This window comes from Engystomops pustulosus, chromosome 10 (assembly GCF_040894005.1).
Source record: "Engystomops pustulosus chromosome 10, aEngPut4.maternal, whole genome shotgun sequence".
Lineage (NCBI taxonomy): Eukaryota > Metazoa > Chordata > Amphibia > Anura > Leptodactylidae > Engystomops > Engystomops pustulosus.
In genome coordinates, this window is record NC_092420.1 from 84209246 (window position 1) to 84497603 (window position 288358).

General features: G+C 44.9%; 7 protein-coding genes and 1 long non-coding RNA gene across 12 annotated transcripts; 3 read left to right on the forward strand and 5 right to left on the reverse strand.

Annotated features, from left to right (window-relative positions):
• Positions 1-3654: 3654 nt before the first annotated feature.
• LPAR3 (lysophosphatidic acid receptor 3) lies at positions 3655-31127 on the reverse strand. The gene is made up of 3 exons (XM_072127444.1): positions 30886-31127; positions 14334-15089; positions 3655-6274 (listed from the first exon to the last, which is right to left on the reverse strand). The coding sequence occupies exons 2-3, from the start codon at positions 15067-15069 to the stop codon at positions 5952-5954; spliced, it is 1059 nt and encodes a 352-aa protein (XP_071983545.1). The 5' UTR covers positions 15070-15089; positions 30886-31127; the 3' UTR covers positions 3655-5951.
• A 14414-nt stretch (positions 31128-45541) lies between these two features.
• Positions 45542-74117, reverse strand: MCOLN2 (mucolipin TRP cation channel 2). 3 transcript variants are annotated; one of them, XM_072127391.1, is made up of 14 exons: positions 73905-74117; positions 62433-62595; positions 62163-62336; positions 60194-60344; positions 58174-58264; positions 57975-58071; positions 57376-57475; positions 55811-55923; positions 55415-55564; positions 54954-55055; positions 53666-53788; positions 50582-50788; positions 50281-50411; positions 45542-45992 (listed from the first exon to the last, which is right to left on the reverse strand). In XM_072127391.1, the coding sequence occupies exons 2-14, from the start codon at positions 62583-62585 to the stop codon at positions 45956-45958; spliced, it is 1629 nt and encodes a 542-aa protein (XP_071983492.1). In that variant the 5' UTR covers positions 62586-62595; positions 73905-74117; the 3' UTR covers positions 45542-45955. The 3 variants fall into 3 exon arrangements, with proteins under 3 accessions (XP_071983492.1, XP_071983491.1, XP_071983490.1); XM_072127390.1 differs by having other exon boundaries at positions 73901-74117; XM_072127389.1 differs by lacking the exon at positions 73905-74117 and adding an exon at positions 66269-66694.
• Positions 74118-74464: 347 nt separating this feature from the next.
• Positions 74465-108263, forward strand: LOC140104790 (mucolipin-3-like). 2 transcript variants are annotated; one of them, XM_072128476.1, is made up of 13 exons: positions 74465-74574; positions 76820-77054; positions 78396-78566; positions 79424-79577; positions 81225-81309; positions 81392-81488; positions 81781-81880; positions 88990-89102; positions 90243-90392; positions 104821-104925; positions 106972-107094; positions 107167-107373; positions 108127-108263. In XM_072128476.1, exons 1-13 carry the CDS (start codon positions 74531-74533, stop codon positions 108247-108249), a joined length of 1707 nt encoding a protein of 568 aa, XP_071984577.1. In that variant the 5' UTR covers positions 74465-74530; the 3' UTR covers positions 108250-108263. The 2 variants fall into 2 exon arrangements, with proteins under 2 accessions (XP_071984577.1, XP_071984578.1); XM_072128477.1 differs by having other exon boundaries at positions 104824-104925.
• Positions 108264-110048: 1785 nt separating this feature from the next.
• On the reverse strand, positions 110049-128594 carry LOC140104787 (mucolipin-3-like). 2 transcript variants are annotated; one of them, XM_072128474.1, is made up of 14 exons: positions 128416-128594; positions 125581-125810; positions 122942-123109; positions 121622-121775; positions 120489-120573; positions 120310-120406; positions 119409-119508; positions 118140-118252; positions 117222-117371; positions 115050-115151; positions 113832-113954; positions 113553-113759; positions 112574-112701; positions 110049-110688 (listed from the first exon to the last, which is right to left on the reverse strand). In XM_072128474.1, exons 2-14 carry the CDS (start codon positions 125806-125808, stop codon positions 110520-110522), a joined length of 1824 nt encoding a protein of 607 aa, XP_071984575.1. In that variant the 5' UTR covers positions 125809-125810; positions 128416-128594; the 3' UTR covers positions 110049-110519. The 2 variants fall into 2 exon arrangements, with proteins under 2 accessions (XP_071984575.1, XP_071984576.1); XM_072128475.1 differs by having other exon boundaries at positions 110553-110692; positions 128416-128593.
• A 94-nt stretch (positions 128595-128688) lies between these two features.
• Positions 128689-177712, forward strand: DNAI3 (dynein axonemal intermediate chain 3). Its single transcript, XM_072128473.1, has 23 exons — positions 128689-128842; positions 138342-138458; positions 139995-140033; positions 145138-145322; positions 145421-145525; positions 146028-146171; positions 148136-148335; positions 149268-149384; positions 150896-151086; positions 151846-151970; positions 152055-152144; positions 152332-152409; positions 153638-153760; positions 155295-155368; positions 162973-163120; positions 168728-168815; positions 171312-171442; positions 172582-172645; positions 172961-173091; positions 173992-174196; positions 174883-174974; positions 176592-176714; positions 177301-177712. Exons 2-23 carry the CDS (start codon positions 138344-138346, stop codon positions 177439-177441), a joined length of 2709 nt encoding a protein of 902 aa, XP_071984574.1. The 5' UTR covers positions 128689-128842; positions 138342-138343; the 3' UTR covers positions 177442-177712.
• A 2004-nt stretch (positions 177713-179716) lies between these two features.
• SYDE2 (synapse defective Rho GTPase homolog 2) lies at positions 179717-208199 on the reverse strand. Its single transcript, XM_072128558.1, has 7 exons — positions 206387-208199; positions 199049-199669; positions 194444-195534; positions 192033-192159; positions 183853-184034; positions 183477-183708; positions 179717-182650 (listed from the first exon to the last, which is right to left on the reverse strand). The coding sequence occupies exons 1-7, from the start codon at positions 207975-207977 to the stop codon at positions 182196-182198; spliced, it is 4299 nt and encodes a 1432-aa protein (XP_071984659.1). The 5' UTR covers positions 207978-208199; the 3' UTR covers positions 179717-182195.
• Positions 208200-215536: 7337 nt separating this feature from the next.
• LOC140104826 (uncharacterized) lies at positions 215537-228221 on the forward strand. Its single transcript, XR_011850423.1, has 2 exons — positions 215537-215607; positions 227973-228221. It is a non-coding gene; the product is annotated as an uncharacterized lncRNA (long non-coding RNA).
• Positions 228222-250888: 22667 nt separating this feature from the next.
• On the reverse strand, positions 250889-254043 carry C10H1orf52 (chromosome 10 C1orf52 homolog). Its single transcript, XM_072127671.1, has 3 exons — positions 253719-254043; positions 253190-253397; positions 250889-251427 (listed from the first exon to the last, which is right to left on the reverse strand). The coding sequence occupies exons 1-3, from the start codon at positions 253965-253967 to the stop codon at positions 251381-251383; spliced, it is 504 nt and encodes a 167-aa protein (XP_071983772.1). The 5' UTR covers positions 253968-254043; the 3' UTR covers positions 250889-251380.
• Positions 254044-288358: the final 34315 nt, after the last annotated feature.

Here is a 288358-nt window from a genome sequence, read left to right on the forward strand (position 1 = left end):
TGTGTATGTAGACCTTAGGGACATGCATGGAGTAGATTCATTGGCATCTTATCATCACCCATAATAAAAAATGTCTACAGCATGAAAAAAAAAATATCTCCAACAAATAGGCCCCGATGGAGACCAAAACACCAATTGGCCTCTGTCAGAAGAAAGAACCCTAATGGACACCGAAAGAACCCTATAGGTACATTTTTAATACTATCTGGGGATGTACTCATATTTTATGAATTTGGAGCATACGATGGGGCACATTTACTTACCCGGTACAGGCGCATTCTCCGACGCTGATTCGGGTCTGCCGGGATTCACTAAGGTCCGTGCGCCCGATATCCACCAGGTGTCGCTGCTGTGCCGAGGTCCACGGAGTTCACCTGCTTCGTCCCAGTGCATGTAAGTGCTGATCTTGCGACACAAATTCTTTTTTAAATTCCGTGTTTTTTCCGAATCCGTCGGGTTGTCTGACGGCCACGTCCTCAGATTTCTGTCGCGCGAAAACCAATGCCGATGCGCCAAAATCCCGGGGCGAATTAGTGCAAATCGGAAATCGTTGGGAAACCCGTCGAAAGTGCGCTATTCGGAACCTTTATAAATGAACCCCAGTATTTGTAATCGGGCTGGTAATGCCTAATTATGTAAGGACACACCCCTTTGACAAAAGGATGGGTAATGCCCAGTTGTACGTTAATTCTGAAGTTTTTTTGGGCAGAAAACAAGGATTTTTTCAAACAAAAAGTTGTGGGTAAATTATGTAAAGAGAATGCTGGTGTTTCCTACACTAGACATTTTAGGAGAGGTGAAATGTCCTCGTTATCCTCTTTAAGTTAATGGTGACTATTATAGAGGGAAACACTTGATAAGGCCTCTCTCATAGTGTCTAATGATGGTAATCTCCTTCTGGTGCTAGAATATGGTTTAGCACTGATCCTACCAACCATTAATCTGAAAGAGCAATTACTCGCCTGTTGTTGTTATGTTCCAAGAACGGTGAAGATTAAATAAATCAGAGCTTGTTTTTTTTTTCCCAGACATAAAGTTACTCTTGGATTCAGGTTCATTTCCAGCCCATGGGTGAGAACGGTGTTATTTCAAGGAAAAAAAAACACTAACCCATTCCAGGTGCAAAAAAATCTAATATTCTTCTGATATATCTGTATGCAGCAAGTTTACCAGCTCCACCTAGTGGTGAATGGCTGCTTAGAAAAGTTTAGTCATTTAATGTTATTCATTTTTTGCAAAGTGCTTCCAATATAGTCAAAAGAGGACAAAGAGCATAACCCAGGTGGCATAGGCTGAGACGTGAGAGGGCTACACAAATTTGTATGCTCCGTTAGGGTCCGGTGCCCATAGAACTGAGATCATCTCATTGGATTTTAATTTTGATGCAATACAATAGGTAGGAGTTGAAAATGTATGAAGTTTGATTGAAGTTTACATGTAACATCCACATGAAGTTTCAATATTCTCTCTGTTTTTTGTGAGTTTCCCCATATATAATCGTGCCCCGCACACTCCAAAAAACTTAATTTGGAATAGTGAGCCTTATGTGGGGCAGGGACTGATGTGTGTGATACTAATTAAAGAAAATCTACCATTTGCTTTTATGCATTATGAACCAAACATACCTTGAGAATGCTGTAGCTACACTGATGCAGAAACATATCTTGTTTAATCACTGGGCTGAGTGGTTTGCTGAAAAAACAATTATAAAATTATGATAATGAGGCTCTGTTGTTCCTGTGGCTGCCTTGGCACTCTCCTCTTACCCTAAAGATGTACTGCTCCAGCCTGGGTCGACTCCAGGTTTCAGTAGGCCCCTGGGCTACAGAGCCTCAGTGGGCCCCTTTGCAGTGAACTTTGAATGTGGCAGGATTAATAATACAGAAACTGAAACAGTTTTCTGTTCCCTAAAATATTTTCTAGTACATCCTACCCCCTCATGGTTATTTTATATATAGCTCCTCTCAACCCCATGAATTCCTTATGTACAGCCTTATGTGGGCCTCCTCTGGGCCCCGACACTTGCCCAGGTATGCCTAGTGCTGGCGCCAGCGCTGACTCCAGCCTTATCCTGCCCTGTATAAGTTGAGAATATGTCATCACTGTGCTGTCCCCGACAGGCAGAAGTAATCGATCGCCCCATGTGCTACGATGTGACATCCAGCTCAGGTTGATTAGTCCTGTCTGGACAGTTCAGGAAGCTCCATGTAATGTGTTTATCAGTCTGCACCCAGATTTCCCAAGGTCCTGAATTTTATAATTGGTTTTTGAGCAGAACTACTCGATTCAGGCATTAAACAAGATATGTGTCTGCATCAGTGTCGCTAGAGCATTCTTTAGGTATGTACATTTCACAGTGCATGGTAGATTTTCTTTAATGCACAGCGCTGTGGAATATGTTGGTGCTATAAGAATGTAGAAAATCAAAATAAATTCAGTAGAACAATGGGAAGTTTGGATCCTGTAGGAATAACGTGAAATGGGGTTGTAGCGCAGCCATCTGAAGCTGAGATTAATATAAAGCTCAACAATGAATGAGTTTTTGTGTTATTGGTAAAACCAGTTGCACATATTTCACATTGAGGCCTTGCGTGGGCAACACAAATATATGGCCGTCTGCAGCTGCCATAGGATGAGTGAGATCCTATTCTTCCTGTCTTGTGCTTTGTCCCTACATGTTCTTCATGTAACGTCTATGGCGGTGACTCACCCTCCGACTCTCAGAAATCTTTGCCCTATTTCGGGGTTGGACCTTATCGCACAACAATCTACTTAAGATGGTTTTATTTCTCACATGATGGATGGATGTGATGGAAAGATGCAGATTACTGTAAATCACCCTCTGTAATGATCCTACTGAGAGTAGAGGGACACGTTAATGTGACTTTAGGGAGGAACAATGCTAATCCCAGCAGCTGCTCTTGCAGGAGTCCGTCCTTCTGGGACGTATTCATGCACGGAATGAATATTAGTTGGTATGGACTCGTATAAGTGATTTCTTTTATTACCTTTTATGTATATAGACATCGTGAGGTCTTCAACTTTAAAGGGCATCTACCACCAGGATGAAATACTGCATGCAAATGAGCCTAAGGGGCTCCTGGCTCCATTAACACCTATTTTGCCTACACCTAATTTGCATAGAGTCTTTCATCCTGGTGGAAGATGTCCTTTAAAGTGAAAATCCATGCACCATACACTTCTGAATTTAAAAAAGAACCCATCATCGGTTTTGATGTGTAACAGTGTAAAACTGTAGCCAATGTTAGGTATTGTCCCTGGAGATCTGTGTAACCATTCCGTTGAATGTGTAGTAGGAGGACTGTGAAAAAAAAGCATTACTATTTCAGGATTGTAGCTGGACTTGGAGTACTGGTGTGTGAGATCTCTTTACGGAACATAGCACAGCCCCTCCCCCTGAGTGACTGCTGTAGTATTCAAACAGAAGCTGTTAACTGTACATGTATAACATAGATGTGTACATTCATTCTACAGAGGAAACTGTAGGGAGAAATTATGACATCCTTTACCTTCCTCCAGTGATTAATTATTGAAATTATTTCAGGCTATACCATTTTCACAGGACCCCCCTATCTAGTCCACTTTATCTCATGTTTGTAATGTGTGTACGCTTCAAATGAAGACAGACACAGATGTGAATAAGGGTCTTTATTAATCAACAGCAAAATGTCCTGATCTGACCAGCAAACCATAGTGACCAGCGCGGTGTACGATGCAGCGTCTACAGACAGTATAATGTCCCCTCTGAAATGTGTAAGTAGAAGATGATAATAACACACTGACCTGCTATCTGCAATATCCTACATCTAACACGGTATAGACATTTTTATAAATAATTTTATTTTTTATGTCCTTTCTGTCATGCCGCAGGGTTATTCATTTATTTTTTTCCACCTCCATTTTCCTGATACAGAGATAAATAAGAAAAATTATATTTGTCTGAATCCACCACTAGAGGGAGCTTATGAGCATACTGCATACTGTGTTAAAGGGAACCCGTTAGGAGGTTTGGAGACCCTAAACCATGATGTAAATTAAAGCGTTTTACAGTTTAAGGGCCCAAAACCTACTGACAGGTTCCATTAAAGACCTGTCGACTTGACATGTCTATTTTAGTAAATACTAATATTCTCCATTAAATGTCCAACAGGGCGTTACCAGTTGGGTGGGTCTAAAATGGTCCGATCAGTGCTAACAGTACTAGATTATAAAGGGACAACTGGTTACACCCAGATCGAAATTGTCTCCTTAAATTTGGGGACTGATAAGAAATATATAAGAAAATCCAAAATTGTTGTTTTATGTGAAAGCATTTACTAAATACTGACACGTTAGAATCCGACATCTAGAACCCCAACAGACAGCCCATAAAATTTAGCTCTGCAGTGTTCAAGAGCAAACCAGACAGTGCCATAAACTATGTAGTGGCCATGCCCAGGTACTGCAGCTCAGATCCCATTTTAGTGAATGGGAGATTATCTTCATATGTGTTATTGCAGCGTTACATTGATGGATTGTATGATTCTCTAGCCCAAACTATATTATAAATGTTATTTACATAGACCAAGACCCCGTCTATTACTCTACGACAACACATCAGGATCATAATCGTTATAACCTTAAGAGACAGAACGAGGGAAGACTCCAAAATAATATAAACATGGCATCTTAGGGGGAGCAGGACTATTAGCTAAACTCTACATAACATGTCATCAACACAAGATCCTTACTGCATAATACCCTTCTAAAAACAGCACAAAAATGTACAAGATAAGAAAACTTTATAAAAAAAAAAACTGGCATTTGTCTACAACAAAAACTAATTCAAGCAAACATTACAATACCTTGTTTAGGAGATTTAAAGGGCATCTACCACCAGGATGAAGGATTGTAAACCAAGCACACTGACATACTGGTGGGTGCCCCCTCTGGCATGATCCAATGTTCTTTAAGCTTGTTTATAAGAAAGACTTTACAAATTATGCAAATGAGCCTGGGGGGCTCCAGGCTCATTTGCATCATTTTAAAAGCCTTTTTTGTTAAAAACCGGGACAGAAGAAGCTAAAAGAAGAGCAGATCCTGCTAGAGGGGACATACATCTGTATGTCAGTGTGCTTGGTTTACAGTTCTTCATCCTGGTGGTAGATGTAGGTGGATCACAATCTATAGAGATTTGCTGTAATCTGTTTAGAAACAGGATGTACTCTCATTTGCTACAACACCCCCGCAGGAGAAAAGAAGCATTACACATTGCCTATTATGTACACGTATATACCCTGGGTTCCTCCCTTCTTTTCATGATGATGCCTTTATATACAAGTATTAAAAAAACAAGAGGTGATATACATAGGAGATAGGGGGCGCCACTGGAAATCTCAAAATCCTCCATTACTATGCTGAGAGTTTCTGCCACACAGAAAAGAAGAACTTGGTGTTTAATACCCACTCAATGCCCTTTTTATGTCTTATGTCCCATTTATCTTTCCTCTTCCTCTGTGAAGGGTGAACCCAATACTATATCCCAGCTCGGGCTGGGTGCCCCTACAGTGTCCTTATAGCAAACAAACAACCCTGATCATGCAGATGGTAAGTCTTGTACCGACTGACCACTAACCTATGGACTCGTCTGGCCATGGCCTTCCCAACTTGTCTCCAAGTGCTTGGGTCATACCAACTTATACTCAAATCTGCGAACCTGAGATTAAACAAAAAGTACATATAAAACACATACAAACATGACAAATATCTACAAAAAAAAAAATCTATCATTTCCACTAAACACAATTTTATTTACACCGATACTGTCCTTGGAGGGTACTTTATAAGACCTTTATCGTTCCTTTGTGATACTATACAGAGTCTATTTTCCATAAATATAGGGATGATACGAGGATGGTAATGCCCCGGTGCCTGGACTTCTGATTGTACTGTTAGGGCACTTTTTCAGGTGGTAGCTGGTTGGCGAGGTCTTCCAGGTAATAACTAGTGGTGTCGTTACTTCTCGTGCTATGCACCGTGGATGGAAACCTGGAGGAGCGTCTCCTTCCCTTATAGGCAAAGCAGCACATCATGCTCTTGAAGGTCCTCCACATCTCATCGTCCTTGTAGGAGTAGATAATGGGATTCATAAGAGAATTCATTAGGGCGAGGAGAAGAAACCAACGTTTGACTTGCTGTAAACTACATGAAGTGCAGTTGAGGCCATCAAGAAGAAGAACCACCAACCCTGGCGTCCAACACACAACGAATGCACCTGGAGATGTGAGAGAGGAAATCTTAATATTAGTAACATGGCTCAAGACAGGATTTACATATATTTTATACTATTCTATTAATCCGCTACTAAGGCAAATATACATTTTTATAGATTAAAAAAAAAGGTTTACCCAAAAAGGTGCTTGACTACATATATCACATTTATGTCATTGGTTTAGTCAACTTATGGATAGAAGGCAAATGGATGAAGTATGCTGTGCTCTACAGGAGGAAATTCAAAAAATGTCCTCCTTCTCTGATGTCACTTCCTGCTCATCAGTTATTGGCTGAAGCCGCACTTCACAAACATCCTTTTGTGTCCTCCCTCTTTGTCTATTCTTCATATTTAAGGGAACCTGTCATCAGCAATTGGCCTAATAAATCAGTACCAGAATATTGTCAAGAAATGTAACACAATCTAGCTTTTGTTTCTTTCATGACCCAGTGTGGAGGCATCATCCAGAGAATCAACCTTGAAGTGAGATGTAAATTGGTTGTATAAAGTCAAGAAGGCGGAGAGTTTAACACTGAAGTCAAGATGGGGAGCTCTGAACGCCTCCTCCTCTGTGATTAACATCATACATTGGACCTCAGGAGATGAGGTTAGTGGATGTAGGACAATTAATTACAGTAAAGGGGCTTTGAGGAAGAGAGCTTGACTTCAGTGTTAAACTCTCCTCCTCCTTGACTTTATACAACCAATTTACATCTCACTTCATAATTGATTTTCTGGATGATGCCACCACACTGGGTCATGAAAGAAACATCACCTGGAAGGTGTTCAGCTGCTTGACAACATACTGGTAGTGGTTTATTAGCTCAATTTCTGCTGACAGGTTCCCTTTAACTGTCAGGTCTATTTTAGCTTTTTCCTTCTGAAGAATTGAAAAAGGTCAAAAGGTTGAAAAAAAAGAAGAACTCTCCCTTTTCAGAGGAGCCAGTATCATAGTTTAATATGATAAACTATATAAAAGAGAGTAAAAGATAAAGCGAGTATAAAAGGGAAGCAAGAAAAGGGGGGGGGGGGGGTTGAATACAAAGATTTGGGTTCTGTAATAAATTGTTCTCTGGCGTGAGGTCTGTATAAATTTGGAGATGGGCTGGGGTCTGTAATAAAGTGCTCAGTCATGTTAATTCTCTCCGCTCTTGGCTGCGCCTCCTAGCCGATGGCATATTATTATATAGAATTGTCTCTCGACCCGCAAAGCAACTTTGGTGTTCGTAGAAGGAAAACGATTTGGGAGTTTATCTTGTTTTCAGATTTAGTTAGGACGGAACTAGAGAAAGATGTTCAGATTGACAGGTTGAAAAGGTTTTTCTTATGAAATCCAGGTGAGGAAGTCACCAGTGCATGACGATACGCGTGGGGTCCTCGCCTTCATTCATAGGTTCTTATACAGGTGTTCACATTATGTGATGGTATCATCCATGTGACTGCATTGTCTATTGATAAATCGATTGTCACCTTCATTATACGTATGCATTGTGTGTCATGTTCTTTAGTTTCCTGATCTACAACAATGTGATGCTGATATATCATCATCAGTTCTCATGATAGATTTCCTTTAAGTGCAGGATATAAAGACCCAGTGATAATGGGAAGATAATTGGAGGGATACTTTGGGTTAAAAATTTTAAGAAATAGTTTTTTTTGGCTCATAACTCAATTCTCAGTTGCTTCTGGTGTTGTCACATTATACACCAATTAAATAAAAAATTTGGATACAAAATTACAGGTAAAAATCAATAGAATCAGAAAAGTCAAGTTAGAGCTTGAACCTGGTATTTGAAGTTTGGGTTTAAACGTACATATTATTAAAGATAAGCAGACATGGTTGGCGAACCTTAAGGCCTTATTTGTTTCAGGAAGAACAATACTATCTGTTAAAGGGGTTGTCCAGTCACAACAAGTAAGCCCCTAACCACGGTCTCAGTGTTGGGACCCAACAGATTAAGAGAACGTTATACCCCTGTGGTCGGTCACACCTGCGTCCTGCTGCCTTATCTCTTTGGCACATATATCTGCATCTCCGTCAGCTCCATAAACAGTGAATGTAGTGGCAGAACACATGTCCGACCTGCCGCTTCATTCTTTTGGGGTGCAACGGGGGTTTGTTGGACCCCCGTTCTCTTGATCTACAGGGGTCCCAACATTAAGTTCCCAGGGGTCCCACTTCCTGAGTTCAGCTACTTGGACCCTATAGGGCAGTGGTGGCGAACCTTTGGCACGGGTGCCAGAGGTGGCACTCAGAGCCCTCAATATGGGCACCCTTGCTATCACCCCAGGGATGGGTTTGCCAGACAGGAATCAAGGCCTCTTGCAGTCCCAGGCATCCCAGGACCCTAGAAGGAAGCTACAATAATAATACAATCTTCTCCTTTATACTGTATTGGTGTCCTCAGGTGCCTATTCAAATTTAAACCTGTGAAGGAGCAGGGAGTAAAAAGTTACTGCTTAAATTGTCTCATTGGCTCCTTGCGAAAAATATGTGGGTTTCGTTGTAGTTTGGGCACTTGGTGTTTAAAAAGGTTTGCCATCACTGCTATAGGGATTAGTCTAGTTTGTTATGGACAAGCCCTTTAAGGCTCCACAGGTTGATGACCGCATGAGAAACTTGCTTCAATGGAACCAAGATAATTACAAAAGAAACTTTTTAATAAATCAATGTTTCTTTTTTTCTGGGGGGTGGCTTTGCCCCCCCTCCACATGTACCTCGGCACTGCCTCCTGACCACTCTGCGCATGGGCAGTGCGCCTGTCATTGAGACACCGTGTGTCCGTCTCCAGACCTGTAGTGGGCTTCCGAGAGTAGTGTGCATGGCCCTAGGTAGGTGCGAGGGACACGTTCCCTTTAAATGCAGAAACCCAGGTACCATAAGCCACATACAATTACTGGTGTCTTCTTGTGTTGGAGAAGGGTCTGTGTACCCTCCGCCCCCCCGGTTGCACGGCACAAAAAAGATGTGTTGACAGTGAACTGTATATTATATTTGAGGGGGAAGGGCTCGTACAAATCTCACATTCAATTTACAGATCTGCACAGACACTAAGGCTTGAGATGTCTCTTTGAAAACGTACATTATAGACAACTGTAAACCTAAATGTGCATAGGGTGTTGTCTATAGTCTACACAGCAAAGAATTGGTTAACACATTAGATCTAATTGATGGTTGAGCTCTCGTTTTGTGTTTGCAGGACACACGCATCCCTCGGCCGGTTGCGGCTTGAACACCCTTCATTGATACGTCCAGCCATTCAATCTCTCCTTTCATCTGAAGAGGAGTTTCAAAGCTCCCAGTGAAAAGGGTGTTTTTCCAGTTTCTGGTCTTTTGTATAATGACTCCGATGAAGAAAGTGGCAAAACTCTCTGCAGGTTCCAACACGAGCGCAAGATGAGAGCAGGAAATGACAGAACATAAACACCCAGCCCACGAAATGAGAGTCAGCTGCCAACCTACATAAAACATGATCTGTGTCAAGAAGACGCAACGTAGAGATGTTCAGGCCGTGTTCTCCAAATTCAGTGTAGAACGTGGTGGTGGATAGGATACATGTACGTACAGTGTCAGACTGGGGTTTCTTGGGCCAGACAGATAAAATTATTATGGGGGTCCACCCTTACCTATCCCTCCAGGTAATAGACCCTACTAGCCTCCAGATTAGACTGTCTTCTGCTGTATCTCAGGTCCAGTATTAGGTTAGAGCCAGGTCCCACCAGAAGATCCTTTGGTGGGCCAGTCCGAAACGGCGTATGATGCCCAATACAGGCCAAGACCAACACAATCTCAACAGATTTTTCATACTTAAATAGGCAATATTCTTGCTTATAGACTTCTGGATGGATCTTGGATGGTCCTTTTGGATCAATGGGATATGTTCAAAGTTCACAGCAATTGGACCCTATTCATTGGCCAGAGTTTAAAGGACATCAACCATCAGTTTACTTATGATAGATTCGTCTTAGTAAGAAGTTCCTCAGGACTTCTTTTATTATAACTCTATATCACCCGTAGTGCTAGCGGCCCATTTGGGGGGTGTACATACATTAAAATACTAGGCTCCATGAGGCGTTCAGGTGACATAGCGACTAACTTTTAAAACTCTATATTTCCGCGATCTTGGGATATATAGCTATAATAAAAGTCCTGAGAAATTATGTTTCTTGGGAACTTCTTACTAGGACACATCTACCATCACTAAACTGATGGTAGATGTCCTTTAATGGATCTACTGAGAAACAGGACCCCTTTATTTAGGATGTCCAAGTGACAAGTTCATCAATGATGTTCAGTTCAAGGTTGACCTCAAGAACAGAAGCAGAAGATAATGAGGGAATGTAGGACTCAATTTGTGATCAAATATCTCATAGGAATTGATGATGTTGATTAAGTGACCCAAGCGAGTTACAGTATGTATTGCGCCTGTTCCTCCTGCCATGAAGTAATGATTATTGAATATTGCAGGAGAGAGAGGTCTTTCGTTAAGCTTCTCCAACTTTAGAAAAGTCTTAAACACTGATTTGACCACTAAAACATCTATGGCATTTCTAGTGTATGTGGAAGACATATCAGCAAACCAACCTAAAGAATAGAATTAGAAAACCTGGGGGGCAATAATGTATATGGTGTCAATAGCTCTTAAAATGTGTCTATTACAGTCAACCAGATTACTGTATACTGTAAAGTATTTAGTATACATTGATGGATTGATGGTAAACCTAGGGCTCCTAGGACAGAGGAGTCATCTGAACCCTTCATGAGAAAGGGGGTCCTATTCTTACTAATTGATGGAGCGGCGCTGGGTTATCTATAGCTTTTCCATTTCACGGGCTATGAGTGTGCTGGAGAAACCTGAGCACTTTACTTTGTTCAACTCCTTGAACTTTAGAGCCCAGTGTCAGGCAGCTGCCGACAAGGCAGGGGACCCAATGGGATGCATCTAAAGAGGCACAGAGGCAAGACAAACCATTGTTCTGACACAATGGGTGGGAGAAAGATCTTGTCATCTTTTTCTAATTCAGTTTGTAACAATGAGACATCCACTACTTGCAAACCTAAAAGGTTTCACATTCAGTAAAGAAGGGATTGCTACAATCCAGAAGGTTATCCTTGTCTATAGAGAATCAAGTGCAGACACGACAATCTGGAGTAAAAACATCTCCCATCACCCCCATACACCAATCGGGCGCCCGGCTGAATCATCTCTAACCTTGAGCACAGAAGGAAGAGATAACATGTAGAGAATGTTTTGTGCTTTGAATCATCTCAGTGTGGAAATATATGGCACGATATGAGTGTTTGGTTTGTGTCACTGGCTTTAAAGGGGATGTCGGGGATTAGAAAAATGGTCAAGAGATCTTTCACTACTCTAGACCACCAGGGATGCTGTAATTAACAAGGTTTTTGGGGCTTTAGTATCAATTTTTGGATTGGTGGTGGTCTATTGATTAGCCGGCCGATCAGGTGAATACGGGGGTCTCCATGTGGTCCATGACAAGGTCATTTCCCGTTTCATGTACTTTGGACCCAGCTGCCACCTGGTCATAACACCAGTGGTGTTTTCAGCCTGGAACCTGGTGTCCTAATCACTACAGCTACTTGGATATATAAGGCACCTTCCTCTCCTGTGAAAAGGTGCCTGAGCAAGTAGGTTCCTAGTGTCCTACGTAAGCGTCTGCTAAATTCTATATTGTCCAAGTTTGATCTCTGCTTGTGTAGCCGAATCCAATCCAATTTGACCTGCCCTGACCTCTGCTTGACTACAATATTTATTCTGCGCGACCCGGATTATCATTGGGTACAAGCTCTTTCAATCCGTTTAATTGGTACCACACATCCGTATCTTTCGACTACAGCAACTACCCCAAGAGTTAGGCACATAGGGGGCTTTTCTGCAGCAAAGTCAAATCACTTTACAAGGGTTAAAGGGTGAATACCAGGGGACTACTTAGACAACACCCTTAGAAGGAATCTCTAGTCAAATCAGCAACACAGTTCGGGTTGCATTAGAGGTTATACAAGGGATTTGGACCTCCATTGATAAAATATTGATGGCACATGGATAATGTCTCAAAAAGCCCATTAAGCCACTACAATAACACTACTAGGCAACCACAAAGGTTTCCACCAACACCATCACTAGCCTAACCCCTTCTGTATACTAAACCTGCATTGATTTTGGTTGTAACCCCCAAAGACCATCATTAAGGATCTAATTATATTAAGTTTAGGATTAAACCTCTGTAAAAAATGAGATCAAACCCAATGTAGAATAATCATTACACCCCGGATACTGTATAAAAATGGTTTACAAAAAAGCCTATTAAAATGTCCTACTGTTTCCGGCAAATAACAATTATACAAAAAATATGTAATAGAGTCACTGACCACATTACATTACTGAGATAACCAAGGTAAGAAATGCGTCTCCTCACCGCCGCTGCATGTTCCAGGCACTGACTCATTTTGGTCAATTAGCGGAGTCTTGATAATTAGATGGTGAGGCTTATAGGAAATGCGCCTTAATTTTGCTAAAATTCATAAAGCAAGGAAATTGTTACTATTATTTATGTAACCGTAAACAACGAAAGTTGTCTAGAAGTAGATCACAAAGTGGTATCCGGAAGCTGCGGCCAAATAAGCTTAAAGGGGCATTCCACTTTTTTGCTTATATCTTTGTGCTGTGCTGTAAATTCATGATTTTTAAGATCAAGATCTCTCTTCACTGCCCTTCAGTTGAAACTTTTTTAAGTTTACTAGCGGAAGATAAGAAAATTGACTTGGTCACATGATCAGGTGCGCAGCTTGTTATCTGACATAATAACTCATGACAGATTTATGTTCAATCATCCTAGATTACTGGGTTTTCCAAATGACTGGAAGCAAAATATGCAAATAAGTTTTCTAGGATGGGATAAGGAAAACCACGCTTCTTGTAAGGCAGCAACATTGACATCAAGCATGACCTACAAGAAGCCTTGTGACATGATGCAGGATTAGAACCAAACCAGTATATCTATTCCAGAAGGAACAGACTCCCAACTGTAGACAGCAATGTTTCGACCTGGTTTGGTCTCTTCAGTACAGTGTAGGAAACTGATTTGGCGGAGTGAGAGGCTTGTGACTAGGGTTGGGAAGTAAGACTTCTCCTTATGGAGACAGCCAATTAAGGCTGCCGTTATACCCTTGAACTCTCCACTAGCGGATTATGGGAAAATGTGCAAACACGTTTTCCAGTAAGGGATAAGGAAAACTAAGAAAAAAAAATTAAAAATTGTCTAATTATTCATTAAACCAAAAAGGGGGGTGGCTTCTGAAATACCACCTCATTGTGGGCAGTCCTTCCCAGGTTAGAGTCAGTTTTAGGGGCGTTCCGCTATCAACAATAAAATTGTTAGGCATGTAAATTATACTCTATTTTCAAAAACTTCAAAAAAGTTTTTTAGGCAAGATGGATGACAACCCTATGACCATCATTGAAGTCCTCGAAAAGATTGTGAACCAGATTTCTAAAAACTTTTACATATCGATATCAATGGAATATATTGGTTATTTGGATAGAGGCTTATTCAACAGTTAGTAGAGGTTCCTGTAGCCCAGTCAGGTTACTACCTTAGTTCATTATTAAATGCCCTTAGCCCTCAGCCCCTCTGCACAGAGGCTGCACCTCATATGTAGGACTAAATCATTCTAGTACCCCATTAGAGGGGTATTTCCTTGAATGAGGTAGTCTTAAGTAGTATTTCTGGATTATAATACTGATCCCTACCAATCAGATTTTCTGAGGGCTTTATCTAATGCCTGGTGGTCCACCAGTTAGCTGAATTATCGGTGGAAGGTGGATTTGTGGTTACCGCTGGTGTTACATAGCAAGTACATTGTCCCTAGCTTTTTATGGGTCACCACCAGGCATTATGTTCATCTTCCACATCCCCCCCCCCAAAAAAAATCAAACATGTGTTAAGGTTCATGAGTTTCCCATGAGATACTAAATTATGAGTCCAACAGAAAACATTGTCAGATGTAAAATAAGCCGTAGGATAAATATAGTAGCCTTACCTAGCACCGTCATGACTGTCTTCATCAATTTTATCGGAGTCCGCCTTCGACTTATAGAGCCGGTGGTGTGTGGAGATAACATGTTGGTCTTGTACTGTACATACATGTAGATCCGTAGATAAACCACCACCATGATTAAGAAAACAGCCAGGTTAGAGACCGTCCAAAAAGTGAGGTAGCTCCTACTATAAATGGGGGCAAGGGAGGAACACGTGGTTATGTTACAGATGCAATTCCAGCCTAAAGTGGGCACGGCACCCATAAAAATTGCCACACCCCAGATGAGCAAAATAAGACAAGTTACTCTCCTTTTCGTCAGGTTGCTGTGAAGTCTCATTCGGACGACGGACATATGTCGCTCAACAGCAATGACCAGAAGGTTGGCTAGGGATGCAGACATGCTGGTGTCCAGAAGACCCTGGCGCAGGAACCACTTGTGTACAGTTAGTGTTTTCGACACCGGCCCCGTGTGAAACATCAGATAGACGTAGGCAATCCCGGAGAAAAAGTCTGCGGCTGCTAAGTTGGCCAACAGGTAGTAGAAGGGATAGTGGAAACGCTTGTTCTTGACCACAGCTGCGATGACCAACATGTTGGAGATGAATATGAACAAACAGCAGCAGGCCCCGAAACAGAACAACAAAATCAGCTTGGTGCCCGTCCAGTCGTCTTCGGTCTGTGACTTACTCTGATTGTAGAAAAAGTCCATTTGTTTATCATGGTGACAGGTGTTCATCCTGAAAGGGACCCCGCATCCTATAGGGGGGAGACACAGAAGATCATGTAAGACTTCAATAAGACTCAAAGCTTTCATTACTGTTGCAGATCACTGCTATTCCTTCTACCTTTTCCTGCAGGAGTGCACCAGCCTTGAGGCGACTTGAGACTCTCGCCTCAGGCAGCACCACCTGCAGCAAGATGAAGGGCAGCATCAGGGGCAGAGTCAGCTGCTACAAAGCAGGACCTGACACTTAAAAATATTGTCTCTTCACGTCCGACGTGAGCATGAGAAACTGCATGGAGAATCCACTTACTAAAAAAATTAAAATTATATTACTAATGGATGGGGAAGAGGGGGCGTCATACATACACCTCTGATTCCCTGTAGCAAAAATGTGTTGTTTTTGTTTAGAAAAAGTGCAGTGTTACTTTGTCCGGTCTGAACTCTGACAATTGGAACTGAACTCCGTCGGGAGAATTTTTTAAGACTGGTGTTTAGAACGGCAGTCTTAAAATACTCCCACTGGTGCTCCTGCGGTATACTTAGTGATTATGGGCGCAAACTCTGTCAGTTCCAACCGGTCGACTAGGTCGGAACTGGCAGAGCCTTTTGCTTTAGTCTCTTCCGGTTTTCCGTCGGAGACTATAGTAAATGTTGCGGGTCGGGCCCTGCCTGCCCTAAGTCCACCCTGCTCCCTGACCAGTCTGTGACCCAACATGCCCATACTAACATGTGGGTCATAGAAACCTGAAAAGTGGTGGAGAGAGAAAACTAACTGTCGGAGAAGCCATAGTAAATTTGGGCCAGTAAGTCAGTTCAGTTTCGGTTGCCGTGTACATCACACTCGCTAGTGTGTAAGGGGTCTTACTGTCCCTGGTTTATCATGCTTGATTTTGATGGTAGATATCCTTTAAGGGTCTGTTCAGAATTTGACTGTAAGTTTGGACTGATGTGTTGGGAATAACAGAGATGAATGTGTCGACTGGGGCTTTTTCCGGGCCACCAGATAACATTTTGGTGGTGGCCCACCATTCATCATACTAGGAAATGAAAAAGTTAGTAAACCACAAACTAGGTTGTCTTCTGCTTGACCTCTGGGGCACATCTCTGTATTAGAGTCTGGTCCCACCAGAGGATCCAATGGTTCTTTATTGGTCCCCTCCAATCCTGGTCACAATTAATGAGGTACAATAGTCATTGTCTAAGGCTCATCGGTCAAGATCTAGTAACCAGCGTGACATTTACCTGTGTTAACAATGTGCTAGCAAAACCCATTCGTTAACGTGATTTTAACACATCAGTTAACATTGTATTTATGTTAAACACAAACGTTAACAGCAATGTAACTAGGCAAATCTTCTCTCCTGTTCTATTGCATTTTAAAACACAATGTAAACGTAAACGATTCAGTGTGGCCACTATGAAGTGCTCGAAATGTGTCAAAAATTTCCTGGTGTGCCCCATCAGCTCCAGGAATGAACAAGGAAAACATATGCAGACATTGCTTAGAAATTACTTCTGTCCTTGAGAAACATAGGCTGATAGGCGGCACGTGCTTTATAGTAACATTGTTGCAATAATGGTTGCTACAGCATGTCTCATAGTGTACAGTGATATGTAATGCATGATGGAAGCAAAACATGCGAGGAAATCTATTCTGACTACAGTCATATAAATTGAAAAATGTTCTGCCGTGTTCCTCTGTTTCCTTGGCTGCATTCACACATTGCGTTTTGAGACGCATTCCAAGGGCTTTGCTGTGCTCACATGTCGAGGTACCTCAACATGTGATCACAGCAGAAGCCTAGGATTGCGTCTCAAAATTGAATCAAAGTGCAACATGCGAACGCAGACGTGGGTCTAATTTCTCGGAGAACACAGGGATGCAAAGTATTAAGACAAGGTTCTGAGCCAAATTAAAATACTACAACATTAAAGGTGAAAGGGGAGATTTCTGGCAAAGAACCGCTGACACAATCAATTTCTTGTGCACTGCAAGAAATTGCGATTATAGGGTCGACTACACCACATATGCATTGAGTGGCGTGGCTGCCAGTGAAGTGGACGGGCACGGAGTGCTCCTGCCTTGTGCCTGCGTTCATTCGCAGGTTTAGCCACAGAATTACTCCAGGTCGGACCTGCTGTAGTTTTACCGGGCAGTGTGGGCGCCCACGGGTACGCCATTTGTTATATCCAGTTAGACTGTGTCTTCAAACATACGAGTAGGGGTGAAAAGCCTCTTATCCACTCGTCTTCCCAGGGCAGCGCTCCGCCGGCTGCAGTTGTTGATGGAGCTCGTTGTGTTCCGAGATCTCCATCATAGGAGATAGGTTGCTCTATTGCAAAACTACCAGATTCCCAACTGTAGACAGCACTGTTTCAATGTCTTTGCATCTCGTCAGTACAGTGTAAGTAACTTGTTTAGCTGAGTGAGAGGCTTACAACTAGAATTGAAAAGTAATCAAAATACAAATACTTTTAAGCAGCGCTGTCTACGGTTGGGAATCTGTTCCTTCAGAAGTAGATATGCTGATTTGGCTTTAATCCCACATCTTGTCATTAGGCTTCTTGAAAGTCATGCTTGATGTTAGGGAGGTTGCCTTACAAGGTAGCTAAGAGGAAATGTTTTTATTTGTCCCACCCTGGAAAATGTATTTGCATATTTACCATAACCCCCCTCTCTATGGAGCATCAAAGGCTGTAAGTCTCTTAGCAAGGTGGTCTTAAAGGATATTTACCATCAGATTCACCAATGATAGATGATTACTACTGACCTCCCAATACCACCTCCCCCCCCCCCTTTGCAGTAATCTTTTTATATAGATTGGAACAGCCGCATTTAGTAGGATCAGAGGTTTTTAAAATATTCAAATGAGCCCTGAGCAGAGCACCCCTGGGTTACAGTGCTAGTTGCGGACCCCCGGCCCAACTGGCACTGCCTCCAGAGTGTTCAGACATCACCAGCTCTCGCTGTAGACGATGCCAGTCGGGCCTCGGACTAATTTGAATATTTTAAAAACCTCTTAAAAGCAGCTGTTCAAATCTAAACGAAAAGGGGGGAACGGGACAGGGAGGTGAGTAGTAATCATCTATCATAAGGGAAGCCGATAATAGATGCCCTTTAAATGGCTGAGGCATCTTCTTACTTCCTGATCTTTAATTAGACTCCAGATTTTACCATGTTAAACTACCAACCCCTTCAGGTAAGGGATGAAATGTCCTTTCCAGGATCCCCCCTTTTATAGCTACAGAGGGGGCGTAATTTCAGAATCCTCCATTTTCGGTCTATAGCACAGAGAAACATACTTTTAGTGTCAGACCCACATCTTTCAGAGTGCACAAGGCTTGTGGATCCAGTCGCTACAAAACCAAAGATTGAGGCAATAAAGACATAGCTGGAAATGTGCAGATAAAAATCCCCATATACTTCCATACTGTAGTATGACACTATGTGGTAGGATCAGACAACCCGGGGTTAAAAGTACCCTAGTGGATCTGAAAAATAGTAAAAAAAAAAATAAAGTTAAAAAATACTTAGTGTCATGTCATTTGGGGTGCACAGTGAAAGCTGTAAAATCCAAGCCTTCAAGAAAATGGTGCAAATGCATTTTTTCACCAATTTCACTGCATTTGGATGGCATGGAATATTAAATTCCGTCATTATAAAGTGACATTTGTTACACAAGCCCTTTACATGGAAACATTTAAAAGTTAGATAGATTTTTGAAGGTAGGGAGTGAAAAATGGAAATTAAAAAACAAAAAAGGGCCGGGTCATTAAGGGGTTAGCTACCCCTTGTGTCCTATTTGCAGGCAGCACGCTATAGAGCAGGAGAAGCTGAGAAGACTGCTCAAAATGTCCTATCTGCAGGCAGCATTTTAGAGAGCAGGATTTGCTCAGCGAATTGTACATGGTGTCCTATCTGCAGGCAGCATGTTATAGAGCACTAGGAGCTGAAAAGATTGGCCATAGTGCCCCATATCCAGACAGCATGTTATAGAGCAGGAGGAGCAGAGTAGATTGTACATAGTGTCCTATCTGCAGGCAGCATGTTATAGAGCAGGAGGAGCTGAGCAGATTGTACGTAGTGTCCTCCTATTAGCAGGCAGCAGGTTATAGAGCAGGGGAAGCTTTGCAGATTGCTTCCTAGATATGGGACACAATGACCAAATTATAGAGCAGGAGGAGCAGAACAGATTGTACTTAGTGTTTAGAGATGAGCGAACATGCTCGTCCGAGCTTGATGCTCGGTCGAGCATTAGGGTACTCGAAACTGCTCGTTACTCGGACGAATACTTCGCCCGCTCGAGAAAATGGCAGCTCCCGCCGTTTTGCTTTTTGGCGGCCAGAAACAGAGCCAAGCACAAGCCAGGAGACTCTGCACTCCACCCAGCATGACGTGGTACCCTTACACGTCGATAGCAGTGGTTGGCTGGCCAGATCAGGTGACCCTGGGATAGACTAGCCGCTGGCCGCGCTGCTCGGATCATTCTGTCTCTGGATGCCGCTAGGGAGAGAGCTGCTGCTGGTCAGGGAAAGCGTTAGGGTGTTCTATTAGCTTACTGTTAGGCAGGAGTGATTCTCAAAGAACCCAACAGCCCTTCTTAGGGCTACAATAACGTTCTACTTTTTTTATTTTAATTTGCATCTATTACCATTTTGTGAGGAATTAGCAGGGGGACTTGCTACCGTTGTGTTTAGCTCTTAGTGGCACACATATCCATAGCAAAGACCGAAGTGGGAAAATTCAGTAGGGGTTGGATTTCTATTAGGCACTAACTCAGTGTCATCTCATCTGGCATAGTAGTGTGCTTCCTTTGATACTTGGCTAGAAAATAGCCATAGGAGAATACAAACAGCTTCTTGAAGCCTACAGTAGCGTTCTATATATTTGATTTCTGGTTGATCTGCTGGTGGCTGTAGTTTCTGCAGTGCATGTACTTGCCAATTCTGAGCAATTTGTAGTGAGACTTGCGACCGCTGTGTTCTGCGCTTAGTGGCGCACATATCCATAGCAAAGGCCGAAGTGGCAAAATTCAGTAGGGGTTGGATTTCTATTAGGCAATAACTCAGTGTCATCTCATCTGGCATAGTAGTGTGCTTCCTTTGATACTTGGCTAGAAAATAGCCATAGGAGAATACAAACAGCTTCTTGAAGCCTACAGTAGCGTTCTATATATTTGATTTCTGGTTGATCTGCTGGTGGCTGTAGTTTCTGCAGTGCATGTACTTGCCAATTCTGAGCAATTTGTAGTGAGACTTGCGACCGCTGTGTTCTGCGCTTAGTGGCGCACATATCCATAGCAAAGGCCGAAGTGGCAAAATTCAGTAGGGGTTGGATTTCTATTAGGCAATAACTCAGTGTCATCTCATCTGGCATAGTAGTGTGCTTCCTTTGATACTTGGCTAGAAAATAGCCATAGGAGAATACAAACAGCTTCTTGAAGCCTACAGTAGCGTTCTATATATTTGATTTCTGGTTGATCTGCTGGTGGCTGTAGTTTCTGCAGTGCATGTACTTGCCAATTCTGAGCAATTTGTAGTGAGACTTGCGACCGCTGTGTTCTGCGCTTAGTGGCGCACATATCCATAGCAAAGGCCGAAGTGGGAAAATTCAGTAGGGGTTGGATTTCTATTAGGCAATAACTCAGTGTCATCTCATCTGGCATAGTAGTGTGCTTCCTTTGATACTTGGCTAGAAAATAGCCATAGGAGAATACAAACAGCTTCTTGAAGCCTACAGTAGCGTTCTATATATTTGATTTCTGGTTGATCTGCTGGTGGCTGTAGTTTCTGCAGTGCATGTACTTGCCAATTCTGAGCAATTTGTAGTGAGACTTGCGACCGCTGTGTTCTGCGCTTAGTGGCGCACATATCCATAGCAAAGGCCGAAGTGGCAAAATTCAGTAGGGGTTGGATTTCTATTAGGCACTAACTCAGTGTCATCTCATCTGGCATAGTAGTGTGCTTCCTTTGATACTTGGCTAGAAAATAGCCATAGCAATAGGATAGGATTGTTTGGTTTTAAAAACTCAAAAAAAAAACAAAAAACACAAAAAAACACAAAAAAAACAAAAAGAAGTAAAAAAAAAAAAAAAGTTATAACTCTCATTTTAAAAATGTTTAACCCGAGGGCTAGGGGTAGAGGACGAGGGCGGGGACGTGGGCGTCCAACTACTGCAGGGGTCAGAGGCCGTGGTCCTGGGCGGGGTGAGACACCACCTGCTGATGAGGGAGCAGGGGAACGCCGCAGAGCTACACTCCCTAGGTTCATGTCTGAAGTTACTGGGACTCGTGGTAGAGCACTGTTGAGGCCAGAACAGTGCGAACAGGTGATGTCGTGGATTGCTGACAATGCTTCGAGCAATTTGTCCACCACCAGTCAGTCTTCCACGCAGTCCACCCATGTCACCGAAATCCCCACTCCTCCAGCTCCTGCACCTCAGCCTCCTCCCCCCCAGTCTGCCCCCTCCCAGGAAAATTTGCCATTTGAACCGGCATACTCTGAGGAACTGTTTTCTGGACCCTTCCCACAGTCACAAACCACTTGTCCGGTTGCTGCTGAGCAATTTTCCGATGCCCAGGTTTTCCACCAGTCACAGTCTGTGGGTGATGATGACCTTCTTGACGTAGTGGAAGTGTGTAAAGAGGTGTCCGACGATGAGGAGACACGGTTGTCAGACAGTGGGGAAGTTGTTGTCAGGGCAGGAAGTCCGAGGGGGGAGCAGACTGAGGGATCGGAGGATGATGAGGCGACAGACCCAAGCTGGGTTGAGAGGCCGGGTGAACACAGTGCTTCTGAGACGGAGGAGAGTCCTCGACCTGAACAGGTTGGAAGAGGCAGTGGTGGGGCCAGACGGAGAGGCAGGGCCAGAGCTGGTGCATCAGCGCCACTGTCAACTAGTGAAGCTCCCGTGGTGAGGGCTCTTGCGGCGAGGGCTAGATCTTCAGAAGTGTGGAGGTTCTTTAAGGAAACACCGGATGACCGACGGACTGTGGTGTGCAACATTTGCCAAACCAGGCTCAGCAGGGGTTCCACCACTACTAGCTTAACTACCACCAGTATGCGCAGGCATATGAATGCTAAGCACCCCACTCAGTGGCAACAAGCCCGTTCACCTCCGGCCGTGCACACCACTGCTCCTTCCCCTGTGTCAGCTGCTAGTCAGCCCCCTGCCCAGGACCCTGGCACAAAAACCCCATCGTCGCCTCCACGATCCTCCACAGCATCCACCAGCGTTCAGCTCTCCATACCCCAGACGCTGGAGCGGAAACGCAAATATAGTGCAACCCACCCGCACGCCCAAGCCCTTAATGTGCACATCTCCAGATTGCTTAGCCTGGAGATGCTGCCCTATAGGCTAGTAGAGACCGAGGCCTTTCGCAACCTCATGGCGGCGGCCGCCCCTCGGTATTCGGTCCCCAGCCGCCACTACTTTTCCCGATGTGCCGTCCCAGCCCTGCACCAGCACGTGTCAGACAACATCATCCGTGCCCTGACCAACGCCGTTTCTGACAAGGTCCACCTGACCACGGACACGTGGACGAGTGCTGCCGGGCAGGGCCACTATATATCGCTGACGGCACATTGGGTTAACTTGGTGGAGGCTGGGACCGAGTCTGACCCTGGGGCTGCTCATATACTGCCGACGCCGAGGATTGCGGGGCCTACCTCGGTCCAGGTGTTTCAGGCCTACTATGCCTCCTCCTCCTCCCACCCCTCCTCCACCTCCTCCTCCGAACTACCATCCGTGGGCACGGCGCCATCAGTCGGTAGCTCTAGGCACAGCAGCAGTGCCGTCGCTAAGCGACAGCAGGCGGTGCTCAAACTGCTGAGCCTAGGCGACAAAAGGCACACCGCCCAAGAGCTATTACAGGGCATCACGGCGCAGACTGATCTGTGGCTGGCACCGCTGAACCTCAAGCCGGGAATGGTTGTGTGTGACAACGGCCGTAACCTGGTGGCGGCTCTGCAACTCGGCAGACTGACACATGTGCCATGCCTGGCCCATGTGTTAAATCTGATAGTGCAGCGTTTCCTCAAGACATACCCCAATCTGTCTGATTTGCTCACGAAGGTGCGCCGCATCTGTGCGCATTTCAGGAAGTCCAGCCCAGATGCTGCCACTCTCAGGGCAGCGCAGCGCCGCCTCCAACTGCCCGCTCACCGACTGTTGTGCGACGTGCCCACGAGGTGGAATTCAACACTGACCATGTTATCCAGAGTTTACCAGCAGCGCAGAGCGATTGTAGACTGCCAGATGTCAACTTCCACCAGAACTGGTAGTCAGGTCAGTCAGCTTCCTCAAGTCTACAATGAGGAGTGGACGTGGATGTCTGATATCTGTCAGGTGCTGAGTAACTTTGAGGAGTCAACACAGATGGTCAGTGGCGATGCCGCCATCATCAGCCTCACCATCCCGCTGCTTGGCCTGTTGAAAAACTCTCTGATCAGCATGAAGTCGGAAGCTTTGCGCTCGTCACAAGAGACGGGGGAAGAAGATTCCCTTGTTGATAGCCAAAGCACCCTCAGGTCTGTTTCTCAGCGCATATCGGAGGAGGTGGAGGTGGAGGAGGATGAGGAGGAAGAGGAGGAGAATGTTGGCGAGACACAAGAGGGGACCATTGTTGAGTCCTTCACTGTTCAGCGTGTATGGGCAGAAGAAGAGGAGTTGGAGGAGTTGGAGGAGGAGGAAATGGACAGTCAGGCCAGTGAGGGGAGTGAATTCTTACGCGTTGGTACTCTGGCGCATATGGCAGATTTCATGCTAGGCTGCCTATCCCGTGACCCTCGCGTTCAAAGAATTTATTCCAGCACCGATTACTGGGTGTTCACTCTCCTGGACCCACGGTACAAGCAAAATCTTTCCACTCTCATCCCTGCAGAGGAAAGGAGTGTGAGAATGCATGAATACCAGCAGGCCCTGGTGCACAAGCTGAAACAGTATTTCCCTTCTGACAGCGCTAGCGGCAGAGTGCGTAGTTCTGCGGGACAAGTAGCGAGGGAGAGTAGGCGAGCAGGCAGCTTGTCCAGCACTGGCAAGGGTACGCTTTACAAGGCTTTTGCCAGCTTTATGTCACCCCAGCAAGACACTGTCACCTGTCCCCAGTCTCGGCAGAGTAGGGCTGATCTTTACAGAAAGATGGTGAGGGAGTACGTAGCTGACCATACCATCGTCCTAAATGATCACACAGCTCCCTACAACTACTGGGTTTCAAAGCTGGACATGTGGCACGAACTGGCGCTGTACGCCTTGGAGGTTCTTGCCTGCCCTGCCGCTAGCGTCTTGTCCGAGCGGGTTTTCAGTGCAGCTGGTGGCATCATCACCGATAAGCGTACACGCCTGTCGACTGACAGCGCTGACAGGCTGACGCTTATTAAAATGAATAAAGGCTGGATTTCTCAGAATTTCCAATCTCCACCAGGTGAAGGAAGCTCAACCTGAATAATTGATCCACTCCTCCTCCTCCTCCTCATTTTCCTCCTTCTCCTCCTCTTTGTACAGTAAAGCAGAGGAAAATGGCTATTTTTTGACAGGGCCCACTGGCTCTTGCTATAGTACTTCATGCATTTAATTTTTCTGGAGGGCCACCTACCCGGTCCTCTGTTTGAAACAATTTTTGTGAGTGCCACATACAGGCACTCAATCTATTCCATTTTTCTGGAGGGCCACCTACCCGGTCCTCTGTTTTAAAAAATTTTTGGGACTGCCACATACAGGCACTCAATCTATTCCATTTTACTGGAGGGCCACCTACCTGCTCCTCTGGTTTGAAACATTTTTGGGACTGCCACATACAGGCACTCAATCTATTCCATTTTACTGCAGGGCCACCTACCTGCTCCTCTGGTTTGAACAATTTTTGGGACTGCCACATACAGGCACTCAATCTATTCCATTTTACTGGAGGGCCACCTACCTGCTCCTCTGGTTTGAAACATTTTTGGGACTGCCACATACAGGCACTCAATCTATTCCATTTTACTGCAGGGCCACCTACCTGCTCCTCTGGTTTGAACAATTTTTGGGACTGCCACATACAGGCACTCAATCTATTCCATTTTACTGGAGGGCCACCTACCTGCTCCTCTGGTTTGAAACATTTTTGGGACTGCCACATACAGGCACTCAATCTATTCCATTTTACTGCAGGGCCACCTACCTGCTCCTCTGGTTTGAACAATTTTTGGGACTGCCACATACAGGCACTCAATCTATTCCATTTTACTGGAGGGCCACCTACCTGCTCCTCTGGTTTGAAGAATTTTTGGGACTGCCACATACAGGCACTCAATCTATTCCATTTTACTGGAGGGCCACCTACCTGCTCCTCTGGTTTGAAACATTTTTGGGACTGCCACATACAGGCACTCAATCTATTCCATTTTACTGGAGGGCCACCTACCTGCTCCTCTGGTTTGAAAAATGTTTGGGACTGCCACATACAGGCACTATCCAAATTAAATTGTCTCCATAGCAGCCTCCACACGTTGTCTCCATTGCTACCTCCAAAAGTCGTCCATATAGCTGCCTCCATACATCGTCCCTTTATCAAACGAGGTGTGTCAGGCAGAAATTTGGGTTGTTTTCATGGATTCCACATCAAAGTTGTTAACTTTGTCGCCACCCTGCTGTGTTATCCACAAAATATACTGGCAAACTTTTACCATTTAGGGATATTATTTCAGCGCTTCTTGCGCATCTGTTTACATTCCCCTCACCCGGCATATCCTAAACTTATAAGAACGCTACTACACTTGATCTTATACAAAAGGTTCTTAGAAGTGCTGTTTGGGGAGTAGCCTAGAGACAGGGGCTTGGATTGGCGAAAGCTCGCCTGGCAGCGGAGCGCCAGCTCCATGCGCATCATGCGCTTCTTGCGCATCTGTTTACATTCCCCTCACCCGCCATATCCCAAACTTATAAGAACGCTACTACACTTAACTTGGTGCAGGCTGGGACCGAGTCTGACCCTGGGGCTGCTCATATACTGGCGACGCAGAGAATTGCGGGGCCTACCTCGGTCCAGGTCTCAAAGGCCTACTATACCTCCTCCCACCCCTCCTCCACCTCCTCCTCCTCCGAATTACCATCCGTGGGCATGGCGCCATCAGTCGGTAGCTCTAGGCACAGCAGCAGTGCCGTCGCTAAGCGACAGCAGGCGGTGCTGAAACTGCTGAGCCTAGGCGATAAAAGGCACACCGCCCAAGAGCTATTACAGGGCATTCCACATCAAACTTGTTAACTTTGTCGCCACCCTGCTGTGTAATCCACAAAATATACTTGCAAACTTTTACCATTTAGGGATATTATTTCAGCGCTTCTTGCGCATCTGTTTACATTCCCCTCACCCGGCATATCCTAAACTTATAAGAACGCTACTACACTTGATCTTATACAAAAGGTTCTTAGAAGTGCTGTTTGGGGAGTAGCCTAGAAACAGGGGCTTGGATTGGCGAAAGCTCGCCTGGCTGCAGAGCGCCAGCTCCATCACAAGATCCAACTAACATAGTTGCAGCACCTTTAATCTACTACTAGTTCACTGCCTCCATAATAATAATAATCTTTATTTATATAGCGTCATCATATTCTGCAGCGCTTTACAAATCATAGGAAACAAATACAAATGTAATGTAACAGAGCACAACATTTGTATGGAACAACAGGAGTGAGGTCCCTGCTCGCCAGAGCTTACGGTTTATGAAGATGATGGGGTAACACGAGGTAAAAGAATATTTAATGGTCAAGCCATTCTTCTTAGGGAATAGAAAAAAATATAATAAATGGAATTGCTGTCGCTTGAAACACTCAGCCGTCATCTTATATACCAGGTCCAGGGTGAATGGGACTGCAGAGAAGTCTGGTGCCTGTTGGTTGCTGGATAACAGATGGGAGGACGACACAGGACGGGTTAGTAGAAGAGTTAAAACTTCATGCAGTTAATGAGTGTTATAGGCTTGCCTAAAGAAATGGGTTTTAAGAGCACGTTTGAAACTTTGGAGGTTAGGTATTAGTCTGATAGTCCGGGGCAGAGCATTCCATAGAATTGGTGCAGCTCTAGAGAAGTCTTGGAGACGCGAGTGGGAGGTCCGCACTAGGGTAGAGGTTAATCTAAGATCACTGGCGGATCTAAGAGCACGGGTTGGGCGATAGACTGAGATAAGAGAGGAGAGGTAGGGGGGTGCAGCATTATACAGAGCTTTATGGATGAGGGTTATTATTATTTTAAACTATTCGAAAGGAGACTGGCAGCAAGTGCAGCGACTGGCATGAACTGTAAGCATACATGGTCCCCTTATCAAACGAGCTGTGTCAGGCAGAATTTGGGGTTGTTTTCATGGCTTCCATGTTAACTTTGTCGCCACCCTGCTGTGTAATCCACAAAATATACTGGCAAACTTTTATCATGTAGCGATATTATTTGAGCGCTTCTTGCTCACCTCCTTTGGTTCCTCTCTGCCACCCATTGGTTTGAAGCCTGAGTCCATTTAGGGTATGTCGCCATGCCACTCTCTAGCCTGCCGCTGCTGCCGCTGCCTCTGCATGCCGTCCCCTATAGTGTCAGGGTCAATTATTAGATGTTTTAGATGCTATCTAGCTTCATTCTGTCACTCTGTCATGGCCATGCTGTTGCCCATAATTTTGGCATAATGGTGCGATTAAGCAGCCTCAGAGGCATCCATGCATGCTGCCCCTGCTGTTTCCTGTCCATTTCCGTGGTGTTTCCATCCTTTTCTGAGGTTCCCAGGTGTTTGGCCAAGCTTCCCTGTGCAGAGCCTTGGTCCCCTTGAAAAATGCTCGAGTCTCCCATTGACTTCAATGGGGTTCGTTATTCGAGACGAGCACTCGAGCATCGGGAAAAGTTCGTCTCGAATAACGAGTACCCGAGCATTTTAGTGTTCGCTCATCTCTATTAGTGTTCCATCTACAGGCGGCTGTTTTAGAGCAGATATATAGGTTTTGTTGGATAAAAAAACTGAAGATTCTGTTATCTCTAGCTTCCATAACAAAAACTCTTCTATGACTTCTCAGTAAAAAAAAGATGTAAGTATATAAAATATAAGTTATACTAAATCTATGTACAATCTGCTCAGCTCCTCCTGCTATATAACATGCTGCCTGCAGATAGGACACTATGTACAATCTGCTCAGCTCCTCCTGCTCTACAACATGCTCCCTGCTGATAGGACACTATGTACAATCTGCTCAGCTCCTCCTGCTATATTACCTGCTAAATTTTTATGACACCAGGTTACCATTATGGAGACATTTTCTTTCATTCACCTGTGTATCATACACTATAGATCAGTGATGGCAAACATTTTAGAGACCGAGTGCCCAAACTACAACAAAGACCCGCTTATTTATCGCAAAGTGCCACAGAAATTTAATTTGTGATTTATACTCCCTTCTCTGTCACAGTTTTCATTGATATCAGCCCCTGAGGACACCAATATAGCAGAAAATAGTCCCAGGTGCCGCTGTCACTTTAAAATAGCTCTGCGCACAGCAAGTCCTGGGCTGTCTGGGACTGCAGGAAGATACCTGGAGTCCTCTCTGGTGATGGCCTGAGTGCCCACAGAAAGGACTCTGAGTACAACCTCTGCCACCAGTGCTATAGGTTAGCCATCACTGCTATATATGATCCACTCTTTATGTAAACTCCGCGGTCACCACTACTCTACGTAACTCCTTACATCTCACACAAGTCTCAACAGATCAATCCTTATCGCTCATTATGGGATTTCTTAAATGGTTTCAAAACTCCTGAGCATCCTGTTCTTCTTTAATGTTAACCCTTTCTGATTGTTAATTTTACATGTATAGGGCTTTTTTTTTTTTTTTATAAAGCTCAAGGCTATAGGGAGTGAATATAGAATCTGAAGGATCTGCTTTCAGAGGAGATATATATTATATATATTAGTACATTCAACACAGTTTTCACTCGGAAGTCTGAATTGAATTACAAAAATTTTAGAGAGGATAATTCTGACTTGGAAGGATCCACTTAAAAGGGTTTTCCATTCTAGACTATTTATAACATATCCACAGGATATGTCATAAATGAATAATAGGTGCTGTTCCGAGGAGGAAGGACCCGCATCCATCTCAGGGTCCACTGACTCTCTTCTCCCAGTCGATCTGAATGGAGAGTGCGCTGTGTGAGAGCAGTGACCACAGCGGAGACTGTACGCTCTGTGTTCCCATAAGGTTGAATGGAGAGTGACTGGCAGTGGGAAGGGGGTCAGTAGACCCCTCTTACCACAATATGTGTGGGTCCCAGGAGTAGGACCATTTATCATCTACTTTTAACATATCCTGGGGATAACCCCTTTAATGTTACACGTGCGTAAATAGACCTCCATTATCAAGCAGTAGGCCCCTGTCTTGGTTTCCCATAGCAACCAATCAGTGCTGAGCTTCCATTTCTCAAACTGTTCATTTGAAATGAAAGCTGTGCTGTGATTGGTTGTTGTGGGCAAATTCATATATGAGGGAGTAGGAGGCTGTAAATCTTTTTTATTTTGGGGGGGGGGGGTTATTATGTGCTCCTTTACTAACCAATTGTGATGTGAGCATGTCATTCAGCCCTGTTTATGGCAAAAGACTGCCTAATTAAAGAGTCTAAATAACATAAGAAATGTCCAAGAACCCGGTGGAGTTTGGGTGATTTGCCCACCCTTCTGAGACTCTAGGAGCCTCGAGAGAGTCTAAAATTAGGACTAGGACTTTTGTCTGGAATAGTCCAAGTCTGCCTTGTACACAATACAGACTGAGTGCAGTATAGAAAATTGTGATGTGACTGAACTTTACACTATTGTCGGGCCAACAATTGACAAGCAAATGGACCAAAACTTCACCTTAGGCCTCATGCACACGGCAGCCCCATTGATTTTTATTGCGCACCTTTATGGTGCGGTCTAGGCACCGTGCACCCCCATGTCATAACCGTAACAACTGCCCACGCTATATAAATTAGAGCTGGTCATATTTGTGCCTGTTGTGTGTTTAAGGACTTGTTCAGATTTAGTTCATTCAAAAATTGGGGCCCCATTTCAAAAATTTTGTGACTGATCCTAAAAAATTTTTTTAGCTGTATTATTTTTTTACTGCATATTTTTTGGTTGAATTAGGACAGAATGACACCTATCACACATCATTTAGTGGAAATATCAGGTGCCTTTTCTGCCATAATTGCCTATTGTTTGCTCCTGATGTGATGTGAACAGAGCCTAATGGTGACATGTGATCCTCAAGTCTCAAATGTATTATATTACATGTATCAGGAATTTACACACAAAAACAGAGCATTAAATTCAATTTCCACCTTTGAGTCAATGACTTTTGTAGTACGGTAATATTGAGCAACATTCCAGCGGGGAGGAGAACCCTGATCCCGTCACTGCAGGTATATAAAATTCTGACATTAATAAGATCCATAAATCATTCAGCTTTTCATAAAGTCAAATTTCAGATTCAGATGTGACGCATCAGCCCAATCTTATTGATCAATTATCCACCAACTGGAGGAGTAATCTGTACAACCATCTGACACTATGTCCGAAACTTCACCAAATCTTATCACATGACCAATTCATTTAAATTTATGCTATGGTCCCCAATGACCAGATTTACAGGTGTGAACTTATCCCTACTAGAAGTTCAATCATAAAAGGGTGAAGTTGCAGAAAAATTTTAGAAAGTCAATCAGTTACTGAATCTCCCCTTTAAGATAAAGCGATGATGCATAAGCAGAAGTCACTGCACGCTGGTGACATCTATGGAAGGTTAGGGTGGAACAAGGTAGAAGTGCTCTTAGGTTACTCACCACCGGGCAGGTCTCTAAGTCAGATGCCCTGCTGGTCTTGGCAGGCGTCCGGCGCAGGTAGATGCACCATCTGGTCTATGGGATAGGAAGCCCTGGACATGCTGCTGGATGGATCCTGCCTGTGTGAGAATAGGTTACACTATAGTGGAGTGGGGAGAGCTGCTGGTTACAACTTGCAGGCAGTCTGCATGCTTTCTACTTGTCCCACCCCACGCAAGGAAGAGCATTCCGCTCCCTCCCAGATTAACTCATCATATGCTTTGTGTAATACACACTCAGCCCTATAAATCACATGGGGCACCTGTACTATATACTATATAATAACCGCAACCTCACATAAACTGCATTCCTGTGTAGTAATGGGGGATCTTTATACCTATAACTACTGCACTAAGGCGCAGTTCAGACCGTGTTATAGGACGGTTACATTTTGGTCCATACAATATCTCTATATGATTTTTTTTGTATCATTGTCTGCTATATACTGGAAGTATTCTTTCCTTGAAGCATTGCTTCTATACCTCCATTTTGACAAATTCCAGACCTGGAATCCATAGGGTCCATACATATGTATAAATGTGTTGTTATAATATTCTAATATTCTTTATTATCTATGATTGTTGTATGTGGTTTCAGGGCTCGGATGAGTCGTCGTGGCCCATTTGAGGGCGTGTATCCACGATGTGTTGCGTCGTGTTTTTTGATGCGTTTTTGACGCATTCTAAAGGCTTCAGCCTGGATCACATGCTGAGGTTACATTGTGTTTCCACTGCATCTGCTAAAACGCAATGTAACCTCAGCATGTGATCCAGACTGGAGCCTTTAGAATGCGTCAAAAACGCATCAAAAAACGTGATGCAACGCATCGTGTGAACGCACCCTAAGGGTACATTTACACAGTTGTATGTCCGCCATAGAGAGGAGGAGGAGATGACCCCTCCCCCCTCCGTAGAGAAAAGTGGCGTATGGCCGCAGCTCTATCTCTTCCCCGTGTATGGAGCAAAACGGTGCCACACATGTGTGGCTCCGGACCGACATTGCCATCTATGGGGATGTATATCCGGCCGCAAATTTGGCGCCACAGTCGCCCGTCTGAATGTACCCTTAGTGTTGCCCGGGGTAGTTTTGTTGAGTTTTTGCAGAAATTCACCCCTAATAGATTTTTTAGCTTTTTATTAAGGGGGTGGGGGTGAACTTTTCCTGCCTTCTTAGTGCACCAAATTCCTTGTCCTGGCTGTCCATGGTTTAGGTCTTCATCACATTGGTGTTTTACACTGATCTAAAAAAAACATGTGCATGTGGCCTGAGGTCGCGTTCACACCTTGCCTTTTGATTGCGTTTTGGAGTGCAACAGCTGAGGAGAGGTGATTTGCCTCATTATATTACTGTTTATATTTGTTAATGTGATGTTAACACATGCTTTAACAAAACACATGTGTAAGCAGATTGTTTACACACATGTAACATTAAAATTACGATGGATATTGTAAACACAAATGTTAACAGTAATGTAAGAAGGTAGGTCATCTCTCCTCCGATGTTGTATTGCGTTTAAAAACACAATGAAAACGCAACCAAAACACAACATGTGGATGGGGGTTAAGGGTGGATTCAAGTTGCCGTTTTTTTTCACATCAGTGATTTTCGACTTTTGGACAAATACAGATTTCTCTTCCTGATTTCAGTAATTTTTCATTGATACCTTAGAAGGCCATTCTTTTCAATGGGATTTTTCATGTTTCAGCTTTTTTCCATGTTTCCCTTTAATTTCTAGTTAAAAGGGAACCTGTCAGCAGATTTTAGCCCATCAAAATAGCAGCCTCCCCAGGTAAAGGTATAACATGTCTATTCTAGAATTTCCTATTTAATGTGGAATGTCACCCATTTACCTATGAAAAGCCTTCTCCAAAAGCCTTCTCCAAAGTGAAAATGGGCAGAGAAGAGTCATATTTACCTGAGTTTGAGGCTGCAGGGGAGAGCGTTTTTATCTGCAGCTTATATTTCCAACAATAAATTTAACTGCGGCTGTAGCTCACAGAACCACCAGCCTGATGCAATCTGAAAGATGAGATTGTTATGTTTAATATGACGCTATCTTGCTATGTACTACAGAAACACAAAAGGAGGAGTCAGAAGTGACAACCCCATGAAGCCTCTAAAACTGACTCATCTCAGGCAAATATGACCTTTGTAGACCCGTTTCTTATCTGTCAGTTCTGTCCCTCATCCATTTCCACATCTATATACACTCACCGGCCACTTTATTAGGTACACCTGTCCAACTGCTCGTTAACGCTTAATTTCTAATAAGCCAATCACATGGCGGCAACTCAGTGCATTTAGGCATGTAGACATGGTCAAGACAATCTCCTGCAGTTCAAACCGAGCATCAGTATGGGGAAGAAAGGTGATTTGAGGCCTTTGAACGTGGCATGGTTGTTGGTGCCAGAAGGGCTGGTCTGAGTATTTAAGAAACTGCTGATCTACTGGGATTTTCACGCACAACCATCTCTAGGGTTTACAGAGAATGGTCCGAAAAAGAAAAAACATCCAGTGAGCGGCAGTTCTGTGGGCGGAAATGCCTTGTTGATGCCAAAGGTCAGAGGAGAATGGGCAGACTGGTTCAAGCTGATAGAAAGGCAAGAGTGACTCAAATCGCCACCCGTTACAACCAAGGTAGGCAGAAGAGCGTCTCTGAACGCACAGTACGTCAAACTTTGAGGCAGACGGGCTACAGCAGCAGAAGACCACACCGGGTGCCACTCCTTTCAGCTAAGAACAGGAAACTTGGGCTACAATTTGCACAAGCTCATCGAAATTGGACAGTAGAAGATTGGAAAAATGTTGCCTGGTCTGATGAGTCTCGATTTCTGCTGCGACATTCGGATGGTAGGGTCAGAATTTGGCGTCAACAACATGAAAGCATGGATCCATCCTGCCTTGTATCAACGGTTCAGGCTGGTGGTGGTGGTGTCATGGTGTGGGGAATATTTTCTTGGCACTCTTTGGGCCCCTTGGTACAACGCCACAGCCTACCTGAGTATTGTTGCTGACCATGTCCATCCTTTATGACCACAATGTACCCTGTAACATCTGATGGCTACTTTCAGCAGGATAATGCGCCATGTCATAAAGCTGGAATCATCTCAGACTGGTTTCTTGAACATGACAATGAGGTCACTGTACTCAAATGGCCTCCACAGTCACCAGATCTCAATCCAATAGAGCATCTTTGGGATGTGGTGGAACGGGAGATTCGCATCATGGATGTGCAGCCGACAAATCTGCGGCAACTGTGTGATGCCATCATGTCAATATGGACCAAAATCTCTGAGGAGCTTCCAGCACCTTGTTGTATCTATGCCACGAAGAATTGAGGCAGTTCTGAAGGCAAAAGGGGGTCCAACCCGTTACTAGCATGGTGTACCTAATAAAGTGGCCGGTGAGTGTATTAATGCAAAGGGAAGAAAGATAATACTATAATGAAAGCCCACGTATAGCGTTTCCAAGCATCTCTCTATTAGGATGGAAAAAGCTTTGATACATTACATTGTGTTGCAGTTTACAGAGTGCAGTATTTATTGTCTCATTGTACGGTATATGTGACGTATCACATTATCTCCAAGGCGTTTTATTATATACATTAATTCCATCACCTCCACCACTGTAAACATTGTTAGTTTAGTGTCCTGGAGAGTCTGCTGTAGTATCTCCTGGTTTATTACACTATATACAATGGAATATTTATTGCCATAGTCCAGTGTAAACATGGCTGGACCCCTTGCCCCCTGCAATGTTGCCTACAACAGGGAATACACTGAAAACTGTCATCTTATATCATGTTGTATACACTCACCCATCACCCACGCAGGTCTTATCTGTGAACATAATACATCTTGTCCTTTCCTACTACTTACAATGCAGTACTACAACTCCCAACAGCTCATGATATTCTCCACTACACCTACTGTAGTTGTGTTATTATATATGCAATGTCCTGAAATTGGACCATTACTAAATAACATGGACTGAGTTGTGGTCCCAAGCACTTTTGTGTCATCCTACTGACCCATACCCAACCATGTATGTACGGTAACTACACCTTCATTTCCCTAGTTAAACTTCATTGCCATTTTTCTGTGCCCCACTTGTGATATAACTTTACCACCAAGTGGCAAAATTCTATACTGTTCTTTTTAAATATAGGTGTACTATCGTATACCCTGTAAGGTTTAAAGTACCTTGTATTGACAATATGTCTGCAGAAGATGTTACAATTGCAGAAATGCACGGTTGTCATTGGCTGGTTTTCCCACAATGTATCCATGAACAAAGTACATAGGCCAAGCCCAGTCTGTGATTCTGGGTTAGTCTCTTTAAGTAGTTGGTAGTTAGTTTGATTAGCTGCTCCTAGCTTCCAGTTATTGTGCTCTCACCTGTAAGGAGATAGGTTGGAGGTCCTGCTTAGTGTCCAAACGATCATCGCTGGCACCCAGAAGCTAATATTAAATCCTGCTGCCCATGCAGCAAAGCTCATCCAGCTCCTCTACCAAAAAGGAGTGGAGCAGCAACGCTACACGCCATCCCACTGAGCAGCGCCCATCTGTTGTAGAGGGGGGGAGAGTCGGGAAATGTTCAGAAATCACAGCGTCTACGCCAGTTTTAGTACCACAGGTATCCAGGTTTTACAGATGTAACCACAATGAGCTTGACAGTTACTAATATTCTCGCAGGCAAAGCTCGTGCTTTATAGTTACATCTGTAAAGAGATCTGCAAAGGCACATTTTGTGCTTTTGATTGCTTTTAATTAAGAAGCTATAACTGTAAAACATAGAGTTTCGCTACCATTGTCACCTGCACTCCAAAATATCTCCATGTTCCCCAGTTGAAAGCAAAAGCTGCTATAGTGCAAGGGGAAAGCGTGTGATTTCCAGTACTAAGAGAGTGAAACCAATTTAGTTACAGGACGCCTATCTTCCCCAGGGGCAAAATATGCAGAAAACTATAGATAGCCCATGATTCTGGGTAAATATGCAAATAAGTTTTCCAGCAGGGGACAAGGAAAACATGGTCTTTTTTGCTACCTTGTTAGGCAGCCCCCTTACCATATATTACAAAGATGAAAAAATTTATCAGAACACACAGATTGGCCCCAAAAGCTAAATGTTGGAATTTTTGTAAATTTTAAATGTAAAAATGATTGCATTTTTAGATATTTTATGTAATTATTTTAAAATGTAATTTTTTCATTATGTCCCTATATAACTATATTTAGTTCCAGGGATTGTTTTTTTTTTTGTTAAGTCATGTGATGTCATTGTAACACATTGATGGTCCACATAGGGGAGCACAAACTCCTAGATTCTTGTTCTGATGATCTTTCAGATTTTTTCCGAGGATATAGAGAAAAGAAGATTAACACTGTCCCCCCAGCAGGCAAATATGGTACCACCTTTAACTGCCCACCATGTGATGCTTTACTAAGGCATCTGATGATTATTGAGAATAGACACAGCAGAAACGAGGCAGACATATAAGAATCTCTTCTTGTTGTTATACCTATCGCTGCACTACTCTTACACCATGGTGTAGTGCAATAGGGTGAACTGGAAGAAAGGGTGGGGGCTATTCTAGGCTTCCCCATAGCTCCCTATAATTTCTGTAATATTTGTTTTCACATTTTTCTCAGAAACGCCCCAGGTAAGTTGTCAGTTTCTGAAATTCTGAAGCTCAAGTTTGTAGCCTGACAAGTTAATGTGCAGATTATTTACATGTTCAACCTAATTTAACACTTTTAAAACAGAAGGTCATTTGTACCTGAATGTCTGGGTCATTTTTTGCTGTTCTGCTCTGCTCTTCTTTCAATGACGATATATTTGGAACAGGTGTACAATTTTTACATTTGCTTTTTTTTCCTGACACAAGATTTTAACTTGATAGGATGGATTTATTAATGACGCATTTTTTATTGATAGAATTAGCAGGCAGATCACAGAAAAATATGAAAAATATACCCTTTTGTGTCATTTTTCCATGATCTAATAAGCTGTAAAATTGGATAAACCTTTAATCACCAGAGGCAACAAGGCTTCTTTACTGTGAGAACTGGGAATCAGTGGAATAGCCAAGCTCAGGCGCTGGTCACAGCAGGGACAGCAGAGGGCTTCAAGAAGGGTCTAGATGCCTTTTTACATCTAAATAGCATTGAGGGTTATTTGATATAGAATTGTTTCCCCTAAATCCCTTCCTCATACAATCTTTTCCCTTCCTTGGTTGAACTTGGTTGGACATATGTCTTTTTACAACCGTATGAACTGTGTAACTATATGTTAGATATATGAAACAGAATCAGTCGTTTGGCCCTTCCCCAGGTTCAGGTAGAAATGCAGAGTGTGCAGTTACTTCTACAAACTCAGCTCTTTCTCCCTACAGCATCTTCTCCATTCTGCCTTCAGCTGACAGGTTGGGAGAGGAATATTTCAAACGCCTATAACCTCGGAACCAACAAACACTTTTCCTGTTTAATTTCAAAGAGAAGAACCTTCTCCTTCTCATAGCACAAGGATTTTTTTTCTAGGTGGCACATACCGTATATACTCGAGTATAAGCCGACCCGAGTATAAGCCGAGGCCCCTAATTTTACCACAAAATACTGGGAAAACCTATTGACTCGAGTATAAGCCGAGGGTGGGAAATGCATTGGTCACAGCCTCCCCAGTGTATATAGCCTGCCAGCCCCTGCTCCAGTGTATATAGCCTGCCAGGCCGTGCCCCAATGTATATAGCCTGCCAGCCCCTGCCCCAGTGTATATAGCCTGCCAGACCCTGCCCCAATGTATATAGCCTGCCAGACCCTGCCCCAATGTATATATCCTGCCAGACCCTGCCCCAGTGTATATAGCCAGCCCGCCCCTGCCCCAGTGTATATAGCCAGCCAGCCCCTGCCCCAGTGTATATAGCCTGCCAGCCCCTGCCCCAGTGTATGTAGCTAGCCAGCCCCTGCCCCAGTGTATATAGCCTGCCAGCCCCTGCTCCAGTGTATATAGCTAGCCAGCCCCTGCCCCAGTGTATATAGCCTGCCAGCCCCTGCCCCAGTGTATATAGCCTGCCAGCCCCTGCCCCAGTGTATATAGCCTGCCAGCCCCGGCCCCAGTGTATGTAGCCTGCCAGCCCCTGCCCCAGTGTATGTAGCCTGCCAGCCCCTGCCCCAGTGTATATAGCCTGCCAGCCCCTGCCCCAGTGTATATAGCCTGCCAGCCCCTGCCCCAGTGTATATAGCCTGCCAGCCCCTGCCCCAGTGTATATAGCCTGCCAGCCCCTGCCCCAGTGTATATAGCCTGCCAGCCCCTGCCCCAGTGTATATAGCCTGCCAGCCCCTGCCCCAGTGTATATAGCCTGCCAGCCCCAGTGTATATAGCCTGCCAGCCCCTGCCCCAGTGTATATGGCCTGCCAGCCCCGGCCCCAGTGTATATAGCCTGCCGCCACTGCCGGACAGATCGCACAGAAGATATACAGGGGTCGCCGGAAAGGTGAGTTTAGATATTTTTTTTTTACTCGAGTATAAGCCAAGTTTGGGGTTTTCAGCAAATTTTTTGTGCTGAAAAACTAGGCTTATACTCGAGTATATAAGGTAATTGTTAAATTTACAGTTGGGAGTGGGATCTTTTTTTAAAATGACACCAGAACTGTGTTTCTGGGTGTCACAGTCCAGAAGATATAGGACTTTGAAGTGAGCCACTCTCATGGCGTGTATACAGGCGCTATCTGTACAGGATGTGTGCAGCCAGGAACAAGTTAAGTGGTAGTTTGGAGTCACCCAAATGGTTTTTCATTGCAGGTGATGAAAAGGATCTAGTATAATTAGAGAAGTGTAAATCCCTCGAATTTCCCTTAAGACTCAAAAACTGCACTGAATCCTGTACATGTGATTCCAGCCATAGAGAAACATTGTAGAACTTCACCAGGGATGAGACGACGGCTTAAAGTATCAAGGAAAGGTTTCAGATTACTGACACGGCAGGTCTGCGCACGCCGCCCGTATAACACGATCCGCCGGTTTCCTTCACATTTCAGAAACAGATTCTGAGTGAAGAAAAATGATCATTTCATAGAAGCCGGGTTATTGTGTGATGTTACCTACCTCTGCGTCCAACATTCCTTTAGCAAATTTGCATTTTTTGTATAAAATTATGTAACATCATCCAATATATTTGGCCGTCTTATACAAATATGTACTATAATATATAGAGAGAAATTTGTTTATTAATTATTTTTTATATTTTTTAGTTATTTTTATATTTATTATTTATAAATAGAAAATTATTCATAGCAGTGCCATAGTTTTAATTTTCATAGTCGAAGTAAAAAAAAAAACAAAAAACATTTTTTTTTTTGCTACAGACCATTTAATGGTTCTAAAATTTGTGAATTTTTCTGTACTGGGTTTGGGCAGGATGGGCACAATACAAAATTTTTAGCACAAATTGCATATAAAATCAACACCAACTCCTAACTATTACAAATACATGAAGTTCCATGGATGTATCCGTAAATTTCGTGGCTTGTATCTATTTATTATGGCACTCGTTGCACTTGGGGTCTTTAGCACACAAAATGATTCTGGGGCCAATCCTTCATCGTTAACTTGGAACTAGACCCCTCAAATTATCTATTTCCAGACTTTTAGGTACAGTACAGGTGGTGCCCTACTTAAGAACACCTGACTTACAGACGACCCCTAGTTACAAACGGACCTCTGGATGTTGGTAATTACTGTACTTTAGTCCCAGGCTACAATAATCATCTATAACAGTTATCACAGGTGTCTGTAATTAAGCTTTATTGTTACTCCTGGTTTTTATGACGATCCAACATAAAATCCAGTTGTCACAAAGACCAAAAAAATTCTGTCTGGGGGTTACAATTATAAAACATACAGTTCCGCCTTACATACAAATTCAACTTAAGAACAAAATTACAAAACCTATCTTGTACGTAACCTGGGGACTGCCTGTATTGGGTTACAGCCCAGGCCGACCGGATCCGCTGATTCTCCAATGGGCCCATCCAACACTTATCTACCACCCGCACATGGTTTAAAAAATTGTCACCCTAAAAGTTATGGTAAATGCCTACTGATCCCATATTGATGATCTAATATAAGTATAAGTGATAAAAAAAATTGATAAAAAATTCCTTTAAGCTTTCATACAACACTGGAAACCCCATTGAGCTAAATCCTGGTGTCGATTTCTGTTGTATTTCCTGTGAAACTCCTTATTTTCCTAAGAACACACCATCAAGTGCAGTAATGGTTCAATTTGTGTAGATAAAGGAAATGCAGCGGAGATAATAAGGTTTGTGTCTGGTTACTGATCATTATGAGGCACAATCCTGTGTAATTCCCAGACACTCACCTGCTGGTACAGACAAAACATCCGAATAGTTTACTCCTATGTATCCAGATGTTCAGGGGAAACCCTATAGGGCTTCATGGAAGACGTGTGGGTAGAGGGGATCATACAGAACTGGGGGGGGGGGGTCCATGTATAATGCCTGGGACACAAAAGCTGCAGAATATGGTAGAGATCACCATTAGTCCCAATCCTAAAATGTCATGTAGACAATAATAATAGGGGACATTACTAACATGTCTGGTTTCGGTTGCCTATGGTGGACTCTGGACTCTTCTCAGGACCTCTGAGGTCCTTTTTAGGTATCATCATTGTTACAGAGACCATGTAGATGCCAGTACTTGTCCTAAGGGAGAAAGTCATTGAGACACAGGACCCATCTCCTGTTGTAAAGTAATTTTTTTAAATGGGTTGCAAAAGTATTCACACCCCTGCAACTTTTCCCAACTTTTTAAAAGTAAAAAAATCAAAAACTCAAAATGTATTTTTATTGATATATTAAGTAAAATAACAAAGTATCAGGTTTTTCTCAAGTGAGAAAAGGATTATTTTGAAATTGCTATGTAAATTTTATATAATTCTGTAAAATTAGAGGGATTGTGGTACAACAGGGGATAAGATCAGAGGACCTAAAGTCCCCAATAGTATTTAACATAACTGGAGCACAATTACGCATTTTCAGCTTGTACTTCTATGGGGCCTCTAGACATAGTCCTCAGATAAGTCCCGTAGATGTGAAATGAAATGTGGATTTGGTACCTATTTAAAGAGCTTTTTGCAGACAGACAGCAATTTGTACTTGTAAGTGTTGTGAGTACCATTGGTTACACCTCAAACAATGTATATCAGTTCAACCCCTTTAATGACTACCCATGGGCTGATTCAGGTTACCATTGTCAGACTGGCCCACCAGAACATAACAGGATCCTCCAGTGGGCCCAGGATCTAACCATACAGCATAAACATAGAGCAGAAAACGACTTGATTTGGAGGCAACCAGGGTCTTTATCCTAGGCGATTTTAAAGGGGGTATCTGGCTGTCCTAAAAAACCCCAGTCTGACACGACAGGCTATCATGGTCAGTTTGCGAATCACAGATCGAGTCTCTTCTTCACCCCAAAAAAGCTGGGCTGTACTGTAATCATGATTGTATAATACACATATACATATATCACCACAAGTCCCATACTCTGCACTGTGGTCAGTCCGTGAAATAGGACAGCACACAGTCCACGGACCACCCTTGGGCTCAGGAGCAGCTAGAATTGTAGACCGCCCTTGGGCTCAGGAGCAGCTAGGATTGTAGACCGCCCTTGGGCTCAGGAGCAGCTAGGATTGTAGACCGCCCTTGGGCTCAGGAGCAGCTAGGATTGTAGACCGCCCTTGGGCTCAGGAGCAGCTAGGATTGTAGACCGCCCTTGGGCTCAGGAGCAGCTAGGATTGTAGACCGCCCTTGGGCTCAGGAGCAGCTAGGATTGCAGACCGCCCTTGGGCTCAGGAGCAGCTAGGATTGTAGACCGCCCTTGGGCTCAGGAGCAGCTGGGATTGTAGACCGCCCTTGGGCTCAGGAGCAGCTAGGATTGTAGACCGCCCTTGGGCTCAGGAGCAGCTAGGATTGTAGACCGCCCTTGGGCTCAGGAGCAGCTAGGATTGTAGACCGCCCTTGGGCTCAGGAGCAGCTAGGATTGTAGACCGCCCTTGGGCTCAGGAGCAGCTAGGATTGTAGACCGCCCTTGGGCTCAGGAGCAGCTGGGATTGTAGACCGCCCTTGGGCTCAGGAGCAGCTGGGATTGTAGACCGCCCTTGGGCTCAGGAGCAGCTGGGATTGTAGACCGCCCTTGGGCTCAGGAGCAGCTAGGATTGTAGACCGCCCTTGGGCTCAGGAGCAGCTGGGATTGTAGACCGCCCTTGGGCTCAGGAGCAGCTGGGATTGTAGACCGCCCTTAGGCTCAGGAGCAGCTAGGATTGTAGACCGCCCTTGGGCTCAGGAGCAGCTGGGATTGTAGACCGCCCTTGGGCTCAGGAGCAGCTAGGATTGTAGACCGCCCTTGGGCTCAGGAGCAGCTGGGATTGTAGACCGCCCTTGGGCTCAGGAGCAGCTGGGATTGTAGACCGCCCTTGGGCTCAGGAGCAGCTAGGATTGTAGACCGCCCTTGGGCTCAGGAGCAGCTAGGATTGTAGACCGCCCTTGGGCTCAGGAGCAGCTGGGATTGTAGACCGCCCTTGGGCTCAGGAGCAGCTGGGATTGTAGACCGCCCTTGGGCTCAGGAGCAGCTAGGATTGTAGACCGCCCTTAGGCTCAGGAGCAGCTAGGATTATAGCACTTAGTATCATCCGTCTATAAAGGTCACATGCACTTGGGCATCTATGTGCAAGTGTGTGATTTCTCCATAGTAACGTCACATAAAACCAATATGTCGTCTCCGCCTGCCCCCAAGAAATTACTGGAAGAGTAAAAAAAATAAATAAATAAATTGTGCCAGTAAAAGCAAGCGCCAGCCAGCAAAGCAAAAATCAGGAGCAAAGTAAATAAACAGCTAAAAGCTTTGTCATGTGACTGCGTCCTTCAGAGGAGGCCGAGGGTATTACCAGACTTGCTTAATGTGCACTACACGTGTTGTGTACGACCAGGCAATAAGCATCTGCGATGATCTGCAGCTCTATAATGGATTCTCTAGAACCCGCTCTTCACCAAGACATCGGCGGTTAGAAATGGACTGGAAGGAACTTGCTGAATGTAACAATGTAACAGAGCGACCATTAAATATTCATCAATACTTGGCCCGGGGCCCGGCGGCTTTGTCCATCTGCAGCAGTTCAAAGCCCTGACTCTGTACAATCATTCATGGTCAATACCATAATGGGACGGACAGCGCGTCCCGCATAATCAAGGTCCTGGTCCACAAGTGTCTCATCGATGCGTAAATTAAGGTATAAAAGAAAATCAATGAGGCATTAAACCGCTTAGTAGAACACGTAATAGAATGCAATATTTTTCATACTAGATTTTGTTTACCTCAAGCAGGAACAGAATCGAAAACTGGCTCTTAGGCTGCATTCATACACACGTATGAGGGGGGGGGGGCGTATATACGGCCGGCGTATATACGTCCCCCATAGCTGGCAATGGGCGCATGGCACCATATGGGAGCGATGTGGTGTGACACCGTTCCGTTCCGTAGCCGGGAGAAAGGTAGGACATGTCATATCTTCCGCTGGAATACGGCGCCGTGTGCCATATATTACTATGGAGAGGGGCGGGGGTGAGCGGCGCTCACCCCTCTTCTCAGTGCTGACGCGTGCCCTCCTTTCTATGGTACGGCGGGCACACGTCTGTGTGAATGTAGACTTATGTTTAGAAAAAACATGTTAAATTATGCTATTAAAGGGGTTGTCCAGACATTTTCCCAAAAAAACAGCGCCACACCTGTCTATGGTTTGCGCTGGTATTACAGCTCATTCGTATAGGAATGAAGGGAACTTAGTTGCTAGACCCCCCACTACTCATGGTCAGGAGGGGAGAAGTTTTTGGAATAAAATAGGCAGGTTTTTAAACAACCCCCAAGTAATACTGAGAGGTCCCTTTAACAAAGTAATGTTTTCTTTTTTTTTCCCTGGGGGACCCAGAGATTCCATGTTTGACATTGTTTGGGACACAGATGCAATTCCACACACAACATTTGGACAGGGGTGGCGCTGTTCGTTTTATAAAGCAGCATGTTTGTGTTATCCCTATTAACCCTTTTTAATGCTTTGTTCTTCCTGTCGGGGAGCTATAGGAAAACTTATAGGCGTGTTCCCGTTTCAGCAAAATAAAATGTTTGTGTAACAGAACATACTATTTACTGGAATTTGTATAGTTTTTCCATCAAACAAATATCAATTATTTGCTGAAATAGGACAATCCCTTTTACAGGTTTGTGTAGTTCCTCCTAAAGAAAATAAGTTTGTAATAACTGGGAACTTGTCATTACCATACTTTAGCTCCTTTGAGCATATTCCTAAGAATTGCATCAGACTTTAAAGTGACACCATCACTACCATGAGGAATCTACCTCCAGAAGTAGAGCTGATGGTAGACTCCTCCTGCCGGCCTCTGCCCTAATCTGTAATTTAATAGATCCTAGAATTTAACCCAACTTGTTAAAAACTTTATTTTAGTAATATGTAAATTAGCCGCAGAGGCTTCTGGGGCGTGTACTAGCACTGGGAGCTAAGACTACTCCACACCCCAGTAGCCTCTGCAGCTAATTTACATATTACTAAAATAAAGTTTTTAATAAATTGGGTTAAATTCCAGGATTATTAAATTACAGATTAGGGCAGAGGCACGAAGGAGGAGTCTACCATCAGATCTACTTCTGGTAGTAGATTCCTCATGGTAGGTTTGCTTCAAACTACAACCCCCCTCAGTTCAGGTATAAAAAGGTCCGTTCTAGAGTTCACTCTTTTATATGAAATCTCACCCATTTACCTATAACAAAAATCTCATTCAAAGTTGTGTGAAAATGAGCAGAGAAAAGTCATATTTTGCTTGACATAAGTCACTTTTAGAGGCTGTCATTTCAGAAGCCCCAATCTTCAGTTCTGTAGCACTAAACATGCTGCTGGTGTCATATTAAAAGAGAACAATCTCATATTTCAAATTGAACATGAACATGACCAGTGAGCTAAAGATGCAGAGATGCACGCAGTTAAAGGAATATGCATAGGTAAAGACAAAAAACTGGCAAGTATAGACATAGAGGAAAACTAAATCTGGTCTCCCTGGTAAATAATGGATTATGGATGCAAATTATAACTACAGGCAGTCCCCGGGTTACATACAAGATCGGTTCTGTAGGTTTGTTCTTAAATTGAATTTGTATGTAAATCGGAACTGTATATTTTATAATTGTAACTCCAGACAACTTTTTTTTGGGTCTTTGTGACAATTGGATTTTAAAAATGTTGGATCGTCATAAGAACCAGGATTAACACTAAAGCTTCATTACAGACTGTGATAACTGTTACAGCCGATTATTGTAGCCTAGGACTAAAGTACAGTAAATTACCAACATCCAGAGGTCCGTTTATAACTAGGGGTCGTCTGTAAGTCAGGTGTTCTTAAGTAGGGGATCTCCTGTACATAGGATAAGATGGTCATGAACAGAAGTAGGACACATACAGGCTTCAGGGAGGGGTTACCCAATACCTCCCCTTTAAGGCCATGTACAGACGAAGCATTGAGCAGTTTATTATAAAGCACTTTTATTATAGTTATTTTTTTTTTTAATCTCCCTTAAGTAAACACATTTTATGAAAATAAACCACATTTATAAATTATTCAGTTCATAAAAATAAAAGGTTTCTCTGTAAATGGCAGGAGAACACACTGGGTACAGCCGACCGACAATGAAGACAATGCAGCGAAACCACCAACGATACATAATGCATGTTTACAGGGAGTCCAGCAACACCCCCCCCCCCCCCGGAGAAGCAACATATAAAGGGTCTACCACCAGCAACTGAATACACCACCGATCCAAAGAGAAATATACTAGATGTAGTGTTACACGCCGGTCATGTAACGCACAGATCATGAGGTCTTATGGTCGTATTCAAGTAGAGTCCACCACGTGTCAGAATAAATAATGCTACCCAAACCATGTGCTGTCAGTTTCTAAGGATCGGGTTGTCGTCTTCTTGTGGCCTGGAAAGAAAAATATAAGATCACTTGATGTTGCATCTGTTCACAATGGATGGAATTTTGCAGTATATTTTGTGAAATCTGTCAACTATGGGGGTCATTTACTAAGGGCCCGATTCGCGTTATCCCGACGTGTTACCTGAATATTTCCAATTTGCGCCGATTTTTCCTGAATTGCCCCGGGATTTTGGAGCACGTGATCGGATTGTGGCGCATCAGCGCCGTCATGTACGCAATGGAAATCGGGGGGTGTTGGCGAAAACCCGCCGGATTCGGAAAAACCACCGCAAAAAAAAAAAAAAAAAAAAAAAAGTGTCGCTGGACACGCGCTAACCTTCACCCAGCAATGGATCGTGGACTCCGCCGGACTTCAGCGCAGCAGCGACACCTGGTGGACGTCAGAGGAACTGCCTTAGTGAATCGCTGAAAGACCCGAATCCACCGCAGAGAACGCGCCGCTGGATCGTGAATGGACCGGATAAGTAAATCTGCCCCAATGTGTCCACAGCTCCGCCCCTGAACTGTCTAATACTTTGGACCTTATTACAACTGATTTATTATTTTAGTATATATATATATTAGTCAACAGCAATCGGTGATGTACCAGTTCTTATTCAAGAAATCTACTGTAGGGTGTATAACCAGCAATGCCCCCTGGGAAAAGTATGCAAATCAGCTATTCTCCATAAGCCTCTGAGTAGCTCCTGTCTAAGGCAATGCCTGACCAATTGAAGAGCAGCATTGCCTATAAGCCCTCTTCGGAGAGACACATCAAAAACATCTAGTCCTACCAACAAGTACTCAGCTCTGTCTATGGTTTGGCAAATATCTCTAGTCTATGTTTATGCTCTTTAATTGCTAGGACATTGACTTCAAAACTTATCTGCCTGTAGCTGGCCCATAGAGATTTCTTACTTAAGGATGATTACACTTCAGTACCTAATGCAAACATTTCTATAGGAAAATTAATAGGGTGGACTCTACAGACACTGAATCAGCAGGGGGTGTCAAACAGATTTAAAGGGCTCGACACTCTTTTACGCAAGTTGCCCTTGTGCCTTTACTACCTTAATAATAATCCCTCAATTAATTTGTAAAGCGCTACAGAATTTGATGGCAATATATAAATAAAGATTATTATTCATTTCATCAAGTGATTCGGCAGTCCTGCTACTTATTTTATTGCGGTCTGCAAACTCTCTGTGGATCTTTGTTTACATGTCTGAGCTCTGATGAATAGGAGGAGCTGTAGAAGGAGAGTTATGACTCATCCTGCTCCCTAACCGCTCCCACAGCGAGACAGACAGAGAGAACTAAACTGGAAAAAAGAAACAAAAGGCAAAAATCCGCTCACTCACGATACTGCTGACAGCATGTTGGAGTTCACATTCTCCTTTGCAGCCCCAGGTGCAGGGAATTAGTCAGTCCTGTCGGCCGACCGGAACATGTTGAAGGATAGGGAAATATTCCAGCACTCAGAATCTTCTAAAATCATAGCATTTTATTCTTCATATTAAAAATGTGCAGCCATATCTGGTGTGACCACTGATACACGATCTACGCGTTTCGGACTAAATGGTAGAGTCCTTAGTCATGATCTACGTGTGTCTACTAAACACACACCTTAAAAGGAACATAGACAGGTGTAACAGCAAACAGGTAATTGGCACATGCGCATAGGGTTTCTTCGGAGGAAAAACAAAGTGGCATATAGCTCCCGATATATATAAGAAATGGAACACATCCTAATATATAGTATTGTGCCTCTACCCAACAAATATTGTGTATATACATAAGTATGTTTGTAATAAATACATGTTATGTTGAAGTATTACTTACATATATATATGTAAAGCAGATTGTGTGAAGAAAACCGTATGAGTTACATGCCTATTCACACTATATATAATCCACAAGAAGGATAACATGGGGAACATGAGAGCATGAGAACCTCATAGAGATATGGTAGTAAACTTAATAAAGATACATAGTGTCCGTCTTGTTATTTAGACCCAATGGTGCTCTTGTATTGAGATTTAGAATCCAAAACATTTCGCGATTGCGTAATTTTTGCGCTCGGTTACCTCCTCTGGCAGGAGAAGTAACCCTTTCGATGCCTGTGACGATCAGTGAAGAGAAATCTCCCTTATGAAGATTGTAAAAATGTTTTGACAAATTCGATATTTTCTTATCCGTGTGTTTGGATCCATCTGTTACGTGTTCAGCTAATCTCCTTTTCAGAGGACGTATAGTACTGCCAATATATTGTATATTACATATAGTGCAGCAAGCTTGGTAAACTACAAATTTAGTGTTGCAGTTTATATATGTTTTTAGGTTTCTCTGTATATTATCATGTATGGAAACAAAAACATGTTTATTTGACATATAACAACAAACATTGCACCTGGTGCCTCCGCATGCATAGGACCCTTTTGTACTTAACCACGTTTCAGCGTTTGTCTGTTTGCTACTGAAATCTGAAGGCGAAACAGTGTTCCCTATTGTGCGTGCCCTACGGGAAATAAATTGGCAGCCTGACTGTAAGATGTTCCTAAGTTTGGTGTCGACATAAAGCACTGGGAGATATTTTCTAATAATATTAGTGATCTCCTTGTAATCTTCACTGTAAGTAGTAAAAAATACCACTCTCTGTGTAGAAGAACTATGTTGGATGTTACTACGTTCTTTTAGAAGGGATGCTCTAGATTTGCTTTCTGCTATATGTTTGGCTCTGTTGATATGGGTACTAGAATAACCCCTAGCTTTGAGTCTAATAGTCATTGTGATGCATTCTTTTGAGAAATTATGATCAGTACTACAGCTTCTGCGTGCCCTAATGAATTCACCGACAGGGAGATTCTTGATAATATGATGTGGGTGGCAGCTAGATGCTTGCAAGATGGAATCCCCAGATATTTTCTTGCGTTACAGTACAGTATCTATGACACCAGTATCGAGGTTACCTTGTAATGTGACATCCAAAAAAGTGATGTTATTAGTTCCAACATTATGTGTAAATTCTAAATTGTAGTCATTGCAATTTATAAAGTTAATGAAATCGTTGAGGATTGTGGGTGAACCTCTCCATATCAACAGCCCATCATCTATGTATCTGCCATAATAATAAATGTATTGCTGGTATGCATTATGACTAGAATAGATGTATTCTTGTTCCCACCACGAGACATAGATGTTCGCTAATGACGGGGAAAAACACTAGCCCATGGGGCACGCTTGGGTTTGTAAAAAATAATTTTTGTTAAAAGAAAAGAAATTGTTTTTGAGAAGGATGTTTGTGACAGTTATTATGTATTGTTGTAGATCTTCCGAATAGCTTGTATATAGCTGCATGTGATGTTTAAGTGCCACAAGGGCTTTCTCATGTGGTATGCTAGTGTTATGTCACAAGTAACCAATATACAATCCCCATGCCAAGTGATTTCAGACATTGTTCTCAGAACTTGTTTTGTGTCTTGAAGATATGATGGTGTCCGTTTAACTATCGGTTGTAGGTGTTGATCTAACCATATACTGAGTCGTTCCAATAATGAGTCTACCCCTGATATGATGGGGCGTAAGGGAGGAGGAAGCACTTCTTTATGTAATTTTTGTAGGGCATGGAAAAAGGGGGCTTAAGGGGTGTTCTGGCTATATGCCAATTTTTTTTTTCCCTCCGAAGAAACCCTATGCGCATGTGCCAATTACCTGTTTGCTGTTACACCTGTCTATGTTCCTTTTAAGGTGTGTGTTTAGTGGACACACGTAGATTATGACTAAGGACAATTTAGTCCGAAACGCGTAGATCGTTCATCAGTGGTCACACCAGATATGGCTGCACATTTTTAATATGAAGAATAAAATGCTATGATTTTAGAAGATTCTGAGTGCTGGAATATTTCCCTATCCTTCAACAGAGAGAACTAAACAGTGGGCATTATGAGGACAGTCTGAAGGAATCCAAAACAGGATGTTGTATAGCTGCATATACAACATCCTGTATCAGATTCCTTCAGCCTTTCCTTGTTCTTGCAGGGAAGCATGGGAAGAACAAGGAAAGGCTGAAGCTTTCAAAGGAGGCAAAGACACAGATAAATATACAAGCAGGGACATGCCCAGTGGAAGAAAGTTATTGAAAAGTGGCCGTCCCCTTTAAGGTCCTCCAAAGCTGTAGTAACACGAATCCTAATAAAAAAATTGTTAATGCATTTAAATTTTAATATTTAACTAAATAGTAGTCAGAACCCACAGAAGTGAGGGATAGATAAGCAGCGTAAAAATATTAACCCACTTTAGACAGCAGCAGATCAACGGCACTGGATTCACCCGATGCTTTTCATAGGTCTGCATTTCATATAGGACATCGCCACCGCGTAGAAATTCGTGAAGGTTCGTTACTGGAAAACCATTTTGCTGGTAGTTCTGTGAACATTTTCTCAAATTAGTGAAAATTACAATTTGTGGAATATTTCACTTGCAGTACCAGTTTTTACCACTATCATCACCACTATTACTGTTAAAGAACTATGCAACAGCGCCCCCCAGCTGTAATCAAAGTTAAAATTTAATATGCAGTAACCATATTCACTCACCTTGATGGTTTCATAGGAGTCGGTTATTAGCGCGATGAACAGGCTGAGAATCATGTAGATGAAGAGACTGATGAAGGAGTATAGGTAGAGTCTGCTGAACAGCCACACCAGGGTGCTCTTCTGCTGGATCTGGGCAAACGTGGCAAACATGTCGTCACCATTGACCAGCGAGAAGAGACATTCAGCCACAGTGTTCAGATCCTCGAACTGTAAGGAAGAAGCCAAGGTGACAATGTGACTCTAGTAAAACGCACACTGTAGCATCCAGAGACAATATGTAGCCCATATACCGGTCCTAGGATATAGATCTATATCTCAGGACTAGGTTGGAACTCATTGGAAGCTAGGATGATCTTGGAAGTCCGATGGAAAACCAGTAAGGCATATTCTACAGACACTGAAACAGTAGGGGATGACAAGCAGATTCATGATGATCCAAATCTATGGCAACAAAAACTGTAGCCCCTCATTAATACTATATACAATAATTATATAGTCCCATAAATGTGGATAAAGTACAAGTAGACTGCAGAAGTTCTATGGAAAATTAAAAGGGCAAGGTATACAGACACCGAATCAGCAGGGGACGCAGTAACAATTGCAGAGTAGCCCGCTATTTAATACCTTAACTATAGGGTCCCATATAAATGGATGGAGGGTAGAACCATCCAGAAAGTCTTATGGAAAAATCAATAGGGCATATCCTACAGACCCTGAAGCAGTAGGGGATGACCAGCAGATTCATGATTATCCAAATCTACAGTAACAATTGAATGCTAGACCCCCATTAATACTACATATTACAATTATATAATCCCACAGATATGGATTGAGGTTAGGAAGACCCTAGAAGTTCTATGGAGAATTGAAAGGGAATGATATGCTGAATCAGCAGGGGATGGTACTGAAGCTCTGGATCGGCTTTTTGGCTCTACCTTCCCCCCATCCAGGTCTGTGGGACTATACAATTATAGAATTTAGTAGTAATTGGGGGGCGGGGGGGGGTACCATTAAATTGTTACTGTAGATTTGGATAATCATGAATCTGCTTGTCATCCCCTGCTCTTCAGTGTCTGTAGAATATGCCCTAATGATTTTACCATAAAACTTCCAGGATGGCGCTGCCCTGTTTCCATTTCTATGGGAATTTAAACTTATCTTTTTGAGTATAGATTCACTCATAAAATACAAATCAACGCTCATCCATGTTTCTATGGGACCCTATAATTTTAGTAATATAGGAGGAAGGGGCACCATTTATTTGTTACTGCAGCTTTGGATCAGCTTAACAAAAAAAATGGTGGTTCTCCCAACTATTACTCTAATTGTAGGATCCCATAGAAACTGATAAGCGGTAGAATCATCCTGGAAATCCTATGGAATCAATTGGGCATATTCTACAGACACTGAATCAGCAGGGGGTGACAAGCAGATCTGTAAAAATTAAATGGTGGCCCTCCCCCCCTTTATTACTATTATAGGATACTATATAAATGTATGAGGGGCAGGATGATCCCAGAAGTCCTATAGTATTGCGGTGGTCTTCATATACACCTGCCTCCACCTTATTTTTTGCACTTTACATGTAGAATAATCAAATTATCAGTTACCACCCCTGAAGGTTGGAGACGCTGTTCCCCTGATGCTTCCTTAACAGAAATAATAAGCAATTTTAATCCCTCGTAACGTCCCTAAAGAGTCAGCTCTTAGCGATAATCTCTGCGCCAAATTGGTGGAGGAAATGTACGGATCACTAAATGTCAGGATATAGATCCGCGAGGTTTAGCTGCTCGACGTGCAGATAGACTTCTAATTACAGCACTAATGGCCACGCGATGAGGTTCACTACATCATTTACAGCTGCACAAAGAGACAATTTACTAGAACACATTGTTTATCATGGAGCCTTTAACCCCTTCTGATGCATTTATGGCAGAGCCGGCTCCAGGTTTAAGTAGGCCCCTGGGCGACAGAGCCTTAGTGAGCCCCTTGGTGGGCCTCCCCCTAGTAGCAAGACTGTTCCTCCCCCTGCAGTAACCACACTATCTCCCCTACAATCCACATTCCATTAGCCACACTGTCCAACCACCCATAACCCACACTGGCTCCCCCTAGCCACACTTTACCCCATAACCCACATTTCATAAGCTACACTGTCCCCCCACTAGGTAGTCATACTGTCCACCCCCCCCCCCTACATAGCCACACTGTCCCCTCCGCCCATAGCCACAATGTTGCCCCCTACATAGCCACACTGCCCCCCACCACCCATAAGGCACACTGAACCCCTCCCAGATACCCATAAGGCACACTGACCCCCCCCCCACACACCCATAAGGCACACTGAGCCCCCCCCCCCCACACGCATAAGACACACTGAAACCCCCCCCGAACACACCCATAAGGCACACTGAACCCCCCCCCCCACCCATAGGGCACACTGAACCCCCCCCCCCCCACCCACCCATAAGGCACACTCCACCCCCCCCCTTCAATCTGGGGGGAAAAAAAAAAGTCTCCTTTCCTCGTTCCCCAGGAGCTGCTCCTGCGGCCGCCTGCTTTCTTCGGCAGGCACCCGCTGTATGCTCTGGAGCCGGCACACATGATCTGATGTGATGTGCGCCAGCTTCAGAGCTGCTGCGTACAGTGCAGAGCACCACTTCGGTGGAACGAGGACAGGGGAGTTTTAGATTCTGCTCTATGCTGCGCACAAACCGGATGGTGATTGTTTGTACCAGTGTCTTACCGCGACACTGGTTCAATTGATCCGGGGACCGAAAATTTTTTTTTTGGCGCCCGAGTGGGCCCCTCCAGCAACCGAGGGCCCCGGCACTTGCCCGGGTAAGCCAGGTGCTGGCGCCGGGCCCGATTTATGGGGTCTATGAGACTTTTACAGGGGTCACCGTGCAGGGAGGGCAACGTGAGCAATGACCCTTGTCTATTGTAATTGTATAGATTTATACCTTACTCTCTCTCTCTCCCCCCCCCCCCCCCCTCAGTGATAATGAGAACTGCTGAGTGATCTTCACAGAACAGGAGGTGCAATTAAAAGAACATCACACAATGAGCCAGTTAACAGGATACCTTTTCATGGTAAGGTCCGAGCACTATCCAGCCACAGAACGTATATCCAAGGTAAATCATTCCTGCGCAGCAGCAAAAACGTAAGACTTTGGGAAAGGAAGCTTGCATGGTTAATATTAGAACCTGGAAAAAAAAATTATGCAAGATTTAGAAATTTTCCAATACTAACAAAGCATATTCCTGTATTTTTTTTTAGTGATCATTGTCTTAGGAAAGAGAAAGGGAGTGATGATTGAGGTTTTCTTTTGACTCTTTCTAGAAACAGCGCCACTTTTCTTGATGGCTTAGTCTGGTATTGAAGCTAAAATCTTAACTAGCGAAAGATGACGATGGGAAGGTTTATTTAATGGGTTTTCCGGGCCAACAGCAGAAACCACCAGGGGCCAAAGAGGCAAGTACCCCTAAGGCCGGCCCCACACAGGGCGCTTTGTCTGCGCTTGCAAACGCAGACAAAGTCGCGCCCACCGGGGCGGGCCTCGGCCCGATCGCATCGGCGTTTCTATGGAAACGCCTGCGATCGTGAACGAGCCGCCGGTGTTTCGCGTTAAATTCACGCAAAACACCGGCGGCTCGTTCCCGATCGCAGGCGTTTCCATAGAAACGCCGATGCGATCGAGCCGAGGCCCGCCCCGGTGGGCGCGACTTTGTCTGCGTTTGCAAGCGAAGACAAAGCGCCCTGTGTGGCGCCGGCCTTAGGCTCATTACTGAGCAAAAAGCAGCGAGACTTCCATAACCGCTACAGTCAATAACAGGCATCATCCGGGATCACATCAGCAGTGATCGCCCGTCACGGGAGCAGGTGATAATCTTCTTATATTTGTTATTCATGGCCTCCCACCTTCTAAAAATCAACTTTTAAAATTATGCTAATGAGTCAAGCACTACACGGGGTGTTACCAGAGCCCCTTTGTACTCTGGCTTCACAGATTGTAACACTATACAGGAGCATGTCTCACCCTCCGCCAGCTCTTTCTGACTTCTGGGAGAGGGGAAGTTCTCCTGCACAGTGTAACAGCCTGTGAAGCTATAGCATGGAGGAGCTATGGCAAAGCCCCCCCAGAGCCCTTTCAGTCCATTAGCATAATTTTAACCACACTCACGATACCTGGATCTATGAGTAAGTGTCCCTAATTCAGCATATTTGATTTTGATGGTAGATTTCTTTAAATGTATGCCCAATACTTGTTGTGCTGGGTAGCTGGTAGAATCCTTTTATACTATGAGTAATGTAGATTTGTGTCATATACTGTACATGCAGGAGAAGGACATGTAAAGGTTTTACACTTACATTATATTTTTGAAAGTAGCCCAAGTATCGGATAACTCCAACCCAAACCAGAAGGGTGGATGTGCCGAGAAGAAGACTGCACACATCATACGAGGTCAGGTTCTACAGTCATAACAAGAGGGCAATACACTGTATTAGGACATTTTGTCAGAAACACCAAAAATGGGCTATTTACACATAAGCCCCCAAACAAATAGCCATTCTCACATGGTTTAGGATATTTTAGGTGCAAGAATGACACCCACCGAAAAAATTACAGATAACATAGAACATCTACAACCCAACCATGACTTTCCCTTCAATTAGGATAAATATGCAGATATCAAAATAAATCTAATCTTTAATTCTAATGCGTTTTTATATTGTGATTTGAAAATTGAAAATTCACTTAATAATATTCCTTAAAAAAATAAAATAAATATATGACATCTTCCCTTTATTGCAGCTTACATGAAGTGTACCTTAGCCTTTATCTCCATCTTCATCACAGATCCGATGATGGTCATGAGGTCACTGATGATGACCATAATGTACCAGCCATTTATAAACTCTAAGCGGTCGGCGGAGCTCACCTTGCGATTGTATCGATGTAGGAAAAAACCCACAAACCTCTGAAGCGGAAGAAGAACCAGAACATTTTTAGTACAAGGGATCTGCTGCCCCCATGTGGTAGAGGAGAGAAGGGGCATTATTATATCATCTCTTATGCAGGGTCCATTCCAAATGTTTGCAAAAGTGACATTTTGGTAAAAGTCTATATTATATAATGAAATAATAATATAATATATCGTTTTTAGTAGCGATGACCTGGAAGTCACCCCGTGTCATATAGTTACCCCTGTACACTTTATACTTACCCTCTGTAGCTTTACAGCCAGAATAATGGATCGAGTGCAGAGAATGAGGGAGGTCAGACAAGTCAAGATAACAAACCCATCAAACACCAGGGTGTAATGTGTGTTCTTCTGAACTGCAGAGAAAGCAAAACCTGCTTAATCCCGAGGCGAGACCTCTTGTGTCCCATGATATATTGTCACCAATTAAAGGAACATGCCATACAAAACTAAACCCAGAAGCATAACCCACAAATCTTTAACCCCCCACCCCCGTGTTATGTTCTCAAGAGAAATAAGCCCCCTGCCAGAGATATAAAGAAGTAACTTCCTCCATTTTCAGGACACATGCATGCTCAGCCAAACCAAGGGGTTGCATGTATATTAGCTGTGGTCAAAGGAATTGCCTTGGGCTGAGAATGCACTCAGTTAAGCTGAGGCCTTTTAAAGAGCCCAAAAAAACCCTACAAATTCATTAACCACTTAGAAAAATCTTAAAACAGGTGGTACGAAACTAAAGAAAGATGGATATACCCCGACTGTTTATATGTAAAGTGATACGGAATATAATACCACTATATAAAGATTATTATGTTGACATTGTGGAATCACAGAAGGTTCCTTCTTCCATATGTCGTGGAGCTGTGATATTTGTACTGCATGGCTCAAGGCCTTTAGATTAATCTCGTCAGTATTTGGGTTCCCTAGATCCATTTCTGTGCTGTTACTTGTGACTAGGGAGGAGCGGTCTCGAACTTTAGGGCTGGCGGCCTCCATACTGAAGCTCCAACTAACCCGGACATGTTGCTTACTAGGCCTCGAGCAATAATGTCCTGGTTAGGTGGAGCTGCGGAACAAAGGATGCAAACCTAAAGTTCAGATCCGCTCATCTTTAGGCACAAGTGATGGCACAAGGCCTTTTTACGATCCTAGCAACTAAACATGGCTGTAATTGGCCAGGTAGACCCCAGGAGTGGGTTATAATATAGGCCACCAAAACCACCACAAAAAAATTATACTGAGAAGGACCTTTACCCATGGAATCTTCATACATCTGTTCCTGCTCTCAATACACATGTACACAAGAGCCATTTCAGGACCCTTCATGGTCCTCAAACTGCAGGCAAAAGGACACATCCTCCATTCCTCAAGTAGCTACAGCCCAGGGCACATGGCACTCTTAGGCCGCAATCACAGGACTGTAGTGGGACGTAGGGGACTTGTCCTATCTTTCTTGTGTTACGGGCCGTGTGCAGTGGATCACTATGGAGAGGGGAATGGTTACCGGACTTAAAGTTTGGGTCCGCTCATCTCTACTTGTGACCCATCTGATATTGGCAGATGTTAGCGCCACTCAGCCCATCAACCATAGGTAGTGACTTCCCGGGCCACAAAGATGGGCAGGTCCTATTCATGCCCAATCTTTTGCATTGTGGGCAGTCAGAGTGTTCCTGGCACATCACGGTGCATGCGCCACATCTTGAACGTCACCAAAAGAAGGCTTGGGGGCCATAAGTGAGAAAGAGAGAAAGAGAAAAAGAAAGAAAAAGAAAGAAATTAGATATAAATATATAATCAGCGCCACTTACTGGACCCTGATATGTACCAGTCTTTACAGTCTTGAATGTAAGCATCACTATCAAAGAAAATCTTGACTTTGCCGCTATGTGCCTGGTTATCGAAGATGATCTAAAAAAAATAAATACATTGGGAAATATAAAATAATTCCAATTTCAACAATATTATACATTACAGTCAGAGAGCATAGTAACAATATAGTTCATCAGGATCAGGCAAAACTTATATCTCATAATCTGATGTTATATTGCAGAAAGGTGCAAAGTTTTCAGACCTGAACCATAAGAAAACCTTGACTATATTAAAATATTTGTTAGATCCATAAAAGTTACCTAAATTATAAGTGAGTAAAAAGTTAATTCTGGCAATAAAGAATAAATCCTGCTACACTTTCTTGCACTTCCTGAAGAGGGCGATCTGTATACACCAATATTGTTGAGAAACAGTTCCTGCCATGGCCAGCAGGGGGCGATCTATAGTAGTAGAGGCCACATACTGTAAATAGAGCGACACTGCAGATCCCCAGCAGTTCTGCATCTGAACAAATCCAAAGAGAAGATGTGATCTGGAGATTATAAAACTATTTGCATCGAGTGCAGTCAATACTTGCCCTATTGTGGAACACGTAGCAGTCGGGCAGCTCTCGGGCTCTGATGGTTTGCAGATCAATTCCCTTCAGCCTAAAGGAGATTTCAACTTTAATAAGCCTGAAAACGAAAAAAAAAACAAAACAAAAAACAGCAATAAAATATAAAAATAGACTTTATAGCACAAAGAGAGAAGTAAAACAACAAAACGAGAGCCATTACCTGTAAAACTCTAGATTGAAGAAAGTGGAATTTATGATGGAGTCAAGTGGGAGATCGCTGGTTAATGACTCCAGGTCCATATGCAAACACTCTAAAAAATACAAGAGACCTTCAAATCTGAGGGGGACGACGTAAAGGACATTCCTATGGGTAATGCAAATACACTCGAGAGATAGGAGAGGGGTCTAAATGGGGGCTCAGCTTTAGTAAGCAAAAAATGCATATTGTGTTAAAGTTGTGATAGATGTCATAGATTGTAAGCTCTTGGGAGCAGGGCCCCAGGACTGCATAATATGATGGCGAAATAAAGATTTTTTTAAAATAAACATCATTATTCTATAATTAAGGGGTAAAGTAGTTGCCATCAGTTAGCAGATTTACGAAGAATAATAATATAGAATGATAATGATATTTATTATATTGACCATGTGGGCAGGGGGACCACCCAATACGATTCCCATTGGTGTCTCTGTATCGATGTACAAAGGACATAGGCCCCGCCTACAATAGGGCAGATAATATTATTATTAATTCTTTATTTTATTTAGCGCACACAGATTACGCAGCGCTGCACAGAGCTTGTCCCTGTCCCCATGGGGCTTACAATCTAAGCAACCTAACAGTATGTTTTGGAGTGTGGGAGGAAACCGGAGGACCCGGATGAAACCCACGCAAACACAGAGAGAACATACAAACTCTTTGCAGATGTTGACCTGGGTGGGATTCGCTACCAGGACCCCAGTGCTGCAAGGCAGAAGTGCTACCCACTCAACCACCGTGCCGCCCTAGATAATTTGGGATTGGGCTCAATCCGGACTCATCTACAAAGGAAACATTTTGGAGGGCGCTGCAGGATATTCCTTAGCAAAACCAAGACCCCTTGGAATTTGAGCTGCCGCATTGTGACCCAACGATTGACTACATTCCATGTATAAATCATGAGATGTATAGAAATGAAAATCCACGGTCCAGCCAAACTGCAAATATTTTGGTAAAATCACATACAAGAGTGCCGAAAGTGACATGCACCCATGGCCGACGCGTTTCAGATAGTCTTGCCGTCCTTAGTCATGAGATGCCAGATAAAACGTGTATAGAAGCGGCTATTACTAACTCTTGGGGTAGAGCATCCTACAGTTACTCCATCTCCTGCTTCCCGTATCATGGTAGACTTCTGGTCCAGGAATGAGCAGAGCAGTATATCATGGTATCTGCTATGGCCAATAAGTGGCTTCCCCACAAGTGATGTCCAAGTTGGCCAAAGCAGGTCCCATGAAAGAAAAAAAAAAAACCAAAAATACAAGTTGCTGATCTCCAAGTGCACAGGAGAGGGAGCGGAATCTGGGTCGGATCCAAAGTGGCCAATCCAAAGAAAAATAATTTCTCCAGCACTCAAAAATTAATAAAATCCAATAAACTTTTAACGCTCCATTAAAAATACATGACAAACATTGGGGGCGCGGGGGGGGGGGGGGATGGTGGATGTAAAAAGACTTTTTGTTGGTTGCGTTTTGTTGGTCATGACCATGACTAAGATTTGTGTAGTTCGAAACGCGCCAGACTTTTTACATGCATCTCATGTTTGTCATGTATTTTTAAAGGAGCATTAAAGTTTATTGGATTTTATACATTTTTGAGTGCTGGAGAAAATGTTTTTTTTTTTCATCAGGTGCCATGAACCCTGGGACTTCATGCCAAACAATGCTGGAAACCGACGCACTGCTAGAGCTGGTGCAGGACAAGTACATTGTTTTTTGTTACTTCCACAAGGTTTTATAGAATTTCAGGACAACCCCTTTAAGAGATTCTCAACTTTGATGTAAGAACCACAGGATCTCGACCTCAAGGAATAGCCTTGTGACCACTGATCAAGACCGGTTAAGAAACTAAAAGGAAGAGACAAAAAACAAGCCCCCGGAAGAGTTCCATTAAAACCTGTGACTTCTAAGGTGGTGTTCACACTCAATAAGGCAAGTTTTATCTTGACACAATATCTTAGCCATCATTTCATGTAAAATACCTGTTTCCACTGTAGGGTCTATGTAGAAGGTATCATTGAATGGCTGCATTAACCCTTTACGGTAATGCTGTTTACAGATCTTCAGAGCTTTCCTTTGCTCATCATTTTCATAGCTGACTGTACCCAGCGAGAGGTTACCCATCTGACGGTACTACGGAATGAATATTTAGGAAAGAAACAAAGCTTTAGGCTCCACGTGATATCCGAGAGCCATAAGAAAGTAATAGGTTCTATTTTTTTCATGGACCCAATTTACCCAAGGGGAGGTGTGAATGTGGCCTTACAAGGAAATCTAGAATCAAAATCCATCATGATAAACCAGGGACACTTATTCACAAATCCAGGCACCGTGACTGATAATCTGCCAATCACAGGCTATTACATTGTCTCCCCCACGCCCCCTTCCCTCAGTGGGAAGGGGAAGTGCTCATGTACAATGTAACAGTCTGTGAAGCTACAGCACGGAATGGCTTTGGTAACACCCCCCAGAGCCCCCGGAAGGAGGCCATGGATAATAAATATTCATAGATCCAGACACCATGACTGTAGTAATCTTCTTGCAAGTGTCCCTGGTTTATCATGCTTAATTTTGACGTCAAAGCAAATTGATTTTTTTCAAAGCAAAGAATGGTTTCAATATCCTATGCAATGCTTTAAAAATTCCTTTGTCAGCATTCTGAATCGTTTCAGAACTTTATATAAGTTTTATTCACATTACATGGCTCCCTCCTAGAAGCATGTGACGAGTCACCGGGGAGGGGCACCTGCAGCCTGTGTGTGCCCGTGTCTCCTCCGGCATTTTTCCTCTCCTCCACACCATCCCAGTCACTCAATGCACATGACAGGAGGTGGGGATGGGGTAGGGAGCTGGATGAGAAGCGAAGGACACAGGCACGCAAAAGGTTTCAGCTGCCTCTCCCCAGGACTCACTACATGCTGCTGGCAGGGAGCCAAGTAATGTGAATTAAACTTGTATAAAGAACTGAAAATGTTCAGAATGTTGACATTTTTAAAATCATATAGCATAGACTAATGGAACCTGTCACCAGCTAAAAATTATGGTGACAGACTCGCTTTAAAATTAGATTTCCAATAAAGTAATTGAGAATATGGGCTGACATTAAGAGAGAAGGTCTTTGATGCCCTAAAGCTCCATATTAACTCCTCCTTAACACGGGCATGAACCATTTTGGGGATGTTTTTGTTATTTCTTGACAACCCTTAGGCTAGATCACACTCTCAGCTGTGAGATAGGGACGTTAATGTCGGTTTGATTTCACTGACCCAGTGAATGTTATTATACAAAACGGGTCCGTTAAAATGGTTCAGACTGGAACTGGCGCTACTATCTAACACTTCTGATACACGGTCCCAAAAAAAAAAAAAAAAAAAGATTTATTGAATCGATCCATTAATCTAAGTGGTGTCCATTGAGAAATCATCCATTTTTCCCTGTGATGGGCATGAGACCTTAAAGGACATCTACCACCAGGATGAAAGATTATAAACCAAGCACACTGACATACTGGTTTGTGCCTCCTCTGGCAGGATCCGCTCTTCTTTTAGCTCCTAAGGCCTTTTATTTTAAAAGAAAGCTTTTAAAATTAGTCAAATGAGCCTGAGGGGCTCCAGGCTCTATAGATGTCAATGGAGCCTGGAGCCCCTCAGGCTCATTTGTATATTTTTTTCAAAACCTATTTTCATAAAAACAAGGACTGAAAAAGCTAAAAGAAGAGCAGATCCTGCCATAGGGGGCACACACCAGCATGTCACTGTGCTTGGTTTACAGCTCTTCATCCTGGTGGTAGATGTCCTTTAATCTACAGGATTACCATAATTGGAAAAAAATCACCACTTAAATGTTAAATTTTTACCTTGAAATGGTTGTATAGAGAAATACATTGTAAATATAGTAAAATCTTAAATATGGGGTGGATAACAATAACTTGTCTTAAAATGAATCATTCACCTGGTCAATCACATGGTTAATGCGTTCATAAAAGACTTTCTGGTTGTAAACTGTTTGGCTGTAGTCATCCTCATCAGTGCCCGAATAGTTCTTAAGAAAGAGGTGTTTGAACGCCATCGTGTTCTCTTCCTTGAAGGACACAACTAGTTGATTGCTCAACCCAAAGAGCACAAGCTGAAAAGAGTGAATGGAAATATGAGGTCTTCTCATTGGTCTTTGGTAGCTGGAGGTAGACCTTTAGGATGGTCACCATGTTGGTTCCATACCTACCTGTGTGGTCACCATAACAATCTTCAGAACCTGGAGGGCAAGTTTCCACGGTATCTGGCGTCGTGCTCTGTATTTGTCACAGGGGCTCATGAAATAAAACTTCAGATCTTCCCGCAGTTGGAAGCCTTCTTTCTCCAGCTCCGACTGTTCCATGGATGGTCCTCTGCCCAATACAATGGAAGAAAAGTTGAGATGTGGTATTTTCCAGGCACTGGACCTTTCCTCATCACATATTGATGGCCTACTCCCAAGCACAAGCCAATTATAGACCTAGAGCCACCAAACATATGAGACACCTACACCTACAGAGAGATGAATGAGACCACCACAAGTAGAAAACCACAAGGATGAAGGGTGGTCTTTGCTCAAAATAATAGTCAAAGGTGGGGAGAGAAGACCACCCTTCCACCTAGTGGTCATATCCTTGGTGGTGTCCTTCATCTTTCTGTAGGCTGTGGTGTTTTGATGGCTTATAATATTTTCAATGACTATAATAGATTTGTGTCTAGAGGTGGACCATCAATGAGTAGAGATCCAGTTCATGGCAAACACCACATCCCAAATTAGCTCTATGATTTCGAGAAGAGCGCCATCAATGGAACAGAGATAATTCGGGATGTGGTGCCACGTTTGAACTGGATCTCTACTCATCACATATTGAAGGTCCACCCCTAGACACAATAGTGTAGAGAACATTATGAACCACCAAAACACCACAACCTACAGAGAGATGAAGGAGACCACCAAGAATACAATCACAAGGACATAAATGGTCTTTTATGATCTCTAGCACAAAAACGTACAAAATTATGGAAGCCTCCTCTGATATACATCAAAAATAATAATAATGTAAAATACAACTACCTAGTGCTTGCACGTTAACATGACCTTTGATATCTTGGCTAAAGACAATCATTACAACTTGTACCGTGACTATGATTTTCCCATACAGCCTTCTGTATGTCATGTGACATCAAGTTATCAAGTAACAGACCATAAACTTAAGTAATAAAATAGCAGAAATAATCTGACAATGGACACATGGACAACAAAAATTATGAAAAATAATACCGTAATCTCGTTTATGGTGCCATAAAGTCAGCCCACGTGAAAAATATTTTTCCAATAAATATTTTTTCTTACAATTTTTAAAAAATACCATAAAAATGGTAAACTTAGGATTTTCTATAATGTAATTACTGTATACATATTATATATGGTACACAATACAAGCTGTTGTATCCAAAATGCAGAATTTAGTCCAAATCTACAAATCCACCCAAAATCAGACCCAATTCTAGATGGGTTGAGGTCATTGTACTAGCAAGTATTTGTTTAGTTTCCAAACTTTTTAAATTATTAATTATTTTTTATTTCAACCAATGACGGTAGTTCCAATAGAAAAGAATGTAAACAGAAAGTCTATGGAGATATCCCCCTCCCCCCCTCCCCAACCTAAAAAAAGAAAAATCTCAACATCCAACAAGTATTGTCCGGACCCACATTCCAGAATTCACTAATTTTTCTAATTTAAAGTATTGCATTTGGGCCATTACTGTTAAAATACTTTTTTAAAAGAAGGAGAACCTCTGCAATGCCTCTGCTATGCTACATATTCCACAGGAACAGATTTATACATGACGAGCGCATACGGACAGTGATTCCCTGTTCATCAGTAGCAGTCAATCGCCGGCTGCTGCCGAGGTTCCCGGACAACAGTGGTATATGGTCAGATACGCCTGTTCCCTACGTTGTAAGGACACGTCGGAATCCTACTGGCAAATAAATGGTGTGAATCCAGCCTAAAAGGGAACCTCATAGCTACTGCACAACAGGGGCGGATAAAGACTGCCATGGGCTGTATGAATATTATGGCCCCTAGAAGTCTGGAATCACTTCCTACATCTGGTGCTAGAATCAGCACATCCACCACATACACACCATAGCTCTTACTGGCATCGGTGCAGTCTACATTACTGGTGAATCTTTCAGAAAACACCCGAGCCCTTTTCCACAAGATATATATCTGCCTTACTTGGGGGACAAGGACTGATTTGGCAAACTCTGTGCAGAGCTGTGTAATCTGTGTGCGCTATATAAATAAAAGGAATTATTAATTTGTGGAGGGTCAGAAAGATACATCCCTTATTTTACGTTTATATGAGATGTTTTACATGTAGCGCATGGCGTGTGTCTGGTGCACCTGTGGAGCCTAAAGGAGGCGCGCAGGCCGGCGCCAAACTGAGAGGCAAAACACGAATGCACAACAATTCTAAAAGGGGTTACAGTGACATGACACCAGGGGCGGTGCGGAGCCAAGGCCCCATTCACACGGTGTATTTTGCGACACAATCCAAAGGCTTCCCCCATAGTCACATGTTGATTTAACATTGCTTTTACATTGTGTTGGAGCCTTTGGATTGAGTCTTTGGAAAAGTGTTCGTATATTTGTGTAATGTAGTACATCCTACTGTATACAGCAAAGCTTGGCACAACAAAGAGTCCTCAGATAAGAGGTTCCTGGATTATAGGACTTTATAGAATGGGCCGTACACTTACCGGTAGTTCTTGGGGAAGGGGTATTGCATTACTCGTCCGACACTCCGCGGATAATTATACAGTCTTATTATTGTTACCACTGTATTTAGCAATGGGGGCGAGTAGATAATAACACGTTCCTAATTTCTGTACCTCTTGCCAAGAGTTATAAGATGTTTATATAACCGTCCATAATCCGGCGGACATTTATAGGCATCAGTGAAGCATTTACTGTAACACGAAGGACTGTGGGGGGAGGGAAATATATCAGAAGACTCCTTCAGGGGGGGACCGATCTTGGTGTCATTTCTTTACTTTCAGAAAAGTACAAATTTTGAAATTTGCATAATCACTAAAATATATATATATAAATAAAAATGTATAAAAAGGTTTTTAAAAATGTTGGGCTTTTTTGTTTTTTTTAAATACAGCAACTAAAAGTTGAGTCCCGAACTCTGGCATTCCCCTTGCATGGTGCCCATTTCTGTTATTTACAGGCCTGGCAAGGATCACATGACCTCTGCAGCCAATCACTGACATCAGTAATTAGATGGGCGAGAATAATAACATTCTGCCATATAACTGCTCACGTGACTATGGGCACAACAGTTGTTTATGACCAGCATTTCCCGCATAGGTCATCAATATCACATCCGTGGGAACCAATATTGAATAGTAGCTGCAATAACCTGGCACATTATAGTCATCTGCCTTAAAGGGCATTCACCACCAGGATGATGGACTGTATGCAAATGAGCCTGAAGGGCTCCATGGTTCATTGGTGTTAATGGAGCCTGTAGCCCCTCAGGCTCATTTGCATGTGCACTTCCCCCCACCTCTCTGCTTGCTGTTATCTCATGAGTATAATTTTAAAAAACTGATTTTAGAAGGAAGGAGGCCATGAATAAACACATTAGAAGATAACCACAGTCAAGATGCTTGGATCTATGAGCAAGTGTCACTGGTTTATCATTACCGATTTTGATAGATTTCCTTTACGCTCCATACACGGTACAATTCTACGAAATGCAATGGGTGCTTGGTGTCAGGAACCTGGGTCAATAAAATCCTAGAACAGCTAGAACCACCATTAATCTATGTGGGTCTAAGAATCTCCTACACAACATCACTCGTGACCGCCTGGGTACAAATGCCACAGTTCCTTAAACAGCTCATAGAATTGGTGGGAGTCCCAAAAGTTGGGCCCCAACTCCATATGGAGCCCTTTTCGTCAATGGATCTCTATATGCCCCAATCATGACCACCAGCTACATCCCATACATAACAAACTTACTTACAGATCTAATATTTCATCATCTTCTGGATCAGGACCCAACAGGAGGTCATTTATAGGAAACTCATACATCCTGTATGAGGAGTGTGAGGTCCTCTCCCATAAGAATCCTGTAAGGCTGAAGGCACGGCCGGTATTCCAGATCATCGGACCATCCTTGGAGAGGGGAGTAAATCTCACACAGACGCCGATCTCTCCGAGGGTAAAGTGCTGGAATATCTTGGAAGAGACAAATATCTTCTTCTCATATTCTGTGCAAAGGTGAAGACAAGTCAGGTGTGCAGCGCAGGCAGAGCCGGATATTGGATCTCAGCGACTACAAGGAAACGCACAGGACACCTTGTGTTTGTCTTTCGCTGAGGTTACTGCGACTTGTTTGCTTTCTGAACTTCATATAAACCTGTAGAGATTCCCGTCATGCAAGTCGTTTGGGATTTTTATGTACAGACAGACAATGCGGGAAAACCTGCCCTGTCCCGTGATCTGTCATGTAATAATTATTGTTAAACCCGAGGAAAGCAACAGAGCACGCAACTAGCTCTTCCTTCTAAACACTCATACAGATTAGGAAACCTATTTTTATTCAGTTTTAGGTATTGTGTAATCATAACTCTGCTTGTAGGGTTTGTAGTATGCCTTTAGTCATTCCAGGACTGATCTCTTAAAGGGAACCTGTCACCAGGGTCCTCATTTTCACTTAAGACAGGTTACAGAAGCTTATTACACCTGAATTGCACATCTGTCTTTCTGCTTTCTCTAAGCATTTGCATTACAATATAATTGTGTGTTTTAACTTACATTGCATCCTGACAGAATCCTCTGTGTAGTCCCAGGGGTTGGGCTTTGGTTTGGATGCATTTCAAAAAACAACATGTAACTTGTCTGTGCTGCAGACTCCTAAGCTTTAGGCCCCCACCTTTGTGCTCCTATGCAGTCCCTCCCTCCCCCACTGATGCCTGCTTACCAGGGTGTGAGTTCTGTGAAGGAGCAGGAGGGAGAAGCTGTACGGGAGCACAAAGGTGGGGGTTGAGAGCTGATGAGTGAGCAGTTCAAACAAGTCACAAGCCTAACCCCTGGGACTACACAGAGGTATCTGTCAGGGCGCAAGGAGAGTTATAACACTTAATTATATTGTGATGCAAATGCTTAGAGAAAGCAGTAAGGCATATGTGCAAAGCAGCTGCAACCGGTCTTTAGTGAAAATGAGGTCCCTGGTGACAGGTTCCCTTTAATAGATCTCTATACAGTGCAGCAGTACATTGAATACATCTAACTAACCAGATCATTCAGTCCAGCTACAATCCTGGAATATAAAGGCATCTTTCACAGTATTGCTTCTAATAACAACAAACACAAAGTTGTGACTACATAGATCTAGAGGGATGATACCTTACACTGGCTGCAGCATTGTATGGTCACAACTGATAAAGACTCCCATTAAGTCAACACAGCCCGATACTCTTGAAAGGGGTCCTCCAGTAACCCACAATCAGATCAATGACGGGACCCCCATCCCAGCAGCAGATGCGCCGGCTGCTCTATTCATTTCTATTGTACTGATGGAGATTGCCGATAGCGTTCTCGTGATCTGTGGTTGTCTTACCACCGATCAGCAAGTTAACCCCCTACTCTGTGGATCAAGGCTAACCTGTATGTCGCTGGAGAATCGTGATAATATGAGCTCCGCCTAGTGGTGGCTGCCAGAACTGTATAATTATTAAGTGATCTTCTACTCCATTTAAATGTTGCTACATTAGCTAAATACAGTGAGAGCAATATATTTACCAATTTTACCATTAGATCTGAAAATTAGGGACCGTCTAACGCATCTTAATCTAATCCAACGTGTGTCAGAACAGCACAATGACAGAACAGAATAAGGATCTTCGCTCGCCCAAGGGATAAGGGTCATCATGTGTCTGGTGGTTGCTTATCCTCCATTTTTAGTGAAATAAACCTGCTCAGACATTTGATGTTTATGGAGGGGGTGAAGAGATATCCATGGTTATCTGATTGTTATACTGTTACAACCCCCCCCCCTCCCAAATAAAGAACAGGACTACTGTCAATCTGAAATCAACCCATTTCAGACTAGGTTAATCCATTGCTATAATTGGCGGCTGAATACCTGGACTCCCTGGTTTGTGTGGTTGACTTTCATACATTCAGGATCTCAATGACGGCTCTATCCCTTCCGTGTCCTTGGCTTCTCTCCAGCCGGCTCACCTCAAAGCTAAAAGAGCATCAGACTGCCAAACTCCAAAAAAAAAAAAACGTATAAAGAGGAGCGCTGTGAGAGATGGACAGATATTTATATATCCTGCTCAGGTTCTGCAGTGATGGACCATCAAAAGGGAAGGAGGACATTGAACAATGACTGCAGATCAAATAAGAAGCCGTCCCCTCCCTCTACACTACCAACATGCCGAAACTGATAAAAAAAGGCTTTTGTAATCACAAAAAAAAAAAAATACTACAACTATAGCAAAAAAATGCCTTAGGTTGCAAACTGTTGCAAAATTGCTGAATTATTATGTTGGGAGAGTCCCCAGGTTTTATCCTATCAAACTACCAGCCTCCACATGTAGGCAGGGGCGTAATACAGGGGAAGCAGCCATAGCAGCCTCCAGGGTCGGCTTTAGGTGCCTACAGCCGCCTTCTTTCTTCGGCATGCATCCGCTGTACGTGCCGGCTCTGAAGCCGGTACATCTGATGACATCACCATGTGTGCAGGCTTTAGAGCCGTCATATACAGTGCAAAGCGCCACTTCAGGGGAACGAGAAAAGGTGAGTTTTGGATAATCATGTGTACTGGTGTCTTAAAGCGACACTTGTACAATTGATCTGGGGGCTGAATTTTTTTTGGCGGTGCCCCGTGGGTAAGCCGGGTGCTGGGGCTAGGCCTGGAAACTGCTATGCCACATCTGTAAGATTCTACAACGTAAGGTCCAAGATGGATTATACAGGAAATTCGGGACAAACTTCAGGGTCACTGAGCATTTATGGCCCAATATATATGTTATGGGGTCCTGCTTAGCATCAAAGTCCAAGAATTATGCCACATCCTGACATGTGGGGTGTACACTATTGGTTGACCACTGACACCAAGATTCATGGATTTTGATGCTGAGCAGGACCCCATTATATGTATATTGGGCCATAAATGGTCAGTGACCCGGAAGCTTGTCCAGAATTTCCTGTACAATCAATCTTGGACCTTACGTTGTAGAATCTTACAGTATGAAGCATTAAAGGAGCCTTATATCTAGAGGTTGTATATGCAGGACATCCTGTAAGGACAATAGTGGACAACATACGGAGACTCTTCCTCCTAAAACAGACGAAAAAAGTAAAAAAAAAGCGTTCACGTAGTTAAATCCCATATCTGTCCAACACGTGTGACCCAGTATTTCCTATACAGAGCACTCATTATATCGCTGGTGAAATGTTACATTCACTTAGTACCAATTCAGAGGTAGAAGATGAAGTCACCAGGACAACCCTCTTTTCATTTTGTTGGTTAACCCAAAACAAGCTGGTTCCGTTTCATAGCAGAGCTGTATATGGAGCAGTTGTCCCATGCAGGACCACCCTGACCGATAAGTTCTGTTAGGTAACAAAGGCTATCCCTAAAAGAACCAAGAGTCTCTGTCATCCATGTAAAATAGAAATGTATAGGCGTCAGAATACTGGGGTCTCCGGAACAGGGCTGTGGAGTCTGAGGTCAAACTTCTGACTCCAACACTGACACCTCAATTTACCCTAACTCCGATTACAACTCCACCAAAATGGTCTCCACTCTAACAGTTCTAACATGATTGTAGGCATTCCTCCCCAGTGCCTTTCCCCTCTGATCTGTAGCTATGGAGCTTCACTACTGAGCATGTACATAAAGTGCAGCCACATTCATCCCAACTAAAAGACTGGAACAAGGGGTGCACAAACATATGCAGCTTTTCAAGCATCAAGTTGTGCCCCGCACCCTGCTAACAGTCAAGAATCAAATGAGCGCTTAACTGATGGAAGTGGTGCATGAGGCCGGGTAGTGGCGAGTGCACCGCTCCTGGGTCCTCTCCTGTCGCTCCACTCCGGACACAGACCCTGAGAAGATGAGGAAGACTGCTCCTGGGTCCTCTCCTGCTCTTGGTGAAGCTTTGTTTTGGTTCCTGATGCTACAACATACAACCAGCGTGGGACAAAGAAGAGCGGCACATGGAGGAGAGAAGAAGGATCTGCAGTGTGATGTAGGGAGGAGAGAAGAAGCTGCCAGGAGTCAGGAAAGGAGAGGATTTTCTTTTGTCTGTTCTATGGGTCTCCATGATCATCGTCTGCTCTGGGGTCTCCACTATTATTATTGTCTGCTCTGAATGCAGTATTTGATTTATGGGGTGATATTTATCATTTCTGTGGTGGCAATTTGTTCAGTATTGTGTTTGTTGGTGCATCTAGGGTGCTGAGTGCTGATGCGGAGCCTTAAAGCTGAGAGCTGTGACAATGAATCAGTCCATTTTATCACAACCCCGACTCCACAGCCCTGCTCAGGAAACTCAGGTGAAGGCAACGTCAACCTGGAAAGGCTACACTGTGGATAAAATCTGTATGTATTATTGCGGATATATTGTAAGAAATCCCCCCCATTCTGCAGTTAAAATCTACCGTAAAATCCAAACAATCGAGATTTTTCAGCAGATTCTTTGTGTACACTTGGATGTCCCCTAAAGTCCTGGTCTCTAGTCTCATTGGGTATAACAGACCCCAGGCGTCTCCTTTCTGTAATATAATAGTTTCCCAGTGAAGAGGACACTTTATTTCCCGAAAAGCTCATATGACAACATTGCGACACCCCACATGACAGGTTGTCACGTGCTCAGGACTACAATGTGTCAGCGGATAGAGGGAATTCCTCCCAGCTGCAGATTTGACCCTTCAGCTAACAGTTAAGCAGTAAAAACATGATTAAAGAAGTAGTAACAATTGTCTGGATTCCAATAATAATGCAACATTCTAACCTTTTCCGCTTCACAAAAATGATCCGAAAAAGTCAGAATCTGATGATTTTTTGCCTTTAATTCTTGAACAGGTTGAAATCCTCAAGGAGGGCCTGCAGCATTTACTGACACGCTGTGTATTTAAAGTCAATACTGCTGCAGGTTTTGGCAGATCTCTCCATTCTCCATTCCATCGTTCAACTGTACAGTGGATTATACGTGGCCCCAGCCACAGACAGGGCCCTTGTGTAGCAATTACATAAGCCCTAAGGGTGCTGCCACGCATAACCCTTTGACACTGGGGTTGTGCTGCAGCCCGATTGCCTATGCGTTTCTATGGATCGGTAACCAGGACCCGATGTCTTCTATCGTCTAAAAGCAGGACACCGGGTGGAGGTTACCAATTGCATGCCTTTCCATAGAAACCCATATGTGATCGGACCGTGGCACCCCGAGCGCTTTGATTCAGTTTCTAAACTGTACTGTTTAGAAAGTACCCTAAACCAAACCTACATGTTGTGGGGAGCACTTACAGGTAGATTATTAAAGGGATTGTATAAAGTTTCTATGTTATTCTATAATAAGCGGATTGGCGAGGGTCGAACTGGTGGGACACCAGACACAAGTATGGGAGTCCCAGTACCACTAATGCATGCGATACTATGGGAGAAAATTGCTGAGCATCCTGCTCCAATATCTCTGCCACTCTCATAGACAGTAAATAGGAATGCTGGTGATACCAGAGCGCTGTGCTTAGAAATTTCCAACACTCCCATAGTATTGAATGGAGCAGCAAGGCCCATGCTCAACCCACCCATCAGTGCTCTCCAGATTGCTTTAGGTCCATTTTTATCCTCGGGAAAGGGGGTCTCTGCAGTCAGACCCTCAATGATCAGCTTGTGGATAGGGCATAAAATATAAACTTGTAACAACCCCTTACAACTAACACTATAACAGTTTGATCCTGGAACAATTAACCATTGTGCAGTGATGGGATCCTGACTATAAAGTGACCGGAGACGTCCCGCTAACGTCTTACATAGAAGTGACTGGAGGACTAGAAAGAATTGGTTAAGGGATTGCGATAACTCAGCTGTCCATCAGTGATCTATTAACCTGGAAGGCATTTCAAGTGGTCACACATGGCGGCAAAGACGTCACCTCTTACCAAGTAACATTTGGCGATCGCAGAAGACCTCGAGGTTACATGACGCGACACAATATAAAACACGGCACAATACGTGACTGTCACACACATGTATTCGAGTTGTCACCGTTGAATCCATTACACGCTAAAGCACAATGCACATTTGTTACCACCGAAATCCAGAAGCGTTTATTACACTGGGGTTGCAGATACGCCTTATTAAGACACTTGATGTGTACATATTCACTCCTACCCCGGGGCACACGGATCAGACATCCTGCTGAGTTACCATCTGGGAAAACTCAGGCGCAACTTTAAGCCTCCTAAACAAAAACCCAAGAATTTTATGCTCATCTTCCAGAGTTTGGAATTGCAAAATGTTGAAAGATAAAAGTGAAACCGGATATTCTGCAGCTGTAAAACCTCCAGCACTGATCACTTTGCAATGTGGTACTTTTCGTCGCATTCTCGGACCGTTTTTAAGCGGATTGAAAACGCACCTGTTTTGTATGTTTACCATGTGTTTGGCTGGTTTTAGTCTGTTTCACAGCTGCCTACACTTTTAGGCTGCGCTCACACGTGGCGTTTTGAACCCATTTCAGGCCCGTTTTTAAGCAGTCTGTTAAAAAACGCATGTGTTTTTGAAAAACGCATCCGTTTTTTGACCAGTTTTCCCAATTATCTTAATTAAAACTGATCAAAAACGGAACGTTTTTTTAACGCATGCATTTGACAGACTGCTCAAAAACGGGATCAAAACGCCACGCGTGACCGGAGCCTTAGAAATGAAGCTAAACAGGATCAAAGCAGCCAAACATTCAAAAACTGATGCGTTTTAAAAAAACGTGTGCGTTTTAAAACAGATTGAAAAGGCATGCATTTAAAACGGTCCAACGTGTGGCATCACCCTTAATCACAGAGCTATAATTTCCTGATGGGGCTCTGCACAGGGAGACAGCGCTACGATGCTGGGAGTCCCTGCATACTGTAATCACGATTTAATACAAGGCAGCTGCCCTGCGGGGAGTATTATACTAATATCAGTAGCTCCCCAGGATATATGGCTACCCCAAAGTCTGGGTTTTATAGTGTGAACGAGCCCTTATTTGCAGCATATTGATGAGAACTGTGCAAATCAGATACACACACACCGCAGCGGGAACGCCATGAGCTGCAGAAGATAAACTATTGGGGTGAATTTACACTTTGGGATTTTTCGTACAATATTCCAACAATAACAGATGAATATATTGGTTTAGGACCAATCTGTAGTAAAGCTGCTTAATATACAACTTTGAATGGGAGTAATAGACATGGGAATCTATGAACACTGCAACAGAGGAATAGTTTGGCGATTTAGTAAAGGCAAGTCAGACTTCTCTTTACTGAGCGATTAGGAGATTACTAGTTAAGCAATTCCCTAACTTTCTGTGCAAGTTAGCTTTGAGGTAGTTCCACTACTCCCAGTGATGGGATAACAAAGAGCACAGAGGTTACTTACCTACCAGGGACTGATCCAACACACTTCAGAGAGATATCCATGTGACTGCAAGGAGGAGGAAGGATCAGACTCACAGGGAAGGAGGGAGGGAAGGGAAACTCAGAGCCTGCTATGGGGCTGCCCTATGCAGGAAACACAGTCATCTACTCCAGATTTTAGCTTTGAAGGACAGAACCCTTCTCAGTCTGTGGGAGGGTAGGGCAGGAATTTGGGATGGGAGGGGGATGGGGTCTCATAAAGGTCTCGCTGGAACTATCATTGGAATATAATGATAGAATAAACTAATGATGTTATACCAACAATGACAAAACAAAGGGAAAATAAGCAAAATAGAAATGTATAAACATAATTGTTTAAGCCTAATTATATAAACTTAATGCAATGGATGTAAAAGTAAGGCCGTGTTCACACATGGTATTTGTGTTGCGTTTCGAAAGGCCTCGGGGAAGGGGCTTGCCTGATCGCAGATGCTTTGCGCTTCAAAACTTAATACAAATACCATGTGTGAATGCGGCTTTACCTCTACCTCCATTACATTAAAATGATATAATATATAGGTATCTGCTGGGACATCAACTCCTGCGATAGAACTGCATGCGGTGTCTGCATATAGTAAGGCCTGGCTGATGCATGAAAACGTCTGCTGCTGCACACAGACGCGGAAACAAGGAAAGGTGAGTAGAGTTTATTTTTAATAAACAAAAGGGGAGCAAAGGAGGCGGCATAATAAGAAGTGGATTAGAGGCGGAGACCATAATAAGGGGGGCAGAGAAGGGGGCAAAGTGAGAGGGGGAGCAGAGAAAGGGGCCACAATAAGAGTGGGAGCAGAGAAAGGGAGCACAATAAGAAGGGGGCAAAGTGAGAGAGGGAGCAGAGAAAGGGAGCACAATAAGAAGGGGGCAGAGAAGGGTGGCACAATAAGAAGGGGGCAAAGTGAGAGAGGGAGCAGAGAAAGGGAGCACAATAAGAAGGGGGCAGAGAAGGGTGGCACAATAAGATGGGAGCAGAGAAAGGGAGCACAATAAGAAGGGGGGCAGAGAAGGGGGCAAAGTGAGAGAGGGAGCAGAGAAAGGGAGCACAATAAGAAGGGGGCAGAGAAGGGTGGCACAATAAGATGGGGGCAGAGAAAGGGGCCACAATAAGAGTGGGAGCAGAGAAGGGTGGCACAATAAGAAGGGGGCAAAGTGAGAGAGGGAGCAGAGAAAGGGAGCACAATAAGAAGGGGGCAGAGAAGGGTGGCACAATAAGATGGGAGCAGAGAAAGGGAGCACAATAAGAAGGGGGCAGAGAAGGGTGGCACAATAAGATGGGAGCAGAGAAAGGGAGCACAATAAGAAGGGGAGCAGAGAAGGGGGCAAAGTGAGAGAGGGAGCAGAGAAAGGGAGCACAATAAGAGGGGAACAGAGATGGGTGGCACAATAAGATGGGGAGCAGAGAAGAGGGGCCTGATAAGAGGGAAAGCAGAGCAGAGGGGCACAATTAAAGGGAGAGCAGAGAAGGGGGGCACAATAAGAGGGGGAGCAGAGGTGGAGGCACAATAAGACAGGGGGGGAGGGGCACAATGAGAGGAGGAGGGGAAAATACAGTGTAAGGCTTCATTCTCACGAACATATAGGGGCGTACAAATATGTATGTCCCCCATAGTTGGTTATGGCGCCCAGGCTCAGCCTGCTCTATCTTTTAGCCATACGCCACTATTCTCTATTGCGAGGGGAGCGCCTTCTTTTCCTCCTCTTCAGTGTGCCCGACGTGTGTCCACCCGGCTGTAGGAAAAAACGTGTGTCCCCCGGTTGGAAAAACTGTCAAAAACTGATGCATTTTCAAAAGACGGACTGCTTAAAAACGGGTTAAAAACGTACGTGTGCCACCACCCGGAGTGCCATAAATATGGATATTATTCTGTGTGGGAATACTGGGGGTGGATAAGGGGCTTGGTTTGTCATGTAAAAAAAATAATTGTTGACTCTTGATAACCCTTATTTTACTTACACTAAGAGTTGAGAAGTATGGATGGGGGCATCCATAAGATTCTTAGTTTATACACTATGTTGTTTTGGGGTGTTAATTTTTAAGAAATTCATTCAAGCTACATCATTTTTTGACACATTTTCCCTGTCTGGACCTGTAGCCTGAAGTGTAATCTGAAAGCAAAGGAGATTGTAGAAACACATGTGGCTGCAGCTCCCCCTTGTGGTGGCTGCTGGGAGGAACACAACATCTGCAGGGATGAACATGGAGGAACATTTTAAGGCCCCGGCGCTCTAAAACCTCCTTTACTATACAGTGTAGTGTCCTCTATCCACATTTACTGTAGTGAGTGACTACTAGCCCCCAATAACCAGCCCTGGGAGCTCTGGAGGCTGATGTTCCCTAAATGTAAGAGGCTTCTAGTGATGGGCCGGCCGGCTCTTCTTAGTGATCTGCTCCCTAATAAGAGCCGACTCTTCTGGCTCCTGAACTGCTCCCTATTCCATGTATAATAGGGAGCCTCAGTCCAGGCAGTCACCCCTCTCCACACCACTTTTATAATATGATTTTATCAGGTTACAAAGGGTGAGGGTGCGGGGAGCCGAATCGTTGACATGAGAGTTGGCTCTGTGATCCGGCTCATTCATGAACGACACATCACTAGAGCCGGCTACAAAGGCCGCGCTTTATCTGTTTCCCATAGCAACCAATCACACTCAAGCTTTCAGTTTGCAAACTGGGAACTGCACTGTGATTGGATATCATTAGCGACAACGATAACAGTCACGGGACTGTGTATGATGTGTAGTTATAGCTGTGTATGATGTGTAGTTATAGCTGTTTATGATGTGTAGTTATAGTTGTGTATGATGTCGGTGTAAAATTGTGAGTAAAATAGGTGCCGGGGCAGTCGTTTCTTCTTCTGATTCTCTCGGTTTCTCCTACCTACAGAACTACAGTAATGGAGAACCCAGACACAACGGTGACACATCTTTCCGCGGACAAACATAATGGCGCCAATGTGGGTAAGACCTGCCCCATCACACAGGAGCGCCTCCTGGAGGACATTCTGAAGAGGAAACTCATGTACCATTTTATGACCCCCTTTGAAAAATTTCAAGCTTGTGGACGCAAACCGTGGAAACTTTGCATTCAGGTCCTGAAAACCGCATTGGTGACGATCCAGGTGAGATCAAAGGCGTCTGTATCCACACGAGACTGGTGTAACTTTAAAGCTTAAGGTTGGTGGAGGCCCTTAGGTGAAAGGTCTGGTGTGGGTCTCTTCAGGACCACATTGCAAACAAAAGTGTAAACCTATCACAGGCTCTGGAGCGTAGCGAGATTTTAGCCTCTCCAATAGTTCAGAATTTTTAAATGATCTGATGTTAAGTACATAAAAATAGTAATATGAAAAATTTACCTGCTAAGAAACTATGTCATATTAAATGGGGACAGCACCAAAGCCAATCTTGCTACATTTATACAGCACCAGGAATAAGCTCACCACATGCATACAGAAACCAAAAGCAAGATTACTATATAGACACAGCATCGGAACCAAGCTTACTTCATAAATACAGCACTGAAATCAAGATTACTATGTAGATATAGTAGCAGAACAAATCTGACTACATTGATACAGGACAGAAGCTAAGCTTACTACATACATGCAGTACAATAAAAATAATAATCCTTTATTTATATAGTGCACACAGATGCTGTAGCGCTGCACAGAGTTTGCCAGATCATTCCCTGTCACCAATGGGGCTCACAATCTAATAAAGCCACCAGTATGTTTTGGAGTGTGGGAGGAAACCGGAGGACCCGGAGGAAACCCACACAAACACTGAGAGAACATACAAACTCTTTGCAGATGTTGACCCTGGGACTTGAACCCAGGACCCCAGCACTTGAAGGCTGCAGTTATAATATAACCCCTTCTAGGGGGCCCATGGCCACCCAAATTACCCACCAAACTTTATACTAAGAAATCAAATGCCAATTTAAGACCTTTGAAAGTCCTCCAAAGGTCCTGAAACCGCAGTTTGAAAGCAGACCGAAGGGACACTTCCTCCATTTCCTAAGAAGCTGATTGTAGTACCAGATGTAGGAAGTGATTCCAGACTTGTAGGGGCTATAATATTCATACACCCAGGGCCCATGGTGGGGGACTGCGCCAGAACTAAGCTTACTATATAGATACAGGACTAGAACCAATCTTACTACACTGATACAGCACCAGAACTAAGCTTACTACCTAAATACAGTACCAGAACCAAGATTACTATATTGACAGAGCACCAGACCTAAGCTTACTATATAGATGGAACATCTGAAACAAAATTAATATATAGATACAGGACTAGAACCAATCTTAATACATAGATACAGCATTGGAACCAAGATTACTACATACATACAGCACCAAAACCAAGATTATTATTACATACAGCACCAAAGTTATACGGTAGTAATCTCCTCCTCGCCCCTCATGGTGAATGTGTACATTGTGTCATCTCCCCTGTAGTTGGTGTTATTCGGGCTGAACAATGAGATGCTGGTGGATTTTAGGGAGGAGAACACTTTAACTTTTAAACACTTATTTCTGAAAGACTACAAACATGGAAGAAGAGGAGAGGGGAACACGCTGTTCCCTCAGGAGGATGTCTATAATCACATCAATTTTACAATTCACCAGGTAAGTTCATAAGATCATTTTTACTTTCCTTTTCAAAATCAGCAAAGTTTGTTAGGTATTGCTCCTGTAGTGTGTAATCATACATTTAGTGTGTTTTGTTAGTAGGTGCAGGACTGTGAAATATTTATATTCCAGGATTGTAGCTGGACTAAGAGCACTGTCAGATTGTCCTCCCACTGCTGTGCTTATAGCGCTCTGCATTCAACGGCTCTGCAGCTCCACCCTACTGCCTCACTTGGGGGCAGGGACCAGTTCATTTAAAATTAAGGCTACATTCACATGAACATGTATCTGGGAGAGGAGGAGGGGGGAGCGCCGCTCACCCCCGCCCCTCTCCATAGCGATATATGGCGCAAGGCGCTGTATTACAGGGAAAGATAGGACATGTCCTATCTTACTCCTGGCTATGGAATGGTGCCGCACGTGTGCTGCACCATACCGCTCCCGTACGGCGCCGTGAGCCCATTGCCATCTATCGGGGAAATATATACGGCATATATACGTCGGCCGTATATAGGTCCCCCATACAGCCGTGTGAATGTAGCCTAAAGCATAGAGCTTAGAGCTAAGCAGTGTGAGGACACTCCCCCAGTGCTCCAAATCCAGCTACAATCCTGGAATATAAAAATATTTTTCACAGTCCTGCTGCTACTAAAATCACACAGTTAAGTATGATTGCACCGATCTCCAGGGACAATGCATAAGACTGTCTGTACCTTTGTATGGTCAACCTTGCTGATATACCATAAAATCTGTTCCTAAATGGACATTAAATTTGCAAATGGTATATATAGTAGAATTTATGCTACACATAAGACATTGATTTTAGAATAGTTAATCACATATTGTATCCGCAGTACTTGGAGCTCCGGAAAATATCCGTTGGGAACTTTGCCTATGGGGAGATGTCAGGGGGTCAGCGCGGGATGACGGTCTGCAGGAAGTTCTATAAACACGGAAACATCTTTCCTGGAAATGAAACGTTTCATATTGACCCTAATATTGAGACAGGTAACATTATTATATTTATTTATCCAGCACCAACATATGCCATAGCGCTGTACAAAGATCCCATGGGATATAACCTTTATTTTAGCCGTCTATCAGTATCATTTTGGAGCCAACATTTTTTTAAAAGAACGTACAAACTACAAATGTTATCCTCAGGATATCCTCAATTATGATTGGTGGGGAGCTGACACATTACCCCTATACAGACAATACCCCAAGCTGTGTAAACAGTTGACTCCATGTACAGGCGGTCCCCTACTTAAGGACACCCAACTTATAGACCACCCCTAGTTACAGACAGACCTCTCTGCCCCCTGTGACCTCTCTGGATGTTACTATAGTTCCAGACTGCAATGATCAGCTGTAATGTGTCTGTAATGAAGCTTTATGGATAATCCTTGGTCCCATTACAGCAAAAAAGTTTGAAACTGGTGCAAAAAAAATTTTTGTGTCTAGAACTACAATTATAAAATATACAGTTTCAACTTACATACAAATTCAACTTAATAACAAGCCTACAGAACCTATCTTGTACGTAACTCGGGTACTGCCTGTACCCTTATTTTTGCATGTTTTTTTCTTTCTTTTTGCGACTTTTTGTGTTTTTGCAACTTTTGCTGATATTTACAAGTACGCTTTTGCCTGTCCCTTGTGCAGTGCATTATGTATCTTTATTTTCTAGATGCTCTGTGCGACTTTTCACTTATGTATCACCTTTTTTTTCTTATTTTTGTCTTTTAACACATGGTGCAGGTACAGAGGAAGGATTTTTTTTTGGACCCTATTTTAACATGTAAATTAGAATGAGTTGACACGCTTTACGGCTGCGTTCACACATGGTGTTTACATTGCATCCCAAGATTTGCTACATAACTACATAAAGTCAACATTTGGGTTTACAAAACACAACCATTATCGGAGTGTTAACGAGCATGTTAATATTGTGTTAACAGCGTTTTGTGTACGGAAATGTTAACACCCACCTAATTAGGCAAATCTCCTCTTTTCAGCTGTTGTATTGGGTTTCAAAATGCAATGCCACGTGTGACGGCAGCCTCATACGTCGTCATCTCTCTGGGGTGTGACTAGAGGACTTAAAAATGCAGGATAAAGCCTCAAATCCAAAATTTACAGTAGTTCCCACACCTGTGCATAACCCCCCCCCCCAATAGACATGTATAGACCAGTGCCATCGACTCACTATAAAGGCGGCACAGTGGCTTAGTGGTTAGCATTAGAGCCTTGCAGCGCTGGGGACCTGGGTTCAAGTCCCACTGCAAAGAGTTTGTATGTTCTCTCCGTGTTTGTGTGGGTTTCCTCCGGGTCCTCCGGTTTCCTCCCACACTCCAAAACATCCTGGTAAGTTGATTAGATTGCGAGCCCCATTGGGGACAGGGACTGATTTGGCAAGTTCTGTGCAGTGTGCGTAATCTGTGTGCGCTATATAAATAAAGGATTATTATAAGGAACCAGTGTAGGGATCAGGTGATTGTACTAAGCTTCAAGCCTTACTTTTAGCACATAAACTTCATATAAACTCAGACAGGTACAAGATGTTATAACATAATACACTGGGATATAAATGGGTCGTGCGGAACAGAAAGTTCTTGTCTTGGTGATGTTCTACGAGACTCTCCCTCCCTCTAGAATGCTTCACCGTGCTACCAATGACGCCAATAAGTGATCTCTCCCTTGAAGACAAGTTCAGGAACAAGACACTGGACTTTTATCGGTAAGACCCAATTTCACCGGGAGTGACCCAGTTCTTTTTAGTTCCCGTAGCTTTTTAACTCATGAATTAGTTACTCCTCCAGGCTCGTCTCGGTAGAGATCAAGTTCAAGCTGAAGTCGATCAACCTACAGACCATACGTCACCACGAGCTTCCGGACTGCTATGACTTTACAGTGACAGTGAGTACAGGGCAGATGCTCCCTTCTGTTTTGTTCATACAGCTTCTATACAATCCTATGCAACTCCATGGTAACAGACAACAAACATCCTATGTAGTCAGATCCAGTAGTCACACTGTTTTCCATCAGTGCTCTACAGATTGTATATTATTATGCAGGGGAGTGGTGAAAGCAAGTGAGACTACAGGATTTGTATGTCATCTGTTACCACGTAGATATACGGGTCTGTATAATTCTGCAGAACCCAAATTATGATATTGATATTTTTTATTTAACCTGTCTCTTTCTGCAGATTACTTTCAATAATAAAGCATACAGCGGGGGGATTAAACTTAAACTGGATAATGATGTCACAATCAAGAAATGTAGAGATTGGTTTGTGTCCGGCTCCAGTAAGTGCAAACCTAATTAATTATTGACATCAGATTCCTTCTTTTCCCTCTCCTGTAGTCTGGTAGGCCAAGGTAGTGAATTCCAGAGAATTGGTGCAGCTTGGGAGACATCCTGGAGACGTGAGTGGGAGGTTCAAATTAAGAAGAAAATTGTCTTAGATGACTAATTAAGAGCACAGATTGCGCAAAAGTTTGACATGAGCAGGAACGTAACTACAGGGGTGGCAGCCATAGCAGCTACTATGGGGCCCACAGTGTCGAGGAGCCCTGGGATCCGACCTGACACAATAAAGAATGGAGGATATGCACCATTATATACATATTACGCTACACATTGTACAGAAAAATATGTATATAGCAGGGCACATCTTCCATAGGGCACAGCATGAATCGGCAGCGCATGTGAGAAATTTTGGAGAAGAGTGAGGGGACAGAAGAATGATAGGACTATGGATCTCTTATCTCTAATTCCTACCATGTACTACTACCATGTGGTCAGTAGGTACTGGGAATGATCTGTGTGAGTGTATAAATGTATGTATCAGTGCATAAAAGTATATAAATGTGTGTGTAAGAGTGTATAAATGTGTATATTTTCTGAGGGGGTAGGTAAGATCTAGAGATGAGCGAACATACTCGTCCGAGCTTGATGCTCGTTCGAGCATTAGCGTACTCGAAACTGCTCGTTGCTCGGACGAATACTTCGCCCGCTCGAGAAAATGGCAGCTCCCGCCGTTTTGCTTTTTGGCGGCCAGAAACAGAGCCAATCACAAGCCAGGAGACTCTGCACTCCACCCAGCATGACGTGGTACCCTTACACGTCGATAGCAGTGGTTGGCTGGCCAGATCAGGTGACCCTGGGATAGACTAGCCGCTGCCCGCGCTGCTCGGATCATTCTGTCTCTGGATGCCGCTAGGGAGAGAGCTGCTGCTGGTCAGGGAAAGCGTTAGGCTGTTCTATTAGAATAGTGTTAGGCAGGAGTGATTCTCAAAGAACCCAACAGCCCTTCTTAGGGCTACAATAACGTTCTACTTTTTTTTTTTTGGTTTGCTTGTGGCTGGGCTTGCTGGCACTAGTAGTGCAGCTAGTACCATATTGTGAGGAATTAGCAGGGGGACTTGCTACCGTTGTGTTTAGCTCTTAGTGACACACATATCCACCTCAAACACCAAAGTGGGAAAATTTATTAGGGGTTTGATTTCAATTAGGCACAGTCTGGCAGTTGCTTTTTATTTTACGTTTATTTTTTCATAACTCAGTGTCATCTCATCTGGCATAGTAGTGTGCTTTCATACTTGGCTAGAAAATAGCCATAGGAGAATCCAAACGGCTTACTTACGCCTACAATAGCGTTATATATATTTTATTTCTGGTTGATCTGCTGGTGGCTGTACTTGCTGCAGTGCATATACTAGCCAATTGTGAGGAATTTGGAGTGAGACTTGCGACCGCTGTGTTTAGCGCTTAGTGACGCACATATCCATCGCAAAGACCGAAGTGGGATAATTTATTAGGGGTTGGATTTCAATTAGGCACAGTCTGCCATTTCCTTTTTATTTTACGTTTATTTTTTCATAACTCAGCGTCATCTCATCTGGCATAGCAGTGTGCTTTCATACTTGGCTAGAAAATAGCCATAGCAATAGGATAGCATTGTTTGGTTTTAAAAACTAAAAAACACAAAAAAAAACTAAAAAACACAAAAAAAAAACAAAAAAAAGTTAAAAACAAAATTAAAGTTATATAACTTTCATTTTCAAAATGTTTAACCCGAGGGCTAGGGGTAGAGGACGAGGACGAGGGCGGGGACGTGGGCGTCCATCTACTGCAGGGGTCAGAGGTCGTGGTCCTGGCCGGGGTGAGACACCACCTGCTTATGAGGGAGCAGGGGAACGCCGCAGAGCTACACTCCCTAGGTTCATGTCTGAAGTTACTGGGACTCGTGGTAGAGCACTGTTGAGGCCAGAACAGTGCGAACAGGTGATGTCGTGGATTGCCGACAATGCTTCGAGCAATTTGTCCACCAGTCAGTCTTCCACGCAGTCCACCCATGTCACCGAAATCGGCACTCCTCCAGCTCCTGCACCTCAGCCTCCTCCCCCCCAGTCTGCCCCCTCCCAGGAAAATTTGGCATTTGAACCGGCATACTCTGAGGAACTGTTTTCTGGACCCTTCCCACAGTCACAAACCACTTGTCCGGTTGCTGCTGAGCAATTTTCCGATGCCCAGGTTTTCCACCAGTCGCAGTCTGTGGGTGATGATGACCTTCTTGACGTAGTGGAAGAAGTGTGTAAAGAGGTGTCCGACGATGAGGAGACACGGTTGTCAGACAGTGGTGAAGTTGTTGTCAGGGCAGGAAGTCCGAGGGGGGAGCAGACTGAGGGATCGGAGGATGATGAGGTGACAGACCCAAGCTGGGTTGAGAGGCCGGGTGAACACAGTGCTTCTGAGACGGAGGCGAGTCCTCGACCAGAACAGGTTGGAAGAGGCAGTGGTGGGGCCAGACGGAGAGGCAGGGCCAGAGCAGGTGCATCAGCGCCAAATGTGTCACGTAGTGAAGCTCCCGTGGCGAGGGCTCCCGCGGCGAGGGCTAGATTTTCAGAAGTCTGGAGGTTCTTTAAGGAAACACCGGATGACCGACCGACTGTGGTGTGCAACATTTGCCAAACCAGGCTCAGCAGGGGTTCCACCACTACTAGCTTAACTACCACCAGTATGCGCAGGCATATGAATGCTAAACACCCCACTCAGTGGCAACAAGCCCGTTCACCTCCGGCCGTGCACACCACTGCTCCTTCCCCTGTGTCAGCTGATAGTCAGCCCCCTGCCCAGGACCCTGGCACAAAAACCCCATCGTCGCCTCCACGATCCTCCACAGCATCCACCAGCGTTCAGCTCTCCATACCCCAGACGCTGGAGCGGAAAAGAAAATATAGTGCAACCCACCCGCACGCCCAAGCCCTTAATGTCCACATCTCCAGATTGCTTAGCCTGGAGATGCTGCCCTATAGGCTAGTAGAGACCGAGGCCTTTCGCAACCTCATGGCGGCGGCCGCCCCTCGGTATTCGGTCCCCAGCCGCCACTACTTTTCCCGATGTACCGTCCCAGCCCTGCACCAGCACGTGTCAGACAACATCATCCGTGCCCTGACCAACGCCGTTTCTGACAAGGTCCACCTGACCACGGACACGTGGACGAGTGCTGCCGGGCAGGGCCACTATATGTCGCTGACGGCACATTGGGTTAACTTGGTGGAGGCTGGGACCGAGTCTGACCCTGGGGCTGGTCATATACTGCCGACGCCGAGGATTGCGGGGCCTACCTCGGTCCAGGTCTCAAAGGCCTACTATGCCTCCTCCTCCTCCCAGTCCTCCGAACTACCATCCGTGGGCATGGCGCCATCAGTCGCTAGCTCTAGGCACAGCAGCAGTGCCGTCGCTAAGCGACAGCAGGCGGTGCTCAAACTGCTGAGCCTAGGCGATAAAAGGCACACCGCCCAAGAACTATTACAGGGCATCACGGCGCAGACTGATCTGTGGCTGGCACCGCTGAACCTGAAGCCAGGCATGGTTGTGTGTGACAACGGCCGTAACCTGGTGGCGGTTCTGCAACTCGGCAGACTGACACATGTGCCATGCCTGGCCCATGTGTTAAATCTGATAGTTCAGCGTTTCCTCAAGACATACCCCAATCTGTCAGATTTGCTCACGAAGGTGCGCCGCATCTGTGCGCATTTCAGGAAGTCCAGCACAGATGCTGCCACTCTCAGGGCAGCGCAGCGCCGCCTCCAACTGCCCGCTCACTGTTGTGCGACGTGCCCACGAGGTGGAATTCAACATTAACCATGTTATCCAGAGTTTACCAGCAGCGCAGAGCGATTGTAGACTGCCAGATGTCAACTTCCACCAGAACTGGTAGTCAGGTCAGTCAGCTTCCTCAAGTCTACAATGAGGAGTGGACGTGGATGTCTGATATCTGTCAGGTGCTGAGTAACTTTGAGGAGTCAACACAGATGGTCAGTGGCGATGCCGCCATCATCAGCCTCACCATCCCGCTGCTTGGCCTGTTGAAAAACTCTCTGATCAGCATGAAGTCGGAAGCTTTGCGCTCGTCACAAGAGACGGGGGAAGAAGATTCCCTTGTTGATAGCCAAAGCACCCTCAGGTCTGTTTCTCAGCGCATATCGGAGGAGGTGGAGGTGGAGGAGGATGAGGAGGAAGAGGAGGAGAATGTTGGCGAGACACAAGAGGGGAGCATTGCTCAGACCTTCACTGTTCAGCGTGTATGGCCAGAAGAAGAGGAGTTGGAGGAGTTGGAGGAGGAGGAAATGGACAGTCAGGCCAGTGAGGGGAGTGAATTCTTGCGCGTTGGGACTCTGGCGCATATGGCAGATTTCATGCTAGGCTGCCTATCCCGTGACCCTCGCGTTCAAAGAATTTATTCCAGCACCGATTACTGGGTATTCACTCTCCTGGACCCACGGTACAAGCAAAATCTTTCCACTCTCATCCCTGGAGAGGAAAGGAGTGTGAGAATGCATGAATACCAGCAGGCCCTGGTGCACAAGCTGAAACAGTGTTTCCCTTCTGACAGCGCTAGCGGCAGAGTGCGTAGTTCTGCGGGACAAGTAGCGAGGGAGAGTAGGCGAGCAGGCAGCTTGTCCAGCACTGGCAAGGGTACGCTTTACAAGGCTTTTGCCAGCTTTATGTCACCCCAGCAAGACACTGTCACCTGTCCCCAGTCTCGGCAGAGTAGGGCTGATCTTTACAGAAAGATGGTGAGGGAGTACGTAGCTGACCATACCATCGTCCTAAATGATCACACAGCTCCCTACAACTACTGGGTTTCAAAGCTGGACATGTGGCACGAACTGGCGCTGTACGCCTTGGAGGTTCTTGCCTGCCCTGCCGCTAGCGTCTTGTCCGAGCGGGTTTTCAGTGCAGCTGGTGGCATCATCACCGATAAGCGTACACGCCTGTCGACTGACAGCGCTGACAGGCTGACGCTTATTAAGATGATTAAAGCCTGGATTTCTCATAATTTCCAATCTCCACCAGGTGAAGGAAGCTCAACCTGAATAATTGATCCACTCCTCCTCCTCCTCATTTTCCTCCTTCTCCTCCTCTTTGTACACTAAAGCAGAGGAAACTGGCTATTTGTTGACAGGGCCCACTGGCTCTAGCTATAGTACTTTATGCATTTAATTTTTCTGGAGGGCCACCTACCCGGTCCTCTGTTTTAAACAATTTTTGGGAGTGCCACATACAGGCACTCAATCTATTCAATTTTTCTGGAGGGCCACCTACCTGCTCCTCTGGTTTGAAAACTTTTTTGGACTGCCACATACAGGCACTCAATCTATTTCATTTTTCTGGAGGGCCACCTACCTGCTCCTCTGGTTTGAAAACTTTTTTGGACTGCCACATATAGGCACTCAATCTATTTCATTTTTCTGGAGGGCCACCTACCTGCTCCTCTGGTTTGAAAACTTTTTTGGACTGCCACATACAGGCACTCAATCTATTTCATTTTTCTGGAGGGCCACCTACCTGCTCCTCTGGTTTGAAAACTTTTTTGGACTTCCACATACAGGCACTGAATCTATTCCATTTTTCTGGAGGGCCACCTACCTGCTCCTCTGGTTTGAAAACTTTTTTGAACTGCCACATACAGGCACTATCCAAATTAAATTGTCTCCATAGCAGCCTCCACACGTTGTCTCCATTGCTACCTCCAAAAGTCGTCCATATAGCTGCCTCCATACATCGTCCCCTTATCAAACGAGGTGTGTCAGGCACAAATTTGGGTTGTTTTCATGGATTCCACATCAAACTTGTTAACTTTGTCGCCACCCTGCTGTGTAATCCCCAAAATATACTGGCAAACTTTTATCATTTACCGATATTATTTCAGCGCTTCTTGCGCATCTGTTTACATTCCCCTCACCCGCCATATCCCAAACTTATAAGAACGCTACTACACTTGATCTTATACAAAAGGTTCTTAGAAGTGCTGTTTGGGGAGTAGCCTAGAGACAGGGGCTTGGATTGGCGAAAGCTCGCCTGGCAGCGGAGCGCCAGCTCCATGCCAAGATCCAACTAACATAGTTTTAACTGCAGCACCTTTAATCTACTACTAGTTCACTGCCTCCATACATGGTCCCCTTATCAAACGAGCTGTGTCAGACAGAATTTTGGGTTGTTTTCATGGCTTCCATGTTAACTTTGTCGCCACCCTGCTGTGTAATCCACAAAATATACTGGCAAACTTTTATCATGTACCGATATTATTTGAGCGCTTCTTGCTCACCTCCTTTGGTTCCTCTCTGCCACCCATTGGTTTGAAGCCTGAGTCCATTTAGGGTATGTCGCCATGACACTCTCTAGCCTGCTGCCGCTGCCTCTGCATGCCGTCCCCTATAGTGTCAGGGTCAATTATTGGATGTTTTAGATGCTATCTAGCTTCATTCTGTCACTCTGTCATGGCCATGCTGTTGCCCATAATTTTGGCATAATGGTGCGATTAAGCAGCCTCAGAGGCATCCATGCATGCTGCCCCTGCTGTTTCCTGTCCATTTCCGTGGTGTTTCCATCCTTTTCTGAGGTTCCCAGGTGTTTGGCCAAGCTTCCCTGTGCAGAGCCTTGGTCCCCTTAAAAAAAGCTCGAGTCTCCCATTGACTTCAATGGGGCTCGTTATTCGAGACGAGCACTCGAGCATCGGGAAAAGTTTGTCTCGAATAACGAGTACCCGAGCATTTTAGTGCTCGCTCATCTCTAGTAAGATCCCATTAACAATTCTGCTATGGGATCTTGCCTTTCCTAGTTATGCCACTGGAGATGAGGGAGGACATGTAAGAAGGTGCAACACTGTGCAGAGCTCTGTGGATGAGGGTGGATAATTTGAACAATATTCGGAAGGTTATGGGCAGCCAGTGGAGTGACTGGCACAGAGTGCACAGAGTGTCCAGCACAATCCCAAGACGACGGGTCTGAAGCCTTAGGGTTATTGTGATCTCACAGTTGGAAAACATTTTTTAGGAAAAAATATATTTGCCAAATACTTTACTTTGATACAATAAAAAATTGCTGTGCTTTTCCATCTTTTTAGAGCAGCAGTATAGCAACTACAGAATGTTTTTGGATGCAGTGATCATCCTGACTTGTATAACCTCCACAACTCTTAGTATATGGGCAGCGATTCGTGGATTTCACCTTCAGAGGGTAAGTCGCATTAAGATACAGGGTTAGGTACAGGATAGGTTCTTTAGGTTTGTTCTTAAATTGAATTTGTACGTAAGTCGGAACAGGAATATTATATAAATGTAACTCGAGACAAATTATTTTATTTTTACCCCAGTGACAATAGGATTTTCAAAAAATTTTGTGCTGTCATGGGAACAACAATTATCAATAAAGCTTTATTACAGACAACTTACAGGGGATCTTTGCAGCCTGGGACTATAGTAACATCCAAAGAGATTCACCAGAGGTCGCAGGGGGCAGAGAGGTCTGTCTGTAACTAGGGGTCGTCTGTAAGTCGAGTGTCCTTAAGTCGCAGACCGCCTGTGCCAGTTTAGAATATATTCTCTGTAGGTTCACATTCATGTATAAAAAGTTGTCATATGTTGTTATAGTAAATACTGGTGGTGCTGTTACATTGTTATCTGTGGAGATAACGTGTGGCAAGTGGCAGGAAAGGGCAATAACACTTTTTTTTTCACTTTAAAAGCCTCTTAGTTGGACTTCAAGCAGAGAGCATTCATTTAACATAAAAAATAATGTTTAGGAAATGTTTTCAACATAAACTCTATGCATTGTCGGACTGGCCCACCAGAGTACCAGAGGATCCTCCGGTGGGCCCCGCCTCAACCCAATACTGAACCCCAGAGGTCCATCAGAAAAAAAACCCAATTTGGAGGCTGCTAGAGTATATTTCCTGGGGGATGGGGCACATTTACTTAGCCGGTCCAGTCGCGATCCAGCGGCTCTCCGACGCTGATTCGGGTCCGGCCGCGATTCACTAAGGTAGTGCGCCCGATGTCCACCAGGTGTTGCTGCTGCGCTGAAGTCCGTCGGAGTTCACTGGAGTTCACCAAGCTATGTCAGGTAAGCGCCTGTCAAGTGACACTTTTTTTTTTAATACGGCGGTTTTTCCGAATCCGTCGGGTTTTCCGATGGCCACACCCCCCGATTTTCGTCGCATGCATGCCACAATTCGATCACGTGCGCCAAAAACCCGGGGCAATTCGGCGCAAAACGGTAATATTTGGGAAACCCAACTGGAAAACGTAATTCGGGCCCTTAGTAAACGACCCCCTGGGTGTCCTAATCGTGTTTCTGCATCTTTTCTTTTAACGTTAGGAATATGTGAGCTATGTCCGACATCGATTCTCCAAGCCCGTACCTTGGTCAGACAAGATCCAGTTTGTCAATGGTTGGCACTTCCTCAGCGTGGCGGGCGATGTCCTGTCCATCGTAGGCTCCATCCTGAAGATGGAGATCCAGGCAAAGGTGACAGGCGGTACACATTGTATTCATCAACTTCAGAGATGAATATGACATTTTAGGATATGTTACATGTTAATGCAGGTCTGGCTGTGCCGATTCGGGGATTATTTAAAGGAAAACTACCTATTTAGGTAGATCTGATGGTAGGTTTCTAGTAATGTGTTAATCCCATATTTATTTTTTCCTAATCCTAAAATAATTTCTAAAATAAGATACACTTATCTAGCTAATATGCTAATTAGCGGCAAAGGCTACTGGGGCGTGGAGTAGCCTCTCCGGGCAGTGGCCGCAAAGACTAGTATAAGCCCCAGTAGCCTTTGCTGATAATTAGCATATTAGCTAGATAAAGTGTATCTTATTTTAGAAATTATTTTAGGATTAGGAAAAAATAGATAGGGCGTAGCACATTACTAGAAACCTACCATCACATCTACCTAAATAGATAGATTTCTGATGGTAGGTTTCCTTTAATAACAAAGTACGCCCCACCCCCACTTACCATCTCAGACTATATTTTTTCTCATAGCTTAGCCAACATACTGCAGTTATTTAGTACAAGATAATCCCTCTATATACCTCCCCTATACTAATTCTTGAGGATAACGTAAGTGAAAAAAATGCTACGGGGAAGATTGCTCAAACCTCAGGGAGAGCGTTGTTTTAATTTTCATTGTAGCATAAAATTTCAACGCGTTTCGGCGCTGGACAGAAGCCTTGGTCGTCTAGGTACGTGGCAAGTACTAATAACGGGGTATGCCCACATTTTCAACACTTACTGTATATCTACCCAATGAAAGCTTACGTCCAAAGCCAAAACGAGTTGAAATGTTCTATGTTACAAAATTTCAACGCGTTTCGGCTTTGGGCGATAGCCTTCGTTGGGTAGATTTTCGGAGCGCTTTTTTCACTTATGATATCCTCAAGCTGTCTCCTTTTGTGTTGGGATACTGGCTGCCAGATTGAAGCTTCACTTCTCATTATTATATACCTCTGTCCATCTCATTGTTATATACCTCTGTCCATCTCATTATTATATACCTCTGTCCATCTCATTATTATATACCTCTGTCCATCTCATTAATATATACCTCTGTCCATCTCATTATTATATACCTCTGTCCATCTCATTATTATATACCTCTGTCCATCTCATTATTATATACCTCTGTCCATCTCATTATTATATACCTCTGTCCATCTCATTATTATATACCTCTGCCCATCTCATTATTATATACCTCTGCCCATCTCATTATTATATACCTCTGCCCATCTCATTATTATATACCTCTGTCCATCTCATTATTATATACCTCTGTCCATCTCATTATTATATACCTCTGTCCATCTCATTATTATATACCTCTGTCCATCTCATTATTATATACCTCTGTCCATCTCATTAATATATACCTCTGTCCATCTCATTATTATATACCTCTGTCCATCTCATTATTATATACCTCTGTCCATCTCATTAATATATACCTCTGTCCATCTCATTATTATATACCTCTGTCCATCTCATTAATATATACCTCTGTCCATCTCATTATTATATACCTCTGCCCATCTCATTATTATATACCTCTGCCCATCTCATTATTATATACCTCTGTCCATCTCATTATTATATACCTCTGTCCATCTCATTATTATATACCTCTGTCCATCTCATTATTATATACCTCTGTCCATCTCATTATTATATACCTCTGTCCATCTCATTATTATATACCTCTGTCCATCTCATTATTATATACCTCTGTCCATCTCATTATTATATACCTCTGTCCATCTCATTATTATATACCTCTGCCCATCTCATTATTATATACCTCTGCCCATCTCATTATTATATACCTCTGCCCATCTCATTATTATATACCTCTGTCCATCTCATTATTATATACCTCTGTCCATCTCATTATTATATACCTCTGTCCATCTCATTATTATATACCTCTGTCCATCTCATTATTATATACCTCTGTCCATCTCATTAATATATACCTCTGTCCATCTCATTATTATATACCTCTGTCCATCTCATTATTATATACCTCTGTCCATCTCATTGTTATATACCTCTGTCCATCTCATTATTATATACCTCTGCCCATCTCATTATTATATACCTCTGTCCATCTCATTATTATATACCTCTGTCCATCTCATTATTATATACCTCTGTCCATCTCATTGTTATATACCTCTGTCCATCTCATTATTATATACCTCTGTCCATCTCATTATTATATACCTCTGTCCATCTCATTAATATATACCTCTGTCCATCTCATTATTATATACCTCTGTCCATCTCATTATTATATACCTCTGTCCATCTCATTGTTATATACCTCTGTCCATCTCATTATTATATACCTCTGCCCATCTCATTATTATATACCTCTGTCCATCTCATTATTATATACCTCTGCCCATCTCATTATTATATACCTCTGCCCATCTCATTATTATATACCTCTGTCCATCTCATTATTATATACCTCTGTCCATCTCATTATTATATACCTCTGCCCATCTCATTAATATATACCTCTGTCCATCTCATTGTTATATACCTCTGTCCATCTCATTATTATATACCTCTGCCCATCTCATTATTATATACCTCTGTCCATCTCATTATTATATACCTCTGCCCATCTCATTATTATATACCTCTGTCCATCTCATTATTATATACCTCTGTCCATCTCATTGTTATATACCTCTGTCCATCTCATTATTATATACCTCTGTCCATCTCATTGTTATATACCTCTGTCCATCTCATTATTATATACCTCTGTCCATCTCATTATTATATACCTCTGCCCATCTCATTATTATATACCTCTGTCCATCTCATTATTATATACCTCTGTCCATCTCATTGTTATATACCTCTGTCCATCTCATTATTATATACCTCTGTCCATCTCATTGTTATATACCTCTGTCCATCTCATTATTATATACCTCTGCCCATCTCATTATTATATACCTCTGCCCATCTCATTATTATATACCTCTGTCCATCTCATTATTATATACCTCTGCCCATCTCATTATTATATACCTCTGTCCATCTCATTATTATATACCTCTGTCCATCTCATTAATATATACCTCTGTCCATCTCATTATTATATACCTCTGTCCATCTCATTAATATATACCTCTGTCCATCTCATTATTATATACCTCTGTCCATCTCATTATTATATACCTCTGTCCATCTCATTATTATATACCTCTGTCCATCTCATTATTATATACCTCTGTCCATCTCATTGTTATATACCTCTGTCCATCTCATTATTATATACCTCTGTCCATCTCATTATTATATACCTCTGTCCATCTCATTGTTATATACCTCTGTCCATCTCATTATTATATACCTCTGTCCATCTCATTATTATATACCTCTGTCCATCTCATTATTATATACCTCTGTCCATCTCATTATTATATACCTCTGTCCATCTCATTAATATATACCTCTGTCCATCTCATTATTATATACCTCTGTCCATCTCATTAATATATACCTCTGTCCATCTCATTATTATATACCTCTGTCCATCTCATTAATATATACCTCTGTCCATCTCATTATTATATACCTCTGTCCATCTCATTATTATATACCTCTGTCCATCTCATTATTATATACCTCTGTCCATCTCATTATTATATACCTCTGTCCATCTCATTGTTATATACCTCTGTCCATCTCATTATTATATACCTCTGTCCATCTCATTATTATATACCTCTGTCCATCTCATTGTTATATACCTCTGTCCATCTCATTGTTATATACCTCTGTCCATCTCATTATTATATACCTCTGCCCATCTCATTATTATATACCTCTGTCCATCTCATTATTATATACCTCTGTCCATCTCATTGTTATATACCTCTGTCCATCTCATTATTATATACCTCTGTCCATCTCATTATTATATACCTCTGCCCATCTCATTATTATATACCTCTGTCCATCTCATTGTTATATACCTCTGTCCATCTTCACTAAGGTGATCACAACTATATACTCTGAGATACTACTTCATTAGCTGTATTCCTACACCTGAATTTGTGCTTTGTTTTATGTTTCCCACTTCCTGACACCACATTTGGACGCTGTTCACATGCCCTTTTGAGCTTCCTCTGGTTCTTATACCCCGATACTAATGCCATATGACAGTGATGGCGAACCTTTTACAGACCGAGTGCCCAAACTAATACAAAAAACCCACTTATATTTCACAAAGTGCCAACATGGTATTTTAAGCAGTAACTTATTGCAACATGTTCTTCCACATCTTTCAATCTTATCGGCCCCCTGAGGCCACCAATACAGTTGAAAGAAGGAGGGCAAATTCAGACTCTCATTGCAGATTCTCTCCAGGGTCTGTAGAAGAAGAATGGTGGGTCCAGCAGGATGACTTTCAAAGATAATGCAGCCCTGTCCACACCTTCTCACTTTTCCCACCATTCCAAACAGTCAATGAAGTGTTGCTTTAAAATAGCGCTAAAAGCAGCATCTCTTAAGTCGTCTGGGACTGCAGGAAGATTTGGTGGATTTGTTCCTGTCTGGTGACCTCTGTCTGTTCTGTGATGGCCAGGGTGCCCACAGAAATGGCTCTGAGTGCCACCTCTGGCACCCGTGCCATAGGTTCGCCACCACTGCCATATGACAATACAAATAAATTCCTAAACCATGTGCAACAACCTTACCGTTGCAAGGCAGAGCTGTGTTTGCGAATACGTCCCACCATGTAGCTTGCAGTATGTGTAGGGTGTAGTCAGCCCCACAGCATGTCACTACATCACACTACATAGTCCTTATAGGACACAGGGGAACATTGCAGTGGTAGATCCTGCCTGGTAAGACAGGAGTTAATTGTTTTATGTGATGTCATATGTGTCAGCCAATCACATGTGTTACACGCTGTCTCTGTGAGCTGAGAGGTAATTGGAGGAGCAGCCACCACCTGACCAAGGGGAGATAATAAAACCCCTGGCCAGGAATGTTCTAGAGAAGACTCTTAGAGGAGTTCCAGTCAGACCAGAGAGTCTGAACTAGTTAGACAGAGAGAGAGAGGAAAGGGGTATCATCCTACCTTCAAGGGTGATACCTGAAGCAATCCTTCCAGGACACAGCTACCTCCCAGCCTGCCATTGCATCCAGGCTGGTGATCTACATCCTGTGGCTCCCTCCAAATACCTCTCCAGTACTCCACCATCTTGTTAAAGGCACGTTGCTGATGTTCCTGTCGGTTCCAATAAAGAACTGTAAGTGTTTCTGTTCAACCTCTGCCTCCGTCTGGTCCCTGCTACTCCGGCTGTCACCATCACGGGCACCCTGTCCACCACACAGAGACTCATACTCTAGACACCAAAGGGTTGCCCCAGGGAGATCCGCTATAGCAGCCTCTCCCTCATCATTTCTTGCCAACACCACCTGCTGGAGACCTGCCAGGCTGTAGGACAGCCCTCCGGTTCCCCATACCAAGCACCGTGACACAAGCGTGCTTAGGCCGCAACCGCCAGCCACTCAGGTACTGCGAGCCCAGGCTGTCTCCAGGCCCCAAGAAAAAGGCTAGGCCCCGGTGGGGGATGTTGCAAGTGGCGTCAAGCACAGGATATATACTTCTGTGCCTTATTCTGGCACTAAAGACTGTACTTTATTAAGAAACAATTGTACTGCCTAACCCTGCTGCCATTCGGGTATAGGCCCAAGTGACTTTGTGTGTTTCACATTGAACTGTATTACTGCTGCCACGTGCTGTCGAGCTCCGCTCCAGCACTCAAGAGGTTAACCCCTGCAAAGAACTTTGTCAGCTCTGCTACATCCGGCGCTGCTGCGCCTGAAGCATTTTACCTCAGAGGCGTGTGGCGCAGCAAGTATTTCCAGCCCGCCAAATCCTCACTGGCGGGAACCCCAGAGTCGTCACTAGGCTCCGCCCCCTGCGCGAGTGGCGCGAAGCACCGTGGAGGAGGAGCTGGAGCGTGTGCGGCCGGCAACGAAGAGGGTTAATCGGCCATCTTGGATTTCGGCGCAGGCCGCGCCTGTAGCCGGCCAGCAGCGTGCGCCTCATCCGGAGTTCCGGCGCACATGTCCTGCGACTGGAGGAGAACACTGCTGAGCATCACCGTGCCCCTGCTGCCTGCCAGACATCGGGAACGGAGACCTTCGTGCACCGGAGCTGTCCTGTCACCGCGGCTGATCCTGAGTGAGTACCGCTGGGGAAGTTAAAGGGGGGTAGAGATTGTTTCCGATGCTAGGTTATTGGCTCACCTCCCAGGGAATAGTGACTGTGTCTTAAAGTGCCCACGTCCCATTCTAGCCATCGCCCATAGCAACGGACATTGTGTAACCCTACAGACTTCCCTCAGCTAGGCCAGTCATGTCCGCTAAGGACGAAGATACGGGACTGGAGCAAGTGCCGTCCCCTGGTCCTTCCTCAGGTTACCGGAGCATGTTAAGTCCTCCAGAGAGTCCCTTCAGCCCTGCTACAGCTAGTGTCCCTGGGACTCCCACCATGATGCCTCTGACTATGCCATACTATCCGGGGGCCCCCTGGTTACCCCACTACGAGGGAGAATCACACACTCTCCCTGAATTCAGAGACAAGTTGTTAGCCACCTTCGCCCTGTACCCGTTCACAGAGGAACAGAAAGTGGGCATCCTAACCGGGCAGTTGAAAGGACCCGCTCTCCGGGAAGTCAAGTCTTGGCCCCGAGAACAGTGTCAGAATGTGGTCCAAATTCTTGATAGGCTACGCAACACCTTTGACAAGTGTACTGCCTCAGAGTTGAAGCAGCAATTCTTCGGGAAAAGACAGAAGCCCCAAGAGTCCCTCCGAGACTTTGCCCTCTCCCTACAGGAGACATGGAAGGCCATAACCCGTCTTAAACCCCAAAACGCTGAAACCTCTGATCAGACCCTGAGGGAACAATTCATTAATGGAGTTGTTGATAGAAATCAAAGGTGTCAACTAAAGATCATCTCTTCTCAACATGCCCAGGCCTCCTTTCTTGAGTTTAAGGAAATTACCATTGACATATTAGGGGATCGACCGCCTACTGGACCGCAGAAAGAGCCTGAATCCGTGCAAATGGAGGAATCTGCTCTAGCTTGCCATCCAACGCAGTTGACATCACCTACTCCTGCGGCTACGGAAGTTGCTGGCTTAGCAGGACAGGCCCCTAATCTGGCGGACACCCTGCATAAAATACTCGATCGGTTGACCCAGTTGGAAGTGACTGTCTCCGCCATGAGGAGGAAACCTCCAGAGAACTCTGTATGGTCAGCTACCCCTCGTGACTCCCCGGCCAAACGGCACCCAAGAGAAGCGAAGTCGTTAAGCACCTGGAGTCAGAAGGAACCCCGCCAGCGGTGCGGCTACTGCCGTAAGTACGGGCATGAAGAGGATGTATGTCGTCAGTTAAACGACAAACCCTTGGAGCTAAGGGACGACCCCCAAGGAAAGAACCTCTAAGTCCCCGAGATGCCAACTGGATGCCCCGGTTCGTGGGGACTCTCCCCGTGGTTCATGTAACCATCAACGGAGTTACCCTACCTGCCTTAATTGATACCGGCTCTCAAGTGACCACCCTCCGGAGTGCTACCTTCGAGAAATGCCGAGGAGGAGCATCCTTAGTCCAGCCTCCCAGGGCTTATTTGAACATTATTGCTACAAACGGAAAACCCGTACCCATCCGCGGCTACTGGGAGCCAACACTAACCATTGGAGACACTGAGTTAACCAGGCAGGGCGTAGTGGTGACACGAGTGCCCGAAAACGGTAACTTCCCACTGATACTGGGTACCAATGTCCTCCGCAACTGCTACCCTGAAGTGCTGAAGGCTCTCCACGACACTCTGCCAACAGTGCCCAACGGTTCCCGAAAGGTAATTCAGGAGACTATGCAGGTTCTAGCGGCGCAACAGAAGTTTGCTGGCCCTAATGGTGAAATCTACAGAGCCCGAATCAAGGATCCCCAACCTGTCCGCCTTCAACCTGGGACTGAGACGTTAGTATGGTGTCGAGCCTGCATGGGCGTCCAAGGTCAAGACTACCAGGCGATAGTAGAACCTCTACCAGCTGATGAAGACCTGCCCATTCTAGCCGCCAGGAGCCTAGTCACTGTATCCCGAGGACAAGTACCCATTCGACTACTAAATGTGGGAGACTCCCCAGTGGATCTGAGAAAGTACCAAGCCGTGGCCACTCTCTTCAGCGTCCATCCTGAAGACTTAGTGGAAACCGCTCTGTCTGCTTCCCAACAGTTGGAAGTGAAGCAAAGTGCTGAAGGTGAGCCTGCCGAGCAATCCTGGTGGCTTGAGCTCAATATTGGAGATGATGATTTTACTCCTGCAGATCAAGTTCAAGGTGTCCTAGATGTCGTGATGAAGCACCACCAGGCCTTCAGCAAGCACCCACTGGATTTTGGGCAGACTACCCTGATCCAGCAAACCATCCCTACTGGCTCTCATCCTCCTATCAAGGAACGATACCGGCCCATACCTCCAGCCCGCTACCAAGAGGTGAAAAAGCTGGTACAAGAGATGAAGACAGCCAATGTTATCCGGGAGAGTCACAGCCCATGGGCTGCCCCGCTGGTCCTTGTGAAAAAGAAGGATGGAACCCTTCGATTCTGTGTTGATTATAGGAAGATCAACAATATCACCCACAAGGATGCCTATCCTCTGCCTCGAATCGAGGAATCCCTCGCAGCCCTAGGGTCAGCTGCCTACTTCTCTACCCTGGACCTGACCAGTGGCTACTGGCAAGTGGCCATGGCGCCGGAAGACAGAGAAAAGACGGCTTTCACCACCCCAATGGGCCTGTTCGAGTTCAACAACATGCCGTTCGGGCTATGCAACGCCCCAGGCACATTTCAACGGCTGATGGAGAGATGTTTGGGTCATCGAAACTTCGAGACCGTCCTACTATACTTGGACGACATCATCATCTACTCCAAGACTTATGAAGACCACCTCCACCATCTGGCTGAAGTCTTCCAAATCCTGACCCAACATGGGTTGAAGGTCAAGCCATCCAAGTGCCACCTGCTACAACCTAGCGTCAAGTACCTGTGGTGAGCGCTCATGGAATTGAGCCAGATCCAGAGAAGATTGCAGCTGTCCACGACTGGCCTACCCCATCAACCATACGGGACATCAAAAGCTTCCTGGGATTTGCCAGTTATTACAGGCGTTTCATCCCGAAGTTTGCCCAGCTGGCGGCTCCCCTGCAAGAACTTCTAAGGGGCCTGCCAAAAGAGAGCCAACGTTCCCGAGTATCCATTGAGTGGACAGCCGAACGAGAAGCTGCCTTCCAGATGCTCAAGCAACGGTTGACTGAGCCTCCGGTGTTGGGATATCCAGACTACAGTCTGCCTTTCACCCTATACACTGATGCCAGCAAGCAAGGCCTAGGGGCTGTACTATCCCAGCTCCAAAACGGAACTGAAAGGGTCATAGCCTACGCCAGCCGTTCCCTCCGAGAACCGGAGCAAAACGACCAGAACTACAGTTCCTTCAAGTTGGAGTTTCTGGCGTTAGTCTGGGCTGTGACCGAGAAGTTCAAGGACTACCTGGCTGCATCCTTCTTCACTGTCTTCACAGACAATAATCCCTTGGCGCATCTGAACACCGCTCGTCTTGGAGCACTGGAACAACGGTGGGCCTCCAGACTTGCCAACTTCAACTTTACCATCAAGTACCGGGCTGGTAAGACCAATGACAACGCTGACGCTCTGTCCCGTCTCCCTGACCAGTGGGAGGGACCCTCCACGGATGCTCAGTGGGAAGATGTCGAGATGCCAGCGTTCTATGCCCGGTTTGTGCGTCAAGATGCCCAGAAAGTTTACTCCTTACCGTCAGAGGCAGTGCCAGCTACTCCCCAAGAAGAGTCAGAGCCCCCTGCGGAAAAGGACCTCTGGATAAGTCTTCAGGCGGATAGCCGCGCCATAGGAGAAGTAATGGACTATCTCTCTAGTGGGCGAGTGCCTGAAAGAATCCGCCGCAGAAGAGCTGATGGAGAACTGTCTCAATTGTGGCGCCAGAGAAAGACTCTGAACATGCATCAGGGTCTGCTAAAGAGAAGAACTCTGGACCCTATCACTTATGACCGGCTGTACCAGATTGTGATTCCCAGGAGGGACGCCAAGATAGTACTGGATATGTACCATGACCAGTCCGGACACTTTGGCGCTCAGAAGACGGAAGCCACCCTCCGAAAGCGCTTCTACTGGGTCAACATGAAGCCCGACATCGAAGCCTGGTGTCGAGAATGCCCAGCCTGCGCCATCGCTCGAGGAGAGCGACACAATCAAAGGGCCCCTCTACATCCCATTGTGAGCCAACGGCCCTTAAAGATCCTGGCATTGGATCATGTGAAGTTGGAGCCCAGCTGATCCGGTCACAGTTATGCTCTCACGATCATCGACCACTATACCAAATTTGTGGTTGCAGTACCTGTCAGAGATCTGTCTGCAAGGACCACCGCAGCGGCCCTGTGGAAGAGCTTCATCCTCCCCTATGGCTGTCCGGACCAGATCCTTACGGACCAAGGAACAGCATTTGAGTCCCAAGTCTTCCAGGAGCTGTGCACTCTATATGGCTGCAAAAAGCTGAGGACCACAGCCTATCATCCCCAAGGCAACGGGCTTTGCGAAAAGATGAATCAGACTCTAATCAACATGCTGAGGACTCTGACCCCTGCAAAAAGGGCTGACTGGCCAAAACTGTTGCCCGAATTAGTGTACCTGTACAACAATACCACTCATTGCTCCACAGGATACACCCCGTATTATCTGATGTTCGGGAGGCACGGCCATCTCCCTGCGGATATGACCTGGGACATGGAGTCCCCTGATTCCCAGTCTTTACTCCCCCAGACTGACTGGGTTAACGAACACCAGAGGCGCCTGGCGGATGCCAGAGAAGTTGTGGATCTGCGGTTGGAAGAGGCCCGGGAGAAACAAAAAAGGGACTTCGATCGTAATGCCTGTGCTGAGCCTTTTGCCCCAGGAGATCGAGTGTGGCTGCGCAACAACCATCCTACCAGTAAGCTAGATGGGCGTTGGGAGCGTGAGCCATACCTAGTTAGGGACAGTCTCTCCCCTGAAGTCTACGAGATTTCAAGAGGAGACCGTCCACCACTCCGGGTACATAGGAACCGGCTGAAGAGATGTCTTCGTCCTTTTGCCCCTATGTCCACACCTCTCACCTCGACCCCCAACTTACAGACCTCCTTGTGTTCACCTACCCCCAGTTTCTTAGAACTTGTGACTGTGCCTCAACTCTGTTTTGTTGTTTCCACTCCAGTAAGAGGTACCCCGGAGAGACCATCATCTCCACCGCAGTCTCCAATACTGCTGCCTGTGGAGGATGATCCGGCTCCAGAGTCTGCAACCCCTGAAGCATCAGAGGCAGCTGAGACTCCGACTCCAGCGCCTGACTCAGAGGAGGACGATGAGAAGGTTGTTATCTTCTCCCAGCCGGAACTTCGGAGGTCTCAAAGGGAGACAAAAGGTAAAGCTCCTGCGTACCTGCAGGAGTACCAGCTGGTGTCACACAGAAGGAGGAGGCAGGTACGCTTTTCTGACACCGAAGTACTTACCACCGAGGAAGATTCTGAGTAACCCCTGATGGGCTGAAAGCCTTACCAGGTGTTGTGTATCTTGTACATATGTATATTTATTATTGCTATCCCATTTGGGCTGAGTGCCCTCTAACCCTATAGAGCCAGAGACTTTCCTGGGACTCTCACCCTTATTTATTTCAGTCAAGAGACATTCCTTGAACTGCCCATTGTAATGTGCTATGATAGCACCCCTTCCTCTGCCACAGCAGAGTTTCCTACAAAGGACTCGGTCCCTCTACACAAAGAGGAGACCCTTTGCATCTTTCTTGCACTTTTCCGCACCTCAAGGGGTGTACCCAGAAGATGAACTTTGATCTTAGAGACCTTCTGTGAGACTTTTGCCAACCTCAAGGAAAAGTTGTTGCTTTATTTATTTTTATATTGCACTAACCTTTGATAGGCTTTTCAGATTGTAGTGTGGCTGTGTCGGACCGTCTCTATGTAGTATAATGTTTAATTGTGTCACATATGCTAATGTAATGCATATACACCCTATATATTTGTCGCTAGGGAAGAAGTGTTTATATAACAAATATACAGGCCCTGGTGCAAGGAGTGGATTACAGTACATGACACCACACCTTTCCTACTGTACAGTTTGGTTTAATGGCGTTAGCGACCAACTGTCATACTTAGCATTTACATATCTGTGTCTTAGTCCGACAGCAACCCAGGTGCCTGTCTCCAGGACCATGGGCGGTTTGTCTCTACATATCATGTAGCCTGCACTTCACAGAAGTGCCTTTATCTACCTCTGCGCCCCAAACCATCCGTAGTCGAGCCGAGGGCGGCTCTTTCAATTGCCCCGGGGGTATGCAACACCCTCGCCGATGCAAGGCAGAGCTGTGTTTGCGAATATGTCCCACCATGTAGCTTGCAGTCTGTGTAGGGTGTAGTCAGCCCCACAGCATGTCACTACATCACACTACATAGTCCTTATAGGACACAGGGGAACATTGCAGTGGTAGATCCTGCCTGGTAAGGCAGGAGTTAATTGTTTTATGTGATGTCATATGTGTCAGCCAATCACATGTATTGCATCCTGTCTCTGTGAGCTGAGAGGTAATTGGAGGAGCAGCCACCACCTGACCAAGGGGAGATAATAAAACCCCTGGCTAGGAATGTTCTAGAGAAGACTCTTAGAGGAGTACCAGTCAGACCAGAGAGTCTGAACTAGTTAGACAGAGAGAGAGAGGATAGGGGTATCATCCTACCTTCAAGGGTGATACCTGAAGCAATCCAGGACAAGCTGAAGCATCCTTCCAGGACACAGCTACCTCCCAGCCTGCCATTGCATCCAGGCTGGTGATCTACATCCTGTGGCTCCCTCCAAATACCTCTCCAGTACTCCACCATCTTGTTAAAGGCACGTTGCTGATGTTCCTGTCGGTTCCAATAAAGAACTGTAAGTGTTTCTGTTTAACCTCTGCCTCCGTCTGGTCCCTGCTACTCCGGCTGTCACCATCACGGGCACCCTGTCCACCACACAGAGACTCATACTCTAGACACCAAAGGGTTGCCCCAGGGAGATCCGCTATAGCAGCCTCTCCCTCATCATTTCTTGCCAACACCACCCTGCTGGAGACCTGCCAGGCTGTAGGACAGCCCTCCGGTTCCCCATACCAAGCACCGTGACACAAGCTTGCTTAGGCCGCAACCGCCAGCCACTCAGGTACTGCGAGCCCAGGCTGTCTCCAGGCCCCAAGAAAAAGGCTAGGCCCCGGTGGGGGATGTTGCACATGTCACTGTACAGGCAGTCCCCGGGTTACGTACAAGATAGGTTCTTTAGGTTTGTTCTTAAGTTGAATTTGTATGTAAGTCGGAACTTTATATTTTATCATTGTAACTCCGCCCAAAATATTTTTTGGTCTCTGTGACAATTGGATTTTAAAACATTTGGGTTATCATAAGAACCGGGATTAACAATAAATCTTCATTACAGACACCTCTGATAACTGTTATAGCTGATTATTGTAGCCTAAGGATAAAGTACAGTAAATTATCAATATCCAGAGGTTCCGTTTGTAACTAGGGGTCGAAGGTAAATCGGGTATTCTTAAGTAGGGGACCGCCTTTATACTGCTATTATTCACACCTAGAGCCTCCTGATGTAACTGTAATACAGCTTCAATTATACAACAACAGAACAGTCTTTCAGCTTTAGGAGATTTCTGCTTTGTTGATTGACCTACTTCACAGTCCCTCCTTACAGCTCTGAGTAAGAGCTGTAGTAGACTTTTGCTTAAATACAACAGTCGGGAAGTAAGAGTTCTCCATCTGGAGAGTCTGTCAATGAAGGCCACCATGTAGGCTTGTCGAGTCTTATAGCCATAGATGCTCCACTAGGGGGATTCTGGGAAAATATGCAAAGTTTTCCAGGATGGGATAAGGAAAACCACGCCTCTTTTAGCTACGTTGTAAGGCAGCTCCCTTGACATCAAGCATGACCTAAAAGAGGCCTTATGACATGATGCAGGATTAAAACCAAACCAGTAGATCTGTTCCAGAAGATACAGTCTCCCAACAGAAGACAGCACTGTTTCTACCTGATTGGGTCTCCTCAGTACAGTGTCCCCTCCGCAAAAAATGGAGCAGGTCCTATAGCTGCCACTCAGCTCGCTATGGAGAGGGGAGGAGTGCTCTTCCTTCCCCTCTCCTCCCAGCTCACGGTACACTTGCTGCGGACGTATGAATGTAGTCTAATATTTAATATATGTGGATATTTGAAGTAGTTAATCTCTTTTTAGCAGATCCTCACAAGCTATGACGTGTGCAGTATCTTCCTGGGAACATCTACCTTGTTGATCTGGGTTGGAGTCATTCGCTACTTAGGATTTTTCAAGAAATACAATGTAAGAGCTGTGAAGTCACTGACTGACAGTAGTATTTACACCAGACTGTGTACTGAAGGTTACAGTTTTCATATCAACCTGGGGACTGGGGGAATTTTATTTACACTACATGGGGGATTAATAGCGGTAGTATTTATACCAGACTGGGTACTGATGGCGGTATATTTACACTAGACTGTGGACTGAAAGCATCAGTACTTATACTAGACTGGGGACTAGTGGCTGCAGTATTTATACTAGACTGGGAACTAATGGCTGCAGTATATATACTAGACTGTGGATTGAAGGCAGTAGTATTTACACTAGACTGTGGATTGAAGGCAGAAGTATTTACACTAGACTGTGTACTGAAGGCGGTAGTATTTACACTAGACTGTGGATTGAAGGCAGAAGTATTTATACTAGACTGTGGACTGGAGGCAGTAGTATTTATACTAGACTGTGGACTGAAGGCAGTAGTCTTTATACTAGACTGTGGACTGAAGGCTGCAGTATTTATACTAGACTGTGGACTGAAGGCAGTAGTATTTATACTAGACTGTGGACTGAAGGCAGTAGTATTTATACTAGACTGTGGACTGAAGGCAGAAGTGTTTACACTAGACTGTGGACTGAAGGCAGTAGTATTTATACTAGACTGTGGACTGAAGGCAGTAGTATTTACACTAGACTGTGGACTGAAGGCAGTAGTATTTACACTAGACTGTGGACTGAAGGCAGTAGTATTTACACTAGACTGTGGACTGAAGGCAGTAGTATTTACACTAGACTGTGGACTGAAGGCAGTAGTATTTATACTAGACTGTGGACTGGAGGCAGTAATATTTATACTAGACTGTGGACTGAAGGCAGTAGTATTTATACTAGACTGTGGACTGAAGGCTGCAGTATTTATACTAGACTGTGGACTGAAGGCAGTAGTATTTATACTAGACTGTGGACTGAAGGCAGTAGTATTTATACTAGACTGTGGACTGAAGGCAGAAGTGTTTACACTAGACTGTGGACTGAAGGCAGTAGTATTTATACTAGACTGTGGACTGAAGGCAGTAGTATTTACACTAGACTGTGGACTGAAGGCAGTAGTATTTACACTAGACTGTGGACTGAAGGCTGCAGTATTTATACTAGACTGTGGACTGAAGGCAGTAGTATTTATACTAGACTGTGGACTGAAGGCAGTAGTATTTATACTAGACTGTGGACTGAAGGCAGAAGTGTTTACACTAGACTGTGGACTGAAGGCAGTAGTATTTATACTAGACTGTGGACTGAAGGCAGTAGTATTTTCACTAGACTGTGGACTGAAGGCAGTAGTATTTACACTAGACTGTGGACTGAAGGCAGTAGTATTTACACTAGACTGTGGACTGAAGGCAGTAGTATTTATACTAGACTGTGGACTGGAGGCAGTAATATTTATACTAGACTGTGGACTGAAGGCAGTAATATTTATACTAGACTGTGGACTGAAGGCAGTAGTATTTATACTAGACTGTGGACTGAAGGCAGTAGTATTTATACTAGACTGTGGACTGAAGGCAGAAGTGTTTACACTAGACTGTGGACTGAAGGCAGTAGTATTTATACTAGACTGTGGACTGAAGGCAGTAGTATTTACACTAGACTGTGGACTGAAGGCAGTAGTATTTACACTAGACTGTGGACTGAAGGCAGTAGTATTTACACTAGACTGTGGACTGAAGGCAGTAGTATTTATACTAGACTGTGGACTGGAGGCAGTAATATTTATACTAGACTGTGGACTGAAGGCAGTAATATTTATACTAGACTGTGGACTGAAGGCAGTAGTATTTACACTAGACTGTGGACTGAAGGCTGTCACTAAACAATATGAAACAATAATGCACAGAACAAAACAAAAGAATAAAGCTGGGAAGGAAATTCCACTAGAAATCCAACAAACATTGTAATCAGGAGGATCAAATTCTGGATTGGACGGGATAGTGGAGATATTGGACTCTGGAAGAATGCGGTTAGGAGACTAAACAAAGCTTATCCCCTGAACCCGGTTTTGTTCTGCAGATCCTGATCCTAACACTGAGGGCGGCGCTCCCCAATGTGATCCGCTTTTGTTGCTGTGCGGTCACCATCTTTCTGGGATACTGCTTCTGCGGATGGATTGTCCTGGGCCCATATTTTGCCAAGGTAATTTCCCGGCCTGCCAGCTTTTGGCTGGGGGTTACCCAGGTCATCTGTATGCTTCTTCTTCTTCCTCAGTTTAGGTCACTCAGTGAGGCGTTCGAGTGTCTGTTCTGCCTCGTGAATGGAGACGACATGTTCACAACATTTTTGGTTATGCAACAGAAGAGTCACTTGGTCTGGTTGTTCAGCCGGGTCTATCTCTACTCCTTCATCAGTCTCTTCATCTACATGGTCCTCAGTCTGTTCATTGCCCTCATCACGGACACATTTGCTACAGTTAAGGTGGGTGATGTTCTGTATTGTAACTGTTATGGTCCAGCTGAACATGGTGATGGCAAAATCACAACAAATATTTATTATAGAGCAGGAGGAGCTGAATAGATTGTACATAGTGTCCTATCTGCAGGCAGCATGTAATTGAGCAGCAGGAGCTGAACAGATTGTACATAGTGTCATATCTGCAGGCAGCATGTTATAGAGCAGGAGGAGCTGAGTAGAGTGTACTTAGTGTTATATCTGCAGGCAGCATGTCATAGAGCAGGAGGAGCTTAGCAGATTGTACATAGTGTCCTATCCGCGGACATGTAATAGAGCAGCAGGAGCTGAGCAGATTGTACATAGTGTCCTATCTACAGGCAGTATGTTATAGAGCAGGAGGAGCTGAGCAGATTGTACATAGTGTCCTATCTGCAAGCAGCATGTTATAGAGCAGGAGGAGCTGAGAAGATTGTACATAGTGTCCTATCTGCAGGTAGCATGTTATAGAGCAGGAGGAGCTGAGAAGATTGTACATAGTGTCCTATCTGCATGTATTGTGTACTAATTGGTATTTAGTATTATGTGAAAAATAATCTTTCTTTAAATGTATTTTATTCATTTAAATTCATATTATTCATTAGGAGATAATTGGTCGGTCCAGTCGGCAAACAGATAAAGCTGACAATCACAAATAAGAACCACCCACTGGACTGCTTCATCTTATTTCATATTTTGAACATGATGTAGGTAAAAATGTTGACTTTTTTCTTTCCTTAGAGATACCAGAGAGAAGGTTTCCCACAGTCAGAGCTTCACACTTTTCTGACACAATGTAAAGATTTCCTGGCTGCTGAGGCGTCTCAAGATGAAGGTGTGAAAAATCATAGTCAACAAAATTAAAGAGCCCTAACCTAACCCTAAAGTTTTTGTAGCGTTCTTTTTTGATGTTTTTGATGAAAATTTGAGAACTTCTGGGTCATTCCACTGAAGTGCACAGTCTCATGGCCATTAGAGGTGTTCCCATCACGTGGACACGGATCATCAGACCTGGCTATTACCCCAGTAAGTATAAAAGTGTGGACAATTTGGATCTGTAAGACAAGGGGGCACAGGACCCCCATTTTTTGCTTAAACGTGGATCACAGCAGTGCAACAAACATTTACATGACATTTCCCAGATACCAATAGTCCTTTATCGACTCTTCTTTTCCCTGTTCCTACCTACCGTCTTGTCTTCCCCATGTATTTTTACATGGGAAGTTCCACTTTACTTGGTTTGTTGTATATTTTAGGGCACTTTTAGGACATCCTGGACCTCAGAGACCTTTTTGTCACAGAGAACCTCAGAGAAGATCCATTAGGTTTGGAGAAAGTAGACGAGGGAACTAGTGAGGGCAAAACTGATTCCTATACATTGGGGGACTCATCCATACCTTGCTACAAAGAAGTCTAGTGCAGATGAAGTTCCTCTCTTATAGTCCCAAAATGTTAATATAAGAGGCAAGAAAAAAGAGTATGAGTAGTGGATACATGCCCCATGACTGTGGTAATCTTATATTTGTTATCCATGGCCTTCTTCCTCCTAAAATCAACTTATAAAATTATGCTAATGAGCCAGAAGGACTGGGTGGGGTGTTACCAGAGCCTGTAGCTTCACAGGTTGTTACACTGTGCAGGACCACTCCCCCCCCTCCCTAAACACTCACATTTCCATCACTGCCATAGACATCAGTGGCAGTGATTGGATTATTGAGAAAGGTGCATGTCACAAATATTCTCGATATTACTCAAGCCCCCAAGATCCCCCCCCTAATAATGCTGGAGATACCCTAATAATACTGGAGCCCCCTAATAATGCTGGAGACCCTTCCAAAGGATCCTAATAATGCTGGTGCTCCCTAGAGTCCCCTGATAATACTGGAGCCCCCCTACAGTTCCCTAATAATACTGGAGCGCCCGGATAATGCTGGAGACCCTCCCAAAGCATGCTAATATTGCTGGAGGCCCCCCCACCCAGAGTCCCCTAACAATACTGGAAAAAGCCCAGAGTCCACTAATAAAATTGGAGACATCAGTGGCAATGATTGGATTAGTGAGAAAGGTGCAGGTCCCATATTTCATGCATCTGTCATGTATATATGGCACATCCTGTGAATATGTCTCAAATATTAAACATGGAAATACCCCTTTCATATCAGATTAGGGTTGTCTATCACCCAGAAACCCAACAGAACACTTGTTCCTGGCAGCGCCGTTGTCTGTGAAGTGATCAGAACAAGTTACTACAGATCAGCTCCTCTAAAGGGCATCTACCACCAGGATGAAGGACTGTATGCAAAAGAGCCTGAGGGGCTCCAGGCTTCATTTACACCTGGAGCCTGGAGCCCCTCGGGCTCATTTGCATATAGTCCTTCATCCTGGTGGTAGATGCCCTTTAAATATGAATAAGATTTAAGCCGAAATGATGCAGAGAACAGTCTCCTTCTTTCCGTTCCATTCTGTGTATCAGCTAGTCGCTGGGTTGTGTTCGTCTGAGGCTAGCGATGGGCTGCGGCAGGGGAACGCTGTTGATGTGACGTTGGTCTCTCTCGGTTCCTCTTCCAAAAAGAACTTAAGGGAAGGTTTACAAAGTTTAATATGGTAATGTAATTCTGGGAAGGGGCGGATTAGAGTACAAGGATGGGTTATCAGACCTAGAGTTATGTCATGTGCCAAATTTATTATGTGCTTTTTATCAGTCTTTACGCCTACTATGAAAAATCTCCACAAAAAGTAAAGTAAGTAGTGACTGTACAGGCGCGCGCACCAGCCATGAGTTGGTATAAGCAGGAGAAGGACGTCTATCATGCGAGTCTCATCGAATATCTTATGCCGCATGCGCCAATGTAATGAACTGGGCGCCACCAATTTCCGACACACAGATGAGCGCTCGCCCATCATGTCCATGTACAGGGCTAGACACACTCTTCATAATTGAAACAATGCCCATTGGGATCAGTGTTCTGCGACCGGATTACAGACATTATATATAGACAATATATTTAAAGTCTATGTACATGTGGTTGTGCAGTAGTTCCATACAATCGATTGTCCTCTGTTATCAGCCGTTTCGGGAGAGGCTGACTGTAGTGTTATTCCATGTAAAGTCCAGTAGGGTCCCTGTGCTCAGATCATACATCTCCGGTTCTAGAAACCTCCTGAATTCTTTCATAGGAAACAAAGTAGCAGCTCTTCTTATTAGGGTGCACCTTAGGGTTTAAGAGATTTTTCCATTGTTGAATCCAGAAATATTCCACGGTTGGAGATGACGGACTACAGTTTTCATGATTTGGATGCAACCTACCTGCACAGAGGAAGCAAAAAGATGAATAAAAGATACAGAAAGTCTTGTCATCACAAAATATTGTATCAGCGCCACCTTTCTCTACAGGCAGTGTCTGGTATAGCAACTAAAAGTTTTAGAAACTTTCTTTAAGTACAAAAAAAGTGTTTATGTGACACAAAAAATTGCACGAGGATGCCCTGTCCCATGGGGCAGATTTGGTATTTTTCTAGCATTCAAAAAAGTTATTTCTGAGAACCCCCTAACGCAGTGGTGGCGAACCTATGGCACTGGTGCCAGAGGCGGCACTCGGAGCCCACTCTGTGGGCACCCAGGCCATGGCCCCAGCATGAAGTTCACCAGACAGGACTCAAAGAATCTTCCTATAGAACCTTCCTACAATGATAGGAGAATTTGCCCTCCTCCTTTCAACTGGGTTGGTGTCCTTAGGAGGCTGAACGATTGAAAATTGTCAAAGAACAAGGAGAATAAATTACTGCTTAAATTGCTGCGCTAGCACTTTGCTATAAATAAGTGGCTTTTGGTTGAAGTTTGGGCACTCAGGCTCTAAAAGGTTAGCCATCACTGCCCTAACGTATAGCTCAGTTTTGGATGACAGAGAAAGTTGCCTATAGCTCTAAACCAGGGGCACACAAGGGGCCGCATCAGTAACCAGCACCTTAGATACACCAACAACCACAGTAGAACAGAACAAGCCAACCCCACAAATTATAAATACCACAGTACGGCCAAAAATACAGAAACCAATCACTGCATTCAGAGTAATATAGACCTCAGACCAGACAATAAATAATAATACAGACCCCAGACTAGCCAATAAATACATTCAACACAGAATATTAATAATAGAGACCCCAGAGCAGACAAATTCTGGACACCTCAGTCCCCTAATAATACTAGTGCCCCCTAGAGTCCCCTAATAATACTGGTGCCTCCCCTAGAGTACCCTAATAGTACTGGAGCCCCCTGATAATGCTGGAGACCCTTCCACAGCATCCTGATAATGCTGGAGGCCCCCCACCCTGAGTCCCCTAACAATGCTGGGAAAACCCCAGAGCCCCATAATAAAACTGGAGAACGCCCATTGCCCCCCTAATAACACTGGAGACCACCAGAGCCAACATAAATACTCACCTCTCCTGGTTCCTCTTTTCCCCCTAATGCATACACCGCAGCCTATGTGTACTGATGCTGGTTGTATGCGCAGGTGTCATGACCCAGAGCAGAGAGGCGCCGGGAGCAGGAGGGGACCCGGCAGCAGTGATCACACAACACATGACATGTACACTCTGCTCCAGGCGCCGCTCTGCTTTGGTCCTGATGCTGGGAGAGGCCTCCTGTACCAATGAAGCACTCATGGATCTCTGCCAGGTGCAGGTTGTACACCCCTGCTCTGGGTCCCACTTCCATGACCCAATCTTTTGCAAGAGTTGTTATATAGGTAAAAAAAAAAAAAATCAGTCAGATGGGCAAACATTGGATAAGAAGACGTGGTCAGCCACCACTCACCGAAGATAATGGTGACCTGTGGTGTAACTAGAAGCGAATGGGCCCCAGTGCAAAGTCTGTGCCAGGCCCCCGACTATAATGTATGGTTTATAGTAATAGTCTTCTCATATGGAAAAGTGACACCATAAGGGCCCCCTTAACATCTTGGGCCCGGGTGCGACCGCAACCTCTGCTCCCCCTCAAGTTACGCCCCTGATGGTGACCCAACTGTGCCATGGCATCCACAGTGGCAGCCATCCATCAATCAGTTTCAATGTTCAATGTGTTACTTATTCCCCTTGTTGTAATGTAAATTATCCCTTAATAGGGAGAACGTGACACGTTGTCCAGACCATTGATCAATGAGGCTTTACCACGACAAGGAATACTTACCGGTAACAGCAGCAGAACAGCGATGTAGACACGTCAACGTCTCTGTAACGCCCAGATGTCGGCAGATCCTTACATTCTGATACAAAGGTGTGAAGCTCGGACTGCGGATATCCTTCCTTCTGGTAATTCTACACAGATAAGATTTCATTAGACTCATGTGCCGCACATTTCTGGTCCCCAAAACCCACTTTAATTATCGTAATGAAAAAATGTGGGATAGATGATGACACACTGATGGACAGAGGTTGCCTGCAGTGTGCACAAGTGACCTCTCACTTTTGGATGCAATTATTCAAATAACAGATCTAAGGTCATGGTGGGTAAACACAGGGTGGGGGGGTTGCACTATGTACCTAGAGGAAGGATCGGGCACGCCAAGTGCGGCACAGCTGTACAATACAATGATGACCGCAGCAATCCCCTGTTTATCTAGGGATAGAGATGTCCCTGAACCAGACATTTACATAACAAGAGAACATTTGCAAAATGCCGGCCGTGCACATAGTACAGCTGGCGGATGGACACTTGCTTGGCTAACAGCTATCTCCTACAACTCCTCCAGATACATGCATGCTTGACTGAAGTGGTGCGTGTATCCTGAACAAGGGAGATGGATAACTAGACAGCTAGATGATAAGCATCTTCACCCGGGCATTCAACCAAGGGGTATTAAAAAAGAAATACATCTTCTGCCCACAATAGTCCACATGCAGGGGGCCCCATTAGAATAGGGGGCCCTGGTCAAAGGCCCAGTTTGCTGCCCCGCTAACGCCGGCCCTGCCTGGGTCCAATGTGTCTGAATGTTAAAATCCAACATCTGCTGTTGAGTGAAAAAGGGATTACAGTATCGAGGATACTGCACCGAAATCTCAAAATTAGACTTCCATGGATCGTCCAGTTGCCGGTAAGGAGTCTATACAATACGGTCACTTGTAGTTGTTTCTTACAGCAGAATTAACTTGTCCAGTATTTCACCCACCTTAATAGTATCATAGGTGTCCGTGATGAGGGCAATGAACAGACTGAGGACCATGTAGATGAAGAGACTGATGAAGGAGTAGAGATAGACCCGGCTGAACAACCAGACCAAATAACTCTTCTGCTGCATGATGGAAAACGTTGTGAACATGTCGTCTCCGTTAATGAGAGAGAAGAGACACTCGGACACCATATTCAGGGACCTGAACTGAGGAAGAAGAAGCATAAAGGTCACCAGAGAGCTGGAGAAGAGGTGGCCTAAGGCCTGTTGGGAAATTACCTTGGTGTGATACGGTCCTAGGACAATCCAACCACAGAAGCAGTAGCCCAGGTAGATCATGGCGGCACAGCAACAGAAGCGGATGACATTGGGGAGCGCCGCCCTCAATGTCAGGATCAGGATCTGTAGAATAAGAGGGGATTCAATATATAATCTCACAACAAAATACTGGACTTCAGCGGACCAGTGATAGGAAGAGCTTAAAGAGATCCTGTCATCAGAAATTGACCTAATAAACCACTACCAGTATGTTGCCAAATAGCTGAACATCTTCCAGATCATGTTTCTTTCAGGGTCCAGTGCGGTGTCATCATACAGAAAATCAACTTTGTAGCGAGATGTAAATTGGTTGTATAAAGTCACGGAGGCGGAGATTTTAACACTGAAGTCAAGGTGGGGAAACTCCAAACACTTCCTCCTCTATCACTGATATCATGCATTGGACTTCAAGAGATTTGGTTAGTGATGTATTTAAATGCAGGGCCATCAATAACAGTGAAGGGGCTTTCTGAGGAAGAGAGAGCTTGACTTCAGTGTTAAAATCTCCACCTCCTTGACTTTATACAACCAATTTACATCTCACTTCAAAGTTGATTTTATAGATGTGGTATCATCAGGGCCATGAAATAAACAAAAAATAGAAGGTGCTACACTGCTTCACAATATACTGGTACTGGTTTATTAGTCCAGTTGCTGATGACAGGTTCCCTTTAAAAAGGGTATATGACAGTGGTGGCAAACCTATGGCACGGGTGCCAGAGGTGGCACTCAGAGCCCTTTCTGTGGGCACTCAGGCCATCACCAGAGATGACTCCAGGTATCTTCCTGCAGTCCCAGACAGCCCAGGACTTGCTGTGCACAGAGCTATTTTAAAGTGACAGGACCACCAGGGACTACTGGAGGAGTGGGAAGGTGTGGACAGATCTGCATTATCATTGTAACTCCTGCTCTGGCCCTGACAATTCTTCCTGTATATGGGACCCCGGAGGGAAGCTACAATGATCATCCAAATTTCTTCTATTTTCTGCTTTATTGGTGTCTTCAGGTGCTGGTATTAATGAAAGCTGTGACACAGCAGGGAGTATAAATCACTAATTAAATTTCTGTGTTGGCACTTTGCGAAAAATAAGCGGGTCTTGGTTGTAGTTTGGGCACTCGGTCTCTAAAAGGTCCGCCATCACTGGTATATGACATCAGCTTCATTATAGATTATCTTACGTTGTATTTCTGAAAAAATCCTAAATAGCGAATGACTCCGAGCCAGACCAACAAGGTAGATGTTCCCAGGAGAATACTGCAGACATCATAACTGGTCAGACTCTGTTGGAGAGAGATATGTTACAATTACAAATCATTAACACTCTATATTTACTACTGACAGAGTAACACGTGGCTGCAGGATCAGACTACACAGCTTCTGTTTGTAGTCTGTAACTATGGAAACATAGAAATCTACACAGAAGCCCGAAGAAGTAGTTTATGTGTTAACCTACATAGATTTTTAACTTTTTAAAGGAAATCTACCATCAAAATCAAGCATAATAAACCAGGGACGCTTACTCATAGATCCAGGCAACGTGACTGTGGTAATCTTTTTATATTTGTTATACATGGCCTACTTCCTGTTACCAGAGACCCTCTGTGCCGTAGCTTCACAGGCCGTTACATTGTCTCCCCCCTGCTCCCTCTGTCTGATGTAATATCACACAGTGGGAAGGGGGAAGTCATAGTAAAGTCATAGCTGAAGTGTAAACCTGTAGGGAGAGTCGTGAACTGGGGACCACTCTCTATAATGACCATAGACCCTAAGGGTCACACCGTACGATCAGCACTTCTAGGATATGGTAATACCTGAGCAGATGGTCTACACTTCTCCTCTAAGTGCTAATAGTTATCTGCTGCAAAGGAAATGGAAAACACCTTAAAAATATAAACCTATTTCTAATACGGAGCCATAGAGGGTAATGTGCCTAATGATAAGAGACAGGTTCAGATTATACAGAAGAGGGTAGAGGGAGGCGGATTCGGTAATGGACACCGTGTACAGGAGATGGGTACGATAATGGATAATAATAGGACGTATAGCCAGTCATGCGGGGGAATCGTGGTGGTAATGGTGGTCATTATTATTATTAATCACGAGTATAACATGTGCTGCCAACCGGAGCCTGGGAGTGATCCTTTCCACTGTCTTACTAAATCATCTAATGTCAACCCCTCTAGGTGGATAATAGTGGTAAGCCTGTGCGGTGTGACTTACCCGCAATGTCATGGAGGTCGTTAGGGGTCATTATTGGACCTGTCATTATTGGTGTCCACTATCCAAGGCATCACCCACCCTGACTGTAAGGGTCTGACCACCCGGCTCTGAGAGATGTTATCATTTATCCATACACGGTACCCAGAAATTACTCCCAGCCATATACACCGCTCATACGTAGAGAGAACCATATTGCAGCTATATCCGTTTTCTGTCTTCAATTGTCGCATACGCCGAATTGCGCCAACTTTTTGCCAACACACTCCACTTTTGACTTCAGACAACTTAATCCAGATTTATCATGTGATTATGGAAGCGCTAGACAAATATTTTGAAGTACGACTTCTCAAAAAGTTACAAATTTGGGCACAAATCCACCCCAGTCCCCTCCCGACATAGGGAAAACGTAAGAACTAGTTGCACATAATTTGCCACTTTTGTGAGACTTTTAAACTAAAAAGTTGCAAATCCGCAGCAGATGTTATTAAAGGGCATCCTCCAGGATGAAGCACTGTATGCAAATGAGCCTGAGGGGCTCCAGGCTCCATAGGCGTTAATGGAGCCTGGAGCCCCTCAGGCTCATTTGCATACAGTCTTTCATCCAGGTGGTAGATGTCCTTTAACACCTCATGTGCCACAGTTATCTAGCCGGCTAAGCCACTATAATAAATCTGCATAAGAAATCTAAAGATCTTCTATAAAACTGGAGTAAGATCCTGCTTAAAAGGAACCCCCCAATCCTACAAACAGTACCTTGTCCTGCCATATATAATGAAGGTTTTTATTACAGCTTTTCTAAGATGCAGTCAAGGAGGTGGAGTAGTTCCACCAAGCAGTCAAGATACCACTCCCCCGACTGCTGTTTGCTCCGCCCACTCCATCATGTGCCGGCATGTCACGTTCCACCGCTTCTTTGTATGGCTGACAACTACACTCTGGCTATCCATGGATAGATCAATATCCATAGATATGGCACATGAGCAGCGCACCTGTGATCTCGGGCACCACCGCTCACGTTTAATCTATTTTCTATTTCCAAGTAACTGATAATGAATGGTCCCCAGAGTCATTTTATCTGATGGATCCAAGCTAGTCCACACTCAATGACCCTTGTTCTTACCACCACTCACCTTGGCCTGGATCTCCATCTTCAGGATGGAGCCTACGATGGACAGGATATCGCTCACGATGATTAGGATGTACCAGCCATTGACAAACTCCATCTGGTCGGACCAGGGCACCGGCTTGGAGAATCGTTGTTGGACAAAGCTCACGTATTCCTTGGGGGGGGTAAAAATGCAAGTGGGTATAAAAGTAAAGCAATCATCATCTGTACAAAAACATGAAGATTGAAGACCTCCCCTAAGGTTAAACCACTCATTTTGGGGCAGGATATCCCTTTAATGGTAGTTATTCTGGTTTTGGTTACTAGTAATAGCCATGTGTTTGTGTGTTCTCCGCATTTTTGGCCCTATTATACACTAAATGGGTCTCATGAAGTAAAAGGATGATGTGAGTGATAACAATCTCGATGCATATTGTTGGAATTACAGGCGGTCCTCTACTTAAGAACACTCGACTTACATAGGACCCCTAGTTACAAACAGACCACTGGATATTGGTAATTTATTGTACTTTAGTCCTAGGCTACAATAATCAGCTGTAACAGTTATCACAGGCGTCTGTAATGAAGCTTTATTGTTAATCCTGATTCTTATGACAACCCAACATTTTTAAAATCCAATCGTACAGAGACCAAAAAAGTTCTGGCTGGGATTACAATGATAAAATATACAGTTCCGACTTACATACAAATTCAACTTAAGAACAGACCCTATCTTGTATGTAACCCAGGGACTATCTGTATTACATTTTGTCACTTGCAGTTCCGTTCTTCACCACATCGATTTCCATAGACAACAATGCAACAGCGCCCCCAGGAGATTACGGGATAATAAATGAAGTTTTCGCTCCTCTTACTCTTTGTGCATTTCAGAAGAGTATAACGCGAACTGGCAGTAATTGAAAGTCTGTATCCATAGACTTACCCTCTGCAGGTGAATTCCCTTGACCACTGATCGTATACAGAGACTTAGGGAAGATATACAGGTCAGGATTATGAATGCATCAAAAATCATCATGTAGTGGGTATTCTTCTGATCTATAGGTGATGACAAATAAAAATCATTTTCATACGTTTTCATACACGAAAAGGTTAACAAAAAAGTGAAGTGTTCTGGAAATGTGGGGAGCGGACGTGACTCAATTGTACTGGAAAATCCTGCACATACAGATGTTGCTTGGGATATGACTGTATAACAGAGATGTGACCAATAAAAGACAATTAAAGGGGCTTTCCAGGATGAGGATATTGATGATCTTCCTTGGACTAGTTCATAAATATCAAATGAGTGAATTTCTGAGTCTCAGCTGCTTAAAGGGAAAGTATGCACAGGTACTCTCTGCAGCCTCTACACGGTTTACATTGCTCTCTATACCACGTAGTAGTAGTAGTAGTAGTGGTGCCGGGTGCTGTAGCTTAGCTCCATTTACTTGGTTCAGAGACGCAATGGGGGTCATTTACTAAGGGCCCGATTTGCGTTTTCCCGACATGTTACCCAAATATTTCCGATTTGCGCAGATTTTTCCTGAATTGCCCCGGGTTTTTGGCGCACGCGATCGGATTGTGGAGCATCGGTGCTGGCATGCACGCGACGGAAATCGGGGGTGTGGCCGAACGAAAACTCGATGGATTCGGAAAAACCGCTGCATTTAAAAAAAAAAAAGTGTTGCTGGACACGCGCTTACCTTCACCAAGAACAGGATCTTGAACTCCGGCGGGCCTCGGCAGACTTCAGCGCAGCAGCGACACCTGGTGGACGTCGGAGGAATTGCCTTAGTGAATCGCCGGAAGACCCGAATCCACCGCAGAGAACGCACCACTGGATCGCGAATGGACCGGGTAAGTAAATCTGCCCCATTATCTTGTACACTACTCACTACTTAGTGTGCAGAATACAGGAATACAGACCAATGTATACATTGCAGAGGCTGCAGGGATCACCTGAACACTATTATTTCTTATATCTGATTGGTAAAGATATAGAGAGCTGCCATCTAATATTTATAGCCCAATTCTAACAAAAGGCATCAATATTCTGATCCTGAGGACTTCTTTAACTAGGGCTCCTTAGAAAAGGTCCTAGAGATCAGACGTTAGGCCCTCCGGCAGCAGAAGGTGATCACTTATCACCATACAATAGAGATGTCATATATTACAGATACCCGAAGACGGTCAGTAATATACAAGTACTTACTGGTCCCGGACACGTGCCAGTCTCTACATTCCTCGATGCCGACATCATTATCTAAGCTTATTTTAATACGTCCACTGTGGGCTTTATTGTCAAATGTGATCTACAAAGCAAAGCAGAAGCTATAAGGGACCCATAGGCGGATAGATGAGTCCTAAAGGATCTGACATGAGGTAAATTTGCAGCGTTGCGATTACCTTTATTTTCATTGTTTTGGGTCCACAGTTAATGCCGACTTATGCATCACAATGGTAACAGACAACAATAATAATAACAACATATCGATGGAACAATAGGAGTGAGGGCCCTGCTCACAAGAGCTCACAGTCTATGAGGAGGGAGGCAGGACACAGGAGGTAACAGAGCTTTTTTACGAAACAAGTTAGGGCCTAACTTGCTAATCAGTGGGGGTCTCAGTGATGAGAGCCCCACAGATCACAACAACGGGGGGGTCTGATGTACCCCCTGTCGGACTACTTGTCGCTACCTGAGATAAGCGGAGCAGCCAGTTGCGCATGGAGCTCTCAGTCTCCAACTTTGAGCTCCTGTACAGCTATACAGGAGCAGAAAGGTGGGGGCTGAGGAGTTAGCAGCACAGACAAGTCACATGTTGTTTTTTGAAATGCATTTAAACCAAAGCCCAACCCCTGGGGCTACACAGAGGATTCTGTCAGGGTGCAAGATAAGTCATAACACACAATTATGAAAATGAGGTCCCTAGTGACAGGTTCTCTTTAAACCATAAACTTTTATGGGTAAATGGGTGAGATTTCACATAAAAAGAGGGAATAAAAGGACATTTCATAAAATTCCTGAGGGGGCAGGTTGTTTAGTTAAAACCTGGTGACAGGTTCCCTTTAATAGTCATTTTTTAGCCGGGTGAATGAAAGCAGGTGATACTCACTGTCACTGTAAAGTCGTAGCAGTCCGGAAGCTCGTGGTGACGTATGGTCTGTAGGTTGATCGCCTTGAGTTTAAACATGATCTCCACTGAGACGAGCCTGGAGGAGTAAATAATTCACACGCTAAAAGCTACGTGAGAAGATGGAACATTAGGACGCTACCAGTGATATTGGGTCTTACCGATAAAAGTCCAGTGTCATGTTCCTGAACTTGTCTTCAAGGGAGAGATCACTTATCGGCGTCATTGGTTCCACGGCGAAGCATTCTAGAGCGAGTATATTATATCAGCTTTATTATCCCTAAAACATGGCGTTTCTGATTCTTATTAACCAATAATATTCCTTTGTACTAGGTTAAGAGTTTCTAAAGTAGATTAAAGCTTAAAGGGATTGTCCGGCTTGTAAAATTTTTATTTGACAAAGCGCAATAAAAGAAACAATATACGGATACTTACCACTCCAATCCTGGGTTTGGCTGGTTCCTACTTCCTGTTCAACTTTAAAACACAGGAAATGACTGCTCAGCCAATCCCAAGCCTTCCCAGCTAGTGATTGGCTAAACAACAATAATAATAATAATTCTTTATTTATATAGCGCACACAGATTACGCAGCGCTGCACAGAGTTTACCAAATCGGTCCCTGTCCCCAATGGGGCTCACAATCTAAACAACCTACCAGTATGTTTTGGAGTGTGGGAGGAAACCGGAGGACCCAGAAGAAACCCAAGCAAACAATCATTTTCATTGAGGAGTACCAGAAAGTATATACTAACAGGGACCAGGAAGCATTATAGGGCTAATACGATTACTGTAACTTTAGTTTCTTATGGCTGGACAATCCCTTTAACACTTTTATATAAACTGGGACCCAAAATTTAATGTGCATGCAGCAATCCCAATCTCCTTCTTCCAGGAGCTGAGATATGAGGAGCTGCCAAATATATTTCACACATGGAAAGTGCCTGGAAAGGAAATCAAGGGTGACCACAATGTTCCCCGCGGGACAGACATGTGATGACTAGAGAAGTTACACGATATGAGAAAACCACAGATACAGATAATTATAACACAGTCGGGTCAGTGTTATAAAATCCCGGTGGCTCAGATGTTCCGTCACCGGTGTCCTGCAGCCCTGGGTTCGGATCTAACCAAAGACAAGATCTATTTGGATGTATTTTTACAGTATTCTCCCACATTCCAAAAACAGAATTTGGATTGTGGGTAAGAGGAACCTATGTAATCGACGATTATCTCTGTACAACGCCGCAGCATGCGTTAGCGTCACATACAATTCATACAATAAATCATCTTACCTGTCTCAATATTAGGGTCAATATCAAAGGTTTCATTTCCAGGAAAGATGCTCCCCTCTTTATAGAACTGCTTGCAGACCGTCATCCCGCGCTGCCCCCCTTCCATCCGCTCGTAGGCGTGATTCCCCACGGATATGTTTCTCAGCTCCAAATACTGTGGAAAGGGGGAGGTTTTGCATTGTATTTGGTACATACCCTATTTTCGGACTATAAGGCGCACCATCAATAAATGCCGGCTAAAACGTCTAGGTTCATATATAAGGCGCACCTGATTATAAGCATGTATGACCAGCAGGTGGCAGACCTGTGCACAGTTCAAGGCAGCTGTTGTCTGTAAGTACGGTTCATATATAAGGCACACTGGACTATAAGGCGCACCTTTGATTTCTGAGAAAATCAAAGGATTTTTTGTGCGCCTTATAGTCCGAAAAATAAGGTACTAGGGTAGCGATGGTGAACATTCTAGAGACCCAGTGCCCAAACTCCATCCAAAACAAGGCAATATACGCAGTAATTAATTACTCCCTGCTTTGTTGTAGCTTTTAATCGTATCAGCATCCTGAGGACACCAATACAGTAGAAAGAAGGAGGATAAAATCAGGGTCAGCTTTTATCCCAGTGGCCCCCTCAGATAGGGGATGAACTGTCCTCTCTAGAATTCTCTCTTTTATATAAACTTCTCCTTCCTCCTTTACCTATAAAAAAAAATCTCCTCCAAAAGCATACGCAGATCAGAAGAGAAGAGTCACCTTTTTATCTGAGTCAAGTTTCGAGGCTAAAAGGGGGGGGGGAAGGGGGCATTTCAAATGCCTCCTATCACTGGTTTTATAGTATCATAGAAACATGCATCTAGTTTCATATTAAAGTTAAGGATCTCATCTTTCAGAGGACATCAGGCTTGTGGTTTTGTGATCTACAGAACCAGAGATACAAGGAATTAAATACATAGATGGAAAAGTGAGCTGCAGATAAGGATCCATTTCCGCTTATTTATCAAACTGTTCATATCTCCGATTCTGTAAATCAGAAAACCACAAGCCTGATGGGATATGACAGATTAGATTCTTATCTTTAAAATGACACCCAAAACATTTTTCTAGGTGCTATAGAATCGAAGATAGAGGCATCTGAAGGGACACTCCCTCTGCTGCCTTTAAACATGACTCGCGTCATTTAAAAAGTGACTCTTCTCAGTTCATTTGCATATGACTTTGGAAGGGATTTTTTAAAATTATTTTAAATTTTCAGCTTTAGGGGCGTATTAACTAGTAGTTCTCATAGAAAGCCTATGACATGGTAAAGCCAAACTCATGAACTCACCCGCTGAATGGTAAAAGTGATGTGATCATAGACGTCCTCCTGGCGATACACGGCGTACGTGTCATCCCTGGCGTCCTTGTAGCCCTTTAGGAACAAGTGCTTGAAGGCCACCGTGTTCTCCTCCGTGAAGCCCACCACCATCTCATTGCTGAGCCCGAATAACACCAGCTACAGGGAAGACGAGACAATGTACACATTCACCATGGGGGGAGAGGAGGACATTACTATAACTACTGCTTTGTTACACAGCGGGGACATAATAAGTGGTTTATTATTTCCCCGTAATCTGAATATACACTTCTGTTTGGTAACGATAAGGACACGTCCCCTGAAGCACAGATTTTCTGCAGAGGATATTTAAGGATAACTTTATCCGCCCCACACAGCACAGAACAAACTTTAAGAAGAATTTAAGGGGTTGTACAAACTCTCCTTATGGCATTGATAAGGGGTGGATAGGCACAACTAACTTTTCAGGCATTGGCTGCAAAAAAGTCAATGGTTCCATTCCCTAACAGCAAGCAGAGATCTTGTATAGTGTAAGAAAGTGACTTACAAAGTGGATTGAAAACTTAGAAAAATGGAGTTTGTTTGCGTTAGATGGGGTTTACCAATCTGTAAGATAGGGGATAACAAGCTGATCATTGAGGGTCCGACTTCTGGGACCTCCACTGATCCAGAGAATCAGAACTCAGAGATCCGGAGAACAAGTGTCCGTTCTCACTAGTGGATGGAGCGCCAAGACGAGTATGTGTCCTGCGAATGTCGAAAATTGCAGCATGCTGTGCAGCACCCATTAGTGAGAGCAGGGCCCCTGTTCTATGGATCGTTAGGGGACCCATTCCCATGATCAGCAGTCACAGCCTGTTATCCCCTATCCTGTGGATTGGTACAACCCCTTTAATTCAAATTAAATCAAAAGTTTGACTCACTTTCTTTCACTTTTCAAGATCACTTCTTGCTGTTGGGGAATTGAACCATTGACTATATACAACCCATGCCTGAAAAGTAAGTTGTCCCCATCTCATCCCCAATGTACGGTATGTCATTATAGAGAAAGGAGAAAAATACAAGGCGGTTCATCTGCAGACTTCATCTCTTCTTTCATATTAATAGGGAATTTAAGTAAGTGCTCACCTTCAAAACTTGTGCTATCCGGGACAAGACGCTAGATGCGCCTGGGAGTTGTAGTTTGTTGTACAATGTTCTTCTAATTAGTTTTATATAGTACCATACATTTGTGAAGTTTAAAAGAATCTTAGCAAATCTTAGTGTTTCGAAGCCTGGAGCAGGCTCTTCCGATGCTATAGATACCAGTACTATACTGTTGTATGGTACTATATAAAATTAAATAAAAGAAGATTGCACAACAATATGGAGAAGTCAGGGCCGGTTTTGGGGGCGGCAAACTGGGCATTTGCCCAGGGCCCCCTGTCCTATAGGTGCCCCCTCCATATGGACTTTTTTGGGCAGAGGATGTATTGCTCCTTTAATACCCCTTGGTTGAATGTCTGGGTGAAGATGCTGATCATCTATCTCCTGTCTATGTATCTATCTGATTTGTATTTGTATTTGATTTGTGTTATTTCCTAACTAGATATCTGTCTATCTAACCATTTATCTAGCTAGCTTTTAGTCTATTTACCTATACATCTTCTATCTATCTCCTATCTATTATCTAGCCATCGATCTTCTATCTCTCTTCTACTCTATCTATCTATCTATCTATCCCTCCATCCATCCATCTACTGTATCTATCTATCTACTGTATCTATCTATCTATCTATCTAATCTATCTATCTATCTATCTATCTATCTATCTATCTATCTATCTATCTATCCCTCCATCCATCTATCTACTGTATCTATCTATCTATCTATCTATCTATCTATCTATCTATTATCTATCTATCCCTCCATCCATCTATCTACTGTATCTACTGTATCTATCTATCTATCTATCTATCCCTCCCTCCATCTATCTACTGTATCTATCTATCTATCTATCTATCTATCTATCTATCTATCTATCCATCTATCTATCTATCCATCTATCTATCCATCTATCTATCCCTCCATCCATCCATCTATCTATCTATCTATCCATCCATCTATCTCACCTTTATCATATTACAGATACTTACCTACTACTGCGTGTAACTACAAAGTGTTATCATTGTTCAGGGCTAAAGGCGTCTTCTTACTGACTGTGACTGTCCATAAAATTGTTTTATTTTGGTGCCCCAATTTTAGTGTTGCCCAGGGCCCCACTTTGTCTAAAACCAATCCTCGGAATAGTCCTGCAGAAAAATTGCTAAAAGGGGATAGAAATCCAAGGAATTAGAAAGGACATCCCCTATCTATGCCCCCATTTGAATGAAACCCCTATTTCCACGTGGGCGCTGCTGCTTCGGCTCCTCTTTAGCAGCCCCATAGTAATGTCTAGAGTGATGGAGACCTGCCTTTAGAGGCGGATATGTCCCCCAGTATATGTCCCCCTACTCATGAATGATCACACATTTAGTTTATTGTTGCAGTTTTCCCAAAACTGTAGCAAAAGATGCAACTTGGTTACCAGCCTTAATTAAAGGGGTGTTCATAACAGATGCCGATACTTTACATTTCATCTCACTCCTCACCTGGGCCGTCACCAATGCGATTTTCAGGATCTGAATGCAAAGTTTCCACGGTTTGCGTCCACGCGCTCGAAATTTTTCGCACGGGTTCATGAAGAAGAACTTGAGTTTCCTCCTCAGCATGTCCTCCAGGAGGAGCTCCTCTGTGATGGAGCAGGTCTTACTGAGATAGGGGCTGTCATGTACATGCGGGGAGGGGGACGACTTCACCGCTGCCTCTGGGTTCTCCATCACTAGGAGAGAAGAGACGCAAGTGGTTACATTGTGTTCACTTCTGATGAGACGGTTACATTGATAGCTTTGATGGAAATTTCATTTTAACCCTTTAATAACGGACACTAAACCATTTCATAGCAAAGGGGCCCTAAAAAAGTAGATGTATAAGGAATACAATGTCCGTAAAGGGTTAACGCATCCTCCAGCGCTCATCGCTTTGATCTTCCGGTGGATAATACTATAATTACGCTCTAATAAAGATGCATGAGGAGGACACTGAGGCTCTTGTAGTCTAGAAGGAATTTATTTAAAGTAAATTGAAACTTAAAAAACTTTGTGGAAACTTCTGGAAGTCAAACAAAAAAGTAACAAATGTCTTTATGCTGTGGTTTACAGATGGGTCATATTACAGAACCCCATTTCTTAGAGGTTATATTAAGAGGTGCTTATAAATGTAAACAAAAATCCTGACAAAGGATGAATTCAAAATCTAAATATGTTTTATTTACCCTCCAGATACCAAAATTTGTTCAATAGAATTTCATAAAATCTTTTAAAGACTCTTCAGACATCCAGATCCTGCATAGGATTGAGCTGCAGTACCATTCCAGGCCACTGCATGGTGCAGCGAGCTGGAGAGACCCCTTTAATCAAGTGACTAATGGTTGTGCAGAAATACATTCCTACTAATAGACAATCAGTAACAAAGTCCCAAAATCATAATGTAACTCATCATCAGTACAGGATAAGTAATGTCATGTATGTACACAGTGACTGCACCAGCAGCAGAATAGTGAGTGCAGCACTGGGGTATAATACAGGATGTAACTCAGGATCAGTACAGGATAAGTAATGTCATGTATGTACACAGTGACTGCACCAGCAGCAGAATAGTGAGTGCAGCTCTGGGGTATAATACAGGATGTAACTCAGGATCAGTACAGGATAAGTAATGTCATGTATGTACACAGTGACTGCACCAGCAGCAGAATAGTGAGTGCAGCTCTGGAGTATAATACAGGATGTAACTCAGGATCAGTACAGGATAAGTAATGTCATGTATGTACACAGTGACTGCACTAGCAGCAGAATAGTGAGTGCAGCTCTGGGGTATAATACAGGATGTAACTCAGGATCAGTACAGGATAAGTAATGTCATGTATGTACACAGTGACTGCACCAGCAGCAGAATAGTGAGTGCAGCTCTGGAGTATAATACAGGATGTAACTCAGGATCAGTACAGGATAAGTAATGTCATGTATGTACACAGTGACTGCACTAGCAGCAGAATAGTGAGTGCAGCTCTGGGGTATAATACAGGATGTAACTCAGGATCAGTACAGGATAAGTAATGTCATGTATGTACACAGTGACTGCACCAGCAGCAGAATAGTGAGTGCAGCACTGGGGTATAATACAGGATGTAACTCAGGATCAGTACAGGATAAGTAATGTCATGTATGTACACAGTGACTGCACCAGCAGCAGAATAGTGAGTGCAGCTCTGGAGTATAATATAGGATGTAACTCAGGATCAGTACCGGATAAGTAATGTCATGTATGTACACAGTGACTGCACCAGCAGCAGAATAGTGAGTGCAGCTCTGGAGTATATTACAGGATGTAACTCAGGATCAGTACAGGATAAGTAATGTCATGTATGTACACAGTGACTGCACCAGCAGCAGAATAGTGAGTGCAGCTCTGGGGTATAATACAGGATGTAACTCAGGATCAGTACAGGATAAGTAATGTCATGTATGTACACAGTGACTGCACCAGCAGCAGAATAGTGAGTGCAGCACTGGGGTATAATACAGGATGTAACTCAGGATCAGTACAGGATAAGTAATGTCATGTATGTACACAGTGACTGCACCAGCAGCAGAATAGTGAGTGCAGCTCTTGTGTATAATACAGGATGTAACTCAGGATCAGTACAGGATAAGTAATGTCATGTATGTACACAGTGACTGCACTAGCAGCAGAATAGTGAGTGCAGCTCTGGGGTATAATACAGGATGTAACTCAGGATCAGTACAGGATAAGTAATGTCATGTATGTACACAGTGACTGCACCAGCAGCAGAATAGTGAGTGCAGCACTGGGGTATAATACAGGATGTAACTCAGGATCAGTACAGGATAAGTAATGTCATGTATGTACACAGTGACTGCACCAGCAGCAGAATAGTGAGTGCAGCACTGGGGTATAATACAGGATGTAACTCAGGATCAGTACAGGATAAGTAATGTCATGTATGTACACAGTGACTGCACCAGCAGCAGAATAGTGAGTGCAGCTCTGGAGTATATTACAGGATGTAACTCAGGATCAGTACAGGATAAGTAATGTCATGTATGTACACAGTGACTGCACCAGCAGCAGAATAGTGAGTGCAGCTCTGGAGTATAATACAGGATGTAACTCAGGATCAGTACAGGATAAGTAATGTCATGTATGTACACAGTGACTGCACCAGCAGCAGAATAGTGAGTGCAGCTCTGGAGTATAATACAGGATGTATTTTATATAAATTATATGACTATAAATTACACATTTTCACTGCTTTGTCCATGACATGTTAAAGGAATTGATTATATACATATATGAACACTCACCTGTGATGCTGGGGGCAGAGGCTGCTGTGTATTTGAGCTTATCTCCCCCCTCCTCCGGCCCCCGTGCCGCTCCCGGTGTGCAGGCTGCGGCCCCCCATGCCGGTGCTGTGCGGGGTCTGCGGCTCCGGTGTCTCCTATCTGCGCATCCCTGTCAAATTCTCCATCACGTCACAGGCACTGTCATGGGCGTGGCCTTAAACACAGGGGGCGGTACCACACGGTGTATTAGCTGAGCTTACTGTCCGTCACTCTGCGGCTCCGCCCATCGGACAGGCGGGCGGGGATAGGATTGGCCCTGGAGCGTATCGGACGTTCGTGCGTAGGTCACATGGCTTAGCAACCATTACTAGGGACGCCGGAGAGGTAGTCACCCCCTCAGTCTCGCTTTGGGGGACGGAAATCGGGAGAAGCCCCCAATAATACTGAGGTAAATGTGTGTAGCGGGTGGCGCGGGAACTATGGGTGACACCTAGAGAGAAATAGGCAGTATTCATCACAATGGAAAATGCGCCTTTAAATGTAATTCCTCACACTTCAGCCTCTTAAAGGGATGATCTAGTTCTACATTAACCTATATTAACTCTTTATTAGGGGTCTGACCAGAAACAGCCTAAAAAATCGGGGTCTCGAGTCATCTGTCCCATATCTGTCCATGTCATATAAGTATTTACCACTCCATTCCCATCTATAGGACAGTGCTCAACACTACTATATCTCAGTCATGTCTCTGCCCTTCCATTTATAGGGTACACAGGACCCCCACATCCTCAATGGTGAGGCCCTCACACAGATGAGATACTGGTAACCCCTTCCGTACATAGGTGATGCCTTCTAATTACCAGAAAACCCCTTCAAGGAGCCATAACAGAAATATAAGTTACGTCCTAGCATTGTTATGTTCCCCTACCGTGACCTATATATGAAAGATTACATGAATGATACCCACTGATGGTTGGCATCAGAATGGGCTCAGATCCCAGCAGTATAAGCACATCAATGTTGTTATTATAGCATCTCTGGTGTCTGACAGAGGGAAATACTAATGAGCCGGAAGGGCTTTGATAACGCCCCCCAGATTCCCTCTGCTGTAGCTTCACAGGCTGTTACACTGTCTCCCCTCCCCCCTCTTTCTGCCTGCTATAATCTCATACAGTGGGAGGAAAGTGCTCCTGCACAGTGTAATAGCCTGTAGAGGAAGAGCATGGCGCGTCTCTGCTATAACATTCCGGGCTCATTAGCATAATTTTGGATGTTGATTTTAGAAGGAAGGAGGCCATGGATAACAAATATAAGAAGATTACCACAGTCTCGGTGCCTGGATCTATGAGTAAGTGTCCCTGGTTTATTATGATGGATCTGATGGTAGATTTGTGCAGGACTGGACACACCGGATAAAATTGTTCCGGGGGCTCCACCTTCATCATCCCCAAGTAAACAGACCCTACTATCCTCCGAATTAAGTTCCGTATTGGGTCAGAATCTGGGCTTCTGCCGGAGGATTCTCTGGTGGGCAAGTCCAACACTGTTTCTTCTACTCAGACAACCTTCAAGTGAATTTCCTTCTGCATCTGTCAGGGAAGTTCTGGTAGACCTATAAATAAAGTTGGAGATGGGAACCCGGGAGTCGGATATGGTGATTGCGATGTTCTTAACCCTTTACGACTGACCCAGTGTAAATATATACGTTGGGCAGTCATGAAGTAGCGTATGCTGAGGCCTCATGGTGGGTGTCAGTACACAGCTGGCACCTCCCTGGAACAGGTCTACTGCTTGGCGCCGCCATCTTTAAATGTTTGGAGGGAAGTAGAGAGATTGTCCGGGATTGGGTCAATGAGAAGACTGATGTGCAGTGATGTCTTCTTTCCTACCAAGAACATTCCTGTACATAGTTTGTGCTTTTGACTAAAGGATCTATCCAAGAATTCTGATCAGGGATGGCAAAAAATGGAAACTATACTTTGTGTCCGATTGGATGTTCTGACAGTTATGGGACCCACTTCAGCCAATGAGTGGCCTCCTCAGACCACCGGATAAGACATTTGATGAGGAGGCCACTCATTGGCCAAGGCAGTGACTCCCTGGTGCTTCTGGCTGGGCACTGGCCCTAAAGACGGAAGAACCTGAGCCGGAGCAGAGTAAGGACTCTGTTTTTTTTTTCCTGGAAAATCCCTTTATCATGTCTCAGCCCCATTGAGTATGAGATCCCGGACCTTCAGTGTATCATCAACCAGATTTACTTTTAAGCCTCTTCCTCTTTTTTGGCATTCCTTAGTCCTCAGTCCTGGGTCCCCTCCTTTTTTCTCTTTGTACCACCCCAATCGGACAGACTGATTTGGATTTCGGTTCCATCTCTATGATGATAACACAATTCTATGCGGTGACATCACCACGGCTACAATTCCTATAACTATTTCTGAATAATTTTCATCCACTTTTGGCTCCATAAATCTCCTTGTGTCATTTCAGCCTCAGGCGGCGTCCTGTGTCTCTGGTGGTACCAATGGCTGTTGGATCACATGTCGGATCTCTGTAACATACCGTAATCGCTACTTGTGTCTCTCCGTTATGTCAGATGAAGACACAAATCAAATGTAACATTGTTTCCCTCATAAAATAAACACCCGCTCCATACAAGAGGCAAAGATCAGCAGCGCCCGCCGCCCTCTGCCATTGTGTGTCTTGGCACTGGATGAATGGCGGCTTCTCACATGACCTGGAGGGTAAGGAATGTTTCCAGGAAAACCCCCCATAACATTGTACTGAACCGCTATGTAGCCTCAGGTCTGTTATTATGGCAGGGAACACGGTCAGGGAGCTCTTAACGGAATCATTACACAATGGTCACAAGTCAGGATTTGTACTATAAAATATCATTCATCTCTTTTTATGAAATGTTCTTTTTTTGTACTAAACAACCGTAAAATCAATTTATTAATGATCATGGGGGTCATGAATCTGCGTAAAGGATTGGAGGGTTTGGGACCCCCTGACAGGGGCTATACTACGTTGTGCATGGCTCTGTCCACTGTATAGTGGCCATAGGAGGGTAGTGCAGTTCATCTGCTATTCTTTTAAATAGGAGCAGGACTGCAGTTTCTGACATGGCCACAATGGGGCACATTTACTTACCCAGTCCCGTGGTGTTCACGAAAGTGCCTTGTCCGACGATAATGCACTGTGCTGCGATTCACTAAGATCATGCGCCCGATATCCTGCATGTGTCGCGTCCCCGCTCAGGTCCGACAGAGATCACCTTCTTCTTCCTGGTGCATGTAAGTGCATTGTTTTGGGACACAATTTGAAAATTAAATCCCGTGCTCAGTCCGAATCAGTCGAGTCGTCCGACGGCCCCTGACTTCTGTCGCATGAAAGCAGCGCAGCTGCACCAAAATCCGATCACGTGCGACACAATCCCAGCGCAGACAACTTTTAAATACCTGTCAAAGCCGCGCAAATCCCAAAAACCATGAACAGTCCGACGAAAGTGCGATCCGCAGACCTTAGTAAATAAGCCCCTATATGTCTTCCATACCCATCCTTCAGAATAACTGGTGCAGAGTCTAATTGTTGGACCCACAGCACAAATCTAATACTGAGGATAGGTCATCAATCTTAAAAAAAAAAAAAAGACCGTAGTTGAAAAACAGAAAACATCGCTGCAGCTCAAATTCTGTAATTTAAGGGGCACTTGCCCCTTGAAATACAACAATACAACAAATTTGAGCCAACCATAAGAGGGTCATCAATTCAATTCTGTCTGCTGTTCCAGGGTCGGCTCCAGGTTTCAGTAGGCCCCTGGACGACAGAGCCTCAGTGGGCCCCTTTTCCGTGAACTCACATGGCGGCATTAAAAATTAAAAAACTAAAACAGTCCCCCTCATGGTCATTTTATATAAAGCCCCTCTCACCCCCCATGGATTCATTAGAAACAGCCCCCCCCCCCCCATGGATTTCTTATGTACAGCCTTATGTGGGCCCCCCAGCAGCCCTGGGCCCTGGCACTTGCCCACGTATATGCCCAGTTCTGGTGCTGGTCCTGCCCTGTATGTTGACGCTCTTAATAGGCTGAAATTTCCTTTTCTGTAGAAATCAATAATATGCAGTTAAGTATTGGTGTATTGTCATATTGCACGTTACTGCGTTCCTATGTATGATTCAAGTTTTGCCTTGTGTAATAGCTTGTGAAGAGGGGCTCTGGTTGAGCCATTCTGACTTATTAGCATAATTATCAAAGTTGATTTTAGAAGGCAGGAGGCCATGGATAAGACATATAAGCAGATTACCACAGTCACGGTGCCTGGATCTATGAGTAATGTCCCTGGTTTATCACAATGGATTTTTATAGTAGATTTGAGTCCGAGAAATGGCCAGGGAGGACAATTGTATAGACATAGGAACCATAGGGTCTCATAGTAGAACGGGACACTCACTATCAGTATGTATTTTGGTCCTCTCTCTCCTTCCTTTGTTCTTCTAGTGACCACCATTAGTTCCCCCTTCTTCCATCACATATAGTTACCACTGACCGCACCTCACATATGAGATGGTATTGACCATAAGGCAATTCCTAGACCTATAGATCCTCAGTACCAGTATAGATCTCTGCGCTCTGTATATTGCCCAATTGTTCCTCCAGCCGTGTGATAACAAGCGTTGCCTTTCTTCTGTGTTCCCTCTGCAGCGTGCCAGCCACATGATGCAACCATGTTAATGAATAATCTCATTAAAGTGCATATTCCTATTACTGCTAATGCCATTATCTGTATTCCTGAAAGGGGGTGCAGGAGCGCTGTAAAATATATGATCCATCAAATCCTTAGGATTTCCCATAGTCTCCTGTGTAAAAGCTGTACATACCAAGAATCCGCAGAATAATTTGACACGCTGCAGATTATAAACCTGAAAACAAAATAATAATAATAATGATTCTTTATTTATATAGCGCACACAGGTTACGCAGCGCTGCACAGAATTTGACAAATCGGTCCCTGTCCCCAATGGGGCTCACAATCTAATCAACCTACCAGTATGTTTTGGAGTGTGGGAGGAAACCGAAGGACCCAGAGGATACCCATTTTAAGTTTTTCTTCTTGTGGATATAGAACTTATATAAATTCCATCCACTATCCTTTCAGTTACTAATCCAGGTTTTCAGGATTTAGATTTTGTTGGGATAGGTCATGAATATCAGGTATAGGTATATCAGGTACAGGCGGTCCCCTACTTAAGGACACCCGACTTACAGACAACCCATAGTTACAGACGGACCCCGCTGCCCACTGTGACCTCTGGTGAAGTCTCTGAATGCTTTACTACAGTCCCAGGCTGCACTGATCAGCTGTAAGGTGTCTGTAATGAAGCTTTATTGATAATCCTTGGTCCAATTACACCAAAAATTTTGAAACTCCAATTGTCACTGGGGCAAAAGAAAAAAAATTGTCTAGAACTTCCATTATAAAATATACAGTTTCGACTTACATACAAATTCAACTTAAGAACAAACCTCCAGACCCTATCTTGTATGTAACCCGGGGACTGCCTGTATAGGTTTATCAGGTATAGGTAGGAGCCACTGCCCCTGCAGAAGTCTGGGATGTCCCGAGCATCGAATAAAATGCCCGTTTATAGTTCAGTCTCATTAAAGTGAATGGGAATGAGCTGTAATACCAAGCCCAGCCACTACACAGTGTATGGCGCTGTACTGATCCAGAAGTGTACAGTTCTATACACTGCGCAGTGGCCATGGGAGGTCAATGAAACTCAACCCCTTTAAAATGCAATTAGTTGGCCCAGAGCTTTCTTGGCGCTGATGTGAATTCCCATGGACATGCGGAGAGTTCATAAGGAGTCCAATTATTCTGGTTCACCCTGAATAAACTGTGATATGCAATATATACTTCCTAGACGCTTCCACATTACTGAGATGCTGTGATATGTTACCGAAAACGTGCAGAGAACGGGGAGAAGCGTCTTCTCAGCATCTCCCCACTTACCTTCTGTTGATTGACAGACTTCTCCCTATTTGTGCTTAGGGAGAAATCTGTCAATCGGTCAACCTCATCTGGGCCTGAGCGGAACCATCTGGTGGACACTTCTTTCCCTACTTTTACTTGGACCACGGATTCGAAGACACATTACTGGGATTTGCTGTTTACCAGGAGACGTGGCCCCCTCCTTCGGTGGTTTTGGTTTGGTTTTTCGAGAATGGAAAATCCCCTTTAATCAAAGTGAGCAGATAGAAGCCATAGGAATATTTCTGTTCTGACGACCTGAGTTCTGTTGCACAATGACATCTGGATCAGCAGGGGATGGGGACAAAGTTTGATTGATTTGGTTACTGATTAGTAACTAGAGACGGGCCGGGACTTCTTATCTCTTATATTCATGCACCTGTATAACGGGATTATTTTTGTGCCCATATAATCACTCAGCAGAAAGTAACAGGCAGGCCCGAGCGTCTTATATGGACACATACAGTAAATGCTAACAGTCTATGGATGATCTGGAAGATTTCTTGTAAAAATCCCTTATTTTGACACCAAAATAACCTCAGTCAGGTGACTGGAATGGACTTTTTGGTCCCAGAAAGGTTTTCATTTTATCTAATTTTATCTTGTGTTGCAATCAAAACGGAGCAAAAGGTTAAAGGGCCAAAATTCACTAAAAAAATGAAATACTCGCCTCTCTTTGGTTCTCTGTTCCATCATGCAGTTCCTGTTCCCTCTGATCTCTTGTATATTTACAGATGCTGCAATGGTGATGTCACATGACTGCTTTGGCCTATCAGTGATCTCAGTTTTGTTCCGCAGTGGCCAGTGATTGGCTGCAGTAGTCATGTGCCCTCGGTGTGATGTCACCGCTGTCGCCTCTGTTTACAAAGAGATCGGGAGGTACACGATGGAACAGAGACAAGAGAGACCATCAGTCATTTCTCTCCTCCAGCTTCTTACAGGAATACAGAAAGTGCCCAAAAACCTTTTTTTTCTCAGTTTATACTGAAAATATGAAAAGATAGCTGCAGCAGGACCCCCCTTCCCGCCTGCTACTCTTGGATAAGCACTTCCTTCCTCATTCCTGTGTTTGCTCACATCTCCCCCCCCCCCGCACCCCCCCCCCTGTTCTCTCCGTTATTCCTCCATCCCTCTCCATGCTCCCATTTTACTTTGTTGCCTCCTAGCACTGGAGGGGCTGTAGCAGGAATGAGCTCTTACTTTTAATGCTAGCTCCACCCAGTCTGTCATTAGATCTTTCCCAGGGTGGAGTTAAGAGATTTTGAGATTCTAATTAAAGAGGCAGGACACTGCTGCAAAGTACAATAGAAACGCCAGAAAGCGGTCCGGCGTATTCATGAGGGGGCGAGGCTAGGGCCGTATGAAGCTCGGTAGTAACCGCTGGCCTATGGAGTGGGAGGGGCGGTCCGGGGGAGAGGCAGCACCTCAGACCGCCCCCTCATGAATATGCTGGACCGCTTTGAGCGCGGTCAGGCGTTTCTATTGCACTTCGCAGCAGTGTCTGCTAGCGTTATCGGGTCCTAATAATGCTAGCTGTGTAACACTGCTGCATCGGAGATAGGGCCTAGTGCTTTTTTATGGGTGACAGGTCCTCTTTAAAATCTGAATAATGCTCCTCTAAATGGGTGAATTAATGAGAATAATTTCTTTAAACTCCTAGCCCTATGTAGAGGTAAAAAAGCTCTGGAATAAGCAGTGTTGAATAAGTGTTGGAGTTCAGACAACTGGCTGTAGAAGGAGGAAAGCCCCAGGGAGGAGCTAATAGATTTTTCAATTCTGGTACAAATTATAATTCTTCTTCTCTGAAGTGGCAAAATAATACCAATAATCTGATTGATCACCCAGCCCCATGGGGAGGTAAAGAAGGATCAAAATAAGCAGAAGTGTTGGAGTTAAGACAACTGGCTGGAAAAGTAGGAAAACCCCAGGGAGGAGCTAATAGATTTTTGAATTGTGATAAAAATCTGAATTCTGTTCCTCTAAAAGGGTGAATTTAATTGATCTTAGTAATTTGATAGATCTTCCAGTCCCATTTATAGTTATAGAAAGATCTAAAATAAGCAGAAGTGTTTGAGTCAAGACGACTGGCTGGAGAATGAGGCAAGTCCCGCCCCTTCGATTAAGTCCCACCCCCTCAGCCAATTCAATTCCTAATTGAATTCCAATTCCTAATGTCTAAGAAAAATTTTTATTGCATATTCGAGTGTGACTATAATGGTGGAAATATCAATCGTCATCCAACATTCCAGGAAATTCTATTATTCCTGGTTATTATTTCTCTGCCCCTTCGCCCTGTGTTGGTCTTGTAGAGCGATTGTTGGGATATATTCCGTTTCCAGAGCAGCTGAGAAGGATTTTCCGACATATTGGTGGTGAGTCAGCGCTCAGTCACCGTCTCGTGAATCCTCCGCATTCAGCCTCAGCTGCCATCACCATATGTTTTACTTCTGCTTAGTGACAAATAACATGTCGCCCCATGGAGGATACACTGTATAAATATTTTCCTCTACATATTTGCTAAGTTTTGGTTTTTGTACTGATAAGTTTACATTGTGGTTTATAGGGAATCGCATTGGTACAGACACAGCGACACCCATCTCCATTGGCTGAGCTGCAATACCAGATACCACCATGGAAAAAAGGGGCGCTGCACCCTTACTGATTTTCCCATGCATTGTATATAATAAGCCTTCATGTGCACAACTGGATTACTACTCCATAGAAACTTCAGGAATATAATATCGGTCCTAAGTTATGTCTGTGGTACCTATGGGTGCACCATACAGTGACATACAGAGAGACTCCGTACTATAGACACTTAGGACTCTGAGATGTCTCCTACAGACTGTGTCCTAACACTAATGATAGTGCAGGTCAACCCCTATTTATGAACCATTGGAGCAGAAACTCTCCTGGTGTGTGACTTAGTAATAACAGGTTCCAGTGCGTTCACCAAGTAATGATGGAGCGACCAGAAACATCCAATATTATATTGAAAGTGCATCTCCCCCCTTCCACCACCACCATGGACAAAGAACTTTATAGAGCAGGAGGAACGGAGCAGATTGTACATAGTGTCCTATCTGCAGGCAGCATGTTATAGAGCAGGAGGAGCTGAGCAGATTGTACATAGTGTCCTATCTGCAGGCAGCATGTTATAGAGCATGAGGAGCAGAGTATATTGTACATAGTGTCCTATCTGCAGGCAGCATGTTATAGAGCAGGAGGAGCGGAGCAGATTGTACATAGTGTCCTATCTGCAGGCAGCATGTTATACATCAGGAGGAGCTGAGCAGATTGAACAAAGTGTCCTATCTGCAGGCAGCATGTTATAGAGCCGGAGGAGCTGAGCACATTGTACATAGTGTCCTATCTGCAGGCAGTATGCTGTAGAGCAGGAGGAGCTGAGCAGATTGTACATAGTGTCCTATCTGCAGGCAGCATGTTACAGAGCAGGAGGAGCTGAGCAGATTGTACATAGTGTCCTATCTGCAGGCAGCATGTTATAGAGCAGGGGGAGCTGAGCAGATTGTACACAGTGTCCTATCTGCAGGCAGCATGTTACAGAGCAGGAGGAGCTGAGCAGATTGTACATAGTGTCCTATCTGCAGGCAGTATGTTATAGAGCAGGGGGAGCTGAGCAGATTGCACTTAATGTCCTATCTACAGGCAGCATGTTATAGAGCAGCAGGAGCTGAGCAGATTCAGTCAGTAGACCATTGAGGTCAGGGAGTTTCGTACCTCTTATCTAATGTGTATGGTCCTCTAGTGCATATTATTGTGTTTCTGGGCTGAGTTATCTGTACTATGACCCCTATAGATATCTCTGGGCGCACTGTATAGCCTCTATATGCATTTTTATGCCTCTGATCTTATACTTCATGCAGTTTACAAACCTCCTCATGTATTTTACAGACATGTCTACTAGAGATTCCTCCAGATCTCCTTCCCGGGCTTCCAGGGCATCTTCCCGAGGATCAAAGGGTAAAGAGAAGAAGACGGGAAGCGCAAAGAGGAAAGCCAAACACTCAGGTGACTTCTCCTTAAATGAAACACAACTATTCATCTACATCTCATCTCGGCCTTTGAGTAACTAATGAAGTAGTACAATATGTGACCACATGGTGGCGCTACCTGTGTGAGCTGCAGGTGATTATAAGATCTAGATCTATAGATCTGCAGATACTGTGCCTGTGGTTACCTGATACTTAGGATACATTACATCTAGATCTGGCACATTATTACTGTAGCTTGGTTATATTTTTGGGGCATTGCAGTTGCATTTTGTATATTGTTGTAAGTTACTGAGGTTTTGTGTGTTAAATGTAGGACACAAAAGCGGCAAGTCAGATCTAACTGTGGCTTTACCATCATTACAAGAGACAAAATGTTACAAGGACCATGGTTACTTCTTAGATGCTGCTGGTCCATACCATTAATACATAACTGGTACCAGCAGACTATGTTATTGGGCAGCTTCATGTCAGCATATTACTGGGTATTACGAATATCTTCAGGCAGCATGTTATAGAGCAGGAGGAGCTGAGCAGATTGTACATAGTGTCCTATCTGCAGGCAGCATGTTATAGAGCAGGAGGAGCTGAGCAGATTGTACACAGTGTCCTATCTGCAGGCAGCATGTTATAGAGCAGGAGGAGCTGAGCAGATTGTACATAGTGTCCTATCTGCAGGCAGCATGTTATAGAGCAGGAGGAGCTGAGCAGATTGTACACAGTGTCCTATCTGCAGACAGCATGTTATAGAGCAGGAGGAGCTGAGCAGATTGTACATAGTGTCCTATCTGCAGGCAGCATGTTATAGAGCAGGAGGAGATGTGCAGATTGTGCACAGTGTCCTATCTGCAGGCTGCATGTTATAGATCAGGAGGAGCTGAGCAGATTGTACATAGTGTCCTATCTGGAGGTAGCATGTTATAGAGCAGGAGGAGCTAAGCAGATTGTACATCGTGTCCTATCTGCAGGCAGCATGTTATAGGGCAGGAGGAGCGGAGCAGATTGTACATAGTGTCCTATCTGCAGGCAGCATGTTATAGAGCAGGAGGAGCTAAGCAGATTGTACATAGTGTCCTGTCTACTGGCAGCATGCCATAGAGCAGGAGGAGCAGAGCAGATTGTACATAGTGTCCTATATGCAGGCAGCATGTTATAGAGCAGGAGGAGCTGAGCAGATTGTAAATGGTGTCCTATCTGCAGACATCATGTTATAGAGCAGGAGGAGCTAAGCAGATTGTACATAGTGTCCTATCTACTAGCAGCATGTTATAGAGCAGGAGGAACTGATCAGATTGTACATGGTGTCCTATCTGCAGACAGTATGTTATAGAGCAGGAGGAGGAGAGCAGATTCTACATAATGTCCTATCTACAGGCAGCATGTTATAGAACAGGAGGAGCTGTGCAGATTGTACATAGTGTCCTATCTGCAGACATCATGTTATAGAGCAGAAGGGGAGGAGCAGATCGTATTATCAGTAACTAGTTGTCTCTCACTCTGAAGTTATAATATAATAGTCGATAATCTCCTAACTGCTTTTTGTTATTACTTTCAGCTAAAAAGAATGAAGATTCGGCAGCTTCCATTAGCTCAGGTCAGTCACATTTTGGTAATGGTCGTTATACTATTACGCTATGGAATCATCTGCTGAGTATCGGAATCCCCAGTGATCTGATATTTTACGGATCGGTCTTCAATATAACAGAAAACACCCCTTTAAGTTGGGACAAATTTGCTTTGTGTTAAACAGATTGCACAAGAAATTTAACAAAACATTCTATACTTCATGTGATTTTCACATAGAGGAAATCTAGCGCCTGATTCACACCTTATAAAGCAGCGTCACTTACTGAATCAGCTTTGCCCTCTGTTGCAGGATCTGGCCTTCCGATATTATTTTGATTGTTTCCTTTTCCTAAAAAATGTAATAAAATATGCTAAGGAGATGCACATGCTCCTACTTCCTGTGCAGCAGGAGCCTGGAGGGGCTCTGGTGACGCCCCCCTGGGGCATTTGCAGCTCATTAGCATATTTTAAAAACATCTTTTTTTTAGAAAAAGAAAGCCAGAAAGATCTATTCCAAAGCCAGATCCTGCATCAGGGGGCAAAGTGGATTCAATCAGTGCCGCAGCTTTATAAGATATGTATCAGATGGTAGATTTCCTTTAAGTGTTTATGACATATATTGATGGGATATGTCATAGATACCTGATCAGTGCAAGACCTGCACATTTCACGTTCAGACCGAATGGAGTGGAATAGCCTCTTCATTCATCCCTGATGTGAGCGGCAGGTCATGAGACCCCCTGTTCTCGGGATAGGTCATGTTCCTAGAATGACCCCCATTATACATTACAGATTTTCTACACACAGATGGAAACTTTTCAGCACATTCTGAACATAATGTAACAAATCCTTCACTTATGCAGCTGAGATTTTTGCTTTGTCCTGACCTAGGTGTTAGCCCGTGATCATCTGTAAGATCTATGGCTGCGTAGTTTGGTTTGGGGGGGTTATTGTAACAATGCTCCTTCACATGTTAATGTAAGGATGACAGGTCCTGTGTAATAGCCCCCAGACATCGCAGTACCCGGGCTCCTAGGATCCAGCACCTCTGGCCCATGTTCCAGTTTGTGTACATTCAGATCTGATTTCCTAGAAGTCATTCTCTGGTTAAAATCCCACATCAGACAATATTCCCATATAGAAAACAATAGGGATTTGTGTATGGAGCAGAGATGAAACTTCTTCTCATTACATTGCCCAGAGCTGCTGGGATCAAACACGATGCCATCATTACATCGTTTCACACATATCATGTGCCGAGACCAAAGGGGGGGCGTCCGCAAAAATGGCTTTATTCATCCATCACCCCACACAGACAGAGGAGCCGCCCGCTCGTCTCCATAGGGTGAAGGTAGGTACAGGGCCGGATGTATCCACTTTCAGCATCGCTTCTGTGCTGCAGGTAAGATGATTAGATTCCAGGGCTATTACTCAGTCAGTTTGATGTTATGAGTGAATGCATCAGGGAATGACACCAGAGACTCATCATGGGGTATGAAAACCAGTGTATATAAGAAAAAAAACAATAAAAAGCTAATACCATGAGAATGTTACCTGTTTTGTTCACTCAAATGTGATGCAGATGTATTTTTAGTAGCATTTCCCCCTCGTGTTTGTAAGGTGTTTTAAAATGCAGTGCAGACATACAGGGGCAGATTTACTTACCCGGTCCATTCGCGATTCAGCGGCGCGTTCTCTGCAAAGGATTCGCGTTCACCGTCCAAGCTGGGTGCAGGTAAGCGCGTGTAAAGCGACACTCTTTAAAAAAAAAAGTTTTTTCCAAATCCGTTGGGTTTTCTTACGGCCACACCCTCCCCCCCATTTCCGTTGCGTGAATGCCGGCGCCGATGCGCCACAATCAGATCGCGTGTGCCAAAATCCCGGGGCAATTCAGGGAAAATCGTCGAAAATTTTCGGATAACCCGTCGGAAAAACGCAATTCGGGCCCTTAGTAAATGACCTCCATAGTGTGAACGTAGCCTAAGACCTAACGGGGCGGAGGAGTCAGTGGTGTCAGAGGCGGAGTCAGTGATGGCAGGAGGTGGAGCCAAAAAGTGTCAGAGGCCACCATGTTTTCTGACCCTGGTGTCCTCCCTTATCATTATATACAGTGTCTTCCTCATTAAACACAGTTTTCTCCATTGTTATTATTACATACAACGTCCTCCCGTATTATGTATAGCAATGTCCCTTATCTTTACATACAATATCCTCCTTTATTATTACATGAAGCATAAAACAGCTTAGCCTGCGTTCACATGATGCGTTTTCTAAGTTGTGTATAGCATTGTTTTTGTGATGCACATGCATCTTCAGAACGGAGCCTCAAGGGAACCTAAATGTACTTACTAACCCTAAGCTACTATCCCTAATGTACCAACCTAATTCTACTTACCCTACCCCACTTACTCTAAGCTACTGACCCTAAACCAATAACCTAAAAGGGAACCTGTCACCAGGAGACCCATTTTTAGCAGTCCCCAGTCCCCACAGAGCATAGTACATACACTGCCAAATATGTTATATTGTACCTTTCATTAGCATCTGCTAGGCACTCGTCCCCTGGGAGGGGCTTAAAAGGAGCAGTTTCTCCCCCCCCCCCCCACCCTTGGTAAACAGCTCCTCCATGTGTCCTTTTCAAATATATGAATAACTCCCCACACTCGGGATTGGCTGTAGAGGAGCAGGGGGCGTAGCTAAGCCCAGTGATGGGTGTTTTCATATAGTTGAAAAGAACACATGGAGGAGCAGTTTCCCAAGGGTGGGGGGGGAACTGCTCCTTTCCAGCCCCTCCCAGGTGTCTAGTGCCTAGTCACACAGCAGATGCTAATGAAAGGTACAATATAACATATCTTTTTTTCTGTAAAATCTATTTTTTTTATACAAAAACACTTTGGCAGTGTATGTACTATGCTCTGTGGGGACTGGGGGAGTGCTAAAAATGGGTCTCCTGGTGACAGGTTCCCTTTAAGCTACTAACCCTAAACCGCTACTAGCCCTAGACCACTAACCCTAAGCTACTAACCTTAAACGACTAACCCTAGCCCACTAACCTTAAACCAGTGGTCACCAGCCGCCGGACTGTGGAACACCCCATCACGGGCCTCGGCCAGGGAGCTTCAACTTGAAATAAAAACTCCATACTTAACTCCAGCTACTTCTCCCCACGGCTCCATCTTCTTCTTCACTATGAAATGGTGTTGTCAGGGCCGCATGACATCATAGTGCATGTGCGCAGGCAGGAAGAGAAGCACGTGAGCCCTCTCCATACTCCCCCTCCCTAAACAGGACGTTCAGGAACGTCCAAATACTGAAAGGGGTTAAAGAGTAGCAACTGCATTTCCCACCCTAGGTTTATACTGAGTCAATAAATGTTCCCAGCTTTTTGGGGGGTTGGGATTAGATATGGGGTATCTGCGAGGCAACCAATTTTTATTCCCAGGGAGAATGGTAAGGGAGTTACTTACTAACCCTAAGCTGCTATTAACTCAAGATTAATAACCCTAATCTACTAACCCTAAATCACTAACATATACAGTGCCCTCCATAATTACTCATTAGGGCACTATAATATGCAGCGCTCTCTCGATGAAGGTGGTGGTAGTATACAGGGATGGGCGCTGTCTGCATCCTCCATTCTCTGAGAACAGTTGATCTGTGTGCTTGATCCCCCAATGATTTCATATTATTAAGTGATATAGTTTGAGGTCTTTGCAGGGGACTTCTGAATGGGGCCCCTCTTACCCCTTAAAAAATATGCATGCAGTGTATTCACACCATATGCACAGACATATACACATATCACATATACATGGACATTTAGAGCATATACACATCACAAATACACACATACAACATATTCACATAAAATACAGCAGGTACCGGGGCCCCCTGACACTGTGAGCCTCATAGTAGCTAATATGGCTGTTACCCCTGTAGTTACACCCCTGGGTCTTTGCTCCCATTCCCCCCACTTAGGTCACCCTCCTGTATCCATGCTGTTTCATGTTTGACCAGTAGGTGTCACTAAGCCCTTCATCCTTCATTTTAAGCTTTTTCCTTCCTTTGCCCTATATTTACTTGTAACATCCGTGTTCCGGATTCGGGAGTCGCCTATAATCACTAACCTGCGTCTATTACTGGAATTTTTATTTCCTTTCCTTCTAAAAATAAAAAGAATAAATATAAAGGAAAGCGCTAAGTGAGGTCCACTTCCCCGTGTGATTATAGCAACCACAGAACTTCCTCCCTCCTCTCCATGTGTTACTCTCCCAGTCCCTGACTATAAATGGCAGATTTTCCCTATTCTGTAGTGTTTCCTTTTATATTGAAGCAGTTTTGCACCTTCTTAATTTTGATTTCCTATCTCTGAATATAGGATAATTGGGGGTCTCCCACACACAGGACCACCACAGATCAGCGAGTTATGGCAGAAGAACAGCTCCACTCTCTTTGTAGTGGTTGAGTTGTATTAATGCAGCTCAGATTGTATTCCCTATAATGGGGGCTGAGCTGCAGTTACCCAGCTCAACCACTACACAGAGAATGGAGCTAGACATCCGACTCTGTATGATGATTTTGGCGCGTTGTCCGACGTGGATTCGGGTTCTGTCGGGATTCACTAAGGTCGTGCGCCCGATATCCAGTAGGTGTCGCTGCTGCGCCGAGGTCCACCAGAGTTCACCTTCTTCTTCCCGGTGCATGTAAGTGCTTGATCTTGCGACACATTTTGCGTTTTTTCCGAATCCGTCAGGTTGTCCGACGGCGACACCCCCCGATTTCTGTCACGTGTTGCGGAATTCGGCGCAACGCTGAAAAATTCGGGAAACCCGACGAAAGTGCGGCCGCGGATCCCTTAGTAAATGAGCCCCAATATATCTGGGGTATGATGTCACATTACGATCAATGAAGCTCCGACCTCTGGGATCCTACTGATCCTGTATGCAAAGTTACCTGGACAGGTGGACTGAACCACTGTGCAGGACAAATGAATCATTCTCAGCCTAGCTAATGGTCTCCTTAGTCAGACCCCCACCAATTATTAAATAATGGCATGTCCCAACCTCTATAATACAATTACAATATTACAATATCCTCTGGTCACACCTAATGGAGTCATTTCTTATGTTCAGGTCACCCAGAATATATTGTCCCCCTGGTTCTAACCTCCAAGACCCAGGAGATCTTCAGCTGCCGAATCGAGGAGGACGTCACCCAAGAAAACCCATTCAAGCTGCTAAAGAAAGAAGAAATCCTCAGCGATCTCAAGAGCAGAGCCGCAGTTTCTGACTTCAGTCCCTTTAAATCCATTATTACGGTACAGTCAGTGATAAATGTCCCCCAGTGACTCCTATAACATCAACACATCCATTGCTTCAAGTTTTTTTATGCTCCTTTTTCCATGTATATACACAGGAGTATCCCGGAGAGGAGCTGCTGCTGGTTTTTGATAGAGATTTTACCTACGGTCAGAACTTTTATCTCGTTGTCACGGAAGAAGCCAAAGAGTTACTTCTACAAGTAAGAATCTGATAAAGTTACAGGCCAACTCTAGTGTCAGACTTCTCACATGTGAGCTTATCCCTCCGAGTAACACATGTCCGGGTGCTGCTGCCAGCTAGTGATGAGTCGTTCGTGAACGAGCTGGCACAAAGAGCCAGCTCATTCGCTTGAACGACCTAAGCCCATGGCTCACTGAACCCCGCCCCCCGGCTCAACACACCCCCTTTACCCGATAAACTTGGGTTAAAAGTGGTGTGGTGTGGGGGGACTGGATGGCCTGCGGCTCCCTATTATATATTTAATAGGGAGCCGTCCAGGGGCCAGAAGGGCTGTGTCTTCTGAGTGAGTGGAGTCTAATGAGCCAGCTCACTAAGAAGAACCAGAATTCCCATCACTACCGCCAGTGCATGTGTAGATTGATGCTCATTTTTATTCCATGTAGTTACTTGCAGATTTTGTGTTGGATTCTCCTCCTGCTTCATTGTACTCATGAGAAATCCATATTTTTTCTGATTTGTAGCCTCCAGAACCAGTAACTGATGAAGAGGAAAAAGATGACGATTCGGTAGACTTCACGTACGCACCTCCGGTACCCAGACCCTGGATCTCTTTAGGCAGTGAGCTGGAGGTGGAGGAAGAAATGGTAAAAGAATCCCAGACTAAGGTGAGACAATGGACATGGAGTCATATATGGGGACTTGGCCCACACTTACTAATAACAGTGCATTGTGTACCATGTGCAGTTACCTGTGTAGTGTGCAGGGGGCGCCAGATTCAGGATTTCTGGCGCACGTTCTGCATGAACCAACTGTTTTTGGAGCACCTTTAACATGGGCACACTTCTGTCAGACTTTGCAAGATGAATGTGTCACACGATCCGACTGTGCACAGGAACACCCCTTTATGTGCTGAAATTTGTGCCGCGTGAAAAATAGTGCAGTCGCGACACATGTGCAAGCAGTTTGCACTGAAAAGAATGAGCAAAGTACAACAGAAAACTGGGGCAAGGCCCTTACTAAATATGGGCCTATGTATATATTACAGGGTGGTGGTCACAGAATCCCAGACCACCTCTCTATGGACCATTTATGTGGTCTTATGATAGAGGTATATGATGGCATGAGTTTGCACCAACGTGGGCTCTGGGGTAAGGGTTACCACCTGGTCAGCAGTTTTACTTTCAGGTTTTTATGGCACCATAAGAGGTACCGTATATACTCGTGTATGAACCAAGTTTTTCAGCACAAAAAATGTGCTGAAAAACCTGACCTCGGCTTATACACGAGTCAATTTAAAAAAAAAATGTAATACTCACCCTCCGGTGCCCGGATCCCCAGTGGCAGCCCCCATCCCCGGCGACAGCTCCCGATCGCGAACCCGATGTTCTCACCCCGATCCTTCTTTCTTCTCTTGCCGTCGCGCCATGCGATCTCCCCGCCGGCACTCACTATGATGCGGCGGGCTGGCTAGCTGTATACTATATGGGGCTGGCTGGCTTTATACCACTTGGGGCTGGCTGTATACCACATGGGGCTAGCTGTATACCACTTGGGGCTGGCTGGCTTTATACCACTTGGGGCTGGCTTTATACCACTTGGGGCTGGCTGTATACCACATGGGGCTAGCTGTATACCACTTGGGGCTGGCTGGATGTATATCACTTGGGGCTGGCTGGCTGTATACCACTTGGGGCTGGTTGTATACCACATGGGGCTAGCTGTATGCCACTTGGGGGTGGCTGGCTGTATACCACTTGGGGTTGGCTGGCTGTATATGACTTGGGGCTGGTTGTATACCACTTGAGGCTGGCTGTATACCGCATGGGGCTGGCTGTATACCACATGGGGCTGGCTGTATACCACATGGGGCTAGCTGTATACTACTTGGGGCTGGCTGTATACTACTTGGGGCTGGCTGTATACTACATCCTCGGCTTATACTCGAGTCAGTAGGTTTTCCCAGTTTTTGGTGGTAAAATTAGGGGTCTCGGCTTACACTCGGGTCGGCTGATACTCGAGTGTATACGGTAGGTATTTTTTCAGAAAAAGACAGTTTTATTATAAAAAAAACAGTTTGGCAATGTGCACTCTATTCTCTATGGGGACATGGGGGAGCCAGAAAAAGGGCTCTTGATGACAGGCTCCCTGTAAAGGAAACCTACCAGGAGGAATCTACTATCAGAAGTAAATCTGATGGTAAATCCCCTTCCCTGCCTCTTTCCCCTGATCTGTAATTTTATAATCCTGGAATTTAACCTAATTTGCTAAAAACTTTATTTTAGTAATATGTAAATTTCCTATTGAGGTTACTGGGGCGTGTATTAGACTTAGCTCCGAGTGCAGGATAGTACACAGGATAGTACACGCCCCATAGCCTCTGCAGTTAATTTACATACTACTAAAATAAAGTTTTTAACGAGTTGGTTAAATTCCAGGATTATTAAATTACACATTAGGACAGAGGCAGGAAGGAGGGATCCACCATCACATCCACTTCTGATAGAAGATTCTTCATGGTAGGTTTCCTTAAACTGAAAATTCTGCACTGTAAATAAGCAGCATGTGAATATGTCCCTATCAGTGTTTAAGAGCCTAAACGATTGATTCCTATTTATTTCACGATTTCCAGATCAGATTCATGATTTCCCGGATACACAGAGAGTTCGGCTCGCCTGTCGCTTTCAGTGATTACAATGCATCCGATGTGAAAGACGGCTACATGGAATGTGCAGCGTACCAGGACAAGCGCTTCAATATCAAACCCAAAGAGCGAGACTCCGGAACACAAGTGGTGCCATTGTTACAGGAGCAGAGCACCCAGACCAAGTGGTGAGACCACGTGCATATACATATCTAGTGATCATTGTATGGAACGGAATATTAAATAGTCTTATAATCACCAAATGTGCTCAAAAATTTAACAAGTCCTCTTAACCTATAGCTGTATATCCGGGAAGCCCTTGAGCTCCCTCTAGTGGTGGCTGCATTCAACATTATCATTACTTTTAAATTATCACTAACTTTACAACAAACTTTGCATAAGGCTATATTCACACCAAATCAGTAGTACCAAGGAAAATAAGACATTGGAGAAAAAAGTATTAGGCTTTTTTCCTGTTCTCCCTCCCTCCCCAACTGAAAAATTCTTAAACTGCTGAATTATTAAAGGATGACTGAAGAACACAGGGTTCACTTGTATAAGTATATTGTTTCACTATCTCACCGCTTGAGACAATGGGGCACATTTACTTACCCATCCTGACGAGTTACCCGAAAGTGCATTGTCCGACGATAATCCACTGTGCTGCGATTCACTAAGAACGTGCGCCCGATATCCTGCACGTGTCACTTCACCACTCAGGTCCACCGGAGTTCACCTTCTTCTTCCTGGTGCATGTAAGTGCTTGATCTTGCGACACAATTTGAAAGTTAAATCCCGCGCTCAGTCCGAATCAGTCGGAACGTCCGACGGCCTCAATTTCTGTCACATGAAAGCAGTGTAGCTGCGCCAAAATCCGTTTGCATGAGACACAATGCCCAGTTAAATACCTGTCACAGCAGCGCAAATCCCGAAAAACGACGGAAAATCCTACAAAAGTGCGTCCGCGGACCCTTTGTAAATAAGCCCCAATGTAGCAGCTACTCTCCACCAGCTCAGGTAGACCTGAGAATTAGAAATAGAGTCCCCAGAGGGGAAAACTGCAAGTTACCAGAAGTGACCACCTACTAATTTTTAATCCCTTTGTATTTATATTTCATAGGACTTACCCTCGAAATGCCTGCACTCAGTACACACCAAGGGAGTTCACTGAGGAGCAGAAACAGGAACATTTGTCATCAAAGAGTCTGAAGGAATTCATCAACTCTGTGTCTTTAAGGTAAAACTGCTAGTATAAAGGAGTTATCTAGTTTTAAAAAAATGGATGACATTTCCTCAAAGGAAATCTACCATCAAAATCCATGATAATAAACCAGGGACACTTACTCACAGATCCAGGCACCTGGGGGCCTAGTAATCTTATATTTGTTATCCATGCCCTGCTTCCTTCTTAAAATCAACTTTTAAAATGATGCGAATGAGCCACAAGGGTCCCAGGGGACCAGAGACCCACCGTGCTGTAACTTCACCGGCTGTTACACTGTGGGGAGGATTTATAAATGCACTTGCGCCACAATTCCGGCAGTTTCCTGACTTGTCCGATTAAGTGGCGTGGTCTCACAAGCAAGGGCGTGGCTTGTGGGAAATTGTCCATGTTCCCAAAATTCTGGCGCACAGTTTAGACCAACTAATAGTAGGTCTAAAGTAGGAAACGACAGTCCTGCACCAGAACTCATTATAACAGTGATAAATCTGGCGCAGGGAAAGACTTGTGTTTTCCAGCTAGAAACTGGCGGAACCTGAGACACATTGGGGCTCATTTACTAAGGGTCCGAATTGCGCATTTTCGTTGGGTTTCCCGAATTTTTCCGATTTGCGCCGAATCACCACGGGATTTTGGCGCATGCGATCGGATTGTGGTGCATCGGCGCCAGCTTTCACGCAACAGACGGGGGCGAGGCCGTCGGAAAACCCGACGGATTCGGAAAAACCGCAGAATTAAAAAAAAAAATTGTGTCACAAGATTAGCACTTACATGCACCGAGACGAAGAAGGTGAACTCCGGCGGACTTCAGCACAGCAGCGACACCTAGTGGACATCGGGCGCACGACCTTAGTGAATCTCGGCAGAACCCGAATCAGCGTCGAAAAGCTCCGCTGGATCACAACTGGATCGGGTAAGTAAATCTGCCCCATTGTTGAATTCCCTTCTGTGTGTTGTTACATCCAGCAGAGGGAGGGGGAAGTTATGAGGGAGCAGGGGAGGGGAGACAGTGTGACAGCTTGTGAAGCTACATCACAGAGTATCTCTGGTAAACCCCCAGAACCCTGCTTGCTTGTTAGCATAATTTTTAAAGTTGATTTTAGGAGGCCATGAGTGGTAAATAAGATGATTACCACCGTGACGGCGCCTGGATCTATGAATAAGTGCCCCTGGGTTATCATGATGGATTTTGATGTAACAATGATGGGGGTCAGAGTCCCAGGACCACTGTCAGGGAGTTAAAATAAGCACATCCACTTTATTTCTCACCAGTACAGCTCTCTATTATTAATAGTGGATGTGCCTATTATTGCGTGGCGACCCCATTACTACTCATGGTGTCCTGGAAGCTGTAAAATTACTGATCTCAGCATTCGTAGACTGGTAAACATTCTGGAGAGGCTTTGAAACTACAAGTTTGAACAAGTTGAAGATTCTCAGGGCATGCTGGGATTTGTAGTTTCACAACACTAGAGAGCCTTAGCGATGGTGTAGTGACTTTTCTTCCTTATGTTTCTTTTTTCCAGACTGGAATTGGCTCTCCAGCAGAATGAGATTGTGAACGCCTTTGTGGATGACTGGAGGGCTCTGTGTGAGCAGGAGAGCACTTTTGGGGGCAAATCTGACTCCCACCTTAAAGAGTATCAGTCTTTTACAGACCACCAGTTTGGCAAAGAGAAAACCATCAGCTGCGTCAGCTGGCACCCCACGCTTCATGGTAAACACGGAAAAACTTCTAATGATAACATCTTAAAGGGGTATTCACACCAGGGAAACTTGCATCCGACAGACATTGTACAATGGGGACACAAGTTGCTGCAGACCATCCACCTCCAATTATTCTCTATATGTTTCCAGAATGGTTCAGTGCTGTAGCTTCAGAGGCTATTACAATGAGCAGAACAGGTCTCCCATCCCCCTGCACTTCCTGTTGCTCCTCGATTACACAGAGGGAAGAGGGAAAGAGCAGGGGGGAGGGCGAAACATGTTCTACTCATTGTAACAGCGTGTGAATCTATAGCACAGAGAAGCTCTGGTAACGCCCCAGAGCCCTTCAGGCTGATTAGCATAATTTTAAAAAGTTGATTACACAAGGAAGGGGGCATGAATATCAAATATAAGATTACCGGATTTATGAGTAAGTGTCCCTGGTTTATCACGAGGGATTTGATGGTGGATTTCCTTTATCACGCGTTGAGTCAATAAAAGCTGGCAGGAAATCTTCTTGCATTGATGTGTGTATACGAGCCTAATGTTTAGGTCCCACTGATCCTGAACTGATGGAATATTTAGGTGACATCACATAAATCATGGGAATACACCCTCACAGGTGCTACCTATGTAACCCATAGAAGCCGTGGTCCTCGTCATGACTACACATTACAAGAGTTGGGGGTCACCAGTGACCTTTCAACTTCACAGAAGTAACCAAATAATTCAAAGAACCAAATATCTCACAATTTACATTTTTCGCCAGGTTTAGTTGCAGTTTCTCTTGCGGAACGACTGTCACTGGAAGATCGAGTGAACATTTCTTCTAAACTAATCTTGAAGCCGTCGCTGATTCTTATTTGGAGCCTGAATGACCCCATCCGTCCCCAGGTCAGAGGTCACTTCTATACATAACCCGTAGGCCGGTGGTGTTCTGAATCCTGACGTTATCCCTTTTTATCGTATTTTCTCTAGCTCATGCTTGACTGCCCAGATGACATATATTGCTTCCAGTTTTGCCCAAGTGACCCCAATATCATCGCTGGAGGGTGCATCAATGGTCAGGTACTATATCATGACATACACGACCGTGTCAGCTTTACGGTCACCATTTGTGTGTCTGGTTTAGCTGATATTCCTGGTCAGGCTCACGAATGAGTCTTTAACTATTGGTGACAATTATTTTAACCCATCCGTAACTGCTTGGGGTACATACTGCAAGACCACCTTAACTGTGTGTCTTCACCATCAGGTTGTGCTGTGGGATATCTCCGCATACTATGAACTTCTGACAGCCAAAAACGGTGTCTCCAAGAACACGACCTCAAAGGTAAGACAGGGCCCTAAATGATAAAATGGACTGATTTTGATAGCATCATGTTATATATGGGCAGCACGGTGGCTCAGTGGTTAGCTTTAGAGCCTTGCAGCGCTGGGGACCTGGGTTCAAGTCCTAGGGTCAACATCTGCGATGAGTTTGCATGTTCTCTCTGTGTTTGCGTGGGTTTCCTCCGGGTCCTCCAGTTTCCTCCCACACTCCAAAACTTACTGGTAAGTTTATTAGATTGTGAGCCCCATTGGGGACAGGGACTGATTTGTCACGCTCTGTGCAGCGATGTGTAATCTGTATGCACTATATAAATAAAGAATTAATATTATTATTATTATATAACCAAGGATGGTCTATTGTCTTGACCATAAATGTGCTGCTATGGATATACAATACAAGTAATTCATACACTTGTTGCACTTTTATATGGATCATCACTTCTATATAACAGTGGCATCTGCAGAATAGCAGCCTAGGGTTAGTACGAGCTTGGATCCCAGCGATCGGAAGTGGAAATTGCACTCAACAAGGGAAGATACTAGTTACTAGAACTGTTCGGTTAAAAATAAATGATATGGGCCAGTAGGGGGCACTGCTCTCATACCTATATATAGTTCCTGCATGAGATGGATTTCTGAAACTGAAAAGTAATAGATTGTTATAGTAAGATACCAAAATACCGTATAGATATATATATTCAGTAGCGTAACTAGGAGTGGCAGGGCCCCATAGCAAGTTTTGACATGGGGCCCCCCTTCCACTTGAAAATTAGACATATTTGTATTCTCACACATGCAAGTTACAAATACACATTTATACACTTATGCACATATGCTCATATAGAGCATATACACACACATACAGTGACATATACAAACACACAGCATATATACACACATACAGTGACATATGCTGTTTACAAACACACAGCATATATACACACATACAGTATATGCAGACGCCATACACCGTATACACATACAACATATACACATCACAGATGCAGCATATGTACATCACATATATGTTATATACATATTATGATGTACAAAGTGCAGCATAATATGGATATAATGATGCACATCCTTCACTCTTTAATGTGTCAGGTCGGATGCTGGGGCCCCCTGACACTGTGGGCCCCATAGCGGTTGCTATGGCTGCTACCACTGTAGTTACGCCCCTGTATATATTTATATATATATTAAACTTTACTGTTTTATATCTGCAGGCAACACTAAAACCCAAGCAATCCAATGAGCCGCCACTAGTGAGATACTGTGCAGTGTCCTCTATAGAGCACGGGCACCAGGAGGTCATCACCGATTTACATTGGCTTCCTGACGTCTTTGAGGTGAGTGCATTTATTCGTCTTTTAGACTGTGTCCAGATATGTTGGATCCAGTAGGCAAGTTCTTCCAATGGCAAGGTGGTCATGTAGCAGATCAAAGACCAGAATTGTCTAAAAAATTGAGATCTGTAATTTTGTGGATCAATAGTCATCAACACAGTAACCAGGAGCATTCCCTGTGATGCACAGCTATGTGATGTGTGGTTCCTGGTGCTTAACACAGATCTGAAGGAGCTGGATCCAATTGTGATGAAGCCACATGGAAATATATGCTGATTCGCTGTGTTTAGAATAAATAAATAATAATTCCTTTGTGTATATGGCACACACAGGTTACGCAGTGCTGTACAGTTTGCTCACAATCTAAACAACCTACCAGTATGATTTGGAGTTTGGGCGGAAACCGGAGGACGCGGAAGAAACCCATGCAAACACGGAGAGAACATACAAACTCTTTGCAGATGTTGACCCTGGGACTTGAACCCAGGTCCCCGGCGCTGCAAGGCTATAATGCTCACCACTAAGCCATCGTGCTGCCCGTTAATAACTTGTGAATCACAAAATATTACAGATCTGATGACAGCAGTTGACCTATGTTCCATTAGTTTTGACCCCCTCTCGAGGAAAATATATAATTATCTAGGTTTTATAAGAAAATACAAAACATTAGCAGCTCAGTGTCTACATCTATGGAGTGAACCTGGACTCGTCACTCATAAACTCCACTATATAACATTACACTGATGTTTACCTAAGGGTCGCTTTAGATCGCTCACACATGTATGTATAGATCACAGCTTGTTCTTTGGATCCGACGGGGTGAACCATCATGGGCGTCCAGGCTCATAGCCAGATCAGACCCGATGTCAGAGGTTATGCTCGTGCACCATTCTGCAGCTTATGTATCAATATAGTTTACAGAAATATTTGAGTCATTTTTTGTGTTTTTTTTAAATTGACTCGAGTCAGCATCGATCGTTTGCATAGGGCAGCGGTGGCACTCGGAGCCCTTTCTGTGGGCACTCAGGCCATTGTCCAAGGACAGAGCTCACCAAATGTTACTGAATCTTCCTGTAGTTCAAGGCAACTTAAGACATGCTCAGCGCTATTTTAAAGTGACACTTTATTGGCTGTTTTGAACTGCGGGGATAGTAATAAGGTGTTGACAAAACTGCATTACCTTTGGAGGTCATCCTGCTGGACCCACCATTCTTCCTGTACAGAGAGACCCTGGAAAGACGCTACAATGATAGCTTGAATTTGCCCTCCTTCTGTCAACTGTATTGGAGGCCTCAGGGGGCCGATACAATTGAAAGATGTGGAAGAACAAGTAGCAATAAGTCACTTGCCGGCACTTCACGGTAAATAAGTGCATTTGGGTTGTAGTTTGGGCACTCGGTCTATAAAAGGTTCGCCATCACTGGCATAGGGCATTCATATCAGATGACTTGGGTAGAACGATATCCCCCACAATCTAGTTTTATGTAAATAGTTTTTGGTAAATCCATATTTATATATTTTACTTTTTACCTTTCAGATAACTCGGGCTGGATATCCGTATGAAAATAAAAGCGGTTGTTGTGTACAACTGGTCACATGTTCTCCGGACTGGTATGTGGAAGGACGTTCATTTTATAAACCAAACCCCAACTCTTTGCATCATTTACTAGATATTGCTGCACTGATTATGGCGCTGTCGGAATTTTCTCTCTAGCCCTCACCATTCCTGAGAAATATGATATTTTTAGTGCTATATAGTCAAATGGGTGGAGCCACATTGTCTTCTCCTGCCCAAGACCACCCACCTGACACTGTATAAAGCTTGTTTAGCATAGTTTCAGGATAATTTCTGTGCCCTAATGCTAATTATGATCTTCACATTGTAAATGGGTGGTCCTGGGCCGGAGCAGGTGGTCTGGTACCACCTATTTCATAGTAGAGATCTGACTCGCTAACGGTGAGGGTTAGAGAGAAAATGTATCATTTGACAAAATCATTGGAGCGGCATCTATTAAAGTATCCAAAGAGTAGGAATTGATGGAGATGGTGATGGGTCCTCTTTAAAGGGGTTTTCCCACGAAGACAAGTTAAGCATTGGGACTAACTTGCTGATCAATGAGGGTCTCAGTGCTGAGACCCCTGCAGATCACGAGAATGAGGGGTCCGACCGACCCCTCGTCGCTCCATAACAGCCTTGCATGACCATTCTGCTCCATTAATCTCTATGGAGCTGACAGAAATCAGTGAGCGCAGCGCTCAGCAATTTCCGTCAGCTCCATAGAAATTAATGGAGCAGAACAGTCATGCTCGGCCGTCTGCTCCATTAGTCTGAGGAGCGGCGAGGGGTCGGTCGGACCCCTCGTTTTCGTGATCTGCAGGGGTCTCAGCACTGAGACTCCTACTGATCAGCAAGTTATCCTAACTTGCCTTCATGGGAAAACCCCTTTAAGGGGGCCATGAATTGTACTCATCTTCCCATAGAGAATGGATGAGCAGTGTGTCACATCTATAAAAGAGCCGGGATGATAATCTGCAGTCCCTTTCAGAACCCATAAGAGAACAGGTCTCTTCGGTATTTTTTGGGACTGGATCCATCCTACCTGTCACCGCTCCATCAATAATGTGTACACCGAGCCCAAAACCTTTGTGTAATTCATATTTTTTACTATTTATATGACCCCAGTCTACTTTTCTTCTTACATTTTGCATGACTAAACCTGTACTCAGGTATGGTGAATACAAATATGCAAATGACATGTTGTTGCTGTCCTGAAGTAGCCCCCAAAAATTGATTTATGTAGATTCCTAATGTAGTCAGACACACAGTATACAGTGTACAGCACAGTATAGCTCGCAGACAGAGACTATGAAAGAAATGTATGGAATGTAGAAGATTTATAGACAGATATATGATGGGGGGAACATTTTTGATCACTGGGTGGTCCCAGACCCCTGATTACTGGCAGGACAATAGAGTGCAATTATTATGAGAATATATTAGAATTATGCAAATGAGCCCGGGTGGCTCCAGGCTCACTTATCAGCTATGGAGCCTGTAGCCCTTTAGGGTCATTTGCATAATTTTTAAAGTCTTTTTAATGAAAAAAGGACATAAGGAGCTAAAATAAGAGCAGATCCTGCCAGAGGGGGTCACACACCAGTATGTCAGGGGGATTTGTTTGCAATCCTGGTTGTAGATCTCCTTTAAGTACAAACCTAAGTACAACTTTTAAAGGGAACCTACCACCACGATTCTACCTATAAAGGTAGAACTGGTGGTAGGTGGATGAATGGGACGTGAGGATAGCCCTTTGTTATATTTTATAATTGTAATTCCAGGAAATTCAGTTCCACTGATGGTAGATGTGTCCTAATACGAAGTTCCTGAACTATGCTCCTCAGGACTTCTTTTATTATAACTCTATACACCTCAATTATGGCAATATACAGTTGTCAGAATTATGCTAATTAGTCACTATGGCACCTCAGAGCACTTTGTGTTATAATTTTTTCACTCCCCCGTTACGATAGTCCTGCCCGTTCCCGCACGTCAGCTGCTCTGTGGTCGGGTGGGACCTGACGGGACTGCTAGCAGAACGGGGGAGTGAATAAAATATACCACAAGTTGCCCAGGCTCATTACCATAATTTTTATAACTGTATATTGCTACAATCTTGGTGTATAGAGCTGTAATAGAATAAGTCCTGAGGACTATAGTTCCTCAGGAACCTCTGAGTAGGACACGTCTACCATCAGTAAAACTGGTAGTAGATGTCCTTTAAGTTGGGGACCGTCTGTGTGTATCACATGAAGAAGCCTGTGATCTGTCATGGCAGATGGATCTTTGTTGCCCCCAGGAGTGGGTAAAGGGGCAGGGACAGGATTTGTACAAGATCCCAGAACAAAATCCCCATCTGTAAGATCAAGGATCAAAAAGGCTGAAAGTAAAATTCTGTTCTGCGGCTCTTAAGAGCTGTCACTAGCAAATCTAATCCGACACAAGAACATGAGCAGCCATAATACCCCGGCATTCAGGAGAGGCTTTCATTTTATCCGTCATGAACAATCACCCCCGGAGGCAGAAGAGACTTATAGTGAGATGTGTGATCCTTATCTGCCCGGCTGAAAGACAAAAGAAAATGATATCCATTGATAAATAGATAGGAGAAAGATAGAAATTAGAGACATGAGGTTAAAGGGGTTGTCCGGGAATAGTTATTTATCATCTATGGCTGGGGAGTTTTTAAAAAAAAAAAAAAGAAAAAAAAACTTATACTCACCTATCTCCAGGCCCCCGTCCTCCTGCGGCGCTGCCCGTCAATACGTGTTATGTTTGTATACAGAGGCCGGTGATGACGCACGGCTATAGCCAGGGTCCTGCTACTGCGCTGAACTCAGGCGGTATACTGTACACAAAGAGAAGGCGGTAGTGACCTGAGAGGTGGCGAGAAGTTATCTGAGATTTTTTAAACTTAGCCATATATGAAAAAATACCTATTCCCGGACAACCCCTTTAACGGTGAGTTTCTGGCCACCATCCTCTTGCAAATAAATCCCCGGAGAAGGCAGCACTCCAGTAGTAAGACAAAATTTGCCAGATTTATCTTAAGTTGTTCTATTTTGCGCATTTTTTTGCGCCTAAAATGTCTCTATTTTGCACCATATTTGTCTAATGTCAAAATTTGCTTAGATAGATGTGATGCTTCTTTGCGTTTTTTTTTTTGAGACTTTTTCATATATTTGCGACTTTTTGTAAAAAGTCTCAATGAGAAAAAGTCCTATAAATCATCTCCAGCCGACGACATTCTGCTGGAAACCTACAATCATTCACCATTTAGGAACATTCTACAGACTAATACCTTATATACTCAAGTATAAGCCTAGTTTTTCAGCACAAAAAATGTGCTGAAAAACCCAAACTCGGCTTATACTCGAGTCAAAAAAATAAATATATCTAAACTCACCTTTCCGGTGACCCCTGTATATCTTCTGTGCGATCTGTCCGGGGCAGGGTCTGGCAGGCTATATACACTGGGACATGGTCTGGCAGGCTATATACACTGGGGCAGGGTCTGGCAGGCTATATACACTGGGGCAGGGTCTGGCAGGCTATATACACTGGGGCAGGGTCTGGCAGGCTATATACACTGGGGCAGGGTCTGGCAGGCTATATACACTGGGGCAGGGTCTGGCAGGCTATATACACTGGGGCAGGGTCTGGCAGGCTATATACACTGGGGCAGGGTCTGGCAGGCTATATACACTGGGGCAGGGTCTGGCAGGCTATATACACTGGGGCAGGGTCTGGCAGGCTATATACACTGGGGCAGGGTCTGGCAGGCTATATACACTGGGGCAGGGTCTGGCAGGCTATATACACTGGGGCAGGGTCTGGCAGGCTATATACACTGGGGCAGGGTCTGGCAGGCTATATACACTGGGGCAGGGTCTGGCAGGCTATATACACTGGGGCAGGGGCTGGCTGGCTATATACACTGGGGCAGGGTCTGGCAGGCTATATACACTGGGGCAGGGGCTGGCTGGCTATATACACTGGGGCAGGGGCTGGCTGGCTATATACACTGGGGCAGGGTCTGGCAGGCTATATACACTGGGGCAGGGTCTGGCAGGCTATATACACTGGGGCAGGGGCTGGCAGGCTATATACACTGGGGCAGGGGCTGGCAGGCTATATACACTGGGGCAGGGGCTGGCAGGCTATATACACTGGGGCAGGGTCTGGCAGGCTATATACACTGGGGCAGGGTCTGGCAGGCTATATACACTGGGGCAGGGTCTGGCAGGCTATATACACTGGGGCAGGGGCTGGCAGGCTATATACACTGGGGCAAGGTCTGGCAGGCTATATACACTGGGGCAGGGTCTGGCAGGCTATATACACTACGGCAGGGTCTGGCAGGCTATATACACTGGGGCAGGGTCTGGCAGGCTATATACACTACGGCAGGGTCTGGCAGGCTATATACACTGGGGCAGGGTCTGGCAGGCTATATACACTGGGGCAGGGTCTGGCAGGCTATATACACTGGGGCAGGGTCTGGCAGGCTATATACACTGGGGCAGGGTCTGGCAGGCTATATACACTGGGGCAGGGGCTGGCTGGCTATATACACTGGGGCAGGGGCTGGCTGGCTATATACACTGGGGCAGGGGCTGGCAGGCTATATACACTGGGGCAGGGGCTGGCAGGCTATATACACTGGGGCAGGGGCTGGCTGGCTATATACACTGGGACAGGGTCTGGCAGGCTATATACACTGGGGAAGGGTCTGGCAGGCTATATACACTGGGGCAAGGTCTGGCAGGCTATATACACTGGGGCAGGGTCTGGCAGGCTATATACACTGGGGCAGGGGCTGGCTGGCTATATACACTGGGGCAGGGGCTGGCAGGCTATATACACTGGGGCAGGGTCTGGCAGGCTATATACACTGGGGCAGGGGCTGGCAGGCTATATACACTGGGGCAGGGCTGGCAGGCTATATACACTGGGGCAGAGCCTGGCTGGCTATATACACTGGGGCAGGGGCTGGCTGGCTATATACACTGGGGCAGGGGCTGGCAGGCTATATACACTGGGTCAGAGCCTGGCTGGCTATATACTGGGAGGCTGTGACCAATGCATTTCCCGCCCTCGGCTTATACTCGAGTCAATAGGTTTTCCCAGTATTTTGTGGTAAAATTAGGGGCCTCGGCTTATACTCGGGTCGGCTTATACTCGAGTATATACGGTAGTTATTTTTTGGGAGGATTTTATATAAAAATCAAAAAAATGGATATAATTTTATGTTTTAATGATAATATTACTGTTTCAGCTTTGTATATAGAGACGTCCTGTCCCTGTGTGTCCTGTACATGGTGCGCCTATATCACATACATTATAAGGAGAACTTGTGGGGCTCAGCCACGTGTCCTTACACTGTGCATCACTGACGCATCACTGTGTGCACATAGAGGGCGATACGTCGCCTGATCCTCAACCTCGGCAAAAGATCGTGATTGGCTGTTGCTATTATATTTGTCTGTTTCCCAATGAGGTCAGTGCCTTATATGGAGACTGAAATAACTGGGGACCTCCCACCTGCGGTATGTGTTCAGGCAGGGGAGGGGTTAATGTGAACAGCCCCGTATTATGATGGTTTATATTGTTAAGCATCATCATTGTTTTCTGTTTAAAAGAATCAATTTAAAAAATATATATTAAAAAACCATCAAGAACAGCCGTATGACTGATGCTCCTGATGCTTATGACAAAATGTTTATGTAAAAAATAAAACATGAAGTTACAAAATAACAAAAAAAAAAAAAAATCCCATTAAAGCCTATGGGAGAGTGAAAATCTGCATCCATGTGCAGTGTCCATGCAGAATTCTCAGTCAAAACGGATGGGGAAAAAAAGAGGAAAAAAATCGCATGCGGAAAATCTGCATTAAAAGCTTTTTTTGATCACTTTTTAGAACATTTTTTGTGATGGTGTTTGATGAAAAATTGTATATCACGGGAAGTTTTTTTTTTTTTTTTACGTCGTTCACTGAGCGGGTTCAATATTGATTTAGATTTATTGTACAGATTGCTACGGACGCGGTGATACCAAATATGTACGTGTTTTTGTGTTTTATATACTTTATTTTATGCATTTTATGTGTAACTGGATAGATTATGGGACTTTTATTTTATTTATTTATTTAATTATATTATAAAAAGATTAAATTTTTTTTTTTTTTTAACTATTTTACATTTTCTACTTCTTGGCTTGAACAAGTGATCATCCTATCGCTTATTCAAGCCTTTACACTGCAATACACTTGTATTGCAGTGTACAGTGTAAGTAACTGAGCATGCCGCGCATGCTCAGTTACATACAGCCGGGTCCTGCCAGGAAGGCAGAACCCGGCAGGGAGAGAAGCCGGAAACCTCGGGTCACTTGTCGGACCCGGGGTGAGCGGCAGGAGGGATCGGATCCCCCGGTAAGCACACCGGGGGGGTGGGGGGTCCGATCCACGTGGGACACACTTGCACGCCGCGGTCATGCTTGACCGCGGCGTGTAAGGGGTTAAACACCCGGGATCTGAGTTTTTCCGATCTCGGGTGTTAGTGCCGGGTCTGGGCTGTGAGATCACAGCCCGACACCGGCACCAGCGAGACCCGGTGTCCCGAAATCTTCTTCTGACGCGCCGCCGTAGAAAGGCGTACGCGTCAGAAGAAGTACCCTGAATGACCGCCGTAGAATCCCGATACGGCGGTCATTAAGGGGTTAAATAAGGTGTAGGTGGCTAAAATCCATGCGCCGCTAACTTTTTAAAAGTCGCAAAAAAGTCTGCCCCTGTGTGCTGCTATTTTTTTGAACACAGACAGATAATAGATAGATATTAGATTGATAGATAGATAGATAGATAGATAGATAGATAGATAGATAGATAGATAGATAGATAGATAGATAATTGATAGATGATAGATAGATAGATAGATAAATAATTGATAGATGATAGATAGATAGATAAATAATTGATAGATGATAGATAGATAGATAGATAGATAGATAGATAGATAGATAGATAGATAGATAGATAATTGATAGATGATAGATAGATAGATATTAGATTGATAGATAGATAGATAGATACATAGATAGATAGATAGATAGATAAATAATTGATAGATGATAGATAGATAGATAGATAATAGATAGATAAATAATTGATAGATAATAGATAGATAAATAATTGATAGATGATAGATAGGTAAATAATAGACAGATATTAGAATGATGATTGTAGATCTTACCATTTGCGCGCAGTAGTAGTGGATTATAATATATATGGTTCGGGTTGTAGCCCGGGGCCCATCCCTTCTAGGGGGTCCTGGGCCACCCTATCTACCTACCAAATTTTATATTGAATAGCACCTTCATCCATGAAATCCATGTAAATCTGCTCCTGCTCTTAATACACTTGTACACAAGAGCCATTTCAGGACTTTTGAAGGTCCTCCAACCGCAGATTGAAAGCAGCAGAAGGGACTCATCCTCCATTCCCCAATAAGCTGATTCTAGTCCCATATGTAGCAAATGATTCCAGATTTGTCGGGCTATAATATTTATACAGTTTCAGTCCGCCCCTGATTGGCTGCTCCATGTTTGATAGTAACATATGATGTCAGATCTCCATTGATATATTCTCCCTCCTCACCCTCAGTTCTGTGTTATTCTGGGACATCCGCGCTCACAAGCCTCATGTACAGACACCAATGAGCAAGAAACAAGAAGAGAACCAGCGGGAGGCTCCCCTGGGGGTGCCCGATACCTTCAAGCACATTGATCTTGTCTGGAAGCCTCTTCTTAAGGTGCGGAACCATCTTGATACAAAGTCTAATGTGATTGACATTTTGTTTCCCAGACCAAATGATTCTATGAAAATCTGAAACTGAGCTTAGTGCTTGACATACGAGTTGCCATCAAAGCCATACAACTGGTGGTCCCATCGCCCACCAATGCTACAACATGGAAAACATCCAAATTTTACCTTGCTATAAACAACCATGTTAAAGGGATTGTCCACAACTTTATACCCTCATCAATATGTAATGCCCTGTGCAGTGGCCAAGATATGTAATATAAGCTCACAGTGGTGTATGAGTCATCATTAGTAATACACGGACAACCCCTTTAATTGCTATATTGTATATAGATCCTAGACAGACACAAACAATTGTTTGCAATATTTGCCTCCGAACTAATTTCTCTCCAGTGAGTCACACACAGTCAGCATCTCTCTCAGCTCCTTCATTCCCCTCTCAGAAATTCTCTCCAGTGAGTCACACACAGTCAGCATCTCTCTCAGCTCCTTCATTCCCCTCTCAGAAATTCTCTCCAGTGAGTCACACACAGTCAGCATCTCTATCAGCTCCTTCATTGAGTCACACACAACTAAAGTCTCTCTAAACTCCCTCATCCTCCCTCAGTAATTTCTCTTCAGCGAATCGCGCACAGACAGTGTCTCTCTCAACTCCCTCATTCCCCCCTCAGGAATTCTCTTTAGTGAGTCACACACTGCCAACATCTCTCTCATTCCTCTTCCCTCAGGAATTCTTTTCAGCGAGTTCCACACAGCCAACGTCAAGGAATTCTCTTCAGCACCGCCAGCGTCTCTCTCAACTCCCTCATCCCCACCTCAGGAATTCTTTTCAGTCACACCCGGCTAACTTGTCTCTTATTCCCTCCTCCCTCAGAAATTCTCTTCAGTGAGTCACACACAGCCAGGGTCTCTCTCAACTCCCTCGTTCTGCCCTTCATCATTCATGAGGGAGTGTAGCTGTGTCACACAGTGATTATAGCTAGATCTGATCTATAGATTAATACATAAAAAGCTGGAGCACAATATGAAGACTGCTGCGGGTCATTAGGTTTAATGGTGAAAACCTGATGATAGGTTCCCTGTAAAGGAGCAATTAAAGTACTACCAGGAAGTAGATCTACTAGAACCTGTATAGGTAAAGTATTGGTATATAAGTGAGGGTTCACCACAAGTGAACTTCAGCTTATACTACCAGACGCTGATTACCGTAAGGGTTGACATAGGGACATCAAGATACCGAGATGTACAGGATTTCTTATCAGCTCAGACGTAAATATTTAGCCACTTCTTCCCTCCTGAGCCGTGGATTTGTAGGCACTGAATTTCTTAGATAATATGTGAATTGGAGCTTATCATTTTCTCCTATGGCAGAAATCCCAGATTTGTAAAAAGAACAGCGCCAGACATTGGCACCTGATATTCGGTCCACATGGGTGTGGAGTAAGATAAGCCACATTCCTTACTACAGGTCTCTTACACCCGGACCACAGCGGTGCCGCCATCACATGATGCTACATCTGTACAATGGTGGTCACAGGACCTTCTGCGGGGGCTGTACCACACACTGCCTCTCCCTGCCGCACAGACTTCAAGGTACTAGAAGTCGTACATAGGAAGAAATCTGCCCCAAAAAGTCTAGTTTTAGGTGAGGTCCTACGTGTGTAGCAATAGGTTTGTATCTGGCCTAAAGGCAAAGAAACTTTGGCCGGAACATTGAGAACCTTTGTCTGTGCCAACGCCGTATGGACTGCGCTAACACATCCGTCCGTATTAACACTCCACACAGAACATTCACAAAGTCTTCAGACCCTTTGGATTCCTTAACATTTATTTTTTTTGTGAGTAAATAAATTTTGTTTCCCCCCCCATCAATCTGCACTTAATAACTCGGACTGACAAAGGGAGAACAGGATGGGACAAATCTGATTGCTTAGTTATTAAAAAAGGAAAAACTAACATCTTGCATTGAAATAATTTCTCAGATCCTTTACTCATTCTAAAATGTGTCATTCTTCTCTTCTGACACTACTCTGTCGGGTTGGACCATTGGGTTCTCCATCACATCTTATACCAAGGCTCTTCTGATGACTTAGTTTTTTGGCACGGCCATGTCTAAGAAGAGTCATATTTTTGCAATTTTTTTCCTTTGTTCTATAGAACTTTCAATTCTGAAGAATATTTTGCCCCTGATCTGTGGCTCCACACATTCACTGTCCCTGAGCTCTACTGGCAGTTCTCTTCTCCTCATGTCATACGTCTCTGAACTCTGCCTGCATGTATTGCCTCATCATGTCTTTTACTGCTACAGTCAAGTTCTCTCCTCCTCATCTCTCTGAGCTCTAGAGGCAGTTCTCTCCTCCTCATGTCTTTGAGCTCTACATGCAATTCTCTTCTCTGTCACGGGTAGTCCTGCTTCCCCACCTCCTAGGACGTGCGCAACAGCTTCAGACGTTAATTGGCGTCGTTCTTACCCAGACTCCTTTTTAACCCAGCCTCTCTCCGCACACCCTGCCGAATCTTTGTGCCTTACAGCCTTAAAAAAAGCTTATTCCCATGACCCCTGCCTTTGACCCTGAACTTTTTCCACCTGTATTGCCCTCTTGCCTGTGCCCAACTATGATCCTGCCTAACGTCCTGGTACCTCGCCTTGGCTGCCACCACGCACAAAGTCGCACCTGTGGAACGACCTGGTGGTACTTTGCCACAGCAAGTCCAACTCGCTTTGCGGCGGGCTCTTGGAGGTGCCCCTTGGACTCCGGTCCCAGGTGTCGGCTTACGTCATCGTCCGCAGTGGTCCAGTGGGTCCACTACCTCTGGAGCCTGACATTCTCCTCATGTCTCTGAGCTCCATAGGCAGTTCTCTCCTCCTCCTCATGCATTTGAGCTCTACAAATCACAAATGTGATGCTCCAGATTCTCCACCAGCTCTAAAGAAGGTATAGATAGATATATACACACATGTGCTGTAGATATATATATCTATTTATCTCCCGTGTATATATATGTGCAGTAGATAAATACACATACAGACCCTCAGTTGCACCATTAATAAGATATAACGCTCATTTTGGGATGTGGATTAGATTATGTAGAAGAAAAGCAGATCCAGAAATGCCTGGAAGACGGATGTGCTCTGGATAATCCCGGCTGTCCCCATGAAGGATTAATATCATTTCTCACATTAGAAAGGCTCCTGCAACGTCTCCGTTGTGTCTGGTTGCTGTCACAAATGCTGAAAACACATAGAAGCTTTTCCTCCTCATTTATGTGGCTGCAGGAAACCGAATACATCCGAATGGACATGTAACAGATTACAGGCAGGACATTAGGATAAACGGGATACACAGGGAATGACGGCGTTACACGGGATACACAGGGAATGACGGCGTTACACGGGATACACAGGGAATGACAGCGATACACGGGATACACAGGGAATGACAGCGTTACACGGGATACACAGGGAATGACAGCGTTACACGGGATACACAGGGAATGACAGCATTACACGGGATACACAGGGAATGACAGCGTTACACGGGATACACAGGGAATGACAGCGTTACACGGGATACACAGGGAATGACAGCATTACACGGGATACACAGGGAATGACGGCGTTACACGGGATACACAGGGAATGACGGCGTTACACGGGATACACAGGGAATGACAGCGTTACACGGGATACACAGGGAATGACAGCGTTACACGGGATACACAGGGAATGACAGCGTTACACGGGATACACAGGGAATGACAGCGTTACACGGGATACACAGGGAATGACAGCGTTACACGGGATACACAGGGAATGACAGCATTACACGGGATACACAGGGAATGACGGCGTTACACGGGATACACAGGGAATGACAGCGTTACACGGGATACACAGGGAATGACGGCGTTACACGGGATACACAGGGAATGACAGCGTTACACGGGATACACAGGGAATGACGGCGATACACGGGATACACAGGGAATGACGGCGTTACACGGGATACACAGGGAATGACGGCGTTACACGGGATACACAGGGAATGACGGCGTTACACGGGATACACAGGGAATGACAGCGTTACACGGGATACACAGGGAATGACAGCGTTACACGGGATACACAGGGAATGACAGCGTTACACGGGATACACAGGGAATGACAGCGTTACACGGGATACACAGGGAATGACGGCGTTACACGGGATACACAGGGAATGACAGCGTTACACGGGATACACAGGGAATGACGGCGTTACACGGGATACACAGGGAATGACGGCGTTACACGGGATACACAGGGAATGACGGCGTTACACGGGATACACAGGGAATGACGGCGTTACACGGGATACACAGGGAATGACAGCGTTACACGGGATACACAGGGAATGACAGCGTTACACGGGATACACAGGGAATGACAGCGTTACACGGGATACACAGGGAATGACAGCGTTACACGGGATACACAGGGAATGACGGCGTTACACGGGATACACAGGGAATGACAGCGTTACACGGGATACACAGGGAATGACAGCGTTACACGGGATACACAGGGAATGACGGCGTTACACGGGATACACAGGGAATGACAACGTTACACGGGATACACAGGGAATGACGGCGTTACACGGGATACACAGGGAATGACAGCGTTACACGGGATACACAGGGAATGACAGCGTTACACGGGATACACAGGGAATGACGGCGTTACACGGGATACACAGGGAATGACAACGTTACACGGGATACACAGGGAATGACAGCGTTACACGGGATACACAGGGAATGACAGCATTACACGGGATACACAGGGAATGACAACGTTACACGGGATACACAGGGAATGACGGCGTTACACGGGATACACAGGGAATGACGGCGTTACACGGGATACACAGGGAATGACAGCGTTACACGGGATACACAGGGAATGACGACGTTACACGGGATACACAGGGAATGACAGCGTTACACGGGATACACAGGGAATGACGACGTTACACGGGATACACAGGGAATGACAGCGTTACACGGGATACACAGGGAATGACGGCGTTACACGGGATACACAGGGAATGACGGCGTTACACGGGATACACAGGGAATGACGGCGTTACACGGGATACACAGGGAATGACAGCGTTACACGGGATACACAGGGAATGACAGCGTTACACGGGATACACAGGGAATGACGACGTTACACGGGATACACAGGGAATGACAGCGTTACACGGGATACACAGGGAATGACGGCGTTACACGGGATACACAGGGAATGACGGCGTTACACGGGATACACAGGGAATGACAGCGTTACACGGGATACACAGGGAATGACAGCGTTACACGGGATACACAGGGAATGACAGCGTTACACGGGATCCACAGGGAATGACAGCGTTACACGGGATCCACAGGGAATGACAACTGGGACAACTCCTTTCCTGTATAAACCTCATGCCACAGCTTCACCAGCGCCCCCTAGTGATGGCAAACGGTGGATATTTCATGTAAATTTGCTTTCTTCCTTATTCAGTCTTGTAATAATTATCCGCTTTTAACTCTTCATTTTCTCAAGACGTCAATTCCTAAGATTGAGACGGGAGGGGAGTTCAGTCCCATTAAGATCAGCCTGAGAGAGGAGCATCATCACTGCCGGACGCCGGGTAAGATCCGCTCTACGTCTCCCTGGGTGGTACCCAATGGCCGGACCTAGGCTCTGATATACTGGGTCATCTACTGTTGTGCATTAGGATTTGTTCCTCTCCTGTTTTGCTATATGACTCCTATTGTATATTAGCGTGGCCCCTTAGGCTCCTCTCGTAGGGGCCCACATACAGCTCCGGCTCAGTCTCCTGCACTGAGCTGTAACCCTGCACGGTGCCCGTACTATATAAGGACAATGGGGTCTGCACTTCCAGGGAGGAATGCGGCCGCCTCGAGCTTGTTTTACAGCCAAACTCCGGCATTCCAGAGCCGCGGCCAACGTTTCCCCTGGCACACGCCATTCTCTTCCTGATTCTAATTCTGTCATGTTGTCATTCAGAGGCTAAACCTCAGGATATCACAATACAGGAACTCACAGCTCCGTCAAGTGAAATGGATACAACCCGCAGCCTTTAATAGCCCAGCGCAGGGCGTCCGCGCAGATACGGGATAATACACCCCTAGTGCACGGGATAAAGGGCGAGGAAGTGATCCATAATGAGAAGACACATTACACATCCTATAGACAAAAGAGGAGAAGGGGGATGTATAGTGCAATGTGCCCCCGCATACCATAGATGTCACAATGGGCTCTCAGATATTAGGGGCTCATATTAGGGGCCAAAAAACGTATTCAATGGGTAACGGAATGTATGATCGAGATTAAAGGAAATCCACCATCAAAATCAGAGGCACTTACTCATAGATCCAGGTACCGTGACTGTGGTGATCTTCTTATATTTGTTATCCCAGTTCTCCTTCCTTCTAAAATCAACTTTCAAAATTATAGTTATGAGCCAGAAGGTCTCTAGGGGAGTTACCAGAGCCCCTCCATGCTGTCGCTTCACAGGCTTTTATACAGTCTCATCCTCCCCCTCTGCTTCCTTGGGTGGCATTAGCAGAGCCGCTCTGTGCTGCAGCTTCACAGGCTGTTACACTCACAGAGGCCTTCCAGCTCATAAACATAATTATAACAGTTGATTTTAGAAGGAAGGAGGCCATGGATAACAAATATAAGAAGATTACCACAGTCACGGTGCCTGGAGTAATGTCCCTGGTTTATTGTGCTTGGTTTAAGCAGTTAAATTATACATCAAATGCGCAGCTGCTGCAGAACCTCTTATGTTATTAGTAACTATAGCTCCCCATCCTCTATGAAAAAGGTTCTACAGTGGAAAGGATCTGCTTTATGACCCAAGGTAAGTCAATCAGTATTGAAACATTTCTCCTCTTTAAAGGGGTCTTCTGATAAAAAAAACAACCTGCCTCCCCAAAGGATCTGCAGTTCCATCAGATTGGAAGTGGTGGTCTCATCCAAGCCATGTGCTGGAACAAGGAGGTACCGTATTTTTCGGACTATAAGGCGCACTAAAAATTCTTTGATTTTCTCAGAAATCAAAGGCGCGCCTTATAATCCAGTACGCCCTATATATGAACCGTACTTACAGACAACAGCTGCCTTGCACTGTGCACAGGTCTGCCACCTGCTGGTCATTCACCCTTATAATCAGGTGCGCCTTATACTCTGGTGCGCCTTATATATGAACCTAGACATTTTAGCAGGCATTTATTGATGGTGCACTTCATAATCCGGTGCGCCTTATAGTCCGAAAAATGTCTTCATTTACAAAAAACCTTCCCCTTTTTTCGAAATATCATAAAGCCCCTTTAAAGAGGACATCTGGTATAGAAATGTCAAAAATGACAGAGAAGAGAATTATATGGAACCACGAAGAAGGTCTCTCGCTATTTCCCTTCCCTCTCTCTCATTGTGGAGGACCCGGCACATGAGTGTATGTACAAACCCCAGTGGCTCCATGTAATTCTTCATTTCACCTCTGGGGGCGCTGCAGGGAAATCACCTTACCACCAGGTGATCATTGTGGTTCCTAGGTTTGGAATCTTCTGGATCTATCATGTTTCTTTAAAAAATGGGATTGTCAAACGCGGACATCCTATGGAAAGCTGGAATTTTGGGCAAACTCATCAACTTTGGTCAAGCGTCCCACAATGAGGAAGGGAAATAAGTATCGGGATTGGTGAAATTTACAATCTCTCTCTCTTGTCCATGGAAATAAGTAACCGGAAGAAGGGTCTGGCAATGACCTACTACTCTGTACACTGTACTGGGGGGTCAAGGGAAAGGCATTTTTGGCCAACAGATCTCTTTGGTCTTTGATCAACGATGACGAGTGGAGTGAAGACCCCCAGGAATCTCCCATATACTAGAACCACTATAAAGGGGAAGTGTAAAGACCCCACTAATGAATACGTTTGGCCAACCATAGGCCTTTCATACCTGACCCAGCAGCCATAGACGTTGCCACCACCGACCCCACGGACCCACAGTCTTGGCCTTTGTCCTGAACATTTGTGGCCACCCCCGGATGTGACCTCTTGCCTCGGGCTCTCACGTTCTTAGCACATCTGTAATATTACTTATCCTCTTCCTCCAGACAAACTACAGACCCCGGCGAGAGAGGAGAAGTCTGAGGGAGGAATCAATTACAGCAGTTTAAGAGCAACTTCTGCCAAAAACACCAAAGTCCTGGAGGACGTCAACACGAGTTATTTCGCTGGAACTGAAGTGAGTTCTTTCGTTTCCCGAGATCCAGACAGTAGCGGGTGGTTAATATCCAAAAGTCACAGACAAATATATCAGCTACTGGGGGGAGGGGGGGTGCTCCTAATCCTATGGTGTATACCATGACAGATGGGGAGTCTATAACGTGAGGTCACCAATCATGTGTCTACTACCACTGGACACCAATACCACTAGTACTGCCGCCACCAATACTAATACTCTCACTACTACATCATTACTACCACCACTACTCTCATCATCATCATCATCAACACCAATATTACTGCAGACGTTACTAATAATACAAGCAACAGTACCCCTATCACCTCCACCACCACCAATACTACTACTGTCACTACTACATTACTACTACTACTACCACTGGACACCATTACCACTAGTACTGCTGCCACCATTAATACTAATACTCTCACTACTAATACAACATTACTACCACCACTACTCTCATCCTCAATACCAATATTACTGCAGACGTTACTAATAATACAAGCAACAGTACCCCTATCACCTCCACCACCAATACTACTACTGTCACTACTACATTACTACTACTACTACCACTGGACACCAATACCACTAGTACTGCTGCCACCACCAATACTAATACTCTCACTACTACATCATTACTACCACCACTACTCTCATCATCATCATCAACACCAATATTACTGCAGACGTTACTAATAATACAAGCAACAGTACCCCTATCACCTCCACCAACACCAATACTACTACTGTCACTACTACATTACTACTACTACTACCACTGGACACCAATACCACTAGTACTGCTGCCACCATTAATACTAATACTCTCACTACTACATCATTACTACCACCACTACTCTCACCATCAATACCAATATTACTGCAGACGTTACTAATAATACAAGCAACAGTACCCCTATCACCTCCACCACCACCATTACTACTACTACACTACTACTACTACTTCTACCATCCAACTACAAATGTTACTGCAATCATTACTAATAATACAAGCACTATTACCCCTACAACCTCCACCATTACTACTACTCTCTACATACTCTCATAATCGCTTCCAATATTACTGCAAACAATGTATTTTGGGATGTACCATCCCCTTTACCTTCCTACAGGACGGAGAGCTGGTGTACACAGACTGGAAGATGGAGAAGGACGGGGACACAGGAAGACTCATCAGTGAGTCCGTTTATATATATATTCGGTGACTTATCCTCTGTTTTCATTGGGGTCAGTTGTGTCTACAATATCCTGTAGGCGGAGCTAGAGAGACACTTTTCCTCATTCTGGAGGAGAGCTCATTTGCATACTTTTTCCCATGAAGCATTGCCTGCTCTGTATTAACCATTAAGATGTTGGTAATGAGTGTGGATTCTTACCATATAGTAGCACTGACCGTCTGCATATGTATATAATGGGCACAGTGTGGCATGTAAGGGGCACATAGTATTATCATCATCAGTGACTGTAAGTATTCCTCTCTGTTGTTGGCAGGTGCCAAGCCCTCGCAGCGACACGTCATCCATGACGGGCTCGTCCACACGGTGCAGAGGTCGCCATTTCTGAAGGATTTTGTGCTCACAGTTGGAGGCTGGAACTTCGCAATTTGGAAAGAAGGTGTTACTGTGAGTATACAGTGTTATATGAATGCTCAATCATGATGGATAGTGCTGCGCAGACTACAAAACATGGCGGCTTTATTAGAGTAACAGCGCCACACACCAGCCGTAGGTTGCACATACATTTTATTTAGGAGCGCAGTGCTTATGGAGAGCGCCACACACCAGCCGTAGGTTGCACATACATTTTATTTAGGAGCGCAGTGCTTATGGAGAGCGCCACACACCAGCCGTAGGTTGCACATACATTTTATTTAGGAGCGCAGTGCTTATGGAGAGCGCCACACACCAGCCGTAGGTTGCAAATACATTTTATTTAGGAGCGTGGTGCTTATGGAGAGCACCACACACCAGCTGTAGGTTGCACATACATTTTATTTAGGAGCGCAGTGCTTATGGAGAGCGCCACACACCAGCCGTAGGTTGCACATACATTTTATTTAGGAGCGCAGTGCTTATGGAAAGCGCCACACACCAGCTGTAGGTTGCACATACATTTTATTTAGGAGTGCAGTGCTTATGTAGAGCGCCACACACCTGCCGTAGGTTGCACATACATTTTATTTAGGAGCGCGGTACTTATGGAGAGCACCACACACCAGCCGTAGGTTGCACATACATTTTATTTAGGAGCGCAGTGCTTATGGAGAGCGCCACACACCAGTCGTAGGTTGCACATACATTTTATTTAGGAGCGCAGTGCTTATGGAGAGCACCACACACCTGCCGTAGGTTGCACATACATTTTATTTAGGAGCGCAGTGCTTATGGAGAGCGCCACACACCAGCTGTAGGTTGCACATACATTTTATTTAGGAGCGCAGTGCTTATGGAGAGCTATAATACCAGTTGTGAAATAGGTTAATTTAAAGGGTTAATGTTCTCTCTTTTTCATCGCTCTCATAGAGTGGACCAATCCTGCAGTCGTGTTGCACTCAGAAAAGGTACACGGCAGCGCACTGGTCCCTGTCCAGACCTGGCGTCTTCTTCATCGGAAAGGAAGATGGAAATGTGGATATATGGGACCTTCTGGAGAAGACGCATGAGCCCTCTCAGACACAGAACATATCGGCAGCAGCCATCACTTACATTAAACCCTGGATCGTGACAGGTAAGTGGTGGGAATATGGGACCGGGCCTCCACCGGCATCATGTTATCGTTATAGATATGAATAATTTCGGAAGCAATTTATCACATTAGTGCAAATAACAAATCAAATAGTTCTAATTAGAAATCCTATTACTTTGCATTTTGTGTTATTTGTGCAGCTTCTCGTGTGTCCATGGCTACAGACTACAAACAAATCCTGTGTAGTCTGATCCTGTTGTCATGTGTTCTCTATAAGTAAGAGGGGACAGATATAGAAGAATAACAGGACCGCAGGATCAGAGCTACACGCAGAGATGATTTGTATTCTATAACCATGGACCCACCACATGGGTCTGCATAGGGGCTGCATACACGGTGGCTCAGTGGTTAGCATTACAGCCTTGCAGCGCTGGGGACCCGGGTTCAAGTCCTAGGGTCAACATCTGCAAAGAGTTTGTATGTTCTCTCTGTGTTTGCGTGGGTTTCCTCCAGGTCCTCCGGGTTCCTCCCACACTCCAAAACATACTGGTAGGTTGATTAGATTGTGAGCCCCATCGGGGACAGGGACTGATTTGGCGAGCTCTGTGTGCGCTATATAATAAAGGATTTATTATGAGAAACCTCTTTAAGGACGTCCTGTGATGCTAGCGCCAGCATAGAGAGTAAGTGGTGACCCTGTGTCATTGACGACGTCTTTATATGTGCAGTGAAGCAGCATGTCCTGGCGGTGGCGGATGACAGCGGGACCCTCCATGTCCTAGAGATCCCCTGGACCTTACATCACCCGTCCTCACACGAGGTTGGTGCCTCTTGATATCTCGAGTACTTTACACCCCGGAGTATCATTTTACTGCGGCTGAGATGTTTGATGTGGACTCCATGGCTCTTACACAATGTTTGTCTTCCTGCATTTTTTCTATCACTTTCGAGTTTCTATCTCTTCACGATTGATTTTAACGGAACAAGAATGTTTTGACAAAAGTTTTTCTTTTACTATGCCAACCACACGTGCCGGCCGGGATGGTAGAAGCAGAGGAATAGGTCAGGTACAATAACAAGGGGGGGGCACTGGTACCGAGCAGGGCCAAGACAGAACGCTCCAGCACTCCAATCACAGAGGGATTTCCTGATCATTGGGGGTCCCAGCAGTGGTGCAGTGTGCAAAATTACGATTAAAGGGGTTCTCCAGTCATAGCAGGTTAACTTGCTTATTGGTGGGGGTCTTAGTGATGGGACCCCCATGGATCCCGAGAACGGGGGTCCGTTGTACCCCTGTTGTGCTAAAGATGAAGAGAGCAACTGGCTGTATATGCGCCGACAGCTCTATTCATCTCTATGGTGCTGATGAAGATTGCTGAGTACAGCGCTCGCTATCTCCATCAGCACCATAGAGATTAACAGCCGGACCGACTGGTCTCTTCATCTCCAGCGCAACAGGTGTACAATGGACCACCCTTCTCGAGATCCGTGGTGGTCCCATCACTAAGACCCCACCAATCAGCAAGTTAACCTTCTATGACTGAGACTATGACTGCAAAACCCCTTTAAAGGAAATCTACCATCATAAACCAGGGACATTACTCATAGATCCAGGAACCGTGACTGTAGTAATCTTACTATATTTGTTATCCGTGGCCTCCTTCCTTCCAAAATCAACTTTTAAAATGATAGTAATGAGCCAGAATAGTTCTGGTGGAGTTACTAGAGCCAGGGGCGTGACTACAGTGGTAGCAGCTGCTATGGGGCCCGGCATCCGACCTGACTCTGAAGTATGGAGGATGTGCACCATTATATACAGATTATAATGCACATTGTACAGTATAACATATCTGTGGTGTATATATGCTGTATGTGTGTATATCTGTGATATGTATATGTGTCTATGGTGTGTATATTGTATGTGTGTATATATGTGTGTATACATTATGTGTGTGCCATATACAGAGGTACAGCATATATACACACATACAGCATATACATATATATGTGTGTATATGCTCTATATATATGTGTGTGTGTATGAGTGACAAACTGTATGTTTATGTATATAGGTATATAAATGTGTGTGCATATATGAAACAGGGGGCCTCAATCAGAAGTCTGCTATAGGGCCCGGCCTCTCCTAGTTACGCCCCTGACCAGAGCCCCTCCATGTTGTCACTTCACAGCCTGTTATACAGTCTCACCCTCCCCCTCAAATCAACTTGTATTATGCAGTACACAATAACTGCAGAGGGAGCAGGGGGGAGGCTCCATGTCTATCCCGTCCTCATGCAAGAGACTATAAGCCCCCAAGGACTTGTGTATACGGATATATCGGTGACGCTGCATTTCCGCTTGTGTTGTACGTTCCAGTCTCTGCGACTTCTTATGTTTATGTTTTACCTGCAATGTTCTCCTCCTCTTCGCTCCGCAGAGCTCCGGGGTCTTACATTACTTCGACAGGGAAGTCAATCACCTGGAATATTACGAGGAGAGAAAGACGATTCGAGCCGCAGAGAAGAGAACGCTGGAGCTGAAGGATCACAGAGCCAAAACCGTAAGGGGCTTTATAGACTCCATGGAGAATCATGAACGGCAGTAGTTGGGACAACCCCTTTAAGTGGCCTGAAGAAGCAGCAGGATAGGGCTCTGTGCTGCTGTGAGCTCAGGACATTACAGGGAGGGATTGCAGACATATTAGAGCCACGTGACTTTCATTCTTCACATTGTAACACACAGGGGAAACCTACAGCACGAGATGAAAGGGTTAATTTGGGCTGAAGGTTTTTCTTGCTTCATGTGGATAAGATTTGGAGAGATCTCACTGCTCGCATATAATACACAGCAGCGGGGTCATGGCGGCTGACCCCCCCCTGCACGTAGGTCCCATGAGAACCAGATCTTTCTGGGTGTCCTAGGATGGTGTATCCCTGATAAGGGGCTGCGTGACGCTTATCTGAACCTTCACCCAAAGGACCTTGTAGGAGAAGGTTACGAGTCGTCACGTCTTGGCCCTCGCTCCGTATTTACTTTGTCCTGTCACTTCTACTTGTTTTTATGGCCCTGAACGTTCACATGGGAAGAGATTAGCGGCGACTATTTATAACGTACATTGTATAATCGCGTTCTGTTTATGTCTGAAGGAAACCGCTCCCCCAGCGAAGTCACAGGAGCAGCTAGAAGAGGAGATAAGCCGCGACTACACCACATACCTGGCGCTGGAGGACACGGCGCTCACAGGACTGGGGCTCAGGAAGGAAAACGAAGGAACCGCCAAAAGCTAAAGACTCCGCAGGTGATGGAAAACCACACGATGGCGTCCGTCATAATTCGGTCTTCCATCACGTGCCACTATTCGCTGTTATATTGGCGCAAAGGGGCGATTGCGCCTTTGTATTTCGACTTTTAGGGGATAGACGGCGGACATGTGCACTGGATTGATCAAAACTCTCCGAGGAGGAGGAGTGTTTTTGCGCCTAAAAATGTCTGGGATAGCGACAAAAAAAAAAAAAGCTACTTCTTTGGTGCAAAAAAACCAATCAGATTTCTGATAAATCCAGTGCAAATGTCGCGGTAAAAAAAGAACCAAATAGAGACGCATGATGAAAGACAGAATTATGATAAATGACCCCCAATATCTTATCACCATCCCATACACTGCAGTCATCTCCAGCCGTCAGACCATGCTGGGAGTTGTAGTTGTTTGACAGCTGGAGAGCCACAAATTGAAGGTCATTTATAATAAACCAACGGAACATGTTCTGGACTGTATAAATAAAGTTAATTGATAACAATTGTGGGTGGACTTCATACAATTACATATTGAGAATCACTGTAGTTGGTGGGGGGAAAAGGGGGACATTATGACAGATTCCATATTCCTAGATCCGGGGCAGATTCTCCACTTTTTGACACATCCTGATGCCGTCACACACTAGTACAGTGATGGCGAACCTTTTGGAGAAAGAGTGCCCAAGCTGCAACGAAAACCCATTTATATGTCGCAAAGTGCCAACATGACAATTTAAGCAGTGACTTATTGATCTCTGCTGTATCACAGGTTTTAATCGTATTGGCTTCCTGAGTTCACCAATACAATAGAAAGATGGGGAAAATTGGATTGTAGCTTCCCTCCAGGGTCCCCTGAAGAGAAAGAATCAGTGGACCCAGAGCAGGAGCTCCAACGACAACCCATCTCTATCCAGCCCTTCCTGCTCCTCCTGTAGTCCTGGCAGCCAAGGATGTTGCTTTAAAATAGCGATGAGCATGGTGCGTCCTGGGCTTTACTGGACCACAGGAGAAAGCCTTGAGTCCTATCGGGTAAATTCTGTGCTGGGTGCCCAAAGAAAGGGCTCAGAGTGCCACCTCTGGCACCCGTGCCATAGGTTCACCACCACTACACTAGTAGGTCAGTCACAGACATTGGTGGCATCTAGTAACTTACAGGATGACTAACTTCTCCCGGCAAATGTTCATCACTGCTAAATTTGTTGCCAGATTTCTTCAGCTCTGTGCACGACATCTCCACACCGCTCCTCTAAAAATACCAGTCATGTACAATGGAAGATCACCTGGATAACACTGTGCTCCTAAATACAACTTGCGGCACTGCCCCCCATATATAAAATATTATATACAGCCTCTCCGCTTCCTAATCTTAGAATATACAGCTTCCCTATGATTTTATACATGTGGCCAATAGTAAAATAATAAAACAGATACCTCCATGAGCAGCTACTCTGCGGCCATCCTCCTCTTCTCCAGTTTCTTCTTCTGTGCTGGAAGACCCAGGCGGCGTGTGATGGCGCGTGCATTAAAAGCATAGATGCGATTCTTCTAGCAGGTAGTTCAGGCGGCCAAATCACCTACATTATAATCAGTCGTTCTGCCGCCCCTTCAGGACACTGCATTGTGCCGCCTGAGGCAGGATCATCATCCCACCTCATGGCAGATGGGGCCCTGCCTGGATCCGTTGAATGTTACCTCACCATTCAACAAACTTTGGCTGTGAGACTTTGGGGGAGATTGCTAGTTTTTTTCAGGAATTGCGATTAATTGAAGGGACAGAGACTAGCGCATAATTGTAAGCGTAGCCGGATACAAGCTGGAGCCTCATAATATATCTGGACTGGCGGGGTTTCATCATATGCTGGCGTTCCCCCTGCTGACCCCCTTGGAGTCCATGTGTGTGTTAATGAGGTAGGGGGAATAGTTCTGGGAAAAGCATGCCTTGTGGTCTGTATTTTCTAGCAGTGTGCTGTGACTCACTGCTCCCCCTCCCCTCTCCATAGAGTCTATACAATCTGACATCTAGGCGAGATTCTAGGTTGTTGCTAGCAAGATGAAATTCAGCAGAGATTTCAGAGTGAAAATCTGATACGTTGGGGAGGATAATTGCTAAAGTGGAGGAGGAAGCACTTTCCTGGGATCTACTACAAAGTTTCTCATATCTAGATATCATATCTTACTTTGAGACAAGTTATCTGGTGCCCCCTATGTGTATGGACAAGCCCTCGGACCCCCCGCCCCCTACATGTAAAGCAGAGCCGGACACAGACATTGGGTATTAACAGTTTGTATTGTAACAGATGTGGGATACAAGAACAGATATATACAGTATATATAGAATTTATATAAATTACAAAATAGAAAATACATTTTTCCGGCAGAGCAGAAGCTTTCTACAGGTCAATGACGCGAGTTCACATTGGTTGGTGTAAACATTTTAGCAAGACGTGTGATCTTACAACATGTAAGTGCACGTGATACGACGACAGGTGGAAGACGCTTCGTCCGGTTACGCGATGGTCGCAGGCTGCTGTACAAAAAGTGTCAGAAAACCGTATTCCGTACCTTCCCGCTATCCACCCCCCACCCCCAAGACACCACTAGGGTACTACAACTCCCAGGCGCTGGTCCTGCCCACGTTCCCAGATTATCACAGTAGCCAGTACTGTAGGGGCGCAGCAGTATATACCACCAGGCAATGGCTGTATCTAGTGTCTGCAACTTCTTCATTAAAGTGGATCTCTGACATTTTGGTGGTTCCTAACACACTCGGCCGGGCCAATAGGAACAGGAGACTACGGCAATGCACCTGCTGCAAATGCTACAACTCCCAGGGCATGATGAGAGTTGTAGTTATAGCATCATGTGAACTAGTGACCAGCCTGCTATGAGTATCCAGCTACTATGTAACTACTACTCCCATCATGCTACAGGGTGCAATAGTGTGGAATACTGGTTCCGGCCAATAAAAAAAAAACTGAAACTTCACCTTTAAGACAACCAAAAAAATAGGTCAGAAATGTGAATAACCAGCACAAGGTGTGAGCACGTGGGGGGAGCCGGGCCCCCTGGGTAATATTCACAATATCAAACAATTGTACATTATACTTCAGATTCTTCTATGTACATTATATATAAAGTTATTAAATAGCCACTTGAATTATTTTGTCGTACATTTAGACGTTTCTCTATAGATTTATATATATATTTATATAAAAAGGCTTCTATAGTTCAGGTACCATGACTGGAGTATGGCGGAGGTTATATACAGTATATTGCATATATATAGCGGGTTTGCATATTGTATTGTGGTGACAGTATCTGCAGATGGTGACGTCCGTGTGGACTGCAGGGGGCGAAACGAAAAGGGTGGGTCTGGTTGCTAGGATAACCAATAATAAAGAGTAACCAGACCCCCTGGTGCAGGGTAAAGGTCAGCACCACTGCAAGTTATACAATATAAAAGGGGATGTCCAGGGAGACTCTACCACAAGTCCTATTCTTATACCTCACATAGGAAGTAATCGAAGATCAAGGGTGGAGAGTACACATGGACAATCCCTTTAATGACCTCACATACACCTTTAACACTATGATCCGAAGCATGGGTGCAGCTCCAACAATCGGCTTTTAAAGGGAATCTGTCAGCAGTTTTGAACAAGCTGCAGACAGTGATATGTATTGTCCTTGGGGGGCTGTGTAACCTCATGTGTTAGTAGTGACAGGACTGTGAAAGGGCTCTTGCAAGGGCTCTAAAGAAGTCTTTCAGCCTGAAGAGCTTTCTGCTTCCTACAATGCGCTGCTCCACAGCCCCTCCCCTCTGCCAAGACTAGGAGCTGTATCAGGATTTTGGTTGGATACTTACAGCAGTCACTCCACAGACCAGACGGGAGGGGCTGTGGAACAAGTCATAGCAACAAGCAGAAAGCTCTTCAGGCTCAAAGACCCGCCCAGAGCCCCAAATCAGGATTAAAAGTTCATTTTTCACAGCTCTGCTGCTACTTACTACGCACATAAAGGTATAACAACACAGCTCTTCATGGCCTATATCTAGCACTGACTGTAGCTTTATATGGTCAAAACTGTTGACAGATTCTTATCAAGCTGTGGCAACACTTCTCCAAATTTCACATGTTCCACAAAATATGAGACATAAATTGGCCCAAATTCCTGGACTGAACACAGTACCGATAGTGTCCTATACTACGATCAGGTAGTCAGTGTGCATGTGTGTGGTGGAGTAGAGAGGAATAGCTGTGGGCTGTATGACAGACCTCCCTCACCAAATGTCAGATACTGTCACAATTTGCTCCACGTCTGGGGCGGTCACATAGACACCAGGCACTTGGGTGCTTCCATTTCTTCTCTAATATTCCGGGCATCTTAATATCATCACATAATAAGCAGCGTCGGATACTCTACTGCTTCCAGAGTTCACGTTAGACAAAAATATATCTCATTTATCTGTATAAAAAGCGTCCATTCTGCGTGTGACGGGCAGACCAGCAGCCGCGGCAGTCACAGAGATGACCCCCGGTCACCGGCAGCCGCTCTCGTCTTTCCTCTAGGAGGATACGTACCATGTAAGTGAGTCTTTCCTGGAAATCCTGCCTTGTACACGGCAGGAAGAGCAGGAGATGCGGCTGCGCTCCGGTGCGAGGACCGGATGGCCGTACACTAGTTACACCCTCACGGGGTTAAAAGAGAAGGATTCTTCTAATGAGAAGAGATAATGGGGGGCAGAGACGTTTCACATGGCAACACCAACTTTATTTTTGCTGAGTTCTCTCTCCAGGTTTCCGATCAGGGTGTCGATGCTCTCCTGAAGGTCGTGGAGGTTGACGTCCGGTTCCTCATATCCGCCTATGGTTATGGGGGTGCAGAGAAGATGGTGTTCTTTGGATTTGGGGGGCTCTTCTGTCCCCTCAGTCCGCTGGGGGTCTCTGGAGCTCTCGGAGGGGGTGTCTGCATAGTCCGCCTCCTCTTTCGGGGTGATCAGATAGTTGCCCTGGCAGCTGCTCCAGTCTCCGGCGTAGCGGTTGCTGGACGGGCTGTCCAGGCGGGCGGCTCGCGGCCGCAGTACCCCGGACATTTCGGAACCGTTCAGATTCAGCATTTGGGGCCGCGGCTTCTTCCTGCGCAGGCAGGGCTGCGGTTCTGTCTGAACATTGCTGGAGGGAGCGTCTTTGGAAGATTCATTCTTCACTGTAAAAGAAAAAAAAAAAAAAATTACAGATTTAAAATAATCAGAGAAGAAAAAAAAATGTATACATTTTAATGATTATCCATCTGGAATTGTCCACCCCATATACAATGCCGCGCTACTACAGGGTACATGCTGCCAAAACGCATCACACCCCCCTAAGAGTCAAGCCCCAGTCTGGTTATTAACCTGGTAGGCACAAATCATCCAGCGCACCCTCCAAGGCCCTCAGCACGCACAAGCAAAGAGTTAATGGATCTAGTAGAACGGCAGACGGGACCTGGGCCAGCACGCCAGGTTTATGGGTTATATCCAGAGTTAGTGGTAGGAGCCGGCTCCGGCAGGGTCATACCATGAATGCACAACCACCTCATCTATCACTCCAACACCCCCGCCATGCAAGGGCACCTCCATGCCGAACCAGCACTTCACACGAGAGATGGACGTTACCTGGGCCGGGACGGCTCCGGTGTGCCAGCGCATCACCTGCCTATGGCAAACACCAAACTTTACCCACTGCTACACAGACTTGTACTATTACCAGTAATACAGTGTAATCTACAGTCCACAGACAGGGGGGGCCACCAGATCCCATCACCCGGAATACACAGTACACCTCCCTTACTAACAGAAGAACATGATCCTCCTACTCCATAGGGAAGGATCTAGAAGTTGGGGATAGAGAAACCATCTTTTGGATCTTTAGTGTCCACTATACAAGTTGTGAGCCTACGTGTGGTACATGAACTCCCTTCCATCAAAGCCTCAGGACTCCCCTCCCCCTTAGGCCCGGTCTGACATCACCAGACTGGTACAGGTGGCTCTTACCTGGCCATAACTGCAGCAGGTAGTGCAGGACCTCAATGTGCTTCTTGAAGTCTAAGGCGCTGGCGAGCTCCTCCGAGTCAATGAACACGCGGTTATTGTGGTTCGACGTTTCTTGTCTTTGACTTAACAAGACCGGACCGAAGCAGACGGCCAGGTTCTGGCAGGTCATCTTGTTCACTTCGTGGTAGGAGGCAACGAGCTTCAAATGATCCAACAGCATCTTCAAGGTGGCCTGGTGGGATAGAGGGAGAGAGTATTAGCTGGAATCGCCATCGCAACGTTATCCACAAGTTAGTTTTCAAGGACGATCAAGTTTTAGGAGAGATTAAACCTGCCCTATAGATAAATCTACCCTGAGAGGGGCAGCGCTACTTACCCGCTCCACGTCGGGCAGACAAGTCAGGAGCTCCACCGTGTGCTCCGAGTCTTTGGGATCGTTCTCGCAGCCGTTGCCTGACATCCTGAGGGGCTTCTCGGCCATGGCGTGTAGCACGGCCTCGTACAGCTGCTTGGTGATGAGCGGAGAGGGGAGCTCCCGCAGGTAATCCTTCAAGACTCCTACAAGGAGAAGACACAGGAGGTAAGTCAATGGAAAGGAAGGTTCTTCAACATCACATGGTACATTGTACTGTGTCTATACTGCCCTGCTCTGCTCTATATAGCACCACCAGTCACACAGAGGGTTAATACGAGGCGCGGGAGGCTGCGGGTCACCTCAGGCTTTGGGCAGGATTCCTCCGGTGACCGCAGTATGTTGCTATTATCACGCGAGACCCTCACAAGCCTCTGGAGTATTTGACACAACTATGTGAGTGCGAGAAATTCTTGGGAGCGTCGTGTTGTGACACGAGCGCAGAGACCAGACTGCAGTCATGCCTGACCTCCCGGACGTCGCTCTCGTTGGACGTCTCCTCTTATGATACATCGCTCCAGGAATTCCTACAACATGGCTGACGACTCCAAATCCCAGGACAAGGGATACACTAGGATGAAATATGGTCGCCTGCAGCCACATCCGGGGGTCCTAGCTCCCTATGGTGGGGGCTGCCGCCATTCATCTCATTAGGCAGCCGATCACTAACTGCAGGAAACTTCAACTCTCTCTTTTCTGACCCATCCTGTGTCACCTCCTCATCCTCATAGACTGTAAGCTCTTGTGTCACACCCTCATCCTCATAGACTGTAAGCTCTTGTGTCCCCCCTCATCCTCATAGACTGTAAGTTCTTGTGTCACCCCCTCATCTTCATAGACTGTAAGCTCTTGTGTCACCCCCTCATCCTCATAGACTGTAAGCTCTTGTGTCCCCCCTCATCCTCATAGACTGTAAGCTCTTGTGTCACCCCCTCATCCTCATAGACTGTAAGCTCCTGTGTCACCTCCTCATCCTCATAGACTGTAAGCTCTTGTGTCCCCCCCTCATCCTCATAGACTGTAAGCTCTTGTGTCCCCCCTCATCCTCATAGACTGTAAGCTCTTGTGTCACCCCCTCATCCTCATAGACTGTAAGCTCTTGTGTCCCCCCTCATCCTCATAGACTGTAAGCTCTTGTGTCAGCCCCTCATCCTCATAGACTGTAAGCTCTTGTGTCTCCCCCTCATCCTCATAGACTGTAAGCTCTTGTGTCACCCCCTCATCCTCATAGACTATAAGCTCTTGTGTCACCCCCTCATCCTCATAGACTGTAAGCTCTTGTGTCACCCCCTCATCCTCATAGACTGTAAGCTCTTGTGTCACCCCCTCATCCTCATAGACCGTAAGCTCTTGTGTCACCCCCTCATCCTCATAGACTGTAAGCTCTTGTGTCACCTCCTCATCCTCATAGACTATAAGCTCTTGTGTCACCCCCTCATCCTCATAGACTGTAAGCTCTTGTGTCACCCCCTCATCCTCATAGACTGTAAGCTCTTGTGTCACCCCCCTCATCCTCATAGACTGTAAGCTCTTGTGTCACCCCCTCATCCTCATAGACTGTAAGCTCTTGTGTCACCCCCTCATCCTCATAGACTGTAAGCTCTTGTGTCACCATGTCCCTCCTCATCCTCATAGACTGTAAGCTCTTGTGTCACCCCCTCATCCTCATAGACCGTAAGCTCTTGTGTCACTCCCTCATCCTCATAGACTGTAAGCTCTTGTGTCACCCCCTCATCCTCATAGACTGTAAGCTCTTGTGTCACCCCCTCATCCTCATAGACCGTAAGCTCTTGTGTCACTCCCTCATCCTCATAGACTGTAAGCTCTTGTGTCACCCCCTCATCCTCATAGACTGTAAGCTCTTGTGTCACCCCCTCATCCTCATATACTGTAAGCTCTTGTGTCTCCACTCATCCTCATATACTGTAAGCTCTTGTGTCACCCCCTCATCCTCATAGACTGTAAGCTCTTGTGTCACCCCCCTCATCCTCATAGACTGTAAGCTCTTGTGTCATCCCCTCATCCTCATAGACCGTAAGCTCTTGTGTCACTCCCTCATCCTCATAGACTGTAAGCTCTTGTGTCACCCCCTCATCCTCATAGACTGTAAGCTCTTGTGTCACCCCCTCATCCTCATATACTGTAAGCTCTTGTGTCACCCCCTCATCCTCATATACTGTAAGCTCTTGTGTCACCCCCTCATCCTCATAGACTGTAAGCTCTTGTGTCCCCTCCTCATCCTCATAGACTGTAAGCTCTTGTGTCCCCCCTCATCCTCATAGACTGTAAGCTCTTGTGTCACCTCCTCATCCTCATAGACTGTAAGCTCTTGTGTCACCTCCTCATCCTCATAGACTGTAAGCTCTTGTGTCTCCCCCTCATCCTCATAGACTGTAAGCTCTTGTGTCTCCCCCTCATCCTCATAGACTGTAAGCTCTTGTGTCACCCCCTCATCCTCATATACTGTAAGCTCTTGTGTCACCCCCTCATCCTCATAGACTGTAAGCTCTTGTGTCCCCTCCTCATCCTCATAGACTGTAAGCTCTTGTGTCCCCCCTCATCCTCATAGACTGTAAGCTCTTGTGTCACCTCCTCATCCTCATAGACTGTAAGCTCTTGTGTCACCTCCTCATCCTCATAGACTGTAAGCTCTTGTGTCTCCCCCTCATCCTCATAGACTGTAAGCTCTTGTGTCACCCCTCATCCTCATAGACTGTAAGCTCTTGTGTCACCTCCTCATCCTCATAGACTGTAAGCTCGTGTCACCCCCTCATCCTCATAGACTGTAAGCTCTTGTGTCACCCCCTCATCCTCATAGACTGTAAGCTCTTGTGTCACCCCCTCATCCTCATAGACTGTAAGCTCTTGTGTCCCCCCCTCATCCTCATAGACTGTAAGCTCTTGTGTCACCCCCTCATCCTCATAGACTATAAGCTCTTGTGAGCAGGGCCCTCACTCCCGCACTGTGGTTCTCCCCCATCCATGAGGCATTTGCTGCTGGTTACATGTCACCTCCGCACCCAGGACCTGCATCTCCACAGAACCATTTACAGTAATGGGAAGTCACACGCCGGGGCCCAGTGACACCCTGAAGGGGGCGGCAGATTAAGGGAACTTTGTAAACATTTATAGACATGAGGGACACTCTGTAAAGCGATACAGACACAAGGGGTCATTGGTGAGAGCTTGTAAAACATTTATAGACACCCAGGAGCAGGTTAGGAGATGGTGTAAAATTACACAGGGGTCCGATCCCTGCAACGAGGACTACAACCCCTCACATCCACTGCTACACACCAGGATTCTACAAACAAATCATCACCTACTGATCCTGAGTTACATGCTGTATTATACCCCAGAGCTGCACTCACTATTCTGCTGCTGGTGCAGTCACTGTGTACATACATGACATTACTTATCCTGTACTGATCCTGAGTTACATCCTGTATTATACCCCAGAGCTGCACTCACTATTCTGCTGCTGGTGCAGTCACTGTGTACATACATGACATTACTTATCCTGTACTGATCCTGAGTTACATCCTGTATTATACCCCAGAGATGCACTCACTAGTCTGCTGCTGGTGCAGTCACTGTGTACATACATGACATTACTTATCCTGTACTGATCCTGAGTTACATGCTGTATTATACCCCAGAGCTGCACTCACTATTCTGCTGCTGGTGCAGTCACTGTGTACATACATGACATTACTTATCCTGTACTGATCCTGAGTTACATCCAGTATTATACTCCAGAGCTACACTCACTATTCTGCTGCTGGTGCAGTCACTGTGTACATACATGACATTACTTATCCTGTACTGATCCTGAGTTACATCCTGTATTATACCCCAGAGATGCACTCACTATTCTGCTGCTGGTGCAGTCACTGTGTACATACATGACATTACTTATCCTGTACTGATCCTGAGTTACATCCAGTATTATACTCCAGAGCTGCACTCACTATTCTGCTGCTGGTGCAGTCACTGTGTACATACATGACATTACTTCTCCTGTACTGATCCTGAGTTACATGCTGTATTATACTCCAGAGCTGCACTCACTATTCTGCTGCTGGTGCAGTCACTGTGTACATACATGACATTACTTCTCCTGTACTGATCCTGAGTTACATCCTCTATTATACCCCAGAGCTGCACTCACTAGTCTGCTGCTGGTGCAGTCACTGTGTATATACATGACATTACTTATCCTGTACTGATCCTGAGTTACATGCTGTATTATACCCCAGAGCTGCACTCACTATTCTGCTGCTGGTGCAGTCACTGTGTACATACATGACATTACTTCTCCTGTACTGATCCCGAGTTACATCCTGTATTATACCCCAGAGCTGCACTCACTATTCTGCTGCTGGAGCAGTCACTGTGTACATACATGACATTACTTATCCTGTACTGATCCTGAGTTACATTCTGTATTATACCCCAGAGCTGCACTCACTATTCTGCTGCTGGTGCAGTCACTGTGTACATACATGACATTACTTATCCTGTACTGATCCTGAGTTACATCCTGTATTATACCCCAGAGCTGCACTCACTATTCTGCTGCTGGTGCAGTCACTGTGTACATACATGACATTACTTATCCTGTACTGATCCTGAGTTACATCCTGTATTATACCCCAGAGCTGCACTCACTATTCTGCTGCTGGTGCAGTCACTGTGTACATACATAACATTACTTATCCTGTACTGATCCTGAGTTACATCCGGTATTATACTCCAGAGCTGCACTCACTATTCTGCTGCTGGTGCAGTCACTGTGTACATACATGACATTACTTATCCTGTACTGATCCGGAGTTACATCCTGTATTATACCCCAGAGCTGCACTCACTATTCTGCTGCTGGTGCAGTCACTGTGTTCATACATGACATTACTTATCCTGTACTGATCCTGAGTTACATCCTGTATTATACCCCAGAGCTGCACTCAGTATTCTGCTGCTGGTGCAGTCACTGTGCACATACATACTGCATGGGCAGATAACCAATTACAATCCCCAGCAGATGTGGACAACCTGAGGATAATATAGAGCAGTGAGGGTGATGGTCACTCTGGGAACAGGGTGCAGCACCCTCCTCTCTGGTGACGCCCCGGTGCTTATCGCAGCAGCTGTGTTGTCACAGTGGACCATGTACATTTCACTTTTATTACTAGAAGAAAAGCCTGTGTGTGCGTCTGGGGCCGGCAGCTGCCAAGAAATAAAATTACAAACAGGAAGTGGAATCTATCAAAGGCCTCAGTATCGTGAGCGCGAGGTGCGACTGCCAAGCTACAAGGGCTAATCCCCAAAAGCATGACAGAAATACCATCTGTGTGCGGCGGGGAACAAAGGAGGCTTGTTACTGGAGGGGATGTGGTGTGTGCAGAGTCATCCCTGCAAGACACTGCTCCCAATCATGGGGGTTATACTCCTCATTAACCCTATAGTGAGAGACAATGACCCCCTGATACCAGCTCTGCCCAGAAATCCGCTTAGCTCATCCTCTCTGTGGTTTGGTTGGGGTCAGTCTGGTAATAAAAGGGTCACATCCACTGTACTGCTGTCCCGGATACGGGAGTGTGGCCGTGCCTGGTACTGCACCTTCTTAGATCAGTTGAGGTCCGACCCGAAATAGGGTAACATTTGTAGAAGGTGTCTATAGGACTGCCGGAATGGAATGATGGACCTGGCTTTGCTATTGGTGGGGGGAGTCCCAGCTAAACCAATCAGATAAGAGGTAACTTGTGATGCCCGCTTTGAGTACATACAGACCAGATCTATACGTTTTGACCCTCTAGATTAGTAGCGGCGCCATACCCCCCTTCCTGTTCTTTGAAGAATGCATCATACACAATAATTAAGAACTAATGAGACCCCCACTGATCACAGGGTGGTCCCGGGGGTGAGCACGGAGAAGTAATACTACAGTTCGGAAGTCTTTTTCGATCCTGATACATTGGGGGTCATTTACTAAGGGCCCAATTCGCGTTTTCCCGACGTGTTACCCGAATATTTCCGATTTGCGCCGATTTTCCCTGTATTGCCCCGGGTTTTTGGCGCACGCGATCGGATTGTGGCGCATCGGCGGTGGCATGCACGCTATGGAAATCGGGGGGCATGGCTGAACGAAAACCCGACGGATTCGGAAAAACCGCCGCATTTAAAACAAAAAATTGGTCGCACGGCCCATACTCACATGCACCAGGAAGAGATCAGTGAACTCCGACGCAACTCGGCGCAGCAGTGACACCTGGTGGACATCGGGAGCAGGACCTTCATGAATCGCCGGAAGACCCGAACGCTCGTCCGAGAAGCCGCCGCTGGAACGCGAATGGACCGGGTAAGTAAATGTGCCCCATTGTGACAATATCAACGCAGACAACACGTATCCAAGCAATTGGATACATTGTAACTAAAAGCTTCCTCCAAAAAAAAAATAAATTAAAAAAAAAAATAAAATCAGAGGCGCCGCTTATCCCTCACCTAATTGGGACAATAAATAGAGTTCGGACTGTCGTCTTCCCGCTGATACACAACACAGAGGGTCCCGTCCTCCTCGTTTTTCGGTTCCTCCTCTGGGTGACTTTTGCCTCGTTAATCCCCACCACAATAGGAATATTGTAGGACCTGGGGGATGCCCTTTGCCCCCGTCTAATCCTCCCGCCGCTATATATTCGCTCTGTTCCAGGGTCGGGCTTATTTTTTCTAGATTTAAGCCGCTCGGACCCTCGCTGCCAGGGCCGCCGCTACATTCTCTTCCGCGCAAAACAAATTTAGACAGCAAGCAGAAAGCGCCATCCACTTCATTAAGTCCTCATTTTTCAGGGGCAGTGAACTGTTCAGCCCGTGACTTGCTTTACTTGGAATCAAATTCACATGGATGAAGACAGACATGACGCAACGGCACAACTATGAGACCCCCTCATCACAGGCTCCTGCTTTACATCAGGGCCCCTACACACAAACACCGCGTCACATCTGTCTGAGGGATCAAGACCAAACACACTTTGGCAACTGGTAACTTTGTTGTCAGAGAAACTTTATACATAGAACTTTATCCTATACGGATACAAGTAGTGTAATACTCCAGAGCCGCTCCACAACATCAGAGCAGGTTCTCCCTGCATATCCTCCTGATAGAAGTGATTCGGACAAGCTAGGATCGGAGTATTAAAGGGGGTTTTCACTAAATTGACCCTAAAAATCCATCCTGATAAACATTACTCATAGATCCAGGCACCGGGACTGTGGTAACTTCTATGTCATCCATGGCCTCCTTCCTTCTAAAAACAACTTTAAGAAATAATTTTAATGAGCTGGAAGGGATCTGAGGGGCTTCACTAGAGCACTTCCATGATGTAGCTTCACAGGCTGTTACAATGTGCAGAACTCTCACTCAACCCCCTGCTCTCTTCTCCTCTCGCTGCATGTGTAATCTAGCAGCAGGAAGGGCAGGGGAGACCTGCTCTGCTCATTGTAACATTCTGTGAAGCTACAGCACTGTAGCTCTTGTAAAACACCCCAGAGCCCCAGGCTCATTAGCATAATTGTAAAAGTTGATTTTAGAAGGAAGGAGGCCATGGATACAAATAAGATTACCACAGTCACGGCGCCTGGATCTATGAGTAAGTGTCCCTGGTTTATCATGATGGTAGATCGTTATCCCTCACCTAGTGGATTACATGGGGTCCCTAACTGCTAGAATCCACTCAGATATTCCTTTAAGCCTTACAAGTGATCCCATAGAATTAAATGGAGCACAGGATGAACAACAACTTACAGGTCAGTGACTCCAGGAAGCCCTATAAAGTGTAGTTGCTATAGTCTCTGTTGTCCTTTCGTGACATCCTCTGTAGGTATGAAAACTGTCCTTAAAGGGGTTGTCCAGAGGTTGAAAAACATGGCTGCTTTCTTCCAATAACAGTGCCACATCTGACCACTTCCGGCATTTCAACTCGGCTCCATTCAGGTCTATAGAGCCGAAATGCAATACCTTCACTAACCATGGTCAATGGAAAAAAAAAAGCCATGTTTCCGAACACCAGACAACCCCTTTAAGTCAGTCAAAGGAGCAGAAGTTGAAGAACACCAAACAGTGAGATGTCTCAGTGCCATGTCCTTACCCGTTATGACGTTAATGTCTGGGTAGTCGTTCTCGCAGAGTCCTACAGATTTACTATCCCTCTCAAACGCTTCTCGTAATTCCTTCTTCACGGCTGCGGAGCCGCACAGTCGGTACAAGCCGACCACCTGCAACATCGGAGAGAAAGACCCCATCACACATCATAGCAATTCACTGTGACAGCTCCGACATGTAGTGCCGAGACAGAAGCCCCATATCCCTAAAGGGCGAGGATACAGCTTTAGGACACATAGGTCGGAAATTGCTGCAAAATTTCCACAACCATCTTACCCAGACCTTAAAGGGGTTGAAAAAAAATGGCTGCTTTTTTTCCCAACAAACACTAAACCGGACTATGGTTGGAGCCAATACTGCAGCTCAGCTGTACAGAAATGAATGGAGCCGAGCTGCAATACCATGCACTGCCAACGGTCAGGTGTGGCGCTGTTTTTGCAAGAAAACAGCCATGTTTTGCCACCTCCAAAAATCCCCAATAAAGGGCCGCTCTCATTCTACACGTTTATGCACCATATAGGAGATGAATGCCCATTCATTGGGGGTCCCTACAGTATGTGCATTTATCATTGCTGGAGAAATGGAGTAACCTGGGCCAGTACTAGACAAGTAATAATACTCCAAAGTTGGATTCATAAATCAGTTGCTAAAGGAAATTATAGATTAACCTGTTGCATCCTTAAAGGGACACTCCAGTCAAATTTATTGAATAATACAAAAGGGTGTGAAGAGAGGAGCAGGACTCATTGTCATTGTATTCACTGGTGTCCTGCACAAGGTATAATTCACTGAATCCGCTGTGACTGGAGCGTTCCTTTAACTGCTTGGATGAACCGCTATAATGTCTGATGTAGACTGCACTGCAGACACTGAACTAGCAGGGGATGCTGCCAGATTTCACACTGCAGAATTATGACTGCAGCTCTGGAGTATGATACTTGTCTTATACGGACCCTAGGTTACTAGTGCTAGTAATCATGAATAAACCATCATCGCCCGAGAAGAACTGACACTTGGATTCTGCATTTTCTAGTAAAATCCGCACAGGCAGTCACCACCGGATCACGCCGGGGACCCGTCTCCTAGCAATCTTATATTTGTTCCAAAACAGAGCTCCTATTTAAATAGACTTTGCACCTTTAGCAGCGGCAGATGATGGCCGAGTGCTAGCACCCCCCAGGAGGCCGACATCTGCCATCAACATGTGCAAACATTTGTGTACAAGGACACCCGGCAGGTGCTAAATCAGGGACCATCAATTTTATCCTGAGTAAACACCAGAGCGCTGGGAGCTGCGAGCTACGACAGGGGGCAAGAGATAGAGCAGGGCGCAGGTTATCAGGGGCGTATTCACACGCCAACGTACGTTCTGCTCACATCTGCTTACAATTCAGTCATAAAGATAAGCAGTAAGGGTCAATTCACATGTGACATGGCCACCCCCTCCCCACCCAAACACCTACCGTCCTGTACTGAAAACGTACATACAGTACTGGACGGTGGCCCAGCGGGAACATAGTGACCGACTGCATCATGACACAATGGTTGCAGCAGTAGTAAAGCAAAATCCAGGGGCCTATGTGTACTGGATGCCATATATAGTAATCAGTGGATTTACATCCACATCTGACACTTGGATTTAGCTAATGATTCTGGGTTCAGAGAAGAGAAAGGGGTCGTCCAACATTAGGAAAACATGAAGGATTTGTTCATGGGGTTGTATCTGGTAACTTAATTACCTCGGTGGAGGTCTCAAAGACGGGACTCCCATGGATCACGAGAACAGGGGTCTGTTGTACACCCAACACATGTGCCGACTAGTCCATCCATCTCTATGGCGCTGAAGGAGATTGCCGAGTACGGCGCTTGGCTATCTCAGTGCAATAGAGATAAATATAGCAGCATTTGCGCTACCAGCTGCTCTCTTCACCTCTGGGTACGGTCCCATTCTAGTGAGCCATGGGGGTCCCATCACTGAAACCTCCAAACGATGAGCAGATTAGCCTCCAACTTGTTTGCCACTGGAGAACCCCTTAAAAAAAACGAATGCCCTATCCATGGGATTGGGGATAACTTGTTGATTCTGTGGGTCCTAGTGGTGGACCCACAATAAAACACAATAAGGGGAGTCCAAAGTACTTCCGATGAATGGAGCCGCTGGCCACACAAGCCTCTGTATTCCCGTCTATAGCACAGATGGATGGATAGGCGAGTGCAGAACTACCACTTCCATCAGGGTCATTGACTACCGAGAGGATGCTTGATTTAACGCTCCAGTCATTTGGAGACTACGGACCCCTATTATTGTGATTAGCAGTTCGACCCCCCCACCGATAACTTGTTGCAATGGTAAGACATGACATTAAGCAGTGCAGCAGCGAGGAGAAGACCCCTTACCTGGCAGCCCCTCTTTTCTATTTCCATTATACATTTGTCCATGAGAAGGGGAACCATAAGTCCCGCATTTTCCTTCTCAACTACTTGTCGAGCGTCGACCCCGAATATGACGGGTTCTCGATCCACTCCGATTCTGTCTGCCGAGTTCTCCCATTGTTCCATGAGGCTCAGCTTTACGTAGATTAGGCCACGGGGCTCCAATTTCACTGCCAGCTGATGGGTTTTGGTCACTCGGAAGAGTGCGGGCAGGACTACGGTCCCGTGGCAACAGACTCTGTTCTTTTTTGGGGCTGGGTCCCAACTGAACACAACAAGTTTCAAGTGCTGGGCGTTCTCCAGCTCAATATTAAAGGTATGATCCATGTCTAGAAAGGAAGTCCTACAAGTCAGCAAAGCCGTCCTCGCTTTATTCACCGAGTCAACCTGGATGGCGCAGAAGACGTCTTTGGAGTCTATTCTCGGCGGTTTCAAGTCCTCGGCTCCGTAGAAGTGAACGCTCATGAGTCCGGAGACGTACTGGAAACACTTTGGTTGATCGGAAAAGCTGTAGTGCCGGAAGGCATCGATATCCAGATCCGACTTGGCGCCATTGGTCGCTTGGACCTCCTTTCCTTTTGTAGGTCTCGTCTCGCCCCCGTGTTTACCTGACTTGGCTATGAGTTCTGGGGAGTCTCCGTCACTGAGATATCCCCCTTTACTGGAAGATTTGGAGGTGCCAGAACTTTTCTTTTTGTAGTTCTGCTGGGAAGTCACGCTACTATCGAGGTGATAGCGGCTGATCACGTTCCTGCTGGCGGCGGCCGCTGCTTGCCCGGATGAGGATAGCGAGGTCGTGTGCCCCACTTCCTGACCGTTTCCTTTAGAGCTGGAAGACGGATGGTCAGAGTTGGAGTGACTCCATGAGGTCCCTTTGACACTCAGCTTTCTGCTGAGCTCCGGCAATTTTTTCATTTTCATGGACAATTTCCGCACAGTCCTTGGAGATTTTATCTTATCGGGGAGAGACCAGTTGATGCTTCCTCCCTTCTTCACCGGGTTGGGACTGCAAGGCGGAGAGAAGTCAGCCAGAGCAGGAGAAGTCATTTTAGGGCCTAAACACAAAATAAGGAACATGAGAATTCTTTAAAAACTAGAAAATTCCAATAAGTTTGCCAGTTATACATTAAAAAAGAATCCATCATGATAAACCAGGGACACTTACTCAGATCCAGGCACCGTGACAGTGGTAATCTACTTATGTGTTACCCATGGCCTCCTTCCAAAATCAACTTTTAGAATTATGCTAATAAACTAAAGCCCCTCTGTGCTGTAGCTTCACAGGCTGTTACACTGTGCTGGAGCAAGTTTGCAGTGGAAGGGAGGAAGTGCTCCTGCACAGTTAACAGCCTGTTAAAGGGCACCTACCACCACAAATCTACCTATAAAGGTAGATCGGGTGGTAGGTGGATCAATGGGACGTGAGGATAGCCCTTTTAAGGGCTAATCCTCACGTCCCCACACTTTTTTGATAACTTTTATTACACATATATTCAAATTTACTTATGCGGCTACTGGGGCGTGGAGTAGCCGCATCTGAGGTTACACGAGGCGGCTACTCCACGCCCCGGTAGCCTCTTTTCCCCTCCTACTCGCCCATCTTCGGCGCGCAGCTCCGCGTAGCTGCCGCCCTCGTCCGGCGATCCTGCCGTCTGCGCATGCGCAGAAGAGCAGGCCTGCGCGGTCACTGATCCGAAACAGGCGCGGGCCTGCTCTTCTGCGCATGCGCACGCGTAGCTGCGCGCCGAAGATGGGTGAGTAGGAGGGGTAAAGTGGCTACCGGGGCGTGGAGTAGCCGCCTCGTGTAACCTCAGATGCGGCTACTCCACGCCCCAGTAGTAGCATAAGTAAATTTGAATATGTGTAATAAAAGTTATCAAAAAAGTGCGGGGACGTGAGGATTAGCCCTTAAAAGGGCTATCCTCACGTCCCATTGATCCACCTACCACCCGATCTACCTTTATAGGTAGATGTGTGGTGGTAGGTTTCCTTTAAGCTAAAGCACGGAGAGGCTCTGGTAACACCTCCAAGAGGTTTTCTGTGTCATTAGCATAATTCTAAAAGTTGATTTTAGAAGGCAGGAGGCCATGGATAACAGATATAAGTAGATTACCACAGTCCCGGTGCCTGGATCTATGAGTATTGTCCCTGGTTTATCAGGATGGTAGATTTCCTTTAATTCTAACATTGTATCACAAGAGAGCAATCCATTATCGAGTTGAAAGTTTTATAAAACTCGTGATGTGGCTAAAAATAGTCCGGTGTGATGGTCCGCATCGTATCATAACAGGCTTAAGAGGTTCTCAGGAGGAATTTTTAGATTGTATTGGCCGACAATCACGGGAACCTCTCTAATCAGGGGGGACCTGCTGTGCAATTACACAGATGCAACGTAGTGTTGGCTGTAGATTCTATGCAGCCGTGTTATCTGGTGAATTACTATTCCTCCAAGTCCCCCCGTGTACATGCATGCATTGTAAATGGAGACAGTTGCCAGATGTCTATGACCCTTGAAGAGAAATCTAGTGCCCTCAACTCTCTTCACCAAGTGAACAGCGCCATACACTGTCCAGTGGCTGTGCTTAGTACTGCAGCTCACATGGAGGGAAACAAGCTGCTAAGAGGAGGACGTGATGTCACTGGTCCCCAAACTGGAAGCTGTGACAATAGGTGGGTGCAGACTGCCAGACCCTCTTCTATCAAATTTAAGGATAAGTTATCAACATTTTAGCTACGGATACAAATACAAAGTAGTAATGGGACGGGAGCGACACTGAACGATCGAACCTTCAATACTCAGACCCTGAGCTGCGTCTTAAATTCCTGACTCCAGGATCAGATCTGTGGATTTCCTGGAAGTAACGTCCCCTAAATCTGGAGCACTGATAAAAACATAACAGCAGAATGAAAGACCCTTCCCCTAATTTAGGGGCCTTAATCAACCCGACGGTCCAGCTGCTGGGAAACTACAACTGCAATCATTCCTTTAAAGCTGGGGGGGGGGGGGGATGTATATAGAAGCTACAACTCCCATCAAGTAACAAAACTACAACTCCCATCATTCCTTTAAAGCTGGGGGTGGGGATGTATATAGAAGCTACAACTCCCATCAAGTAACAAAACTACAACTCCCATCACTCCCCTAAACCCAAGGATTTACATAGAATCCAAGATGAAACTACAACTCCAGTCAGTCCTTTAAACCTGGGTATTTATATAGAAGCTACTGTGACACTACAACTCCCATCAAGAAACAAAACCTAAGGATTTACATAGAACCGAAGATGAAACTACAACTTCCAGAATGCAAAATCTATAGACTCCATCTGTGGAACTACAAGTCTCAGCAAACATAAAATCCTATATTATACCAACTACAGCAATACTACAACTCTCAGCAAGCCCTTATAATTTGCAGGGCAAGATTATGGATGTGAAGTAGTCCTGGCTGCAGTGTGCCCTATACATACAGGGAGTATCAGGCTGGAGAGCAGTCACATAGGAGCCGTTTATGGAGGGGATGGGGGCGGGGGTCTCGCACGTCACAGACAGTCTATTTACCAGAGCAGGACAAAGCCCCTCTCATAGACGCAGCAGTAACAAGTCACAGAGAACCCGGATATTAAACCTTCGCTGCTCTTCTGGCTCCTTTAGCATAACACGGCTGAGATTATATTACATAACACAGGGCGGCCGGGGATCTACAGAGAAATTATATTCATAGAACTGGGGAAACGGCGCGAAGCCCCCCCGACCGCTGCCGGACGTCCCAGGAACATGGACAATATACAGGTCAAGTGTCCTACAAGGTTTCCTCAGCAGCTACTGACAAAAGGGTGTAAGAAGTGGTAACAAACACCTAAAACACAAGATAGGGAAAACTAAAAACACTAGAGAACAGGAATGTACGGGATCGGCTCATCTACTGCAGCGTTAATTGGTTTTGCGCCAATTAGCACAAGGACCACAATTCTCAGATAATCAGCATCTGGAAGGCGACACTTTAACAAACGGCTTAAAGCTGGGCAAAAAAAACAGTACTCCAAAACAATTAACAGTGAAATAAATATATACCATATACCGTATACTCGAGTATAAGCCTAGTTTTTCAGCACAAAAAAAAAAATGCGCTGAAAACCCAAACTCGGCTTATACTTGAGTAAAAAAATATATAGGTTTTACCAGGTTTTTGTAGTAAAATTAGGGGCCTCGGCTTATACTCGGGTATATTATATATCAAAATAATAAAAAATAAATAGTAAAGATAAGAGAAAATAAATCAAAATGAAATATTGTATTTTACAAATAAAAATAAATTAAATGAATTTACTAAAATGAAAAAATAAATAAAAAAATGGTAAAAAAAAAATATTTTAATTAGTAAAAAATAAAAATATGTTAAGAGTAAAATAAAATGATAAATAAATTGGTAAAAAAAAAAATAATAATAATAAAATTTAGTTAAATATATAAGAAAAACACAAATATATATATAAATAAAATACAATAGTAACCACATTTTTTTAACCCCATAATAAAGCAGATGGATGAAGCACACGTCTTTCCTACCGGGGTCATGCGATGCGCTTGCAGGTGGCTCCTCTGTAGACGTCTTGTACACAGATCTCTGCTTGCACAGCTGCACGCTATAGTCCATGGAATCCAAGGAATCTCCGGCAGTATGATCAGCGGCCGGAGACATGGGCTCGCCCGGGCCTGGCAGGTATCCGATCCTTGCAGCGACTTCCGGCACATCATGTCCAGGTTCCGTCAGGTCTGACGAGGTTTTGGGGCGTATATAGGGTTCATCGTCCTCGGGGATCGGATTATACCAAATTTCCCCTTCATCGTCCGCATCATTGTCTTCACTCAGATCAGAGGTGCCCGAGGGCACGGCCCTAGGGGTAGGTGGTGTGGAGGGCACGGTCTCCTGTGCTTTGCCGGAGAGGTCTCTGTCTGCTCGTGACAACTGGAGGACGGTCTCTTTGATGAGCACATGACTGGAGCTGGAGCTGTGGTGGCTCCGTTTATGGCTCTCGGTCACGTGATGGGATCGGTGGGTGCTCTGGGTAAGCCAATTTCGTTTTTTCGAGACGGTGATGTGGTTGTTCTGTAGGTTGTGCTGGTTCACCTCGGTCACTTTAAGGTCCCGTCTGATTACTGCCGAGGTGAACGTCGTCTCGATAAAGTCTATCGGAGAGAAGAAAAAAAAAATGAGTAATTAGTCTCAGCGGGTGAGTACAGGCATCACATAGTGTATTCAGAGAGAGAGGGAGCAGCGCCAAGACCAACACCAAGTACACCAAGTGTGGGCATCTAGGGGGTACAATGGTCAGCAGGGCCTAGGGCGCTTACAGTGGGCATCTGGGGGGGGGGGTATAATGGTCAGCAGTGCCCAGGATATCTAGGGGATATAATGGTCAGCAGGACCCAGGACGTTTACAGTGGGCATCTAGGGGGGGGGGGGGTACAATGGTCAGCAGGGCCTAGGGCGCTTACAGTGGGCATCTGGGGGGGGGGTATAATGGTCAGCAGGGCCCAGGACACTTAAAGTGGGCAACTACAGGGTAAACAAGGTCATTGTGTCTGACCTCTACATAGACTTAGGTTATGAGTTTGGCTTGTGCGGCCCCCCAGGTGCGGATAATGGGGGTCCTGTGACTACTGATGTAGCAGAAACACCTGTCGTCACTTGCCATTACAGCCCGTAACAGGAGATCACTACCACATATGATCACTGGGGGTCCTGACCAATATGATGATCCACAGGGATGAAAAGCAAACATTACCAATATCTACCCAGTGGGATTTGGACCCCGAAAGCAAGTCCTGGTCCAAGTCCTATGAGTGCAGGCAAAATATATATACAGGAGATTGATACGGAGCAGAAATGGTGGTCACAGGAGAGACAACTGCCCATCAGGTGCGCAGGAAGGTTGGACCCCCATCTCCTGATATTGATCACCTATAGGTGATCAATGTATATCAGCTAGGGACACAATCTGGCTGCAGCAAAAACCCTCAGTGACCCGGAGATTACACAAGGTTGAAATCTGCAGAATTAGTTGATATTTTGCATCCTGTAGATACAATCTTGATGCAGAGAACTTGTAAGTGTCCCTAGGTTATAGGAGAGGTCAGTATTAGGGACTAAACAGCTGCTTTTTCTAAACCAATGTATAAAGCAAGACAAAGAAATCGGAGCCAAACCCGGGGGGACGCCACAAGCCGGATCCCTTTAATTGCCTCTATTCATCAGCGACAGCGATTACCGCACGACATATGTTCCACATTCACACATAATCACAGGCGGCACAATGCAGCGGCATTAAGCCCTTGTTTACCCAATCCCTTCTATTAATGCCGCCCTGTCTCCGGGATAATACCGCCATTACACCAAAGTCAATTTGTAGACACGGAGCAGATCCCATCGGGCCTGACATTCCCCCCGGGAAGTAGAATATCGCCTGCATATAATGTGGCCATTCAGGTTACGTGCAGCCTCCTGCGCTGGGTACGATACCACGGGCAGGTTGATACTTGTGCTGCATTCCAGCTCAGTACAGGACGGTAACACATCGCCATCTCCAGCACCGGCTGATCATTAACCAGCGCCTGCCCGAATACACACAACAACAAGGGTCCGCACAAAAACCCCCCCTAATACAAATCCAAGATCTGCTCTGATAAGGAATCCTCAAGTCCTGGAGTTTTTGTGGGAAAGCTGAGTGATGAGCCGGAAGTCCATCACTACGGACTCCCACACAGCTTTTCTAGCTTTTCCAAAATTGTGCAATTGATACGGCAATAAGATAGAAAAGATAACATATATTTAGTCAGCAGGATCGGGCTTGGCAATAACTGCATTTTTTGGGGGGGGGATTTAAAGGGGGTTTCCAGAAAAAAAAAAAGAAAAAAAAATGGGGATTGTGCACTTTATTTGCTATGGCTACATGTTGTGGTGTCAATTTGGAACGACGGCTGTGACCAAATCGGTGACCTCGAGATCAATGGGGGTGGTTTGGTGATGTTCAAAAAGTGATGGGAGCGAGGGCACCGTAGCGATCAGAACTTCTGCATCAGGGTATACGGCAGGACCGGGGGTGGAGGTGCAGGAATGAAGAACTTATCCGCCCCCCCCAAATGGAAAATCCCTTTAAATACGAATGCAGTTCATATCTCTCATATCTGGATGGTGTGAATACACCTTTGCACACACTGGTGACTTTACTGGGTGGGCAAATCTGAATTCTGTTCAGCCTTTGTACAGAATAAACTGCAAGCCTAACAAAATACCTACAAAAAAAAAAAATGGCAGAACTAATACTAAAGTAGATCATTACATTCTGCATTTAAAAAAAATGATACAATTAAAAGCTACACTAAGTTTTTGATTATTAGTGTGAATTGATTTCTTTTGCTGCAGGTTTTACTGCGCAGTGTGAATGGACCCCGGCCCCGTCTTGTCACCAACTGTCCCCAGAGGTGCAAATCACTGCCCCTAGTAGTAAAGGATTGAAGGATTAGGGGGGGGGGGGGGGATTTGGGCGCGTACAAGGCAGAGGAGAGGAAATATTAAGAGTACTTGTCAATTAACACTCCCCATCAATAAGTGACCTTTTAGGTTGTGCTTCCTTTTGGTATCATATGGCGCCGAGCTATTTTTATCATCCAAGGGTCCTGGTTATGGGAACGGCTCCTCTATGCGGCGGATACGTAGAGTTTTCAGATATTGCTTTTACATGATGCTGCAGAAGTATAGGGGAAACTATAGGATCAGACCGATCCAGACCACCGGCTACATAGGCATACGATGGGCAGTGGATGCCCCCAATACAAAGGGGGGGGGGGGTAGACTAGATTATAGGCTCATTTTAAGGTACATTCTAAAACCTTAAACCTGGTATATACAACATTTATGGGACTATAGGCCCATACAGAGGGATACATTGCAGATGTCTTAAAGGGGAGGGTGAGAAAGTACGAGTCGTGTTTTGTGACTGAGAATGACCGACACTTTGTTCCCCCAGGTATACAAGGGGTTAATGAGTCGGGGCTGCCATGACATTGGCGCAGCTATATAGGGCAATCAATTTTCCGCCTTCAGCATTTCACCAGTCTGGGTAAAAGGGAAAATTCAATGTGATAAATGGAAAGAGCATCGGCAGGGACTGTACAAGTCCAGATCAACCTGTTCTGATCCGGGAACATTTCTAGATAAAAAGGTGGCACAGTACTAAGCTGCAGGGGTCTCCGATAAACTACAGACGGACTCCACAGCAGAGCAATGTCATAGGCAGTAATAAGAATGGAGGATCTGCCCTGTCCTACACAGACAAGCCAATTATTTAAGGAGACACTCATGTAATGCCTACCCTCTACCAGTGGTGGCGCTGCAGGGAGTCTGATCACTACTGATCCTCAGGGGTTCACGTTGTCCGCACCTTTCTATTGTGTAATGAATGTCCACACATACAATCTCTTTAAGGCTTAATTTTCCGGCATTTATTGCAGTTTTTTTTTCTTAATTTCTGCTAATAAAAGCTAGAGCAAAAGGAGTTGAGCACATCAGAGCCTGCTGAGAGTTGTAGTCTCAAAGCGTCACAACAGCTGGAGAGCCAAAAGGGTTACAGACCACTTGTTACACAGGAGGAAAGCGGTCAATTCATGAATCGCTGTCAGGACAACGTATGGCAGATGTAGGATCTCCGACAGCTGGAGACGACCCTACGGAGCAAACAAGCCTTTCACTACAGGAACTCCGGTTCTGGAAGCCTCTCACACAACTTTCCTAACAAAGGACCATTCAGACTAATGGACTGCGGGTCAGAACCGCAGGAACTGAAGTCTCGGGGTGGTGCTGAAAGGCTGAATCCAATATCCGGGCCTACAGTTGACCTAAAAACACAGAGCTCTCCAACCTTGTAGCACCCCTTATACAACTTGAAAGCTATTGCTCTCCGGTGTCAGCTTGTCACAACTGTCCAAAAATCAAGGAATTTTTGTGATCATTTCATCAAAGTTGTGGCTCATCAGACACCTCCCCATCAGGTCTCATCATGTAGTCCTAGCCGCACAACTTTCCTCCACGGACAACACAAGGGCAGCGTCCCCGGTGACATCACACCTTATACTAACACAGCGGCCGCCGTATAGCGCCAGGTTTGTTTTCCTTCCCTCGGCTGAATAAAAAGACTATTTAGTCAGTGGCGGCTGCGGGCGAGAGCCAACATTACTGCTGCCGCTGCTCTTTCTGTATAAAGAGCCTTTACTTGAGTGTTATGATAACGTGAACACCATCAATCCCCATAGAGGACAAAGGCTGCGCCACGCTCAATGCCAGGGAGGTGGCACCGAGCATCATCCGAGGGAAAGCGCACAAATCAGCACTTCCACTTTTCACAATAATAAGACATAATAATCTTATATTTGTAGTGATTACTTCGCTTTCCCTGAATCCTGCACAGCAGGTCACCTAAATATAGAGAGGTAGGTTAACATTTGAGTTGTTGGCAGATGGGTCATGCCAACCCTGGCTGAATGGCGGCGGAGTGGATTGGCAACAGCTATAACTTATTAATAGGGGCGGCTCTAAGGCACCCAACTTTCCCAGAAACAGATGAAGGCTACTTTACTGAATATGTAACACACTTAGGGAGGCTTGGCAGCGCTTTCTATGGTGGCTGCTTGTACCTTGCTGGATTGAACCAATTAAATTGTATCTGAATGTCCCACCACCAGCAGCAGGAGAAAAGTGATAAATCTTCCCCTAAACTGTCAGATAAAGCCCAGGGGCCTGTATGAACACGGCTCCAAATTCCTGATCTCCTCTGCCCACAGCGAGCGCTCCTGAACAATTGGCACCGCAGGGATATTTACATTCACCACGTTGCCAATCATGGGATAAAACGCACAAATCTTTCTTTTATTTGCCTGTTTTTTTGTTACTTTTAGATATGTAGGAGAATAAAAAAAAAAACTAGGATTGAGCGCAACAAGTATCGCATGGGAAAATGGTTAAAAACCCATCAAGTCTCTGAAAACCTCAGATCAAAGTAAAAGATAAAGTATTCCAGCTGATTGGTCCGTGACTGAATACTGGGACCCCCACCAATCACCAGAATGGGCCCCCCAGCAATCCAAGAAGAGCTACACTGACCTGCGGGATTGTTTCATTTTGTTAGACTGGCGTTTCCAACTTTGCACTGGATAGGGGTTAAACTGATTGGTGAGGGTCTGTCTGCTGGGACCCCCAACAATCCAGAGAATCGGCGTCTTGCTGTCAGTAATGGTGGAGTATCAAAATGAGCTTGCCCCATTCTATAGTATGGAAGCATTGGAAATTATAGTACTGTACTATACAGTGTGGTGGCGATATCTGAGGGCTGTGCTCTACTCTCACAGGATTGGTCCTAGCAGAAGGACCCTCATTGATTAGCTTGTTATCCCATATCTTGTGGAAAGGGGATAACTTGCAAAGTTGGTAAAACCCCTTTAGACAAATCAAGCAATCACATAAGCCAAAGTAGGGTGCTAGACACCCCCAATGATAGTACTGGAGGGTGGCCACCTTAATAAACCAGACAACCCATGGAAAGGAATGGCTCCAAAAGTAAGCACGACCCTAGCCAGAAATTGGAAAGCTATTATATGAAATAGGGATGCCAGGAACACGTTTGTGGGTAAACCTGGGTATATGGGAATGTCTAATCTGCCCTGATGAATGAATGGGACCTGGTTTAATATGACTCCATAGGTCATAGGTGCACCATCACTGCATTAGCTAGGGACAGGGTGCTCCTGACAGATCTCATGGAAAGTTTCCTGAAGTCTAAGGTGAGGCAAGACCAGGGTCCTAACATCTCACGAGACGTCCCCACAGACCACCGGTAGACAAGACAACTCCGCAACTTATTGTCACTTCACATTCACATTGCCCATTGCTTAAAAGAGGTCACAACATTGTTAATCTGAACAACCTAACAAACCCAGCGCAAAACGTCCAGCTTCACACAAATTGCAGTCTAGCATTGAGCACCTTCAACAAGATAGCCGAGAGATAATGTAAGAGGAAACATCCAAGAGGATGCACTTGGCCGCAGAATGATTTAACCCCCTGTTACAACACCATCTCTCCCGAAAATGGACAACTGATGGACCCACAGCTGTGCACTAGTCAATCCTCTCCCTTTTCTAACCAAGGAACAAATTTTTTCTGGTTTGGACACAATCCCCGGCTCCTAAGCTGCAAACTACACTGGATATTTCCTACAATTATGATGTAGTAGAAGCAAAAAAAACCACACACACGGCAAACCTTGTAGAAAAAGAATTAAACTAAAATCCTAGGGAGCGGAAAGGATTTATGGGTCCGGGGCGCTGAGTACAGCTTTATCTTTATATGGTATTAACAGGCAGAAGGGAACAAAGGAATTTGCTTTGTTTAGTCTGCGCCGTGACAGATGCTGCTTCCTATATGATACATTGTATCAGGCAAATCATAAAGTATCTGGAGGAGAAATAAGAGAGGGATTGGGAAGGGGAGGGGGGGTGCTAGCCTTACCCTAACCCTAGTAAAACCAAGGAGGATATTTTCCGCTCCCTTGGCAGAACTGGTGAACACTAGGCGCTGTGTTTGCAACCACAAAGACCGAGTATTAAGGCAAGAAGAGCAGGCAAAGCGATGTGCAAACATGTAAATACATCCCTATATAGAGGTGCATGCAACAGGGAGGACCCCCAAATATATACAGGGATAAGAGGTTCCTGAAGTGGAGGGACACAGTACAAGCCGTCACCAAGTCACCCATTAGTACGGACACCTTGGAGCCCCAGAAAAAGGAGAGAAGATCTGGTAGTCATTGTGACGTTCAGGCCTGGAGCTGGGCCCGTGCCCGGCTCGCCTACCTGATTTATCGTGGAGATCAGATTTGGTGCCAGCGTCCGACTTGCCAAACCCACCGGCGCTGGTTTTCTGCGAGGACCCGATGAGCCGCTCCTTCATCTCCAGAGACAACAAGCGTCCCTTATACATCCACTTTTGCATTTTCTTGACGGTGAGTCCTGAAGGTTTGGGTGAAGCGTTGCCCTGGTCTTCAGTTACAGGATCATCCTCCTCCCCTGGTGCCCCAGGACGGCTCCCGATGCCACCCTCTCTCCAGCTCACAGTGGATAGTATGTCTCGGGGGCTGCCCTCGCTGCTGTCCACATCCGCCTGGTGTCCAATAGAGCCCTGACTGTCCGAGGACAAGCTGCTAGTCACAGGGCTGTACTTGATCTGACTATCACTATAGCACTTCTGTAAGGGCTCCAGCGAGGGCAGGGTATACACCATATCCACACTTTTGCTAATTCTACGTATCCGTTTAAGCTGAGCCGTCATTAACGCATTCAGGGACGCCAAATCGCTACGGGACACGTGTTTAGGACTGGCCTCGTCTGAGGACCACACGTCGCTTTCCAGGAGCCTGGCGGATGACTGGGAGTAGACGCTGTCCTGGGACTGGGAGCTGGAGGGACAGGTCTCTAGTTTGGTGCCCGTGGTGCTGCTATGGCTGTGGAGGGGCATGTCATGCATGGCATGAATTAATAAGTAATAAGCCTCCTGCAGTTGAGACCGGAGTCGGTCCGTTTCCAGGTAAATGTCCAAATTGCCTTTGCGTTCCTGGAGGGGGTAATCGGGGGTCCGCGGTGACAGTACCCCAGTCCCTGTATATGAAGAGTCATTGGTGCCAGCCATCAGGAGGTTGTCGTTATCGTAGTAATCATCGTCCTCGCTGTCCTCTGAATGGTTCTGGGTGCCCCCATAATAGGATCCCCCCACCCGGGCCAGAGGGGGGTTATGACAGCGGACCGGGCTCCCTCCGTAAGGCACAGGGTAACACTGCTCCGGTGCAAAAAACCCAACACCCACACAGGAATCTTGGGGGACCCTTCTCTCCGGTACATGGGGGTAGATAAAATTCAGGGGGGACGGAGCACTGAGCGGGGTCCAGTGCTCGTCATAATCAGGGCTCAGGCTATAGGGGGCACTACTGGGGGTTTTTAATGGAGGGGCATCGGTATTGGGGTAATATCCCCCGTTGACTGCCGAAAAAGGGGGCGCACAGGAGAAGTGGGGTTCGAGGTTGCTGTAGTGAGAGTGTCTGCACCCCGCTGTCTCCCATGGGTGGTGGTCATTGTTGTTGTTGTGGTTCTGGCTGCACCACCCCCCAGGGACCCCCGTCCGGCCCTGGGACCCCAATATCATCTCCCCTACTCTGCACCCCATGTCCTGCACTGGATACTCGGCTCTGCTCCCCGATTCTTCAAGGGGGCCCCTAGAATCCACCCCATTACACTTGTCGGGTGTCTCCTGCCTATTGGGGTGTCCGGGCACCCTGCGCCCGCCGTCCCCGGGCTGCTCTTTACCTTCTCCGTTAGAGAGTCCCCCCGCCGGCCCCTTCTTGGATCTCTTCCCCCGCAGTTTGGATAAAGTCCTCCGCAGAGGATCAGCCATTCCTTCCTAGTGCCCTCAGCAAGTGCTGCCCCGGGCGGCGGAGGGTCCGTGAGAGCCCGGCTCCATGGTGTCCCGCTGCCCCGGGCGCTATCCTGCATGTACTGGCTGAGGTGCTGGCGGCCGCTCCGGTTCCCGGCTCTGCTCTCCGGGACTCCTCTCCCTGCACATACTTGGAATATTTCAGGGGTGAGAGGCCGCGGCTCGGCGCCTGCGCAGTGTGCAACCAAGGGGGCGGGGCCAGCGGGGGGGACAGACCAGACCAGGTTGTCGCGTCACATGATCTGCAACCTGTGGCGCGGCACGTCAGCTGTCGTGAAAGTCAACTCTAAGCATGATGGGAAATGTAGTCCCCATCAATGTTATCTCCTCATTTACAGTATAACATTACACAATATATATTCGCCATGCTGTATATCATGTACATAACTAATAAACGCCTGGTTATTTCTGTCTGTGACAACAGAAGGTATGACACAAGCAATCATCTTTGATTTAAAGGGGATGAGAAATACAGCTTTTTCCCATAAGCAGTGCCGCACTTAACTCTTCCAACTCTGATATTACAGCTTTGTTCTGGTGAAAATTACAAACTACAGACAGGAGTGGTGCTGTTCTTGAATAGAAACCTGTCATGGTTTTAATTCTGCACCTCCCTTTTAATATACATTAGTTATAACCTATATACCCCTGCTACCATCTTACCATTAAGGACTATAGAAAAGCTGAGTTTCACACTTTATGCGAACTGCAATATAAAAGCCAAATCTGTACCACACATCTGGATGAGTGAGTGCGAAATATATAAAACCCTTCCCCCCAAGTTTATTTTTGGGTGTTCCAAAATGGTGCATCACATTGTAATATTGGAGATCCATCAAAATCCTGAGAATGAAGTGACAAGCCCCATTATTAGGGGTACAGTTACAATAAAGGATGTGGATAGGAGCATCCCTGTGAATCAAAACTCTTGCAGGTTAAGGTCTCTAGATCAGAGCCCATGTATGTGTATTTGAATGGGAATGAAGAAATCAGGCGATTTCACAGTACAAATCTACACCACTATGGGAAGCAGTACTGGAGAACCAGAGGATCCTCCAATGGCTACACAAGACAACCCAATGTGGTGGCTACTATGGTCTATTTCCTAGGAGTTGATGGAGGGTCCAACCCCTTCCCTCCTACATCAGAATAAAAAAAAACAACATGTATGCTCCTCGTGCTTCTCTATTGCTTCTACAATGGAGACCGGATTCCACCTACAAGTATCTGATGCTCTTATCTCAACATCTTTTACACATAACCAAGACGTGCCTCAAGGTCAAATACCGCAGCCCGTAAGCAGCGACCTTTCCGGACCCCCACCAGGAAGAGGCCAAGGTTCCCCTGCATACTTGGAGATGTAAATAGTCAGGAGACATTCCTCTGACTACATTTTAGAGTGCAATAAATCATTTTTATGCTTCTCTTCACTAAACTAATCAGAAAAAAATGTAAAAAGAAGGCAGACATGATGCTGATGCTCAAAGCTGAAGCATTAGGATGAGGTACTAAATTCCTGATTACACAATTAGATTGTCAGAAGTGTTCATGATGAAGGCATTTGCTTCCTCCCCGCCAGATGCAAGCGTCTCCGCTGCAAAACCTAGACATCTCTTATCTCTTCTCCAGATGTCAGCATCACCGGTGCTTCCTCCACACATGGATGCTGGCTCACATCCAGATGGAAGCTTCACTTGCTCTCTCTGGTGTTTATCATATGTTTCTTTAAACGTGAGCATTATTGGAATGCCATATTATATTAGTTACTATGGAAAATGTCTATTTATTGCATGGCAAGTGTAAGTCAGGAAACATGCAAGAATTCAACATGGTTAGATAAAAATAGTTGTTTTCTTCCCAAAAGAGTGCTACACCTGTCAACAGGTTGTGTGTGGTAGTGCGGTTTAGGTCCATCCACCTATCAAGAGGGCTGTACTACCAGACACAAGCCATGGACAGATGTGGCGCTATTTCTGGTAGAAAGCAATAATAATAATAATTCTTTATTTATATAGCGCACACAGATTACACAGCATGTCAAATTGGTCCCTGTCCCCATGGGGCTCACAATCTAAACAACCTACCTGTATGTTTTGGAGTGTGAGAGGAAACCAGGGGACCCAGAGTAAACCCACGCAAACATAGAGAGAACATATAAACTCTTTGCAGATGTTGACCTGGGTGCGATTCAAACCCAGGACCCCAGCGCTGCAAGGCAGAAGTGCTACCCACTCAGCCACCGTGCAACACACGATTTTCACACGATTTTCAAAAGGATTTAATATCTATGTTTGTTGCCCTCAGTACCCAAAATAAATGATATGCAAACCCCTAGATTCTACATTATATCCACATTACATTCTACAACCTCTATCCATATCCCTTTCTAGACTGCATATCAAGTAGTCAATGTGCCCACCAAACTTGGCTGACAGCCATGTTTCCCAAACCCTAAATTGAGAGCTCTGTTTGGCAGTTTGCTGGCATTTTCAGTAGTATAGCTATTTGCTATACCTTCCATCCTTAGCCAGTGTGGGACTGTCCCACCAGAGAATCATTGAATCCTCCAGTGGGACTAGGCTCTAACCCAATACTAGAACGCAAAAGTCCAAAAGAAGACAACCAAATTTGGAGGATCTTTTTCCTAGGGGCTGAAGGATGGTGGGTCTTTAGAATCATTTTATATAGTGGATTCATGTAATCCAGGTATGACATGTCTTTAACCAATTTAGCAAGCTTTGTGCAGCGCTGCATAATCTGTAGGCACTATATAAATAAAGAATTATTATTATTACCCAATGTGTATAGTGGTCTCAATAATGCTAAGAGTGGCTCTCAGTTTTATAGGGCTATAGAAGTCTATGGACAACTATGTAAATCCACATCAGTTCTAAAACAGCAGATGTTGTGTTTTTCAAACAAGACACCCCCTTTAATTTACTGCATTGGAGAGATTACAGAATTGCTAAAAATAATCTTCTAATATACAATTCTGTCTCTTATATAATCCTGCTGTCTTCACAAATAAAATTCCTATAGAAAACACATAGGCTTTGTCAAAACTTGTCACAGGAAAGGGGAAAAAAAATCATCTGACTCGAAAAATGTATACAGAAAAAATATGACTCCCAGGATACAGATTCCACTCTGTATACCATCTGTCCTAAAACAATATCAAGACGTCATTTCAGATGACTGACTGTGTCACGCTAGACTTCCTTCCCGAGGAAAGAATTCCAGGCTTTATGGTGTTTAAAGGAACATTCTCTGTGTTCTAGAAGGAATGCCAAGTTAATGTGAAACACCTTGTGAGACGCAGGGCACTGATATCCTCACCTAGTTATCAGGCTCTGATCTACAGCCAGTTATGTTATTTTTTTTACCCAGGACTGGATAAATGTCTACAATTCAGTATATCAACTTTTCCAAGATGAAATTTATGAAAATATAAACAGAAGTATAGCAATATTATGTAAAACGGGAACAGAGCGATAAAAATATATTTACATGTTTACTTTAGTAGATAGAAATTTAATATAAGAAAGAGATGCAAAGAACAAAAGAAAAAGTTAGATAGTTAGATACTGTAAATACATAGAGAAACAGAAATAGCAATACGGTATAATACGGATAATCTAATATCTAATATGTGATAGATGTCTCTGTGCTACAGATAGGGTCTCGGGATCCCAATGTACCTCCTAGGTAAGTGTCTTAGATTTCCAGTTCTTCATATGTATGGCAAATTGCATGGTGTTATTTAAAGGGAGCCTGTCATTTTTCATAAATACAGCTAGTGACAGGTTCCCATAGATCCTTATTAACTAAATGACACACTTCTTTTAGATAAAAATTAATTCCCTCACATCCCCATAAAATCGGCTTTGTTATCTTAACTGGCATACAGCCAGGTCCAGCATTGAGTCAGAGGGGGTGTGTCCTGCTCCACCAAGTCAAGAAGCCCCTCCCATCCTCACTCACTTCTACTCCTCTACATTCCCCATGCCTCCTTCTCACCATTCAGCACATCATGTCATGTGACCGGCATGATGCAAAATAAGGTCTTTTACCCACTAACATTTGCTAAATCTACCTCATGTATGTATGAAATCACAGCATGGATCCATGGAGGCTTGTAGAGGAGTAGAAGTCCATGAAGGTATTCTGTGATTAGATACATAAACGGAGTAGCTTTTGCAAATGTTAGTGGGTAATGGACCTTAGACGACATCACCCTGGTCACATGACATGAAGTGCTGAATGGTGAAAATATCATGGAGAGGAGTAGAAGTGAGTGAGGATGGGAGGGGCCACTGGACCCGGCTGAGCAGGACAAGCCCCCTCTGACTCTTTGCTGGATTTGGCTGTATGCCAGGTAAGATAATAGAGTTGATTTTATGGGGATGTAAGGTAAACAATTTTTAGCTAAAACAAGGGTGGCATTTAGTTACTAAGGCTCCATGGGAACCTGTCACTAGCTGTCTTTGTGAAAAATGTGGTGACAGTTTCCCTTTAAAAGTAAAACCTACTAGAAAAGTTGTATCAGTTCTGCAATGACCTCAAAGGAACGTCAATTTACTGAGTTACCTACTTCGGGTAATGCTGTTACAGATCATGCTGTATAGGGTAAGGGTATATAATTCAGTGTCCTACCTTATCCACCGTCTGCAGGCCGTGGCCTTCCCCTACCCCTTCTCCTGTAGGGGTGAGGGCGCTCAGGGCCCACAATGATCCTTAGTCCTCTGAAGAAAAGTCTCCGTTGCTCTCTGTTAAGAGGTGGAATCCGCACTTCAAGAGGTTCCAGAAGGTCTTGAAGCTCACGAAGGACATTCTCTTCAATGTTATTCTGTTCATTTTGGTTATTGTCATTATTATTATCTGTAAGAAATAAAAATTAAACAATTACTTATGGAGAAACATGCCCAAACGATAAGTGGTATTACACTACAATCCGAATTATGGGGTGGTTGCTACAGGCTGACCAGGCGGCTTTTACCCTCTACTTTTTTGGATTGAAGATGAGGGCGCCCTCTGTTTGAGTTTACTTCATCATAAAGAAGGATGGCGCCATCTTGAACTAGTGCCTTCCTCTTTACCAACCCCATAATAATATTTTGTACTTTATGATTGTGACACCTTGGGGCTCATTTACTAAGGGTCGCGCTGCTCACTTTCGTCGGACACAAATTAGGGGGCGTGCCTTCGGACTGTCTTAACCTTTTACGCGATTTAACTTTCAAGCACTTGCATGCACCACTAAAAAGATGGTGAACTCTGTCAGACCTGACCGGGGAAGTGACACATGCAGGATATCGGGCGCACGATCTTAGTGAATCGCGGCACAGTGTATGATCGTCAGACAACGCACTTTCGATGAACACCAACGGCCGGGTATGTAAATCTGCCTCATTGATTTATTTTAATATTTGGGGGAATGGCCCAGGGCCCCTGTACAATAACAGAAAAGTCTGATCTCACTGAATTTGGCATGACCCAATTATTCTATATAGGTCTTCCCACTCTCCTTCAGTGGGTGATGTTGAGTATAGTTAGGCCTTAGGCTTTGCTCCCCCAAAAGATAGGATCAGGTATAACAAAGCTCAACATACCCAATCCTTTCCAGCCCCACATCACCCAATGAGTGCGGGTCAAGAAGCTCCCATACATAGCTCCCATAGCTGGATCGGCTCCAGGCTTCAGTAGGCCCCTGGGCAGTTAACTCTCATGGCAGCATAAAAAAATTCAGAAACTTAAACAGTTTCCTGTTCCCTAAAATTCCCTAGTTTATCATTCCTAACAACCCTTCATGGTTATTTTATATAAGCCCCCATCACACCTTATGGATTCATTAGATACAGCCCCCCTCACCTCCATGGATTCCTTATGTACAGCCTAAGGCTATATTCACATGAACGTGTGCCCGGGAGAGGAGGAAGGAGTGAGTGCTGCTCACCCCCGTCCCTCTCCACAGCGATACATGGCGCACAGCGCCATATTCCGGGAACAGATAGGACATGTCCTATCTTTCTAATGGCTATGGAATGGTGTACGGCCCCGTACGCCCATTGCCGTCTATGGGGGACGTATATACTGCGTATATACATCGGCTGTATATACGTCCCCCATACGGCCATGTGAATGTAGCCTTATGTAGCCTCACTTGCCCAGGTGTGCCCAGTGCTGGCACCCTCCATATAAGATAGTTGGGCGGTAATGCTAAAATGGGTGAGCTCAAACTTTTGTTATTGTATATTTCACCAAATCAGTCACATCATGAACACTGATGCAACGACCCTCCAGGACTCACCACACACTGCTGGCAGGGAGCAGGTAATGTTAAAAAAAACTATTAAAATGCATTTAAATTATTCAGAGGCATATTTAAAATCAACATGCCAGAGGCTATTGGAACCTGTCATCCTTTTAATGGAATTTGGTAACTTTTGACTAACCATAAGAAGTAAATGCATCCAGCTGCAGCATTTTGAAGAAAACTCTACATATTAAAAGTATTTTTCTGATATTTTTTTCATGCATTTCTTCTTCAACAAAAATGTACTGGGGCGCATTCACTAAGGGCCGCACGCTCGCATGCTCAGATATTTAAGAAGTGTTCACACCACATTTGTGTCACATGCAACCCTTTTGTAGCCGCGGCTGCGCTAGTCATCATGCAACACAAATTTCATCACTGAAAGGGGCGTTCTGGTGCTCAATCAGATCACACGTTACATTTATCATGCAGAGTCTGACAGAAGTGTGTTGCACACCCCATGTTAAAGATGCACCAAAGAAAAGAGGTGCGCTCTGTCGGAGCAGTGCAGGGAACACCAGATTCATGAAGAAATCATTAATCTGACACACCCTAGGAGCCCTAGGCCTTTCCCAAAATGGATCAATCAGTCATAGTATTATAGTATCATAGTATATAAGGCCGGAAAAGACGCAAGTCCATCAAGTCCAACCTTTTAGTATTAAATAAATGTTTCATCCCCATAATATTCCCAAATAGTCACAATACAGAGTACAAAAAATGATTATTTTATTAAAGAAGAGGGAACCAGTTCAAGATGGTGCCATCACATGCAGAACCAGCCAAGCTCATGAGAGCAAGGATCTGGAAGTGAATATTATGAGTGGTATGTGTGCTCGGCCACCCCTCTACTTAATGTTATGGGACTTGAAGTGAAGGCATGACCAAAATTTCAAACTGACTGGCACTATGTTTACATGGAGCACTTAGAAGCAGCTCCAGTGCCCCATACTTATGATTCTGTGGGTCCCCAGCGATGAGACCTCCAATAATCAGATGTTTATTCCATTTTCTATGTTTGGGGGAAACATGTCATTACTTCTTCAAGTATTGTAAATCTGAAATGACTATACCCTGGTGATGGTTTGGATATATTGAGAATAATGAACCATAATAATGATCATCCCATGTCATCCCTGTCATGTCAACCTTCAGGTGCATGAGCCCTCAGGTGCCCAACTGAAAACATGGAGGCAGTTACTGCCTGGACAGTGGACCAACCCAACTAGGTGGAAGGATCCTCTGCTATAAGGAAGACAAGACAAGCTCATTTGGCAGGTTAGAGAAGGGTACAGGGGGTCATTTGCTCAAGATGACCTCTGCATTCCATTTTTAATAAAATTTGGAGTCCACCAATGCTTCAGAGCTGGAGGTCATGAAAACATCTTTCCATTACACTTGAAACATTAGTAGGAGTTTCTACCTGACCTCCTGACACTAATTCCATGAATAAGCCGCTATGATTTGGGGGGTTTTAGAACTGAAGAACTTGGAAAAACCCACTACCAATGGCACAATTTGAGACGTTTCTAAAAAATTTTTTGCTATTTTCAGATACATTTCCAAAATTTGTTTCCCAGCTCCCGATTTGTATATTAATGGAGAAGGTGGATATTTGAATATATATGACTGTCTGAATGTCGTTTCTTCTAATATTTTCATGATGTATAAGGGCAAAAAATATAACAGAACCCATTGGGAAATTATTTTTGGGATATAGTCCCATTTTTTTAAATATAATTGTCTGGTATGAGTTGGGGGGATCTGGCCATATAAATTATTAAAATATATCATAGAAGTAGCTACCAGGACCCATTATATGACAAGTGTTGTCATCTCACCTGCCATTTTGACGTTCTGGCCAGACAAAAATATTCGTAAAACAAAAGTAAATGGAATAAAATTCCACAAAAATTTCAGAAATTTGAGAAATCGCAAGGTGAGATGCTATCGCTCCAACTGCCGTCACTGCATCTACCGTTGGGTTCTATGTTCCATGGTTACAATAATATGACCTAATGGGGGAGGGACTTCTATCAGCCAATCAGAATCAAGCATTGGGTTTCCAATGTAAATAGTATACAACCAATCACAACTCAGCTTACAGTTTCAAAATGAAAGCTGTGCTCTGATTTGTTGCTTTTTCTTTAGACATGTATGCATACTTGACGTGACTTCATGATGTGCTGTCATTGGTTGCTGTAAGCAATAAAGACAGTTTCCATAAATTCATTACATACTTTTTTTTTCCTAAATAGAATTTGTTAACATTTGACTAACCATAACACGTAAATTACCAATAACAATGCTACCAGATATTTCAACTCCAAACTAGTTTCCTGTCTTTTTATGCATCTTTTTTTTTCACTAAAATATACCAGGTTGGAGCATTTTTCCAGCTTTCTACTGCAGTTTTATTAGTGTTTTTTTTATAGATATGAATGACTTTTTATAGAAAACACTACACATATTCTTGTAAGAAGGTACATGAAATCCATGGGCCAAAACAAGGCAAAAAATTGTATGTGAAAGATGAGGGGGAAAATCCTTTCAGGTCAACCAATGTTAAAGAGATTGTGCCTAATATTTAATGTCATAACATGACTATCTCAGTTGATCCAACCACTGGGAATAAGATTAATCCCCAAAACATTGGTCCGGTTCTTCTGAATGAATGGTGTGACAGGTTGCACTTAGGCCCTCCATTCACTATCTCTGGGACTGCTGGAGGTAGCCAAGTTTTGTTATCTCTGGAACTGAATAAAGTAGCAGGGCCATGTAAGACCTGGGGGGACAGGACCATTTATAGGGGATAACATTATTAGGCACATTTATTTACCCGTCCCATCGCGATCCCCGCTGTGCGTGGTCCGATGAGGATTCGGATTTCCTACATCCTTCGCTTCCCCCGCTGAGGTCCGCCGGAGTTCATCTGCTTCTTCCCGGTGTATGTGAGTGATGATCTTGCGACACAATTTCGTTTTTAAATTCCGCGGTTTGTCCGAATCCGTTGGGTTGTCTGACGGCCACACCCCCCCCCCCCAGATTGGGTCGGGTGCAAGCCAAAAACCCAGGGCAATTCAGGGCAAAAAGGTAAAAAGTCAGGAAACCCGACGAAAATGCGGTGTTCCGACCCTTAGTAAATGTGCCCCTATATCTTTGGATCACCCCTTTAAATACTGACCACCCAGGTACTATACACAACAGTATAATCAATACCTTTGCTAGGCCTCTTCATCCTCAGTCATGATCTAAGGGCATCTAAAAATAGAAGTTTTTCATATATAATATTTTTCCAATTAGTTCTATCCATGAGAAGAGATGTAAGTGTAAAGCGATGGACGTGCAGACTATAAAATCAGCAGGGACACATTTTTGGATCAGGCTGCACAGCAACCAGACGATTGTCACCGACATACAAGCCAAAGGGAGAACGATAGCAAATAAAGCCACGTTGACACAGATGTGCTTGCTTAATCGCCGCTGCATTAATTGACAACAGCACATGGGACAGGGGGGGGGGGGGTCAATTGTAGATAAACTGGGGACTGCTCCCTAAGTGATGGGTATCACAACATACCTGCAGATGGACAACCAATCAGAGCTCAGCTTTCATTTTCCTAAAGCAGTTTATAAAATGGTAGCTGAGCTGCGATAGGTTGATATGGACAAATGCAACTGTTTTGCGCTCAGACACTCTTAATAAATGTCCCAACATTATATTAGATGCCAGAGAAGTCGGGTTCGGTGTTGGGGTTCGGCCACCTGACTTGGACAAATTGCCAAATTGGGGGCCGAACAGCCAGTCCGGTGAATTGATTCCCCTAGAAACTAGCTATGTCCATGATTGTCCAGGGTGGACTATGATTTGGCAGCCGACCCCAAATGCCGAACCTGACCATTGGGTCCGCTCATCTCTATTGGTGACTTGTACATATGGAAGAATATATTGTACATAAAGTAACTTCTCTAAAATTCTGTAGATAATTCATGTTTTATATAAATTATGTCAGGTATTTTTTTCTTTTATCTTTTTATGACAGTAAAATATTTATGGATTTATTTAGGGGTTTTTAGGTACAAACCGATGGCAGTCAATTAATTCTCTGTCCAGATTGAAGAATATGCTCAATACTGATTGCCAAGCACATTAGCCATTAACAGGTAACGTTTGTTAATTTCAATATCACAACAATTTAACAATTTTCCAATTTTTTGGAAGAGAAGCTTCTGTAAGAGGTTTTTTGCAGCAGCAAATCTCACACAGCAACAATAGATCTGCCTTTTCACTCTAAAAGGGATTTCCAGGAAATATGGGAAACCCCTTGGTTAACCGGGCAGGGCTGGCAAAAAACCAAAAACACAATGGGGCAAATTTACTTATCCGGTCCTGTCGCGATCCCTGATCCGGATGGTCCGACGAAGATGAAGTCCGCCGCGATTCACGTAGCTTGTGCGCCCGATATCCTGCATGTGTCGCCTCCCCGCCTAGGTCCGCCGGAGTTCACCTTCTTCTTCCCGGTGTATGTGAGTGCGTGTCTTGCGGCACAATTTGAATTTTAAATCCCGCGCGTAGTCCGAATCCGTCGGGTTGTCCAACGGCCACGCCCCCGATTGCGCCAAAATTTTATCGCGTGCGCCAAAGACCGCTGTTAAATGCGGAAATCATCGGGAAACCCAACGAAAATGCGGTCCGCAGACCCTTAGTAAATGAGCCCCAATGTGGGGCATTTATTATCGACTTTCAAATGGAAAACTGGTAAAAAAAAAAAAATTTCTTCCCGTGCTGTGCCTCTTGCGCCTTATTTACGAAAAGGCAGTGCTACAATATTGGTGCTTTTTTTTACACTTCCGGCTTGCACTTTTTTGGGGCGCAAAATTGTGGCGCCGCTTGTGAATCCGACACTTTTCTGGCGCTTCTATTTTTTCCAACTCATTTTGTGGCACGATTTTTGGTGCGCAATTTATAGCAGCTAAAAGCTGGTCTGGGGAGTTATATTTTACCTCCATGAATGGGGAGAAATTTCTAAACCTTATTGTTATCGATGCAGTCACGTTCCTACTCCTGGTTGTATAGTAACGCTCTATGATTCGGTGCTGGGCCGCCGCTGCCTGTAGTATCTAGAATAGCAGGAATGCACTTGCTGTTTGGGAGCCAGACAGATGGATGTGATCAGTCGGAGCAGCTTCTTTCTCCATATTTCACTACAAAATTTTCACTTTATTCTGCACATTCCCTGCAAAGCCCTGGCCTCATCCCAAGCTCCAGGCAGAGATTGCTTCTTCCCAGCCAGATAGCCAGTCTCAGATATATTGGGATATACTGTATAATGGAAATTGATTCCAGTGCAGGGTATAAGCTTGATCCAGAGAGATTTTTGAAGTCTGGAAGGAATTTATAGCCATTTTGAAAGCGCTCTGGACGCGGCGTCTTTGAGATTTTCTTTCCATTTTTAGACTCCATAAAAGGAGGAATAATAGAAAGTTTTACAGACGATTGTGTTATAGGAACCATTATCGACTTAAAGGGATTGTCCACTTTCATCAAATAATTGATATGGTTTGTGTAATGAAAAGTTATACAGTTTGCCAATATATTTTCTGTATCAATTCCTCTGGGTTTTCAACATTTCTGCTTGCTGTCCATGTACAGAAAGATTTTATGTTTACTTCCAGTGCATAAAAAAATCTTTGCATGGTCATGTGATGGATATGCAAGTACATAGAGTTGTTGAAAACCATAGTTTTCATAGGCAGTAGTGTGTAACTTTTCACTACACAAACCATATCAATTATTTGCTGAAAGTGGACAACCCCTTTAAGGTTTCTGATCTGCAATGAAAAGTCTATTTCAGACACAGAAAATTCAGACCACCATGCAAGAATAATACATGGACCCCATGCTCAGAGAAATTCCAAAGAGACCTAGACTATGGGGCACATTTACTTACCCGTCCCGTGGCCGCCCCCGATCCGGAATGTCCGACGGAATGTGCTAATCTTGAGGCACAATTTGATTTTTAAATTCTGTGGTTTGTCCAAATCAGTCGGGTTGTCCGACGGCCACGCCCCCCAATTTGTGTCGCATGAAAGCCGGCGCCGATGCACCACAATCCGATCGCGTGCGCCAAAAACCCGGGGCAATTCAGCGCAAAATGGAAGAATTCAGGAAACCCGACAGAATCGCGGTCCTCGGACCCTTAGTAAATGTGCCCCTATATTCATGTGTATAGGGCTGAGGTGCAGTACCAGGACCACCCTGTAGACCACTGTGGTGCTGTTTTCAAGTTTTAACTAAATTTTGCATCTTAAAGGAAAATTACCATTGAAATCAAGCATGATAATCCAATGATACTTACCAGGCACCATGACCGCGGTAACCTTCTTATATTTCTTATCCATGGCCTCCTTCATTCTAAAGCCAGCTTCTTAAATTATGCTAATGAAAATATGTGCTTTGCAGATTATTACACGGTCCCCCCCCCCCCCCTCCCCTTCTATAACCCTTCATATTCTATTTGTGCTCAGGTGTCTGGATGCTGTGTTGGTGGTGACCATAGTTTTACCCAACTTTGCCGGAAGGAGGATTTATCCTGCATGAAGATGGAGGAGGCCATGACCAAAAAATCTTTGCTCTTTCAGAAATGCCCCTCCAAGCTAAAGGGCTCTGATTTTAATGAATGTGTCATATATGCATCACCTCAGGCTCCATGGGCCAGTTGTGTCTGTGACCTTTGCACCCCGTCCCCCTTAGCTAGACCACTGGATGCACAACACAAGAGATCCTTTATCTGTGAACTAAGAATGGATTTGACCTCCCGTGTCATGTCTTTTGATATCATACCCCTGATCTTCTATACTGAAATTTGGCAAAAAAAAAAGTTATATTCAGCAGTTTAGTGTCCATATGGGATGACACCCAGCTTTCTGCAGATCCTGAATGGCATATATTTCTAAAATGTTATGCAATGTTATGATATGAGCTCCAGTTGTCTCTCTCTCATACTTTAGTCATACAGTTCTGCCTGTGGAAGTCACTGCTATTACCATGAACCAGGACTCTCAGGATGAACAGTAGTACAGTATACTTTCTTAGTGCATGGAATTCTTGGATTTCACCTTAGTGAACAGTCAGATTATGCATAGACTATGATAGCTTGGATGAAAGATATTGGCATCTTATGACCACAAGTATGAGATGTGTCTGACGTTCCTCTACAAAGAAATTATAAACCAAGAAATTGCACATTAACCATATCCTAAGGATTCTCAGCTGGTCCTGTGTATATCTGGAAAATCAGCTCAAAATCTAACTCAATGTAATATTCTCAGACCTATTAGTGTTTTATAGAGGATACACAGTTTGCAAGAAACAAGGAGTGTTTGCAGCTCCCATGCAGACCTATGTGTAAATGTATTATGTCTCCTGATGCTTAAAGGGAACCTATCACCAACTACTATTTACATCAGTAAACTACTAGCCCCCTCAGGTAGGGAATGAAATAACCTTTCTAGAATTCTAGAATGTGAAATTTAACCCATTTGTCTATAAAATCAATCTGCTCCAAAGTCATGTGAAAATGAACAGAGACGTGTCATATTTGCAGTAATGGGTCAAGTTTAGAGACAGTCGGAGGGGTAGGTCCCTACGGACACCTCTAACTTTGGTTCTATTGTATGTAGAACCATACTACTAATGCCATATTAAAGATAAGTATATCTTCTTTCAGATTGCACCAGGCTTGCAGTTCTGTGAGCTACAGAACCAGAGATAGAGGCATTTAAATAAAGGCGGCAATTGGATTTTTACCTTCATGTCACATTTTGCACCGCCTTCAAGTCTATGGATATCTTATATAGTGTAACGTGCTAAGGTTGGCCAATCCTTCTGGCAAGTGCCCTATAAAATGTCCTCCATAACGCTGGTTTTACTTATGGGAAGATCTGAGAGGTTGCAGACCCCATTTATTATTCCAAAGGTTAGTAGGGGTGTAACTGAAGGGGGTGCGGGGGGGGGGGGGGGTACGGTCGCAATTGGGCCCAGGAGGACATGGAGTCATTCTGCCTTTCTCACTTTCCTAGACAAGAGGAGGTTGAGTGTCAAGTCCTACTTTGTAGAAGGTGACTGCTCCCATGATGCCGCCCCCCATCTTGCTGCAGATGGTGCTGCCTGAGGCGAGAGGCTCAACTACAGTGCCCATATGCATCTTTTCACATGTGTGGAATGTGAGGGACATTTTATCAGATTATAAGTTCCTGGTCCCAGTGTCTTCTCTTGTATTCATCTCATATATCAAACAATTTAGCAAAAAACATTTCATTGAGTCTTGTCCCATATTGTGGCAGGTATTTTTTACTAAAAATGTTGGGGCACATTTACTAAGAACAGTGCAGTGTGTACTATGTGCAGTTGCTTGTGTAGGGTGCAGGGGGCACCAGATTCAGGATTTGTGACGCTCGTTCTTCATAAATCTGGCGCCCCCTGCACTGCTCTGATTGAGTGCACCAACTTTGGTGCACCAACTTCTTTGGTGCACCCTTAACATGGGGCACGTGGCACAATTCTGTCGGAATTTGCATTTTAAATGTGGTGCGCGGTTCAACTGAACACCGGAACACCCATTTCAATGACGAAATTTTGACTAAATGATTAAATTTCATTTCAATGACTACATTTTTTTTAGTCTCTTCCTAGTATTTCAAAATAATTTTCAAAGCTGCAAACCCAAACCAGAAGCGAGGGAAACACATGGAGCATACGTTACCTATTTTTGAATTAAAACAAAAATGACAATGAAATGCTCAGATTTGCTGTATTAAGTAAATTTCACGCTATTGTACATACTGTACTTAGGGATCACATTTTAGTTATGGTTATGTCTCCTATGCTATTAAATATATATGTGTGTTTATGTATGTATATATATATATATATATATATATATATATATATACTATATATATATATATATATATATATATATATATATATATGTGTGTGTGTGTGTGTGTGTGTGTGTGTGTATTTATATATTATAGATTTTTATCCAGGGCTCCAACAACCCTTCTACAATTGTAAGGTGATCACTAAATTATTCGTTACAGGAGAGGATAAAAATGTCTGCCGATACCAGGATGTCAGAGTATAACAGAATGACACAGACACCTGGTCATAAGCTGCACTCAAATCACACTTTATTCCAAGCCGGCACTCATGTTTATAGAAAGCAGAAAATGCTTTGCAGAGGGCGTGAAAAGGGGATAAAATACTGAAATGCTATAGGTTAGCTTGAATATACTTTTTGCAACTCCCCTTAGATTACTTTTGATAAAAGTACTAAGGCTCTAGAATTGCACTTTCGTCGGTTTGTTTACTGTTCTCGGGATTTGCGCAGCTTTGAAAGGTATTTAAGAGGGGTTTGCACTGGGATTGTGTTGCACGCTACCAGATTTTGGGGCAGCTGCACTGGCTTTCATGCGACATAAATCCGTGCCAGGGTGTGCCTGACGATCTGACTGATTTGGACTGAGCGCAGGATTTAACTTTCAATTTGTATTGTAAGATAATGCACTTACATGCACCAGGAAGAGGAAGGTGAACTCCGGCGGACCTGAGCGGGGAAGTGACACATGCAGGATATCGGGCGCACGATCTTAGTGAACTCCTCGGACCGGATAAGTAAATGTGACCCAATGTTAATGAACTATGCACCATTTCCCTAAGAAGAGTACAGAATGTTTATTATATATATGACAAGTTTGATCATACTTTTGTTGTGAGGGTCACCATAGAAGCAGCCTCAAGGTTGCAATTCAACTCCACTTACTTGCACCACTGCAGTTGTCACAGAACAACCTATCCTGGAAATCCCCTTTAAGACACCTATTATTTCTCTAGAATTGATCCTCTGTTAATCTGGAGGACTAAGGATACCCATGCCTTACACAAATATCTGATTGATTTGAATGAAATCTATGTAATACTTCATTTCTCCTGTGGGGGAGCTGTAGGGGAATGAAACTAATTTCCCAGAAGACTCATCTGATTAAATTTTATCTTGTGATCTGCTCCACATTGAAAGTTGTGTGGTCTGTGTCCATCATACCAGCCCCTTTAAGGATTTTTTTTTTACTTTTTTACTTTATGGCAATGTTTTGGGTATTAAAATATCCTTTAATGTCCAGCCAGTAACTTGGATGTCATGGAGTATATATTGTTATTCCGTTACCATAGTTTTCTTTAAAGTAATAAAATAAGCTCAATTGCAATTATGATAAGAAAGTTTGTTGTTGGACGGTCTGGCGACAGAAGTATGTAGAATATTTACTTTTCTCATGGGAACAAATATTTCTGTAGAAAGTTTCCATCAGAAAACTTATGGGTATAGTGCATTAATGTACCAAGGCCTGGGAACAGATCCTACATCTGTCTGCGCTCATTAGTGTCTCTTCGTGTGGACAGCCAATCACTGCTCAGGATGTATTTTCAGCTGGGAACTGTTCAGACTGTAAAGTTGTGGCTTATATAAAGTTCCAAAAGTTTCAAACATAAGTTTTCGACCCCCCCTTCCAGATTAGGCCTCCAAGTATAAGTAGTTATAATAGTATGTATTGGATTTATTTTGTGTTTTCTGCATTTTTTGTGTGTTGCCTAATGAGGGGTGTGGTTTAATAAGAAATGGGTGTGGCTTAAGGTCCACCAACTTTGCCCAAAACTTTGCCACAAACAAAGCGAGGTGGTGTAAAACTAGACAAAAGTGGGTAAGGAAGCAGCAGATTTATCATATATAATACATTTTTCCCCTATCTGCTGTAGTGTTTGGACCCCCACCAGTCAGACACCTATGGACCACCCCTTTAAAGGGATTTGTTGGATTATAATAATGGTGGTTAATCTGGCAATTCTGCTAATCGGTTAAATTAAAGGAGTTTTCCAGTCTTACCAAGTTAGGCCCTTTTCATAGGATAGGGCCTAGTTTGCTGATCAGTGGTGGTCTCCATGATGAGACCATGGATCTTGAGAAAGGGGAACCGGTGTAGCCCTGATGTGCTTCAAATGACCGGAGCAGCTCCGCCGGCTGCTACGGTCATCTCTATGGCGCTGACAGAGATAGTCAAGTGCCAAACCCGGCAATCTTTGTCAGCGCCATAGAGATGAATAGCGCATGCGCGACTGGCTGCTATGGTCATCTTGGATCCCCTTTCACATATCCACAGAACAGGGCCTATCTTGCTATGACTGTAGAACCCCTTTAAGGGAATATAGGCTTCAAGCAGTATTGTAATCCTTTCATTGTATAGTCGGGCACAGCGCCATGCATTTAACAGTGGTGTGTCTGGTATTACAGATCAGACTCATTTACTTCTGCTGATGAGCAATGAAATGGGTGGCTTAGTGGTTAGTATTACAGCCTTGCAGCGCTGAGGATGTGGGTTCAAGTCCCAGGGTCAACAACTGCAAAGAGTTTCTATGTTCTCTCTGTGTTTGCGTGGGTTTCCTCTGGGTCCTCCGGTTTCCTCCCACACTCCAAAACATACTGGTAGGTTGAATGCGAGCACCATGGGGACAGGGACTGATTTGGCCACATCAGTGCAGTGTAATCTGTGTATGAATAAAGGAATTATTATTAATTACCGTAAGTGCTGGGCACAGGGTTATTATGGGTGAACCTATGGGACCTGCTTTGTGTCGTGTGGACCAGACATGGCCACTTGAAAGAATCTTCTGGCTTTGGCTCAAAAACTGACCTATATATTGGCACAACGTGGGTCACTTCCATTTTATTGTAGAATAAGTTGCAAAAGTTTCAAAAACTTTTGAGTATGGGAGCCCCAAGGTTAGGTGTGATCCTATTACCCTGCTCCATACATTAATGAGTAATCTATCATCAGCTCCTACAGTTACTTTGGGGGATGGGAACATGCACCCTCTGACTCATCATTCTCATTTGTCTCCCTGATCTTTTGTGAACTTTTGCAGACAAATGTAATTATATCTGTCTAATGGGTGGTGGCCGCTGCCTCCCGGAGCCCTCGGGCCTCTTCACCAGCTCCAGTGTTATTGATCTGCAGCACTTGTCCTCTGATAGTCAGGTCATAGATAATACTATTGGGACGTCGGAGTGGTAGGAAGATAACGGTGGAGCCTGACACAGACATGGATGGGGTCTGATGTTTCACCGAGTCTAAAATGATATTCTATGTGTTGGATTAGGACCAAATCCCTAAATTTACCTGCAGTCCTATGTAAATCTCACTGCACTCTGACATCCCAATGCAGGAAGGTTTCCCCCAACTTGGCTCCTTCTTTCCTATTATAGATGAATGGGATTACCCTGACAGACCCTGCATCAGACTCTCTATATAAGAGACCCCATGAATATGGACCCTATAATAAACCCTCTGCATACATTCAGATACAGAACAGACCCAGACCAGACACTAAGTAAATACAGAAACCTGATTAAAGCCCTTAAATAAATCCGGGGCCAATTTAGTCCCCCTAAATAATCCCAGGCCAGAATGACACACAGACCTCCAAGCCCTAAATGAAAATAGTCAATACGTCATCTAGATTTTTTGAATAAATACTGACCCTAAAGCAGATTTTCTTGACAACTACCGACCCCTAAATAAGACATAAGACCCTTTAAATAAATACAGACCCCCATTAAAGGAAATCTACCATCATATCAAGCATGATAAACCAACTTACTGATAGATCCAGGCACTGTGACTCTGTTAATCGTCTTATATTTGTTATTCATGGCCTTCTTCATTTTAAAATAATGCTAATGAGCCAGAAGAGCTCCTGGGGTATTAGAGCTTCTCCCTGCTGTAGCTTTATAGGCTGTTACACTGTCTCCCCCTCAGCTCTTGCCCCTCGCTCTACCTGCTGAAATCTCACACAGTGTGAAGGAAAGGGTAACAGTATAACAATATGTGAAACTACAGCATGGAGGGGCTCTGGTAACACCCACTTCTGGCTCATTTTCATAAGTTAAAGAGTTAATTTTAGATGAACAGAGGTCCTGTATAACGCATATAAGAAGATACCACAGTCACGGTGCCTGGATCTATGAGTAAGTGTCTCTGGTTTATCAGGATGGATTTTGAAGGTAGATTTCCTTTAATAAGTACTACTATTTCATATATACTATAAAAAATAAATATAGATGATACCCCCAATGAAACAATTTTAGGCTTCTGGAATAGATACAGACCCTAGACCAGGTCCCCCAAACTACTACAGACCCTCGTTATAGATCTGGACCCCCAAACTAATACTGACTTCAGTCTAGACCCCCGAAACTAATACAAGCCCAAACATTTTAAAAAGAAATACAGATCCCTGCAATAGACCCCCTAAATATCTTGTCTTTGGTGGTCTCAAAAAGAACTGCAAGAATGAGGTGAATACATACTTAGGATGTGGCCCCCCCAAGACTTGACAGCTTCTCCAGGACTGTGGGAGGTCTCCCCAATTTCTGGGGGAGTTGGCAGCGATCAGTGATTGCATTGTTACGTTGTTGCTAATGACCCTGTTTATAAACATCGTGTAACAAAACAAGTAAAAATCAGCTTTTTTTTTAAAGGATTCTTATTTGTTAATTCCCAAGCAAATATTTCACATTCTCTTCCAGGATCCACATCAAACCGACTGTCTTCAGAGAGGATAAAATCTGAAGATAATTTAGCGCTCCATCTTTGATCTGAATCCCACTTGTCAATTAAACGCTTTTGACTGGGAGCCAGGAGAACTGATTCAACCGAACCCAGGAAAAAGCTGAAATAACACCAGATGAAAAGCCGAAATTCTTCAATCACAACAAGATCTTACAGCGCAGATTTACATTATTTAGGATTATAATGAAGAATAAAATTTGGATTTTATCTGATCTGTACATGTTTCTTAAGGATAAATGTAGGATTGCCATGGGGAATTACATCCTAGTCCTTTAATCACGTTATTAGGGACCCGGTTATAATCCCTATTTACTGCCTTTATAGTAGAGCCTATCCCATAGGTGCGCTAGTCAGATCTCCTCTACTACCCACAAAAATACCATAATACCCCATTAGAAGAATCTATTGTAAAGACAGTAGTCTAAAACTTTAAGAACTTGTTTGATTCCTTGATTTTGCTGGACATCTACCATCAGTTTTAGGGTGCAGCTGATGGGAGGAGCAGGGGAGTTAATACATTTTAATACGAGGTGCTATGGGGTGCCGCAGCTACGTCACTGTATTAAAGGGTTTTTCCCACAAAGAAAAGTTGGATAGGGTCTAACTTGCTGATCAGTAGGGGTCTCAGTGCAGAGACCCACACAGATTGTGAAAATGAGGGGTCCGTCGGCCCCCTCGTTGTTCCATCAGATTAATGGAGCAGACGGACACGGATGACCAAGCTGCTTCATTAATTTCTATGGAGCTGATGGAAATTGCCGAGCGCTGCGCTCACTGATCTCCGTCAGCTCCATAGAGAACGGACTCCTTGTTTTCGCGATCTGCGGTGGTCTCAGCACTGAGACCCCCACTGACAAGCAAGTTAGGCTCTATCCTGTGGATAGTGTCTAACTTTTCTTCGTGGGAAAACCCATTAAGCTTAATTTTTATAACTCTATATTGCGGCATATAGAGTTATAATAAAGTCCTGAGGAGCACAGTTCAGGAACTTCTTAGCAGGACACGTCTACCGTCCGCATAACTCATGATAGATGCTCTTTAACCCCTTTGCGTTGCAGCCTTTTTTCACTCATTTCCCGCTCCCCACCTTCAAAAATCTATAACATTTTCATTTTTCCGTGTACAGAGCTGTGTGAGGGCTTATGTCCTGCGTAAAAAATTTTACTTCTCAGTGACGTCATTTATTTATTCCATGCCGTGTGCTGGCAAAAAATTCCAAAAGTGGTGAACTTGGCGACAAAAAGCCTCTGCGTGAATTTTAATGCATAATATGTGCTTGACAATTTTCTGTTGTGTTTTTTTGAAAAATGATAATAAAAATACAATAATATATAAAAAAAAAAAGCCTCTGCGTCACATTCTTGTGGGCTCAGTTTTTACGACTTTCACTGTGAGCTATGAATGATACGTCTACTTTATTTTTTGGTTCACTATGATAACGGTGATACCAAGTTTATATGCGTTTTATTGTGTTTTAAAACATTTTATGGGGTTACTGCCAGGAATAAGCGTTTTTATATTTCGATAGATCGGGAATTGTGGGACGAGGCGATAATTAACATGTTTATGATTTTTATTGTTTATTTTTATATAGCGGACCCTGACTGCCCCGACTGCCACTGGCGGCGTAGCCGGCAGCAATCAGAGGGTTAACAACCATGATTGGTGCTAGCACCGATTGCGGGTGTTAGCGTTGGATGTTTGCTGCAATATGCAGCAAACCCCACTTCTGTATGACGAGGGCTCACCCTCTGAGCCCTCTTTATACATCATTAACAGCTCCAAGCCGTAATAGTACAGCGTGGAGCATTAAGAGGTTAAGGAAATCTACCATCAAAATCCATCATAAAATACCAAGGGACACTTACCCATAGATCCAGCCACCATGTATATACTGTATGTGTGTATATGGATATGTAAATACTGTATGTGTGTACTGTATATATTTGGTGTGTGTATATTGTATGTCTGTGTATATGGCATATATACTGTGTCTGGATGTATATGGTGTGTATGTACTGTGTGTATGTGTGCATATGACTGTAAATTTGTTTGTGTATGTGTGTATAAATTTATACACACATGTGTCTCTGTATATATATGTGTATATATATATATATATATATATATATATATATATATATATATATATATGAGAGTATAAATGTTTCCATTAATATGTATTTTTACATTTAAAGGAAATCTACCATCAAAATCAAGCATAGAAAACCCAGAGGCACTTACTCATAGATCCAGACACCGGGACTCTGGTAATCTACTCATATTTGTTATCCATGGCCTCCTTCCTTCTAAAATCAACTTTTGAATTTTGAGCCAGAAGAGCATTGGGCATGTTACGGAATACGTCTGTGCTCTGGCTTCACGGGCTGTTACACTGTAGAGCAGCACATCCCAATCTCTCCTTCCCCCCTGCACTTCCTGTAATCTCGGCAGCAGTCAGCACGCAGTGGGAGGGGGGAAAGTGCTCCTGCACAGTGTAACAACCTGGGAAGCTACAGCAGAGAGAGGGTCCGATAACACACCCATAGCACTTCAGGCTTATTAGTACAATTGTATAAGTTGATTTTAGAAGGTAGGAGGCCATGGATAATGAATATAAGATTATTACCACAGTCTCAGTGCCTGGAACAAGTGTCCATGGTTTATTATAATGGATTTTGATGGTTGATTTTCTTTAAAAGGAGGTCAACCCCTAATGATTGCAATGGATTTGACTCACATAGTTGCTTTGACTTTGATGTTCTTTGCTACTTTGTGTTCAGACGTAGGAAACTATCTTATGTACAAGGTGATCGGTGAGAGTCCCAGTACTTGGACCTCAACAGATCTTGAGAATCGGATCCCCATTGATCCAGAGAATTGGGGTCCTGTTCTCAATAATCAGTGGATCAGCAGCTCGATCATGGTTCTGCTACTCCTTTCAATTTTACGGAAAAATTGGTAATTGCAGTGTTCCTTTATCTATGGCATCTCATTGAATGGGGGTGGATAGGAGTCCCAGAGATATGTGAGCGCTGTGCGCAGCAATCTCTGACCAGTCCATTTGTATTGAACAGAGCTGAAGGAGGTACGCCCATCCTTCATTATTGAGAATGAGACCCCATTCTACGGATTGCTAGGGGTCCCAGCAGTCGGACCCTATTCAATTACCTTGTTATCTCCTTTAGGGTATAACTTTCTAAGGTGATAAAAACCCATTAAACTCAATCATTCAGCAGTTTTGACTCTCATGGTGCTGGATAGGTGAAGTGAAGGTGTAATTTGCATGCATTTGCAATGAGAAGTGTCTGCGGGGCGTTCCCTTAATGTAAAGTGTCCCCATTGCTCAAAATTCTTCTAATCACATTAGGTTCGGTTTGAAACTTTTCCATTATTTGGTTGATAGAGCGTGGGTTGCACAACCCCTTTAAGGGAGTCCACCATCTCCTAAATTGTGCCACATTTAAAACCAGCATTATGCGTGACTCTTTATAAGCTTCCTATACCTAACTTACCTGTTTCCATATGATCGTGGATTTTAGAGAAAATCGGGTTGTCATCTTTATGCAAATCACCTTCTCAGTGCACTAGGGGCGGGGCAATGCCTGCTGTTGCACACATTTTCATCTTTCACTTTATTTCATTGAGCCATTGAGGCAACATGGAAAGAAGAAAATGAGTGCAGCAGAAGACTTGGCCCCGCCCCCGGTGCACTGAGAAAATAATTAGCATAAAGATTAAAACTGAATTTTCTCTAAGATGATAGACCATAATGAAAAAGGACAGGGATGTCTGTAAAGCTTATTAAGGTGGCCGACACAATGCTGAGTTTGGTTGTGAGTGACTTGGGGGCTGTTAGACCCCTTTTAATGTTCAGTTAATGGGTTTATTGATGACTTTAGGGGGAACTTGTACAGTGCAATCCTATTATCCTGATATTGCTTGCTCTAGACACCTGTCCTGTATTTTATCATCTCATCCCCTTCCCCAGCAGACGCTCTATTACACGTTGTCTCACTTACAGGTGAACTCTTTCATCTGGCGCCTTTTAAAGAACAGACAAATGGGAACTGGAGACTGTACATCCCCCGGAGCCACAGCCGATGCTAAGGCCACTGTTATTAAGGTGATGTTTGATTGGCATCAGTTTGTACATGTAGCTTTAGGGCCGATCCTCAAGGACGGGCAGGAAGCAAACCACTCGTGTGATGGGAGCGAGTAAGGCGAGGTCAGTATGGCGCAGGGATTTGGAATTGTCAATGTCTGAGGCCAATGTGGATGGACTGAACCAACAGAAAGATGTCTCCAGCAACAGTAATAGGGAAAGAAAATCTCTCTAGTGACACAAATAGAGAAATAAAGTGTTTCTAGTTCCACCCATAGGGAAATATAGTCTTTGACGCCAGCAATAGAGAAGAAATAGTCTCCCTAGAACCATCTGAGGGGAAAGATAATGGGGCTCATTTACTAAGGGTCCGCAGACCGCATGTATGCCGGGTTTCCCGACGATTTCCATTTTGCAACGCATTTAACAGGGGTTTTTGGCGCACAGATTTTTGCTCAATCGTGCCGACTTTCATGCGACGCAAATCAGGGACGTGGCCGTCGGACAACTTGACGGATTCGGACTTCGCGCAAGATTTAAAATTCAAAGTGTGTCGCAAGACAATGCACTTATAAGCACCGGGAAGCAGAAGGTGAACTCCGGCGGACCTCAGCGGGGAAGCGACACATGGAGGATATCAGGCGTACGAGCTACGTGAATCGCGCCAGACTTCATCTTCGTCGGACTGTCCGGATCGGGGATCGCGACAAGACTGGCTTAGTAAATTTTCCCCAAACTCTCTTGTGCCATCAACATGGGACTATTGTCTCTCTAGCACTAGAATATTCTTTCCACTCCCACCAGTAGAGAAAGATAATATTTCTAGCGCCGCCGTTAGGAAAAAATAGTCTCTCTAGCAGCACCATTAAGGAAAGATTGTCCATCTATCGCAACCAAAAGGGGGAAAAAATGGGTCTAGTAGCGCACTTTCATCAGACTATTTGCCTTTTCGGGGATTAGACAGCTTGGAAAGGTATTTAGCAAGTGTCTAGGCCAGGATTTCGGCGCTCACAATCAAATTTTTTTCGCAGCTGTGTGATTTCCATGCGACACAAATTGGGGGACGTGTCGTCGGACAGTGATTCTGACACAGCGCGGGATTTAACGTTCAAATTTTGTTGCAAGACCATGCACTCACATGCACCACGAAAAAGATGGTGAACTCTGTCGGACCTGAGAGGGGAAGCGACACATGCAGGATATCGGGATAACTCCGGTGACCGGGTAAGTAAATGTGCCCAATCTGTGGAACACTGACAGGAGGGGGAGATCAAACACAACCAGTAATGTCTCTCTATCGTCACTAATATGGTAATATTGGGGGTCATTTATTGGGGGATTTTCCCTGAATTGCCCCGGGATTTTGGCGCACGCGATCGGATTGTGGCGCATGCACGCGACGGAAATCGGGGGCGTGGCCGTAAAAAAACTCGACAGATTAGGAAAAACCGCCGCATTACAAAAAAAAGTGTCGCTTGACACGCGCTTACCTTCACTCGGCCCGGCTTGGTGAACTCCAGTGCATTCAGCGCAGCAGCGACACCTGGTGGACATCAAGGAACTACCTTCATGAATCCCAGCCGGACCCGAATCCTCCGCAGAGAACACGCCGCTGGATAGCGAATAGAACGAGTAAGTAAATCTGCGCTATTGTCTCTCTAGTGCCACAAATAGGGAAAGATTATCTCGCTTGTTTCACCAATACGACGCCACCATGGCACATCGATAGCCTTGTCCAGATCTCCAGAACTTGAGATATTAACCCAACCAGAAACCCATCTGTAGAAAGCTGTTTTGAGCTTTTTGACTCTCATCAGTGCACAGCAAGGATATGAAATTGACTCTAAGGAGACGGTTTTTCTTCCTTCTAGTTTCTTCTAGAATAAACTATTCTCTTTATGCACTGGCTGTAAGACTCAATGGGACTCATTTACTAAGGGCTTTGCGGCACACTTTAGCCGGACTGTTCACGTTCTTCATGGATAAAACGGCTCACACAGGTATTTAATAAGTGTCTGTGCTGCTATTGCGTCGCATGTGACCCTTTTGTGACGCAGCTGCACTGGCTTCCATGCAGCACAAATTAGGGGGGTGCCGCCAGTCGGTCCGACTGATTTGGACCGAGCGTCGTATTTAACTTTCGAATTGTGCCACACGACCTATGTTAAAGATGCACCACAAAAAAGATGGTGAACTCTGTCGGAACTGAGTGGGGAAGCGACACATTCATGATTTCTGGCCCACGATCTTCGTGAATTGCCGCATGCTTCTAGACAGACAATGCATTTTAAGTGAACTCCATTGACCCAATAAGTAAATGTGCCCCAATGTACCAAGTGGATCTCTTTGATTTGACCCGGAGTCCCCCAGAACAGTGGGGCAGATTTACTTACCCGGTCCATTCGCAATCCAGCGGCGCGTTCTCTGCGGTGGATTCGGGTCCGGCCAGGATTCACTAAGGTAGTTCCTCCGACGTCCACCAGGTGGCGCTGCTGCGCTGAAGTTCCCCAAGGCCCGCCGGAATGCACTGAAGTTCACCGGCCTATTCCTAGTGAAGGTAACCGCGAGTCCCGTGGCGGGTTTTCCGAATCCGTCGGGTTTTCGTTCGGCCACGCCCCCGATTTCCGTCGCGTGCATGCCAGCGCCGATGCGCCACAATCCGATCGCGTGCGCCAAAATCCCGGGGCAATACAGGGAAAATCGGCGCAAATTGGAAATATTCTGGTAACACGTCGGGAAAACGCGAATCGGGCCCTTAGTAAATGACCCCCAATGTGACCAAACAGTTTCTCTGCAAATTTCATCGCATGTACTTCTATTGCATGGCTTGCTTCTTCTGTGTGATGGCTAGTCATTAAATTACATCCCCAAATGTGGATTATGCATCTATATATACAGTATATATATCCTCCTTATAACTAAAATCTGCAGTGGGTAGACTTTTACACAAGGTTTAGGTATTTTGATACATAATATTGTTGATTTTGTGTTCTTCTTTATTCTGTGTTGGTTTATAACATTCATGACTAAAAAGAAAAAATGCCCATATTTTGAAATCCTGGGACTCACATAAAGAAACTGCCTCGGGGCGCTCCCATTTATGCCTTAGTCTATGACATGCAGATCTTTATCAGATAAGAGAGTTTTTACACAAATTCCTCGTGTTGATCAATCTACTTTGCCTGGAGGGACTGCAATGGTATTTTTATGGTAAAGAGCCAGACAATGATGGGTTAATCATAGATAATATGGGAATGTGAAAAATGTAAAAAAAAACCCAACAACCCAGCTTTGTATGATGCAAAATACAGCTTGACGCCATGCTGGTAGGTGTTCTATTACTCTATTTTCGGTATGATCAGAGAACAGACAATTGATGGAATTGTATGGCGCTCCTTCACCGCAAAGTCTGATTCAGGAATATTGTTTGCTTTCCGGGTCTTAACCCCAGCGGTTTTTATTGTGGGTCTCATTCAGGTTTGCTGAATGAGGAAACCGAAGAAAGATAATTAGTCATGCAATGGTAGACAGAGTGAAATAAGTGTCAGAGTGCACCATGTGAATGGGGGGTGTCCTATACTTATAATAAAGGATATTCTCTCAATGGGGCTCATTTACTAAGGGTCGCGCTGCTCACTTTAGTCGGACTGTGCACCTTTTTCGGGGATAACATGGCTTGCACAGGTATTTAACAAGTGTCTGCGCATGCGATAGTCTTTTGGCGCAGCTGCGCTGCTTTCGTGAGACAGAAATCGGGGGGCATGCCCCGAATGATTTGGACTGAGCGCGGGATTTAACTTTCAAATTGTGTCGCAAGACAATGCCCTTACATGCACCAGGAAGAAGAAGGGGAACTCCGGCGGACCTGAGCAGGGAAGCGACACATGCAGGATATCGGGCACACAATCTTAGTAAATCGTGGCACAGTGCGTTATTGTCGAACAATTCGGACCTGGTAAGTAAATGTTCCCCAATATGTGTCTTTTGGATAGCTATAGTTTTGTCCATACAAAAGAGGGAGGGGGGGCAATTGTCAACCTTTAAAATCAGATTGGATCCCTCTTTACAATGACTACTCCATCAATGTCAGAAGATCCCACATTAACCTTCTTATGATCCAAAGGCCAATTCCCTTGACCTTTGGCTTGCAGAATATGGACCTCATTGGGGAACATGTCTCAATCCTATTGCTTTCTTTCTTCTTTTTTTTGTGTGCAACTTTTTGTGAGACTTTTTGCATTTTGAGACTTTTTTAGGTGCAGAATCAAGCAGCGTACCAAAGTTAGCAGCCTCACGGATGTAATGCAGTGTGCCGTATGTATCCGTATGTATGTGCAACCAACCGACTACAGCCAAACATAGTGGTGATCACATGACCTGCCTAGGCAGGTGCACGACATGTGATGTGGGCATGTGACCAGCGGCCATCTTCTGTTCTGTGTATGCTCTGCAACGGACCGATTAAATTAAATTAACGGACTGATTAAAGGGCCAGTAGCATTTTAATTCTTCATTACAGTCTATGTCATCAGCATTTTCTGCTAACGGGAGCAAAATTTTAAATAACAACTAATTACATATTGGCTTATATTTTAACCGGTTAAAGAGCTCTGTGATGGCTTGTTTTCTGCGTAGCAAATTGCACTTCATAGTGATGGTATTGAATATTCCATGCCGTGTACTGGGAAGCAGGGAAAAAATTCCAAAGGCAGTGAAAATAGTGAAAAAACGCATTTGCGCCATTTTCTTGTGGGTTTGGATATTACGGCTTTCACTGAGCGCCCCAAATGCCATGTCTACTTTATTCTTTGGGTTGGTACGATTATGGGGATATCAAATTTGTATAGTTTTTATAATGGTTTCATACATTTACAAAAATTAAAACCTCCTGTACAAAATTTTTATTTTGCCATCTTTTGGCGCTAATAACTTTTTTATACTTTGTTGTACGGAGCTGTGGGTGGGGTAATTTTTTGCGACATTTGATAATATTTTCAATGATATCATTTTTAGGACTGTACGACCTTTTGATCACTTTTTATAGATTTTTAAAATATTTTTCAAAATGGCAAAAAAGTGCCATTTTCGACTTTTCGACCTAATGTGTTTATGATTTTTTACTGTTTATTTATATTTATGTCAGTTCTAGGGAAAGGGGGGGGTGATTTTTTTTATTTTTATTTTTACTATTTTTCAGACTCCCTTAACCCTAGGTTGTCTGATCGATCCTATCATATACTGCCATACTACAAAGCAAGAGATCCTAGTCATGTAATCAAAAGTCAGGGCTGGTGGATTACATTCACCAAGATATACTGGGAAGTGTCTGGAAAGGCAAAGTTCAAGCAACACACTAGGCAAACAAAAGATCATTACCGGCATCACACGAGGTCAGGAACATCACAAGCTCAAACACAGAATATTAGGCCAGAAGAGCACCATGGCACAGGATTGTGTTGGAAGGGTTCCCATAAGAAGTCTTAGAAGAACATTGGCTGGAGAAGAATGTTGGGTATCAGTCATGGGGCATCTCAGCAGAAGGTGGCAAGCGAGTGAAGGATAAGGGAAATAATGTAAATAGGAATTTTAGGCAACCAGAAAACCCATGCAACTTAGGAAGAACCAGGGAACTAAGTGAAGATGTTGCACTGTATGAAATTGAAGCAATATCTTCCAGAGCTGCATTCCGACAATTCTAAAATATGATCCCACATGCCACGTGTTTCATATTAAGCTACAAGACGGGCACAGATGCCAACCCAGAGCTGAACATCTCCTATTGTGTATCCTCGTCTGCCCTGCACTAACAATAGGTGTGTGAGATGTTACAAGACAGGAAAATGTTCTTTTGTGCAACACCTCCGCATTTCTCCAAGCTGTTAACTGGATCCACATGTTTGTTGTAGAAATGCCAGACATAGAGTGTGCTCGGATGTTCTCTCTTCTACTGCTAAGTTTCAAGGTATTGCTGTCGGAATTGACCATGAACAAAACACAGATGTATCCTGCTATCCTAAGCCAGGGCCTTACCGACTACTATGTACAACATGTACACATTCACCTAGGTGGTGTAGACTAGGTGGTATGTGGTATGATCACCTAGGTGGTGTAGACTAGGTGGTATGTGGTATGATCACCTAGGTGGTGTAGACTAGGTGGTATGTGGTATGATCACCTAGGGCAGTGATGGTGAACCTTTTGGAGATAGCGTGCCCAAGCCACAACCAAAACCCACTAGTATGTTGCAAAGTGCCAACATGACAATTTAAGCAGTAACTTATTGATCCCTGCTGTATCACAGGTTTTAATCGTATTGGTGTCCTGAGTTCACCTATACAATAGAAAGATGGAGAAATTTGGATTGTAGCTTCCCTCCAGGGTCCCCTGAAGAGGAAGGATCAGGGGACCCAGAAAAGGAGCTCAAATGATAATCCATCTCTATCCACACCTTCTTTCTCCTCCTGTAGTCCTGGCAGCCAAGGATGTTGCTTAAAAATAGCGCTGAGCATGGCACGTCCTGGGCTCTACTGGACCACAGGAGAAAGCCTTGAGTCGTATCTGGCAAACTCTGTGTTGGGGTGAAGGCCTGGGTGCCCACAGAAAGGGCTCTGAGTGCCACCTCTGGCACCCGTGCCATAGGTTCGCCACCACTGACCTAGGTTTTGTAGACTAGGTGGTATGTGGTATGATCACCTAGGTGGTGTAGACTAGGTGGTATGTGGTATGATCACCTAGGTGGTGTAGACTAGGTGGTATGTGGTATGATCACCTAGGTGGTGTAGACTAGGTGGTATGTGGTATGATCACCTAGGTGGTGTAGACTAGGTGGTATGATCACCTAGGTGGTGTGGCTTCCTCTGCTTTAGGAGCAGAAAATAATGGGAGGGGAAGATGTGAAATGTCTAACAACCAGGGACCTCATTTTCACTAAAGACAGGTTACAGAAGCCCATTACAGTTGCATTACACATATGCCTTTCTGCTTTCTCTAAGCATTTGCATTAGAATATAATTGTGTGTTTTAATTTACCTTGCGCCCTGACAGAATTCTCTGTGGAGTCCCAGGGGTTGGGCTTTGGTTTGGAAGCATTTCATAAAACAACATGTAACTTGTCTGTGCTCCAGTCTGCTCAGCTCTCAGCCACCACCTTTGTGCTCCTGTACAGCCCCCCCCCCATCCTTCACCATTACAGAGCTCACAGCCTGGTGATCTGACATCAGTGGAAGAGGGAGGAGCTGTACAGGAGCACAAAGGTGGGGGCCACGATCTGAGGAGTCTGCAGCACAGACTAGTCACATGTTGAAATGCATCCAAACCAAATCCCAACCCATGGGACTACACAGAGGATCATGTCAGGGTGAAAGGTAAATTATAACACACAAGCCAGTGTCCCCAGCCAATACCTGTCGAACCCTGGCAACAAAATGCATGTTCTTCCGAAAGTACTGACATCCCTAGTTAGTTTCCTACAAAGGTGTAAAAATCCTGATATAATCCCGTTGTCCTTGACCCATCCTGGAAAACTTATTTGCATATTTCCCAGACATCTCACCCCAGCCAGTTGTATGACTACGTCCCTGTTACTTCTGCTACTGTTGCCCTGACCTTTGCCTTGTTCCTGAGTTCCGCTTCAACTTTACCTGCCCCGATCTTGGCCCATCTGTGATTATTCTCCACCTGCTCCACAATGGCATCTCCTGACCCAACCGAGCGACATATCAAGGTTAGCCGGACTACTGCGTCTGGTATTAGCTATGTGACCCTGTTACTGCATTATCAATTGGAAAAATAATCTTAATATTATCCCCAAACTGGTCTACAACCCCCTACTCACTACTATAATCAGTCCCAGCCAGGGTCGTCTCTGCTGACTACTTACTGACCCTTACTATGGTTTAAGTTGAAGACCTTTGACCCTATAAAAGTTGAATTTTCCATCTACCAAGTACCATTTTTAGTACAGATGTTTAGTCACACAGTACCGAGGTTCTCAGCCCTTCTCTGGGGTCCTGCCCAACTACTATCTCTGCTTCCGCTAAATCTTGTGGGAATTGCTTTACTCTACCCAGACTAATATTTCCCAAGGACTTTACCCCTGGCCTTCTACTTCAAAGCAGATCATAACTTTAAATCCTAAACTTGTTATTGGCTTCCATGTCCAAGTCTACAACGATCCCAAATTCATGCCCCTGCAGAAATGAAATATATTGTTATGTACTTATAGGAACAGTAGAAAAAAACACTGAAACCTCTGCAGCTGTTGTTTGAGAGATCACGCCAACAAAATGCACATTCCTTATCTCCTGTGAGATTTGTGAGAAATACACTTTTTCTGCTCCAGTGCCAAAGTAGCAGAAAGGAATTATTTTGTCTCAATGAAAAGACTGTGGGAAATCTTCCTGGTGTATTTGCAAAACAAATAAAATAGGAGAGGTCGAGGCAATGGGTAAGGAAAACACGAGACAAAGTCGTTTAGATGCAGAAACGATAAGGAGGAGCCCACACAAACACTCGCATCGTCTTGTCGAGTGTTTCCATTATGCAGAGGTGGAAGCGGAGAATCGCTGGCGCACATCACGTTCATAGATGTTTCTGAGGACAGAGGGTTCAGCGTCTGCAGATTTATGGTGCAAGACAAAGAAAAGTTACCAAACATCCTTAAAAGTTTATGGAGGAATCAAACCCTTACGACAAGTGCTTACATGTAGAAGTGGCAGTGCATTAGATTCAGCATAAATAGGAGCTTGTGCTGGAAATAGTTTGAATCCCGACAATTTCAAAGAACTTCCGTGGTCATTTTGGGTCAAGGAAGTGAGTTTTTACATGCTGGAAACCGCACAGACAGAGGCTGACCCAACATGACCTCCCAAAAACATACATATAGTAGACTGGTGTTCTCACATTTATTGTATGATACCCATCAAAGAAACATGTCTAATTCTTGACCTTCAGAATTCTGGAATTCTGGACTCTTCTTCCTTTCATCGGCTTCTGGTTCTTGTTTTTAGGAGGAACTTTAATAACAATAATTCTTTATTTATATAGTGCCTACAGATTATGCAGAGCTGCACAAGGCTAGCCCAAATCTGTCCCAATGTGGCTCACAATCTAATCAACCTATCAGTATGTTTTGGAGTGTGGGAGGAAACCGGAGGACCCAGAGGAAACCCACACAAACACAGAGAGAACCTACAAACTCTTTGCAGATGTTGACCTGGGTGCGACCAGGTCCCTAGCAGTGCAAGGCAGAAGTGCTAAACACTGAGCCCCAACCGTGCAGCCCCAACTTTCACCACCTTCTCAAACTCTAGACCAGTGATGGCGAACCTTTTAGAGCCTGATTGCCCAAACTTCAACCAAGAGCCACTTATTTATTGCAAAGTGCCAGCACAGCAATTTAAGCAGTAATTTATTTCTCCTTGTTCTTTGACAACTTTCAGTTGTTCAGCCTCCTAAAGACACCAACGCAGTTTAAAGGAGGAGTACAAATTCATCTATCATTGTAGGAAGATTCTGTAGGAAGATTCTTTGAGTCCTGTCTGGTCAAGTTCATGCTGGGGTGATGACCTGGGTGCCCACAGTGAGGGCTCCGAGTGCCGCCTCTGGCACCAGTGCCATAGGTTCCCCACCACTGCTCTAGACCATTGGACCAGGATCTGCTCCACTACTTCCAACAAAGTTGGAAAAATAGTAAAAGTGTCTCTAATTATAGCGCACATAATTTCTTATGCTTATGATGGAGGCCGCTTTGCGTAAAAGGCCATATAACTTGTTTATATGTGACCTTATCTGTCGGATTCCCTTTAATCCTTAACACACCAACTCAAAGTCTCTGGTAGCTATTACTCAGCACTACCTATTATAGTCTGCCAGAGGCAGGCTCTAATAGAAATCAGTTTATTCACAATTCTATGCAATACCGTAATAGTGCAGTATATTGTATATGTGAGCAGAGCCCTGAGTGTTCTGAAAATAGATTTTTTAAAATAAAATCTGTAAAACAATATATTTTTTTAAGAAGTAAAAAATTAAAATCAACCGCGGTTCCCTAGAATGCATAAAAATATATAAACAAAAAAAATAAAATCATAACGTTATTTTTCCCTGATAAATGCCAGATTTATCAAAATCGTAAAATAATTATCCCAAGCAGTGGATGCCGAAACAACAAAAAATGTCTAAATCACAACTTTTTCAGCCTTCTGCCAACCATAAATATTTGAATAAAAATTGATCACAAGCTTGTGCAGTCTCCATAATGGTATCAATGGAAACATAATCTCATCTTGCAAAAATGACATTTTGCCTGGCTCAGTACAACAAAGTGTGAAAAAGTTGGGGGTGCCAGAATATGGCGACGCAAGATTTTTGTTTTGCAATGGAAAGTTTTTGAGTTTTTAACTCAATGCCGATCACCCCCTGACTATAGACGTCAGCTGGTGCGGGGCTCCAAGTCTACATCAACGTCTTTTGATGTAGTACTAAATGGTGCCACCAGGAAGTTCAATTTTTTCCACGGATAATACCCCCCCCATATAGCTTTGTATATGGTAAATTAAAAACATTTGGCTTGTAAATGGAGGGAAGCCAAGAAAAACCATAAAAGCGGAAATAGGTATTGTCGGCAAGGGGATGAACAATGGTCTCCTTAGCATAACTACATGTCCACAGGGTAGGTGAACCAGAAGTACTCTGGGGAGCGTTACCAGAGCACCTCTGTGCTGTGCCTTCGCAGGCTATAACCCAGCACTTCTCACCCTGTTGGCGTTCAGCCTGCTAATCCCTGTGGTAGTGGGAGGCAATGGCGTAACTAGAAGCTGATGGGCCCCAGTGCAAAGACCAGTGTGCCAGGCCCCCGACTATAATGTATGGTTTATAGTAATAGTCTTCTTATATGGGAAAGTGACACCATAAGGGCCCCCTAAGCCTCTTGGGCCCTGGTGTGACCACAACCTCTGCACCCCCTTAAGTTACGCCCCTGGTGGGAGGTCTGGATTCTGGTGTCGATTTGGATGGTACCCGTCCTTCTATCTATTCTTCTTCAATATCACACTTCTCAACCTCCATCATGCTCCCTTGAAATGTTCTAATTCTTCTGCCTGCTGTAAACTCAAGGCAGCAGAAAGTTTTAGCACGCAGAGGAGAGAACTGCTCCTGCACATTGTAACAGCCTGTGAAGCTACAGCACAGAGGTACTTTGGTAACGCTCTCCAGAGTACTTTTAGCTTATTAGCATAATTTGTAAAGTTGCTTTTAGAAGGAAGGAGGCCATGGATAACTAATATAAGTAGATTATCACCTGGATCTATGAGTAAGTGTCCCTGGTTTATCACGATGGATTTTGATGGTCGATTTCCTTTTAAAATATGAACTACTATGAAAATATTGTCCACTCCTCTTGAAACAAAGGCTTTTTACCAGACGTCGTCCATGTGCTGCTGGAGTCTCTCTGGACACGTGAACAATAATGAAGTATTTGCTTAGAAGTTAGATGTCAACACTTCAACTTTATCGTAGCCCCAGGCACAGGGGGGTGACATCTGAGCCGGGCAGGAGCGGCTCTCGTACCATCCCCTTAACTATGACCTTTGTGGAATATTGGGATTCTCCTATAATGGAAGTTGTACTGTGTTATTCCAAGTTTGTAAAAATATTCTCGGAAAAATAGGAATAATCGGACGATGGAAGCGTCGGCGAGGACTTTATACACTTTTTTCCAGCTTGTTATCTAAACCTGTCAACACAAAGTAGTGATTAGTGTCAGCAGCCGAGCCTGCCCCCGACTCCGGAGAATGGGCTCCCGTCATAGGCGCTCTTTATGATTTCAATCTGGAATTTTAATAGCTTTCAACATAACCGCACAGTAAAAAAAAAAAACACAACAATAAAGGCTAAATGTCGAGCGCCCGTCTCGTTCCGATCATTTCGAGGTGAATATAAACCTCGGCTGAACCGCACTTTACTGCTGACATCTAGAAAATCCAGTGACTAAACTTTCCAGTGCGGCTCAGCTTTCTCCAGCGCAGACTTTTACATTCCAGAATTTTTTTTTTTTTTTTTAAAAACATGGACTTTTATTTTTTTTGGAGAAATTTTAGGTCCACGGGGCATTTGGCTAAAAATAACTTGTTCCAGACAATTTATATCCTATTAGTCATAGACACCTGATATCTCAGCAGGAAGGGAGATCGGATATTTTCAGTTCTGTTGTATGAAATGTAATGTGCGGCTACGGATCCGCGGGTCCTGCGATGTAATTATTATATTATTGTGTGGTAGAAATGTGTACTCAGTATTACACCTCATGAACACGAACATTTTTTTTTGCTAGTATTTTTTTTTTTTAATATTCTCCTGTTTTGTGGTCAGCATTACAGCCTTGCAGCGCTGGGGACCTGGGTTCGAGTTCCACCCAGGTCAACATTTGCAAAGAGTTTGTATGTTCTCTCCATGTTTGCGTGGGTTTCCTCCGGATCCTCCGGTTTCCTCCCACACTCCAAAACATACTAGTAGCTTGATTAGATTGTGAGCCCCATTGGGGACAGGGACCGATTTTTGCAGCGCTGCGTAATCTGTAGGTGCTATATACACACGGTGGAGATGCGGTCTCCATGCTTGGCCCTATAAAAAGGGCAATAGAGGCGTTTGAAAAAAAAACAAAAATCCAAAAAACAGGTCGTAACCCAGATGATAACTCAACCCAGTGAAGGAGAAAGGAGTGTGATCATTCCTCACCCCTCCCCTCTCCATAGAAAGTCATAGAATGGCAAAATATAAGACATGTCCCATACTAAGCGCTCGACTTGATCACGAGTTGGTGAGACAGCGTGCGCGTACTAAATGCACCGTGACCGGGTGCCATAAACCCTATGGGGGTCATGATCTGGTTGCCCATAACAGTCATGTACATGGGGTCTTACTCTGGTCCCCAGTGTTTGATCTGTAAATAAGGTCTCCATCTTGGTTATGTCTTCTATGCAATCTACCATGCGCAGACCGGGACTTCTGGTGTCATAGTCAATGATGTTAAAGGGGATGTTCCAAGTTCAATTGTAATCCCCTATTTACAGAAGCAAAATGTGGCTACTTTCTTCAAGAACCTAGGAGTACTGTTTCCTTTGTTCTATGGGAGTGTGAGAGATACCAGAACGCTGTGTTGAGTCATTTACAACACTTCCATAGTATGAAATCAAGTGGCAGTAGGCATGCTCAACCTGCCCCTTCATCAGTCAGGGAGAATGGGACCCCATGTTATTGTAATCAGTGGGATCCATTCTCACTATTTGTAGAGGGTCAAAGCAGTTGGATCAGATTGTTGTCTCCCATGCAGATAACAATCAAACTTGGTATAATCACTTGAAAGTATTTTTCCGGCCTAAGCATATTGATTATCTATCCCAAGGTTCTGTCCTGAATATTAGATTGTTCGAAATCCAGCTTCATAGAACAGCAGATACATAGAAAATGTAACAAAAAGCAGACAGCTCCGTTCTCTGTTTAGTGGTCAGACTAAGCAACTGCAGATTATTTCTCATTTATTTTACTTACCATATATATACTGGAGTACAAGCCAAGACCCTAATTTTAACACAAAAAAACTGGAAACACCTATTGACTCGAGTATAAGCCGAGGGTGAGAAATGCATTGGTCAGTATATAGACAGCCAGCCCCCAGTATATAGTCTGCCTGCCCCTCTTGTATATAGCCTGCCTGCCCCTGTAGTGTATAGCTATTCCCCTGTAGTATATAGCCTGCCAGCGATATAGCCTCCCTGACCGCCAGTATATAGCCTGCCTGCCCCTGTAGTATATAGCCTGCCTGCCCCTGTAGTGTATAGCTATTCCCCTGTAGTATATAGCCTGCCGGCGATATAGCCTCCCTGGCCCCCAGTATATAGCCTTCCAGCCCCTGTAGTATATAGCCTGCCTGCCCCCCAGTATATAGTCTGCCAGCCCCTGTAGTATAAAGCCTGTCTGCCCCTGTAGTATATAGCCTGCCAGCCCCTGTAGTATATAGCCTGCCTGCCCCCCAGTATACAGCCTGCCAGCCCCTGTAGTATATAGCCTGCCTGCCCCCCAGTATATAGCCTGCCAGCCCCTGTAGTATAAAGCCTGTCTGCCCCTGTAGTATATAGCCTGCCAGCCCCTGTAGTATATAGCCTGCCTGCCCCCCAGTATATAGCCTGCCAGCCCCTGTAGTATATATCCTGCCTGCCCCCCAGTATATAGCCTGCATCCCCTGTAGTATATAGCTTGCCTGCCCCCCAGTATATAGCCTGCCTGCCCCCCGGTATATGTCCTGCCAGCCCCCTGGTATATAGCCTGCCAGCCCCTCTAGTATATAGCCTGTCTGCCCCTGTAGTATATAGCCTGCCAGCCCCTGTAGTATATAGCCTGCCTGCCCCCCAGTATATAGCCTTCCAGCCCCTGTAGTATATATCCTGCCTGCCCCCCAGTATATAGCCTGCATCCCCTGTAGTATATAGCTTGCCTGCCCCCCAGTATATAGCCTGCCAGCCCCTGTAGTATATAGCCTGCCTGCCCCCCAGTATATAGCCTGCCAGCCCCTGTAGTATAAAGCCTGTCTGCCCCTGTAGTATATAGCCTTCCAGCCCCTGTAGTATATAGCCTGCCTGCCCCCCAGTATATAGCCTGCCAGCCCCTGTAGTATATATCCTGCCTGCCCCCCAGTATATAGCCTGCATCCCCTGTAGTATATAGCTTGCCTGCCCCCCAGTATATAGCCTGCCAGCCCCTGTAGTATGTAGCCTGCCTGCCCCCCGGTATATGTCCTGCCAGCCCCCTGGTATATAGCCTGCCAGCCCCTCTAGTATATAGCCAGCCAGCCCCTTGTAGTATATAGTCTGCAGCCCATGTGCGGCTGACAGCACATCCCTGCGACGGACAGTGCGCCGACGCCGGGGTGGCGATGGATAGAAAAGGTCCTGCTGGGTGGGTGTCGGAGGGTGAGTACACTTTGTTTTTTTCCTTGAGTCAGGCTACATTCACACAAGCGTATGGGGGACGTATATATACGTCCCCCATATACTTCTATAAGCTCACGGCGCTGTATGAGAGCGGTACAGTGCCGCACATGCATGGCACCGTACCGTTCCGTAGCCCGTAGAAAGATAGGACATGTCCTATCTTTCTACGGAATACGGCGCCGGCCTCTATGTTAAGCTATGGAGAGGGGCGGGGATGAGCAGCCCCGATGTATGCCCGTTGTACCACAGTATGGCGGGCATACATGGTGTGAATGCAGCCTTAGGGTTTTTGTGCTGAAAAACTCAGTTTATACTCCAGTATATACACTATGTCTTCATGTAACCCCAGGCAGACTGAATGATGATGAGATCAAGGTTCGGTGGAGCCCGTACCATCCCTTCCAGGGCTCCTTGTTCTTCTTTATGATGAAGATATGGATTTGTAAAGCATTATGGAATATGATGGATCGATATACATAAAGTTTTTAAAGATTATTAAGTATTATTAAGTATTTGATGCCATTGGCTGGTTAATTCTCAATGAATTTTGTTACTTTTATTACCACTACTGTTTTAGAAGGGATTCTTATGTAGCAGAATTTGCCTAAAACTTTTGCACAGCCCTGTTTTTCCACTTCCTTTAATGAGAGGAAGCATTTGACACATTAATGTAAAGTGAAGAATCTAATCAACATGTGACCACTCATTGACGGTTGTTTGGTCGCTCATTGAATTAGGTCTAACGAAGCGATCCGCTCTTCAGACGTAGACATCGGCTGGCTTGTAATGATATGATTGGATCCTCATGTGTTCCACGCGGCACTTTGCACGTCATCTTCCAATTATTCCAAATTACATCACAATATTTCCATTACATCCAAATCATATGTCTTGCCAGCAAACTGAACTCAATTACAGGACGGAGAAGAAGTCCATTGTGTAGCGTCGACCTATCCAGAGCCACAGCCATGTTTTGTAGGTCTAGCGTCCTGCTTCTTCTTAGGGACCCCCCCCCCCCTACCTTCTTGCAATTGGGAACAATACAAATGGCCAGGGACAGATGTGTTGAGCATTGAATTTCTCTGCAGCAGAGGTTGATATTGATGCCTCGGGGATTGACATGCTGCGAGTTTTTGGGTCTATGGTTTAACGAGGTCTATGAGAGGTTTTTGCCTTCCTCTGAATGCATTGATGTTTTTCAACAAAATTTTCAGATTTATTTAAAAAATCTACATCACAACCAGGGACACTTACTGATAGATCCAGGCACCGTGACTGTGGTAATCATCTTATATTTGCTATCAGTTGCCTCCTTCCTTTTAAAGTGAGACGAGACTTGAGGGTGTTACCAGCGCTCCTTTCTGTAGCTTCATTATATTAATAACCCTGAAGGGCTCCTGGGGTGTTACCAATGCCCCTCTGTGTTGCAGCTTCACAGGCTGTTACACTGTGCAGGAGCTTTCTCCCCCTTCCCACTGTGTGAGATTACAGAAGGCAGAGAGAGGGAGAAGTGCTCCCTCTCTCTGTCCGCTGTACTCGCACACAGTGGGAGGGGGCAATAACTTTTGCACAGTATAACAGTCTGTGAAGCTGCAACACGGAGGGGAATTGGTAACACCCCAGGATCCCTTCAGAATGATTAGCATAAAGAGGCCATGAATAACAAATATAGGAATATTACCCACAGTCCCGGTGCCTGGATCTATGAGTAAGTGCCCCTGGTTAATCAAGATAGGTTTTGATGTTAGATTTCCAATGTAAACCTGGCTACATAATATTTTTTAAAACTTAGATTCCAATGTAGCAGGGCGCTGAGATTTAGTAAGTGCGATGGATCACAGCCATAAATGAAGCAATATTAACAGAGTGGGTGCACGACTGCTACATAACGGCATACCGCCACCTGGTGCTCAGACGTACAACTCTACACTTTGTTTGGAGTGTCACATAAACTTATAGGATTATTGGGTACAGAGAAGTCTACCGCCATCTATCTGTACAGAGGGGTAGTGCATATAATCAATGATGTTATATAATATTAGCTGTAGAGACAATGAGACGGGAGTTGTCTCAATAAGTACAGAGGTTATTAAATAATACCTTACCGTAAGGATTGATTGCCGATACTGTGGATTTTGTTGTGCATTACTCCACCTATGGATCTACAGCAAAGCGCTGTAGATTTTTAAATCCCTAGTTTGTGTCATTAGTGGGGCCAAAAGACTGAGTGGGATACACAAATATTTGGAAGGTACATTGCATTCATAGACTGTAAGCTCTTGCGGACAGGGCCCTCACTCCTGGCGGTTTCATACGACCATGTAATTGTCTTAGGTTTGTATATGACCCCTATGATCTGAATAAGATGAAACATGATTTCACAGACCAGGACCCTAAAACACACTAGAGCCCAAACCCGCTAATCGCTGTTATTGTAATAATCACTATAAATCCCTTACCAGCACTTTTTAAACTAACTTTTTGAAAAACTTTGCATAAATGAATATACACTAGAGAGACTTCTATAGGGATTTCCCTGCAGCGCAGTCTTCTATCCAGGTTACACATACTTTTCATTGATAGATTCCTCTATCTTTATACAGTATGTTAAAGGACATCTACCATAATAATAATAATCTGCCATCAGAATTTAATTCATCAGAGAGGGAGCGTGCATGTTTAATTAGTCTTTTGGAACCAAGAGGCGCTTCAGTGATCGCCTCTGGCTCATTAGTATATTTTTATAAGTTCTTTTTAAATGCATCCTACCGTTCCTGGAGATTAGAAAACCTTACACTATATACCATATACTATAAAAATGCAACGGCCAAGTACCGTATTTTCCGGGCCATTAGGCGCACCGGAATATAAGGCGCATCAGTCCGATGCGCCTTATATATGGAATAATTCCATATATAAGGCGCATCGGACTATAAGGCGCAGGGTCCGGGGGCGTGGCGGAGACCCGACGCGAAACGCGGGGAAGGTGAGCGGGGAAGGTGAGGGGGAGGTGGAGGAGGGCAGCGGACCATACTTACAAAGGTCCCCGCTACCGGAGACAGCAGATCTCCAGCGGAAACTGCAACACGAACAACTTCTGCCGCGTCGGTCTGCAGTTCCCGCTGGAGATCTGCTGTCTCCGGTAGCGGGGACCTATGCAAGTAGGGTCCGCTGCCCTCCTATAGGGCGCACCGGACTATAAGGCGCACTTTGGATTTCCAAGGAAATCCTAGACTTTTATGTGCGCCTTATAGTCCGGAAAATACGGTAGGTTTGGGCAGTTCACCATCAGAAATTCTGAAGGTAGATGTCCTTTAAACGACATTACCACGAGGATGAAAGACTGTATGCAAATTAGCCTGAGGGGCTCCAGGCTCCACTCACACCTAAGGAACCTGGAGCCCCTCAGGCTAATTTGCATACAGCCCTTTATCCTGGTGGTAGATGCCTTTCAACTACCCCCCAATGCTTATACAGAGCGATACATGGGTAGCTACAGACTATACCACGTCGAGCTGCCTTCTCTGTCCAGTCTGTTAAAAGGAAACCTATCATTAAAATCCAGCAACACTTACTGATAGATCCAGGCACCAGGACCGTGGTAATCTTCTTATATTTGTCATCCATTTGGGGGGGGATGTTGGTCTGTCTGTAAGTACACTTTATGAGGAGAACAGGGAATGGTCTGCCTGTATATCCTCTGTAATGGGGAAGGCTGGAAACCTGTCTATATACTGTAGGGGGTGGTTGGTATAGATATAACAAATTAAAAGACCACCAATGTATGAAAGGTAGATTTATTCAAGTCTCCTATATACATAAAACAGGCTCTGTGCAGAACTCTTCCAATAACTTACATTGATTCGTGCTCCTTTATAAAAGGTCTCTAACACAATGCAGACAAATGGCAGAACCCAACTGCATTATCAGAAAGTAAAAACATGAATGTATTGCTAGGCAGCGGTGGGGCCTGACGGCAGACTACATTCACCAAGACTAGCACCTTATACCACACGCAAAGTCCTAAGACATAAGTACTGCAGCCAAGACATTGTGCTTAACACGGGCGAATACGGACACGTGAAAGATCTACACCAAAAGTCTCCATCCTGCTGCAAGACATCATCCGACAGCACATCAGAGCATGCTGGGAGTTGTAGTGTTGCCACAGTTTGGATTCCGCTGGTCTACACACTCATCTATGGCAGAAGGAGGACTCTTCTTATGCCCACCCTTATATCCTGGCATTCAGAGGTTGTACTGCAGCAATCGGTCACACTTTGCGCTTCTTAGCAGAAGACGGCTCGTCTGGATCATCCTCTGAAACAAACAAAAAAAAATTAAGGGTTTTGTTTATTAGAAAAGACTGAATTAAGCGACTGCCCATCTATCTTGTAATAAACTACAGGTGGGGTCCTCAAGAGTTTCCAACCCATATATTTATACAGTATGTAGATGGGATTTGTTAGAAACATATCCAATACACTGGTCAGACACATAACAGCAGTTATGGGATTTAGCTGCAGCTAACCCACCCAGTAGAGCCTTAGGGTGCCCAATACATGCATTGCTAAAGATATTTGACACAGACCTTAACAGATGAGAGCTGCAGGTACAATCACTACACAGAGCAAACATCCAAATGCTTCTGACACCACAATCTCTTGTTGGGCCAGGCACTACCCAATACCCCCTCTGATGAGATACTGATGGCAGTGCCTGCCTGTGTAGCAAACCCCTCCTATGCCCAAAGTATTTCCACAGAAATGGCATTTAAAGAAGGTTTCCCGCAAAGGCAAGTTAGGACTTATCCCATGTATAGGGCCTAACTTTCTGATCAGTGGGGGTCTCAGTGCTGAGACCCCAGCAGATTGTAAGAATGAGGGGTCTGTGGGCAGCTAGAGTCACCCCCCTCCCCTCCCTGATATGTCTGTCTTGTGTTTAGGTTGTTTTGTGTTTTAATACAATTATATGTTTAAGGCAGATGATGATGTAAAATATCTTGTTTAGAGTGGAACAGACTTGTTTGTACTTCTCTCCTTCTCTTCCTTCCTGTAACTATGCTGTTTGATACAAATGTTTGTAACAAGTTTATTGTAGTTACTAATTCTTATAATACTTAAGTTTTATGACCGGAATCCCGGTAAAAATTGTACATCTTATGTAAAGTTCTTTACCTTACATGTATGAAAAATCTAAATAAAATACAGTTACACAAAAAGAATGAGGGGTCTGGCTAAAGGAGCGATGAGCGTTCTGCTCCATTAAACTGTATGGAGCTGATGGAGATCGGTGAGTGCGGCGCTCAGCAATTTCCATCAGCTCCATAGAGATTAATGGAGCAGAATGGTCATGCACGGCCGTCTGCTCCATTAGTCTGAGGAGCAGCGAGGGGTTTGTCGGACCCTTGTTCTCACGATCTGCAGGGGTGTCAGCACTGAGATCTATCCCCCCCCCCCCCATCAGTCCCGTGGATAGGGCCCAACTTTCCTTTGTGGGAAAACCTCTTTAAGGTCGGAGCCACTTCGGATGAACACAATCAATTACCATCAGAACTTTCCATTGAAACTCATGCGGGGCACCAAAGGAATTGAAAACTGTCTCCTGCAGTTTTTCATTTTTATATATAATTTTTTTTAATCTTCCTTATTAGTTTTATAAAGGGCAAGGCTCAGTTTATACTTGCGCTGGTGCTTTCTGTAATGCTTTCATTTTAGGAGAGCATAACGAAAACTAAAAAACAGAAAGCGAACGATATAAATGGACGGTGAACCTTACATCACAATTCGGTTATCAATAGCAGAAAAAAAGGTGCAGGCTGCTGCGTTATTCTTTCCCATATTTAATAACTGGAGGGGAAACATAACCTGCCAAACGCACGTGTGAACTTCATCCAAATTTTATCACTACAGCATGTTCTATACTGGTCCGATTTTGCTGACCACCATAGCAGGGGCACCTGCCTAATCTCTGTAGTTAATGGAGACAACAGAAGTAGTTAAAGCTAATAAACAAAAATAACAAAACGTATACAAGCGACTAGTGAGAACTGACCCCAGTGTGGATCCGTACAGTCTCTTACCGGCAGCTATGGCCTCAGCTTCTTCATCCGGCAGGAACTTGGCCTTGGTCACCTTCTGGGGTGCGTCATCGCCGTTGTCTTCGTACATACTGGACCACTTTATGGCCATGTCGAGCTCCGGGGGAGGACCCTTCTTCTCCTCCACCACCTTGTAGGACTCGGGCGGTGGGACGGCATTGTTCTTCCAGACCTTAAACTCACGAGGCGGCTGATGGGAAATGAAAACAAGAGATTTGTTATAACCCTATCGGGTCTTATGTCTTGTATGGGGTCCACAGCCGCAATGTTATAAGGGTCCAAACCCCCCACCAGACACTTCCCTGTAGAGTAAATGAATGGAGAACAGCAGAGAGGAGGCAGTACTGAACCAGCACCGCTACATCCCTCAGCTATAACACTAGGGGTCTCAGAGATCAGACCCCACCAGGCACGGGTCATTAGCATATCCCACTGACACATGGTAACAGATCAGTAACCTCTCAGCTGATACATGACCATAGATCGCCCCCTGGCGGCCCCGTGTCGTTACCTCCTCCGGGGGCCGCACCAGCCGCTTCTCCCAGTTGATGACGTTGGTGCTGGGGGCGCTGAGGAAGGAGGGCCGGGACACCGTCTGGAAGAGCTCGTCCGGCCCCGGCAGCTTGTGGGAGGACTGCGGCCTCTTCACCACCGCCTTCGCCTTCCTCTCCTCGGCCTCATCGTCACTGCTCTCCGAGCTCGAGCTGCCGTAAGCCGCGAAGTAACTAAGAGGATCCTTGTCCTCCTCCTGCGCCGCCATGGTGCAGCCTGTAATACTGTCCCGGGAAACACAACACCGGAACTTCCGGGCCGAGGGGAAGAACAGCGCGCGGGGTGTGTGATGGCTGAGACACTGATAATATACACCTGCCCGCGGTGCTACAGGGAGCCCCCGTATACAGAGAGCCCCCATATACAGGACCACATACAGAGAGCCCCCATATACAGGACCACATACAGAGAGCCCCATATACAGGACCACATACAGAGAGCCCCCATATACAGGACCACATACAGAGAGCCCCATATACAGGACCACATACAGAGAGCCCCCATATACAGGACCACATACAGAGAGCCCCCATATACAGGACCACATACAGAGTGTCCCCATATGCAGAGAGCCACCATATACAGAAAGACCCCGTATACAGGACCATATACAGAGAGCCCCCATATACAGGACCACATACAGAGTGTCCCCATATGCAGAGAGCCACCATATACAGAAAGACCCCGTATACAGGACTATATACAGAGAGCCCCTGTATACAGAGAGCCCCCATATACAGGACCACATACAGAGTGTCCCCATATGCAGAGAGCCACCATATACAGAAAGACCCCGTATACAAGACCATATAAAGAGAGACCCCGTATACAGAGAGCGCCTATATACAGGACCACATACAGAGAGCCCCCGTATACAGGACCACATACAGAGTGTCGCCATATGCAGAGAGCCACCATATACAGAAAGACAACGTATACAGGACCATATACAGAGAGCCCTTGTATACAGGGCAACATATACAGTGTCCCCATATACAGGACCACATACAAAGAGCCCCCGTATACAGGACCACATACAGAGAGTCCCCATATACAGGACCACATACAGAGAGGCCCCATATACAGGACCACATACAGAGTGCCCCCCGTATACAGGACCACATACAGAGTGCCCCCCGTATACAGGACCACATACAGAGTGCCCCCCGTATACAGGACCACATGCAGAGAGCCCCCCCGTATACAGGACCACATGCAGAGAGCCCCCCCGTATACAGGACCACATACAGAGAGCCCTCGTATACAGGAACACATACAGAGAGCCCCCATATACATGTCAGGTACTACTCTCTCCATATACATAGCTAGATACAGAGTGTACCAAGTACAAAGTCAGGTACTATCCCCCCTAGATACAGACAGCCCCCATATACAGGACCAGATAAAGGGTGTCCCCATATACAGAATCAGGTATTCCCCCTCCCCCCAGTTATAGAGAGCCCCCATATACAGGACCAGATACAGAGAGTCCCCATATACAGAACCAGATACAGAAAGCCCCCACTTAAAGAGCTGTCCCATATACAAAGGCAGGTACTGACAGATATAAAGAACCCCTATATACAAGATCCCCAGGGGGCTCCCCTGTACAGAATGTCCCCTTATACAGAATCAAGTACTACTCCCCCCAGAACTCCCAAATACAGAGGTAGATACAGAGTACCCCCATATACAGAGCCAGATACAGAGAGCCCCCGTATACAGAACCAAATACAGAGTTCCCCATGTACAGAGCCAGAGAACAGGGCGAGTTAGAGAGGTGGATATAGAGTGCCCTCATACAGAACCAGATCCAGAGAGCCCCTATATAAAGAACCAAACACATAGAACCCCCATATACAGAACCAGACACATAGAACCCCCATATACAGAGCTAGATACAGACAGCCACCATATACAGAGAGTCCCTATATAAAGAACCAAACACAGAGAGCTCCCATGTACAAAGAGTCCCTATATAAAGATCCAAGCACAGAGAATCCCCATATACAGAACTAGATACAGAGAGCCCCTATATAAAGAACCAAACACATAGAACCCCCATATACAGAACCAGACACATAGAACCCCCATATACAGAACCAGATACAGAGAGCCCCTATATAAAGAACCAAACACATAGAACCCCCATATACAGAACCAGACACAGAGAACCCCCATATACAGAGCTAGATACAGACAGCCACCATATACAGAGAGTCCCTATATAAAGAACCAAATACAGAGAACCCTCATATATAGAGAGCTCTTTATATAAAGAGCCAGCACAGAGAGCTCCCATGTACAGAGAGTCCCTATATAAAGATCCAAGCACAGAGAATCCCCATATACAGAACCAGATACAAAGTGCCCCCTTATAAAGGGCTAGATACAGAGAACCCCTATATACAGAACTAAATACAGAGAGCCCCCGTATACAGAACCAGATACAGAGAACCCCTATATACAGAACTAAATACAGAGAGCCCCCGTATACAGAACCAGATACAGAGAACCCCTATATACAGAACTAAATACAGAGAGCCCCCGTATACAGAACCAGATACAGAGAACCCCTATATACAGAACTAAATACAGAGAGCCCCCGTATACAGAACCAGATACAGAGAACCCCTATATACAGAACTAAATACAGAGAGCCCCCGTATACAGAACCAGATACAGAGAACCCCTATATACAAAACTAAATACAGAGAGCCCCCTTATACAGAACCAGATACAGAGAACCCTATATACAGAACTAAATACAGAGAGCCCCCGTATACAGAACCAGATACAGAGAACCCCTATATACAGAACTAAATACAGAGAGCCCCCTTATACAGAACCAGATACAGAGAACCCCTATATACAGAACTAAATACAGAGAGCCCCCGTATACAGAACCAGATACAGAGAACCCCTATATACAGAAGTAAATACAGAGAGCCCCGTGTACAGAACCAGATACAGAGAACCCCTATATGCAGAACTAAATACAGAGAGCCCCCGTATACAGAACCAGATACAGAGAACCCCTATATACAGAACTAAATACAGAGAGCCCCGTGTACAGAACCAGATACAGGGAACCCCCATGTACAGGGACAGATACAGAGTACCCCCATATTCAGAATAAGATACAGGGGGCCCCCATATACAGAACCAGATACAGAGAACCCCCATGTACAGAACCAGGTATAGAGAACCCCCATATACAGGGCTACATACAGAGAGCCCCCATACACAGAACCAGATCCAAAGTGTCCCTATATACAGAGCTTGATACAGAGAGCCCCCATATACAGAGCCAAATACCAGTGTCCCTATACAGAACCAGATGAAGATAACCCCAATAAACGGAGCTGGATATAGAGTGCCCCCAGATACAGAGAACCCCCATATACAGAAACAGAGAACCTCCATGTACATGGCTAGATACAGAACCAGATACAAAGAACCCCCATAAGCAGAGACAGATACAGAGAGCCCCCATATACAGAGCCAAATACATAGTGCCCCTATACAGAACCAGATACAAAGAACTCCCATAAACAGAGACAATATACAGAGTGCCCTTATACAGAACCAAATACAGAGAACCACCATATACAGAACCAGATACAGTGTGTCCACATGTACAGGGCTAGATATAGAGTCCCAGATACAGTGTAAGTTTTTGCCCTAAGCTACACCTTTTGGCTTTTCACTACAGTAACTCGCCTTCATATTTTGGCTTCCCCAGCAGCTTCCCTCATACTGTGCTATCCCCCAACAACTTATTTTCATACTGTGCCCCCCAACTGCTCCCTTTCATATTGTGCCTTCAAGCAGCTCCCCTTCATACTGTGCCTCCTAGCAGTTGCCCCTCATATTGTACCCTCCCCCCAGCAGCTCCCCTACATACTGTGCTCCCCACAGCTCCCCTTCATACTGTGCCCCCCCAGAAGCTCCCCTTCATACTGTGGCACCCAACAGCTCCTCTTCATACTGTTTCCCTAGCATCCCTCATTCATACTGTGGCCCCGCAGCAGCTCCCCTACATACTGTGCTCCCCACAGCTCCCCTTCATACTGTGGCCCCTCAGCAGCTCCCCTTCATACTGTGGCCCCCAGCAGCTCCCTTTCATACTGTGCCCACCAGCAGCTCCCCTTCATACTGTTTTCCTAGCATCCCTCATTTATACTGTGGCCCAGCAGCAGCTCCCCTTCATACTGTGCCCACCAGCAGCTCCCTTCATACTGTTTCCCTAGCATCCCTCATTCATACTATGGCCCTGCAGCAGCTCCCCTTCATGCTGTGGCCCCCCAGCAGCTCTTCTTCATACTGTTTCCCTAGCATCTTTCATTCATACTGTGCCCCCCAGCAGCTCTCCTTCATACTGTGCCTCCCCAGCAGCTCCCCTTCATACTGTGCCCCCCCAGCAGCTCCCCTTCATACTGTGGCCCACCAGCAGCTCTTCTTCATACTGTTTCCCTAGCATGCTTCATTCATACTGTGCCCCCCAGCAGCTCCCCTTCATACTGTGCCCCCCAGCAGCTCTCCTTCATACTGTGCCCCCCCAGCAGCTCCCCTTCATACTGTGCCCCCCCAGCAGCTCCCGTTCATACTGTGCCCCCCCCAGCAGCTCCCCTTCATACTGTGGCCCCCCAGCAGCTCCCGTTCATACTGTGACCCACTTACTTTGCATCCTGAAAGAATCCCCTGTGTAGTCCCAGATGTTGGGCTTTGGTTTGGATGAATTTCAAAAAACAACATGACACCAAGGTGGGGGCCAAGAGCTGAGCAGTCTGCAGCACAGCCAAGTCACGTTGTGTTTTGAAATGCATCCATCACTGCCTTACTGCTTTATACTTATTCATGTAATTACACCTTCAACTCCCTAGTTAAACTGCATTGCCATTTTGCTGTGCTCCACTTGTGATACAACACTATCGCCAATTGGTGAAATTCATTTATGTTTTCTAAAAATACATGTGTAATACACTCACCGGCCACTTTATTAGGTACACCATGCTAGTAACGGGTTGGACTCCCTTTTGCCTTCAGAACTGCCTCAATTCTTCGTGGCATAGATACAACAAGGTGCTGGAAGCTCCTCAGAGATTTTGGTCCATATTGACATGATGGCATCACACAGTTGCCGCAGATTTGTCGGCTGCACATCCATGATGCGAATCTCCCGTCCCACCACATCCCAAAGATGCTCTATTGGATTGAGATCTGGTGACTGTGGAGGCCATTTGAGTCCAGTGACCTCATTGTCATGTTCAAGAAACCAGTCTGAGATGATTCCAGCTTTATGACATGGCGCATTATCCTGCTGAAAGTAGCCATCAGATGTTACAGGGTACATTGTGCTCATAAAGGGATGGACATGGTCAGCAACAATACTCAGGTAGGTTGTGGCGTTGCAACGATGCTCAATTGGTACCAAGGGGTCCAAAGTGTGCCAAGAAAATATTCCCCACACCATGACACCACCACCACCAGCCTGACCCGGTGATACAAGGCAGGATGGATCCATGCTTTCATGTTGTTGACACCAAATTCTGACCCTACCATCCGAATGTCGCAGCAGAAATCGAGACTCATCAGACCAGGCAACGTTTTTCCAATCTTTTACTGTCCAATTTCTTTGAGCTTGTGCAAATTGTAGCCTCAGTTTCCTGTTCTTAGCTGAAAGGAGTGGCACCCGGTGTGGTCTTCTGCTGCTGTAGCCCATCTGCCTCAAAGTTCGACGTACTGTGCGTTCAGAGATGCTCTTCTGCCTACCTTGGTTGTAACGGGTGGTGATTTGAGTCACTGTTGCCTTTCTATCAGCTCGAACCAGTCTGCCCATTCTCCTCTGACCTCTGACATCAACAAGGCATTTCCGTCCACAGAACTGCCGCTCACTGGATGTTTTTTCTTTTTCGGACCATTCTCTGTAAACCCTAGAGATGGTTGTGCGTGAAAATCCCAGTAGATCAGCAGTTTCTGAAATACTCAGACCAGCCCTTCTGGCACCAACAACCATGCCACGTTCAAAGGCATCAAATCACCTTTCTTCCCCATACTGATGCTCGGGAGAACTGCAGGAGATTGTCTTGACCATGTCTACATGCCTAAATGCACTGAGTTGCCGCCATGTGATTGGCTGATTAGAAATTAAGTGTTAACGAGCAGTTGGACAGGTGTACCTAATAAAGTGGCCGGTGAGTGTATATCATACACTGTAAGGGTTAAATAACATTCTATTGACAATATGTCTGCAACAGTTGTTACATTTGCAGAATTGCTTATTTGTTATTTACTGGTTCTCCCAGAATATATCCACTAACTAAGGGTACATTCACACGCGGTATGCCTGCCGTGCGGGCATACAGCCGTGTGCTGGAGAGGAGGAGGAGGTGACCCCTCCTCCCTCCATAGAGAATAGCGGTGCACGGCCGCACACACACCAAAAGATAGAGCATGCTGTATCTTTTTGCGGTGTGCGGTCCGGATCGGTGCCACACATGTGTGCCGCCGTATCTGCGCCGTGCCGCTATTGCCGTCTATGGGGACGTACATGCGGCCGCAAATTTGCGGCCGCATGTACATCCCCGCAGACGGCCATGTGAATGAGCACTAAGGCTATATTCACACTGCCGTTGCCCGCCCGTAGCGTACCGTAGCGGGCAACGGCAGTGCACGAGGAGGAGGTGAGCGCAGCTCATCCCCGCCCCTCTCCACAGGGATGTATGGCGAACGGTGCCGTATTACGGCAAAAGATAGGACAGGTCCTAGCTTTTTGCCGGGTACGGAAAGGTACGGTGCCGCACGTGTGCGGCACCGTACCGCTCCCGTAGGGCGCCGTGTGCCCAATGCTGACTATGGGGGACGTATATCAGCCGTATATACGTCGGCCGTATATACGTCCCCCATACGTTAGTGTGAATGTAGTCTTAGAGTATTTAAGTTAAGCCCTGTCTGTAATTTTGGGTTTTAGTCTTTTTCTGCTGTCCTGTGACAGGACCGAGTTAGTGCCTTACTACTTACCCTCCAGCTATTCCACCGGGAGACAGAGATTCTGCTTAGTGTTCGGCGGGTCATCCCGGACACCCAGAAGCTTGCACCAAGTCCAACTGCCCATGCAGCAGAGCCCATTCGGCTTCTCTATAAAAGGTACATTGATTCCATTGACACTGACCGCTGGTTCTGGGCTGAAGATATATTACCACCACCACACTCCACTTACATACCTGTTGCTCTCAAGGTTTTTGTTACCAGCTTGTTACATTTTTGCTTATGTTGGAGTTCTTCACAATAACCCGGACTGTGAGTTATTTTACAAACTTTTTCTTATTTCTCTGCTGCACCCTGGTGGCCTATGACAGGGATGAGGCCTACCCTAGGACACAATGCTACCATGACTCAAGCTTTAGACTGGCTACTACAAGCTGGCTACTCCCATCCTAGCCTACAAGCTGCCCACCACCAACATCTTAATTAGAGATGAGCGAACACTAAAATGCTCGGGTACTCGTTATTCGAGACGAACTTTTCCCGATGCTCGAGTGCTCGTCTCGAATAACGAACCCCATTGAAGTCAATGGGAGACTCGAGCATTTTTCAAGGGGACCAAGGCTCTGCACAGGGAAGCTTGGCCAAACACCTGGGAACCTCAGAAAAGGATGGAAACACCACGGAAATGGACAGGAAACAGCAGGGGCAGCATGCATGGATGCCTCTGAGGCTGCCTAATTGCACCATTATGCCAAAATTATGGGCAACAGCATGGCCATGACAGAGTGACAGAATGAAGCTAGATAGCATCTAAAACATCCAATAATTGACCCTGACACTATAGGGGACGGCATGCAGAGGCAGCGGCAGCAGCGGCAGGCTAGAGAGTGGCATGGCGACATACCCTAAATGGACTCAGGCTTCAAACCAATGGGTGGCAGAGAGGAACCAAAGGAGGTGAGCAAGAAGCGCTCAAATAATATCGCTACATGATAAAAGTTTGCCAGTATATTTTGTGGATTACACAGCAGGGTGGCGACAAAGTTAACATGGAAGCCATGAAAACAACCCAAAATTCTGCCTGACACAGCTCGTTTGATAAGGGGACCATGTATGGAGGCAGTGAACTAGTAGTAGATTAAAGGTGCTGCAGTTAAAACTATGTTAGTTGGATCTTGGCATGGAGCTGGCGCTCCGCTGCCAGGCGAGCTTTCGCCAATCCAAGCCCCTGTCTATAGGCTACTCCCCAAACAGCACTTCTAAGAACCTTTTGTATAAGATCAAGTGTAGTAGCGTTCTTATAAGTTTAGGATATGGCGGGTGAGGGGAATGTAAACAGATGCGCAAGAAGCGCTGAAATAATATCCCTAAATGGTAAAAGTTTGCAAGTATATTTTGTGGATTACACAGCAGGGTGGCGACAAAGTTAACAACTTTGATGTGGAATGCCCTGTAATAGCTCTTGGGCGGTGTGCCTTTTATCGCCTAGGCTCAGCAGTTTCAGCACCGCCTGCTGTCGCTTAGCGACGGCACTGCTGCTGTGCCTAGAGCTACCGACTGATGGCGCCATGCCCACGGATGGTAATTCGGAGGAGGAGGAGGTGGAGGAGGGGTGGGAGGAGGTATAGTAGGCCTTTGAGACCTGGACCGAGGTAGGCCCCGCAATTCTCTGCGTCGGCAGTATATGACCAGCCCCAGGGTCAGACTCGGTCCCAGCCTGCACCAAGTTAAGTGTAGTAGCGTTCTTATAAGTTTGGGATATGGCGGGTGAGGGGAATGTAAACAGATGCGCAAGAAGCGCATGATGCGCATGGAGCTGGCGTTCCGCTGCCAGGCGAGCTTTCGCCAATCCAAGCCCCTGTCTCTAGGCTACTCCCCAAACAGCACTTCTAAGAACCTTTTGTATAAGATCAAGTGTAGTAGCGTTCTTATAAGTTTAGGATATGCCGGGTGAGGGGAATGTAAACAGATGCGCAAGAAGCGCTGAAATAATATCCCTAAATGGTAAAAGTTTGCCAGTATATTTTGTGGATAACACAGCAGGGTGGCGACAAAGTTAACAACTTTGATGTGGAATCCATGAAAACAACCCAAATTTCTGCCTGACACACCTCGTTTGATAAAGGGACGATGTATGGAGGCAGCTATATGGACGACTTTTGGAGGTAGCAATGGAGACAACGTGTGGAGGCTGCTATGGAGACAATTTAATTTGGATAGTGCCTGTATGTGGCAGTCCCAAACATTTTTCAAACCAGAGGAGCAGGTAGGTGGCCCTCCAGTAAAATGGAATAGATTGAGTGCCTGTATGTGGCAGTCCCAAAAATGTTTCAAACCAGAGGAGCAGGTAGGTGGCCCTCCAGTAAAATGGAATAGATTGAGTGCCTGTATGTGGCAGTCCCAAAAATGTTTCAAACCAGAGGAGCAGGTAGGTGGCCCTCCAGTAAAATGGAATAGATTGAGTGCCTGTATGTGGCAGTCCCAAAAATTGTTCAAACCAGAGGAGCAGGTAGGTGGCCCTGCAGTAAAATGGAATAGATTGAGTGCCTGTATGTGGCAGTCCCAAAAATGTTTCAAACCAGAGGAGCAGGTAGGTGGCCCTCCAGTAAAATGGAATAGATTGAGTGCCTGTATGTGGCAGTCCCAAAAATTGTTCAAACCAGAGGAGCAGGTAGGTGACCCTGCAGTAAAATGGAATAGATTGAGTGCCTGTATGTGGCAGTCCCAAAAATGTTTCAAACCAGAGGAGCAGGTAGGTGGCCCTCCAGTAAAATGGAATAGATTGAGTGCCTGTATGTGGCAGTCCCAAAAATTGTTCAAACCAGAGGAGCAGGTAGGTGGCCCTGCAGTAAAATGGAATAGATTGAGTGCCTGTATGTGGCAGTCCCAAAAATGTTTCAAACCAGAGGAGCAGGTAGGTGGCCCTCCAGTAAAATGGAATAGATTGAGTGCCTGTATGTGGCAGTCCCAAAAATTGTTCAAACCAGAGGAGCAGGTAGGTGGCCCTGCAGTAAAATGGAATAGATTGAGTGCCTGTATGTGGCAGTCCCAAAAATGTTTCAAACCAGAGGAGCAGGTAGGTGGCCCTCCAGTAAAATGGAATAGATTGAGTGCCTGTATGTGGCAGTCCCAAAAATTGTTCAAACCAGAGGAGCAGGTAGGTGGCCCTGCAGAAAAATGGAATAGATTGAGTGCCTGTATGTGGCACTCACAAAAATTGTTTCAAACAGAGGACCGGGTAGGTGGCCCTCCAGAAAAATTAAATGCATGAAGTACTATAGCAAGAGCCAGTGGGCCCTGTCAAAAAATAGCCATTTTCCTCTGCTTTACTGTACAAAGAGGAGGAGAAGGAGGAAAATGAGGAGGAGGAGGAGGAGTGGATCAATTATTCAGGTTGAGCTTCCTTCACCTGGTGGAGATTGGAAATTCTGAGAAATCCAGCCTTTATTCATTTTAATAAGCGTCAGCCTGTCAGCGCTGTCAGTCGACAGGCGTGTACGCTTATCGGTGATGATGCCACCAGCTGCACTGAAAACCCGCTCGGACAACACGCTAGCGGCAGGGCAGGCAAGAACCTCCAAGGCGTACAGCGCCAGTTCGTGCCACATGTCCAGCTTTGAAACCCAGTAGTTGTAGGGAGCTGTGTGATCATTTAGGACGATGGTATGGTCAGCTACGTACTCCCTCACCATCTTTCTGTAAAGATCAGCCCTACTCTGCCGAGACTGGGGACAGGTGACAGTGTCTTGCTGGGGTGACATAAAGCTGGCAAAAGCCTTGTAAAGCGTACCCTTGCCAGTGCTGGACAAGCTGCCTGCTCGCCTACTCTCCCTCGCTACTTGTCCCGCAGAACTACGCACTCTGCCGCTAGCGCTGTCAGAAGGGAAATACTGTTTCAGCTTGTGCACCAGGGCCTGCTGGTATTCATGCATTCTCACACTCCTTTCCTCTGCAGGGATGAGAGTGGAAAGATTTTGCTTGTACCGTGGGTCCAGGAGAGTGAACACCCAGTAATCGGTGCTGGAATAAATTCTTTGAACGCGAGGGTCACGGGATAGGCAGCCTAGCATGAAATCTGCCATATGCGCCAGAGTACCAACGCGTAAGAATTCACTCCCCTCACTGGCCTGACTGTCCATTTCCTCCTCCTCCAACTCCTCCAACTCCTCTTCTTCTGCCCATACACGCTGAACAGTGAAGGACTCAACAATGGTCCCCTCTTGTGTCTCGCCAACATTCTCCTCCTCTTCCTCCTCATCCTCCTCCACCTCCACCTCCTCCGATATGCGCTGAGAAACAGACCTCAGGGTGCTTTGGCTATCAACAAGGGAATATTCTTCCCCCGTCTCTTGTGACGAGCGCAAAGCTTCCGACTTCATGCTGACCAGAGAGTTTTTCAACAGGCCAAGCAGCGGGATGGTGAGGCTGATGATGGCGGCATCGCCACTGACCATCTGTGTTGACTCCTCAAAGTTACTCAGCACCTGACAGATATCAGACATCCACGTCCACTCCTCATTGTAGACTTGAGGAAGCTGACTGACCTGACTACCAGTTCTGGTGGAAGTTGACATCTGGCAGTCTACAATCGCTCTGCGCTGCTGGTAAACTCTGGATAACATGGTCAGTGTTGAATTCCACCTCGTGGGCACGTCGCACAACAGTCGGTGAGCGGGCAGTTGGAGGCGGCGCTGCGCTGCCCTGAGAGTGGCAGCATCTGGGCTGGACTTCCTGAAATGCGCACAGATGCGGCGCACCTTCGTGAGCAAATCAGACAGATTGGGGTATGTCTTGAGGAAACGCTGCACTATCAGATTTAACACATGGGCCAGGCATGGCACATGTGTCAGTCTGCCGAGTTGCAGAGCCGCCACCAGGTTACGGCCGTTGTCACACACAACCATTCCCGGCTTGAGGTTCAGCGGTGCCAGCCACAGATCAGTCTGCGCCGTGATGCCCTGTAATAGCTCTTGGGCGGTGTGCCTTTTGTCGCCTAGGCTCAGCAGTTTGAGCACCGCCTGCTGTCGCTTAGCGACGGCACTGCTGCTGTGCCTAGAGCTACCGACTGATGGCGCCGTGCCCACGGATGGTAGTTCGGAGGAGGAGGTGGAGGAGGGGTGGGAGGAGGAGGAGGCATAGTAGGCCTGAAACACCTGGACCGAGGTAGGCCCCGCAATCCTCGGCGTCGGCAGTATATGAGCAGCCCCAGGGTCAGACTCGGTCCCAGCCTCCACCAAGTTAACCCAATGTGCCGTCAGCGATATATAGTGGCCCTGCCCGGCAGCACTCGTCCACGTGTCCGTGGTCAGGTGGACCTTGTCAGAAACGGCGTTGGTCAGGGCACGGATGATGTTGTCTGACACGTGCTGGTGCAGGGCTGGGACGGCACATCGGGAAAAGTAGTGGCGGCTGGGGACCGAATACCGAGGGGCGGCCGCCGCCATGAGGTTGCGAAAGGCCTCGGTCTCTACTAGCCTATAGGGCAGCATCTCCAGGCTAAGCAATCTGGAGATGTGCACATTAAGGGCTTGGGCGTGCGGGTGGGTTGCACTATATTTGCGTTTCCGCTCCAGCGTCTGGGGTATGGAGAGCTGAACGCTGGTGGATGCTGTGGAGGATCGTGGAGGCGACGATGGGGTTTTTGTGCCAGGTCCTGGGCAGGGGGCTGACTAGCAGCTGACACAGGGGAAGGAGCAGTGGTGTGCACGGCCGGAGGTGAACGGGCTTGTTGCCACTGAGTGGGGTGCTTAGCATTCATATGCCTGCGCATACTGGTGGTAGTTAAGCTAGTAGTGGTGGAACCCCTGCTGAGCCTGGTTTGGCAAATGTTGCACACCACAGTCCGTCGGTCATCCGGTGTTTCCTTAAAGAACCTCCACACTTCTGAAGATCTAGCCCTCGCCGCAAGAGCCCTCACCACGGGAGCTTCACTAGTTGACAGTGGCGCTGATGCACCAGCTCTGGCCCTGCCTCTCCGTCTGGCCCCACCACTGCCTCTTCCAACCTGTTCAGGTCGAGGACTCTCCTCCGTCTCAGAAGCACTGTGTTCACCCGGCCTCTCAACCCAGCTTGGGTCTGTCACCTCATCATCCTCCTATCCCTCAGTCTGCTCCCCCCTCGGACTTCCTGCCCTGACAACAACTTCCCCACTGTCTGACAACCGTGTCTCCTCATCGTCGGACACCTCTTTACACACTTCCACTACGTCAAGAAGGTCATCATCACCCACAGACTGTGACTGGTGGAAAACCTGGGCATCGGAAAATTGCTCAGCAGCAACCGGACAAGTGGTTTGTGACTGTGGGAAGGGTCCAGAAAACAGTTCCTCAGAGTATGCCGGTTCAAATGGCAAATTTTCCTGGGAGGGGGCAGACTGGGGGGGAGGAGGCTGAGGTGCAGGAGCTGGAGGAGTGGGGATTTCGGTGACATGGGTGGACTGCGTGGAAGACTGACTGGTGGTGGACAAATTGCTCGAAGCATTGTCAGCAATCCACGACATCACCTGTTCGCACTGTTCTGGCCTCAACAGTGCTCTACCACGAGTCCCAGTAACTTCAGACATGAACCTAGGGAGTGTAGCTCTGCGGCGTTCCCCTGCTCCCTCATCAGCAGGTGGTGTCTCACCCCGCCCAGGACCACGGCCTCTGACCCCTGCAGTAGTTGGACGCCCACGTCCCCGCCCTCGTCCTCTACCCCTAGCCCTCGGGTTAAACATTTTTAAAATGAGAGTTATAACTTTTTTTTTTTTTTTACTTCTTTTTGTTTTTTTTTGTGTTTTTTTGTGTTTTTTTTTTTTTTTGTGTTTTTTGTTTTTTTTTGAGTTTTTAAAACCAAACAATCCTATCCTATTGCTATGGCTATTTTCTAGCCAAGTATCAAAGGAAGCACACTACTATGCCAGATGAGATGACACTGAGTTAGTGCCTAATAGAAATCCAACCCCTACTGAATTTTGCCACTTCGGCCTTTGCTATGGATATGTGCGCCACTAAGCGCAGAACACAGCGGTCGCAAGTCTCACTACAAATTGCTCAGAATTGGCAAGTACATGCACTGCAGAAACTACAGCCACCAGCAGATCAACCAGAAATCAAATATATAGAACGCTACTGTAGGCTTCAAGAAGCTGTTTGTATTCTCCTATGGCTATTTTCTAGCCAAGTATCAAAGGAAGCACACTACTATGCCAGATGAGATGACACTGAGTTATTGCCTAATAGAAATCCAACCCCTACTGAATTTTGCCACTTCGGCCTTTGCTATGGATATGTGCGCCACTAAGCGCAGAACACAGCGGTCGCAAGTCTCACTACAAATTGCTCAGAATTGGCAAGTACATGCACTGCAGAAACTACAGCCACCAGCAGATCAACCAGAAATCAAATATATAGAACGCTACTGTAGGCTTCAAGAAGCTGTTTGTATTCTCCTATGGCTATTTTCTAGCCAAGTATCAAAGGAAGCACACTACTATGCCAGATGAGATGACACTGAGTTATTGCCTAATAGAAATCCAACCCCTACTGAATTTTGCCACTTCGGCCTTTGCTATGGATATGTGCGCCACTAAGCGCAGAACACAGCGGTCGCAAGTCTCACTACAAATTGCTCAGAATTGGCAAGTACATGCACTGCAGAAACTACAGCCACCAGCAGATCAACCAGAAATCAAATATATAGAACGCTACTGTAGGCTTCAAGAAGCTGTTTGTATTCTCCTATGGCTATTTTCTAGCCAAGTATCAAAGGAAGCACACTACTATGCCAGATGAGATGACACTGAGTTATTGCCTAATAGAAATCCAACCCCTACTGAATTTTGCCACTTCGGCCTTTGCTATGGATATGTGCGCCACTAAGCGCAGAACACAGCGGTCGCAAGTCTCACTACAAATTGCTCAGAATTGGCAAGTACATGCACTGCAGAAACTACAGCCACCAGCAGATCAACCAGAAATCAAATATATAGAACGCTACTGTAGGCTTCAAGAAGCTGTTTGTATTCTCCTATGGCTATTTTCTAGCCAAGTATCAAAGGAAGCACACTACTATGCCAGATGAGATGACACTGAGTTATTGCCTAATAGAAATCCAACCCCTACTGAATTTTCCCACTTCGGTCTTTGCTATGGATATGTGTGCCACTAAGAGCTAAACACAACGGTAGCAAGTCCCCCTGCTAATTCCTCACAAAATGGTAAAAGATGCAAATTAAAATAAAAAAAGTAGAACGTTATTGTAGCCCTAAGAAGGGCTGTTGGGTTCTTTGAGAATCACTCCTGCCTAACAGTAAGCTAATAGAACACCCTAACGCTTTCCCTGACCAGCAGCAGCTCTCTCCCTAGCGGCATCCAGAGACAGAATGATCCGAGCAGCGCGGCCAGCGGCTAGTCTATCCCAGGGTCACCTGATCTGGCCAGCCAACCACTGCTATCGACGTGTAAGGGTACCACGTCATGCTGGGTGGAGTGCAGAGTCTCCTGGCTTGTGATTGGCTCTGTTTCTGGCCGCCAAAAAGCAAAACGGCGGGAGCTGCCATTTTCTCGAGCGGGCGAAGTATTCGTCCGAGTAACGAGCAGTTTCGAGTACCCTAATGCTCGACCGAGCATCAAGCTCGGACGAGCATGTTCGCTCATCTCTAATCTTAATACATGATTCCTGAACTACTCAATCTCAGGAAATGCTGTATATAATGCACCCTGTAATATACTAGACTGGCTAAATGTAGACATTATCCAATCTAAGCTCAATAAAATCAATGTGTACAAAGCTCCTGGACCAGATGGGTTACACCCCAGAGTTCTTAAAGAACTCAGTTCTGTTATTGCTGTACCACTGTCTAAAATCTTCAGGGATTCCGTAATGTCTGGTGTGGTGCCAAGTGACTGGCGCAAGGCAAATGTGGTGCCAACATATAAAAAGGGCTCTAGAACTTCACCAGGCAATTACAGGCCTGTAAGCTTAACTTCCATTGTGGGGAAAGTTTTGGAAGGGTTAGTAAAAGACTACATACTGGAGTATGTGACATCAAATAGAATAATAAGTGATAGCCAGCATGGGTTTAATAAGAACAGAAGTTGTCAAACTAACCTTATCTGCTTCTATGAAGAGGTGAGCAGATGCCTGGATGGAGGAGCAGCTGTGGATATTGTGTTCTTGGACTTTGCAAAGGCATTTGACACTGTCCCTCATAGACGCCTGATGGGTAAAATTAGGGCTATTGGTTTGGCAGAAATAATTTGCAATTGGATTGAAAACTGGCTGAAGGATCGTATCCAGAGAGTTGTGGTCAATGATTCCTACTCGGAATGGTCACCAGTTATGAGTGGGGTACCTCAGGGTTCTGTGCTTGGCCCACTACTATTTAATATATTTATTAATGATATAGAGGTAGGAATTAATAGCACTGTGTCTATTTTTGCAGATGACACCAAACTGTGTAGTGTAATACAGTCTATGGAGGATGTTCATGGGCTGCAGGGTGACTTGGACAAACTGAATGTTTGGTCATCCACTTGGCAAATGAGGTTTAATGTGGATAAATGTAAGGTTATGCACCTGGGGGCCAATAATCCAAAGGCAAAATATGTCCTTGGGGGAGTAAGTCTGGAAGAGTCCCTTGTTGAGAAGGACCTGGGGGTACTAGTAGATCATAAATTGAATAACAGCATGCAATGTCAATCAGCTGCCTCTAAAGCTACTAGGATCATGTCATGTATCAAAAGTGGTATGGACTCTCATGATAGGGATGTAATATTACCACTATACAAGGCACTGGTTCGGCCACACCTGGAATATGCTGTCCAGTTCTGGGCACCGGTCCATAAAAAGGATGCCCTGGAGCTGGAGAGGGTTCAACGTAGAGCCACAAAACTGATAAGGGGTATGAAGGGTCTTAGTTATGAGGAAAGATTAAAACAACTAGATTTATTTAGTCTGGAAAAGAGACGACTACGAGGGGACATGATAAATTTATATAAATATATGAATGGTCCAGACAAAAAAATATGGTGGAAAGTTGTTCCAGATTAAATCAAATCAAAAGATGAGGGGGCACTGTCTCCGTCTGGAGAAAACAAGGTTTAATCACCGGAGGCGACAGGGCTTTTTTACTATGAGAACTGTCAATCTGTGGAATAGCCTGCCTCAGGCGCTGGTCACAGCAGGGACAGCAGAGAGCTTCAAGAAGGGTCTAGATGCCTTTTTACACCTAAATAACATTAGTAGTTATGTTATATAGAATTGTTTCCCATAAATCCCTTCCTCATCCAATCCCTTCCCTTCCTTGGTTGAACTTGATGGACAGGTGTCTTTTTTCAGCCGTATGAATTATGAAACTATAATGCACCCCAGTGTTTCCTAACTATGTTATCAATCCTTTGGTTGAGAGTCGCTTTTCAGGCTGGATTCTGGCATCTTTCACAATCCTGCAAACTTTTGGGATTTAGGTGTTGGTCTTTTTGTTGAACAGGGGTGATTGCTTCTATAATACAGAATGCTATTCCTGTCTGTTCCTTTCCCATACAAATCTTTTCTAAGGGAACTATCGTCATTCTTGATAAACAACTTTTGAACAGTCCTTTCTGCTGACCAAATAAGGACCCCTTCTATTTCTTCTATTGAATGCAGAATTTTCTTTTAAACAGCCTCACAAAGTAACTTAGTTCTTCTTCCATTTCTCAACTTTCCTTTGCAACAGACTTAGCGAGCGGAATGGCTTATGCACCACGGTAGACTGACGTCACGTAACTGTGTTATCGATGACTGATGGATGTGCAAGATCTCAGGTAAACTATATGGTGGGGGAAAGGCACTACATGAGTGTCACAAAAAAAAAAATCAATAACAAGCCACTAAAATAGTAGTTGGTTACATGTTTCTCCTCGCTCTAAATCCGTTTCCACTCCTGTTCCCCTCTTCCTTTGGTTCACACCTCAGGTTACACTAGGAGAGGCAATTCAGCCAATCAGTGGCTTAGGCAGGTCATGTGATTGATGGAATGATGCATGATTGGAAGCTTGAATAATGGAGCAGCAAATAACAAAGTACGTTTTTTTTTAATAATATAAATATTCTCAAAAGTTTGGGGTCACTTAGAAATGTCCTTATTTTTGAAAGAAAAGAACATTTTCTGCCAATGAAACTAACATTAAATGAATCATAAATCCACTCTATACATTGTTAATGTGGTAAATGACTATTCTAGCTGAAAATGTCTGTCTTTTAATGCAATGAGGCACATTTACTTACCTCTCTGACGGAGTTCACCGAAAGTACATTGTCTGACGATCATGCACTCTGCCGCAATTCACAAAGATCGTGCGCCCGATATCCTGCATGTGTCGCTTCCCCGCTCAGGTCCGACGGAGTTCACCTTCTTCTTCCTGGTGCATGTAAGTGCATTGTCTTGCGACACAATTTGAAAGTTAAATCCCGTGCTCAGTCTGAATCAGTCGGATTGTCCGACTGCATGCCCCCTAGTTTGTGTCGCAGGGGAGCAGCGCAGCCACGCCACAATCCGATCGCATAATCCCAGCACAAACCCCTGCTAGGTGTATATAGACCCATTTCCAATAACCTCCACTCCAGTGGTTTAAGGGTACATTGGGGCACATTTACTTACCCGGTCCAGTCGCGATCCAGCGGCGGGCTCTCCGACGCTGATTTGGGTCCGGCCGGGATTCACTAAGGTAGTGCGCCCGATGTCCACCAGGTGTCGCTGCTGCGCTGAAGTCCGCTGGAGTTCACCGGAGTTCACTATCCTATCCTGGGTGCAGGTAAGTGCATGTCAAGCGACACATTTTTCTTTAAAATTCTGCGTTTTTTCCGAATCCGTCGGGTTTCCGCCGGGTTTTTCCCATTGTGTTTGCTAACTGTGTAAGAAGGCTAATGCATGTTTAGAAAGCCCTTGAAAATCCTTGTTGGTTTGCTGGTTGAGAATCTGAAGCATCAAATTTGTTTGTTGCATAAAACTCTCACAATGGCCAGAAAAGTACATTAGAGTCTCTGGTTTGAGAAACCGACACCTCACAGGTCCTCAACTGGCAGCTTCATTACATAGTACCCGCTAAACGCCAGTGTCATCGTCTACTGTGAAGAGGCGACTCCAGGATGCCGGCCTTCAGGGCAAAGAAAAGCCTTATCTGAGACTGGCTAATAAAAGGAAAAGATTAATATGGGCAAAATAACAGACATTGGACAGAGAAAGTTTATAAAAAAGTGTTATGGACAGATGAATCTGAGTTTGAGGTGTTTGGATCACACAGAACATTTGTGAGATGCAAAACAACTGAAAAGATGCTGGAAGATGTCTGACGCCATCTTTCATTATGGTGGAGGTCACCTGATGGTGGAGGTCACGGGGTGGTGGAGGTCATGTGGTGGTGGAGGTCACGGGATGGTGGAGGTCATGTGGTGGTGGAGGTCACGGGATGGTGGAGGTCACGGGATGGTGGAGGTCATATGGTGGTGGAGGTCATGTAGTGGTGGAGGTCATGTGGTGGTGGAGGTCATGTGATGGTCTGGGGTTGTTTTGGTGCTGTGAGATTTCTACAAGGTCAAAGAGATTTTGTATAAGGAAGGCTATCACTCCATTTTACAACGCCATTCAATACCCTGTGGACAGCGCTTGATTGGAGCCAATTTCAGGCTCCAATAGGACAGTGACCCAAAGCCCCTCCAAATTATGTATGAACGATGTAGGGAAGAAGCAGCAGCCGGTATGTATCTGTAATGGAGCGGTCGCCCAGTCACCAGAACTCAACCCCCGTTGAACTGTTGTGGGAGCATCTTGACCGTAGGGCACGCAAAAAGTGACCATCAAGCCGATCCAACTTGTGGCAAGGGCTTCTGGAATCACAGGGTAACATTTCTCCAGATTACCTCAGCAAATTAACAGCTAGAAGCCAAATGTCTGCCCCAGTGACGTGAGCCACAACACCTCATGCAACCTGTAAAGCTGTTTGTTGTAGAAATCAGTGATGTGAAGGGGCTCATACAATAAGTTGTATGTTACAAGTGCCATATGATGTTCATGCAATAAGATCACTGACAGTATGTATGTATATGTCTATAAGTGAACTACAGCCAAGTAATTTACATATTTCTATGCAAATTACAGTTTGATGAATTATAGACGAAATGAGCAGGACCCTCCCTCAAATAGTTTCATCTCATAATGCTACTACTCTGTAATGTCATGTTTTATTTCTTTTTGGATCAAATAAAGTTTTTATTGAAAACCAGCAAAATAGTTTTCCATTTTTTAACATTTAACAGTATAAACAATAAAACACAGACCTGTGTTTTATGGATTACGTGTGGTAATAGTAGAGTACGTCTGATCAATCAGGTCAAGAACCTCCTGCCAATAGCGACGTAACCTGGGGCAGTTCCACATCAGGTTAATGAGGTCTGCACCAGATCCGTTGCATCTTGGACAGCAATCATCACTTCTATATCCCATCTTAAACAGCCTGACGGGCTCTCTGCGCCTCACTAACCAACACTTTGGGTACAGATTCTAGGATTCCTGCCACTGATCTTCAGTAATGGCACCCACATCCTTCTCCTATTTAGACTTTAGTTCAGTAGGGAATTTTTTAATATATGCGTCTCTTAGATATGAATAATTAATAGAAATTATACCCCGCGTATCCCCCGCTTTATTTATTATATCCACTACTATGTTATGGGCTGACTTCTTAACTGGTTGAGAGCGTTCTTGCTGAGTAATTGCATGCCTTACTTGAAGGAATTGATAAAAACATGAGTGTGGAAGGTTAAACTCAGAACGTAACTGTTCGAAGGACTTCATAGTATTGTCCTCGTATAGTTGGGCTATAGTCGTAAAACCCCCAACTTATCCACTGAGGAAACGAAGTGAGCTTACCTAGTTCAGGGTATTGGACATTCGGCCATATGGGAGTATGCGCATCTTCCACCTCAATTTGTCTATGCACTTTAGTGTCACGAATTCCCTATCTACATTTTGGAATAGCCCGCCTTCTAATGCTTCCAATAAATTGTCCATATTTAGGATATGGCAAAGCATTTGCAGCCGTGTCACCCCATCCACGGAGATGCTGCAGTTGAGCTGCCATATAATACAACCACGGATTTGGCAATGATAGGCCGCCATCTTCCTTGGATCTCTGTAAAGTGACGATCCTAATCCTCGGGATCCCTTTTTTCCAGAGCAAATCCCGAAAAATACTATTAACCTTGTGGAATAATTTTAGCGGGATCCAAATGGGGGAATTGTGAAGGAAATATAATAGTTGTGGCATCATAACCATCTTAATAAGATTGGCACGACCAATCACAGTAAGGGGGGGTTACACCAGTCCTGTACTTTCATTTGGAACTTACAGATCAGGGGTAGAATATTGAGCTCTATAAATTCAGTGGGGTCCGCCGATATTTGGACACCCAGATATTTAAACACCGACACCACTGAGAGGCCATGCTCTGCCAGTGGTCTAGGACACACCTGTGGGGATAAGGGCATTACTACTGATTTCGTCCAATTAATAGTAAAACCCGATAGGGACCTAAAAGATGTTATTATATCTATTGCCGCATGCAAAGAAGGGGTCCAATCATCTAGAAAGAGCAACAGGTCATCAGCGTATAGTGCAACTTTCTCTTGGTGTCTTCCGTACTGGAAACCCTTAACAGTTACTGCGGATCGTAGGGCAGCCGACAGAGGCTCCACTGCAACTGCAAATAGCAGCGACAGTGGACACCCCTGACGGATCCCTCTATGCAATGGAAATGGGGAGGAAAGTAGTGAATTTATCTGCAGTCTAGCCATTGGAGAGGAGTACAGTAAGCGCACCCATGCTAAAAATTTTGGTCCGAATCAAATTTTTCGCAGTAATGCGAATAGATATGGCCATTCCACACTATCAAATGCTTTGGCCGCATCAAAAGACATGACCGCCGCATCCGGTAATCGGCTATGGGAGGCTTGAATGTTAAGATTTAACCGGCGTAAGTTGACAGCTGTGGACATATTGGGCATAAATCCTGCTTGATCAGTGTGTATAACTGACGTGATGACGTTAGACATTCTAGTCGCTAGCATTTTGGCCATTAGTTTAATATCGACTGAAAGGAGCGAAATAGGGCTATAGGAGTCCATTTCCAGCGGGTCTTTCCCTGGCCTAGGTCTAAAGCCTCGTTATATAAAGTTAGTAGGCGAGGGAGGAGAATGTCTTTGAACGTTTTAAAAATTTCCACTGGAATTCCATCTATGCCTGGGGCTTTATTATTGGCCATAGAATCTAATGCAAGTTCTAGCTCTTCTAATGTATACGGAGCTTCCAGTGCCATCCCCTGTTCGCTATCTAATTTAGGTAACATAAGACTGTCCAAAAAGCTGTCTAATTGCTCCTGCGTGGGGTTAACCTTAGATGAGTACAGGGAAGAGTAAAAAACTTTAAAACTATTTAGTATATCTTGGGTCTGGGTGACTATCTTGCCATCTGAGTTCCTAATTGCTGGTATATCAGTGGCTGTCCTCTGATTAGGGGCCATAATAGCTAGAAGATGTCCGGCCTTTTCCCTCTCCTCATAAAACCCCTGCCTACAAAAGAAACGCTTATTATCAGCCATAGTTAGTAGATGCTCAGAAAATTGGTTCTGCGCCCCTTCCCACGACAGTTTGTTAGTCTCAGATGGATTGAGAATATACACTTCTTCTGTTGTCGTTACAGCCTTACCCAGAACTTCCCCAAATCCCCTAGACTTCCGTTTTACCCCAGCTACCTCTCTGACCAGGCTATCCTTAAAACAGACTTTAGTGCAATCCCATACTAGGAGAGGAGACGTGGATCCCTCATTACGTTCAAGGAAATCCATAAGTACAGTTTGTAGTTCTATTTTACGACCTTTTTCAGATAACACTGCAAGGGCCGCAACCGCACTAAGAGTGGGGAGTGATCTGAGAGATGTCTTGGTAAGTATTTGGTTTCTAAGATCATAGGGATCATTAGTAGATTACCGAGGCCAAATCAATCTTGGATAACGTATTGTGCGATCTGGAGTGACAGGAATATTGTTTGTCCGTGGGGTGCGACATGCGCCATACGTCTACCAATCCAATATCAGTTATTGTGCGGCCAAATTGAGTAGGGATGTTAGACATAGATAAAGGGCGGGAGTCGCTAAATTTATCTAAGGCAGCATCAAGTACATTGTTGAAATCTCCCAACATTAGTAAGGGGGTACCCGGATATTTTTCCACAAAGCATAGCAATTTCTGTAAGACTATAGCGGAGTAGGGTGGGGGTACATATACTGCTATTAGTATAATGCGGACATTATATAGTTCGCCATATAAACATATGAAGCGGCCTTCCTTGTCAATCAGTGATTCATGGCAAGTGAATGGTACTTGCCTATGACAAATCACGCTAACCCCTCTAGAGTAAGATGAATACAGGCAGTCCCCGGGTTACATACAAGATAGGGTCTGGAGGTTTGTTCTTAAGTTGAATTTGTATGTAAGTCAGAACTGTATATTTTATAATGGAAGTTCTAGACAATTTTTTTTCTTTTGCCCCAGTGACAATTGGAGTTTTAAAATTTTTGGTGTAATTGGACCAAGAATTATCAATAAAGCTTCATTACAGACATCTTACAGCTGATCATTGCAGTCTGGGACTATAGTAAAGCATCCAGAGAGCTTCACCAGAGGTCACAGTGGGCAGAGGGGTCCGTCTGTAACTATGGGTTGTCTGTAAGTCGGGTGTCCTTAAGTAGGGGACCGCCTGTACACCGAATGGTAGCATAGACCAGCCCATTTTGGGCTTAAATGTTTTGTTGTGTCTTTCATCAGGTGCGTTTCTTGTAAGCAACAAATCACCGGGGTATAATTTTTAAGTGTGTCCAAAATTGCGTGCCTCTTTTTCGGTTCACCAGCCCATTTTTTTTATTCCACGTAATTATTGCTATAGGCGAAGCCATAGATGTTCAGTAAAATATATCTCATCTAGGCTAGTATACCCTCCATCTCCACAAGAGGGCAGCAACGCTCCACATACAGGGCCCAAAGCTGTCAAATATGTACAAATACACTTATGATATTCTCTAACCCCCACCAAGCATTCGTCTAACCCCCTAATTTCCAACCCCCCAAGCTTTTAACAGTAATGAAACAAGAGCATCCCACATATGCCCACACAGTGTGCAACCGCAGTCGCCTAATAAAGTACAGGTCACGGTGGCAAGGGACACCCCAGGGCGGAAGTATAGACACTTGCGTTGTTTGTGGGGGAAAACTATCTAGCAGACACTATGGTGCGGGATGAGGAGAACTGCACTGCAGCGCTCCTCAGCCCCCAAGGCTACCTAGCAGAGTTTAACAACACAATACACCTTGAATTAAGTTACAGGTAAAGCGAAAACAGGTAAAAAAGAAAAGGAAAACCTTCTGCAAAAGAAAAAACTTCAAAAATAGCAGTGAGCAAACCGCTATGCATACCCCTAGTAACACGTGTCATATTAAACCTCCGCGTGTTAAGTACAGAGTGTCCAGGTATAGACCACAACCATAAGTCAGACCATACTCACGGCGCGACCCCTGAAGAGCAATAGTGAAAGTCCGGTTTATTCCTGACGCAGATCTGCCCGATTGTTGTCATCTCTTATCTGTCGCTCATGCGTATCGAGCCATCTGAGCGCATCTTGGGAAGAAGTGAGTGGTGCCCAGGGCAACAACACGTAGGCGAGCTGGATACATCATGGAGTAGGAGACTTGTAGATTTCGCAGACGTCTCTTAATATCCTGGAACTTTGCTCTTCTTTACTGTACATCTGCCGAGTAATCCGGAAAAAAGGATATTCGTTGACCATCCATTGACAGTCCCTCCATATCTCTGGCCTTGCGTAGTACGATGTCACGGTCACGATAGTGCAGAACTTAAACTAGCACAGGTCCTGGGGGGACCGCTGGGAGGAAATGGCCTAGTAGGGACCCTAAGGGCCCGTTCCACTGCAAACAGCGGGGTTAGGGTGTCTTTGCCGAATTTCTCCAGCAGCCACTCTTCAAAGAATTCAGTTGGTCGTGTCCCCTCTACTTTTTTGGGAACTCCTACCAGACGGACATTATTACGCCTCAGGCGGTTTTCCAGGTCGTCCTGTTTGGCTAGGATGGCGTCTAGGGCTCTTGAGTGTGTTTGAACATCCCTCTGGAGGGGCGGGAGTGCATCCTCAACATCACATGTTCTGTCTTCCAAAGCTGTAGTGCGCTCTGAGAGCCTTTTAAAATCATGACGCATTATAGACATATCTTCCGCCATAGACCCCACTTTAAAGTTGAGGGCTGCCAGTGATTTATTACATTGTGAAACAGCCTTGAGAATGTCCTTTAGCGTGGGTTCTTCTGTATCAGAGGGAGAATTATCATGCTGGGCAAACTGTCCCAGGTGCTCTGCAGCTCCTCTGGCTGCCTCAGCAGCACGTGTAGAACGGGCAGGTGTGGCCTCAGCGCCATGTTGGGAGGCCCTCCTCATCCCCTTACCGGATCAGCCACTCGGCATAGCGGCTTATGGACATGGCGTTGCGGGGCTCCGGCAGCTGCAGGGTGGTCTCCCCTATCTGGGGCACAGGTATGGTGCTCTTTAACACCGGGGTTCAAGCTGGGCATGTCGGTGTGTGGAGGTAGAAGTGCGAGCTCACTTGCCGCGCGTCCTCTTACATCATATCTATCTATACGTATCCCTTGATCTGTACAGCTCTGCGGAATATGATAACGCTATATACCAGTGATGGCGAACCTTTCAGAGACCAAGTGCCCAAACTACAACCAAAATCCACTTATTTACCATGAAGTGCCAACATGGCATTTCTAGCAGTATCTTATTGTTACCTGTTCTTCCACATCATTCAATTGTATTGGCTCTCCTAAGGCCACCAATAGAGTTGAAAGAAGGTGGGCAAATAAGTTCAGACCATCATTGTAGCTTCTCTCCAGGAAGAATGGTGGGTCCAGCAGGAGGACCTCCAAGGACAATGCAGTTCTGTCAACACCTTCTCACTTTTCCCGCAGTTTCAAACAGCCAATGAGTTGTCGCTTTAAAATAGCGCTGAGAGCAGCATCTCTTAAGTTTCTTGGGACTACAGGAAGATTCGGTGGATTTTGTCCTGTTTGGTGAAATTGGGGGGATGGCTTGAGTGCCCACAGAAAGAGTGCCCACAGAAAGGGATGGCCTGAGTGCCCACAGAAAGTGCCATAGGTTCGCCATCACTGCTATATACATAAAGATTTATTATTATTATGTGTTTATAGAATTAAAGGAAACCTACCACCACAAATCTACCTATAAAGGTAGATCGGGTGGTAGGTGAATCAATGGGACGTGAGGATAGCCCTTTTAAGGGCTAATCCTCACGTCCCCGCACTGTTTTGTAAACTTTTATTACCCTAATATGTTAATTTACTTATGCGGCTACTGGGGCGTGGAGTAGCCGCATCTGAGGTTACACAGGGCGGCTACTCCACGCCCCGGTAGCCACTTTTCCCCTCCTACTCACTATGTTCGGCGCGCAGCTGCTCGTAGCTGCGCGCCCTCGTCCGCCGATCCTGCCGTCTGCGCATGCGCAGAACAGCAGGCCCTCGTGTAACCTCAGATGCGGCTACTCCACGCCCCAGTAGCCGCATAAGTAAATTAACATATTAGGGTAATAAAAGTTTACAAAACAGTGCGGGGACGTGAGGATTAGCCCTTAAAAGGGCTATCCTCACGTCCCATTGATTCACCTACCACCCGATCTACCTTTATAGGTAGATTTGTGGTGGTAGGTGCCCTTTAATAGAGAAGAAGCCTGCTCAGGTCTACTGCCTCCCAGAGGTTATTCAGAGTAACAGCAATTGTGTACTGCAATCCCCTGCTGCTGTACAGGTAAGATCACATCACAGGGGGTCCGAAATCCTAAAGAAATATCCATTGAGGTTTATTTTATACTTTTAACTTATTACAGAAGATACATGATATATGATACTATGATATTGGTATTATAGTACTAGTCTATTCTTTTTCTTCTGTGATACCTTCCCAGGAAAGTGTCATGGTTTCCATGGTTTAAGTTTAAGGGAATCTGTCCCCACATTTCCACAAATACAGCTAGAAACAGATTCCCATAGAGCCCTATGAACCAACTGAGACCCTTCTTTTAGCTAAAAATTGTTTCCCTCACATCCCCATAAATCAACATTATCTTCCATATTACCTTCCATCACAGGGGGCATCCCCTGCTGGACTGTCCCTTTCCATCTACACCTCCCCATGTCCCATGCTTCTTCTCCGCGTATCAAGTGACCAGGGTGACATCATCACAGGCCCTTAAGGCTCCTAACATTAGCAAACTGTACAACATGCATATATCTGATGATATGGCAGTATCATGGCATGATTACAGCATGCCTCTGTGGACTTCTACTCCTCCCCATCCTCTATTGTGGCATGCTGTTTTTTTCATGTGATCAGATACACACATGAGGTAGACTGTTCAAATGTAACAGCGCCTTAGATGATTTCACCCTGGTCACATGACATTAAAGGGCCCGTGATGTAATAGAGCTCTAACTCAATGTTCCAGATAGAGGCAGTTCTGTAACACTTTAGGAACTAGGAGGCAGGGCAATGCAAGTAACTGCAAGTAAATGAATATGCAGGGCTTCATTGGACTCAAGTAGTGACATAGGACTCACGTCAGGTGAGTTGCATATAAGTTTACAACCTGATTTTTTTTTTACAGTACGGTCAAGGAAAGGAACCATTTAGGGATAAGGGTAATGCTTTTTAATCATAGTTTTTAATGAAGTGTTTATTTTGGGTGGAATAATTTGCATGACAGGTTTAACCCCTTAACGCTAAAGCCACTTTTCACCTTCCTGACACGGCCCATTTTTTAAAATCTGACATGTGTCTATTTAAGTGGTTATAACTTTGGAACGCTTTAACATAGCCAGTTGATTTTGAGATTGTTTTTTTGTGACACATTGTACTTCATGCTGGTTGAGAAATTTAATCAATATATTTAGTATTTATTTATGAAATAAATGGAAATTTGGCAAAAATTTTGAAAAAAACAATGTTTTCCAAATTCAAAATTTTCTACTTTTTGGAAAGTTGGTCATATCACTAAAATAACTTGATAACTAACATTTTCCATATGTATGCTTTAACTTGGCATCATTTTTCAAGCATCTTTTCCTTTATTTAGGATGTTAGGAGGCTTATAACTTTAGGTGCAATTTTTCCGATTTTCACGAAAATCATCAAAACCTACTTTTGGAGGGTCAATTTAGTTAGAAGTGACTTTATAAGGCCCACATGACAGAAAACCCCCACAAATGACACCATTTTAGAAACTACACCCCTCAAAATATTCAAAACAACCTTTGGGAATTTTGTTAACCCTATGAGCGTTTCATGAGGGTGAAAGATAAATGAAAGTGAAATTAGAGAAATGTAATTTTATCTTACTATAGATTCATTCAACACTAAAATTTGCACCTTCACAATGGGTTAAAAAGGAAAATGCATTTTACAATGTTTAGGGCAATTCCTCCTGAGTATGCCAATACCCATTTTGTCACTGTACCCTGCTGTACGGGCACAGGGGGGCACCTGGAAGGGAAAGAGCGTTGTTTCGTTTTTGCAGGGCAAATATGGCTGAAAACGTTTTCATGTGTCAGGATGCATTTGGAGAGCCATAATGGTACCAAAACAGATGAAAGCCCCAACATGAGACACCATTTTGGAAAGTACACCCCTTGGAGAGTTTAGCAACGTGTAATTTGTGTATTTTCCCCAACAGGTGTTTGATTCAATTAGGCCCCAAAAGGGAAAAAAGGTGAAAATTTTCTCAAAAAAGTCACTTTTACCCAAAATTTTTGTAAGCCACAAGGGATAAAAGATGAAACAACCCCATAAATGTGTAAAACTATTTCTCCTAAGCACAGAACTGCACCACTTTTGCATATAAAATGTTGTATGGGTACATAGTAGGGCTCAGAAGGGAAAGAGGGGCTTTGGCCTTTTAGAAGCCAGATTTGACAATCATCCTTGACATGTGTCAGGATGCATTTGGAGAGCCCTAGTGGTACCAAAACAGAGGGGAACCCCAACAAGTGTCACCATTTTGGAAAGTGCACCCTTTGGAGAATTCAGCAAGGTATAATAAGTGTATTTTCCCCTACAGGTGTTTGCTTCAATTAGGTCCCTAAAAGCAAAAAGATGAACATTTTCCCAAAAAAGTCACTTTTACGGCTAATTTTTGTATCCCATAAGGCATTAAAGATGAAACAACCCCAAAAAATGTGTACTAGCATTTCTCCCGAGTATAAAATTGCCCCACACATGCAAATAAAATGTTGTATGGGTACGCAGTGAAGCTCAGAAGGGAAAGAGGGGCGTTGGCCTTTTAGAAGCCAAATTTGACAATCATCCTTTACATGTGTCAGGATGCATTTAGAGAGCCGTAGTGGTACCAAAACAGAGCGAACCCCAACAAGTATCACCATTTTGGAAAGCACACCCCTTAGAGAATTTAGCAAGGTGTAATATGTGTATTTGTCCGTAAAGGTGTTTGATTTAATTAGGACTTAAATAGATAAAAGGTGAACATTTTCTTATAAAGGTCATCTAACTCCTAATTTTATATAGCCACAAGAGATAAAAAAATATAATAACCCCCCAAAATGTGTAAAGCTATTTCTCTCAAGTGTAGAAGTACCCCACATGTGTATATAAAATGTTGTATGGGCGCACAGTAAAAGGAAAGGGGGATGTTTGCCTTTTAGAAGCCAAATTTGACAGAAATGTTTGACATGCATTTGGAGAACCCTAGTGGTATAAAACAGAGAAGAATCCGAAAAGTGACCCTAATCTTTGAATGCACACCCCTTAGAGAATTTTGCAATGTGTAATATATGTATTTTCCCCTACAGGTGAATGATCTAATTAGGCCCTAATCATTAAAAAGGTGAAAATGTTCCTATAAATGTCACTTTACCCCTAATTTATGTAAGCCACAAGGGATAATATATTAAATAACCCCGAAAAAGGTGTAAAACTATTTCTCCCGAGTGTAGAAGTACCCCACATGTGCATATAAAATACTTTATGGGCGCACAGTAGAGGAAAAGAGGGGTGTTTGTCTTTTAGAGGCCAAATTTTCAAGAAATCCTTCACATGTGTCAGGATACATTTGGGGAGCCGTAGTGGTACCAAAACAGAGGAAAACCTGACAAGTGACCCTAATTGTTGAATGTACACCCCTTGGGGAATATAGCAAGGTGTAATATGTGGTGTAGTGTAATACACGTGGTGAAATGAGCATTTAGAACATACAGGTGGTTCCCAAATATGATGTGCAATGGAGTCCAAGATGGAAATTGCAATTATTTCTGGAAAGTTCAGTGCCCGTTATGTGGCGCCCCTTATGAAATAATGGAGGGGTACAGGGAGCAACGGGACATAACAGTTGTTACAATTATTCATTTCACCGAAATTAATTCACAACAGGTTGGGCGTGAATTGTGAATGTCTAGTGTATAAGGAGGTAGAATATACCAGGGGACCAACTAAACTTTTGTCACTCCTGGAGGTGTCACAGGTCTCTTAGTAGTATGTAGTGTCCATCCTAACTCCTCTTTTGGAACAGACTATTTATTGAGTCCTACCATTAGAAGCAGCAGAATTCGCCGGGAAAATGCTGTCCTGGCAAAACACAGGAACATCTAAACCAGAGGTACTGGAGCCCCGTCCTTCTTGTCCCAATATTAGTTTCCTAATATCTTCCTCTTGAAAACGGAGAAATGATACGGCAGGACCTGCACATTGGAACAGCACGTAAGAGTTGTATAGCGTAATCTGTACAATGTACACGGCCATCGCTTTTGTACCATATCTTCGTTTTCTGTAGGGAAATTATCGCCAAGTGTTGCTCTTATTCACCCTAGTGATGCCCATTGTGACGAATATTGCTGCTTTTGGCTGGACCAAATCGACCAGCCAATAGCGGCAAACATGGACAGAGGGGGGCAACAATACCCCTCTGGACCACAAGGCAAAATTGGTGGCTGTCAGGAACAGCCGCCACCCTTCCCCGATCACCGTGTCTACAGACATGGTGATCGGTATTACTGACGTCATAAGTAAATTCACTGCTATTGGCTCGTCTGAATTGATGAGCCAATAGCAGCGATAATAAACTGGGGGTGTGGGGGGGGACGTAACCCTTCTGGTCCATGGGGCAGGATGGATGGCTGTCAGGAACAGCCGCCGTCTTACCCCGATCACTGTGTCTGACCGGTATTGGAAAGTCACTACCTGCCGCGCCGTTCTATAACAACGCTCGTTGGGAATAGGCTATACAATCTTTATTTTTTAAGCAATTTAGACAAATAAGGGCTTATTTTTTGCGAGACGAGATGCACTGTAAAAAAACCTTTATTTTAGAGGGTGTTTAGCTTATCGAAGCAATTTTATTAACTTTTTACGTGTGGAGGAAAATAAAATCATCAATTCTTGTTTTGTATTTTTAGCATTATTTTGGGGGGGGTGTTCACTGTAGCATAACAATAATATATTATCTTCATTCTACGGATCACAACGATTACGGTGATACCTCATTTATATAGTTTTATTTTTATTTGTCCAATTTTATTGAAGGAAAACTAGAATAGAAAAAATTGCATTTGTTTTAGTATTGCCATTTTTATAGCGGCATAACTATAGTATTTTTTGGTTTACGGAGCTGGTTGTAAGCTTAATTTTTGCGTGACAAGTTGATCTTTTTATTGGTATCATTTTGGTGCTTGTAACTTTTCCGGATCACTTTTTAGAACATTTTTTGTAAAGCAATTTGATAAAAAGTTTAAATTTTTGGCAAGTTTTTGGCGTTTTTTTTCTACCACGTTCACCGAGCGGGTCCAATTATGATTAGGATTTATTGTACAGATTGTTACGGACGCATCGATACCAAATAAGTGGGGGTTTTTCGTGATTTAGTGTTTTTTTATACTTTATTACTTGTGTAAAGGGAAATGTGGTGTTTGGGGGGACTTTCACTTTCTTTTATTATTTATTTTTATTGTAAAAAACCTTTATTTATTTATTTTTACTTTTTTTACATTTACTGACATCTTAGCTTGAACAAGTGATCTTCTGATCACTTGTTCAAGCTTTTTTACAGGTTACACAGTGCAATACAGATGTATTGCACTGTGTAATGTAAGACACTGAGCATGCTGCGCATGCCCAGTGTCTTACAGCCGGGTCCTGCCAGAAGGCAGGGACCCGGCTACAGGAAGGAGGATCGCGCAGCACCGGGCACCGGCAGTCCCGGGGCTGCGATCGGAGCAGCGGACCCCCCCGGTAAGCGCCGCGGGGGGGGTCCGATTCACCTTTAATTAACTTCAAATGCCTCTAACACGCCGCGGTCAGCGCGACCGCGGCATGTTAGGGGTTAACACCCGCGATCGGAGAAATCTCCGATCGCGGGTGTTAGAGGCAGGTGTCAGCTATAATATATAGCCGACACCCGCAGCTTCTGGCGCCGGCTCCGTTCAGGAGCCGGCGCCAGAAGCTTGACGTAATAGTACTGCATTTTGCGGGAACGCACCTCCCGCGATGCAGTACTATTACGTCAAATGTCGGGAAGGGGTTAAAGGGGTTGTCTGGGAGTAAGAAAAAATAGTGAGTAGCGTATATACTCGGGTATAAGCCAAGTTTTTCAGCAAAGAAAATGTGCGGAAAAACTCAAACTCGTCTTATACTTGAGTCAAGTAAAAATAAAGTAAAAACTCACCTTTCCGGCGCTCCCGCAGGTGCAGTGGCTGACGTCACTACTTGTGTGCTGAAGTGTCACACGGACCTGCCGCTGCCGGACCGAAGAATAGAAGACCTGCTGATTATATTGGGGGAATGCTGGCTGACTATAGGAGCAGAGGCCTGGCTAACTACAGCGGCAAATGGGCTGGCTAACTACAGGGACAGGGGGTAATTATGTTGGGGGAATGCTGGCTGACTGTAGGGACAGGGGGCTGGCAAACTATTGGGGCAGGGGGCTGGCTATATACTTGGGCAGTGGGCTGGCTGTATACTGAGGGCAAGGACTGGATGGCTCTATACTAGGGGGGAAGGGGATTGACTAGCTATGTACTGGGGCTGTGACCAATGCATTTCCCACCCCAGGCTTATACTCGAGTCAATAGGTTTTCACAGTTTTTTGTGGCAAACTTAGGGGCCTCTGCCTATATTTGGGCCGGCTTATACTCGAGTATATACGGTACTTACCTAGTCCGGCGCTCCCTGTGTCTCATGCTGCGGTCCCTCCGCCCCGTGCTCCTGTTTGTTTAAAGGGGCACAGAAGATCCAGCACTGTGTCAGGCTCACTGGACAAGGGAGGTACAAGTAAATTTTTTATGCAGCCCCACCCCAGACACCTCGCTATTTTTTGTACTTTCAGACAACCCCCTTTAAAAACACAAAGCTGGAATTACATCGGTACTATTGTCTCTCTATATGTGAATAAACTGATGTAGCAGCATTTGTCAAATGGTTATGTATTTCAATACAATAGAGAGGAGTTTGTTATTTGGCACTATATGAGGTGACCCCCATAGGTCACCATAACGAGAGACCCCATTACGAAACATGGGTGGCTTATTCCATACACATTTATGGGAGTTACGGACATATCTATAGTGGACTGCATGTATTCTCCTCCTCTTTGTGGTCTTCTATAGGAACAGATATAGAGAGTAACATGTGCACCCTGTTCCAGTGATTGGTGCAATGGAAAGGGTGCAGTCAGGGTGCGTCGACACGTGGCGTCACGCATGCGTTTTTTAACGCATGCGTTTACCGCATATGTTTGAAAACGCATGCGTTGTGTAGCGCGACGATGTGTTTGCCTATTAAACCAATAAGAATCAGATGCTACTTGATTGCGAACATAGCAGCAAACACAGATAGTTGTAGTCTTTTTTTGTTGTTGCAGTTGCATTTACAGCACAGAGCAGTCTTCATACCTGCCTCTGTTTGGGACATTGGGGCAGATTTACTTACCCGGTCCATTTGCGATCCAGCTGCGCATTCTCTGCGCTGGATTCGGGTCCGGACGGGATTTATTAAGGTAGTTCCTCCGCCGTCCACCAGGTGGCGCTGCTGCGCTGAAAAGCATCTGAACGCACTGGAGTTCACCGGCTCGGGCTGAGTGAAGGTAAGCGCGTCCTGAGCGACACATTTTTCGTTCTTAAATGCGGCAGTTTTTCCGAATACGTCGGGTTTTCGTTCGGCCACGCCCCCCGATTTCCGTCGCACGCATGCCAGCGCCGATGCGCCACAATCTGATCGCGTGCGCCAAAATCCCGGGGCAATTCAGGTACAATCGGCGCAAATCGGAAATATTCGGGTAACACGTCTGGAAAACGCGAAACGGGCCCTTAGTAAATGACCCCCATTGTTTTGTTAAAATTAATACAGGAGATGTGTTCCAGCAATGACAAGCCGCCAGAATACACGCAGAACGCTTGTGGCTGCGGCAATTGCCATAGTATTTGGCATGTCTGCAAGGAGACGAAGACTTTTG

Coding starts and splice junctions, on each gene's coding strand:
- LOC140104790 (XM_072128476.1), top strand. CDS start 74,531: ATGAAAACGTCTGCTGCTGCACACAGACGCGGAAACAAGGAAAG. Junction 74,575..76,819: donor AGACGCGGAAACAAGGAAAG/GTGAGTAGAGTT, acceptor TCCTACCTACAG/AACTACAGTAATGGAGAACC. Junction 89,103..90,242: donor GTGGATTTCACCTTCAGAGG/GTAAGTCGCATT, acceptor TTTTAACGTTAG/GAATATGTGAGCTATGTCCG.
- C10H1orf52 (XM_072127671.1), bottom strand. CDS start 253,967: ATGGCGGCGCAGGAGGAGGACAAGGATCCTCTTAGTTACTTCGCGGCT. Junction 253,398..253,718: donor TGGTGCGGCCCCCGGAGGAG/GTAACGACACGG, acceptor ATTTCCCATCAG/CCGCCTCGTGAGTTTAAGGT. Junction 251,428..253,189: donor AGCTGAGGCCATAGCTGCCG/GTAAGAGACTGT, acceptor TGTTTGTTTCAG/AGGATGATCCAGACGAGCCG.
- LPAR3 (XM_072127444.1), bottom strand. CDS start 15,069: ATGAACACCTGTCACCATGATAAACAAATGGACTTTTTCTACAATCAG. Junction 6,275..14,333: donor GACAGTCATGACGGTGCTAG/GTAAGGCTACTA, acceptor TCACATCTCCAG/GTGCATTCGTTGTGTGTTGG.
- SYDE2 (XM_072128558.1), bottom strand. CDS start 207,977: ATGGCTGATCCTCTGCGGAGGACTTTATCCAAACTGCGGGGGAAGAGA. Junction 199,670..206,386: donor TGATCTCCACGATAAATCAG/GTAGGCGAGCCG, acceptor TCTCTCCGATAG/ACTTTATCGAGACGACGTTC. Junction 192,160..194,443: donor TAGAAAAGAGGGGCTGCCAG/GTAAGGGGTCTT, acceptor CCGATGTTGCAG/GTGGTCGGCTTGTACCGACT.
- DNAI3 (XM_072128473.1), top strand. CDS start 138,344: ATGTCTACTAGAGATTCCTCCAGATCTCCTTCCCGGGCTTCCAGGGCA. Junction 145,526..146,027: donor CCAAAGAGTTACTTCTACAA/GTAAGAATCTGA, acceptor TCTGATTTGTAG/CCTCCAGAACCAGTAACTGA. Junction 153,761..155,294: donor GGCTTCCTGACGTCTTTGAG/GTGAGTGCATTT, acceptor TTTACCTTTCAG/ATAACTCGGGCTGGATATCC.
- LOC140104787 (XM_072128474.1), bottom strand. CDS start 125,808: ATGGAGAACCCAGAGGCAGCGGTGAAGTCGTCCCCCTCCCCGCATGTA. Junction 119,509..120,309: donor GCTACGACTTTACAGTGACA/GTGAGTATCACC, acceptor TTTGCTTTGTAG/ATCACATTTGACAATAAAGC. Junction 115,152..117,221: donor AGATGGAGATCCAGGCCAAG/GTGAGTGGTGGT, acceptor TCTCTCCAACAG/AGTCTGACCAGTTATGATGT.
- MCOLN2 (XM_072127389.1), bottom strand. CDS start 66,411: ATGATCTGGAATACCGGCCGTGCCTTCAGCCTTACAGGATTCTTATGG. Junction 58,265..60,193: donor AGACCCTACAGTGGAAACAG/GTATTTTACATG, acceptor TGTATTTTTTAG/AGTGTTTGCATATGGACCTG. Junction 45,993..50,280: donor TTGATCTGCTGCTGTCTAAA/GTGGGTTAATAT, acceptor TTTTCTTTCCAG/GCCACAAGAAGACGACAACC.